This window comes from Lacerta agilis, chromosome 1, assembly GCF_009819535.1.
Source record: "Lacerta agilis isolate rLacAgi1 chromosome 1, rLacAgi1.pri, whole genome shotgun sequence".
In the NCBI taxonomy this organism is placed as follows: Eukaryota; Metazoa; Chordata; class Lepidosauria; order Squamata; family Lacertidae; genus Lacerta; species Lacerta agilis.
Window position 1 is genome coordinate 46,789,252 of NC_046312.1, and position 288,358 is coordinate 47,077,609.

Below are 288,358 nucleotides of genomic sequence, written 5' to 3' on the forward strand. Positions count from 1 at the left end.
GATCCCTGTATGTCACCTTGAGCTCCTTGGAATAAAGGTAGAATGCTATTTATTTTTTATTTAAATATTTCTATGCCATTTTTTGCAAAAACTTATCAAAGCAGTATGCATCAATTTAAAACAATATAACTATTAAGAAATATAGACATCATAAACTAGATTAAGAATAAACAAAACATGAGTGAGCTGGTGACACACACATGATTTCAATAAAATAAAATAAAAATGATATAGCAAGATAAACCTGCCCACCTGCCTGATACAAGACAGTGCATGCCTGTTTGTTAGTGAAGCTAATTCAGCTATGCATGTGTGTTAAAATTGTGATTTCTTACTAAATTTATGTATTCAGTATTTTTAGAGATCAACTTTCAAAATGTGCTCACAAATCAGTTGACTAGTTTAGAATTACAGTTATATAACAAGGATAGTTATATAACAAGGATCAGAAAGGTTAAAAATTCACAATTTTAGTTCTGAAAACAACAAGTATTTAGAGATAAAATAACAAAAAAAAATCATAGTTGAGGTGATAAAATATATAACCAAATAAATACACTTGCCTGTATAGGTTGCTTGTGTAGGGTGCTGGACTTGCTTTCACTCTTAACAAAAATCTAGTTTTCTTAATGCAGAAGATTGCTGAGGATTGGTTGGCTGATAAGATTAGAGTTGTAAAGTTGGCAAGTTGCATTGGCATTCCATGGTTTCTCCCCAGAAATGCCAAGCTCCTTTTAGTCTTTCATGACATCAACTGGACGATGACCTCTGTCCTCAAAAGGTCCTCCTTGACCTGGTCAGGAGCAAATAGTGTACAAGTAACAAAGGTTTGAAAAATAAACCAACCTCCCCTGTCCCAGCAGGTTCTGAGGTAATAATACCTTATTAGCATATTTCAGTCAAGTAAAGGAGTCATTACTGTCTTTGCTTTGCAGCCTTTTCTAGGCTAGGATAAGGAGGATAAGGAGATGTTGTAAGATGCAAGCAAAACACCAGGGCACTTCACTATTTCCTGATGTAAAATTTTAAATATTCTGGTGCTGTGTGCCACATTTGTTAATATGGCAAACCGAATTTGGTGACAGACATCAGACTTTGTGAAAAAATAAAAACAGTAAAAAAAAATTGTAAGCAGGAAGTTAAGAGTGGAAAAATGAACAGAAAAGTTCAGAGAGAGAGAGCTCTTGAACACACATTATGCTATTCAGAAAAGTCATTTGAAGTTCAAAATGAAGCTTTGAAAAACAGTCGGCACGGCAATGATATGATCTTGTTTTTATCCTGTCCTTAATTCCAGAATTGCAAACTCCTATAGAGTAGATGCCAGTAGAAATTTAGAATAATTAACAACTTCTAGAGATCTGATCAGGATCAGGCTAGAATTCCCCTTGCTGAGCTCAAGAAACGATATCTGTATTGAATTGTGCAGCAATCTTTGTTACTGACCAGAGTTTCCAATTGTCTTTTCTATTATGGACCATCAGCCCCTTACATTCAACCTCCTTCCAGGTCTGTCAATGTAATGGAATTTACGAGGATTTCAAAAATATCATTTTTTTGTTCTTTTTCTTTAGTGTAACTGGTTTATTTAGAGTAAAACTTGACCATTGTTCATGTTTTACTTTTTGTTTTCAGCATAGCATATTCCCATCTTTAACTGGCTGACAAAATAGTGCCTCTGTTGTGCAGATTGACTGCTTTTCACATCTCAGTTTTCTCCTACATAGGTCTCTAATATTGAGCCATTACTTCCAAAAAGCAAAATTGCCATTTTCCTTTTCTTCATCCACTATTTTCTTCAACCAGTATTCAAATGCAGTAATTGTTTGATCCAATTGGGAAGTGTAGTCAGTTATAGGGTATAGAATATGGCTACAGATGACTAGCAAGAATAGAGTTTAGAAAAATAATGACCAAGAATAGTGGATGTGAGACTTAATAGTATGTTATACACTATGCAAGTGCAAATATGCTGAACAATGCATAACTGGCATATTTTTGTGGATGGGAGAGAGATTTACAGGCCCCAGGGTGGAAGTGACCTCCTCTCCAGAATAGAAGACTATGTTTGTGAAGATTTACATTGGCTAATATCTTCCACATGCAATTAATGTAAATGAAAATTGGGCTTGTAATAAGTAAGATTTGGTGTGGTGATGTAAAACCAGAACTAATTAGGAACTTATAAATTTAAATCTTAAGAGAATGTACTGACATCACTAATGAATGGCTAATAAATGATTGGTGGAGTATCATGTGTAACAAGACTAACACACCACCACCATCATCATCTGAGGCAGATTTGACTAAATCCTTGATAATACATCTCTTAATATTATAATCAAGCACATGGAAATTCTTAGGAGTTTAAGAAACCCCCATCAACCATCTTCTGTTTTCACAGCTTTCACTGACAGCTAAGTTAAAGAGTTCATTACGTTTGTGATTTCACAATAGCACTGGACAGCTTTCGGATGATAATTTTTAGCTCTAGCCATTTCCCATAAGCTTTGAACTAGTGACAAATGAAAGACTCGACACCTATTAGCAAAACCCTTAGTCATCCAGTTCTCTAAAGGTGATGTATTATCTCTTTTATGTGACATGAAGGCTGACAGAAATTAATATCCTTCTACAACAGAGAATGATAAATGAAATTGTTGTAATAAGATACTAAGAAATAGGTCTAGAAAAAAAGCTGTTAGGTTAGCTCAATAATTCTGCTCACTGCGAAGATAGTGTGGTAAGTGCTCCATAGATGAGTCCTGTGTTTAGGTAGTAAGGATTTTGGTACCAGCTGACCTACATGCAGAGAGGGCACAGCTAGATTTGCAGAGCTTCATGAAGAGAATTAAGAACTACTTAAAAGCATTTTGAAGTATTCTCTTGACAAATATTACAAAGAAGAGGACAAGAAGGAGAAAAATCAAAGAAAAATTGAGATTATAGGAAAAAAGTCTATTACTTCATCCACTTAAACATACTTTAACTTTCCTAGTAGTTAGATTGAAACTGGCATATGCATTCTTTTGAGGAGCAGCAAATACCACTTCACTTCACTTTTTAACCTAAAAAGTTCCAGTTACAGGTAGGTAGCCGTGTTGGTCTGCCATAGTCAAAACAAAACACCAGCCATGTTGGTCTGCATGCACACGAAAGTTCATACCAAGAACAAACCTAGTTAGTCTAAGGTGCTACTGGAAGGAATTTTTTATTTTGTTTTGTTTTACCTAAAAAGTATCTGAGTAAAAGGTGCCAAAGGCTCCAATATTATGATATGTGTCAGATAAAATTTGTGCTACCTATAGTTTAGAACCCAAAACATGGTTTAAAGGAAGAGTGTCCACTTTCATCTCTTGTCTGCTCAGTACTCCAGTAGATGCAGCAGAGGTAGAGCAAAGATCAGTTGTATGCAATGTGCCATGAATGGAATTCTGCTCATGAAATGGGAATTCTCCTTTTTACCTCTACTCAACTTCTCAATCTGCTCTGAAGTGTTCCCCAACACTCCAGAGCTGCTTTTGAGGGCATGTGTGGGGCAGCAGGAAAGTGGAGAGGAAGTGCATTGTGCAAGTGGAAGTCACTTGCCTACCAGAACAGGAATGTTGGATACTGCACATAGCACAAACTATAGTTTGCAAAACTGTTTCAAACTATGGTTCCTGATTCTGCTTTGCTAGCAAATAGCAAACAAAGGTTGGTCAATTTAGACAGCATGTTAAACAATAGAATATACTTACTTAGGGAAACCCACCCTAAGGTAATGTATCCCGTTCCCAAGAAATTGCAAACGAAGCCATTAAAATTCAACACACAAACTATAATTCTTCAACACACAAATTATAATTCAGAAGCAGTCTGCCCTGACTAGCCTAAATAAACCTAAAAATATAACAATTCTTTCTGAATAAAATGCACCATATGAGCATAAACACATTAATACATTTGAAAGAACACTAAGTCAGCTTCAAAGTTGTAATTGTTCTCTCCAAGGCAGCCAGTACATCATCTAGGGGAAAAAAAGAAAACCTAGAACCAGTGAGATCCATCAGCTGGAATCAGGTGCAAAGATATACATACACTTAATCAAATCATTTTGAGCCCTGTAATTAGTTTTGAATACCAGAATGAACTGATCTGCTATACACAAGTTCATTTGTTAGACCCAGTGCTTTTTTTTCCCTGGGGGGACGCAGGGGTATGCATAGCCCTAAACATTTTGTGAATCTAATTTTGGCCTCATTGAGGGGCAGTATTTCAGTATGAGTAGGGAAATGAGAGTACCCCATAACATTTCTTTAGAAAAAAGCACTGGTTAGACCCAATCTTTTTTATTTCAGCAGAATATTTTGGAGCGTGAGTTCAGTATTTCACATAATCCCTGTTTCTCAACTGTTTCCTCAACTTGGCTCCAAGTACTCCTTTCACTCTGCATGCTAAGACAGCCTTATTTGCACCGATCTTGTCCTGGCCTTTAAACTATGAATCCACCTCATCTTTGTTCCTTTGCTTGGCTACACTTGCTGATACAACCTTCCTGGTTATTCTTGTTCACCAATGTTCCTGATTAGGCAGAGAACTGCCACTTTTCCAAGGCAAGACAGCTTTTATTTTATTTATTTATTTGTTAGTTAAATTTCTATACCGCCCTTCATCCAAGGACTGTAGGGCTGTTTACAGTATAAAATCACCTTTTCTACCAAAGATAAAGTGCAGGGTTTCAACCTAGTTTTCATCATGTGAACCCTTACATTCCACCTGGTCATCTGGGAATTGTGTTGGGCTGCTTTGGGCTTCCAAGCAGATAGTGCTACATATGTAGCTGGCACAATTTTGGCTATGATGACAGTTCTAGGGTCATTGCATTGTTAACTTGAAGCACGAAGCTGAAAATCAAAGGTTGAGTTCAGACTTGTATTCTAAAAATATTTAAGAATTAGCAATAGTTGTAATGTATACATGGTTCACCACTGAAAATGGCTAAATGTGTGAAGAGGAAATGTCCAGTTTGCCTGGTCACCATATTTGCAGTGCCTTCGTCTTCTCAAGATTTTCTTCTTATTGCTGACACAAAAAATGATCGCTCAGCAGGAAAGTATATTTTTCATTGGATCAGCTGGATTTTTTGGCATTGTTTTGTGCAGTCACGCATTCATGAAAGAGTTTTGCTCAACTGTAGAATGAATAGTGATTTTTTAAATAAATTAATATTATAGGGAGAAGCATAGCCCCACTAATATCACAAGGGAGGAAGTGGTGCCAATGAAGACTGGGAGCAGTTTTGTCTGGAAAATAATGAACAACTATTTGTAAACATGCGCTTCATTTCTAATTCAGCAGTTAAGATACAAAAGCAGTACAAATCCTGTGAAAGAAACACCACGTACAACTTGAGCTGTCTGAAACTGTAACATAGCCAAACTCTCAGTACACTATTGGGCAGCTTACTGATGCCACAATGATGAGTGTACCAGAAACACTTTTGCCACAGCTTTTCTCTGCACAAAGCTTCAAGTATTTTATAGTCATAATAAATATAGTTAATGCGGAAAAGAGGATGGGTAGATTATCTAAATTATAACCATAAACAAATGTAAGAATGAATTAGGTGCCCTATTCACCAGATAATATACACACCAGACAATGCTATATTCACACAGTTGGTTTATGTGATAGCTGTACTGTGTACAGGGTACTTTTTATGTGAGTCTTTCTGTTTTTTGTTATTAAAAAAATATTGTTAACAAGGCATAACAGCAGCAAATCTATTTCTATGAAGAACTCAGATTAAAATCTATTTCATTATTCCACATCTTAAAGGCAAATCTTTAAAACTGTCTGCCTGAATTACTTACATTTTTTTTACTTAGTAACCTGGAAATACATCTATTTTAGCCTAGTGACTTTTGGTATACTTTATACTGTACTTTAGTTGCAGCAAACTGTTTCCAAAATAAACAATTGTAAAAGTGAAGAGAAAGTTGACAGGAAGAGTAGTTGTGGCAATCAATGTTGCCATTTCTACACTTGAATCTCAGCTCATTATTTGAGGACTTAATTATCTACATGTGTTAGCATTGTGTCTTAGAGCAATGATGTCAATTTCTTAGGACCAAATGTTTTAATTAAATTAAATCTCAACGTTAGAGACACATACTCTATATAGGTGGCATTGACTAGAGCCTACTTGGATTTTATAACCTGGATCCAAACAATCCCATGCATAAGCACTAAGTGCAGGATAGTAATGGCCAAATTCCCTTTCCAGCTATGTCCTCTTCTGCTAAGTTTAGCCTGACTCCATAGTGTCCCACAACACCCAGGAGTGTCTTTTTTCAGGGATGTAAACAGGGACGGGGAGCACCCAAGTAAGCACTGGTATGTGTGTGGTAATCTGCACGCGGTCCTTTGGATCCCTGTCTATTTGTATACATCAGTGCAACATATTCACTGAAATTTTGTCCAGGGACCCCAGTCTAAGATTGCACAAACAAGAAGATAGCACTTCATATTTTTTTTAGAGAGGTCTCTGCAAAATCTCCCCATTGCCATCCTCTTTGCTCAAATGTGTTCTTTAACCATAAAATCCCCACCTCCCAAAAAGAAAGGAGAGTTCTATTATCTTATTAAACAACAAGGCTAACGCAGTCACCTTTTAAATAATGATCCAGGATTTTTTTTTATTCATTTAAGTTTCAGTATCATTACAGAAAATGTTATGGTACAGAGTTGTTTAACATTAGTTTTATTTCTTTTCTCATTTAATTTCCACACGAATGCTGGTAACACTAATATCTGTACAAGATCAGTCTTTGATTTTTTAAGATTTTAATTCTGTACATTTTTAAATGTATTGGTTAAAAAGGCTGTCAGCACTTAAGGAAGCAATTTTTGTTGTTTGTTTAAACAAAAGGTATCCAGTTACTGCCCAATAGTACTGAGCTGGGTGGCTGCTGGGATGACAGATATCCCTGAACGCGCAGCAAGGGGTGAAAACCTCGGGGCTTGGTCGGGTTCCCAATGCAGCCACTCTGCTTTTGGCACTGTGCACATCAACACGAGATACAAGATAAAGAACAAGCAGAAGCTTTCTGTGAAGCGGTTATGAAGCATACTAATAAGGGAAATCCAAGTGTTGTCTACGCTAGTATAAATAAGCAGACAGCCTTGTTTTAAGAGCATAAGTATTTGTATCTTAAAGATGAGAAAAAACACAAGTTCTGCAGGCACCTACTGCTGTCTACTAAAAGCTACCGCTATCAGAACTAGCATTGAACACACAAAGCAATTGCAAGAAAGGAAAAAGTTGCTTTGATATAATCAGAATAGATTTCTTTAAGATTTGTTTTTAAAGTTTTTTTAAAAGGTATTTATTTAAATTCATTTGAAATATAGTTCAAGGTGTTGACTATACTGATCAACTTTTATCCAAATCAGAAAAACTAGCTGTGCCGTTGCATATTACAGGATACAGTCAATGATATGTGGACATGCATCAAAACTTCTCTCTTGCTGGTGACATCATAGTCTTCCAATGACCATGACATCAACCACCTCGCCCTTATGAAGTTCCACATACTGCTCTGTCTTTGGAGGTAGCATCAACAGTCCATTGGCACTGCGCATACTCATCAGACGACTGCTCATCTGGTTCCCTACAGAGAAGCAAATAAGTCTCGTTAGCAGGGTAAATGCCACAGAATAGTGCAGCGCATGAAGCCAGTTCCCAAAAATTAATTTTAAAGCTACAATGGTCACAAATGGTGAAGATCTGTTGTTTGAAGTAAAATGTGGGCAATATCCAGGAAATAGATCTCTTTCCCCCTTAGAATTTTCACACAGAAATGCCTTTTTACCACATCTTTTTTATATTAAGCTTGCACATTTTAATTATCACATGCTCCACTTTCCTAGTTTATCTTCCAAATAACCGCATACTGAATTACAACCTGCACTAGGATGTGTCAAAAATGAACTACTATAGCCCTACCCCCAAATTTATTTCACATAGCATCAGCCTTAACATTTAACATATACCACTCAGAGATGATAGTGTTATTTTTTTGTTCTTTCATATCTAGCAGTTTTAGGCACATTACAAATATTCTAGTATTCCAGAATCTGAACACTGGTGTGGGCAAAGCAGTTCACATATGAGGTTCCTGTGCAATTTTTAGCAATGGTTTAAAATCTTCTAGAACTAAATAAGCCTCAAAGAATACACTTCAGAATCTAGATATATATTTTCCATTTCCAGTATCAAACTTAGATATTGAGTTTTATTAGAAAGGAAGCTTGAGTTTGAAGTGGGCAACTTGTCTAATATATGTCAGCTTTTTCTCCTGAGCTGTGCAAGGTTTTAAAAGCTTATAGCATCTCTCATTATCCCAGACATTGGGTAGAGGTAAAATGGAGGCTCTCTCATTGGAAGTGACATAACAGGTAATGTCTAGTAGTTATGTAATACCCCATACACTCCAAAGAAGAAAAAGTCTTGAGGTGCTGGCAATGAAGGGAATTAAAATATTGCTAGAAATGATACATTGCAGTCTGGACACTAGTAAAACTTGTTTTCCCAGCCAAAGAAAAAAAACCTGAAGGGAAAATATCTGTAATCCCCTACAATTTACAATGAGTACAGATGGATTACTTCCAAGCAAACCATACTCAAGACCAGGGCTTTTTTTTCAGTCAGAACTCCCCAGAACTCAGTTCCACCACCTCTCAGGTGATGTCCGGCACCTCTTTTTCTAGAAACATAGCATTGTTCAAGACTTAAGTGAGCACAGTATGCCAGTGAAAATGGGTGAAGCTTCTTGGTTCTCAAGATGGACACAGTGGCCATGAGACCAATGCAGCCTTCATCAACCAGATGTTTTGGATTACTATTCCCATCAGTCCCAGCCAACATCTTGAGGACACCAGGTTGGTGAAGGTGAGTCTAATGTCTATTGTTGCTGTCTTGAGCACATTCCTGAGGAAAGGTAGTGTGTGCATGTATGCGTGAGTGTGTAGCTATATATATGCATCTCTAAGTATATATATAGGGACGGGGGTGGCGCTGTGGTCTAAACCACAGAGCCTAGGGCTTGCCAATCAGAAGGTCGGTGGTTTGAATCCCCGCGATGGGGTGAGCTCCCATTGTTCGGTCCCAGATCCTGCCAACCTAGCAGTTCGAAAGCATGTCAAGTGCAAGTAGATAAATAGGTACCACTCCAGCGGGAAGGTAAACGCTGTTTCCATGTGCTGCTCTGGTTCGCCAGAAGCAGCTTAGTCATGCTGGCCACATGACCCGGAAGCTGTCTCCGGACAACTCCGGTTACGTATCCTTCGGGATACGTACACAGCAAACCTAGAAGTATTTTTTCAGGTTTCGCTGCGTGCGTATGTGCAGAAGCGCTCTAACACGCCGCGTGCATGTGCAGAAACAGTCTACCACCGCACACACATGCGCAGAAGCGATCCCTTCGGTTGCGGAAACCTCAGGATCTGACCAGAGCTCCAGAACAGATCCTGTCCACAACCAGAGGTACCACTGTATATATTTATCGGTATCTGTCTATATATCTATATCTGTATCTGTATATTTTAGGGGTAGTAATATGGGCTCCTAGCCTGAATTGCATAGTTTGTGGTCTTATTATCTGATAGGATATTTTTTTCTTCATATAGCCCAAACTCCTTCTTCTGGAATAGTAGTAATCTGGGTGGTAGTATCCATGTTCAAAGAACAGGAAGCAATAGTATTTGAAGATTTTGCTTCTGTAGTGTTAAACAACAAAACATTGGGATGGATCCAATGTTCTATTCTTATTGTTCTGTTAGCACAAGCATTTTGGCTTGCCAGACAGAACAATCCCCCTCTCCTACCCCTGCATGCTGTTCTGTGGGTTCTCCTATCCCTCCATATCAAACCTTGGGGAGTGCAGGAGGAGGAGAGGGTGGAAGTGATGCTGCACAAGTGAAAGTGCTTTCACAGGGCTTCTACTGAGATTCATTAGTTGAATCCTGCCCATTATGTGTGAAAACTAAAGTACAGTGGAACCTTGGTTTTTGAACGTAATCCATTCTGGGAGACTGTTTGACTTCCAAAACGTTCAAAAACCAAGGATCAATGGGCTGGCTGAAAAAAATTAAAAATGCACCTTGGAAGCCATGCAACTTCCAAGATGCTCTTTTGTTTTTTGTTTGTTACTACATTGTGTATTTTTGAGATTTTATATTGTAAACCATTCTGTAATCCTTGGATGAAGGGTAGTATAGAAATCATCATCATCATCATCTTAGCTTGTGGGAATGTAGGTTGGGACTACCTTTCACATGGTACATCACCATCACAAGTAGAGAAAGCACAAGTCATTCACAGTTCCTTTCGTTTCTCCATATTCTGCAACTCGTAAACCCAGTCAAGGAGCACAAGAAATAGAAAACGATAGTAAATAGCTAACCTGTACTTTGTGCCCAAGGCAGTGGTTCTTGGTGATGCCAAGTCAGTATGCACCGATGGTATTCTGGACGAGGGTCCAATTTCACATCACATGATAACTGTGGAAAAGCATGCACCGAAAGAAAATACTATGTCATGTACAAAGTTTTCAGGGTGGTTAATACAATGTTGGCTGTTTATTGAACAGTAATTTTGATTTGTTTGTGGGGAAGATATATGACACAATGGCAAGCAATTATTATCTCAGTTGCTGTGTTTGTAGAGCAAGAGCACCAAATCCACTTTAATGGTGCAGCCTGAATTTTCCCATATGTGATTGACACCATGTGCAAAAATGGCAGGAATCGGGAGGGGTGCACACCAGTGACTACACAGAGTGCCTCAGAAACTCGTTTTATATTTAAAAACTCACCCTGGCTTTTATGATAGTGGGACGAGGATCCAGGATTCCCTGCATCTTCCTCAGTGCTGGGACAACAAAAAGATTGCAGGTAACAACTGCTGACACAGGATTCCCTGGAGGAAAAAGAAAAAACCCACAACAGTTGATAGATCAGCAATGTAGAATTATTTAGGGAATGACTCCCCCCCCCCAATGTTACTCTGCTGTATAGCTATGCTAGGAACAGATGATATATTTTACCTGTAGCAGGGATAGTGAACCAGAGCCCGCCATATGTTGTTGGACAATTCCCATCACCGCTGACCATTGCCTATGCCCAGGGGTGACAGATGTTATAGTCCAAAAACATCTGGAAAGCTGCAGGTTCCCTTCACTAGAGCCATAGCATTGTTGCATATTAAAAGATGTAGCAGTATATAGTGCACAAATGCGAGATTACAAAGCTTATTCATTTAGAAACTAGAGGTCCAAACACATAAGCTTTTGCATTTTGTTTTGGATTTTGTTTGTGTTATCCATGAAGGACAATTATAATTATAATTCAACGAACCTTACCTGGGAGTGCAAATATTATTTTTCTTACACCATCAATGTCCAAAGTTGCAAAGGTTGTTGGCAACCTAGGGAAAAAAGGCAGCTGCTAAAACTTTTTATTTAACAAAATTTGTATACCACTTAATTGTAAACCGACCCTCTAAACAGTTTATAAAGAAACTATAAAAATAAAATTGTCAATAGAAATCAATGTTAAAAACAAGTTTATAAATAGCAAAATGAATAATATCAACAGTTAAAAGAACTAGATGTAACATGGGATGTTAAAAGAAGCACCCCTGTGTCTCCTTCACCTATCTCCCCTGTAATGTTTAGTGAAACAAAATATGTGTAGTAAAGTTGATATGACTATCCCTGTCCCCTCAAACAGCAGCCAGGGGCAGAGAAACTCTCAATGTGATCATGATGTGTAATGGGGAGAAACTGGAGATGCATCCTGGTTTGGTCTTTTATACAGTGATTGATTGGCAATACACCTGTAAGTGACGGGATTACAGTTGTGTGTCTGCAGTGCGGTTGAAAAACTTAAGGAAAGTTTCAGGAGGAAGGTAGATAAAGGTAAAGGACCCCTAGATGGTTAAGTCCAGTCAAAAGCAACTATGGGATGCGGCGCTCATCTCGCTTTTCAGGCCAAGGGAGTTTTCATCCTACAGACCTTTTCTCTTCCCCCTCTTTAGATCTCTCCTCTGCCACTACATAGTTGTAAAATGTTCCTGAAGCCCCAAACCTGTGTCTGCTGGCATTATAGGAAACTCCTTCTACCAGATCAGACTATTTTGCCTATCTGGTAGTATATCCAAGACCATATCTAACTGGGAAATATTACTTACCCTGGTTTCATAAAAACCCTGCCAAAGTGAATCTGAGCGTGAAGATCAATGTCCAGCACCTGTTTAAGATAGTCCTGTTTTAAAAATAAAAACAAAGTTTTCAAGGTATTTACAACACCTAATTATTCAAAGGTATTATTTAAGATATGTAGGATGACACCTTGTCCAGTCCTAGAAGTTTTATTTATTAAGTAAATTTGAATCCTGCCTTTCTATCAGACGGCACTCAAGTTAGCCAACAAAAAAATTACAAATACATCAGAACACATAAAATACAATAAAATGGCAATCATAGATATTTTATTACTGAACCCCAATTGTCATTCTAAGAAGCTGGATGTTGATGCTTGGTGGGTCTCAAAATTCATCAGCATGTCAAGAGTGAAGTTTACTATCAAAATTAACTAGATAAATCACTATACCAATTAAGAATGGACATTAATTGCCATCCACAGAGGAGGAACAACTAATATGTCAATCCTTTCCATGTGTGGGCTAGTTCTGACCAGAGTGATCCTTTGCCTGGTGTACTGAGATGCAAAGGGATCCTCAAATTACCTCTGAAGAAGTGTGCATGCACACGAAAGCTCATACCAGGAACAAACTCAGTTGGTCTCTAAGGTGCTACTAGAAAGAATTTTCGATTTTGTTTTGACTATGGCAGACCAACACGGCTACCCACCTGTAACTCAAATTACGTGGGTTACTTACACCACATTATTAAAACTGAGGCATTCGGGAGATCCCATATTTAAAGGTTTTTCCAAACAATTATTGAAAATGTGGCACATCTTTACAAGCTGATCTCACCACTTCTTCAATTCTATTTAGATCACCAAAACATTCTACCAGTGTCCAATAGTTTGGGGTAGGGAGTGATAATAGCTTAGCAATGGGTCACATAACCCTGTGGTTCTTTGGTTTTCAGTGACACAGAATATCTAAAAGCCTAGCAGTGGTGAACTATGGTTACCCTTTATTTTATACATTTATTTCTGAATTTTACACCTGCCCTTCAGTGACCAATTGATATTTCCAGAGTGGCTTACACAAGACAAGAAAAACAATAAACCCTTTAACCTTAGAAACCTTGTTCAGTACAGTAGAGTACAGGAAAAAATTAAGGGTTTTTCTTTCTTAATTTGGAAACCTTTCAAGTGGCCTCCCCACAACAATAGGAGATCCAGACCCTGCTCAGATTCCCTCTGTTATCCTTAGCACTTATCATTTCTGAATATGTTTTTCTTCCTATTGCTTCCTCTCTGGCTTAACTTCCCAGCCTCAACATAGTTTTTGCACATACCTTTTCACCCATGGACACACCTCCTGATGTGATGATTACATCAGCACGACTGATACCCTCATTCAAGGCATTAAGTAAATCATCTGGACTAAATGAGAATAAAAGCAAGCAGATTAATGACCATTGATTTGTACATTCCAAGTACTTTAAAGGGGGGGGGTACATACATCTCTGCAAAAACAACAACCAAAAAAGCAACCAAATGGAAATACATCTTTTTAAGCAGGCAGAACATATTCTCCAAGAGTAAAACTATCAAGAAACAGTAATAGTAGGCACAGTATTTTGTTCGTGTACTGGAAATGTTAACTGAATGCACAAGCAATCTTGGTTTGCAGTTAAACTAGTCCAGACTAATTCTGAATATAGCAATATTAATATAGTCAGTCACATAGTGCATTACAACAATTCAGGTGGATGGGCTACTACAGGATAACATTAGGCAGCAGCCAGCAAAGGAGGGAGGGAAAGAATCATAATAATTTACTTTATACCTTTCAGAGAGGTAATGAAAACCCCATATTTTCCAATTTTTAAAATTTTATTTTCTACCACTCATGATGAAGTAAAAACTATAAATTGTCTCAGCTCAGTTAATGCTGTTGGAAACTAACAGTGATTAACAAAATCTGTCCCAAATTCAAACTGTGCTGCTGCTTGTGAGCTCTCATTCCTACTCCAGTGCAGCCCCCAGCTGCAGCTGGATAGGGTTAGCTGTTCAGGAGGTCCTTGTCACCTATGATTAGAGCATAGTTGGGCATCTATGAAGTCCACCACACCAGAGGTGTGTGAGTGCGTGTGAACTGCAGACTTCCTAAATTGGTTCCTTCTTCAACCTTGTTACTGCCTGATCATCGGTTCTCCTAGCATGTGTGCAGTAATTAGAGGAGATAGGACAGCATTCTCCTGTCACCTAGCTCTCTGCTTCTGGGTGGCAATGTGGTTTGGGCCCAGAGACAGAATGCAAGCAAACTAGCAAACTGATGAAGTGAGGTGCCTGCAGCCCTGTTCAGGGAGCCCCCCCCCCCAAGGCATATGGCCAAGATGGCCCCATATCTTAGAGCTAGCACTGATAAATGGTATCTTGGAACTGTCTTGGTCTCTGTAAACTTATACGTTATGAACTCTGAACACATTTGTATCATCGTCTGTTATGTAATATTCCAGATAAAAGGAAACTATGAACATTAGTTATATGTTTTGAAAGAATTATCTAACCAACACCATCATAGATACACCAAAAAACAATGAAAATGTATAAAGAGTAACTTATGAATGAACAGTTAAGACTACATAATGAACATGTATATATGTAAACATGAATGATAGTCACTGTTGTGACAACTGCAACAGTTTCTCCAAACATCTCAACTGTTAGATAAGATCTAGAGTGCATATCATTTCATACTTCATCATTGAAAGAATTATCTGCCATCACTTTCCCACAATGGTTTCCTTCTTGTGTAGGAACAGACCAGCAAAGATTCACTTCCAAAGTTCAAACCCATAAGCATATGTTAAGAATATGGGAATGATCCACTCCCACTGTGAGCACAGCTTCCACATAGGCATGGGCGTAGTCAGGATTTATTGGGGGGCGGGCAGACATTATGTGTGGAGGGGCAGAACCGAGTTCTCTGCAATGTAATTGGTCAATTAGTTAAGTATTTTTATTTATTTACTTGATTTAGGGGGGCAGCTGCACCCCCTGGCTACACTCATGCACATAGGAGCCCTGTTTTCTTCCTTGGCAATGTATAAAACCATTATCTGGAAAGGGAGGTCTTTGTGCATCTCCAATATCTCTCCTTCTCACCTGGATACAAGTTACTTGTGCTCAAAGTATGACACAGGGATCTGGAGTGGTGGTAAGAAATGAGGAAGAAATTGAAGTTATAACTAAGGTCTTCCAGAAAAGAAGGGTCACCCAACAGAATGAGATGTCTCTTTGGAGAATATGTCCTGAGGAATAACAGTATGAGAATTTCTAAGCATCTTCTATAGATGCAATTGCCCTTCTCACAATAATGCAAATAATATAGTTGGATATATCAAATGAATAAAATCTACTAATGTCATGAGGGAAGTTAAAGATAGAATATAATGTCCATTGGGAGATCTAATATTAAGTAGAAAGGTCTTTAGAGAAGTCACGGTTAGAGAAAATTGCAGGAGATTTTTAATTTTTAATTAAACCTGTGTGCAGTAGTGTCAGGTGCAGCAGCAGATGGGGGATGCTGCTGCTCTCCTGGCTTCCAAACACAGCATGATACTGGTGCTTACTAGAAGGGGAGTGCAAGGTGCAGGAAGCTCTGCGTAGTGTGGGTGCATAATGGCAAAAGCAGCAGATTGGCTTCACCATGCTGCGCTGTACTACATTCCCCATGCCTTGCCACTCCAGTAAGCACCAGCAACACACTGTGCTAGGAAGCTGGGAGAGCAGTGGTTCTCTGCCTCCGCTGCCCCATTGGCCACTACTAGCATGAATGAATTGGTAACTTCAGGTACACTGAGTTGAGTTTAGAAAAATGTAATGAAATACATAATTCTTGTAATCTGCATCATACAAAAAATAAACATGCATATCACTACAGAAAGCTCAATGAGAACTCCCTGTTTATATGTAAAGTAGCAAGCCACACTTCATTGGAACAGGCAGGATCTGTCTTGAGAGAAGGCCAATACACAGAAGGACTGTGGGGAAGAAATCTGTATGTTCTGTACCTAGAGATGTATTTTTCTCCCACCCAAAGCATCCCTGCTGGGTCATCCCTGTATCAGTGATGGTGGACAAGCTGTGTTCTCACTGCAAAGTTGTCACAAATTGCAGTGATTCAGTTTTCCCCACTGGAATTAATGGCAGCCATGGATGAAAGAAAAAAGAGTGTATGCAGGGATATCAGTGACTTGGGGACTAAACCTGTATGTTGACACTGGCAACCCCAGGGGCAGATTCCTTCCTCTTGAGCTCTCTCCCAAATTACTGACCATTTTCTTGTCCAAATAACTCAGTGAGAACCATGATGAATCACATGACCCCACACCCTTATCTATATAGTCTCAATTCTAGGTTTCCTACTTGGTCATAATGGTGTGTGCTGGAACCCACGAACCAGACACCAAGCTGTAAGGGAGTATGTGGGAAGCTGGCCTCACTAGGGAAATTCCAGACCCCTTTCAATATATATTCAACGCTGTAGTTTTTTTTGTTTTTAGTCTAGCCCCTTTAATTGCAGAGATATAAGGAAAAGCATGCAGGAACTATTCTAGCTGCTCCTACCTTCCAGAGTTCTGGCCAATGAGTTCAAAGGTACTGAAAAGCACAAGGTATATTTTTAAGCTTTGAAAGATTTGAAACTTTTTTAAAAAAATATTTAATACAATTAGATACGTGTAAACATATATGGCAATGTGTACCTAGGTTCTGGCTATTCTGCATCAATTCTCTTGCTGTATCCTTAGCTCCCCTCGCCACAAAGTTTCTGACTACATACCTGCTAGTACCTGGTTTTATAGAGAGTCAAAATAATTGGAAACACCTCAAAATCTACACATTGCTAACTGGTGAAAACCTTTTGTAAAGAATAATGATCTGATAAAATATATGCTGTCATATCTGAAGAAACAAAGTTAATTTAAAAAAGGATTTGTTGCTTACAGTATATTATAACCCACTTAATATAGGGTTCAGATAATATTTGTGAGAGTTAATTTCTAATATGTACTTTTCTACTCTCCCAAATATTCTGGCAATTTCACGTTAAAATGTATCTGCCACATGTGTCTATATAATATAATTTATGCCAAATGCTAATGCAACTTTTGGCAGTCTTTGGTTTATAATACAGCTAATACAAAGCAAACAACAGTTATGTTTTACTCACATTAGCAGACAGGACAAATTAGCAAGCTCATATGCACCCAGCAGGTATTAATTTTGTCTCTTGCTTCATCTGTCATACCACAACCAAAAAGCTGGATTTGGATTAATGGAAAATGGACAAGAGCATCTGACAAGTCAGCATAGCATTTGCAATTGCCATGCTATGATCAGGATATACCTGTCTCACATGACTGTAAAAACAAACAAGACAGGAATGCAATGCACACCTTTAAAGTATTTTATAATTTTTAATCTGTGCTTATCAGGCTTGTTGTAAAAGATGGTTACAGACCAGAACACAACACAGCATAGCCAACTGCAGATTTAAGGTTTTAAACTTTGCTCCAATGTAATGTATTTTCCCAATGAGTTTTTAGCCTATGGTGCCTCATCCAGTGATTTTCTGTCCTTCATGAAGTTCTTGCTAGAAAATACACTCTTAATAATAATAATAATAATAATAATAATAATAATTTATTTGTACCCTGCCCATCTGGCTGAGTTTCCCCAGCCACTCTGGGCCACTCATACAGCTTAGTAAAAGCTGATAGGAGTATGTATTGTATCAACAGGTAAACAAAATATTCCTGTGGATCGTTATACTTATTCATAATCTTTATAATCAATCTTTCCATAAAAAATGCCAAAAAGAGCTAACTGTAAAATCCATAATTAAAACCCCCCACACTAATCCACAAACGAGTAAACAAAGTGACAATGAAGTTAGATAACAGCAACTAGTTAAAAACATAGGGATGCATCCAATTAAGTTATGCAAAGTAAAATTAATGAAATTAATGGGCCTAAGTTAGTCCTGTCCATTAATTTCAACACTTTACTCTGAGTATGACTAATGTTGGATACCAACCATAATTAAATTAGAAATACAGATTAAAAGACAACAACTTCAGCCTAACAGGCTAAGTCCCTCTTTAAATTAAAAGGTTTTTGCCTGTCAGTGGAGTGAAAACTACTACAAACATCCAAGGAAAATCCCGGGTAATCAAACATATCACTGAAATTTTCCTCAGTGCAATTAATGGTGCTTTTAAGATTGCAACCCTCAATTTAAACTTTATCTCCCTCCCTCATGGGCAAGGGTTGCTCATGCCTTCAACATTGGGAGATAAGACAACTGCTACTCTGGAGAAATTCCCTTGAAAATACAACATGTGAATAAATATTGTATCACACATTGTATCACACCTGCTAACTTGAGGAAGATGTTTTTCAGATTATTTGTCTTTAAAAAGTTTCCATAGAGGACCTGACAGATGGTTCCTACCAGTACAGTTCATATAAGAACGTATCTATGCTCAAATGTTTCCTATCTGAAGAACAGTAAAACTTAATGAGATATTCACACATTACTTCCCTTATAAGGAAACATGTACCCCACTTTGCCTTCTCAAGAAGGCAAATTAACCAGGACAGGCTGGGGGCTGGCTGAAGCAGTTTTCTAGGCTGAAATCTCTTTGTGTTTCCCTGACCTCCTGGAGAAATGGAGGAGCTGCCACATACTGACCCTTTGTTGTCCTTGGTGGCACAAGCAGTACCTCACTCTGGAAACAGCATTTGCCAAAGACCGAAGAGCACTTGCTGCCAGGTGAGGCACAGATGCTTTCCGAGAGCACAGAAAAAAGCAAGGGGGTGAGCTACAGTAGTTGTGGAAGCCTTCTAACTAGTTCTGTCTTCCTCTGTTAGCTAACAGTGGAAGGGCAGAGGCTCTCTTCTTCTAAATTCCAAAACAGGTGGAGGGGAAGGCAAAAACAGGTTCCTCTTTTGCTCAACCCTATGTCTAGGATCATTTTGTATTATTCACATGCAGGTATCTTGAGGAGAAAGTGCTATGATGACTCTCCTGGAATCAAATAATTTGGTGCAGATAAGCCTACTACATGTTTGCTGTCATTCTACAGAATTTGAACTCTCCCCTACACCGCCTTAAACTGTCAATTTCCACAGAGCAACATCAGTGATTATTCAACAGAATACAATTCTTGTGATAGATACTAAGAGCAGATTGATAATAATGATTTGCACATCAGGCTCTATATCTTTTTATTTAAGATACTGTTGACAATAATATATGCTCTATAAGGAATGTGTGTGTTTTATGGAACTATGCATGTTGCCAATTAAGCACAGAACCAAGCTTTCTCTGGATAATTAGAGACCATTGCTTTCATCATATTGATATAAGGAAGCAGAGTACTGAGCTCACTGTGCCACATCTGTGCCTAAAATGCTTCTGAATCTATTATGATCTCTGTTACCTTTGCCAATCCAAGAAGCATCACAAACATCTAATTGCTCCACTGTTCTACCCTTAATCTGTAGAAAAAAATACCATGCAGCAGGTGGCAGGTCGATTTTGTAACTAATTAGCAGCATAACAAAGCCAGAAGAGAGAGAGAGAGAGAGAGAGAGAGAGAGAGAGAGAGAGTATAAAACAAACTATACAATGACACCATCACAGAAATATTATATTATTTCAGAATGGAAAAAGTCTTATGAGTCCTTCTGGAAGTGACACTCTTGTTTTTCACAACTTTAAAACTAATGGGATGGAAATCACTTAATGAATTGATTGATTACTAACTGATTATATAAGTGATATTAAAATAATCCAAAAATTAATGCTCAATACTTGGTAGAACTCTGCTTGGAAAACTTAATCAGCAGTACAGAACATCTTGATTGCATACATTATTTTATTAGGGCCAATTGCATAAAAATGGTGAAATCTGTTTCTGAACTGGGTAACTTTCAACTATATAACAAATTATTTCCTTTCTGTAGAAAATTAAATATGAGGCAAAAAGGTTTTCACCTAGCTTTCTCCATGACATGCTGTTTTCTGTGTGGAGCAAATCCACAGGTAGGAAAGGAGTGCTACTTTCAGAAAGGTTCACAAGGTTCTTTTAGTCTGAAAGAATCTAGTACGGCTTTCTCTGGAAAGGTACAGTGTGGCTATAGTTATCCATACTCTAGTGACCTCTAGGTTGGATTACTGCAATGCACTTTATGTAGGATTGCCCTTGAAGACAAGCTGGAAGTTGCAACTACAGTTGTAATGGCCTGTGATCCAAATATCTGAGTGAATGCCTTCTCCCATAGCAATCTGCCTGCACGTTAAGATCAGTGCGAGGGGGTCTCCTGGTGATCCCAGCATTAAATGAGACATATAGTGGAGGGGGCATGGAAGTACCCTTTTAGGGGTGGCTCCATGTCTCTGAAACAATCTCTCCATGGAAGTGAGTCTTGCCCCGGGCAGGAACTTAAAACTGAAGCTGCTTCTGGGAATACCACCTATGAAAGTTCTGGTGAGGCAACTGCTTTGAGCTAATCCCACCTGAGTCCAGAATGCCAGCATGGGAGATAGTCAACATTTTTTGTCAGACTTTTAGAGACATGGGCTAAGTCATTTATATGCTGTTGCTAACTATGTTATTTATATAATTTAGGATAGTGATTTTAATGTTTTTGTTTATTATGTATTTTGCTTTTTTTTGCAAACTGCCCTGTGATCATTTTGGTGAAGGGTGATATAGAAATATCTCTCTTTCTCTCTCCATTTATAGTGATGTCATTTCAATCCTGACTCTCTACCAGCAATCCTGACTCTCCAGCAATCAGGTAGCCCAGGCACAAGTTTACAATCTTAATGGCACCAATTAAAATGAAACACCTCAAAAGTCCTCATCCAATAATCCAATGAGCATTTAAGGAGACTGTTTTAACTGAATTTCCAGTAGAGTTTTACTTGACCTTCATTTTACTTGACCTCTGTTTGCTAGACTATGTTTTATGGATCCCTTATGAATTTTTTTCTGTCACTTGTTCATTACAACTGGCAACCATCTCTGTTAGCCTTCTCATTATATCATCACTATGAAATATACAGTTAATATGAAGTCAAAATTAAGCAATATGGCATGACAGGACTGAGCACTGGAGACTGAATTATCACAGTCCTGTTCCAACTCAATTCTCTATAGATCATAATGTACTCCATGGATCATTTGTACAGTGTTATCTTCACTAATCTTTTTACCCAGCTGAATCTCTCAATTACTGCAAGTCACTTTTCCCATATTTGTTATATTAATATTTGAAAATGCAATGATTCTTACAATTTAATACATCAACCAATTTCACTTTGAAGATTTTGCCTCAAACCTGGAGCAAGAGATCCCCTTAATTAGCTATTTTACACTATGGTAATAGTACACATGAGGCCAACAGAGAACATGTTAGGAGTCTACAATATCAAACCAAGGACAGTGTCTAAATCAAGAAAAATTAACTTGCTTATCAGAACTCAGTTGCTAATATCAGTTTAGTTTAAGATGAAGGAACAGAAACAAAGACTCCAAGCAATTCTACACAAGGAGAAAAATTCAGAGCAAATAGGGCAGGTGTTCAAATATCCTCTCTCCCACATTTCTATCTTCATTTTTTTCTTCATATCTTTTGGAGATGTAATGAATATTAAGCATTTCACTGTCAGAGCTGGAGTTACCGTTACACACACCAAGGTGATTGCATCAGGTGTCATGATCCTGAGACGGCGTATCCCACTGCTATGCCTACTGGCTGCCACTGCCACTGGAGAAGCAGTGAGTTCTCGCTGCTGCGATTGCCTTTCTTCACCTCTCTGGCAATGGGGTGGTGGGGGAGGGGCAGGAGGCACCATGGGTAGTGCTTGAGCTCCTGCCCCCACCCCCAGCACCAGAAAAATGAGAAGTGGTGGCAGCAGCAGGACTCCAGCTTCGGCACAGGGGTGGAGCTGGAGGCAGCAATTTCCTGTTTTCTTCAGGTGGCGAAATGGGATGGGTTGCCCATGTTCTCCATCGTTTCATACTTACCAAAGGGCTAAAACAACATTTCATTTGTGTGATAATTTACATAACTTGTGTCATCAAATGTCTTAATCAGAGGAAAAGGGTAACTGAAGTCCCATTCATTGGCCTAGCTAGGACAACTGTCATTTGACTCCTCAGCTCCCAACATTGTCTCCATCCACAGCCAATGTACCAGGCTGCATCAGAAGAGGTCATTCCCCGGCCCCCAGTTTAGCAGGGAATAACTTTTAGAAAATACTTCCAATCATCATCTAAAAATGGGAAGGGGACATAATCATTAAGAACTGGTGCCTGTGTTTGTGTATTTGCCTATTCCTTTCCTTTTTCTTTTGTTATGTTTCTTACAGTGTAAGCTATTATTTTTAATGGCATATTACTTTGAGTGTTTTAGAATAAAGCCAATATATAAAGGTATTAAATAAACAGACTCTATATATCTATATCTATAGGCTATGTAGCAGTTGAATATTAAAGAAAATGATTTAACGAGTATTATGGGAGATGAAAGAATTCTACACTCAGTATGTTGGGCAACCATTTTCATTGGAGAGCTCTATTGCCTTAGGGGTAATCTGTTTGGGCTGCGTGCTAAACCCCCCCCCCCTTACAAGGAATGCTCTTATCACAGAAACATAGGAAGCTGCCTTATACTGAGTTATTTTTTATGCATACATTTTTTTTAAATTAAAGCTTTTTTGATACAAGATAAAAGGGGGAAGAAAGAATGAAAGAAGAAAAGAGAAAAGAAAGAAAGAGAAAAGAAAAGAAAAGAAAGGGGCTTCTGATTTTTCTTCTGTCAGTTACATAAAAAGAATTATTCAAAACTTTCACTCCACAACAACATCCAACTATTCCACTTTCCATGATCCAGTATTTTCCAACCATCAAACCCAAATATCACGTGTCCTTTCACGCACAATGTCCAAAACAGGTTCCCAATTAATATTGATAAATGTCAGCAATAGTTTTTCTCTAATTAACAGTATCACCTTGGCCTCCAACAATTTCAGCAACCATGCCTCCATATTAAATAATGCTAACTCCCACTCTGAGGGCATAGGAGTCTCTCCATTGTGAACATACATTGAAACAGTATTCTATATCCATTGGTCCGGAATGTGTTCTGTATCCAATTTCTACTTCCTGTTGTATTTATGTTTTTCCAACCTTATCTCTTCCATTTCCATGTTTGTTTCCTCCATTCTTTTCCCAAAAAGAATGCCAGGGATTTAATAGCTTTATCCCATGGGATCACTTCAAGTAAAACAATTTCTCTCTCAATTCCATTGATATCAGATTATTCAGATATATCCCCATCACTCCATTTATATAACTTCATTTTTGTTTTCCAAAATCTCAGCTTTATCATTTAGTTGCTTCATTCCTCCATATACTTGTATAGTAGGTTCTTCCATTTCATCAGATGTTCCTTCTACCTTTGCCATAGTTTCATCTCTCAGCCCTGCCATACTTTCATTTCTCAGTCCTTTGTCATCTAGATCCTCTATGTCATTTCTGATCCCATTTCAACCATCTCTCATTTAGTTTCATTCCTAATTTCATTCACTCCTCCTTTCAATCTTGTCAATTTTTTATCTATTTTTTCCTCTAAAGCTTCTTTTTTTTTTTTGTTAATAAACTTGGTTAGCTCTGTCATCATCTGCTTGAGAATATCCACAGTAAGCAATGACCCTGAAGTTCTCCTTCTTTATCCCACCTCGTTCCCCCTTCTGCCTCTCTCTTTTCTCTTCTTGTAAGTGGCATTCTGAATGTTGAAGCTTTTCCTGCTTCATTTTTTAAAATTATTAGGAGCTCTGTCTCTAAACAGCTTCTGCCAGTCAGCAATTTCACAGCTTGCAAAAGCTTAACTTTGTCTACACTGAGTGACAGCAGCTCTCCAGTGTTTCAGACTGGGGGTCTCTCCCAGGCCTACTTGGAGCTTCTGCGGATTAAACCTGAGATCTTCTGCATGTAAAGCAAACACTCTATCATTGAGCCACAGCACTGCTTTGAGTCATGGCTCTTCCCCTTAAAATAGACAGAGAAGCATTCAGGGCTGCTCCAGCTATTGGAATTAATAATAAAAGTTTAACACTACAGAGTTTCAATAAAAAAGAAAATTCTAAATGTGACCTCCTTGCCTTCATTGCTTTATCTAGGGGAGGGTGGGGGAGGCATAGCAGACAATTGCAAACCAGGGTCCATGTGAGGAAACCTGAGAGCTTGAGGGGAGGAAATACTGTGCAAGCCCAAAGCTTTTTACCAACTTCCCTACTCCTTTCCCCTCTCAAGCTCCAAGGTGGCCCTTCTTGATCCCTACAAGTCATTCCTCCACCCTCTCCAGCCAGTGTTCGTGGAACAGAAAGCAACTGGTGAGATTATGGTTCAGGAGAGGAGGTAATGTAGGAGAGTGAGAAAACCTATCAGATGACCCATGGGGTACACAGAGGTCTGGGAGATGCAAAACTGCATTGGGATTCCTTGTGGGAGTGAGGATATTAAAGCCTCTACTTCCTAGTGATCCTGATGCAGCCAAGATTGCTGCCCTTATACTGATACCAGGCAGTGATATTTTGCAGCAAGGGGTGAGGGGAAGGAAGCATTTGCAGCCAAAGGCTGCATGGGGCCTGTGGTTGCCTGCATATGGTGTTTGTGGTTAATAAGGAAAGAGATGTGTGTTTGTTGGGGGGGGGCAATTCTCAATCATATTTTAAGTGATTCAGATATACAGGCTCAGTTAGCTTGAGAAAGGCATATACTAATGGAGAAAGCTAGGGAGGCAGTTGACTGCCTGCTAGTTGAATCTCTAGCTTGTGGCTCTCTTGATGGAACTATTTATTTTCAGTGGCACTGACAATTAACATGCCTGATACGTTCCTTAACAATACAGAAATACTCTTATTGATAAAATCAAAATAAATCATAAAAGTTAAAAAAAAATCTGTTTTCACATTCTAAAATAAATACTGCTTAAGCACCATCAACTGTTCACTTCCAGCATTTTTTTCAGATACAACTGAAGTGCTTCATGCTAACCATCCTCCAAAATAATTTAATGCTTTGAATGTAATTACACTACACCATATAAAGAGGTCAAGTTTAGCAAAAAGACAAAATTAGTGTCCTGTACATTAGTCATGCTCTCAGAAGTCACTAAACACCCGGAAACAGTGGTGGCTTGTATTTGATGCAGATATCTTATTGAATATTGTATTTTGAATGTCCAAATGTCTAGAGACTGACATATATTCATGGTAAAAAAAGAATAATCTAAAGGAGATTACAAGACTTTTACGTATTTTACTGCTAAAACTATCCTTTCTTGATTTATAACCCACAACTAACAGATTAGCTTAATGCAATAGCTGCTTGTCTCAATGTCAAAAGTTTCCTTGCATGTGAGAATTTCAGGCTAGTGTGCAAACTATACATTTCATAACAACTACTAAGCATGATTGACATAGAAACTGGGCCACTGTCTTAATACAGAGATTTATTTTTAATAGATTTTATTTTCAATAACAAAACATTCAAAATGGAGTTAATGATTTTAATATACTAAGATGTGACTAAGGGATTCTAGAATTGTGGACTCGTGGCCCAACCCTAAGGATGCTTACTCAAGAAGTGTGCTTAAGATCACAGCCTTAGAAACAATTGCTTATCTTCTTTAAAAAAATAAGGGTGATTTATAAAGAATCTTGTCTATGATAAATATATTCAACTATATGTGTGCCAATTTATTCACCAAACATATAAGAGAGATTTATAGTGATAGGCTGGGATAATAATAATAATAATAATAATAATAATAATAATAATAATAATAATAATGTTTTATTGGTTATAAACTCTTAACATTCCAAGAGCCGCTTAAGGTCTGCCCACCTAAGGAAGTTTCAAAAGATGTCACCGTGTTCAATGCTATTTACTCCCAAGCTTGTTTAGGATTGTAGCCTTATAGACTTAAGGCTTATGGATATAATACTTAGCACTTATTCAGCATATCTAAAAATAAGAGATAATTTTGTAGTGCTTGTATTGGTGACACCTTTCGTTTGATACTAATTGTTTAAACTGTTTAATCTTAGGCAATGATAATCCTATTACAAATACAAATATAGATTTGTCAGAACATTCTGTTTATCTCACTGATGAGAACAGTCATCATGTATCCAAGAGAGACACATGTTTAATTCCTCTCTCCCTTTCTGAAAGTCAGCCAATAAAGTGATTTAAAACAATATTATGAATTGTCCCGGGATGTCATTCCCCAAACCAGAAGTTTTCTTGAAACACTTGGAATATAATAAATAAATAAATAAATAAATAAATAGTGGTTTGAAAGCTTAATTTCTAATTGTGTCATTATGGAGACTGAATAATTAGTATATATATAGTTAACTATCTTGTGAAAAAATACCTGATTAGTCATCACCTGCTATAACTAATAAACAGGGTTTCTTTGAATTTCAGTATTAAGAAATATGTTGGAATGCCATATTTTATATTCAGTGAAATGTCTAGACAGATTGTTCTTTCATTAGTCATTATTGACTAAAAGCAGACCAAACAATCAGGAAAAACTCAAGCTGTGGAAACTATTGCTTTTAAGAGCTCAGATGAGAACACACTTTCAAATGTAAACAAGCAATAAACAAAGGTATACAATAATGACAGATGATGTCCAGGAGACACAAATCTATAATAAGTATTCAGAAATCCATCTAGATTTTCAGATGCTCCCTGAGAAGTAATGTTGAAAATGGCATGTACTTTTTCAACTAAACATGCTGCAATGCAGGTCTGACTTTTCTATAACGAAAGCTTCTTCAAAACAAATGAAATAAAAATAAATTTTTAAAATGCAACAACAAAAATTAATGAAGGAAATACAGTCATGGGAAAAAGAAAGTGCCCCCTCTTTGAATTCTGTGGTTTTACATATGAAGACATAATGACAACCACCTGTTCCTTAGCAGGTCTTAAAATTAGGTAAATACAACCTCAGATGAACAACAACACATGACATATTACATCGTGTCATGATTTATTTAACAGAAATAAAGCCAAAATGGAAACGCTGTGTGTGAAAAATTAAGTACACCTTATGATTCAATAGCTTGTTGAACCACCTTTAGCAGCAATAACTTGAAGTAATTGTTTTATGTAGGACTTTATCCATCTCTCACATTGTTGTGGAGGAATTTTGGCCCACTCACCCTGAGATGTGATTCTTGGCCTTTTTTGCAATTTCTATGAGCATTGAACTCCTGAGAAGATTGGCAACATTCTTGAATGTTTTCCACTTATGAATTATTTTTCTCACTGTAGACTGATGGACTTAAAATTGGTTGGAGATGGCCTTAGAACCCTTCCCAATTTTAAGGGCAGCAGCACTTGTTTCTCTAAGAGCATTGTGTTGTCATTTCTCCTTGGCATTGTGTTAAAACACACCTGAATGCTCCAGACCAGCAAACTGCTAAAACGTCAGCTTTTCTGGAGGTGGCCATACTTGCTGATGATCAATTAAGCAAGGACATTTTATTAGCAACCCCTGCCTGCTACTTAGCCTTTTAATTCCCATGGAAGCAGTAAGGGTGTAAAGTCGTACCTTGGTTGACGAACGGAATCTGTTCCAGAAGTCCATTTGACTTCCAAAATGTTCACAAACCAAGGCGTGTCTTCTGATTGGCTCCAGAAACAATGTGGACAGCCGAAACGGACATTTGGGTTCAAAAGAACGTTCACAAACTGGAACACTCACTTCTGGGTTTGTGGCGTTCGGGAGCCAAAACATTCGAGCCGCAAGGCGTTTGTCAACAAAGGTATGACTGTACTTAGTTTTTCACACATGATTTATCCATCTTGGCTTTATTTTTCTTAAATAAAGCATGACACAGTGTAATATGTCATGTGCTATTGTTCATCTGAGGTTGCATTTACCTAATTTTAAGACCTGCTAAGGAACAAATGACTGCTATTATGTCCTGATTTGTAAAACCACAGAATTCAAAGAGGGTGCACTTTCTTTCCCCCATGACTGTATATAAATGACTGGTCTGATTGTAACTTGATGAAAATTTACTTCTGTTTACATTTTCTGTTTTCTACATAGAACAGGCTTAGCATAGTGGTTATAGTGTGGGAGACCAAGGTTCAAATTCTCTCTCAGCCATGAAGCTTACTGACCTTGGGCTAGTCACTGTTCTTGGACTAACCCATTTCACAGAATTTGAGCATAAATGGGGAGGAGAACTACATACCCCACTTTGAGATCCTAGGAGAGAAGGTGGTATATAAATGGAACAACAAACAAATACATTTTAAAAACATTTCACGTTTCATCTTGCTGTGACAGCAGCACTGCATCACCACACACAAATGCATCATATTCTTCATTGGTGTACCATCATATCGCCTTGCCATTTCTCCTGCCACTCAGCTCCCAGCTCTTGTCTAAACTCATCACCTTACACAGAAAACTTGACACAGATTTATGGGGTGTTTTTTGCCCCCCCCAGCCTGTACATCTGGTGGGGGACAGTTTTGCCAATCCCTAGTTATGCTTCTGGCTATGGCCATTCTCTAACATCCTTAGGACTCCAACTTTTTGGCCTTACTCTTTCTTTCTTTCCTTCATCTTTTCTTTTCCCCGTCTCATTAATTGTATTTATTTATTCACCACACATATATCTCAACTTTCATCCAAGGTGGCATTCATGGTTCTCCCCCTTCTCATTTTATCCTCACAACAACCCTGTGGGATCAGTCAGGTCACCCATCTAACTTCATTGAGGGTTTGAACCCTGCTGGTCTCCCCATGTCCTAGCTGGTATATCTATGACTCTGCTTCTCTTTCCCCATCACTCAGTACATTTCTATGTGAATCTATCACACAATGACATTCTCTCTACTTTACTGATGATGATCATCTGCGTATCCCTCTGCAAATTTTTGCATCTCTCTCACATGTACCAGTGAATCTGTCGTCCCAATCCACCCCATCCTTGGCTCTTAGATGTGCCTGTGCATGCATGCCCCAACCCACCTTACAGGTAACCCCCCCATCTCCTAAAGCTTCCATCCCTTACAGGCTTGAACCTAACTTAGCATCCCAGTTCAATGAAGTCGAGCACATTCCCATTCACCATCTGGGAGAGGTGGGTGGCAATGTAGACTTTTGTCTCCTATGGCAAAATCTGTAAATCCAGTACTGGACCAAACACACACAGTGTGGGATTGTTGGTGAAAAATAGTGTTTTTAAATCAATGGAAATAACTTTCTGCTCTTGCTTAAAAAGAAATTAGTTTGGAAAACCCATAGTGGTAAGAAAAAAGTCTGAACCCAAAAAAAGGCTAAAGCTCCAAGTTGTTGAATTTCCTAGTAGGAATGTATTTCTCATTGTCAGATATTTTTTTAAAAACCACTTTATGGAAAATAAGTCAAATAGTTATAAACATGCAGTACATACTTATCTCCCACAATCCCCAAGTTGATTGTTGGGTACCCATGTTCTTGAATTGTTGCTAGAAGAGTTGAACGATTACTGTCTCTAATCTTTCCTGGTAGCAGGTCATCTTCAGGATTCAATAGCTATAAAACCAGAATCAAAATACCTGAATATTCACCTTTGCAGCGAATAAAACATAAAACAGCTGTTTATAGATGTTTTGATGTTGGACTACTGCAACACTCTCTACGTGGGGCTACCTTTGAAGGTGACCAGGAAACTACAACTAATCCAGAACGTGGCAGCTAGACTGGTGACTGGGAGTGGCCACCAAGACCACATAACACTGGTCCTGAAAGACCTACATTGGCTTCCAGTATGTTTCCGAGCACAATTAAAAGTGTTGGTGTTGACATTTAAAGCCCTAAATGGCCTCGGTCCAGTATACCTGAAGGAGCATCTCCACCCCCATCGTTCAGCCCGGACACTGAGGTCTAGCGCCGAGGGCCTTCTGGCAGTTCCCTCACTGCGAGAAGCGAAGTTACAGGGAACCAGGCAGTGGGGCCTTCTTGGTAGTGGCACCCACCTTGTGGAATCCCCTCCCATCAGATGTCAAAGAAATAAATAACTATCTGACTTTTAGAAGATATCTGAAGGCAGCCCTGTTTAGGGAAGCTTTTAACACTGGATGAATCATTGTATTTTAATACTCTGCTGGGAAACCCAGCCAGATGGGCGGGGTATGTATGTATGTATGTATGTATGTATAAATAAATAAATTTGACTTTCTATTCACATCATAAAATGATAGTAGATTTAAACTGTAATATTCATTTTGTTGGGAAGTACGCTTTATGCATTCAGGGTAAGGATTATGTTGCCAGTATCTCAAATGGAGCTGTTTGAAACCAAGTAACTATTTAGAAATATAATTAAATTACTTTGCTCGCAACAATAAAATTCTCTATCGCAGAATGTGGCCATTACTACTGGAATTATTGAACATTGTGTATGAATCAGCATTTGTGGTTTATTTCTTCCAAACAACCCGTGAGTGGCAAGCCAATAACAAACTTTGTTTCTCTCTGCTCTAAGCAGGGTGGAGTGAAGCAGGAGTGATTGAACAGTATGCACTAGCATGCTGCTCATTCACAGGAAGACATAAACCATGTGAAGTATTCATTGAGTTGCTACCTTGTTAAGACCAAGATCTTGCTGGTAGTGAAGCTAAGGAGAGGGAAGAGAAATCTTGGTAGTGGGGATGTGGGAAGAAGGGGGAAGTCTGAATCTTTTCATCATAAGTATTCTGTATGATTGGTATAAACACTGCTTTGCATCAGGCCTTCTCCAAACCATGAACTGTATCACCCTTTCCCCATCCTCTTTGTCTTCTTCTACTTCAAATCTCCAGCACCCAACCTCTGCTTTTTGTTGGAATTTCCACCTTTGACCATAGGTGTGTAGCTGTAGTATTTCTTCTATTAAACACTGAATTACATCTCTTCCTGGTCAGCGTCACTTTCTCAACCAATGTCCCACCTCTTTATTTTGCAACCCAAGTAAGTTTATCTTTGGTTTTAAACATTTGGGTAATAGTGGTTAATTTTTTTTTACTTTTGCATTAAGTGCATACATATAAAGTAAATATAGCACATTTACAGAATCTTCCTGTGAAAGCAGGCACAAAAATAATAGTTTTTGGCAGAAAATCATCATTAACATTGGAAACAGTTCATAAAAAGGTGCTGGTAGCTTTAGTCAAAATACAACTGCCATGCTTGTAGAAGTTTGATTAGCAGATCTTTCCTTACTTCATTCCCTGTGGACATTACTGCAACCACTGGAAACTTGTTAACTTCAACTTCTGTTACTCCAACAGTTGCTAGGAGACCTATCTCTGATGGACCCATATGGGTTCCCTTGGCCAGCACACATTCACCTCTTTTAATGTCATGTCCTATAGGTCTAGAAATGCATCAGAAAAGGAAAAAAAATGGATTCAAGTTATCTGACCAAACACCAAGTAGGGCTGATAAAATTTATAAAATTTCAAAAGCTATTTATGCTACACACATATTAACCTGCTATTTTAGTTTTCAAAAGCAGTATGCAGTTGTGAAAATACGTAATTCACTGACCTGATATCTTGGCCTGGTCGAGCCTGCACCAGAATGCGCACCTCAAGTTCTTCGGTGCCCTGCATTAAAAGAAACAAGCTTTCTTCATATGTGTTAAACAAAGTTAAATAAGATACTATCTCTTATCAGCCTTCATTGGGTATGAATAAAACTCAAGGTAAGTTATAGAATGTTCTGTTCATATCAGATTTAAGCTCATATAATTCAAACATACAGGCAACGTCAGAGTTATGTGTGTCCAATTTATGCACGACTGCGACTGCACGCATCACAGCAACCCGTAAGTGGCCAGAAAAGGGTGTGGAACAGGAGTGGACTTAAAGGGGTCCTTTACCTTTACTTATTGAAACTAATATTGAAACTAATAACAGTTTACATGTCAGCTCAGTAATCATGAAACATAAAGGAAAAAGCTTAATTGGTACGCACCAAAGGGTAGTTTGCATTGACATCACAGGGTCATTAGGTGGAGCTCTTGCTCCACCTGGTGGACAATGGTAGGAGAAAACTCTTGGGAAGTAGGCAGCTCCCTTTTCAGTTTTGTGGATTATCCAAGCGTGAACAGCCATCGAAGTCACACACATCCATTAAAGGAAACAACCTAACTGCCTACTTCCCTAACTCTAATTTACTAGAATTTAAGAAGAGCTGCTGCCAACTAGGCTGTAAAAACATCAAAACATCATGTTGCAGTCCATACTAAGATGTGGCCCCGATGACCCAATGTGGTCAGTGTAAAACTATCCTTCAGGTACCCATTGTACATTTCCCCATTGACATCATTGTTTCATTGTGTTGGGATATACAAAAGCTTTCCCAATTATGGTAGGCCCTAACTGCAACAATATGCACCATTACTGTGGGAGGGCCTGCTGCTTCTGCTTAGGTGAAAACATCCATTTTATAGTGCCTTAGGCAGCCATCCCGCAATGGACTACTCCAATGCGCTCTACGTGGGGCTACCTTTGAAGGTGAACCGGAAACTACAACTAATCCAGAATGCGGCAGCTAGACTGGTGACGGGGGGTGGCCGCCGAGACCATATAACACCGGTCCTGAAAGACCTACACTGGCTCCCAGTACGTTTCCGAGCACAATTCAAAGTGTTGGTGTTGACCTTTAAAGTCCTAAATGGCCTTGGCCCAGTATACCTGAAGGAGCGTCTCCACCCCCATCGTTCAGCCCGGACACTGAGGTCCAACGCCGAGGGCCTTCTGGCGGTTCCCTCACTGCGAGAAGCAAAGCTACAGGGAACCAGGCAGTGGGGCCTTCTCGGTAGTGGTGCCCACCCTGTGGAACGCCCTCCCATCTCATGTCAAAGAGATAAACAACTACCTTACATTCAGAAGACATCTGAAGGCAGCCCTGTTCAGGGAAGTTTTTAATGTGTGATACTTTCATGTATTTTAGTCTCTGTTGGAAGCCGCCCAGAGTGGCTGGGGAAACCCAGCCAGATGGGTGGGGTAGAAATAATAAATTATTATTATTATTATTATTATTATTATTATTATTATTATTACCCTGCAAGGGTAAAGAAGAAGGGTAAAGAAGGCCACTGAGGCAGCTCCTTCCTCAGTAGAGTGAACTGCCATTGCTACCGGTATGCAGGTGCATATCCATCTGGACAATGCAGATGGCATTGTCTTCTTGCCCAGTAGAGGGGTGGAATGAAAGGAGCAAAATGTGTCTCCATTTGTCTGAAGTCCTTAGTTCTGAAACTCAAATGGGAGCTGCCTAGTTTTTCTTCTGTCTGCTAGAGCCCAGCCTGATGACCCTATGATGTCAGTGGGGAAATGGGATTTGTGGGAAAGGATATACCTCTACTTCTCCTGGTGATAAACTGACAGACAGGTTGAGAACCAATTAGCTTTTAAAAATAAAAATAATAAAAATACTCTTACTAATTGATTAATAAATCATTTAAAACACATCTACATGTGGCAAAATCTGTGAACCGCCCTGAGACCCCCAGGTATAGGGTGGTATATAAATACAGTAGTAGTAGTAGTAATAATAATAATAATAATAATAATAATAATAATAACGGGTGGATTTTTAAGGATTCTGGAGGGATCTCTTAAGCATGCAATCGCTAAAGCTTTAAATAGCACTTTTGAGACCTATGTAATATAGGATAAATGAAATGCCTCAGCCCCCGTCTTCTAGTAGTCCCTCATCCTACTCTCATCAGTCCTAGTCATTACCTGCCTCATTCCAATCAAGGCAAAATTAATGATAAAAATTCAATGCAAACAAAAGCAAGAACAGAGATGGCAAAATTGCACAAACTGTTATTTGTTTCAAATGTGTATTTCTATGTATAGCCACACTTATTTGATTATGGACTGCTGAGTGATTCTCTGGAGCCATGCTGCTGTACGTAGCAGGAACAAGGATTTTTAACGTTCTCACTCACATCATCTGATTCCCTGATGAGTTCTGTGTCTTCCACCTGCACCACAGCGTCAGCACCACAGGGTATTGGAGCACCAGTTGTAACTCTCATTACCTGACCAGGCATTACAGTTTGAGTTGGCTGAAAAATATCAGGGAATGTAATTTTAATTTTTTAAAGGAACAAGAGGTCCCAAGAGGCACTAAATTATGCAGAAATAACTTGGAATGAAAAAAGTCTTTCTTGGAATGAAAAAAGTGACATATTTTCTTACCAAATTTTGATTAGCTCTATTCACATAAAGACCACTAAAACAAATTGCATACCGTATTTTCCAGCATATAAGACAACTGGGCGTATAAGACGACCCCCAATTTTCCAGTTAAAATATAGAGTTTGAGATATACTCGATTCTACACTCGATTCTACATCGATTCTACAGATTCTACACTGACTTTTGAGAAGATTTTCCTGGATTAAAAAGTAGTCTTATACGCCAGAATATACAGTATATAAAAACAATTTTAAAAAGTTTAAAGCAACAACAGCACATACATAAAATCAATAGAGACCTGCTTTTGACACGGTATGGAATGGACCTCCTGATCGGATGGTATCTGTGGGATACCTTCTCCTCTATTACACAGTGAGTTTGTAGGGTTTATGGCACTCTTTTAGGTATCCTGGACCCAAGCGTTATAGAGCTTTGTATACCAATACTAGCCCCTTCAGCCTAGCATGGTAACTAATAGGCAGCTTGTGGCTGACATGCTCTACAAACTAGGCTGTCTATAGAATCATCACAAATTATTTATACTTCCTTTTTAAAAGCAGTGAAATGTGTACATCATATCATACTAGGGGAAAAACACTTTATTAATAAAGGAAAATTAAAATATAGTGCACTCACTTGTTCACCAGCTTGGGATTCCCCAATGATGAAACGATCCCCAGGTCCATCAGCAGCTGTAAATAATACAGCAACAAGATAATTACAATTGTTGCTTAAACAGACATTAATAGGATTATTACTATTGTTCTTTACTTCATAACTCTTCTTCCAACTCCAAATCCACTTGGCAATTATGATTTCTATAAATTTTGTCTTTTAAAAAATGAAGAGTTTATCAAGTTGTTCCTGTTTTTATTACTGATGCACACCAAGCAGGACTCCTTTTCCATTATAAGATTCTGGATAATCCAAGATTTATTGGTGTTGAACAACAGCACTAGCAGTTGAGAGGGATGACTGTGTATCCCACATTCTGTTGGCTAGGAAAAGGTCAGAAGAGGGGACAGCTATCAGATACCTCTCCCTTCTCCTTCATGCTCCTTCACCCTGGGTGCTAATTAAAAAAAGCCCCCAAAGAACAATATTGAGTAGAACACAGCTCAATGTTTCAAATAAAGTTACTTTTAAAGGTATGTACGAAAAACATGTAAATACTATTTGTGTTTGTTCTGTAACTAACCTGAATCAATTTCATAAAGGGAAGGACTAACGTGCCCCCTTGCCCTCTGGGCACCACTGAACATGTAAAGCAATCTATTGTAAAGCTGAACTCTCAAAAACATTATTTCATGGTCAAAACCACAAGTATTTACCTCTGACAGCATAGCCATCTTTTACTGAAGCTGGGAAGGGTGGTAGGTTGTCTTTTGCATAAACATCTTGGGCAAGGACTCTGCCCATTCCATCTAATATGAGAAAGGGGAAATCTTTGTTAGCAAACATGGACTGCAAAACAGTTCCAATGACAAACTAAGTTCATATGTGCACAATACTGCTAATAAAACAGGAGTGGAGAATGTGTGGTCCTCCAGATATTGTTGGACTCCAAGTGTCATCTGCCCCAGCCAGCATGGCCGATGATCAGGGATGGTGGGAGCTGTGGTCCAGTAACATCTGGAGGGCCACAGTTTCCTGGCATAAAAGAAGCTTTCAATTTATGCCAACAATAATTAGTGACTAGAGAAATTCAGTCTGGAACAGAGTAAAATATTAGATTCAGCCAGCCATCAATTTACATTACAATTAATATGGAGATAGTGAAAGCAAGGACAGATAAAAGAAGAGTAAATATGGCAACCTCTTATTTACTTATCCATCCTTTGTTCATGGAGTGCAAGAGGGTGAACAAACCTCCCCAACTGTTTTCTATCCTCAGAAAGCTATGAATTTGGGGTGGGGTGGGGGAGTTATTCAGAAAAGAAAATACTATATACCACATGCTATTCTTAGCTGTGAGCAGAACACCAGCATTCATGATGAGCATTTCCCCCTCATTCATGTATATCCTAACTGCTGCCACCTTCTTAATCACCTTGCCCAAAAATGGTTTATTGGTGCTTGGGAGGTAGTTAGCTGTACCACAATGTCCTTCAAGGCAGTGGGGTACACATCATCCTGTAATAAAGTGGTCACTACACCCCTCGATTCACCCAGTCAACCCTCCACAGCTGACACAAACCAGCCAGGATTGATGTGGGTCAAGACAGCATGTAGTAGGCTGCAGAGCTACAAGTGTCTTGTCCAGCATCAATAGCTGAAACTAACAGAAGAAAATTGCATACGATGGCATATCAGACACCTCAACAGAAGTATGTCATTCAAGTCCACATGAAGACAGGTGATTTCTTCCCTTCAAAATTCCCTGCAAATTTGACACAGTAGGTCTCTGAGACTGGATTAACCCTGTATCACTTGGAAAAGTTCTGTTGGATCGGTACTTGAGGATGCAATTAAGGTGGCAAAATAGGCCTTTTTGCTATAGTTTCAGGCCTTAGCAACAATTGTGGTTCATCTCTGCTACATAAGTCACTAATTTGCTTCTGACTGGGGCTGTCCACACACAGCAGTATCATATAGTTGCAATGAAATACAGTGGTACCTCTGGTTATGTACTTAATTTGTTCCGGAGGTCTGTTCTTAACCTGAAGCACCACTTTAGTTAATGGGACCTCCTGCTGCCGCCGCAGCCCAATTTCTGTTCTCATCCTGAAGCAAAGTTCTTAATCCGAGGTACTGTTTCTGGGTTAGCTGAGTCTGTAACCTGAAGCGTCTGTAACCCAAGGTACCACTGTATGTACATTTTTATTAGCCAATATTTCTGATATTTTCTTACTTTTGTCATCATGATATTAATCTCTACTTGAGATTCAAGAGACTAAACAGTGAAGCAGGCTTCCCATGACCAAACTGCAACAATTCTAAGCTGTAGGCAAACCATTCTCTCAAATTCAGTCCTCTCATATGCAATATAGGGATAGTAACACATCCACTCCAACTAAAGAATTGTTGTAAAGATTACCAAGACAGGGGTCTGCTTTGCATGTAATGCAGCTAAGCCATGATTTATTAGACCATGGTTTACTAGATTGTCTAAACCCTGTCCTGTAGCTTAAACATTATTTATTAACCATGAACAAATCACACACAAAAGTCATGATTTGTTTCGTTGGTTTATCAACCTTGGGTTATGTTACCAATGCATTAGTGTGATGTGAGAACTTGGCTCTTGTATATAAAATGTGCTGAACTCTAAAGAGCTATACACTATGCAAAAAGCAAGTAAATAAAAATACAACAATGCTCCCCTTCCTTACTTTCTGGATGTTTGAGGTTATATGAAATACCTCGATAATTTATTATTTCTGTTCCAAGCACTGGGGTCATCTCCAGCACTGTGATGAAGGCTTTGTCCATAGATGTTAATGGAAATGGAGACATACGGTGTCTTCTTGCCACCTTTGTAATGTCTACAGCACTATGACCTGCAGAAGATGAATATGTATGTTAGAGGAAAAAGAAACATGGTATTTTCTCAGGAAGATAACAGTGTGATATAAACATTTCGCAGCCCCATAACAGTTGCTTGCCAACAATAGTTGTACCTTGGATCCCGAACGCCTTGGTACTTGGACGTTTTGGCTCCCGAACGCCACAAACACGGAAGTGAGTGTTCCGGTTTGCGAATGTTCTTTGGAACCTGAACATCCAACATGGCTTCTGATTGGCTGCAGGAGCTTACTGCAGTCAATCAGAAGCTGCGCTTGGATTCCAAACATTTTGGAAGTAAAACAGACTTCTGAAACAGATTCCATTCGACTTCCAAGGTACGACTGTACAGCAAACAGTACTCTCACATTAGGGCCTAAGTGTGCAGAGTGTGGAGCCCAGCCTGAAGGCTGCATCTTTCCCAACAACTGCCAGGTTGTACATGGTTGCATGAAAAGCAAGTCCAACATGCAATCTCCTGTTCACGAGTAGGGGCTCCACAAGATTGGGAAACTGAATTGTGATTGTGTCCCAATCACTATGAGTCCCTAACCTGTGAGCAGGAGTTCATGTGTTGAGCTTCCTTTTTACAAAACTCTGTACCACATGGGCTGTTGGGCGTGGGGAAAGCAATGTCAAGGTAGGGCTAAAAGCGTGGCCCTGCTCCTCACTCTACACTTATGTCCTAAGCACGAGTAACATTTGAATAGGAATAAATTCCTGACTACATCCAGTTACAGGTAGGTAGCCATGATGGTCTGCCATAGTCAAAACAAAATATAAAATAAAAAAATAAGAAAATTCTTTCCCGTAGCACCTTAGAGACCAACTAAGTTTGTTCTTGGTATGAGCTTTCGTGTGCATGCACACTTCTTCAGATACACTGAAACAGAAGTCACCAGACCCTTATATATAGTGAGAGAGTGGGGAGGGGTATTACTCAGAAGGGTGGTGGGAATGGGTGATTGGCTGATGGGTGTGGAAAATCTGTTGACAACTGTTAATGACTGCAATTGAAACGTCATTTAAAAGTGCACATCAGTTTAGATCTGTTGATTTAAAAAGTACCACACTAAAAAACAACAACCCAGACACAACTGGGAATACAGCATGTAATCAGCAGAACTGGTAATGTTAAACAGTGTTAATGTGAGTATTCTATTGAAGAATCCATTAGACATTTTATTGACTACCAAAGAATGTTTATTGATTTATAAGGCAAATGAGTTAGAACACCTGCTTATCTCCTAAAAGTTCTCTTAATATTTTACAGAACTGAGACAGATATCTCCAAGAACTCTCCCATGCTCACATACGACGATGAAATGCCATATTCTGAAGTGCTAATATGCAGGTGACATTAAATAAGCATTTCCACCTCAAAGACAAATTACACTAAGTCACTTTATTATCTAGAAAATCAGAAGTCGTTGGAAGCAAAATGGTTGTTAATTTGGGAGTCATTTTGAATCAATACTATGTCATGTTTCTCTAAACATGCAATTAACACTATCTTGTCATTATTTCATTTTTATAATAGTGCTTGATAGGATTGGCTTTTTATTCAGCTCTTCCTATGACGTAAGTAATATTTCTGTGGCAAATCATGTCAATTGTTGGAGACTTAATTAAGGTTAGAGGAAAAAGGCTCTTAATTTTCTAAGGTTTTCTGCTACTCAAGCTGGTATCTTGCTTCAGGTTCAGGTTTATTGATTGTGTTAATAACGCAAGGGCAAAACAGCCTTTATGTGATATTAAGATTAGCATACTTAAGATTAATGGCAAACACACTTCATAATTTTCTATACTGGTTACCACATATGACATGTAACCCAAAGGTCTTCAATGGATGCTGATTTGTGGACATTACTTTCACCAAATGCAACAAAATAATCAATCACGATATTAAAATTATTTCTCATGAAATTCAAAACTACTATCACGGTTACAAAATATTTACTTGAAGAATAAAAGAAGAGCCCTGAAAGCTTATGAACATTTAGCTGCAGCAAGTGCCAAGGAAGGCAGGGGCTCTGTGATATATTCCCTACTGATACAATCCCAGTTCTCTCCACTCAGGGGCGTACCGAGCCGCTCCGTCACCTGGGGCGGCAAACCCGGGGACCCAGCGGCGGCGCGCGTGCGCAGCGGTGCTGCGTCTGACACACACACCGTGTGTCATCCGTCAGATGCAGTGCGTGTATAACTGTATAGTTGTTGTGAAGGGGAACATTGGTTACAAGGATGAGTTTCTTCAGTCTCGTGGGATTCCATGCTGCATATACTAACAGATTTAAGTTTACTTCCTAAAGTAACTCATTATATTCTTCAAAGCAATATATATGCTGAAGAGGAATGGGGAAACCCCAGAACAGGTTTATTTTTTTTTTATAAGAATTTATTGGCATTTTTCTATAACAACATATACCCACACCCACACCTACAATTAAACAAATGCAAAACAAATAAAACAAATACAAACAATGTCAAGTTTTCTTATTGCATCTTTCTAAAAAAAAAAAAAAAAAAATTTCTATTTCCATATCTTGACCATTGACTTCCCCTGCCTTTTCACCTTCGAATTTATATCCTTAATCTATTTTATAACCATTTCTCCTGAGAAAAGAAAAAAGAACTTAAATTCAATTGTATAGTTACATTCAATTATATCTTCAACATTTTACTAAGAATGCATCGTCATAGTAATACCTCGTCATAATTCTTCTTCATTTATTCTTATCGATTTCTTATCTTAATCTACATCTTAATCTTACTCCTCTTAATCCATAAACTTAATCCACTTAAATTCACTTTACTTATACTCCACCTCACAGATCTTCGCAAATCATTCGCATCAAATCTATCTCTTCTATCCTTAAGATTGCTGCTAATAACATAAAAACTTGAAATATCTCCTTTCATGTTCAAATAAAAAAAATATAACAAAATATTGTTGACAGTATTCACCCTCCGATTTCAATTTACCATATCAGGCTACTTTAAGTTTTACTTAATGCTTCACCCCACACCCCCTCTGTCCATTATTCTTCTCCTGGTGGCATCAGCACTGAACTTCCATGTAGCTTCCCTCTCCAAACGTCCACAGATCCAGGCACAGTCCAAACCTCTCCTTGCCACGAGTTCAGAGGTGTCCATCTCATCATCTCTCAGCTTCTTCGGTTCTTTGTAACATTCCTTTTCTTCTTGTAAATACCTTAATTCTCTGTCCCTGGCCCCCGAGCTCACACCTCGGGGACTGGATATAAGAAATCTTGACGTCGCCTTGGGGCTGCCACCCCCAAAAAGCGAATTTCTTCTCCGAAGTAGCTCACTCATTTCTCTCCACCTTTCCATCCACCCTCTCAGCTCCTTGGCAAGGCTTTCTTCCAAAGTGTCAAAAGTTTTAAAAGCCTCCTCTGTGGGCAATTGGTTCCATTTCAGACCCCCACACAAGACTTTGACTTTTCTACAAAGCAGTTCCACCTTCAAGGCAGTGAGTCTCTGTTCATCCGTTAGTCCAGAGTTCAATACCAGTTCAAGGACGAAACCCAGCATACTGGCAGAGGAGGAGGAAGTGGGTGTCATATTTCTGCTCCCCTCTTTGTTCGTCGCCATTTTCCTGAGCTGGAGCGCAAATACCGCAACTTTAAATGGAGATATTTTCCTCTAGTTAGCTTCCCGAAAAAAGAGTTTGCCAGTCTCATGTGTCAATTTTAAATACATTGTAGCCAGTTCTGTAGCAGTAATCACTCAAATTGGTTAGATTCTTAAGCTCGAAGGGAGGGAGGCAGGCTGCCTTTCTCCTTCCCCCCGGATCGTTCCAAAAGCACGATTTCTAATCAGATTCTTTACTCACGACCACCGGGTTCCTTTAGCTCCATTCTTCAAAGGTAGAACTTAGACGCTCACCGCGGGCTTTGTCGCCGCATTTGCATCCCGGTTGGGGCATGTCCCCGAAGCCCGGCTCCGTTGTCCCTTCACCCCCACTCCCCCTTTACAGGGGGAGCGAGGGAAGGGTTCGGAGCCTCCGCGGGCGCTGCCGGGGAGCCCAGGGTGCGGGACGCTCTTCCCGCACCCCAACCGGAGCCCCGCTTTGCGGTGGCGGGGCTCCTAACCCCCGGGATGGACAGGGCGCTTCGGACCCGAAGCAGCCCTCGACCACCCGGCGATTGCGTCGCCGCCGGAAGTCCCAGAACAGGTTTAGGGGTAGGAGGAAGGAGAGGGTGGAAAGTACTGTTGTCCAAGTGGAAGTCATTCTGTGTGCACATATGGCTACTTAGTACTACATTGAATACAACCCTTTGCCCACTTCTCCAAAGGAATTACTCTGCTCAATCAATGGGTGGAAAGCAATGCCTAATTGTTGTTTATATAGGGTTCCCTCCCTTCTTTCTCCTTTCTTGGGATTAACTGAAAAACTGCAATAAAATATTTTTCAAAGCACCCTCCCAAAACATTTTTAGATGTACACACATGTATGCACATGAGTGAGCATGCGCACACTGTTTTGCATTTATCTGCAAAGATCCCTTCATAGTAATATTTCTGGCTACACATTTGCCCCTGTTACTGTTAGTCAAGCAAGAAGCATACTTCCATCACTGTCTGTGCTTACCTGAGCCAGGCAGAGAAATGGAAAGAAGGGCTGCAGTCTTAAGACTGCTCTCATAGTCTTTCCTCACATTCTCAATTTCTAGATTGGTGAAAGATAATAGCTGGATCTCGACGTAATAATAAATTATGGTATATTATTAAATGAAGAAGTCTTGGGTCTGTCAACTTCCTCCTCCACTCTTCAACTAGGCTATTAGAAGATTGGAAATGTTAACTTTGATTTATAATTAACCACACAGTTTAGCATTATGTCTGAATAAATAGTGGCTGGTCTTAAAAACCGTTTGTGAAACAAGCCAACTTCCAATTATGGTTTCAATAAATCGTAGTTAAGATTAACCACAGTCCAGGTTCAGGTATAACAGTAACTTGTGCTTAACTGAAAACAGATGTGAAAGCTTCTCATCTCTTCATGGCCAGAGGAGGATGGGTACGGTAGTAGTTAAGGCTTATTCAAGTAACAATAAACCATCATTTACTATTATGTCCAAATGATGTTAATAGGACCCTGACATTTTGGGTAGTATTAAGCTAACTCTCTGCTCATTGAATAAGGCCCACTAGTGCAATGGGATGTCCCCTGTTTCCTCTCCCTGTAAATCTGCTCTAGAGGGTTGAAGAAACCAGCAGAACAGATTTAGCGAGCATCTGTGGGGAGGAGGGAAGGGTCTTATGGGCCAACGGTTTTGCTTATACTAGTCATAGGAAGACTTTAAAAGTGTTCAGGGCATGTGTCCATTCATGACCGCTGGAAGGGCCGGATTAAGACCTTTAGATGCCCTAAGCACTTAAAAGATTTTGGTGCTCCCACATATATATAATGCAAAATATAACTGATAATAAACCGTAAAATAAAGAAATATTTTTAAAAATGAAATAAAACCTACAGTAAGATGGAAAATAATGTTTATTTTTTCTATATTTGTATAATGTTTATTTTTGTTCAGCTATACTATATTTTCCATGGTAAATCTGGCAATGAAACATTTCTGTGGCATCCATTCCCTTCCCTCCAGCTCTGACCACTGCAAATGTTATTTAACCACATGCATAACCCATGCATATTCTGCAGCCACAGAAGGCGTTCCCCACATCAAATGGGGTGCGCATGTTGCGAGGTCGTGAGTAGACGCATTGGATCACGGTGGCAGCTCCTGGCAGTTGGTCTGGCTTCGCCTTCCCCAGGTTGGTATACCTGTGGACTCCACCTACTCTAGCAGCCACCCAATCCCGGCTGGGGAGGTGTTGCCAGGGGGATTGGCCAGGTAGAAGGAGGGATTATACAGTACACACAATAGAGCTTGAGTCATACCTGGGAAGTGGCGGTTGGATTCAGAGCTTCCCCACCCTCCACTCCCTCAATTGACGCTTACTTTGCAGGTTTAACCACCTCCCCCCCCCCCACAGCCACACAGGCACGCAGGCGCTGCTATGACAAGGTCCCTGTTAAAGGGCCGGAAAGGAATTTCCCTGCATTGGCAGGTTTCGCCTTTCCCGTAACAATTTGTCACAACTTTGGCGGTTGCAGGCCTTGGGCGGAATCCTTTAGTCATTTACAGGATTGGGGGGGCGTGGGGCGGTGACCCCCGCCCCCATTGCGGTGGCGATAACAGGGTTCCCGTTAAAGGGGTCTCAGGGGGAGGCATTGACCATACGCCTAGGGTCTTCACTGCTCTCCCCTTCCAGCGGCAGCAAACATAGGGGGGTGGGCTATCTGCTTGAACATATGTTCTCCAGACTGGCCCACTTCCCAATCATGCTGGATAACCCTGAAGTTACCCAGAACCCCGGCTGGGGGGCTGGGAAGGATAAACGCCCAATGCCTGAGCCAATGTCTTCCTACTTCTGAATATTAATAAAGTTGTGACCAATATAATCCCATAGAAAGTTGTTATGAGTCGTTATTTCCCTCAGGGGCTGCCCCGGGGTACGGGGGTCTTTGCCTGGCCGTGCAACATATTATCTACTCTCATTGTGATTGCAAAGAATCTTAGAATATGTGCAGCTTACGACTGGCATGAGTTTGGCCAAACTGCGGGAGGCAGTGGAAGATAGGGGTGCCTGGCGTGCTCTGGTCCATGGGGTCACGAAGAGTCAGACACGACTGAACGACTGAACAACAACAACAACAACAAAGGTGTGATGTATCTGGGGAGTGGGCTTTGGGCTGCACCTCTTCTGTGATGTATGTGTGAGGTTTCTGGGGGTGGGGTGGACTCCAAGGGGGAATTTTTTGAAATCGTCTTTATAAGTGCTTGCACTCATGGCTCTGGGTCCCTCCCCCACTCTCCTGTGTGTGGGGAGGTCAACCCTGTTGCAACAGAACAATAAAGATCAAGCTTACTAGCTGCTTTGCTTCTAAAAAAAAATTAAAAAAATGTGCAGCTTACACTATGAATTGCCATTTACTAATAAACATTCAAGGATGCAATACTTACTGGCTCTGAGGATATTCTCCTTACTGCTGCACCTGGATTGGACCTGTAGAGACAAGCACAGAACTGGTGAGGCAGAACAAACAGGCACAAAGTCACCATAGAAATTTAATGGGCAAGCTCCTGGGACCTGGAGATAGAGGCTTTACTCTCTTTTTTGCACTTTACCATTTATATCTGTTACATGATACATACTTAAGACAATTATTGGTTGACAGTCTTAATCATACATAGGCATTAAAAATAAACCAACCTATAATACAACAAATTTTGGTTAAATAAATAAGAATAATATTTCAAGATGTATATTTAACTTTAATGACAGATTTAAATTCAAGCTTCATTATAAATCGTGATAGAAAGGTGACTAGTTCCAATTCTTGCATTTTACTCCAAATCACACAAATACAGTATTTACGTGAGTCTAATGCATACCTGTTTTCAAAACCTGGAAACCAAAAATTTGCTATGTCAGCAGTGTTTTCCAAGCTTGCAATCAAATATAATGTGCCATCACATCTAATGCACACACTAATTTTCAGGACGTAATTTGGCCAAAAAAGGTATGCATTACATTTGAGTAAATGTGGTAGTACAAAAATATTAAAAATATTATTAAACATACTTGAAGCTTATTTTAATCAAATATCCAGGATATAAAAATAAGATAACATGAGAAGAAATTGTTGGGTTTTGGTAACTTTTTACAACTTAATTTCACAAGTGTATCAATTATTTTTCCTAGGAATATGAATAATACTCAGGTGTTTAAAACTACTTTGAAGAGATGCTACAGTCGTACCTTGGATCCTGAACACCTTGCAAGTTGAACGTTTTGGCTCCCAAACACCGCAACCCCGGAAGTGACTGTCCCGGTTTGCGAACTATTTTTGGAAGCCGAAGGCCCGACGGGGCTTCCGCGGCTTCTGATTGGCTGCAGGAGCTTCCTGCTGCCAATCATTAGCTGTGCTTTGGCTTCCAAAGATTTTGGAAGTGGAACGGATTTCTGGAATGAATTCCGTTCAACTTCCAAGGTACAACTGTATTATTCATCTGCTTTGATGGTATTGTTTTACATTAAAAATGCTAGCATAAACACTGCTCCTACTTAGTCTATAATATGATTTGCCGTTAGGGACTTTTTGGACAACTAGGCAGAATGTATTACAGTACTGTATATAGAATCTATATGAAATTTACTATACTGGCCTGGATATATTGCTAAATCATAGTTTAGCAAAATGTACAAACCGCTGCAAGCCTCAGGCTTGTGCACCCTTCCCTTCACCTTTGCACTTCTAAGCTAACCAGAACACCATTACCATAACACTGAGAACTCTGGTTAATTTTAACTATGGTTCAAACAAATCAGGATGAATTAATAGATTACAATACTGAGTTTGGAAATAGAGGGGAATAATGTGAAAGCAGATCTCCTCTTCTGGAGTGTCAGAGGAGAAGTGTGATGGAGAAGTATGCAAGCCCAAGGCTTCTCACAGCTCATGTTTGTAATGCTAAAACCATGGTTTGGTGTTATATCTAAACTGGCCCACACACTGTTGAATCTATACAAGTGCTCTAGAAATATTTGGAATAGATGCTCAGAAGACCAATGCTTTGGGAGTGAGCAGATAATGCATGAATATATTTTAGCAACCACTAAAAACATTTAGATCACCATTTGAAAGCATTCCTTTTGCGCAATTCTAATGAAATCGTTTATGATATACGGTACTAGTAATCTCAACAATATTTATAATCTCAACTATTACAGATGTAATTTCCTTAAATCTGTGAATGACAGGACAGGACAAATATTTTTATTCTTGTTAACTGTTCAATAATACATCAAGGAGGGAAAGAATGTAAGTTAGATTTAAGTACTGTGTGAACAATGACATACTTACTGGATTTCCCTTCCAGGGCCAACAATAAAATATTTACAAACATAAGAAACACTACCTGCCTCATTTCAATGGAGAGTGTCAAAGGATATGTGAATTTGTTGGTGCACATAGAGAAGCAACCACCCTAGAATTCACACATGTAAGAGATCTGTGCAGGCATTTGTGCACCTATTGATCTCTGAATCTGGGAGTAGAACTTTCTTATGTTCTTCTAAAGACACAATGGGTCTTCAAAAATATTTGGAACTTCTGAAGGAGGAAGAAAGGAAAAAGAACATCTTAAAATTCAGATTCCAGATTGTATTTGTAGATTTACCTGTAAATGAAGCACATTTGATATTTAGATTACTAAGAGGAAAAAGCAGGAGGACTGTATCATTGTTCCTGCAATTATTTTTGAGTAAATGTACATATGAATTAATTACCGGTAATAACGTAAATTTTATTAAATTATAAACCTCTTTCTTCTGTTCCACAGCAGCTTGCCCCAAACACATATATCTACACAATGAGTTGGAGGTCTACATCATTTATCACAACTCTATTTATTACAATGGAATACATTATGACAATAATGTTGCAACTTATAGTGGCTTATGGTTGTCCTTCCCTGAAAAAAAATGTCATGTTTTAAAGTAACAAAAACAAAAGAAACCCACCCGTCTCCACCAAACATTACAATTATATTTTAAATAAAATAATGGTGCCACATTTTGGCCCACAGTTGGTCTCCCGTCCCAGGTTATTGGAATCAAAGTAATATAAATTCTAATAACAGAGGAAATTGTTATATTGGATCTATCATAAAACAATTCTGGACCAAAGAGGTAAAATGGTACGTGTGTGTGTGTGTGTGTGTGTGTGTTGGGTTCAGATTCCAAATATGTGGTATGCAAAAAATGGTGCTGTTTCTAACTGGTGGAAAAACAAATGGGCAAGATGAAAATAAAATAATTAAAACACACAGACCTAAAAGGAGAGAAGGTACAAGAACAAAATACAAACACAAGACAATCTAGAAAATGATGTATGGGAATATAAAAATGATCCATAGGGCACAGATAAGAGGGCAGGTGGTAAAAACAATATTGAAGTAGTAAAAATGGAAGTCAAGAGAATCTGCAACGAAGTGTAAAAACAGAAGGAGCCCAAAACCATAGCGCAAAGCTAAGTTTGCGAATGGAAAATAGCTCCTTTGAGCAGTAATAGTTACTCTCGAGTCGTAGCCTCTATTCCTCCTGAGTTCATCTTTAAGCCCTTCCAATTTATAGTGGAGCTAGTGCATGGACAAAAACAAGAAATTTATAATGAGCAAAGCAGCTGAGAATTGTAGGTTGACTCATCTAATATTAAAAAGGCTCTCAGACTAACACTCTATCCATGTTGAAAAGGAGGTGGCAAAAATAGGTAGCTGATTTTAAAAGCAGTCTCTGAGAGGAATTTTCTTTTGCAAATACAAATTACTTAAATGACAAATCTGTGGGTTGTTTTGGAGGCTTCAGGATTTCAAATGGGCTCATTCAAAATGGTTTTAAATGACAAAAGAGACCACGTTGTGCCAATACACGTGTGCCTTAATTAAAAACGGCTACAGGACTTAGGGGAACAGGAAGAACATGTGCCTTGTACTGTTCCTCTGTACTTCTGTACATAGTATGAAATAGAACTTCTGTATCTCTACCTTTATCCTCCTGAAGGAGGGAAAGGTTGTGTATCTTACTGCAAGGTAAGTAGCAAAAGTTCTATTTTAGAAGGTTCAGGGAAGCACAGGAACAGAAAGAAAGAAAATAATGAATTTCATGCCCCACTTGCTTATCCAAACCATCCAAAACTACTGTGAGACTTGGTTCAAGTGTTATGCAAACTGTGAACTGGTATGGCTGCTTCTCGTATCATTCTGGTAATGTTTGAAAGGAAGTGATAATGTGGACAGATTTAACTGATACTGTTACTTCCCATGCTTGTGTAAACATCAGTGTGCAGACATATGTAGACTGAAATTCTTCATTTTGTGACACTGCAGAATATCTAGGCTGCAGTTCTATGCACATTTACCTAGAATTAAGCACTGTTGACTACAGAGGTCCTGGAACACGTAATTAAACAGCCAGTCTGAGCACTTAGAAAATGATGCTGTGATTACTAAGACCCAGCATGCGTTTCTCAAAAACAAGTCATGCCAACTGAATCTCATTTTTCTTCTTCTTTTCTTACAAGCTTGGTGGATCAGGGAAATGTTGTGGAGGTAGTGCATCTTTTGATATGAGATTCTTCTGGAGAATCGGGTAAAATGTGGGGTGGCCGAGGTTAACTGTTAGGTGGATTTGTAGCTGGTTGAGTGACTGAACCCAAAGAGTGCTCACTCATGGTTCCTCATCGTCTTGGAAAAAAGTGACAAGTACAGTGCTGCAGAGTTTTGTCCTGGACCCATTGTTGTCCAACATCTTTATAAATGACTTGGATGAAGGTATTGAGGGGATGCTCATCAAATTGGCAGATGACACCAAACTGGGGGGAGGGAATATCCAATGCCGCAGAAGACTGAATTTGGATTCAAGATGACCTCAACAGATTGGAGAACTGGGATCAAATTAACAACATGAATTTCAGTGGGGGAAATGTAAGGTTCTGCACTTAGACAGGAATAACCAGCTGCACTAATATATGGTGGGGGGTTGCCAGTAGTACCTGTGAAAAGGATCTAGGGGGTCTTAGTAGACCATTAGCTTAACATCAGTCTGCAGTGTGATTCTGCAGCAAAAAAAGCTAATGCTGTTCTAGGCTGCATCAACAGAAGTATCGTGTATCCAATTCTAGGCATCACAATTCAAGAAGGATATTGATAAACTAGAACGTGTGTAGAGGAGGGCAACCAAGGGTCTGAAAACCAAGCCATATGAGGAATGGTTGAGGGAGTTGAGTATGCTTAGCCTGGATATGTTTAGCTTGCTTTCACTGTTTTGAAGTTGAATTAGTGCACTCTTGTTATATTTGTGTTTTCTTCTACAAAAATGAGCATTAAGCCACAAGTGAAATAAAACACTTAAAGCAGACAGAGGATGGTTAAAACATACTTGCTAACATAGCTACCAACTATGACAGATCAAAATCATGAAACATTTGACAGCAATAAATGTTTTTAAAATCCATCTCATTTTTTATTGTAACATTAAAGTGCCTCCGGGATTAATGCTACAAAAGAAATTATATGAAAAATCCATGCTAAACATGAAAAATTAAAGAAAAACATAACCAACCACATCAAACCAAAACCACAGTTGAAGAAGAAAGCAGAGAGAAACCTTGAACATGTGACTATAATCTTTAGGAAAGATTCAATAAATTACTTACCTTTTATAGATCATAACAAGATTAGCACAGGGCAGGTACAATTAAAAGCCAAGAGTCAAGGTAAAATGAATTGCTATACAATGATGAAGAGTTTCGAAGCCAACATGATAAGCTAACTCTTATGAAGAACAGTTCAACTCACGTTTAATACAGTACACTGACATCAAAACAATTGTTTGCCACTGACAGAGAATAGTGATTTTGTTCAAGAGGAATAGTGGAAAGCTAACCCATAATCTGTACAATTTATGGGAAAGCTTATAATTCATCTTCATAGAGACATGCAGTATGTGGAACCACCAGCAGAAAAGCAAATTAGTAGACATATACACACAGTGTTGACTAAGATATAGGAAAGGGTAATGGATTATCTAAGCTATAATGAAGGAAGCAAGAGAAGCAAAGCACAGCAGCAACTATGAAGTGAGAATTTTCTTTTAAATTTATGCATATTTATTTAAGTCTGCACACAAAATATTATTCATATAATATACCACAGATGGTGGCTTTGCATAAATGCAGAACTCTTATTGCCCTTCATACAATATTAAAGTTGGTGGCAAGAGCTATATTTTCATATAGGTACAAAGTTCTTCTGCTGACGTTTTCATTGAGCACGGAACTAAACATTCTAAAATTATTCCTGAAATATAAGATCTTAATTACTGTTTTCTTTTGTTTAAATGCTTCACTTGAATACAACTGGTATCTATTATTTTAGCAACATTCAAGCTTCACCAAATGTTGATATTTGGGATTACGTCTCTGACAAAAACAATCTATGAGGCTTTGGATGTTACTGACACAGTGCCACCAGTAGAAGGTGTTCTTTATTCAGCTGGCAAGTTGTTGTTTTGTAAAATTTTGAAGGAATTTCTGCAAACATCTCTTGCCTATGAATGTTCACGTTCCAAAAATCACTTGACATTGTTTTTGTCATGTCCAAAGTAATTTGTAAGTTTGGAGACATACGAAAATACCTGAGGCATAAAATAATATATCAAACACGGAGCAAGTTACTTGTAATAAGAAAGATTAGTTTTGTGAAATGCAGTATATTACATTTTTATGTATCTTCAGAGATGGATAATAACTGACTGAGTGTACTATGTCAATTAAATATTAAAAGACACAATTAGTCCCCCATATGGTTTTTTTTTATAGAAACCTTTCATCTCTTAAAATAAACATTCACTTCAGTCCCATCTCTTTCATAAATGTCTTTTGTGTGTGTACCATTGACAGGATGCCTTAATCACTGAGGATTGAATCCAGTTGTGCCCTTGCATTCACAGAGAGGCTTTTGATCCAGTTGATCTACAGCAGTGTTCCCCAAACTTAGGCCTCCAGCTGTTTTTGAACTACAACTCCCATCATCCTTAGCTAGCTGGACCAGTGGTCAGGAATGATGGGAATTGTAGTCCAAAAGCCGCTGGAGACCCAAGTTTGGGAAACACTGATCTACAGTAATGGAAAAGGAAGTGAGGCAACTTTTGCGGCTTGCTCTTTTTCCTTGCAGCCCCCTGAATATCTGGTGCAGAGGCTTGGGGGAGCCTTCCTAACAGCATGGGAAAGACACAGGAGGCTGCAGGAGCAATTGGGAAAAATAACTTACCATATTGGCCCGAATATGAGCCATACTTTCCCCCCAAATTCCGACTGTGTAAAGTTAAAGTGTGGCTTATATTCACGACCTTACAGTATTGCTGCTGAAACAGCTGCCCACGAGGGCCGTCAGGGGTGCGGGACAACGGTCGCTGCCCCGCCAGTGTCTCCAAAGCCTCCCCCAAGCCACCGCAAGGAAGGGAGAACGGGGGGAGGCCACCAGCAAAGCAGTGTGGCTCCCTCCCCCCAGGAAGCAGCCCGGGAGCTTGGAACAACGGTGCACAGCCTGCCTGCTGCTCCCAAGCCTCCCCTATGCCAGCTGAGAGAAGAGGAGAGGCCACTGGCAAAGTGGTGTGGCTCCCCCTCCAGGAAGCAGCTGGGGAGTGCAGGGCAATGGCATGCAGCCCACCCGCCGCTCCCAAGCCTCCCCCGGCGCTGGCTTAGGGAGTTAGTGCCGGGAGGTGGTAGAGCCAGGAGGTGGGCCACACCCGCAAATAAGCCTTGAATTTTAAAAGTGCAGCTTATTTGCAGGTGCGTCTTATATTCGGGCCAATACGGTATCTCCTCTTCTATTACTGTATGCCTCCGCTAAATCAAAGACTCATCTGCAAATGGAAGGACTCCTATGGAAGAGCACCATTAGAGACATCCATGAAATCTTATGAAATCTTACAGAATTATATGACCCTCAGAATGTTTTTCCCCTTTTTTGCCGTTCATAGTTGATTAGCTAAATAAAACCTATAATTCAGAAGAATCTGCCCTCCTACTGACAACTTGTAGGCATACAGATAGGCATTGACCTGCATGTATTTTTAATGTTAACCATATTACTTGATGTAGCTATTCTGTCTTAAAAATTCCCTTGAAAATATTTCAAAAAGGTTTTTATTTTTTATTTTTTAAAAAATAAAAACCTCAACACATCACTGAGGTATAATGGCACGGATATGGGATAAATTGTACTTAAAAAACATTATTGATCTGATTTTTTTTTTTAAGATTAAAATAGTTTTATTTAATTTCAAACTTATAAAATACAATCATATCAAATCAACCAATAGAAACAAATAAACAGTGAAAATAACTGCCTATTTTTTCATGGCACTTCCAACAATCCATTGATTGTGTTTTAGAAATTTTTGCTATTTTCTTTGGGGTTAAGTGCCATCTATACACTAATTTCATCATATTCTCCTTAATTCCAATACAGGCTGTAAACCTCATATTAACTTTCAATCACTTATCCCATTGCACTCTATAAATTGGTCTTCCTAAATCTTGGGCTCATTTTGCTCTCACACATTTCACTTCCTCGTCTTTTAATTCCCATTCTAGTAGATATTTATAAATTTTCGCTAGCGATTTATTGGAACTATCGACTAAAAGCTCTTGCAATTTAGACTTGTTTTCCAAAAAACCTATCTCTTTATGCTTTTTAAATAAGCTCTGTATCTGGTGGTAATGTAGCCAGCTTGCACAATGTTGTTTAATTTGTTCATATGGTTTTAACACAAGTTGACCTTTTTCCTTCGTTATTAATTCCTGATATGTTAACCATTTTCCTTCCTCAGCCCGCCTATTTAATGCAGTCATCTCTAACAGTGATGCCCACCAAGGTGTCTTCGGTTCAAGTAGATTTTATAATCCTCCCATATTTTAAATAGTGATTTTTTAATTATATGATCTGTAAATTTTTTATGATTTCCTTTCTTTTCTTGTAATAAATATGCGTGCCAACCAGCCAAGTTCCTGAAGCCTTCCAACTTCAGCAACTCTTTATTTTCAAGCAAAATCCAATCTTTTAAAAGGCATTAATTGCTCCATTAAAGACTATTTGCTTGAAGCAGGACTACACCTTTCCTTCATTATATTTGTATGCTTACCAAGCTAGTAACACAGGATTGAGGCTAATTTCATTTTAGTGCTAAATCACATTGCTCCAAAGTAATCACCCACACATAATACGTTGATGGAAGAAGTGCTGTGACAGGAGTACTGATTGTTTTTCAGCAGGAATATCAACTCGGGATCCATCAAAATACCAATAAAACAAAGAAGTTCAATCTTCTGGGGGGGGTGTTGTGTTGATCTTAAAAGTACTTTATAGGCCAAACACATTGCATTAGAATGGGCTGAAACATTGTAGATTCCAGAATATTGATGTAATACTGTACACTTCTGGCAACTTAATATGTTGGTGAAGCAGCTAGAATGATCTATTTCTACACATTTTCAGGGACAGGCTTTTGCTTTCCTACTAATAAAGTAAGAGTGATTGTAAGCACCATGTAAAAAAGATTTCAGAAAGTGAAAATGGTCAAACAAATTAATGCAAATTAATGCAGTTTCTAAAACCATTAAAGTTAACAAACACCTGCTTGATAGGTCACCTGTCAAAGTGGCCTAGAGAAGATTCACCCCTTCTGGATTCAGCCCTCTGGCTTGATCCATTTCCCCACCTCTGGTTTAGAAACTAAAATTGAATTAAGGCATGCTACACAATTACCGTATTTTTCCGTGTAGAAGACTATATTTTTTCCTAAATTTTTGAAGTTTAAAATAAGGGGTTGTCTTATACACAGATAGTGCATAGTGCATTTTCTTAATTTTGAGTCCCAAAAAATAGGGGGAGTGTTATACACGGGGGCGTGTTATACACAGAAAAATACGGTATCTCCCTTTTTAGACTATAGTGGCTTCCCTTCCCTAAAAAGAAGAAAATTTATTAGAGGTGTATAGTACTGTGCATTACTCTATCTTCTTGAAAAGCAGAGGCAGACATACATTTTCTCCTTTTGTCACAACTCTAGGAGACTGACAGATATATATGTCCTACTTTCCTCCTATATCAATCATGTTCATGGAAGTGAGGCCTATTTTATTTCTCATGCAGCTAGGGAAAGAAAATAGTAAACCATATTTCTCCTTGCTTCCATGTGCAGCCATACATCATGAATTCTTGTTTTGGTCCCATATAAAAAGTGTGTGTCCCCTGATTTCATCTAGATATAGTTAAGTCTGAACTATCTATCAGGGAAGAAGAAGTTTTAATAGATATTGGTGATATGAAGAATGGATCCATGCTCAAAAACTTTATGTAATATTTATTTTAAAGAAGTAAGCCCTCTTACCATTTTGGTAAAAAAGAGAAAAATCACCAACAATGATTGCATATTAAGATTGATGCTCCCAAATCCAGTAAGAAATAATAGGTATCTAATATAGATCTATTTAACAATTTTAGATTGAAACAGTGTCAGAGAGATTGCATGAGTTTTTTCCAAATTATATTAACAGTTAACAGGCGTTATCTGGCAGTAGTCAGTGGTTGACTCATCTTGAATAAAAGCAGGCATAAAATTAATACCTCATTAATCTGAAGGATTGGAACAGGGAAAAGAAACAAGATCATACAAATATAAGTCTACAATACAGCACAATTAAGGGATGCCATAGACTGGAGAAATCAGGAAACTGATTTATGGGCTGAGGGTGGCTAGATCTACAAAAATCCTACTACATGAAATGAGCAAAGGTAAGGTAGTTATATGATGTAGGTGGAGAGGGTGTCTAATAACTTGGGTTGCAAAATGGAGGATAAATTGAATAATACATTAAGTACAGCATTGCGAGATTACACTGATAAAGTTCAGAATGCTTGTTTATTATTTTACAAGTTTGGCAGTTATTGTTGCTGAGTTTGGAGAAAGGTAGTAGAGCTCAGGTATTAAGAAGTTTGACTTAAAAGTGCACATGATGGGAGCTAAGAGAATACTTCCAGAATAAGTAGACATGATTAGCAATATAGTATAATTTCTCATTGCCCAGGAAGCTAAAATAAATATACGATTATAGTGTTTTTATGTTCTTCTGAAAATACCAAGCAAAATTTGAATTTAGAATGCATAGGGACATAGGCTTTTCACAGCACTGGAAAGAATAAATGAATCACCCTAGTCCAATTCCCCGATCTAAGACTGGATATTCTACCAGATCACCAACTAAGTCCTGACCAATATTTTATATACACCTTTCCCAAAAAGTATGTAAATATCTAAGTTAGGATGGAAATGAAAACAAAAAAGTAAGGTTGTCCATTTTAATTGTATGTACTTGGGGGATATTTTTCATTCTTAACTTGCATACTGTGCAGTAACTATGTCTAAAGTGTAGTGTCTAGGAATGAATTAACTGCTCAGTTTCTCAGTTTGAAATTCAATTCACATTTCAACATCAGTTTGCGATTTCCCCCCCATAAAATCCTCATGAAAAATATATCAGAATTTTAGTGTTGATTTATGCTCCAAGACACTTTTGTTTGTAGTTTTGACTAATGTACAGATTTTTGCAAGCAAAGTGTAATGTATTTTTGTGTGCTATTCTCACCAATATATAACTTTTATTTTATCTCATATTTATACAGTGCTTGATTGTAAAAAATCTCAAAGTGGTTTACAAAAAAGATAAAACAATAACATTGTCAGTAAGAAGAATTAACAACAATAATTTAAGGTTTCCAAAAAGTTAAAATAACAATAAAATAAAAACAGATTAAAACTCGCATCAACTTTCTAAATATCTGGGTAGGCTTGTCTACAGAAAAATGTTTTTAGCAGGGGCCAAAAAGGAGTAACAGTGAAGGCACGTGGCTGATATCAATAAGCAGTTTCAAAGTGTAGGTATTGCAACACATTTCCCTAGTATATGTGAGTTTCAAAGGATAACTGTGTTTCAGTTTGTGAATTATTTTGGAAAGTGTGAATTAGGTAGTTTCTTGTTGAAACTGAAACAAAATCAAATTTCTTTCCTACCCCTAGTGGTGTCCTGTAAAGCAAGAACCATTGCACCCTTGGATTTGTGTTACGTCTTAGCCAGGGAAGTCCTCATCAGAGGAGGGTGTCATGTCAAGGTCTGCAATATCTCAAGGACCACCTCTCGCCATATGAACCAGCCTGGATCCTGTGATCTTCATTTGAGGCCCTTCTTTGTGTTCCTTCTCCATGAGAGGTATAGAAGGTGGCAATACAAGAACGGGCCTTTTCTGCGGTGCCTCCCCGTATGTGGAATGCTCTCCCTAGGGACGCTCGCTTGGCACCTTCATTACGTATTTTTAGGTGCCATGCAAAACTGTTTCTCTATAACCAGGCTTTTGGCTGATTAATATTCAACAAGCTTTTAAATGTGTTTGCTTTTATTATGTATTTTGCATTCTCATTTTGTATTTATATGTTGTGAACCGCCATGTGACCTTTGGGTAAAGGGTGGTATACAAATTTAATAAATAATAGAACAATAATAATAAAATAATGTCCCAGACAGTAAAGTCCTCATCAGGATAGGCCCAGAAGGGCCCAGGCTTGTACCTCTATATGGAGGTGAGAAGAAGAAGAGTTTGGACTTGATATCCCACCTTTCACTACCCTAAGGAGTCTCAAAACAGCTAACAATCTCCTTTCCCTTCCTCCCCCACAACAAACACTCTGTGAGGTGAGTGAGGCTGAGAGACTTCAGAGAAGTGTGACTAGCCCAAGGTCACCCAGCAGCTGCATGTGGAGGAGCGGCGAAGCGAACCTGGTTCACCAGATTACACTCTTAATCACTATACCATGCTGGCTGGGATCCTGTGATAAAGCACAGGAGGGGCTGCTTATACTTAGGGTGAGTTCAGCCTCCGTCACTGAGGGGGAATGGGAAGGGAGTCCAAGGGAAAGGTGGTGCCTTAAACACCAGATGGAAACCCTAACCTCTCCTCTTGGCTGACCCTTTGTTGTGGAGCTTGACCTTGGACCAGTCCTGGATACAGATTTGGTCGCTTCTCCATTGGTATTGCTGCTGGCAAGTCTCCTATTTACTGAAAAGCCCAGAAAGAATGAGACATTTCTAAAATGTATTTATTGATGTGTGTTTTTCTCTTTTTAAATCTACCAAAGAATAAAGTAAGGGGAAAAAAACAGGATTAAGGGGTTTTCTTAGGGCAGTGGAGAGTGTGTCCCCCCATTGGGTAGTGGTGGTGGCACTCACCCTTCTTCTGTTAGGAAATGCTCTGTGGGGGGCTGGAACAAAAAATGGGGAGTCGAGGAGGATCAGTTGGGGTGTGAGAAACATTCCTATTTTTATCTGAGGAATGTTGGAGGGTATGTGCTTATGCCTTAAACAACTGCTCCCTCTGTTATTTTCACATAGGAAATGCGCACAAGCAGTTCATGATGTGTCATGATGGTCTGTTGTTCAAAGAAAAAAATGTTCCACTAGGCATGTCTAAATTCTTGGGCATGCCTAAGATAGACATTTGGATCTCAGTTACTGACATTAAATAAACAATAAAAATGTTTGGATAGACTGTAGAATAACCAACTACAGTACAGTGGTACCTCTGGTTACGAACGGGATCCGTTCTGGAGCCCTGTTCATAACCTGCAACATCCGTATCATGAAGTGCCGCGTCTGCGCATGTGTGCGACGCGATTTGGCACTTCTGCACGTGCGCGTGACGTCACTGCAGGCTTCTGCGCATGTGCGACGCGGCGAACCTGGAAGTAACCTGTTCTGTTACTTCCGGGTCGCCGCAGTGCGTATCCTGATCATACGCATCCTGCAGCGTACATAACACGAGGTATGACTGTACTATAAAATAGAAATATTGTTTATTAATCAGCTATCCCCTCTAGTGAAGGGGTCGTTTCTTAACTAAGCTATTAAAGCTGCAATACTTGCCATCAAACTGAGACATGGTTCCAAGTAAACATGCCAAAGATTACATTGCATAATGACCGAACAAATTAAACGGAAAGCACAGAAAAAAGGATGACAAACTGCAAGGAGTTGTGCATAGGCTTTTAGAAAAGTAGAGGTGCCCTGTAATACAAAACTTATTAAAACACTCCTTTGAAATAACATTACTTGCAATTTGTCCCAAATAATGAAGAACTCCAAGCTGGGATATCTACATATCCTTTCAACAAAACCCTTTCATAAGCTCACTTTACACTGTACAGATATACTATCCCCTACTTTAGGCATCAACCCCAACACCAAAGAATATTTAACAGATACTTAACATGCAGTGATGAAAACCTAAAGCATCAAGTAAGCTTTTCTTGATGTAGATTGGGGTGGGGTGTGGCAGTTTGTTATGAGAGGAGTACGAGTTTGAATAAACAAATAGAAAGTAAATGGAAAATGTTATTTTCTAGCCACTTCATCTGTGTATATGCACAAGCACACGTGTAGGAATTCTGCATTCTGGAAGAAAATAAACATTTTCCAAATGCTACTAAAAATCCTACTAAAGACTGATTGCAATGTGTCTTATCTTCAGGTTTAAAAACAATCAAACATAAAACATAAAACAAACATAAAACTGTCAAGATGCTCTGGATTTCAAATGTGTCAAATATCAGCTTTCAAGCTAGTGTGGAAGTCAGTCAACTATTTTCATATCAACCATGTCAGGTATTTCTAAAGTTATAGTGACCTGAAGACAGAATCAGGATTCAAGATGACCTTAACAGATTGGAGAACCGAGCCAAAACTAACAAAATGAATTTCAATAGGGACAAATGGTTCTAGACTGGGAGGAGACATGATAGCCATCTTCAGATATTCAAAGGGCTGTCACATGGTTGATGGAGCAAGCTTGGTTCTCCTGCTCTGGAGGGTAGGACCTGAACCAACAGCTTCAAGTTACAAGAAAGGAGATTCCGACTAAACATCAGAAAGAACTTTCTGGCAGTAAGAGCTGTTTCACAGTGGGATGGACTCCCATGGAAGGTGGTGGACTCTCCTTCCTTGGAGGTTTTAAGCAGAGGTTGGAGATTCCTGCATCACAGAAGGATGAACTAGATGGCCCTTGGTCATCTAACTCTATACTTCTTTAATTTTGGTTTTCTAATCAATATGGAAATATCTTGATTGATTTCAGATATACTTCATGACCCCTTTTTGAAAACGACTCATTTTACTTTCAACTTCTCCAACAATATAAACTGATATCGGGGGAGGGGGGGAATGCAAAAAGAAGAACTGATTTCACGGTATACATTTATGTTTTATTTTCAGTCTGAAGGCTGTTGGTAGTTGTGGCTGTGAACAACATTTTATTGCTTTTTTCAAGCCAGAAACTTTTAAAAGATGTATACAAAATACTGAATTAAAAAATCAACTTTATTCATGATGGGGTCCCCCCTCAGTGTCTTTACCTGCCAATAGTTGATATTATTTATTTGCATATTATGCCTTCTTTTCTTTTAGGGTAACATAACCCACTGTTTAAATAGTAACATCCTCTATCACAACAGTCATTTTGAAATAGTGCCAAATAAAAGAGCAAGCTGTAAAATATTAGTTGTTTTTCTCCATGATAATCATTGTCTTTAAACAAATGCAAACTTTTGATATAAAAGCTTATTTGTCTTGAATTTTCCTGACTTTTTAGCCTTTCAGATAGCATTATCATTTGTATAAAATAGAATAGGCTGACTTAAAAAAACCAAATCCACTTCTAGTCTTATTGCAGGAATTTTATAAACACTTTCCCCCTCCTTGTTCTGTGAGAGGCAACAAGGCACTACAGGGGATACCCAGCTCATCCACATTTATTTTTTCATTGTACAAAATCGTATTGGAAACTGAAGGATATTGTTACTGGAGTATATTGAAATGATATAGTATTGGCAGATATATATTTGACTGCTGCTGTGCCTTCCGCAAGCAAACTGAAAGGCTTCCTTCATTATTTTGTTTCAGCATTTTTCAAACATAGCACATGCAAGAAGCCAGAAAGAGATGGATAGTCACAGGAAAGGGAAAGCTGAAGGTGACAGTAAATGGCTGTGATACAAAGGCAGATATATATAAAAAAACAAAGTGTCCACTGAAAACTATCTATGGGGAGTTTCATAAATAAGCACAGTGTGGACCATTCAATTACATACCAATTATAGGCAACACTGTATAAAATACAGAGCTGAAGGCCAAGTAATTTTATACATGAGTGCAGCTAATGTGATCTAATATTTTAAGTGAGAAAATTTTAATGAAATGTCATTAAAAAAAGAATTGATATATCTATGACCAAAAGAGCTACACTTAATTATGATTGCATGTTTAAAAGTGTGTGTATTGAAAGTCTCCTTGACAAGAATTATACATAAGAGAATATTCATCAAAGGGTCAACCTTTCTCAGAGATTACTAAATTCTACCATAGCTAATAATAAAAGTCAATATAGAGTGTCATAATATAGCCATAGGTCCTGCATACTAGGAAACTGGAAAAGCAGAACTTTAATGGTCCAGGACTGTCTTGGTGGCATATTGAAAGTGTAACCCTATTTAATGCAAGTAATGTACTGTATAACATTTTGAGATTATGAAACATTTTAGTGGAGTTAACCACTAATATATATTTATATATACAGCAAATCAATTAAGCTGCAACACAGCTTGGTTGCAGCTATTCTGTAACAGTTTATTTTCCTTTGGGAAAGGCTTCAGAATTCTTCCAAGTTGTCTTGTCTCCCTTCTGTTGTCAGAACTAAATGTCTAAATCAGTTTTCTGCACACAAGAACTAATCTCTTCTAAAGTTGTGTGTGTGTTGTTCAGATGCACTGCAACAGAAATTTATCTTACATATCAAAATTACGAATCCATACAATAGAGCTTGCTGTTGCTTTTGTTTTGATATAGGGTGGTATTTAACAATATGTATATACCACTCAATTGTAAGAAAACCTTTAAGTAGTTTACAAAACTATAAAACAATAAAATTCTAAAAAATAGTTAAAACTGGTATTTAAAAGCATTCTCAATATGATTAAAATCAGTATTAGCCCAAAAGTGATAAAACACATGTAACTTCTACATGCCTGGATAGCCTTGCCTGAACAAAATGTGTATTTAACAGCACTGAAAAAAATACAGCAAAGGTGCCTACCTGATGTCAATAGACAGGGAGTTCCAAACTGTAGGTGCTGTGGCACCTGTAATAGTGGCAGTTTCACAGATCAAAGTGGTTAAGTGGTGATCCCACAAAGTGGTAAGGTGATCCCACAAGTCAACTGGTCTCAAGCTGCTAAGGGATTTATATACAAACAGTAAGCTTTTGAACTCGGCCAAGTAGGAAATAGGCTATCAGAGCAGATATCTGAGGTGAGATATTATATTCAGACAGAGTCTCACTCTCATCAGCAATCATGCTTCAGTATTCTGCATTAATGGCAGCTTCTGGATCAGTCACAAGGGAAACCCACACATAGTACACTGCAACAATCCAATCTTGAAGTCATCAATGCTAGTCTTACTCAGGACTCAACACTAACTCAATTCAGTGTAGACTTACTGAAGCTCAAGGGCATGACTAATTTAAGTTTATTAATTTCAATGAACAGGACTTAGTTGAATACAAACCTTAGTTTAGTAAAGCTGGAATTCAAAAGAGTGTGAAGTGGGGTATGTACGTACAGGGCAGTGTGTGTGTGTGTGTGTGTGTGTGTGCCAGAGGGGCCGTGTCTCTGGGCATGGATTTTTGAGGGGGCACGAAGCAGGCACACACACACACACACACACAGCATTGGAAGAACCAACGCTTGTGGAGAGGAGTACCAAGCAGGGCCATGATGGGGGCACCGGTGTGGGGGTGCCCACTTTGCAGTCACCAAGTGCCGCATCAGCTGGCAGCGCTTCCCCCGCGTGGGTGGGCAGGGCTGGGATGCCTCAACGGGCTCCTCCACCCTATATGCCCTGCCCCTCCAGTGCACGTGTGCCCACCCTGGGCACTGTGAGCTCACTCACGCCACTGGGAAACAAGATTTGCTTGTGCAACAAGACTCCCCCCTTCTTCATCAACCCTCCAGAGCAGATTTGGGGATCCAAAGGCAGCATAGGGGATCTCATAGTGCAAGAGGACTTCATTTCATGTATGCATCAACTTAGTTGGTGCCCTTGGTCTTTGAAGGAAATATTGGGGCCTGCACAGAAGCCAATGCAAGGGCTCCTGCTAGCACTGTAGGGCTTCCCCCCTCTCCTCCGCTGTGCACCTCTTGTGCCTCCCCCAAATCTGCTCTGGAGGATCAGGAGAACCCCCAGAAAAACATGCAGGGAAAGTAGAGGGGGGCATCATTTTGCCTGGCAAGCATAAATGCTTGTGCTGATAGAACAATCAGAACAGTGTCATGTTGAACGCTTCCCTATAGCTATTATCTTGGTAGAGGCTCTTATTTCACTCAATGCAAGGAACTGATAATTTATGGAAAGATCCCATAAAAATACAGTATCCTGTAACTATAATAGACACTCATTCTGTTAAACCCAAGTTGTTGTTGTTTCTTGGAAATAGTTCATTGTCGTTTCTTGCAATTTAAAGCTCTCATCCTTTTAATGACATGGGTGAAATTAACTTTCAACAAGCTTTAACAGCGTTGAAAGTTTGCGATGCATTTACATGATGGAACAATTCCAAGAACATGAATATCCATCAGGATCAACTATAAAGGAAGACATGTAAAAGTGACTTTTTAAAATGCAAGAAAAAGAAGATGGAAACAGAGGCATCTGCTAATGCAAGAATATGCATAGTTTCCCACGAACAGTGTTCACTAGAAAAACCAAAGACACAACATATGCACCAGCAGATGTCTGTAGAGAACATTCTATACTTTAATCAGTCACATAAACCCTGCAGATTAATAAATTTGTTTAAGGAATCAACAAAATGTATTATGTCTCTGTTCACTTCAAAGAAGACATAAAACTCATATAACCAGTCCTTTTGGAATATAGTCATCTCAGGAGTTTCAGTTTTCCATGAAAATACATACAGAGGTTCATTTTCCAAATGTCAGTAGTACAGTCCAACTGGTGGCATTGCAGTCAGGGAATGGCTTTTGAATCAGTGGATACCTCTGGTAATGGAACAAGGGGTGAGGCAATTTTTGCCATTTTTTTCTCCCTATGCAGCCTCCATCACTCCCCCCCCCAAAAAAAAATCTGCCCCAGAGAGCTGGGGGACCCTTCAGAACAGGGTAGAGGAGGGCTGCAAGGGGAAATAAGGAAAAACAAAACAAAAACCACCCCAAGCATCTTTCCCTCTTCTGTTAGCAGAAGTGTCTACTAGATCAGAAGCCCACTTTTGAGTGCAAGATTTGAAACATGACAGGATGAACTCAGGTCTTCTGTATTTCATGCCTAATGTGTGCAAGTGCTTCCCAGTGGCCAACCAAATGCCACTGGGTGCAACTATGCAGGTGATTAAGATTATGGTCTTCCTGTTTGTCTCCAGCAGCTGGTGTTCAGATAAGCACATCAACTAAAGCAACAGTTGCCACTGCTTATTATAGTGATTCTAGCTAAGTCAAGACTAAACCTGTATATGCCTCCCCATGTATAAACAAGAAAAAAATGTTTTCAACTTCTAATATTTACTTTGGGTCCTAGTAAGGGGCAGGAAAAAATGAAGCTCAGGGTGAAATGGCTCAGGGTTGTTATAGGGATTAAAAAGCTGACTTGATAATAACAGAGCTTGCCAAAATATTGAGTAGTCTCATTAGTCCATATCCCATTCAATCAACCCAAGTAATAAGGCTAACTGAGTTTATGTACCTGCTTGTTTGGAACTGGCAGGTAGGGAAACTTGACAATAAATATTTGGCCTATTTAAGAAACAAACAAAGCAAGCCTAGTTGGGGTGAGAGAGATAAAACCTTGTTCTATAAGTTCTCATATCATCTTATTTTGAAGATAAAGGTACTAATGGCTTCTGTGTTTTTAATATGGAGCAACTGCATGTATTTTGGGGGGAAGGAAAGCCACATGTATTTAAAGTTCAGGAAAGCAGTGGTAAAAAAACACCCTAATTCTAGCCCTTTCAATTGTACAATATAATGAAACAAACGTTGAATATCTGATGTATTGTCACTTTAGTATATTTTTAAATGCGTAGAGCAGTTCACATGGTTGGACAGGAGAATTTCAGCACTACAGTGACTGGTCCTCTCATGTCAGTGCTGGGATTAGGCTATAAATCTCTGTAGCAGAACAGGGCAGATAAATTGGTGCTTTCTTCATGCACAACACAGTTGCTGTTTGTCACAGGCATTCAGCTGCTATGTGCACAATGTCCCTGGAACCCTTGAACTGGTGCAACATCACACCTCTTAGTGAGCTAAGGGATTTTTTAAAAAGAGCTTAGCATCATTTTCCAGGCACTGAACGCAGTTGCAGGGCTGCAAACTACTGTACAATCTGCATCATTTCTCTTGATAAAACTGACCTATCTCCAACCACATGGACTAGAGATAACCATTGACTTCTATGGAAGAAAAGTAAATCCAGCCAGCTATATTGGCTACACTGGTAAATACTTAGCAAACATTTGTAATTATATCTAGCACGATCCATTCCTTCCCATATATAAAGAGTTCTTCTAACTTAAAAAGGATCCCCACTGGCATTCTAATGAGTCCTCATCCAACTTAATAGGCATGCTGCCACTCTGCTGACTGTACTGCAACAGACCTGCCTATTCCTTATAATGCAAGTTCCTTCAACACCTTACTTAGTTCTCCAGTAATCTGATCTTCTCCAGACCTCTGGTGTGCAGCCTACTTCCACAAAGAGCATAAATAAGTGAACATGAGTATATGTACAGAGCAGGTCAGTGGATAACTAAGGTAAGAGGAGGCCTCGTTTATTGGGAAGTAGCCACATGTGTTGCCTACCACAGGAGCACCACACCTGGCTAGAGGTGGGAAGGAAGGGCTGAAAACAATGCCTATGGGGAGTTCTTCTATGTCTACCTGTGGAAAGTCTCTGTAAGCACAGGAGGGAGGCTGGCTGTATACATTTTCTATATAAGTTATGTTCTGATGTTTGAAAAGCAAAGGATGCATAGTAATTTGTTAGTAGACATCTGCATAGGATGGATCAGGGGTTGCAATCTTTTGGGGCCATTGGGCACATTGGCAGTTTTGAGAATGTGCCGTAGGCACCAGTCACAAAATGGCTGCTGTAGGGTGTGTGGCATAAGACAAAATGGTTGCAACATCTAAAAGAGCAGAAATCACGAAATAATGCAGGCATGTCCCCCACCCCCAACCTCTCCAAAATGGAAAAAGGCACCTAAACCAGCCAAACCTGCTCACAGAGAAGCTCTTTGCACCTCTCATCTGCTCAGGACAGAATTGCTCAGGCAAGTGTCCAGTTTTGCCATCTATGGAAATGTGGGCATGTTTAAGGAGATGTGGTCAAGGGAGGAGAGGCTGAGCTAGTAGTGCAGATGGGAACTGAGCAGGAAAAGCAAACAATCTCTCATGCATTGGGAATCTTTGAGGGGATATTTACCGAGACTTTTCATGGGAACCACAGGAGGCATTGGTACACATAGAGGTGCTGCATTGGCAGCTTCTGGGATAGATATTATACCTAAAATATCTTACAGTGCTTTCTTAAAGGAACAGATACTACATCATAAATCCTGTTTCAAAGAGATTTATCAGGTGTATTTGATTTGTGTTTCTGAATATTTCCCATTATAGAGAAACTTTGTCCAATATTTGCAAGCATTCTATTTCAAAAAAAGAAGAATTAAGGAAAAGCATTGTTGGATGAAACAACAAGCAATTATACCACTATCCCCAAATACACAGGAATAGTTTGTGTGCAAATGATTTTAATGTGACTATATTCAGTATTAAATCTGTATATCCTCAAAGTAATTCATATATAAAAAGGTGATTATTAATCTGAAGGCACTTTTTAATTTCTGGATGGCCTTGTTATCATCAGAGTTCATGAACTTGTGGAAGGAACATTTTTAAAAAGCTGTAGAGCATGTTATGTTTATGTGTAGTAATTACACAGCATAATCATAGATTATCAAATGTGTCTCCTATTAAAGATATGGTGCTATGCAGTAAGTGTTGGCATTTACACCAGTGTGTTTTCAAACTGCTATGGTGGTATTAAACCATGCTGGACATGGTTGCAGGTTATCATGCAGAACCAATTGCACAAACTGATTTTTCCTCACTTGTGTATGGTGCAAGACCAAATAAAATAAAATAAAATAAAGGGTGATGAGTGACAATTTTGACTGTGACAGAACACGTGCAAAATATACCTCAGAAACACTATAGGTGGATGAGCACGAAGGGAGCCGAGCCTGGTTGTGCAGTGGGGAAAAGAAAACATTGTTAAAAAAGAAATGATGGCACAGTAGGTCTTAGAAGGTTTTCTGTCTAGGTGGTTCCAGCACTGAGACATTAGCAGGGGGTTCATTTCATTCCTAAAACCAGATTCTTTCATACATGTATATTTTTTTATAGATTAGGCCATTTAAGGTGGAAACTCTAAAATACAAGTACTTTAAAACTGAACTTACATCTTACTTTATTTCCTAATAAGAAGCACTCTCTGGGATGACTGATTATCTTGATTTCAGAAATCCATAATTCTCAACTTTTTAAAAAGCTATATGCATACAAAAGAACTTGAAGATTCTTAGTTTATATGGGGAAATACTCCAGGTTTACTATTATTGAAATTCTACAGCCTGATCATAAGCATATTTACACAAGAGTAAATTAAACTGATTTGGGGGATCTGTTTTTGGATTGTAGCCTTAATGTATTCATTATCCACCCCACAGGTTCCCTATCCCCAGCCTAAAGTTTCAGGGGATCAATTGATTGAGACAGTCTTAACTGGCAAGGGAAAATGTTCATCTGTGGGAATGCATGCGAAGGACATACAAAACTTCTTGCTGGAGTGGGAATTGGGAGTCATGGTGGCACTGATCCATTCTGGAGTGGCTAGGCTTGCCATACTTCAGGAAAATTCTTGACATGTCCTGATTTTCGGGTGTAAAAATGGCATTGGGGGGAATTTTGCTGAATTGGCAAAATGTCAGGGAAAACCCAAGTGTATGGCAACGCGGTGGAAAAAGCAGTGGAAAAGCTGAAAACCACTATTCTTGCGTTATGCTTCCCCAAAAAAGCTCAACAATTTTGTGGGTGTCAGGAATTTTACTTTTTGAAATATGGCAACCCTAGGAGTGACGGGTCCAGAAATGGCATTGTGAGACTAAGGTTCTACTCCATACTACAGGAGAAGTGTGATGAAAATCTCCCCTTCACTTTAGGGTATAATTTGTACCTCATGAAATTGCAAGGTGTGTATGTGCCTGTCAGTTTTGCCAGGGTGGGTAGATTCAAAACATTTACAGGGGTAAGAGGCTTTGCAGTATTTGAGGCAGCAGCAGCAGCAACAACAACAAAAACCCACAAGCATGCCCTGGGTGTGATGCTGTGTCATGACATAGGCAGTGCCATTCCTGTTCAGGCATTCTGTGCTTTTCACCACATCCCTGAAATCTCCAAAAACCATGAAACTGAATTTGCATCCATTACAATGGTTACTCAATTTCCAGGCTCAGATTAAAGCACTAGTACTAACTTGTAAAGGGACACGGGTGGTGCTGTGGGTTAAACCACAGAGCCTAGGGCTTGCTGATCAGAAGGGCTTGCTGATCATTAGTCATACTCAGAAGATGCACAAAGAACTTAAGCCTGTGAACCACCCTGAGATGTGGTGATTAAATCAATTAAAATATTTCAGGTGGGTGTCATTACATATATCCATTATACATAATATAGCATATGCACACTGATATACAGCCCTGTTTAGGGAGGCTTTCAATGTTTAACAGATTATTGCATTTTAATGTTCTGTTAGAAGCTGCCTGGGGAAACCCAGCCAGTTGGGCAGGGTATAAATAATAAATTGTTGTTGTTGTTGTTGTTGTTGTTGTTACATGGTGTTATGACATTAAATGGTTCTGGCTATCATTCTTATACTATGCCATGAGAAAGTATTTGACTTTGATTTTAGCATATGAAATTATTGGGGATACTGAACCCAGTAACCCCGAGAAATAAGAATAAACAGCACAAAAATGGTCATTTGTAAACCATGTGGTCCGTTTTCACATAGGCAGCTTATGCTGTGATATCAGAAGTTGTTTTAGGATAATATACTGCACAGGATAAGGAGGTAATCCAAAACAAATTTATTTTGATGAGTTCTCTTAGTTTGACTTGATGCAAGTGTTTTTAATGATAGAGCTATTCTGAGCTATTCTGGTTCCTTTATTCATATACACATTTCAGCAAACTATGTTAATATATATGCTTATATATAAGCCTGTGGTGAGAGGAATCCTATATTACTTGTGTGGTCAAATTATTCTGTTGTCTCATTATGCTTAAGCTAAACTTGCCTTTTAAGTGTTAGAAATTTATTCCTGCTGACATTAGCTACCATAAAAGTTTCCTTTGCCTCCTTTCATGCTAATATATTTTCATCATTTGAAAAAAACACACTAAAGTACTTTTCTCTATATACAACTAGAAAATGGAGTAACAGTTCAAAAGTTTACTGCATCACATGTCAGTAATTGTTAATCATATCTGAATGAAAGATAAGTTCCAAGATAAATCTGTCTCTCTTCTTATGAACTCCCTTAGGAAAGCCTCTGTTTCATAGCCTGAGTGCCTGCACGCTTGCAATATGGGTATAATAATACTGACCTCCCTTACAGGGCCAGTATTACTTGAGGGTTTCAAGGCATGGTTTGAAGGAATATGGAGCAGTGGCCTTGCTTGAACCAAGGAGGTTGGGATCTGGTCAGTGCCTGGATGGGAGACTGCCTGGGAACCCCATGTCCTCTGCCTTGAGTTCCAGACAGGATATAAATGTAAACAATAAGTAGGTAGACAGACAGGTAGAAAAATGGTGTCAGTTCAATCAGTGTAAAATGACCGCTAAATCAAACCAGAACCAAACTGGAGATAGGAATGGCAAAAAGCAAATAGTATTTGCCGCAATTCTTAATTGCTTCCACCGATGAAGAACTAAATGTTCTTAAACCTGAGACATAATTGAGGGAATAAACAGTACCCCTAAATCCAGTCACTGAGAAACAGAGGCAGATGAAGACCTACTCCAATGGTGTCTTTAATTTACACCCTGCACGTTGTTCCATTAAATTAATTGCTGCCAATTATTCCAATGAATTTTTTTTTAAAAAAAACATGCTCACTATCCTAGATTCTAAAGGGAGCATAGAGCTGGGGCAGGGCTTATACTGTTACTCTTTTCAACCATATGCATCTAATCCACTATATTCACACCTATTTTCCCTAGTTTTTTTTTTTACTTTTTATTAATTATTAATATTAGTTATTGATCATTAATGGCTGTCCTTTGGCAATGTTTAGGCAACATTTGGGCAATCTGATGGTAATGTCAAGAACCTGGAGCACAGACTGAAGTGGAAAGAGCACAGTGACTCAGAAAGAGATCTTTAAAAAAGGGAAAAAACCTCATATACAAAACAAATCTTGGGGCCTGTGCATAATCCTTAAAATGTTTAAAAGTATTATCATTCATTGATTTATAAAGAGCTTAATTTACACAAAACTATGGATATGTTTTTTTTCTGTGATGTAAGAAGATTCAGAATGAAAAAGGGTCCTTTTAATTTAATATTTTTGGAAATGTTTAGCATGTTTAAAAGGTTGACTTTTAAAAGTTTGAGACAGCCAAAATGTCCTTTTGGTTTATTAGTGAGGCCACTAATTAATGCAACAGATACAGCATTTGAAACAATGCAAAGGTTCCACCTTAAATAGGCACAGAATTATGAATTACCTTAGTTTTCAATTTATTTGGGAGAGGCAGTAGCCAAAGCTATTAAACAAAATGCTTAAAATACCATACATCTATCCCACTGTACTTCTGCAATAAATCCTTTTCCAAAACCAGGCTGGTATATATGAGAATGAACTTCAAGTCTCACCTACTTTCCCCCCTTTGCTTTTGTCTCAGATTATTTCAACAAATAGTTATATTGTTGTTTTGTCATTGCATCGTTGTTTGGTTGTATCACTGTGTGGTTTGATCAGTGAGTCCATCTTCTTTTCCATCCATCCTCATAAGCAAAACATATGCTGCAAGCGCCATATGAAATCTGTCAGATGAACCCCAACCACCACAAGATTATTCATGGCACCTGTGGAATCTTTGCTATTTTCTTTGTCCATAAAGTAACTATCCTCAGCAACATTAAATATTGTAGTGTGAAAGAGAACAATTTTATGTGTTTCAATCTCAAACCATTTCATCAAAATTTATGAGTAGTTTATGGTTTGCTTTTATACTACAACTTGAGAGAAAATTCAAACAATATCTCCCCAAACTCAGGATCACTATTCAATTTTCTGTCTATGTGTTAATTATTATTGCAAAAATGATGACATGGGAGAATGTGAGTTAAGAATTAGCCTTTCATTTTCTTCAGAGAATGAATGAATTCAAAATGGGAGGAAAATCCCAAAAAGGTTGCTTCTACCCTAGCTCTTTTTCTGGAATTGGCATCATTAGCACATGTAGTTTTAACAGAGAATCTAAATGATGCTGCATATTCTGTTGACCTTTTAAAAAACAAACAAACAAACAAACAAAGAAAACAATAGCAAAATATTGATATTCTGCATATTCTTTGACATTTGGGGAAAATAAAGCAGCACAATCTCCTTACATCTGACCCTTGGAATTTGACTTCTGTGTTCAGATGGTATATATTTGGTGATTTAAAAAACAACAACATCCAACTTTCTGTCAATGACATTACTATTCTGGATCTTGAATCAAACTTGGGATCTATTAAACAATGCATCCACAACCTTGAAGACAATGGATGAAAAAGGGTATGTAGACATTACTGTAAAGTGGTAGATGTGCAATTGGAGATCTGGTTATAGTTATCCCAGTTCAGATTCTTACTCTATTTTCAGAACTTGGTGCATTTTCCATGTTTTTATTGTAATGCTTTGTGTCGAACTAGAAGTGATATTTTTTCTTGTACTCCTGCCACTGCTATTCCTAGACTTGGGGCCAAACTGCACATTACATGTAGTTGCTTAATCCCTTTGCGTCCTACTAATTGTACATGCAAGACCACATGCTCCAAGCTGCTGTCCCTTCCATGAGGGGAAAAGCACCTAGAGGTTGCTTTTCACTAAACGAAACTTAGTGAAACTAAGTTTAGTTTAGTAAACCTCACTAACCAACTGCATGTAATATATAGCTTAGCTGCCAGGAATAACACTTTTTCCCCATGTTGTAAATCTGTAATGTTAGTGCAGTTCTAGAAGTTAAAAACAAAGAATTTCAAAGAAAGCGGTAAAAAAGCAAAGGTACAGATGATCTAAAAAGTATTCATTTAAATGAGGACTGGGGAAGCTTTGGATCTTCAGATGTTGTTGGAATACAACTTCCATCATCCCTGACCGCTGGTGGAGGGGAGTTAAACCATATTTGGAGTATCAAAGGTTCCCCACCCATGACTTAACCTGATGCCTAGGGTAGGAGTGGCCTTCCAGATGTTGTTGGTTTCCAACTTCTAGCAACCCCTGCCACCATTGTCAATAGTCAGAAATGATGGGAACTCTAGTCCAACAACCTGCAGGAGGATCACAAGTTAGCCACCCTAGCCTTGAAACTTGCTTTACAATTAGGAAATGACTTCAAGTGATGATTTAATTTTGGAAAGGATTTTTTGTTGTTGTTCAATGGGAAAGTCCAAAATTTACTTAATATTTAACGCATATTAGGGTTTTCTTAAATTAAACCCTGTGAAATTATGCTAAATTTTCATGGATATTTGAATGAAACCCCAGCTAGAAAAAGAAACAGAAGAAGGGAAAAGAGAGAAAGGGAAAAAAGATGGGGATGAGAGGACAAACCAATCAGATTTGGTGTTACCAGCCAACGGAAGTTTTAAAAAAACAAATCACCGAGTGAAATCGTACATTTACTCGGAGAGAGCATCCTTTGACATTTCCTTCTAGGTGATCTCTGAGCTCCTCCAGCTTTCGATGGAGCTACATGTAAACATCAGAAAATGAATTGAAAATTATACCTATTCTCTTTTCATGTTTGTTGTCCGTTCTTTTTATAAAAAAAGATAAGATCATAGCAAAACACATTTCTCACTGCCTTTGCAATACATCAAACATTTTATCAACACAAATATATGCTCCATATACTCTGACAAGAAAAGCAATTCATTTGGTTAAATCAGCAATTATTTTTTCAACATGTAAAAGTTAATTCAATTAGTAAATACAGGTTGTTTAGTGATCATTGCCTTTTGCAAACTCCCTAATTTTCTAGCATTGTTTGTAGCAAGGAGAGTGCTGAAATATTGCAGATTGTTTTCAGTGGGCGGTGTACCAAAAATAGGGTCTTCCATGCAATTTCTAAACGTTCATAGCCCATTCTGATGCCTAAATTGGCTACTGCTGAATGCTAACAGCAACAATTCTTATATTTGGTAGAGAAGTACAGAATTAAGAAATCTAACACAAGTATCAATAGGTTTTGAAAGATGACCTAAATTTCAAAAGACACGGGGTAAATCAGCTTGGATCCAAGGGTAAGTGAATGCATGGGAGTTCACAGAAGGAAAGTTTACCATCTCCTCATTCTGCTGCAGTAGTCTGAACCTCTGAAAAAACTCTTCAGACAGTCAATGTGGAGCATGGGGCTGCTGGACGGGATCATCTCAAAACCAGGCAGACACACCTTTTATGAATGCCTGGTTTGAGGCTGCCATCCCTCCCTCCCTTGGAAGGGCCTGGGGTGGTGCAGTTGGCTCTGGTGGGGAGGAAATAGCAAAAGCTGCTTCTAAGAGGTTCCTTCTTTTCACTGATCTTAGGATCCAATCCACTGAGTTCAAAACCCAAAGTACTGCATTTATTCAAGTATAAACTTACAAATCTTGCATACAAGTTTGCGGTAAGGATAAATCTTTTTTGGGGGGTGGAATACAATTTGAAAGCTGGATTCACAGTTAATTATGTACATATATATTCAATGGCTATTTTTATTTTCCATTAAATGTGGACTGAAACTTGTTCTGTCCACTGCAGCAAAAGTATCTAACAATGCAAAGTATATCCTTGACTGCACCACAACCATAAATTAAAAGGGGGGGGGGGAATCAGCCTCACAGAAAGACAGTGAGGAATGTTGTAGTTGCCTTTCACCACCATTGACATAAGCGTAATAGCAACTTTTTCCTTTTTTCCATTATGAAATAAATTGTATGGAATTGAATATGGGAAATAGGTGCATAATTACACTTTTCCCTTCCCCCTGTTTATGCTCAGTGCAACAACACTTTCACACGGAGCAGCTGTATAGAGTAGTATTAAGAGAAAAGAGAGGATGGCTTGTCCTGGAATAAAGGTGATACACACGCACACACACAAACAAACACAAAATATATTTTTGAAAAAAAATTGCGAAGGCAGGATTGGCAAGGAGAGTGCAGAAAAAAGAAAGAAAATTAGTGCTTCATGTGGTGCAAAAAATAACTGAAGTGAGAAGTGAAATAGTGCAAGGATTAAAAACGAGAGGCCACAATTACTGAAAATATTAATAAGGTAACCTATGCCATGCCATGTGTTTGAATCGATAAACTGGATTTTTAGATGTATTATTTAAATAACACAACAGCATCTCTCAGAAGACTCTATGGGCAAGGGCAGATTAAATAATAATCTTGGAACTCAATGTGATAAACTATAGATGGACACTGGTTTAGGAAACTGACTGATTTTGCTACAGTTTTGACTTAATTAGTTGCACTTAGTTCCCATTAAAACGAATGGGGAAAGTTAGCCTTGATTTAAGTCTTTTTGATTTCAGTGGAAATCAAAAGGCAACTAATTTAGCATGGATCCAGCTCACCAGACTAGCACTGGAGTAATTTTAACGACCTTGTTATTCAGAAATGTCTCACAAGATCTCTCTCCCTATATTTCTCATTTTCACTCTTAAGCATATACGCACACAACAAATTCAGCTAATTTGTTTACAAAATGAGTATTTTTGAAGTACAAAGTAAAAACTGAGAAGTCAATCAACAATCTTATATTTGAAATAGGAAAACTGCATGTTTTAATCTGACTTCATCCACAAATCACTTAAACGACAAAACTTGAATTTAAGCAACCTTATCCTATTTAAATAAATGAAACTAAGCCATTTTTAGTGCCACTAAGTAGGTTTAAAAGAGAACGTGTCATATATTTTTTTTATAAAAATGTAGCATGAACATAATTTTATTCTTGCCATCTATCAGAGAAGTGTTAATTATTCACAAATGGTAGGCTCCTTAAGGAAACTTCGGCTATCCCCCCTCCCCAATACGTAGTAACATCCAGAGCTAGGCACTTGGCAACTTGCCTTCAGCTAACTGCATTATGGTGGCTCTTGTGTAGCACAGAAACAAACAAAATGTGATCCAACAGTGATAAAAACACTGAAATAAAAACAATGAAATGGTGAGAAATATATTAGCCCCACCCTCTGCCTCCCCTCCCCGCTCCCTCCAAAATAAAAGTGTAGGCTATAGAAGAAAACTTGCAAAATAAAAGTTAGAAACATATTTACTTTGAGGGATCCAACTCTACTAGCAACTCCTTTGCTTTCATCCGGGCGTCTAATTTGCTACAATGGGGGAAGATGGATAAAAAAGACAGAAGAATAAAGAAAAAAGTGAACTTAAAAAAATTTCCACACAGTCAGTTAGCAGTGCATGCAAGACATCAATTTGACTTTCTGACACACTTCTAGGGAACAAGGACACAGACTCTTATTTCTGGATCACATTATGACTCGTTTGCTGAATTCTTCTCTTTAATTACGGATTCAGTACTGAAAGTGTGCATGCTATAGTTGTTCCTAATATTTTTTAAAATACATAAACCATAATATATTTGAAATCCTGGATTTGGTTCATGACGAATGAAGTACTGACACAAAGATAGGACAAATGTCTTTGTCTTTAAGCCAGGTCAGTGAACTTGTGCTATGTGTGATGGTTGAAGAGTGTCAAGCACACAAATTAGAGACATGAGTATTGCAAAGCTTTCAGCCCTGCTAAATATTAGTGATAACTGGCAGAATTATATACAGCTGCCCCATGTTAAAAGAAATTAGGATATTAGACACAGTCCTTAGTTCCCAATTAAATAATTTTGCTGCCCAGCCAGAAAATTTTAATGCCATACCAACAGCAACTTAACAATAGCCAAGACACGTCTTAGTTTTGCTTTCAATACGAGCCTCCTTGTTGTTTTCCTTGCTTATGTTACGGTAATTCTGTATTGTGCAGAGGAATGAAGAAACAGTTCTGTAGCTACTGCTTATCAAGCTTTCATATTGCTAGGAAGAAAATTTAAAATAAGCAGAAAAAAGTTATACACTAAAGAATCTTCATTTTTATCATTTATATTTTTTTTATAAAAATGGTAAATAAGATTACTAAATAATATCAAGTCCAAAGTTTTGTATGTGATTCAGATGAAACATTTAAATTTATGTAAAAGAATGGAAAAGGTTCCTACTAGAATGGACTGGAAAGCAAATAGGCAATACAGTGGTATCTCGGGTTAAAAACCTAATTCGTTCTGGAGTTCTGTTCTTAACCTGAAACTGTTCTTAACCTGAGGTACCACTGTGGCTAATGGGGCCTCCTGCCGCCACCGCACGATTTCTGTTCTCATCCTGAAGCAAAGTTCTTAACCCGAGGTACTATTTCTGGGTTAGCGGAGTCTGTAACCTGAAGTGTCTGTAACCTGAAGCATCTGTAACCCGAGGTACCACTGTACTAGGAACACATAACATCCCATCAGGGCCGTCTTAAAGAGATCGGCCGCCGTGGTGCAGCGATCCCTCCGGCGCTCCCAACATGCCGTCTCCCGTGCTTGCCGCCCCTCAGGAGGGGGGTGGGCGAGCGGGGGATGAGGGGTGTGGCGCTGGAGCGGCGCGGGGCTCTGCGCACCCTTCCAGTGCTTCTAGGATGGGAGGCGAGGGCGGGCGGCTCGCGCTCCTGCGGGCAGCTGGATGGCGCGGCGCAGCCAAGCAGCTCGCGCTCCCGCGCTCCGCCGGGCAGCCAAAGGGCGCGGCGTGGGCGGCTCGTGCTCCCGCACTCCACTGGGTAACCGGAGGGTGCGGCGCAGCCGGGCAGCTCGCGCTCCGCCAGGCAGTCGGAGGGTGCAGCGCGGCTGGCCAGCTCGCGCTTCGCCGGGCAGCCGGCGGGTGCTGCTGGCGGACGCTGCCAGCGGGGCTGGAGGGCGGAGGCGCTCTCCAGGCCATTGCGCCCTGGTGCACCGCGCCACCAGAGTAAATGGATGAGACGGCCCTGTATCCCATGCTGCCCTACTAGATGGAACAGGACTTTTGCCTCCCCTCCTCACCACCATAGGCCCCCACAGAAGATCCTCTGAACTTCCTTTCCTTGCCTCCTTGTCTCTTCCCTGCAGGCCCCACCCACTCTGCTCCAAGAAGTTCCTCAACATTCTGGAGCAGACTTATGGAATACATGGGGCTGCAATTCCGTTGCAAAAGTGAGCTGACACTATTTGATGTCATCCAATAATAGACAGTCTTAAAAGGTAACTCATTTTGACAATATGGAAGATTCCAATTGGTTCAAAGTAAATTGCACATTTTCAGACAAAGTAAAAGGATGGGCAGATCTCTTGTCATTTCGCTGGCTAACAAGTAGTTAGCTGCAGACTCTGGTCATCCAACAGGTCAATAGGTCATAAGACTAACTCTCTAACCTTGAGCTGGAGCAGGCCTTTCCAAACTTTTCATGTTGGTGACACACTTTTTAGACATGCATAATTTTGCGACAAAGTAAATCACTTTCACTAGCAAGCCAGTGGTTAAATTAACCCCTTTCCAGCCCTGGGAGGAGCATGGGGAGCGTTTTTGTAACAAACCTACACACTGCAGCCGACACACTAATGTGTCGCAACGCACAGTTTGGAAAGCTCTGAGCTAGAGGCTTAATATTAGAAAATACCTGAAGGCAGCCCTGTTTAGGGAAGTTTTTAAACTGTGATATTTTAAATGTATTTTAATGTTTGGTGGAAGCCGCCCAGAGTGGCTGGGGAGACCCAGCCAGATGGGCGGGGTACAAATAAATTATTATTATTATTATTTCTGTGCCTTAATTCCCCATTTATAAAAATGGCATATTGCACAAGTGTTTTGATTAGAAATTCATAGAATGCATACAAGTGTAAGCAGAAAAGATATAACAGAAAATGAGAAACCCACAAGTGAAAAGGCTTGTTGCAATATTGTCTTTTCAAAAAGGAATTCAGACACTGTGTTTGCTAAGTACCTAGGTCAGAGAAATAAAACAGGTGAAACTATATAACAGGAAAAGTGGAAGTCAGGTAACATAATAAAACAGATAACAAAATGCAGTGGGTTGAAATAATAAACAACTGGGAGTGAAAAGCAAAGAAAGAGAAAAAAGATCATACAACAAGCTAAGGGCGGGGTGTGTGGAATAAAATGAAGTAAAGGGGTTTTTATATCGGCTCCAAAATACAGACAATTGTACATTACAGAAGATACAGACGTCAACATCAATTCAAAATATTGAAAGAAAGGCTAAAGATTGCACTCCTAAAAGTACCTCCTAAAATCAGTTTCTTCTATATTAAATAATAGAAAATAACCTAGTTACAAAAAATAATCTTCCTCCAATAGGAGCTGAATTATTAACAAAAAGGAAATGTACAGCAAGTCAAGTATTTTTTTAACACAATAATCTAAAAATGCCATGTTTTTCTACTATTTTAACTTCTTTGAAATGATTTTAAACTTGTTACTGCGAGATAGCAGTTTTTGAAACTGTTATGATGTTTCACTGTATTACACAATCAAGAACAAATATAGGGCACAGGGCTTCCAGCACCGAGGCACAGGGACATTTCTGGCTGGGATCCAAGAGATGCCTCTTCTGTTTGTGCATGCGCATAATTCTGCCTCATCTGCAGCTCCCCCAACCTGCCTCTAGAGGCTCCAGAACAGTGTATTGTGGGCTGAGGAATGGTGGTGAATTGATAACACCAACCTGCTTTCCTAGAATCTAGCAACTGGGAAAGCAGTTTCCCAGGAGGATTTGAAGAAGAGAAACATCGAGCAGTGAAAGTTTATAACACTCCACCCCCTCTCCCTGATTGATCTCTGCTTTAAATCCTCTACTAATACAGGGAAAAATTGACTGAGAGAAAAGTAAGGAAAAGTCATGACTCGACAGGATTGAAGGAAACCTTCAGAACACACACTACTGTTTCATAAGCAGCTCTGAGGCAAATGGAAGGCAAGCATATCTGTGAGAATGTGTATTTTATTCTACAGATGTCTTAGGAGTCAGTTTGCACAGCCCAAGAAATACAAATAGGCAACTGATGATGAATATGCAGCAGAATATATTTCTGAGAGCAGCCTCAAGTGTCACAAGTATTTGAAAGTAAAGGTTTTCACAGTTTTTTTGCTAACTCGGGGCTGTAGCTGTAAGCCCAAACATTTGGTGAAGAAATTTAGGACTATAGAAAAATTAGGAAGCACCCTGCATACGGTGGTAGTTAAGAACAATGAATCAGAAACACTTGTTATATCTCAGGTGCTCAAAATTTTGAGCTAAACACTTTTTATCATCTCTGAAGAAATGAGCAACCAAAACTTTGTGGATATTTATCACACTTTTGCCAAAAGTAGTATGAATCTATTGAGACATATGAGGTCTGGAATGGAGCAGAAAATACTCTTCCTGAAGGAGTAGTTTTTTATTCAATACGGGTAACTCCTTCTGTAAAATGCTCCCCCGCACCCCCCAAAAAACCCTTTTGAAAAATGAAGGCTATGGCCTGTGAAGTTTTTTCTTTGTTATGTGAAGTCCAAAACAAACAAGAAGGTTCAGAGAAAGGGAGACTGTTGAAGGTATCCTAAATGACGACTCAGGATAGCTGTTTGTTATGGTTCTTTTAGTGCCAATGGTGTTGGAGCTGTTTGTGGCAGGCAATTTGTACATAGCATAGCTCCAAGATGGGGGTTAGAGTGTCTTCATCTGTATCTAAACTAGATGAAGTATGTAGATGAGTTTTGTGGTCAGAGAATGATCAACCTATACAAACATATAAATATTGAACTATATTAATATTGATACCATGGGGTAAGGAAAGCCATGAATCTAAACAAAACTGATAGTAGCCTACATGAATGCTAGCAATGGATAAGAAAGCCTCAAATATATGCCCAAGCTTTAAAAACTGTCAAGAAGTAATTTTAATGGAAGCAGCCACTTGGAAAATAATTCTAGAAGGCCTGTCTGAAGACAGCAAAAAATATTAGTATAGAATCTCTGGTTTATTAAGTTAGAAGCTGATCTTACTCAAAGAGAATAAACACTGTTATGCTATATCATAAATTATAAGTATATTTTAAACATTAAGCAATTTAATGTTTTGTTATACCAACCACACAGTTCTACTACCTCATACCCTCCAACATTTCTCCAATGAAAATAGGGACGTCCCATTCCATAATGATAATTTTACTATTTATACCCCACAAATCTTACTGTGTTTCCCCAGCCACTCCAATATATATATATAAAATATAACATTAAACATTTAAAAACTTCCCTATACAGGATTGCCTTCAGCCTGCTTGGCGGTTGGATAACTCCATACCCTCTAACATTTCTCCAATGAAAATAGGGACATCTAAGGAAAAGTGGGACATTCCAGGATTAAATCAGAAACCATGACGGCTTCTCTAAATCAGGGATGTCCCTGGAAAATAGGGACTCTTGAAGGGTCAATTACTTCCATTCCAAAACATAAAAATGGTGTTATAGTTCAGTTTTCATAAAAAAATAATTACACTGAAAGGAAAACTTTTCTGAAAGGAGACACAGGTATGCAGAAGTTAAAGGCAGACTTCTGAAAACTAAAGGGAGAATATTTATTCTCATAATTCTGATATACAGTGAGACTTCATTAAGTCTCAATGACTTAAGTGTGCCCATTCTAAGCCAGCAGCAGCCAATAACGTGGCTTACTGACACAGTGGGCTGTTGGAGCTTATTGAGAGGGAGAGGGGAGGAGTTTGGCCTGGTCCAGCATGTGACAGCAGGTAAGTGTCAGCGACCCACTGTACCTGGAGGGTGGTGCCTCCCTGGTCGCTACTGCTCCAAACATAACTTAAGTCTGCACCCAATCCATTAGCCCTTATCCAGATTAAGTAAATGACACTTAAATCCTATTGAAATCAATATCACATCAGGTGATTTCATATTATAGATTTTCCGCCATTTTTAATCATATGGCTAGGCAGTCATAATCAAGTATACATCTCTACTGCCAGCATTTCGTATCAAATTTGTGCACACTTTGTACACCTGTTCAAGTTCTCAGATATAAAACCGGAAGAAAATGTACAATAATTGAAAACATCTTTAGGGAATGTGAAACACAACCCACACTTTCTATCTATTAAATTCTATCTATTAAATTTAAAATAGAAAACAATTTATTTGTCAGAAAAAGAGTCATAGAATCATAGAGTTGGAAGAGACCACAAGGGCCATCCAGTCCAACCCCCTGCCAAGCAGGAAACACCATCAAAGCATTCCTGACAGATGGCTGTCAAGCCTCTGCTTAAAGACATCCAAAGAAGGAGACTCCACCACACTCCTTGGTAGCATGTATGTTAAAAGATTACTTAGTTGGTGTAAGGTTCTCAGGGTGGTTACTCATGAGTAAACAGGCATGAGTCCGAACTGTCTTTTAACAGTTTTATTGTGCAAACTATTTACAGTGCAGAGTGCTGAAAAACATGATCATGTCAGTCGCTAGCAGAATCCGGGAGTGGCCCCTTCCAGCTGCGACCCCAACATATTTCGGTATCCGAAATCTCCGCGTCCCCTCCTTGCGTTTCACCCCTCTGCGCACTTGGGCCGACGGAAATGGCGTGTCTCCCTCCTCGCCCGCTTGACGAGGGGGGTGCAGGGTCTCTCCAACATCTCCAGAGCCTCTGCTCTCAAGCCTCTGAGCAGCATGCCCCTCCCTACTAGAGACATCGCTACTTCCTCCGCTGGGAGAGGAGGTGCTGCTGGTCAGGTGGGGTCGGGGCTCTCTGTAACATCCTGAGAGACCCTCCACCACCCTGCACTGCACTGGGGACAGTTCCCTGACAGTTGGTTTTGTGCTTCTAGATCAAAGGTCTAAAATAACCTATAAAATACCCAATTTCTATTTATTATACCTTAATATAAAATGAAATATAACATTATTCATGTATATAAAACATTAGGCTTTCCATATTACAGCTATGGAAATCTCTTACCTGTAAAACAAAATTTGTTTAGAAATTCTTTAAAATATTCATATACATCTTTCCCAATACTCAAATCAGTTAATATATAACAAACACAAGAACAATAATTAAGCATACAACGCGAAGTCCAAAAAGCTCAATAAAACTTAGCAGCAATCAAATAAATCCAAAACTGCCTGTAAATGCCTCAACAGTCCAAAGCCTTCCAAAATAAGTAAGTATTCTGTTTTGTGCAAACTGTAGAGAGTAGATTGGGATAAATTTCTCTCTCATAATACTAGAACCTGGGGCCATGCAATGAAGCAGAATTTTGGAAGATTCAGGACAGACAAAAGAAAGAAATTCCCTCCACAAGACGTAGTGGTGGCGACCAACATGGATTATTTTAGAAAAATTTATGGAGGATAATACTATTAATAGCTACTAGTCATGACAGCTACGTTCTACCTCCATTATTGGATGCAGTATGCCTCCGGATTACCAGTACAGGTCTGAAGAGAATTTTCAAGGACCCCAATAATGTTTGCAGGATTCAGGCCATGAGTTTGGCTCAACGATGGTTTCTACCCCATATACTGAAAGCCATGTACAGGGCCTGATCTACTGTACCCAGAATGGAGGCTCAGAATAGGCAAGACGCTCTTTTAAGTACATTATTTCCGGTGTGTGGAAATCTTAAGAAAGCTACACATTAGCATCATACAATTCTGTGTGGAAGCTCACAGGCAGTTAGTGCAGCTGCCACCAACCTGGTCGGATGCTTTTGCCTCCCAAAATTTATCAAAAAGCGATCTGCAGCATTTTGTGCAAGCCATAACGCCAGAATTGTCTTCAAGGACAGCCCCACGTAAAGCACATTGCAGCAGTCAATCATAGAGGTTATGAAAGCATACATCTATGGATGTACGGTGGTATAGAAATTTAATAAATATAATAATAATAATAATAATAATAATAATAATAATAATAATAATAGGTAAGCATGGTCAGATCCTGGATCTCAAAAAAGGGACACATAGACCTAATAAAAGTCTATATTTATTTAGTTAGACTGTGAGATTACTGAGTAAGATGTGCCTGCAGAGTGTTGCAGAGTTAAAAACATTTGTACTGTATAGCAGTATGTGCAAAATATAACAGCATTTTTTTTTTATCTGATTGCTGGATGGCCCAAATGTTGAAGCAACACTTTTTCTCCATTTTAACATGGTCATTTGTAGTCATCTCACAGTGGTGACTCACAAGTCAGCCTGTTTAATGCATGCAATCCCTTTCAAATCTCAGTTACCTAATGATAGGGTAGGTAAATACCATGCTGCACACAGGCTTCCACATGTATTTATGACTTGAAGAGAATGTAGGGGTAGCCAATGTGGTGCTTCCTGATGCAAACACTCCCTGATTACCAAAATATGCTAGGAGGGGTGGCCTTAAAAAACACAACCTCCCCCCAGCTCTGAGCATGCTCTGATAGGTCTACTAAATCTACCCTGAGGCAGACCTACTAATGTTATGCTATGGCTGTATGCTAATTTTTGTGTTCTGATTGGTGGGACTGCCATCATGACAACAGGAGGAGGCTGGAACCTGTAAAACTGCTGGGGCTACTAAGAAAGTGCATTTTAAAAACTCGGTTCTTCTGCCTGGAGATGAATGGGAGAGACTTCCTGGCCAAAGCAATAGTATGGATCAGGCATGACTGAACAGTGGAGAGAGCTCACTGCCCAGAGAATGGGAGATTGACAAAAATGTCTCCAGGGATTTCCTCTAAGTTGAAATGAAATTTTGGGCAAAACTACTGTATATGTGGGATGCGGGTGACACTGTGGGTTAAACCACAAAGCCTAGGGCTTGCTGGTCAGAAGGTCGGCGGTTCGAATCCCCACAAAGGGGTAAACTCCCGTTGCTCAATCCCAGCTCCTGCCAACCTAGCAGTTCGAAAGCACGTCAAAGTGCAAGTAGATAAATAGGTACCGCTCCGGCGGGAAGGTAAACAGTGTTTCTTTGCGTTGCTCTGGTTCGCCAGAAGCGGCTTAGTCATGCTGGCCACATGACCTGGAAGCTGCATGCTGGCTCCCTCAGCCAGTAAAGCGAGATGAGCACCACAACCCCAGAGTCGTCCATGACTGGACCTAATGGTCAGGGGTCCCTTTACCTTTACTGTATATGTAAAAAACAAAACAAAAAGCTTTTTCTTTTTCTTTTTTTTACTGGGTTTTTGCTTCCATAAGCAAAGTTGTGATCCTAGGGTCAGATTATTCTTCAGGGGATGAGGTTGAAGATTTGGAGCTGGAATTGCTCTCAGGGCCAGTGGCCCTGGATGTACATACTAAACCAGAAGCACTTGTACAAGAGGAACCCATTGTGCCAGTACCTCCTGGGCCTGAGGAGGTTGTATTGCCCTCCTTGAGCAGCAGTTCAGAAGCTTCAGTAGAGTCGTCTCCTCTGCTCTGCTGGAGTCAAAAACTGCTACAACGAGTTAGGTCCCTTCATAATCAGAGACTGTCATGGAAAGCAGAACTAGCGACTGTGGCAAAGCTCCAGCTCTTATTTAAGGCTCAGTCTGATTATGGACGCCATTGAAGTTCTGCCTTGCATCCATACTTCTAAGATTGTCTCTCAAAATCTATGTTTATTGCATGCAAGATTAAAATAATGGGCTCAAGTTAAATTAAAGAGATTTAGAGTATGTGAAACATATTCAAAATGCAGTTGTTTTGAGGCATCACAGGTGCTGCAATATTTTCACATGAGAGTTTGAAGAGCAGTCAAACATTTGATTGCATTTAGATTTTTTTATTACTATTCATAAGGGAAGAGAAGGGAGCTACAGGTTACTCACCCTTCCTTTATCCTGTGTTCTCTTTATCCTGTTTATTATTCTTGTCTCTTTTTCATCATTTTTATGACAGAATGTGGTTTTTCTCTGTCAGTCTGCACTTTTTATGGTCGTGCCTATTGCCCCTTAAAACATGTCAATGTCTAAATGTTCAGCTGTCTTCTGCCAATTGATGTATTTCCCTTTTTAGCAAGAATTCTCTCTATCTTTGGGTCATTTTACAAGACTTCACTATTTATTACATTTACCAAATATCATAATTTTTCAATAGTTCATCATGAGAAAAGATAAAATGGTTTGACCAAAATAGTTTAGTTAGCAAGGAATCGGATTAGAAAGCACAGAGTCTCTGCACCATTTTTAGCAGATTGCTTCTCAGTAACCTGTCCAGTTTTTTGCACAGAGGTCACATTGCCTGGTGTAGGGGGAGGAGCAGTTGACAAGAGATGTGTGAATAACAAAGGATATATTTTTTACAAAGACTAAAATCTTTGACCTAGTTAGTGATTATCATTTTCAAACTCAGCTCCTCATTTTATATCTAAAATTAGGATAGCAGCAGGATGAGAAATTTAATCTTCAGCAAATTAAATTCCCCATCATGCTCTCTGAAATAAGAATTAGATATAGCCTTTGGCTAGATAAGTAAGCCATAGTACAAATATTTAACAGTAAAGAAAGAGACTTAGTCATAATGAACATTATTCCCCATTTTATTTTTTCTAGTCTTACTGAAGAATAGCTATACTCACTTAAAACTGGTGCAATGAAATGGAAAGCAAGACACTTTGTCAGAAATGCTTAACCCTTCAAAGCCTGCTATAATTTCCCCCCTGTTTTTGGCTACCATTGCCAGCAATTCTACGTTAGTTTTCTTGCTATTATATTTATCAGAATGTATTTCAAAGATGCTTGGTAAATGCAATTTCAACTAGTTCAACCTAACAAGTCAAAGTGATCTCAGGGCTAGTTTATACACGGAAGCTGTCTGCTTTCCGTTGCTCTATACAATTGTTCCCAATCAACCCTTGAGTGTGAAATTGAAGAGAGATACAACAGCATGTACAGAGCTGCAGACAGATACAGCCAGCAGTGGTAAGCAGTGATTTCTCTGAGAATACTTGTTGGACAAAAACCTGATATGATAGTGAAAATTATTGCCTTTAACTGCTGGCTATATGTATTTAGAGATCAGGTCACAGTGACATTTCTCCATGTGCTTCTGTACCAGGGACAATCAACAGAGATTGTACAAAAGGAAAGGGGGGGGGAGAGCAGCCTGTTTGCATGAGTGAACTTGCCTATACGCTACTAATGACCTAGCTACTACAATAAACAAAAAACAAAAAATTAACAAAGCAGTCATTTTTTTAAAAAGAGGATTACTTCTAGCTTTTTGTATCATGGGATGCCAAAAATATAAAATATCACATACATGTGTATATATATGTGGTGTGTGTGTGTGTGTGTGTGTGTGTGTGTGTGTGTGTAAAATTTGGTGTCCCCCTGCCTCTTGCCTTCCATTCTACATCATAGCTGTAACATCCTTGAGGCTCTGTACCCAGCACACTCCCTTAAATCCACCTCTGTATCTGTGTGAGTATATAGATATATATGTGTGTGTATGTGTGCTAAAACTTTGACATTTACTCAGAATGCAGCTTTACTAAGATTACGAGTCTCTCCAAGATGTAATTTTGAAAACAGCATAGTGCATCAAATTATAAACCAGACAGAATTTCGTAAAGAAATCATGATGCGTTTTTGATTAAATTTTACTGAACAGGTTTTCTCTGAAAAGAGGAACGAAATCGGTAAAAAAGTTCCAGACATTTGAAATCTAATAATTTTCCTCTGACATATGAAGTGGACACTTTTTAAATTTCACTTAACAAGATAGAACCTGAAATAATCCCAAACTATCCAGTGCAAATTCAGTATGAGCAGGAAGGAAGGAATGTTCTAGCATTCAAACAATGCTTAATGGAATTCTCAAGTGCATGATTTCTCTAACTTACACTCTACTGTTATTAAAATCAAGCAGTACATCATCACAACATTGGTTAACTTGGTAGTATTAACGTATGCCAGGAAGTAAGTTAGCCTATCTATAGCAATAGCAGGATAATTCAGAGTTTATTTAACAATAATTGTTATAACGTGCTAGAGCTTTTCAAAGGATAAAAAATAACAATCCCAAACTTTTCTGAATAATCCAAATGTTGGCATTGAAGGGTTTTTTTTTCCAATAGTCTAAAAAGAATTGAAACATGGAAGGTTTCAATCACTGGTAAAGAGAAGGCATTGCCCCAGACACATCGTGCTGATATAGTAAGATATAAAATGTTCTATAAAGTATTCACTGCTCTAACTCAGTGAATAACAGAACCCTTGAGTAATGGATCTTCTTGCACCAAAGGCTAAATGCAATCTGTGCATCTCCTCTCCCTTTCGCCAGCATAATAGGTTAAAAGTCAACACAGGGCATCTGATAGCAGATAGCAACTTGTAATTCTCCAAGCTGTCCGATCCAGCACTGCTATTTGGCTTGGGCGTGCACATGTGGTTACAGGTGGCTCTGGGAACTTTTGGAAGTTGCTAGTGAGCAATAAGGGACATATAGATTTAGAGATTGCTGGGGAAATGGAGAGAAAGGGAAAGTGGAACCATGTGGTATCAAAAATTGTGGGGCCTTAGCTCATTGGTATTACATGCTCTGCATGTAGAAAGTTCAAGGCTGAAATTCCAGCTTCTCCAGCTGAAAAACTTCAGTGTATCTCTGCATAGCAACAACTGACAAAAGGAATTTGAAACATTAAAATTCTGCTTAAACTCAGCTTCTAAAAATGGCACCTTTTCTATCAACATGTTTTTCTACACAGAGAAATTAAGGCACAGACCTCAAGAACTGAGCCTACAGTTTTTACTTATCTTGTTCATTCCAGTTTAATAAACTTCCAAGTTTTCTTTTAATAATAGTATTTCAAAGTATGTCTCAGTTTATTTTGAACCCCATTGATGAAAGAAACAAATTCAAGTACAATTTAAAGTTCCAACAAGCTTCTTTAGGAAAACTATTTTATATTGTCCACCAATTCCTCTAAACTGTTTTAACATAGACACACAATCAGTATTAAATGCCAAAACATTGAAAAACAGATAACTCAGTGGCTGGGTATGTTACTATGACTTGCTGATACAAAATAAATAAATTTGGCAAAAAAAGTTAACTGCCAGACACTTTCAATCATTTTAAGAATCTGGGAACCACAATCAATTAGATAAGATGGATCACTTTTTACCATTTCTTTTATTAAACATTGAAATATTGAACAAGTCAGAAAGAAAGCTTTTTGATATATGTACCAACTGAATACAGATGAGGAGTTCACTTGCTAAAATAAATTATATATTTACTGCTCTTGCTAGTTGCCGAACTTTGCTACAAATATATCACACGTTGAGTGTTATACCAAACATATTGGATCACCTGCATAAGTAAAACCAGTGTGAAATAATACCTAAAATACTGACTAGTAGTCTAAAAGGTTGGCATTAAAACTTTCTTTCTATGTAATTTAGAATTTCCAAAGAGAAGGCAGCAAGTATCCAAGTTAAATAAACATTGTTTGGCTTGAAAGTGTTTTAAATATGCTAAGATGATGCTGAGGCAGAGAAATGCCGCAGATCAAGTAGTCACAAATGTTTTTGCAGAAAGCATACTATTAGTCTAGATCTACTGATTCAGGGGCAGGGTTAACTGCACTTTCCTGGGGGAATAAAACACTGTAAGGGATTCATGACTAGTATTGCTATAGAGAACAGACAAGCACTTTTAGATATAAGAAACTTTTGCATAGAATTGCAGGCTTAACTGCAGTGGTTCAAAAGAACAGCAGCCATTTAGTCTAAGAACTTTCATACCCTCTTTCTTCTTTCACACTATTGCTTGGACAGCAACGCATGTACAAGTGAACTATCACACATTTATCAGTCTCAACAGAGTAAGTTTCCATGCGAGCAGCAGAAGGCATTTATCAACCAGACAAATCACACATCCCACCTCTGAGTATTGGACAGGCACAGCACTTACTTTTGGTGTTGGGCAGGAAGCAGTGGAGAGGCGAGAGGTGGCCTGTGCACGAGGAGATTCTGAAGGGGTAGTGCTAAGTGAGGCCGTGTCTCGTGGAAGCACCTGAACACCACGAGATATGATGGAATCTGGAATCTAAACATAAAAATAAATTTAGTTAATTTCACACTGCATTATAAAATGGCTCAATATCAAAATACTTACATTCAAAATAGACTATAGTGCTAACTTGAATAAAATATTGTGGGGGCCCAGGTAAGCCTCACCCTGCATAATCAATCACATGATGCAGTGCAAACACATCATTCAAATGGCAATGCCCATCAACTTTGGGGAGCCCCAGCCCCCTAAAAACTTTCACTGGTAGGGGGAGCAAAGCCCCCATTGCACCTAGGAGTTGGCTCCTATGGACTAGATTATCATTTTCTTCCCTCCTGGTAATCGGGGTGGGGGGAACTGGACAGTCTTGGGGCTAGGGCTCTCATCCTCTCTGACACAAACGCCTGCTCATAGGGATCTGGGCCCCCTTTGTTGGCACCTGTAATCTCTGAGTATATTTCCAAACGAATTAAAGAAAAATGGTAGCATGTTGCCCAAAGAATTGTGAGGGAGTGAGAAGTTACCCTGAGGAGAGCTAATGGGTGGAGAAGCATCATGTTGAACTTGAGAGTGGAGTTGCTGAGCTTGAACAATAAGCTTCCGGTTCTTCAACTCTTCAAAAATATTTATGAGCCATTTCTTTTCAGTCACATTTGGGATCCCTTCTTAATTAAATTTTTTATTTAATATTTACAACCTGTCTTCACCCCCTTTTCGAATAAAACAGACTTTTTAGAATCTAATATAATTGATAATTATACCTTTTCCAGCAGTAGTATTACTAATTAGTACTAATACCATTAGTACCAGTAGTACTAATTAGTACTAATACCATCAGTACCAGGAAAGAAGTAGAAGTCCTGAACCAGGATCTGGAGGTAGTAAAGGACTGAATGTTTGCAAAAAACTGAAGCTCAATCCATAAAGAAAGGAAGTGCTATGGGTGGATGGTTCCCCCATCCAGAAGCCGGCAGAATTACCAGTTCTTAATGGGGATGCACTCTCCTTGAAGGTGCAGATGTGCAGTTTGAAGGTACTTCTGGACTAATCATTGACACTTTTGAGGGCCTTGGTGGACCTATAACCAACTTTGGCTGATGCACCAGGCATTTGTAAGTAGGGATCTCCTGACTGTGGTTACTCGTACTCTGAGAACCTCCAAGCTAGACTATTGCAATGGACAAGCATTTAAGGGGGGATTTAAGGAGCCTGTGCAGTTTTTCAGTTTTGTGAAAATTTGAAGGAAAAGGAAAAGAAAAACACCCAACTTTCTCCATTCAGGAGTACACTAGAAATAGTTACAAGCACAGATGGAAAAGAAATGAAAGCACTGAGGAAGCAATGAGCATGGAAAGGGGAAGAACCGAAAGTGATGATCGATCCATCCACCAAAAAACATCAAAACAAATTGTCTGTGACTTTGCGTGGAGCAGTTTGGAGCTCAGTTTCACCAAATCCCTATATAGGGTTAACTGAAATTTACAGGGAGAAGGCATAGAGATTGATGTTGTTTGAGGGTAACATCACATATACTACACAAATTAAATGTACAGTGGTACCTCGCTAGACGAATGCCTCGCTAGACGAAAAACTCGCTAGATGAAAGGCATTCACTAACGAAAGGGTGACCCGCCAGACGAATTTTCCTATGGCCGTGACTCGCAAAACGCAAACGTTTTGAGATTTTTTTTCGTAAAACCACGCTTCCTCTGACCATGCTTCGCAAGATGAAATTTCCGCTATACGACAACACTCGCGGAATGAATTAATTTCGTCTTTGAGGCACCACTGTAAATGCGAACAGCTAGAAATACACTAAACTCTGATGCAGATAAGCCCATAGTCTTGCCCTTGTGGAAATCAGCAAGCAGTCCCTCTGCATGAAGCCTCAGAAGCACAGCATTCCCCCCACCACTTGAACAGTATAATGGTATCCTTCTCCCATGAAACAGCAATGGGAAGAAGCAGAGTCCCTGAAGGAGAAAGGAAAGACTAACAGGTGTGACCAATGGACTCCACACTGATCAGTCAGGGACTCAGAAGGGCAACAAGGGTTCCCACAGAGCCGTCTCATCCATTGGGGCTGGTGGCGCGGCGCACCAGGGCGCAATGGCCTGGAGGGCGCCTCCGCCCTCCAGCCCCGCTGGCAGCGCCTGCCGGCAGCGCCCTCTGACTCCCGGCAAGGGAGCTGGCCGGCCACGCCACGCCCTCTGGCTGCCCAGCACAGCACAGGAGCTCTGCGCGCCCTTCCAGCGCTTCCGGGACGGGAGGCGAGGGCAGCCGGCTCGCGCTCCCGCGCGCAGCCGGATGGCGCGGCGCAGCCGGCCAGCTCGCGCTCCGTGCGCAGCCGCCCGCCCGCCCGATGCAGCGCGAGCTGCCCAGCCGCGCCGCCCGGCTGCGCGCGGAGCGTGAATTGCCCGGCTGCGCGCGGGAGCGCGAGCCGGCCGCCCTCGCCTCCCATCCCGGAAGCGCTGGAAGGGCGCGCAGAGCCCCGCGCCGCTCCAGCGCCACGCCCCTCACCCCCCACTCGCCCACCCCCCTCCCAAGGGGCGGCAAGCGCGGGAGGGAGGCGGCGGAGAGGCGGCATGGCGGGGGCGCCGGAGGGATAGCCGCGCCAGGGCGGCAGATCCCCTTGAGACGGCTCTGGGTTCCCATATGTCAGGTTTTCTGCTCATCACACAGTTAACTGTTCACCAGCAGGCATTCTGATCCTGAGTGCCTCGCCCACAGCTTTACGGGCATTTTCCTTTGTCTGAAAAAAGAGGAGTTTTGGTTTCGCTTTCCCCTCGATGCTGTGTTCTGTGCTGTTGCTTTTGATGTATGAGTGAGAACGCTGCAGACATGCAGCTCGTGTCTTTAGGACGTTTGTGTGTGCTACTTAAAATAAAGTTCTATTAGTCAAGTAGCACTGGTGTGCAGCTGATTTATATTAAGACACCACTGAAGAAGCAGACCTAAAGAAGCCATCGTAACCCTGTGCTAACTCTGCTACTGAAGACAGGTTTTAAACGCGCAGCCTGAGAGAGGAGCGTGACTGGACGGCCATTAGATGTCGGGCTGGATCGTAAAGCTGATTGATTACAGCTCCGGGCAGCAGCACTACTTGGGTCAAAGGGTTTATGACCCAAATACTTCAAGACCATACTAAGCAATGAACATTGCTGATACAGTATATGGACTGGGGTATGGTTTCACTTAAGACTAATTGGGCTGCTTCTACTTTGCTTTTACTTCTTACACAAATATGAGGCTGGGAAGAGCCTTTCTTTATCTGTATGCTCTGATGAAATGTGGGGAAAGCCTGTGTTTTATTTTTCTGTGCAATTCAGGGGTTCAGAAATAGGGAAAGCTGCCTTCAATAGCAGTTTCTCTCTTTTGATTCTGGTGGGCAGAGGAGGCAGGGGCGCCGGGTATAGGGGGGTGCAAGGGGCTTCAGCCCCCTCAATATTTTTAAGCAAGGGGCTGATCCCCCCTATTGAGGGGGCTGCCATCCCCTACTGCCCCTGGGTGATTTTTGCCCTCTGCCCCCCCACAGCAATTTCCAGAAAGGTGTGGGTGAGAGATATAAACCAAGGAATTAGGGTCATCTAGTCCAACCCCCTGCAATGCAGAAATATTGACATGATTTTTGCCAATTTCTCCATCCTTCTGCAGACCTCAGTGTCACTTCCCATCTGAAGAAGTGTGCATGCACACGAAAGCTCATACTAAGAACAAACTTAGTTGGTCTCTAAGGTGCTACTGGAAGGATTTTTTTATTTTTTATTTTGTTTTGACTATGGCAGACCAACACAGCTACCTACCTGTAACTTCCCATGCACTTTATGGAAAATATTTTTGAGGGGCACAGTTGGCAGAATGAATAATTGAAAAAAGCCCCCACCTGCTGGAACACCCAGTTAGTGGAATTCTGCTGCAGGCAAGGCTGGAACCAAGCCAGTAGTATTCAGATCCTAAAAACACCTTTGTTTGTAAACAATTCCATTGTTCAAAATGCATTTCGCCAGGGATTTCTGATTCATATGTTAATATCTAAAGAAATGAAGTTAGTGAAAAATGAATTTAGTAAATGGATTCTTATTTCTTCTATTTTTGCACTCAGTATTCTGTTTCTCTGAGGAAATATTCCAATGATTTTGAGTTAGCTGACTAAATCATCTACAGGCTCCTTATGGATGCTTGTGAAAACCAGAGAGTAAGGGGACATTTTTATATTTTCCCTAGGCAACTCCATAGTATTGGGCAGCTCAGAGAGGTAAGCTCACATAGCTGGTTTTCTCAATTTCCCTTAAGAATACAAAAACCCCATTAGACTTTTATAAGTTTAATTATTCCATTTTTGCAACTTATATTTGTAGAAATGCTTAAATCATATATACATGTGGTCATTACTGATTATTTTTTTTTGAAATTCCAAATTTCAGTTTTACCATTATTTTGAGAATAAGGCTACTTTTATTAATGAGATTTTAGAAAGAAAGCCAAGTAAATGACCAGCCACAGCAGAATATGTCTGATAGCAGAGGAAGAAATTAGCACAATGAAATTAACAGTGAAGCACTCAAAAGGGAAGCACTGTTTAAGCCTTGGGGCATGAAAATAAGGCACCCGTTTAATACAATGGAGTGGAGATGAAGACACATTTGACATTTGCTCTATAGAAGCAATGACATACTTTAGGATAAAAGCCTTCAAAATGGTCAATTAGGTCATGAAAGAAACTGGTGTCTTCCCTATTTCTCTTATGAGATGCAACCCACTTTTTCAGGAGTTGGTAGAGTGATTCTGCCCAGGATGATAAGCTGCTCACTTCTCTCTCTTCTCAGCTCCACTTCACTGCTTCCTCTCTGTTCCATTAATGTATATATTCTAGGATAATGTACCACTGAGTTTTCAAGTCACAAGTTTATTGCCCAGTAAAAACAAGTGAGATGGCAAGCACAAGAACTGAGGCAGAAAACCATCTGCAAAAAGCAGATGGTGGCAGCACCAGCTGCATGACTTCAAAATATTTTTTAGAGCATGCATGGGGAACCTCTAGCCAACAGCTCATATTTGGCTTTATTTTGGCTGCTTCTCCTGAAGCCACACACACTGCTCTCATACACACACACTGAGGTCATGCAATATCAGATGTGAGGCAGGTAAAGCCACAGCTGCAAAGGAACAATGAAGAACTCCAGAGTGCTTGAAATATGGCACCAAATGGAGCTCCTGAAGGAAGATTACCCTTGCTTAAAGTCTTGCTTTTAAGCAATAAAGTTTGCAGCTATGGTTTAAATTCAAGCTGGGGCTGCAAAGCAAGAATCAGGAGCACACTCTGAAGTATAATCACTTAAGTCATATGATGTCATTAGTGTAAGGTTAGTATCAAATAAAATAAAAAAAAAACTTGCAGTATCATCATCATCATCATCACATCATCATCATCATAGGGGAGGGGGTAGTATCTCTGGTGGGGGACACATTGTGCTCCTTCTGGGGTAGTTTGTCCACCTTTGGTCTCCACCCTGCACTCAGCTCTCACCAGTGGCTCCTAGAAGCTGTCAGCATGCAACAGTGGCCACTCCCCGGGAAACAGCTTCAACTGGCCAGCTAAATCAGGTGAGGGTAGACAATAGGTCCCAAACCCTCAGTGAGTTAAGGACTTCCCTGCATATGAATACTAGCTCTGGCGGACTGAGTGGACAAGACCAATAATGGGTTCAACGGTCAAGAAGGCAGTTACTGCACATGCTGTTGTACAGGGAAGTGAGGGGCAGATGGGGTTCGCCAACCTGGGAAGGTAGCCCATCTAGGAGAAGGAAAACTCTGATCCTAAACCTCTGCTGCCTTGCAGCTATACTCATTCATGATAAAGGCTTCGGGAGTAAACCCTAAGGAAACACCCATACTTGTTGTGGGACATCTTTGCGAAAAGAAAAGGCTAAGGAGTAAATGCTACACAAATCTGGAGTCCCTAAGATGGTTGGATGGCATCTTGTATGCCTCCTTCTGGCAACTCCTGCAGTCTGCTTTCCTTGATGCTCAGTGAGGCTGGAAGTGGGGTCTTGTCATCTGGGCAGCCCAGGACCTCCATACACACTGCCCAGGCTTGTGTCCTGGATAGGTCACTTTGGTGCTGCTAATGCAGCAAAAACAATGTGGGAGGAAACAGTTATGAGTTACTGGTCTCTACAGTCACAGCAGGCGCTGTATTTTGCTATCTGCAGGTTACCCATTCCACCTGTATGCTTCCTTTTTCTAGGCGCAAGCACAATGGTGTGTGTGGGTGTGGCAGTGCAAGCATGAAGGAAAAAAAGGAAGGAGAAAGCAGAGGGTGGGAAAGTAGGCAGAGAAGAGAGGGAGTGGAGGTGAGTGGGGAAGAGAGACCAAGAGGGGGAGAGCAGGAGTGGTAAGACAAAGAGTGATGGAAAGGAGGAGTCAAAGATCAGGAGAGAAGGGGAAGGAAGAGTAGGTCAGTGGTGGACTTTAAGCTCTCAAATTTCAGTGTTGCCCTATGCAACGCTAAAATTCAGTGCCCCCACCTCTCACGCTCCATTCTACAGTATTGTTTTGGTGCCTCCTGCAGTGTGATGCCCAGTGAGACTGCACCATTCGTGCCACCCTAAAACTGTCTCTGGGTATGTGAAAATTAGATGGGGAGGAGGAGAAATGAGAGGAAGAAAAGAACAACTGAGCACATTGTTGCTTATTGTATCCCACAACTTGCTTAACGGCAAATACAAAAGTTAATTTAATTGCTACAAATGGCTACTTGCATAATATTTTTAGGAGAGTAAATCCCAGAAAAACTGGGATTACAGCAGCAATCTTTACTTAACTGAAAGGGAATTAATTAGCTGTGTCTCCACAGGAAAAAGAAGCAAAAGGGACCTGCACTTGATTTGTTTTGTTGGCTGAGTGAGCATGCAGGTAAAAGAAAAGGATAATCACATTTGTCGTTACCATGGTAATCATTCCAGCTAACTTTATCCTTGCAGAAAGTGCAGCAAAATGATTGCTGCAGATCCACTGCGAGGAAATATTTTCTTGGGAGAGGTGGAAGAAGGGAGACTCTGTTCTTGTACACAGAGGGCTCAGGGAGTTAAAACTGGGAGATGGAGAGTCTCCTTCCTTCTCCTGTTTCTCCACTCCCTCCATCAATATCTTGCCAATGAGCAGGAAGTGAAAGAGATCTGTGTCCTTCCCTCTGCCCCTCTGATAGTTTTTTTTTATTTTGTAGGTTTATATTCCACTTTTCAACCAGAGTCCTCAAAGTGGCTAACTATAGTTTTAAAATGCAACAGTTATGTTGTAAGTGGGAAGGTGAAGGTCAAAGGGAAGGAGATCCCCACTCTGCTGTTCCTTCTCCCATGTCTTCCACACCTCTATGCACATAGGGGCAACAGAGATGAGGACATTCATTTTTGCTGACACAGTTAGTAGGACACAAACAATGGTGTTTTAAGTTCAATTATAGATTCTTTACTGATTCTATTAACCTCAGCTTTCTAACACAGTCAGTCAGATACCGTTTTTCAGAGGCAGAAGGAGGTTATTGTCCAGATTCCAATTGTATGCTGAGGGAGCAATTATTTGCCATGACAAAATGATTTGATGGCTGACTAACTGGCTATATTAATATTCTCTTTAAACCACAACGTGCTACTCACTTAGGAGGGGGCACTGACATATATACAAAAGACAATTTAGATACTATCTGTTCAGTTTTCACTTTCTGAGTCAAGCAAAGCCAACAAGAAGAACTGGAATAAGATTAGGATGAATAAGTGGTAGAAAAGTGTTAGTGATGGATACCAGAAATATCTGGCTGTCATCCAAGGCCAAGCAATTTGAAGCCCAGATGCACCCACCAATGCTCTACAGAATTGAAGGAATCTTTGAGCGCTGCAGTAACAGAAATACCATAATACATGAAGTAAAAAATGTCTGAGACAGTTTTCATTGCTGATCAAACTGCCAGAACGTTTTTAAACCAAACCAAAAAGCTTCTATCTGGGAGCAACCACTATCTTACAACTAATGCTTCACATCTAAAATAAATGATCTTAAACTCTATATACTTGATAAGAGTGTATAGAATAACAATTTAGTTCATGTTTGCTCAGAACACAACACTATGATAGTGGGAATAAACAAACAGCTGTGTCTCCTCCTTATACAGAGTGGAGGAGGCAGGCAGAATGTCTGCAGATATTCATGCAAAACCCTCTGGTAGGTGTGTCTTACCGGTTTTCCTGCACTGCCTGATGCGTGATGGGAATAACAGATGAGACCAGGAATGGGATGTTCACCTTTTGCCATGATAACAGCAGAACTGGTGTAGGATGGATGCTTCTAATGTACAATACATAATAACTATGAATACAGTGACAGCAAAACATGAAACTAAACAAGCAGTGACATAGAGGAACAAGGATGAATACATGGAATACCTGAATACAAGTTGTTTAATGAGCACAACTAGTTTAGATCTCAGGTATTTTTCTGCTTTTAAAAGAGCAAATGGATAACATAACCACAGTACTTTGGAGGAGGGCACACCAAGGGTGTAGGATGTCGCCCAATATCCAATGCCTGGGTCGGCTGCCCAACTGGCAACAACTATGGAAGGAAGCAGATTGAAGAGCACCCGATTCCTCCATCACTTGCTTAGTCACCTCTTCCTTGGCATCCCATGCCATTCTGCAACATGAAATGTTGAAAGCAACACAGGCTCACAAGAGGCTCCTAAGCTCTTGTGGGGTGCCCAGGACTTTCAGTGAGCACATTTGCTTCCCCACTGCTGTGGTAGCAGGGCTGCAATGTGCAATGCCCTTTACTTGTGCCGCTTTTAAAAGAGCTGTGTGCGCTGCCTAACAGTGGCTGCATCAGGACTTTCCTTGCCCAAGACTGTGGGTGGACAAGAACCATCCAGATCACTGTGACTGGGGTGGCGAGGGCACAAATCCATGTAATATTATGAACTATTGTTTAAAATTCAGCTTCCACTCGTCACAAATGACTATCTGCATCATGCTCGCACAATCTAATATGAACATTTAAAGAAAACAGTTTTTATACATGGGGGGAAATATTGTATTGAGATCATTTCAAGACATGATCCCTGAACTACAAGAATGCTGATATTCAGAGCTCAATTCATAAAATGAGGGGTTTCAGGCAATGTATAAGGCATGATGCAGACACCTAGACCTCCATTCCAGGTTTCAACTCTACTTTGCTAGGACTTGAATCTCTCTTAAGCTTGAGTCAAGCTATCTATTATTGATATCCCAATTGAATAAGCATGTTTAATCTAGCAAAAACAAATTCTTCAGAGACAGATAGATATACCATTTGTGCCTATTTAGCTTCCATTGATTTTTAAAAAGTGAATCTTGATATCCAGAAGCTTGGCCTGAACTTCTTAGGGCCCATCTGAATCCAGAGACATGGAAGAGCACCAAGCTGGACTGCTGCAGCTGCACATAGAGAGCCCCATCACTCAATCCAGTCTCCAGGTTTCTTGGTAAACAGGTGCTCTTTGTGTGTGTGTGTGCAGTGATTCTACAAGGGCTTCATTTTCATATCAGAAAATGACATTTCTCAAGTTATTGCTAGGTTCTTTCAACTACCATGGCTCATGGTTTTGAATTAAAGACCAATGGCTGCTAAGAGCAACAAGTGCTCATGAAAGAGGACATTCCTGCTTCCTTCACTGAAGCCTCTTGAACCCACTGCTTCTGACAATGGAGGGAGCCCTGGCATAGCATTCAATGTTGCATGGATGGTGCAGTCAGAGAGGAAAACTAACAGAAATGGGTGACCCTTCTTGGTTTAAGCATAAATGCTTTCCTTTTGTGCTACGTTATTGTTAGATCTATGCCACTGTACATCATGTAATGGGAAAAAAAGGAAAATGCTATACAGAGAAAACTTAAAATTATGTGATTAAAATGGAAAGACCTCTTATGTCTGTAACACTAGATTGACACAAATTAAATGCATTCCTGAAAGGTAACTAGCTGTTCGGGGATAGTACCTGAGATAGAAACCAGTGTGCCGCTTTGCACAGAACCTTAACTCACCTTAGCTGCAATGGCTGCAGCAGTTATATGTGAGGAGGAACTATCCTCTGTTGAAGCAACTCCACTATCTTTTTTCTCTTCCTCCTCTTCCTCACACTGTACACCTTTGTCTTCTGTCTGCTTGTGTGGGCTGATGGTTGGAGGTGGAGAAAGAGGTGGTGGTGGTGAAGGTAGATCTTCAAGTTCATCATGCACCTCTTTTACTTTTACAATGGCATCCCGCAAAAGGTCAATGGCATGAGGTAGGGCTGGCAGTATAAACTGAAAGCATTCCTGTGCACAATGAGAAAAATGACAATGAACACTTACCTATAAATGATAATAGCTATTGAGCAGTTCTAATATTAAAGTTGACTAGTGATCTGATATGTGTGTTGTTTTTAGGGGCACACTATTGATTTGATATTATATTGATTTGATATTCAAATTCACTAAAGCTGCAGACATCTTAATTTTCTGTTTTACTTTATAATGTGTATGTCACAGTTAAACTCTCTAGGCTTTTCATTTCCTTTTGTCCTAACGGATTGTAGAAAATTATAATTTTGTGGTTGAAGAAATTCTAGAAATATAAATTTTATACAACACTATTTCAAAAAGTGGTAGAGTTGGGTTTTTTATGAAACAAATAGTGTTGAATTATTTCAACAATATTAAAATAAATAGCACTTAGTATTGAACCTAGCAATAACACTATCATCTTTCTTCTCTGATTCATTATACAGACCAATTCACTTTTCTAGAGGTGTCCTTTTGATTTTAACATTTTATGTACGGTACCTTCTCACAATTCAGTCTTTACATACCTAGCATTTTTTCTTGGTTTTGCCCACGTAACAACATTCATGTGGGGTAAGCACATATTTTCTTATTTAATACAAAGCAAACAGTGGCTGAGAAGGTATGATTTGCTCAAAGGCATGCCATCAATCCCATCAGGCAGGACTTGGACTCAGTCCAAATCCAACTTTCTTTACACTAGTAGACACAGTCCGATTTTTGTCAATACATATACCAAACTGGATGAAGGAATGTTCTTATATATCTTAAGATCACACTAGAAGACTTTCAGAATAAATAGAACTGGGTTCAGAAAGAAAAAAAAGGACTCAATGGGGCAGTGAAATCAGACTTCCCTGTCTCTTCTCCTTCAGCTGCTACTTCCTCCGAGGCTTCCTAATGGTTTCGGGACTCTCCTTAACGTGCTGCAGTACAGTATAAGGGAACTCTGGCAATCAGGCAGAGGCAACTTTCAGGAGTGGAGTTCCTGCTGGTGGAAGTTACTTCTGCCCGATTTCCCCTTCAGTTCCCCTGGTCAAAACCACTCCATTCAGCAGTGGTCCCTAATCCTCAGTACCCTTTTTGGGAGATGCTGGTGGGAGAATGGGCTGAGGAAGTCTGCTTTCATCAACCACATAACGTATGTTTCTCTTTGGATCCCACTGATAGTATTATTCTGACTTAACCACTGGCAAGGACAATCATTTGGATGACTGTTATTGCTTGGTGTTAGTTTTTATCCTCCTAAGACAGAACATATGATGTTGACTTATACCATGTCAGACCAATGGTTCAGCAAGCTCAACAGTACTACCTGGGATCCCTAAAGAAAAACAAGAACTGAAGATGGAAGAGACTGAACCTGGGACCTGTAGAACTGTGGCACTAAAATTGGCAACAAAACATCAGATAAAGCAACAGGAGTAAATAGCAGTTGATGGTAGCAGAAAAAACAATTCCAGACAACCTCCCAGGAGAAACCCAGAAAAAGGCCTCTGATGGCAATTGCATACTGAAGGCAGACCTTCCAATACTCTGATTCAAGTCATTTGTGTAATCTTCCTTTTGAAACTTAACACTCATTGGTAGACCACATAAGAATAAAACTATGTAGCCCAAATTTAAAGGAATGAATAGATGATGTGTGATTGTCACTATGAAAGTGTTTGGACTCTGGCTTGGTAATACTCAACTGATTGTACTTATAATGCTTATTTTCTATGTGTCTTAGTAGTTTCTATTCCAGGTTATTCTACTGTTGGAAAAGTTCAGAAAAGGGCAAACAAAATGATAAAGCTGATGGAGGAAAGGTTACAACATTTGGGGGTTTTTAATTTAGAGACAAGGCGAGTAAGTGGACACATGATAGAGGTGTATAAAATTATGCATGGTGTGGAGCAAGTGTATAGAGAAAGGCTTTTCTCCCTCTCTCATAAGACTAGAACTTGTGGAAATCCGATGAAGCTAAATGCTGGAAGAATCAGGACAGGCAAAAGAAAGGACACAATGCATAGTTAAACTATGGCATTCTCTCCCACAAGAGGCAGTGATAGCCACTAATTTGGATAATTTTAAAAGAGGATTAGACAAATTTATTGGGGCAAAGGCATGGAGGTTGGAGGCAGTATGTTTCTGAATACCAGTTACTGGTAGGACTGATCCAACCATGAGGTGGACTGAGGCAGCTGGCTTGGATAGTGAAATTCAACAGAGCAGTGCCCCTGCAGGTGCCCTGCCCGCTCTTGCTGCCTCTGGAGAAGAGATGGCAGCTTCTGGCAAAATGTCACTGGAAGCTGCCACATGACCCCCACTCTAAGCAAGGCTTCAACAGGCCATCCCTAGTTACTGTTGTAATCAGGTACTGATTGCATGCTTCCCACATGCAGCTGGTTGGCTACTATGAGAAAAAGAGGATGCCAAACTAGATGGGCCACTGGCCTAATCCAGCAGGCTCTTCTTATGTTCAGCAAGTGAGGAGGAGGAAATTAAAAAGGATCTAAATAAAGTTTGCTGTAGAGTGTCTACTTACTAAAATTGAAAGTTTACCAGTTTTCAATGGTGCATAAGGGTAATTTCTGATTAATACAGTACGGCTAGTTTGCTGTTCCTTTTTGTGTGCCAGCATACTATTTTTGCTTTATACAATTCTGTCCTTTCCTCTTATCCACATGCCTTGCCTTACTAAGTCACCGTACTCTGCCTGACTGTTCTTATATGTCCATCTATTTTTCATAGAACATAACAGACTGTGCGCCGACCAAAAAACCTCCTTCACCTCAGTCAGCCATTTTCAGACAGCAGGGACAACCCCCTATTAATCTCCCTAGCCCCAGCCTCTGCCAAGGGCCTTACCGCCAAAAAAACAGTTAAGAGGAAGGCCTAAACTCTCCTTCCCCAGCCAGAAACGTTCTTAGTAGTTTCAGCTCCAGGCAGGAAAAGGTTTTTAGGCCCAGGCCATACCATTCCTTATGGCGGGGGGGGGATGATGTAGGATGAGAAAGCTCAGCAACTATGCTTCGCTCCCTATCCTGTCTCCACACACAATCCTTTCTGCACTACTGTATCACTTTACAAATGAAACTCCAGTTATCAGAAGAGGAAAAAGCGCTGCACACAAATGTATAAGGACCCTACCAGTTCCCCATCACCCCTCCTTGCATCGTTATGGTCCCTTCTGACCCCAGGCTCAATGCCAGAGCGGACTGTACCATGTATCAGGTTTCCAGGGGGGGGGAGGAGATAGTAAATCTAGGGCAAGCGTTTAATTCTATTAAAGGGGCATTTAAGAGAGAGACCAGGGTTTGAATCTCGCTACTAAGCTCACCGAGTGACCCTGGGACAGCCTGAGCTACAACACAGGGTTGTTGTGGCTGGGACAAACCAGAAGTTGAAAAGGGGAACTTCTTCAATTTCACTAAATCAATACAATCATAAAAAACCCATAAAAAACCACAGCAACGCATGGCCGGGTCAGCTAGTTATGTATATATAACTTAGGAACTTCCGCTTAACTCTATTTTTCTGAGCCTTAGTTTTCCAAAGTTTTGTTCTATTTAGGTACAGACTTCTTTTTCTTCTTTGGCCGAGTAAGATTGTCTTACATGAACATGGTCTTAACAGTGATTCCGTAAGTGACTGTGGAGGCCATTTCTGGAGCCCCATGTCCTTCCACAGTGTGGACATTGGTTTCCAGGCGGGAGTTGATCACAGTGAAAATTTGCCAAATGTACCTTCCTCTTAGCTTCTTTCTCCTTTTCACCCTGAGTTCGGGCTATTTCAAAGTCCATGACACCTTTGGTAAATGCTATTCTCCAATTGGAGTGTTCGCAGACCAGTGTTTCCCAGTTATCAGTGCTTATACAACATTTTTAAAGATTTGCCTTGAGAGCGTTTATACATCTTTCATTGTCCCCCGGTATTTCGCTTTCCATTCTTAAGTTGGGAATAGAGTAGTTGCTTTGGAAGATGATAATCAGGCATCCGAACGTGACCAGTCCAACAAAGTTGATGTTAAAAAATCATTGCTTTGACACTGGTGAGCTTTGCTTCTTCCAGTACACTGACATTAGTTCACCTGTCTTCCCAAGTGATGTGTAAAATTTTCTGGAGACATTGTTGATGGAATCTTTTGAGGAGTTGGAGATGGCCATGTGAAGAGCTTGTAGGAACAAGATGGGGTGATCATATCATTTTGTACAGAAACACTTGAAGGATATCAGTTTCAGTCAAGCATAACTCTGTTTTCTTTTCTGTGGTTTCTGTGCAGTCTCAAAAATGGAAAAAATAGTGAGCTGACATGTCAGGTGGAAGATGCAGACTTCCCATATAGAAGTTTGACTTTAAAAGTTGTTTCTTTGAAGTTGTATCGCTTCATGCAACTCACTGACTTAAATGCTTTATGGAGATAGGCGTAGATCACATTGAAACATTTATAAAGCAGCAAACACTTTCAGAAATGCAGTCCCTGAGGCCTGCATTTTTGTAGTGTGAATGTGAACTCCTAAGAGACCCTATACCTGGACTAAATTGTAATATAGTTTTAATAACTAAAACAATCTATCTGGAAATAGACTAGGCAGAAACTTTAGCCCTCTCTCCAAAATGTTTATTAACTCTATGAAATCTTCAGCAATAGCTTGCCTGACACTCAAGGTGTAGCACACTCACCCATTATCACCCTGAAGATCAGAAAAAAAGCAAAAGCCCAACATAATATATTTAGTGATATGAAAATGGAGAAACTTCCTTTAGAATATTTACCTAACAAGAATGAAGAATGAAACTTAAGATATTATACATCTCAAAGTGTAAATGTTACTAACTGTGCAAGCTGCAAGTCAGATTTTTATTGTTTATATTTCAACAAAAAATTGATACAGGAGGGGGTTAACATATACATTTTCAAAGATGCAAACTGTAGAAACTTAAACTTGTAATGTTCCCCTAATCTTCTAAATCAAAAATCCTGTTGCCAGTCAACACTGCTTTAGGTAAAAAAAACTTTACTTTCTTACACTTTACTTTCTTACAGCTGGCACTTATAAAGCTGCACTATAGGTAACAAATCTGTTTACAGTCAGCAATCATATAACTTTAAAATAATTTTATTGACCTTCCATAAAATTATGAAAAGACAGAGATCTATCCCTTGGTAAGTTAGATAAAGGACAATACAAAACATAAAGCAAAATGTATTCAAACTCATCTGACCTGCATATACTGAATTTAACATTTATGTATTTATTTTTATATTTACTAGTCACATAATATTTGTACATAATTTAGAATCAAATTTGGGTAATTACAATCCAAGCCTTTGTACAAGACTGTGCTGGGCATGAAGGCCAAGAGTTCAGGAATGACATAATGCACAACTGCTATATAAAAATCCAGTTGATGTATGCATGTCACAAATCTCACCCTTAAAGTATATTAGTCTTTATATTCCTCTCCTTGGCAATCACATTTTTTGATGAGTGAACAAGAGAGTATTATTTTAGTAACATCCAAAGAGAAGTAGGCAACTATTTAATTTGCTGTAAAAAGGCCTGGAGAACATATGGCTATTAGCTCAACACCAGCTTCAAATGAACAAGGGAAAAATTCCCTCAAGGCATTGGAGTTTTTCTAGTGGGTATAAGGGAACCAAACCTCTAAGTCTTAACATCTAACTACATGCTACATTAGTCATTTACCTGAGCTGCTGGATGCAGTTTTTTGTTTTTTGTTTTTGTTTTAAAGACAAATTGCCAGTGTGTAGACTTGATCTAACCCTAAGCCTAATTGAATTCTTAGGGCTGAAAGAGCCAACATTTCACTTCAGGTCTAGCAGATTAAAATCCATTTTAATTAAAGGATACAAATTTCTTGAAGAAGCTACTGTTGGGATATTTTCCATCACATGATATATGAGTAGAGTTTCTCCACACTCATAAAAGGATCTCTACTGAAGATAGGCTTCTGAAGAAGAGATACGATCCTCTAAACCAGGCTTCCTCAAACTCAGCTCTCCAGATGTTTTTGGCCTACAACTCCCATGATCCCTAGCTAGCAGGACCAGTGGTGAGGGATGATGGGAATTGTACTCTCAAAACATCTGGAGGGCCGAGTTTGAGGAAGCCTGCTCTGAAGCCTCAGATGAAGAGACTGGGTATTGTGATATAACAGAGACACCTCTATTGGATATTAATAGAACCAGATGTGAAAGGAAAATGTGAATAAATGAAAACACTTTCTGTAGGTTACGTAATGTAGCATTATCAAAAGCAATAATCTGGGAAACAAGTAAAGTTGTCACTAGAGGTCATATTATATCACAACTGCCTTCCTATATCAAAAAAGAAATGCTTAAAATTACAAAAGATAGAGATTTTAGAAAGCAAAAAGAAATTTAAACACTTTAAAGAACCATATGAGAACTCCACTGACAGTAAAGCTACTTGTTTTAGGAGAGCCTTCTGTTAGTCGAACAGAGATCAAATTGATATTTGGCACACACCCACACACCCGAAAAACTACTCTAAAACAGTATAGGAGGTGATGTTGGAGTCTGCAAAGGGAATTGCTGAAGATTGCCTTGAACCAAGTTTTGCTGATAGAAGCCTCAACTAGAAGCCTTCCATCAATGGAAATACACCAATATATACAAACTTCTATCTGTAAAAGGGTAAGTTATATAAGTTGTGATATTGTTATGAGTTAGTGAGTGGAAGAAAAGTATCCACATTACTGTGACCAGATTTATCACTCTTAACAATTAAACATATAGTAACAATGCCACTTATCAGAATAATGGGGCCAATTATGTTATTTTCTGGTAAACAGATGAACTATTAATAATGGATCATGATCTTCTTCACTAAGAAAGCATCCCCACCCTCTAACTCTCCTCTTCATACCAATGGTATAACCTCAATGTCTGAAGTGCCTGCTTCCCTCCAGTAAGGTGACTGTTTTCTAGAAAGTGGCAATATTTCCTTCATTACTCCAGCACTAATTTCTCATTACTTGTAGGAACTGGCCTTTTGTTTTTTTGTTGCTCTCTCATCTTTTTAGATTCCTTCTGCAATGGTTCTAAATAAGCTTTGCCTCTGAAACTTGGCCTTCTTATGTACTAATCCATTTAGAGTAGAGGGAGGGATCTTTCAACATGGCCTTAGAGCTTTTGGCACTGAGGTCTTCTCGTGGAATCCATGCACATTTCCCTTTCATTCTGGACTCACAACTGATATGGATAAAAATGAAATGGGTTTCTGAGGAGTTTATAGTCATATTTTTCATTATGACTTATTTGCATTTGATAGGATTGTTATAGGATGTATGACATTTGTTGTATATATTGGCATTTTTGCAGGTTGTAAATTGCCTTGCGTACAGCAACGTCTTTGTCCATGGAGTTTTCTTGGCAGGGATACTGGAGTGGGTTGCCAGTTCCTCCTCCAGGTGGATCACGTTTGGTCCAAACTCTCCACTATGACCTGTCCATCTTGGGTGGCCCTGCACGGCATAGCTCATAGCTTCCCTGAGTAATTCAAGCCCCTTCGCCACGACAAGGCAGTGATCCATGAAGGGGCCAAACTGCGGGAGGCAGTGAAGGATAGGGTTGCCTGGCGTGCTCTGGTCCATGGGGTCACGAAGAGTCGGACACGACTGAACGACTGAACAACAACAACAACAGCAACGTAGGAAGGTGGTAAAAGTAATAATAATGGAATGAACTTCCCAATGGAAGAGGTACCCCATGTATTTTGGCTGGCAACATATATATATTCCATTACACCTCCCTCCCACAAAGCTGTCTATAAATTAGAAGTGCTGTCACTTCAAGACATAGAATGCAAAAAAATCTGATATGGCAACTTGAACTCTGAACAAATAATAATGAGGAGTCTGTGGTCAACCAAATGAGTGATATCATTTACTGAGGTAAATATTCTAGATAGTCATCCACAGTAATACTATAAACTCATCTAATTAATTATATACAAATTATAACTCAGAATGTAAGTTCAAGTAAAGAGTCAGAATATGATTTCCGAAGAGGAAATGTTTACAGAAATTCCAGGGAGAGAGAATGCTGTCCTCTATCTCCCCTCAGCGTGAGTGAAGATGGATAAACTAATCAAGAAGAAAACAATTTATGCTGTTGGAAGATCTCTGGAAGACACAACTAGCTTTCATTTTGCTGCACAAGATGACCCTTCCACTGAATTGCCAGGCTCCATTCAATTAAAGGATCGGTTTCATTATAAAACTAGGATAATCTAAAGGGGCTTCCAGTTACTGAACATATTTGCCAACAAATATGCACATTTGTATATTACATAGACATTACATACAAAATCAAAAAGAGAGGCATTAAACTGTACAACATCTTTACAATATTTCTACTTCCCTTCTGAGTGAAACTGTGGCCAAAACTTTTAACATATATTGGTTACAATTTGATAAATTTTTCTTATCCAGTTTACTTAATTGAATGTTTCTTGGTCTTCTATTGTATTTTCTCTACTGAAGCTCACATATCTTATTATAGTAGCGTATGAAAAATAAATACTTCATATCACCAATAGTTTAGAACAAAGGCAACAGATAAAAAGTAATTTTCTTAAATGTAGCCAACTTGATTTAGGGAGACTGCCACATATTTTTTTGACAGTGAAATAAATAAATATTATTTTCTAATTCCAAGTTTTATAGCAATTGATTTCTAATACAGCTACCTGTATATACAAACTTTTAAAAGCTAAACAATTATCTAATCACTATCCTAATATCTTGTAACTTCTAAGGTGTTTATAGACTCAATGGCATTGTGGCATAAAAGTGACAAACAATTGTTCGCACAGAAAATTTTCTTTTGTTTCCAGTATGGGTCATACTTACTTTGGCTGAGGTATAAGGGGATCACAGGTTTTTCATCTTGCTTTATTAAGAGTCCTTACTGCTGGATATTAGTGAAAGCTACCACATAAAAGAATCTCAGATCTCTCAAGTGCTACTGACAGGAAGATTCGAAGTTTTAAAGCACCCTAAACCAGTTCATGTTACCTTGCTTCAAAATTTATTGAGGGAGTTTGCTGCACCATGAATGTATGCTCCCTCCTCCTCTTACATTTTCAGCTGAAAAGAACACTTGCTGACATATAAACTGGGAAACTATGATTTAAACTGCGGTTTAAGTAGTTCTTTGAAACAAGGGTTGCAAACCAGTTTCAAACTGATTTGCATTGTTTTAATTCAAGGCATTTTAACTCAAAGATTTATATCAGTAAGAAGAAAACCTGTTTTTTATATAACTGATTTACCGGTAAATCAAGTTAAGCAAGTTAAGCGCAGGTGGCGCTGTGGGTTAAACCACAGAGCCTAGGGCTTGCCGATCAGAAGGTCGGGAGTTCGGGTGAGCTCCTGTTGCTCGGTTCCTGCTCCTGCCAACCTTGCAGTTCAAAAGCACACCAAACTGCAAGTAGATAAATAGGTACTCAGAGCCGTCTCATCCATTGGGGCTGGTGGCGCGGCGCGCCAGAGCGCAACGGCCCGGAGGGCGCCTCCGCCCTCCAGCCCCGCTGGCAGCGCCTGCCAGCAGCGCCCTCTGACTGCCCAGCAGAGCACAGGAGCGCGAGCTGCCCGCCCGCCCGATGGAGCGCGAGCTGGCCAGCCGCACCGCGCCCTCCGGCTGCGCGCAGAGCGCGAGCTGCCCGGCTGCGCCGCGCCATCCGGCTGCGTGCAGGAGCGCGAGCCGGCCACCCTCGCCTCCCGTCCCGGAAGCGCTGAAAGGGCGCGCAGAGCCCCGCGCCGCTCCAGCGCCACGCCCCTCATCCCCCGCTCGCCCACCCCCCTCCCAAGGGGCGGCAAGCGTGGGAGGGAGGCGGCGGAGAGGCGGCATGGCGGGGGCGCCGGAGGGATAGCCGCACCAGGGCGGCAGATCCCCTTAAGACGGCTCTGTAGGTACTGCTCCATTGCGAAGGTAAACGGTGTTTCTGTGCGCAGCTCTGGTTTGCCAGAAAGCGGTTTAGTCATGCTGGCCACATGACCCAGAAACTGTATGCCGGCTCCCTCGGCCAGTAAAGCAAGATGAGCACCGCAATCCCAGAGTTGCCAGCGACTGGACCTAACTGTCAGGGCTGGCTGGCTTCTCCTCTCCATACCACGACACCGGAGACTCCTGGTGTTTTATGGCTATTTATTTACAGAATTTACAAGCAGTCATTTTCACTTAACGATCATGCATCCGAGTCACTTAGTTCAGATACTTTCTGAGCTCTACGTTTCCCCGGCCAGCAACCCAGGAAATGTCGTTTGCCCCTCCTCTTGTTCGCCCTACTCGCGAGGGCTGGCTTGTACCCCCCCCCCATTCTGAGCTGGAACTCAACCCCTGCGTTTCTGGTGGGCTGCCTGTGTCTCTACTCCTCTCTGCCTGCTCCTCTGGACTGAGCCTTTCCTCCCCCTCCTCGGGTACGCCTCCTCCTCCTTCTTCCCTCATGTCTCCACCTCCCTCTGGGAAACTTGATACTTCTAACTCATCCCTGACACTAACAGTCAGGGGTCCCTTTACCTTTTAAGCAAACTTATTCAAATGTTTTTTAAATAATGGTGCAAATCTGATCACCAAAATCATGTTATTTTATCACTAAATATATTATCATTTGCAGGACTTCATTTTTACAAATAAATCTTGCATATTCTTTCTTGCACTACATACAATGTGCACTGTTCCCTTTTTAACCTACAAAATATTCCCAAAGATAATACAGAAATCTGCACATTGGAATTTTTTTGTCTTCTTTTCTTTCCAGAGTTGCTCTTTTCTATGTCACTCTGTCTTTGCACAATCTCACCCTCACAAGTAGAAAGTGAAACTAAAATGCCCACAACTGAAAGGTCAAAGCATTGCCTGATAGTTTACTGGGCAGACCAGAGGTGTTTCTCTTTATTGGGTGAAAAGGAAAAGTCTGTATTTTGTAGGGAAATATTCATAGCTAATAAATTATAAAATTGGTTCTTTATCTCAAAAGAAAAACCTCCTTTAACTCATTATGTTAAAGCAGTGGTACTGATTAAGTTTCCAGATTAAAAATAAAATAATGACAAACTTAAATAATACTAGTTACAGTTAGGTAGCCGTGTTGGTCTGCCATAGTCTAAATAAAATAAAAAATAAAAAAATTCCTTCCATTAGCATACACTTCTTGCATGCACACGAAAGCTCACACCAAGAACAAACTTAGTTGGTCTGTAAGGTGCTAATGGAAGGAAATTTTTTATTTTTTATTTTGTTTTAAATAATACTGTTTGTTAGTGCAGTTGTTGTTGTTATGATTATCATATCATTGATTTTTATCTACTCTAACACTGTTTGGCCATTTGGACAACATGGCAAACTATTTTGACAAACCAGCAAGTGTTACATCTAACCAGGTATGTGAGTAGATAAGAGAAAAGAGCTTATGTGAACCAACACCCAAGGCTGCCATTTCAGTTTCAAAAAGCAATCATGTATCACCGAACAATGGTGCCACATAATGTATAGATTTGCCCCAACACATTCTAAATCAACTCGGTAATGTAACTTCAGATATGTGCCATAATTCAGCAATATTCCATACATAAGTGGTATGATGCACATATACCCGCCCAGAAGGGCTCCCTCATTTATTTCAGAGGATTGGGGTGAATGATTACCAGTTGAGCTTCAGATACCAAACAACTTGAAGCCTTTGTTTTGATAACTGGGATGATGGCATTGTAGGTTTCACAAGATGGAACACTAACGTTCATTAAAAATAATATTCACCTTATTGTTTCATTGTTAATTTCATGGTTGTTATAATTCATGGGAGAAATAACTTAAAAGGCAAAATTATTCTCCTTCCTCAGATTCATCATGAATATTAATGATTCCCCCCCCCCCTAGAATACTGCTTACCTGGGACCCCTTCTTGCTACCTGGAAGATTAATTATAAGAGTTTTTCCTCTGATTCCGCATACAGGTCTGAAAAGAGAAGAGATTGTGATGAATATGAATGCATGGGAAACATGAACACTGGACCAAAATGTTTTATTATTCATAACTGTCTACCAATGGTCAAGACAGGGGAGGTCTTAAGATGTGCTCAGTAGAAACACACAATTCAATACAATGGACCAATTTGATTTAAATATATTTGATTAAAGTGTTCCATCAACACATTAAGCATGGTATGAGCGTGAAAGCTTTCCAAAAGTGGGAACGAAAGTAGCAACTCTAACTGTTGTAACAGTAGCAAAGCATAATTATTACATAGCTTCTCTTTCAAAAATAGTGCCCTGATTGATTGATTGATTGATTGACTGACTGATTGAACTAAGTAAACAATCTATGTTAGGGTTAGAGGGAATACTTTGTTGTTGTTGTGAATACTTTGTTGTTGTTGTTGTTTTCTATTGATTTATTGGTTTGTTGCTTGTATAGGATCTTTTGTTTTTTAATTTTTGATGCATTGTTGTGTTTTTATATATGTTGTAAGCCACCCAGAGTGGCTGGGGAAACCCAGAAAGATGGGTGGGATATAAATTATATTATTATTATTATTATTATTATTATTATTATTATTATTATAAAAAACATTTTTGTTTGCTCAGGTTTAATGAGCTTTATGCAGCTATTGTGTTGTATTTCATTGCTCTGCTCTGTGTCTTGTTTTAAATTGTGAGTTTCTAAAGTTTTTTTTCTTTTTGACTTTGCTTTTTTATTGTAAACAACCTGAGATACAAATAGCAAAAAGTAATAACCAAATCAATTTTCAGAAAAAATATTGCTAAGATTAAGGATCCAGAGTACCCTTCAGGATTCTAACACTAAAGAGTAATTTACTGACTTAAATGTGAATATCATAATTTTATATGGCTTTTCCCTCCCCTTTTATATTCTCTGGATTCATGAAGTAACCATTAAAATCCAACATAAAAATAAATTTTGTATTCTGTATTATCTAGCTGACTATACCTGCTACAGTAAGACCCATAATATGCTATGAAGGGTGTAAAATAAAACACATAATTTAATTAAGGTCTAAAATACCGGTACATTCTACAGATGAAGTGTTAATATAGGTCTTTGATTAATTCAGACATGTACAGAAACTCTGTTTACAGAGAAATGACAGCTTTAAATTGCTTTAAACACTAAGAATTTCATTAACTTTATTGCAAGCTTATGAAATTGCATAAAACACACAAAATCCAGAGCAATGGTATTTAATAGATTTCTAAATTTTTACTTATGAATGGTTACCTAACAATTCCAACACAACAATTCCTATCAGTAGGCTTGAATGGTAATTTTTACTGATAACTCTTGAGATGCATAGTCTGAAATGAAAGGCTTATATTTTGATAGCCTCCCATCATATTATCTGAAAAGCAAAATTTATGCATTATCTTCATGGTATCCCTAATTTTCTTTAAGTCTTGTCTCACATCTTGTTGATCAGATGACTATACTTTCTGTTAGATTTCCTGTCTTTTGCATTAAAAAAATTTCTCTGGATTTTATAGCCCTTGTGGTGAATATTGAGAAATTGTGGGGTGCAGATAAAGTAGAAGCACACATTCTTCATTAAAGAAGTATTTTTACCTGCTACTATATTTCTGTCCTAAAAATTTTCAAATGAAGTTCTTAGCACTATAACCCTGACTCACCTGAATGCATAACAGCCAGGGCTCCAGGCACTTAGCTCCAGCCACGTCATCATCAGTCTAATCATCAGTTCAAGGCAGGAATGAATCCATTTCCTGGTTCATTCATCCTGATCAGATGTTCAGTGCTATGAACAATAAGCTGATGAATGTGAGCCCTCTGGGGCTGAGCCAGGACAAGAACTGCACATACTGCTCTTGCTTGCAAATGCAGATTCTCGTGCAGCTAGGAATACATGTGCAGAAGACTGCTTCTGTGTATGTAAGGCATTACCGTATATACTCGAGTATAAGTCGACCCAAATATAAGCCGAGGCACCTAATTTCCCTACAAAAATGTGGGAAAGCTTATTGACTCAAGTATAAGCCGGTTCACCTTTGCCACTGTGGTAGAGGAGGAACGAGCAGCCCAAAGCAGCCCTTTGGGCTGCTCCTTCCTCTTCCTCCTTTGCTGCTGTGGAGCTCACCCCGTCGCAGGGTTTCGAACCGCCATTCTTCTGATCAGCAAGCCCTAGGGCTCTGTGGTTTAACTCACAGCACAATGTTCCCTTGTATTATACAGAGAAGGCTGGGATCCTGTCCTGTTTAAGCAGGAGCCAGGGAAAGTGAGCACCTGTGGGGTTTTAATACTTCCTTAACTGATAGGCTTTCTGCCTTCTGGGGTCTCAAGTTTGCATTTATGTGAGCAGTTCAGGAATGGAACAAGCTGCCTGGGGAGAGTAAAGAACCACCGTTCTTGTACACTTCTTAAGGAATGGTTGACTTGAGTATAAGCCGAGGGCAGCTTTTAAAGCACAAAAAGTGTGCTGAAAAACTAGGCTTATACTCAAGTATATATGGTATTTCAACTAGGCATATTTGCAAACAACACCAGTGCAGGAAACAAAGCAAAGAAACCTTAAAGGTACATTGGAAGCACCATTTGAGCCCCAATATGCTTTAAATCAAGATAATCAAGGGCTAGCAATAAAAAGGGTATTAATAATTTCAAATAATCACAAAAACTGTTAAAAAATAAACACATTGTGACTCATTCAAAAGAAAAATATGGCACAGCTTGTTGAATGGAAAAGCCAAGTCACAAGTAACTGTTTCACAGAAATATAAACTCAATTATTTCTCTTTAAGAAAACCCGCTCTGAATCCAGTACCAAACCACAAGTATTTTCAACAAACACACATAACAATCTATAGTAAAACTGTATGTTTATTTACAGATTGTAGACAACCAGACTCCTAAGATGCTCTTTCTGATACCCCTAATTTTATAAGAACAAACTCTCAGCATACTATAAGCAAATCAGTAAGGAATCAGTATATATTAATTTTATTGTCAATTTTTCTCTATCCATATAGAAAGTGATCACTATCCTTTTGAGCTTATTTTAGATTTCAACATTGCTGGAGGTCAGCCATCTTACTGACATAATTGGAATGAATTGGGGACAAGAAGAATGAAGTGGTCTGAGGCTCTCTGCCTCTTGGATTAAATTGATGAGATCTGATCAATTAATAATACTTCATCCTCATTGTCTTTTGTGGAAAGCCTCTTTTTTAATTATTTACCAACAGGCAGCAGACAGACCTTTTCTAATTACACCATATATCGCATATCAGAATTTTGGGCCGTCCACTGTGTGGTTTGATAAGAATTGCAAGAATGCTAAAAGGACTCTGGTTAAATTATCCAGACAACATTCTAAACTAAAAATGGAAGTAGCCACTGAACAGCTCATCAAATTTAGATCACTTTATAAATTCCTCATACATCAAAAAAAAGAAGAAAGTAAGAATATAATAGAACTCAGTGGAAAGTTTTAGACTCGGCTGTCAGAGAGTTTTGTGTGTAAGTTTTGGGCTATCGTTCCTTGTGGACTGGCTTAGTGAAGAAGGGTTACTAAAACTCAGATTTCAACTGATGATAAAACTAATTATTTCACAAAACTATATAACTCTTCAACAGCTTCTCATCCCCTTTGGTGGATTATTGAGTCTTCCCTAACTGGGATCCAACAACTTCATGTATGGTCAAATCTCTGAATGATCCAACTAAGTCATAAAGGCCACAAGGGAGAATCACATGCTTCTCAAACTGCTTAATATGCATTCGAACTGTGGCATCCTATCCTCACTAAATTGTTTATTGATACTGGCTTGACAGGCTTAATTCCTTTAGGGTTGGAACTGTCTGTGGTTTATCCTTTGTAAAAATCAGTTTGTTGCATGTTTCCTGTAAAACTTATTTCTGCTTAAGTTGCAGGCAACTGTATTCTGTCTAAAGAGCAAGCTGGGGTTAGAAATTCTTATTCTACTATTAACTGTTGCCCTACTCTGTTCCATCTTATTGGGGAAATGGTTTAAAATATCCATTGTTGACCTATCCTCAGCTTTTGAGTTGCTAGATAGAAGCAGTCTGTGGGCTAAATTGCTGCCCTGGGCTGCCGATGCTTCTTCAAAGTCTGGGCCATGATAATTTGTTAAAATTAAAGTAGGCAGGAATGTGCCATCTGACCGAATTCCAACTATAAACATACAGTAGTTAAAAAGAGGAATGTATTTTGGTGCTTTTTCTTTTCAGCCTTTATGTCAATGTTCTGGGTAAATTGTTTGGGAAACTTGATGCCATAAGAAATAGAAAGGTCAGCATCATTCTATTCACGGGGCCCAATTTCTATCCGAAGGAACAGCTTAGTATTAATTTTTTTTCCTAAAACTAAAGTGCTCACATTCAGTAAATGATCTCCCACATATAACTGGATAAATCATGTTGTTATTTAGGGGTTCACTTTGCAGCTAATTCCTCTTAGATGGCCCATAAGGATGCTACTCTAATTAAAGTAAGACATCTTGTTGGAACTATTTTGAATTCTTTTTATACAAAGGGAGGACAACAGGTTGCTCCAGCCCTTAAAATCTTTTTGACCAAGGTTGATCCTTCCACGTTTTCGTTGAACACTGTCCAGGAGTTGGAGAAAGTTCAAAATTCATTACTAAAGGAAGTACCGCTTTACCTGTTGGTACTCCTGTTGCTTATGTTGGTGCAGAAGTAGACTGGCCCTCTGTCCAGACTAAAATACAAGTCAAATTATTTGAGATTTTCTAGGCTGTATCCATGCATCAAATCAGCTCATCAGAAAGCTAACTATTTGGATCTAATTAGCAGAGCTGCACAACTGATTTATCCATATCCGGAACAGAGTTGATTTGTGCCAAATCCAAATCAGGCCAAGGCAGCTAGAAATCGCTACAGAGCAGTCCAGGTGGACTCAAATTGATCTGTAGTGATTTGTGCCAATCTGGAACTAAATAATAGTTCATCTAAGGCCAAGGAGAACTATAAAGAAAACACTAGGGGGGAGAGGGGGGGGAAGTCATTTGTGTTCCAGAAATATGATACTCACTACTATAGCACAAATGGATAACACATGGATGTTTTGGGCTGCCACTATTATCTCATGCACTAACATATCTGGAACTACAGTCTGTCCAGTGCCCCAGAAGATTCCTTCATCCCTGTATAGTCACATAAAGATGGAATAAGTGACATTCCTGATCTGAAATTTGTTGCATTCCAAACTGGAGAAACACTAATAACAAAGTATCAGAAATTTGAACCCCAGGTTTACTCCTAAAATGGAGTAACTTCTAGGTTGGTAATTATCAATTTTTTAAAAAGTGGGGGTGAGGGAGATTGACTACACGATCATTTTCTCAATAACAGAGATGAATGCTTGTCTAGATCCTGGAAAAGAGTCTGTATAGGTAAGGCAGATATGGGGAGTTGACAAGAAGGAAGTGAGACAGGAACGAGCAACCAGGAGAAGGCTGGCAAAGTGAAGGACTAACAACAGGGTGGGGCCCAATCAGGAACAGCATTTGTGCACATGGAAATGTTTGTTGGCTGATGCCAGCAAGGGTAAAATAAAGCCCAATCACAGTGGGAAAGGGGTAGAGTTATTTGGGTCCAAGAAAGCTTGTAGCATTCCAAAGACATACACTGAGTCAAAGAACAGGGTTCTAGTTCAGTTAAAAGAAAATATGTGGTGAGGACCATGACAATAACAGCAGTACATAGAGTCTCTAGCTCACCATTACGTGTTATGAACCAGGCCGCTGTAATTATGTCAGGTCACATAGGAAGTTTAATTAGAAGGTACAGGGGAAGGGGGAAGACTCTATTTGTGGTTGCTATTTTCAGCAGCACCCTTGTGTTCTTTGCAAAATGCCATTCCATCATAAGCTACACTTATCTCTTAGCCCCCCCCCCCCCACTTTGCATTGACATCTCCTGTACACATATGTGAGGAACCTTATGCTCCTTATTTCAACTCACAAAGCTGGTGTATCATGTTCTAAGGCTGTTAACTTCATTTAGTAGATGTGCTATTTGTGAAAATTTTATGAGTGCAGATTAGTTCAATCATAAATAGTGCCACTAAGGACAACCACTGAAACACCCCTAATTTTTAACAATGTAGATTTGGTAGATAACTACCACCATAACTCAGAATATTTAAAAAGTTTCAGATTCAGAAGAATCTAGACTTAGATATAGAATCTAAATGTATCGCTATTTGTATACAAAAAGCACCATGTGATAATTTAACAAAAGTGGTTAGGACAGAATAGTATTAATGGTCTAGAAACAGCACCTCGTAAGAACAAAGTGAGGGAAACACTGGCAGGTGAAGTACTGATTCATATAGAATAGATATTTTCCATCATGTAATGCTACATGATCACCAAGTGTATTTTAGCACACCATTTCACTACTGCTTCATCCAGCGGATGACATCCAGAAGCAATTTTTGCAATTGGAGCTGCCTCAACACTGTAATTGAACAGTCTTACTGAACAAGTACAGGTATGTTAAGCTGAAATCACATGAAGGAAAGTAGCTGACTAAATAGCCTCAAGTTACCAACAGAAACTGCATAGACCTTGAAGATGGATTCCAAACAGGCTTGTTCAATATTTTCTTACAGTTAGGGATTCAAGAAGGAAATGCCATTTGACATCTGTGAAGCAGATTTGTGTCATTTTCCTCATCTTGGTAAGTGTATCAAACACATTAGCAACAAAGCAAAGCAAAGTTAAAATAACTATCAGAAATACAGTAACAGCTTTGGTAACCATTCAGTAGCAAAGTCTCATGCCTGAACCAGACATGATAGTCATATATCAGTGTATTCCCTTCACATAATTAGCTTCCTGCAAGCTCTTCCCCCACCCCATTTTCCTCCTTAGTAGGGTTCCAATTTCAGAAGTATTATTGGTCGGGAGAAAAGGACTTGGAGAAAGGGAGTATGGAGTGGTAAGCAACAAGGCAAGGTTCTGTACTCCTCACCCATGCACCCCTTTACTTTTTAAAAAAGAGATACCCCTTCCCTTTCTGTATGGGGGGAACTTATTTAAAGTTAAGGTCATCAGCACCTTGCATACTCTCTTCGTCTCCCACTCACACAGCTACTCTGTATTCATGCATACACAAATCCATCCACACACATCAACATTCCCTACAACGATTTCCTTCTCCCCATCACACCCTTTTCCTGCTCTCCTCCCCCTTCTATCCCCCCTGCCTGTGGCAATTAGGTTTAGAGGGAGAAAACTCCCATGGGCACCAATAGGAGCTTTTTTCTGTTTAACTGCTGTGCAAAATAATTGTTGGTGGGGGTGGCAATGCACGGGTGAGGGTTAGCCTCTTTCCAGTTGCCATTCCCATGAAAATTGCCTGGCCATGTGACAATGGGAACTCTCTGCCTTCTAACATCACATGAGAGTGAGCAAGGCCAACAGGAAGAATATGCAAGGCAAATCCAAAGGCTCCACAAATTGGCTCCTCTATGTGATATGGGCAGATCTGTGTTTAAAGCCCACCCCTGTTTTAGAGTACTTCCAGAATAGTCTTTGTTCCCCAGTCATATTTCAAAGTCTTATGAGATTTACAGTTAATTAAGCTGCTTAACGGACACATTACACACAATCCCAATCACATTCATACACAATGACAATTTCACTGCCACTTTGGCGGCAAAGAGAAGAATAAAGATAATCCAATGCTTGAATGGCACAATGAACTGTCTAGTTTTGGAGATGAGACTACTTTTAATTTGTTTAACATTTTCCCCTTTTAACTGCAAAAAATAGAAATACAATAAAATAATGATAGGAAAGAAACCCAATGAACAACATTATTTGCTAGTCTTCTCTGCCATGGAAAGAGCAAAAACACTAACTTTTATAGAATACTCATAATGTGTTCTTGTTGAATTATTTATACTTAAGTATTTCATTTTACAATTCATCTTGAAAGCTAAATATGACCACCTAATCTCTGTTCCTCCACCCCATCATAATTATGTTCAACTCAAGAGAGGCACAGTATTAATTTTCTCTAATACAGACTTCCTCAACCTGGTGCTAGATGGTTTGAATGATGAACTCCCATCATTCCTGATGACTGGCTAGGCTGGCTGGAGCTGATGGAAACTGTAGCCAAAAACATCTGGGGGACACCAGGCTGGGGAAGACTATTCTAACAAATAATTAGTAAAGTGGATTTCCTTGAGATCTCACGAACCTGAACCAAGTCAGTTATACCTGTGTCATGTATAGATAGGCCACAATTCCATGACAACAACACATGTGTATACCATTTATGCAGCCTCTGGCATTAAAAAAATAAACCCTTCTTAGCGACTGCTCTTATTGTTGTTATAAAGTTGTTATAAAGCAGTTGTTATAAACAACTGGCAAAGTGAGAGAAAAGTTCTCATAAAAACACAGGGATATGTACCAAGCTTTGTTCTTTGCTAGTTTGGGGACTTATGAAATGACTATAAATAATTTATTTTATTATGACCAAATTATTTATTTTTATTTATTTTCTATATTTAAAGGAACAGTGTTTATGTATGTTCTCTGTTGAATACTGCTTACAAGCTAATCAATGATCATGCCATCTTAAAGTATGACTACATTAGAAGTTAATTTATTTCAGGGGAAACTTACAATACAGCACTTTTCTGGATTGTGTCCATGATAAGAAAATCACTGCTAGGTGAGCAGGGCTACTGAATGAAAGAACAAGCCAAGAAGTTGCTAGCAGCCATTAATTCACTAGACAGCCTTAAGCAAGTCAGCATTTCTCTGTATCAGCTGAAGTAATGTATATAAAGTGCAATGTTATTATACATGCAGATTCACAAGGTTTCAGAATAAGATCCTCAACCAGATTTTCCCCTACCAAACACCTCAATGTCATTTTTAATTTTTACCAATGCTAACCAATCAAAATGTCATTTTTTAAAAACTTAAATCAATATTAGCAATATTAGCAAAGCTCACTGAGCAGCACTTCCCAAGTGACCAACAAACGGTTGTTGGGAACTTGGGAAGTGCTGTGCAAGGGGCTTTGCAAGCACTCCCAATTTACAGTGTCTACCAAACCCCTTCTGGCCAAGTCATATATAAATGGGCCTGCTTTTGCTATCAGCTAAACATTAGGAAGAACTTTTAGACGATAAGAGCTGCAGGACGGACTCCCTCCGAAGATGGTGGACTCTGCTTTATGGGAGGTTTTGAAGCAGCAGTTGGATAGCAGTCATGCATGCTTCAGTTGAGGTTCTTGCATTGCAGGGGGCTGGACTACATTACCATCATGGTCCCTTCCAACTCTACAATTCTAGGATTCCGTGACAGAAGTCTATTGGTATCTGAGTAACACTGATCCCATCCAATACAACTGACGAGGTTGCTTTAAAACAATATCTTCCAGCAGGGCATCTTTCCATGGCTACTGCAAGATGATACTATGCCACAGCCTGTTAGGCCATGGAAGCTTAGCAAGTTCTTTATAAGTTTCAAAATAGTTTTGGCAGTGACGTGTAATTGTATTTGAAAGCATCTTCATTTTCAAGTTGTTATATTTCAGTTGCTCTTGTGGTCAGGAAGTGCAACAGTAGAACAGTAGAATCCTCCACACCATATCGAAAGACTGGAGCAGTCTCTCTTGGCTGATCAATCCTCATCGGGTTTGGTGAAGTCACCAGCTGTCTACACCTCTTCTTATTAGAACATCAGACAGAAAGTGGGCTACATTAGCAAAATTTTCATCCATGGCAATAAATTATCTCCATATTTGCAGTAGCTGCACATCAAGCCCACCAAGTTGTATTGGCCCCTTCAAATACATTTGAGTGGATTGTGTGGCAGGCTTTGTAGAATACACTTCAATGTAATAATCAGAAATGACACCAACTTGTGTGAACATAAATTTGTGAGTTATAGTAGCAAGGTGGTGAATAATTCCAGATACAATGTCCTGTTGTGATCCCTTTCAAGATTTCCATAATTCTCATGTAAATTGCTCAGACTACAAAGTTGGAATTGTCACTACTGAGCATTTAAGTTCTCTATAACTATTCCAGAATGTGGCAGCTAGACTGGTGACTGGGAATGGCCACTGGGACCATATAAACACTGGTCCTAAAGGATCTACACTGGCTCCCAATACGTTTCTAAGCACAATTCAAAGTGTTGGTGCTAACCTTTAAAGCCCCAAACTGCCTTGGCCCTGTATACCTGAAGGAGTGTCTCCACCCTCATCATTCAGCCCAGACATGGAGGTCCAACTTCAAGGAACTTCTTGCGGGTCCCTCACTGTGAGAAGTGAAGCTACAGGGAACCAGGCAGAGGACCTTCTCAGCAGTAGGGCCCTTCCTGTGGAGGGTTCCCATCAGATATCGAGATAAATATCTATACAACTTTTAGAAGACCCAGTCAGATGGGTGAGGTATAAATAATAAAATGCTGCCCAGCAGTTCAAGCTGCTATGTGGTCAGAAAACCTGGCCAATTACACATTATTGGTATTATCATTTTTAGTAAAATTTAGCAGCTTCTCTGACTTGTTAGATGTTGTGACACAGTGCATCTTTGTTGTTGCCATTTGAAAAACATACAAAGTTCACACTGATTCCTTTAAGCTTCAAACCATAGGCATCAGAACTCCAACAAAGTTTTATTTTAGGAGAAAGCAGGTAAAAATATGAAAATGAGAACTCACAGTAAGGTAGACCTGCAGCTCCTAGCTAGAATAAACCCTCTTCTAAATTACCCAGCTTACATCACCTCCTACAATAACCAGGAAATCACTTTTAAATAAAATGTAATGGTTTGTTCATGTTCCACAGGCCATGTGCCTCAGTTTGGCAAGTCAGTATTGTACATAATTGTTACCTTTATTAACAAGAAGCAGCTTTGATGACATGGTTCAGGAACACTGAAGTTAGTATCTATATGCTGTTTATTTTATTTCATGTGTTTTTTGTCTTGTAACTGTTTTAAGAGGTATGGCTGTGACTTCTATTCACTGTAATTTTGTAAGTACCTGTATCTATCTGAATTAGACATTCAGTGCAATTGTAGGAAAAATGTTGGCTGCTAAATATATAGTAGACTTGAAATAGCTGTGTGGGATGGTTAAAATAGTTCTGCTTTCCAAAGCCATGTTTTGGCAAATTTCCAGTGTGCTTATTGCTCTTGCCCTTATGGCACGTCACCCTTAAAATGTAAGAATACTACAGCTATTATATGTTTGGTAGCACAGCTGCTTACCTTCATCTTGGTGTACAGTATGTCTAAATCAGTTCATTACTTTCAGAAATGCGACAGTTAGCCTAAAAATAGCCTATCTCATGCCATTCACTGATATGTGACTTTGAAAATGAACTTTTATTTGTAGGTGGCATCCACCTACATCCTCTTTGTCACCCTACATATAATTGATCTGGCATGGATACCTGCTTTTTAACACACTGAAACCATTAACTCATTTCCTAAAGTACTTTCAAATACTGACTGGCCTATTAACATGCCAGAGGTCCCAAAAGGATAAATCAGGAGCCTCAAAAAAGTGTATCTACCTGAATCTGAAAATGATGAAGGGGCCAAATATTAATGCATTGCTCAATGCAACCATTCCACCACCTTAAATATTTCTAGAGAAATAATTCATGGTATTTTTGTTAATATTCTTACCTAGAGAGCATGCCCAGAGGTGTAACATTAAGTGATCCCATCAGCATTGCCAAGGCCATCCCTGGGGCCTCTCGTTCTATTACTTCTTTAGTAGCCTGTAATCAAAGATTAAACAGCAGACTGAGTGAAAACAACAAAAAGAAAGTAAAATAAATATAAAACTAAATAAAAACTGAAATCTCCATCCTTTTCCTGAAGACTATGTAGCATGAATTTCAGTAGTGAATGTTGCAGACTCAGGGCATATAACCAGTAAACACTCATCCACTAAGATTAGCTTCTGTGGAAGCTTGCATTACATTCCACTACAATTTCTAGGACTTTCTGCTGATCATGAACTAGTCAGGTTTGCACATCAAATTAAACCATAGTTTTAAAAACAAGCTATTGTTTAATGCCGTGAACTAATGCATGCTGTTGAAAAGTTCTCACTCTGTTCCTCTCCTGCTGTACTGTCACCAGGAAACAAGCCAAACTCCAAACCTTGAATAGCACCTTAGAGACCAACTGTGTTTGTTCTTGGTATGAGCTTTCGTGTGCATGCACACTTTTTCAGATACTCGTATCTGAAGAAGTGTGCATGCACACGAAAGCTCATACCAAGAACAAACACAGTTGGTCTCTAAGGTGCTACTCAAAAGAATTTTCTATTTTGTTTCGACTATGGCAGACCAACATGGCTACCCACCTGTAACTCCAAACCTTGACTCAAGTTTCTCAAGTGGGTGCCATAGCCATAATACAAGAACAAGGGAGGTGTTAATGGCGAGTTCTGGCACCTCTTTTTCTAGAAAAATAGCACTGTACAAGTGGTAGCAGCAGCGGGACGTGAGGGAGGAGAGGCACAATAACTTCTCAGCAGCATGCACCAGTATGCTTACATGAAACCCTAGCTTGTTTTAAACTAATGTGGCATAATGTATCTGTTTATGCAAAAGTAAGTCTATGTAACTATAAGGATGCTCAATTAACATGACATTTAGTTTGTGAATGGTTAACAACCATTGGCCATTAAGCCATGCAAATAATAGATTTGATTTGCTTATAGCCTCACCTGGCCCAGCAGATTTCTCACAGAAATCTAAGTAACCTTGACAGTGGATATGGTTAATGAAAGGTAATGCCTTATATAACCCTTCAAAATGGTTACTATCTTTTGCCAAGAATGCATGTCTTCCATCCATGACTTGCATCAATGGTTTTCAAACCTGCTATATCTCCACCTTAGAAGCTAAGATATCCTCAGCATGCTACAGTAACATTTGCCACCTACTTTGTATAAGAAATTCCTAAATTAAGGAACTACAACTTCTAATAGAGATGTCAGAAACAGTAAGAAAATATATGGGGCAGTTTTAAGAATTGAAATAATAGTAAATTTTCAATTGCAGTAAACTTCTATTTTAAAAGAAAAGAAAAGGTAGGTTTAAAATGAAACCTAAACTTAATAAAATGTATTCAAAGAAGGTTAAAATTATCCTTGACCAGTCAAACCCCAAACTCTTATCAGGAATAGATTGAAAAGTATGGACTGAAGGGACAAAGGAAGAAAAAGAGAAAAACACTTAAATACAACTAGATCAGATATGTGTCCTGGTTTTCTAAACAAATCTTCAGCTCAAATTCAAACCAGCAATTGGGCAGGAAGGAGAAAAGTGCATGATGAATAAAGCTACTTGGTTTCGGGAGCGAATACGTATAACTCCATCCCTTGTAGTGAGTCTATTTTCTTCAAGCCTAAACTTTAAAGCTAAACTTCTGGTGGCCTGTTAGCTTCTCCTCTCCCCGGTAAAGGCAAATACAATTAGCTATCTCTTGGACTAAGGGGGAGAAGGAGAAGTCCACTACTTATGTGCTGGAGTCAACTGTGTGGGAGGGACATTTTTTGGCTGCAGTCCAAACAGAAAGTAGGCAGCATGACTCATCCTGAGGTTCACTCTGACACCTCTCCCCTTGCTCCAGGTTTCTGGACTGTATTACCTCTGCCCTATGTTGCATACTTAAGCAGCCAGATCCTGGCTCTCTCCTGCATGAAATATATGAGGTCATTTCCAAACTGTGAGTGTTCCTATGTTTCAGTTCATTAGTCTTTGATATTGAAAATAGTGTCTTTCCCCTGAGACCATAAACTTAAGCTGTTTGACTTGTTTGGGTGTTTGGGAGGTAGGGAAACTGCAAGTTTTTTAGGGGGGTGGTGGAATTCTAACGAGATTCTAAGACCCAGTTCACATGTAATGCTCTGAAAGTTAGGCCTATCCTGTGGAAATTGGAACTTTATAGACCATATAATATGCTATATTTGGGCTGTGGCTCAGTGGGAGAGCATCTGCTTTACATGCAGAAGGTTCTAGGCTCAAATTATGACATCTCCAGATAGGGCTCAGAATTCTCCTAGCCTTTAGCCATGGATAGTCAATGTTAGTCAGCAATGACATGTCAATGACATCAATCATTAGGTGAGCATTTGCATAATGAGTTGACAATTTCTACTGATTCCTATGAAAAAAATTCTAATGTGCTCCTGACCACAGAATTCTGACCCCCCCCCAAAAAAAACACCTCCCCAAGAAACCTCAGAAAAAAGCTCTCTGATTTGTTCAGTTGCTCCCCCTCCCGCAGCTAACTACGGAAGTAAAAAAATCCGAATCTGTGCTGTGTATAGTGAGGTTTGGGTACTAATTCCTAGTGTTCAGAGGAGTGAATTTTCCCATAGTGAACTTTCACAAAGTAGGACCTGCGTGTACAGGGCGCTCCACTTATGCACATCCCACTCACACGTGACTACTTTATGCAGGTCATCGCTAAATAAATAAATAGGCCTTCCCTTGGCTGGGGCTGCTGCCTGGAAGTTGCTCAGGGGCGCTGTCTGAGCGAGGGAAGGTGCCCTTCAATCAACCAGCAGCACAGGGCAGGAGGCGCCTTTTCCCGGCACCTGCTGCTCTGCTGCACATCCGCACCCCAATCCTGCCACCATTTCTACTGGGCGCCCTCCTCAGCCAGCCACTGCCACGTGCACTGGCTCCCCTCAGGCAAGCAGACAGGCTCAGGTACTCACAGGCTGAGTGATTTTCAGCGCAAGTCTCCCTCCCTCCCTCTCTCTCTCTCTCTCTCTCTCTCTTTCCCTGTCTCCCTCCCTTCCCTGTACATCCTCCCTATTAAAGTGGAGTCCTCCCCACTTTTCACAATTTCAATTATGCGTGCGGGGCCCCGGAATGTAACTCCTGGGTAAGTGGGGGACGGGACATGCCTGCAGTGTAAACTTTGGTCTTAGGAGTTTCTCTTTCAGTTATACAGTTTTTAAACACAATATTAATTAATGCTGAAAGTAATGTTCTATTTACAATTTGTATAGCAACAAATTACAGAGTTAGTTTGTGGTAGGGGGAGTCTTGGGCACCTAAAGGATGAAAAGGTTTATGGATTTTGTGGCTCAGTAAAGTTTACGTCACAATAACTTCAAAGGTGCCACAGGACCCTCTCTTGTGGAAGTATGTCCTGGGTAGCAGACAGGAAAAAAAAATAGTAAAAATGACCATGATAATTAAAATTGGAACTATTTTATTTACTATTTTATTTATTTATTTTATTTGCAATCCTTTCAAACAATCCTGTCAAGTAAGTCAGTATTATTACTTCTAATGTTGTGGATAGGGACTAAAGCTGGGAGGGAGTAGTTGTCTAAGTTAGGTTCACTTAGTGATTTCATGATGGAGGTGAGGTATAAAAAAAAGATTTCCATAGTTCATCTCTTAACTACTACAACCATCATACTATATCAGCTTTATACCAATTTTATCAGTAAAATGGAGGTTGCAAAACAACCTGCAAAACACAGCTTTCCCTCTTTGAAATAAGGGATAGATGGGGGGGGGGGACAATTTGGTTGGTACAGACTGTTGCATAATGTAGACTTTACCCTACTGGAGCAAGCCATCATTTTTAACGTAACTACTCTGTATAACAAAACTACCTCCTTGTATCCAGCTATGTAAGCATAACTTATAATTTCTGAGGAACACAGAGATCACATTCTGAACATGATCAGATTTCATATTTGAGCAAGTTGAATAATTTACCAACATCAATCAACTAACATTAACCAACTATCAAATAGAAAAGCAGTATCCCCATCACTATAAAAGCAACTTATATTGTCTGAATAGAATGGTGGTAGAAGCAAGAGGATTAGTTTGAAGATTCAAATAAAGATTCAATGAGGTTAATCCGAGGAACAATTATTGCTAATTGAAATTCACAAGACTAGTCCTATGCAAGATTCAACCATCACAACAGAAATAATGTAAAAGTGGAGTTGCTTTAGCCATTCAGATATAATCTGCTATTGCTATAAGAAAAAAAATGTCCTTCAAGTACAATGTGCTAATGATTTTGGACTTTATTGTTAAATACAAGTATTAAAACCTCACTTTTCTTTTTAAAAATTATATACTCTATCAATACAACTCATTCATGAGATTTTCAAAAAGCGCATCAGATTACAGAAGTTCTAATAAGGTAATGAATCTCCATTGTAGCCCTCTAGAAATAGCAAAGGCTACCACTCTCTGGCAGACTAGGAAGTGAACTAAACACTAACTAACACTAGGGCCTAATACTAAGGACATTCTTACAGTTATGTATGCCATGAAAGTACATTTCTAATCTTATCAGGATGCAAATCCTTTTTGAGTATTCAATCTTAAAACAACAGAATATGTTTTCACAATGTATATTCCAAAGTGTGTACGTGCTGCAATAAATATTGATTTGCAAAATGCATACCAGCATTCGTTACTGTCTAAGAGGCTCTCTAGACAGTTTAATCACAAGGTAAAACTGTTTCTGGAAAGTACTGGTTTAGCCTGCAAATGGACAATGGAATGATCACAAATGATGGAAGGCCCCCTCACAAAAAGTATTCTTACACCAAGAAAAGCAGCCTGTCAGGGAGTGAGGTTTCCTTGACATTTAATTTTATATGAAGCTATGGTACCAAGCCTTAATGTGTCCCTGATAATATGTTTAACACTAACACATGGATGTACAGTGGACCCTTGGGTTACGTTACCTTCGGGTAACGTAATCTTTGGGTTGCGAACACGGCAAACCCGGATGTGGGTTTGCCGCTCGCGCGTGCACATAAGCCCTCTACGACACCGCGTGTGTGCGCAGAAGCAGTCATCCGGTTACAAAATCTTCGGGATATGGCCGGGCCTCTGGAATGGATTCCATTTGTAACCGGAGGTACCACTGTATGTGTATTACCATGGAGTTATGATATTTTGTGATCTTGTATTAAGACCTGTGGCATACTATGAAAGGAAGGGGGCACTGTATTACCAGGGGCAGTTAACATGAACCACAAGGGCCCAATTTCAATTCAAAATAATTTTGTTTATTATTACAAGTATCAAAATGACATCAAGGAGTAAATTGCATAATTTGAATAATCAAAATGCAATTATCTACAGAGAATTATAGAATTATAGAGTTGGAAGATACCACAAGGGTCATCTAGTCCAACCCCCAGCAATGCAAGAATCTTTTGCCCAATGTGGGGCTTGAACCCACAGCCCTGAGATCTACGAACTGAGCTATTCTTGGCAGTTTGGGGAAAACATACACTGAGTGGAATGATCTAGCAGGCTGAAGTGAAAAGCTAGATGCAATAAGAAAAATTTGAATGCACATGACACAGGTTTGAGCAATCCAAGGACAGAAAAGACAGCAAGATTTGGAAAGTGAAGAAACAGAGAAAAATGTGTCAATAGTTATGGTTCCAAGTAGTGTAAGTTTCACAGATAAGGAAGAGACTGGATCTAAGCCATAATCTACCATTTGTTTTGCAGATGGTTGTTGTTGTTGTTCAGTCGTTCAGTCGTGTCCGACTCTTCGTGACCCCATGGACCAGAGCACGCCAGGCACCCCTATCCTCCACTGCCTCCTGCAGTTTGGCCAAACTCATGCCAGTCGCTTCGAGAACACTGTCCAACCATCTCATCCTCTGTCGTCCCCTTCTCCTTGTGCCCTCCATCTTTCCCAACATATCCCCTTAATATTCCCCTTAATATCTTGATGTAAAACTCAATGGTGGCGGCGGGGGGCAAACTGGTTCTTTGAAACCCTCCTAAGATGATTCTGAAATACAGTGGTGCCTCGATAGACGAAAATAATTCGTTCTACGAGTATCTTCGTCTAGCGGTTTTTTCGTCTAGCGAAGCACCAATGCAATAGCGGTTTTCGCGCGACGGAATTTTTTTTTTTTTTTGTCTTGCGAGGCAGCCCCATTGACAATTTCGTCTTGTGGGGCTAGCGAATGCCTTTCGTCTAGCGGGGCATTCGTCTAGCAGGGCACCACTGTAAAGGATTTCTTCAAAAATCACACACTACTTGTAGTTTCTGACTAAGCCAAAGAAAGCAATGAATGTGGAGAAGAGGCAAAGGAACAGAGGAGAAAAGGAGTCAGCTACAGTTGAAGGAATCTGTTTTTGTGGACATCCCACAAACTGAGGCAGGAAGATAGTGGGAGTTATGTGAGAGAAACAGTGGTGGTAGATGCTATCATTAATAGATGCAAATAATTCCTGACTAGTTTACTGGTGGAGGTAATGCTGTTATCGACAGGGCTAAATAATGACCAAATGCTAGGGTTGTATGTTTTAGAAGAAGCTGTTACTGCTTCTTCTCCTTCCCCTCAGGGCAAGATGATCCTTCAGATGCCACTATGGTGGCAGTTGGGGGAAGGAGGGTCACTCTGGGAGCTGGATGGTGGCAACTCCCAAGCTTCTTCTTTTTCAACTCCCCTCAGGGAGTGTTTTTAAAGCTATCCAAGTTGGTGGCTATCAGTACATCTTGTGGGAGAGAATTCTGTAGTTTAACTATGCATTGTTTAAAGAAGTGCAGTGGTACCTCAGTTTATGAACTTAATTCATTCCGGAAGTCTGTTCTTAAACCAAAACCGTTCTTAAACTGAGGCATGGTTTCCCTGGATGCATCCCCTTCCACTGTTCAGATTCTGTTCTCAGACCGAGGTAAAGTTCTCAAACACTACTTCTGGTTTTGCGGAGTTCGTAAACTGAATCATTCGCAAACAGGACTGTTCTTAAACCGAGGTACCACTGTACAAACCTTGGTTGCCGAACATAATCCGTTCTGGAAGACCGTTCGACTTCCAAAACGTTCAACAACTGGAAACTGAAAGCAGAAGCCTCAATACAATAGGGAAACTCAAAACAGAAGCTGTGTAGCAGCACATTCAGCTTCTGAAAATTGTTTTAAAAAAAACGAAGCGATTACTTCCAGGTTTTTTTGCGTTCAGGAGCTAAAACGTTCTAAAATGGAGGTGTTCGGGGACCAAGATTTGACTGTACTTAAAATGTGGGAACATGAGTAAGAGACATGTTTAATATTCTATCTAAGAAATTTTATTACAAACATTAAGGAAGAATTGCTATTTTTAAGGAATCTTGTAGCAGAAGTTTAGTTAAAGACTAAGGGAGGGATTTACAACAAATAAGTCCTATCAGATCAAGCCCTGTGCAAGGGCTTCTACTTAAAAAAAAACAACCCAGGGCTTTCCTCCCTCTCCTCCCACACATTCCCCAGTGCCCCCAAAATTGGCTTGGGGAGGATAAAAATAACCCCCAGAACAGCACACAGTGGGAGAAGAGGGGTGTCATTCCATCAAGCAAGCTGCAATGCTTGTTCTAATGGGGCATTCATCATGGCATAATATTGAATTCCACTCTAAACTTGCATGCATGCGTGTATTTAGAATATCCCACTATATAGTCTCAAAAGGCAACTTTAAAAAAAAAGTACGATGCATCTATATTTGAAAAAAGATCTGCATATATAAGAAATAATATGGTGACAGGTTTATTCAGGCAACGTTTTTTGCCATCAATTGTAGTCTCCTCTGGTGTTATCAGGCTTCAGCCCAGATGTTCTATGAGGATTTTTTGTTATATGATTTTTCATAGGCTACAAATAGCTCTCAGTTGCAGTTTCCTCAAGCTAGATCACTGAAACTCTCTGCCCATGAGTTTTGGAAAAATTACTCTGGATTTTATCTATTTAATTATAATTGTTGATGAAAGCAAATTTTTTTGGCATGTAAGCTCCTTCATTAGAGTCCCCAGAATTATGATCAAGTGATTTGATCCAATCATGCTATCACAAGGAGGCACTACAGAAAATGGAAAGAATTCACACTTTGCTTCAGAGCCTACTAAGAAAATCCAAAATTTATGTATGAAAGACTCATGAGTAAGCTTTGAAGTCAAAGACAATTTTGTTTCAACAAGCTTTTTCACCTGAATGAAAAGATCTCTGCTTTATGTGTTCATTTTGTATTGTTTTAAACCCAGCTTTAGTTAAATTTTGTGCTGAATGGTTTTTTTTATTTAAAAAAACTACTTTAGCTTGCTTTTTTAATTGTATCTAGTGACACTGCCTTGAGTTGCATGTAAACGGCAATTTGTAAATTAAACAACATATTCATACATCTATTATATAATATGTGCTAATAGGGTTCTGAATCTCCCAATTATCAGCTACATGAACTGCAGTTATCTGGCCTCAGAATGCTCCAGTAGTTAACCAAGGTAAAGGTAAAGGGACCCCTGACCATTAGGTCCAGTCGTGGACGACTCTGGGGTTGCAGCGCTCATCTCGCGTTACTGGCTGAGGGAGCCAGCGTACAGCTTCCGGGTCATGTGGCTAGCATGACTAAGCCGCTTCTGGTGAACCAGAGCAGTGCACGGAAACGCCGTTTACCTCCCTGCCGGAGCGGTACATATTTATCTAGTTGCACTTTGACGTGCTTTCGAACTGCTAGGTGGGCAGGAGCTGGGACCGAGCAATGGGAGCTCATCCCGTCGCGAGGATTCGAACCGTCAACCTTCTGATCAGCAAGCCCTAGGCTCTGTGATTTAACCCACAGCGCCACCTGCATCCCAAACCAGGTAACCAAACTAGGTAACCAAACCAGGTCTAAACAAGGATTTAACAATACAATGTACACATAATTTGTAATGCACATACAAGGATATTATTCCTCACTCTTCAAGTAATGAAATGCTTTTCTAAGCTTTTCACAAACACTTCTACCTTAATTTATGTACTAAGATCCCTCTTCTTTGTCCTTGAGCAGAATGATACTTTGAAGAGGGTGCTAGTACAAGATGCAAAAGCGCTCCATAAACAATGATCCTGCAGCCCAGGGAGCCCTTCAATAGAATTCAAGTCAGGGGAAAAACGACCTTGACAAATAGCCTTAGCTAGCAGGGATTGCAATTATTAAATATGTATAGGCTATGGAAGACTAAAAATGGAAAGGACAGCAAGCTCAGATAAGCAATTTTATCCTATATATGACATTAAATATAGTGACTGTAGAGGAGGTACCGGTATCTGTATCTTTGTCCTGTAGTAGAATTATTCTTATGCCAGATCTCTAAAGCATGTCCTTTAGAATAAGTTAGGTATTATTGTCCCTTAACAAAACAGAATTATCCACTTTTACCCACAAAAACTGGTGCTTTATTTCACAAGAAAGGCTGACACAATAAAAAGTAGCAAAAATCCCAACTAAACACGTCTCAATTCTGGTAAATCAGAATGAGAAGTTCCATAGGTACATAAAGACTGCATGGACATCACATTAATCAAATAGTTGGACGACCAGTTGATGTTAAAAGGTCTTAATTTGAGGTAGGGGGCTAAAAATAAAAGGGAAAGAAACTCATCCCGGGCAACCCCTGAGATCAGGAAAACATAGTTTCAGTGTAGCGCATTGGGTTGAGGACATGAAAACAGTTACACAGGGAATGGCTCTGCAAAACGTAGAGGGGTACAGATAGGAACTGGTTAATGTTAGCTTATTGACTGTCTGCACTACAGAGAAAAGGAGAACTTACAAAGGCCTTGCATACATAAAGATGGGGTAAAATGAAGGCAGATAAGAGAACGGGGTGAGGAAACTGTTCTACTACTACTAACTGCCAGACCCTCCTAAGAAAAGCTTGCTCCTTCTTTGCATGTGTCAGATAATATGTTCATATCATGTTTTTTTTTAATCTCCCAAGTTTATACCTTATAAAGATGCATATTGTAGATTACTGATAGTATTCCAATCAATGGCCTGTGTCTGTTACTCTAAATTATACCCACCTGGTTTTCTATTAGTAATTTGTCAAATGCTATAGTTTTATCCATCATTTTGACTTTCACTGCAGAACACTGGGGACAGGGATGGGTAGAAGATAAAGCATTTGCCTCTGCTTCTAGCTCCAGTCTTAACAAGTTCATTTATTTATCTGCATATAAATTACCAGGGGGATATGTGAGTCACTATATTAATACTGTGCCAATACACAAAAACTTGAAATATGGTTCTATTTGATTAACTACTTTACATAATCTGTGCTCCGCTTTCTTCATAGACTTAGCAACCAATTGTATCTTACACAGTTAGTTTGTTAAACTACAAGAAACAGAAGTAGAGGAAAGTTTGAGATCAGAAGAACTGAATACACTGCAGGGGAATTGAGATACTGAATGAAGAGACTGAGCCATAATGAGTATAGAAAGTGAGCAAGCTGTGAAATTGCAACTACTACTTAACAGAAGAGTTACAAGTAAAGACTGGTAATGCTAAGGTTTGACGACAATAATGTCATTATGTGACCTCAATCAAATGGTGTATTTTAGGTATTTCTGCTTTAACTGCCATTGCTTACAATGTGGCTCATTGACAAATAGCTGAACAAAACTTTACACAGGCTTTTCTCCTCTGTCTGTTGCACAAATGTACCAAGTACAACCCCTGAACTATGGATGCCACTGAGGCAATGTCCTTTGCAACTGTATAGTACAATTTGATTAACATCACAGTAGTTTCACATTTCAGAGATTCTTAAAAATACTGGGGACCAATTCAGTTCCCCACAAGTATAGCATGGGTTGAGGTTCCTATAAAAGTAATAGATCCCTACCCCTCCATTCCCCACCCTAGTTGCTTGTATACACTAACACATAGAGGTTCATGAGCAGGCACCACTACCAGCCATCAAGAGAAAGTCTTGGTTTACCTGTCATGTACCTTCATACAACCCTCAACCAAATGACTCATGCTCCAATCCACACAGGATTAACATTTCCCTAGTGGCCATTCACTCTGTCTGCATGCATAGGCTCCATTTTGCCTGTGGGAATCATTTACATCCAAGGTGGTCAGGATTATACAAAATGAGTTAATTTTTTAAGTATAAAATTACTACAGAATGCACAATTATCTTTTGCACAAATGCAAACATTATCTGGAAATAACATAATGGCATCTAATGTTAATGAGATGTCAAAGAACCATATATCACCAAAAATAATCATGTAGAAAAAGGCGGAATCATAATATATCAATACAATGTGGACAATGGGAAGAAACAAGTTTATTGGTGAATTGTGGAAAGAGTTTTGAACTATAGAAAACTAAAAACTGTGGGAGGGGAAGTCTAATAGCGCAAAAGATAAGTCACTAAAGGCACAAAAATATACTGCTCTTATTATTTTCTGTTTCAAAAATAGAACATTCTAGAAAAAGAGACTAAAGCTATTTCAAACCTTAGACAAAACCCACAAATATCTGAGGAAAAAGGTGAAACAGATCAAGTGAAAGGGGGATAGTTCTAAATATGTGTTTGATTTATAGTTAGGTAGGTGCTACTGATCTTAAGTTCTAAAAGAATACATACATTTATTCCTGAAACCTAAAGGTGGATATACAATGATGAATAATGCTGGATTTGCCAGAAAACTATAAAAAGTAATTCCTAGAAAGTCTATAGATATTAACACTCATTTCAAATTTGAAATATGCTTTCTGTTTTGGCTCTTTTCCTTAAATGCACCGGGAGTGATTGTGAACCACTCTAGGCATTTTTGATTGAAAGGTGGTGCAGAAATGTTTTAACTACAGTACATAAAATACACAAACATGGATCTGGTAGAGAAAAGATGCTTATACAAGTCTCCTATGGGGGGATCTATTATGTTTACATGTGTATCACTTCCAACAGGGAAGTGTACAAGCTCTCTTTAACATTAGAGAATGCAAGTCATTCATACTTTGTTTCTGTGATTATCAGAATGCAGAAAGATTTTGAAAATCAATTATTCTCCGCAAGCAACTGTTGCATTTGATTCTTGTATTGCACAACATTAAAACTCATCCACAAAAAACCCCTTACACTAGTGGACAAATAACATTGGCTACAGCCCATTGCGTTGAACATTCTGTGCTGTGTAACACAAATTAATGAGGCCTGCAATCCATATAAATTTACAATTCTTTCCTATAAATAACTGAGTATTATTTAAGTTCTGTTTCAACATAAAGATTATGTTGGGTGAAGCAATGCATGCCACTGCCATTTCATGACTCCTGCTGCCTGACATTCTAAGAGCTATAGGTAGTCCTGCAAAACTTGTAACACACAAAGCCTAGCAGCATTTGGCTTGCCAAATGCTTGCAATCTATCCCCCCATAAGCAATTTCTGCAGTCAGGCAAGCAAGTTTTTCATGCCCTTAAGCAGCCACCATAAAAGACTGGGGCTGTGTCTGTTTTGGTAGGTCGAACATTTTGCATGGTCTAGTAAGTTTATTAAAGCCAGTTAGAGTTTAAACATGAATCCATAAACCTCTAGAATAGTTTATAGTTCAGATAGTTTAAAAACTCACATTGTGATTTATTCAGAGTGGGTTCTCCACTACTTCAGGTGTATTTCAATTCTTTACCGCCTCCTGGCGGCCGCACAAACATGCCACGGGGCGTGTTGACGTCATGCCCACAAGCCGAGGGACATCCGCAAGACACGTCAGAACGCCCTGTGGATTGTGTGAGTGACACCAGCACATGCAGGGTGTGCACGCACACTGTGGGGCATGCCTTCATCATGCGTGCATGCCGTGGGGTGTGTGTGCATGGTGCGATGATGTTGCACAGCCCTGGGCCGCCTCAATTGTGAGGGCAAGGCGGCGCCTGTGTTGTGTGAAGATCACACATTCAGGTTTTTTGCTCTATTATCTGCATGCATGTTATTTAAATTCCTTCTGTATATAGATCGTAGATGTGATAAATTCTGAAATGTGTAAAGTGACCCTGAGAACTTTATTATCCGTAAACCTCTTAGCTGTGATTTGCTACTACTCAAGTGCTAGGTTGGTTTTGTGGACAAAAGGAATGCTTTAGGTATTCTCCAGTTTCTCAGCTGGGGGTTCTCCAACTGGCATTATAATCCTACTCTCCATCACTGTTTACTATAGTATGCAGGGGAGGCTTAGGTGAGAGTTTGCAGATACTCTCTCATCTGAAGAGGCCTTCTTCTGACTACCTTTGGACAGTTAGATGACTGAGCAGGTGGGAGGACGGATATATATGGTCTATGTATATTGTGTGGTGATGAGTAATTACCTATTATTAATATGAGATGTCAATATAGTTGTTTTTTTAAAAAGAAGATTGCTCATACTGAACTTTTAAGTTCAGCTTTAAACAGTATTATTTCCACTTCACTACCCACACTTCAGTGGTATAAAGTAAGCTGCATTGATGATTCAAAGGCTTAAAACAAACTCTTTAATGTTTGCAGAATGATCACCTATATTCCATGAAAATACTACAAACGATATCAACAAAAACTACCACCACCTGGACGCAAAACAACTCTAGTAACCACAACTATCATGTTTGAGTGGAGGCAATATGGATACAAAATTGTCAAGAACAACAACTTCAAGCATGCTTTGCTTAAAACTTTGAAAACATCACATGTTGGATAAAATATGTACATGCTTTTGATACCATGAGCTTTGGAGGCAGCACATTGCTAGGAGAGCAGAAGTCATGACTTGGCAAAATGAGATGTACCTGGTTAGAGGGGAAAGAACAATCTTTATGAGGCCAAAAACTGAACTGACTACATGTGATGTTCTACCTTTATCTAACTTACAAAAAATATTATAAGACCTTAATGGTCCTATTACCACAATCTGTATGGCTAAGTAATTTCTTAAATCCTATTCAGTAGAGTAGGGCTCAGATGAAGATAATGCCCTGAATCACACACCATTAGATTTTTTGAATAAATAAATACTTGGTGAAAAGAAAATCACAGAAGTCCATATATCAGCAAGATTAAATCTTTGAAGCCTCATGAAGATCAGATATCAATAAGATTTTTGTACTGTCAATAGATATGCCAGCAAAGATACAAACATTTTCCACATACAAAATGGAAACTGTTTCAAAGTATTCAAAGTATAAATTAATTTTATAAGTTTAATGAGAAATAAAACTACAACTCTGGTGCCATGTGTTTCTAAAGAGCTCAGGATATTTTGTGATGACATGACAAAAAGACAAAGTACTTATTGTAAGGAAAATATAACAGAACAATAAGGGCTAAGGATATAGCTGAGAGTTTTAATTGGGGAGTTTATTTTTCAGGATTTCAAAGTTGTCTGTTTAAAAGTCTGAACCTAAAACAGCTGAAATGTCCAAACTATATCAAGATAGCATACACATCTTGGGTGTTCTTAAAAGGGGGAAAGAAAAGGAGCCTATAAGAAATTAAGATTGAAAATTCTGGTTGGACTCTGAGAAACCAAAATGTTGCAAATAATTCAGTACCCTTATTTAAATTGTGGTTGCAAGAAACTAATAAGAAAACCACCAGCCTTAAAAAATATTAAAAACTTTGGTTAATATAATAGAGAAAGTTCCTTGAAAGAGATGCTAAAACAAACAAAAATTATTTTGAATGAAATATTGTAGTTTGGCTTCAGACACAAGAGACAATGGACTAAAATAAATTAAAATGCTATAAACCGATAAGCACACAAGACAAAGTAGTTTTCAAATAAGAAGAAACTGAAGAATGGAATTTCAGTTTGAATATGAGGAATGTCAGTAAAGAAAAACTATTATCACTGGGAGTAAAGTTGCAAATAAAAATAATGCAAGTTTACATTAATTGCGAAAAATCACAGGCTTCATAAAATGAAAGAAATATTGCTATTATGTTGCTAGAATGTGTGTGCATCATTCACTATTTCAGTTGAAAAGTCCATCCTACTTTATCAGTAACTTCCCTGTTGAAATCCCCGCCTGATATTTCAGCAGTTACAATTTTCAGTTGAAAGAGTATCAAATAATTCATCTGCAATTAGGTTTGCCGGCTTTAAAAACAAAAACAAAAGCAGTGAATTGGATAGTATATGTTAGAAGTTTAAACCTAAGACTTTCAGTTATACTTTTAAACTTTTACATGATGCAGGGAAGCAAAAATTTATGTCTGTTAGAACTGGATAATGAGGATTTATCTACGAGCCACTCAGTCCCATACAACACAATTTGTTGTCATTTCAACGTGTGGAGAGCAGTGACTGGAAATTAGAGGAAGTCACGCAAAACTTACTATTTCCACTAGAATTCCTTACAATTTAAGCAACTATACAATATTCCAAGACAACTAGCCTTCCCAATGTTGCAAGCTCCACAAATTCTAACAAAATTAAGACTTTACTTCATTGAATGTGAAGCCATTAATACAAGTCTCAACTACATTCTCTGTTAGTTGGCCAGCTGCAGAAATGTGTGTGTTTTTTTTTAAAGTTGGTGATAATGGGAAAGAGAGTATCAGCAACAGACATGAGTTATGTTGGTTGTGTGGAACACAGGTAGAAGTTAAGAACACAGGTTCTTAGATTTTGAAACAGAATTGATAGTGCTGTGAATGAACATTTGAAGCTGGGATACATTTGGTACTGCACTAAGAATATTTTCAAAAGGAAAAAAGTTACCGTCTTTTAAAAAGCTGATATCTTTTTCCAGACTCCTCATAACTTTTTTTTATAGATAGAATGTGAAGGTCAAAGGTTTGCTCAGCAACACCTCCCCCCTTCAACTCTGCCATAAAATCAATACATTAAATGGAATCTCCTTTTCTACATTTTCTTTAGGATAGACTACAATAAGCTGGAGGAATCACACCAGCTAAGTCAACAGTGAGATGTTTTCAGCTTTGCCCTTTATACAACAAAATGACCTGCCACATATCTAGTACTGGTGAGATAGCCATTTGTTTTGTATGTTATATAGCCGGCTTTTTTGCTCTCTTGTAATAGGTAAACTAGTTATGTTTACCTATTGGTCTCCCTAACTCTTTAAAATCAACATTGCAAAATAAGTTAGGGCACACTTAACAGGGAGTCAAACTCAGAATCAAGTAACTGAAACATCACCCTTGCAATTCCTTCCCTCATTTATGATCATGGTCTAATTTGCTGAAACAAGAGATCCAACTTTAATCTGCCTGAGTTTGTTTCACTATCAATAAAATGATGGGGTAAATAATTAACTATGTTATGTAGCCATAGAGAAAGCATTTCAGAAAGTTTGGTATGAACCACTTCATAAACATAAATTGCTCTTGCTACTAATCTTTCACGCATATTGTAAAGTATCTTAGTTTTATGAGGTAAATAATGTAAGAAACGACTAAAAATGAGATCCAGACTCCCTCAATCTATCTAGAGGCTGAGATTTAGTATTCTGATGAAAATAGAAAGGAATACATTTACAAAATGTTGGTATGTGAGCTTGAATAAGGGCATGTTTGAGCCAATCAGAGCATTTTTCACTTCCTCACATTTTTACTTAGATTTTTGGAAGAGTAAGCAGTAGGCCTAAAGAAGCAAAAAGAGAAATGGCAAACAATCAGCAGATGAGCACGATTGCATAAACACAGCAACGCTGATGTGTAATCAGATTCTGAGGGCAGCACAAGTTATATGTAAGCTAGTGGTCAAGCGGACAAGGCAGGAGGGAAAAGACAAAACAGGCAACAAGTTGATAGAGCAGTATCAATCAATCAGCAGGTGCACAAAGCATCAGAACAGCAGTTCCATGAAGTCAGCAGATGCACACAGCAGCAAGGGAGCAATGCTAGCCAGTGAAAAGAGAGAAGTTCAGTTGGAGGTACTGCCTATAAGCAGTCATACACAAATGGCAGCAAGGATACATGGGCAGTACCTTGGGCAATCTTATGCCACACAATCAGTGGTGAAGAGGACCATTCCAGGAAATCAAGCAGTAAAATAGTATATTGCAATGCCAGGCAGCCAGCAAGTAGACAAAGCAGAAAGAAAGCAATGAGCGCCATATCATTTTTTTAAAAGCAGAGTTTGAAGAGAGCTGTGCCCATGAATAATCAGATAAAGCTGCTGGCAAGGAGGAAAGAGAAGCTCTTGAACAGATTGCCAGGGCAGTGAGATGACATTATTCTTTCGGAAGTAAGAATATTTTAAGTGAAAGAACCCCAGAATCCAGATGCTCATCTTCCAGTAACAGCATTAGATCAACATAGTGTATTGTGAAAATCCACAAGAGTACAGTACACAAATGGAAATGAGGCTGAGCCCTAGTGCCTGAGGGAGGCCTGGGGACCCTCCTATAAATGAAATTAAGAATGAGAATCCACAAGGAAATTAAAGAAATGGGAACGCGTCTAAAATTGTTTCTAATAAATGATTTCAAAATAAAACAAACCAAATACTAGCAAAGAGCTGGATTAGAAATGATTGGCTGGGATTGAAGATGTTGCTTACCCCTCTCTGGAGCCCACAAAATGGGAATGTTGGGAATTTCTGCAGCAGAAAAACAGAAGAGAAAAAGGGATTTCTGACTCCCAGGTTCAAGGAAAAGCAGGTCAATTTAGGGATGGTGACGTGCTTAGAGCACAACAAGAACTGGACAGAACCTTTGCCCATTCCCAGATGCAAACGTTTTCTGAGATTTGAGAAAGGTTTGAAAATCCCACAGCATTTTAATATCACAATCTCCCACCTCTATTCACAAAAGCAACAACATCACTTACCTGCAGTTAGTTTTCTTCGAAGAGTTTGTCGACATAAGAGCCTACATATAGCGTGAGGGCATCTCTCTTGGGAACAGGTACAGGCACACACACACAAAATAAAAAAAACCTTTCAAAATGAATTGATTTAAAGAAACAGGAACCGTGTAGATGGTAGCAAGTGGCAAAATGATCTCATTAAGTGGATCAACACTTTCTTATAAATTCAAATTTACCTTTTATTTCTTATAATATTTATCTGTGTTTGGGGCTCAGAGTGGGATTTAGGTGGACAATAGTTTCCTAAGAAAATTAATTACACCAGGGAGCTTTTGTTCCTTCATTAAGTGGCCGCTCACAAAGAGCCACACATACGGTTGAGCAAAGTCATGCTCAGAAATCATAAATGGACAAAAGGACCCCCTACATCTGATTATATGTACAGTGGTGCCCCGTAAGACGAAATTAATTCGTTCTGCGAGTGCTGTCGTATAGCGAAAATTTCGTCTTGCGAAGCACCAACGGGGGAAGAGCAGTTTGACGAAAAAAAGAAGAAAAAATCGGCAATTTTTTCGTCTTGCAAGGCAAGCCCATAGGAAAATTCGTCTTGTGAGGCAGCCTTCCACTAGCGAATGCCTTTCGTCTAGCGAGTTTTTCGTCTAGAAAGGCATTCGTCTAGCGGGGCACCACTGTATATTATTAGTGAATGTTCTCATAAAACCATCAGTAAAGTAATTCAGTAGTGTTCATTATGTGGAAAATTGAAGGATAAAAATTGTGTTATATCATATATTAATTTATAGCACACTAGTATGATCCATTCTTCCTACATTTTGTTCTGGAAAGGCAGTATGATTGATTATGAATCAATGAGACTGTTTCAGCTACCTGCCTGGCAAAACTACTCTTTAGGTGATAACTTTAGTTGGTGTATCTGCTGGGAGTTAAGGTCTCTTTCTTTCTCAAAATACAATGCATAAATCTGCAATATTACATAGTGTGCATGAAACATATGTTGGCAGAAATGTAATTTAAGTTTATTTTGTGTAATTAAGAGATACAAAAAAATAGATCAACATACTTTCATGAAAGTATTCATTAGACAGAACTGTGCAAACTGACACACTAATGTGCAATAGGAAATAAATAAATAAATAAATAAATAAATAAATAAATGATGGTAGTGCTATCACATTTAGTCCAGCATGGCAAGGAAACACAGCTGGAAAAATAACATGCACTGTACTTTATACAAAAAACCAAAATTGTGTGCCTATTGGGTACATATTCAGATAAAGTAGTAGACTACTTAGGAATTTATTATGTAAGAACATGAAAATTTTGTAAGATAAGAATCCTGTTTGCCATATCCTGTTTGCCATACAATAATATAGCAATGGTTCATAAGTGGAATAATTCATCAATTACTTTACATTTAATACTTCTTCATGGAAGTACTGCAGTAGCTAATTAAAATATATATTTCAATGCTGTTAGTGATGGAAACTCCAGGAGATAAGTCTGTCTTGAACCCAAGAACAAGATTTATGACTAAAAGCAAAATAAGAGCAAGTATGGATTTAAGTGTTGAAAGGTTATTTTTAGAAAGTGTATGCAGACATTAATAAATGTAGTGACAGGAAGAGGCTGAATGGATCCCATAACTCTGATTTAACAAAAGATGGCACATTTGCTGTACCTTATATTGTGACCTAAATAAAAGTAGCTTAAATAGGAAAACTAGCATAAACAGAAAGCCCATAGGAGAACAGAAATGTAAGTAACTAACAGACTATCATACCAAAAGCTAATTCTCTCATTGAGCATCAACTCAATCATAGTCACTGTTCTAGATGCTATACTAGAATGTATCAATTTGCCTAAAAATAAGACATATAAAAGTACTGTAGCAGCTTTTGTAGCATAAGGCACATAAATGTTATTAAAATCAAATTTCAAAATAAATGAATTTAGGATTCAGGTTCTAATCATTCACATTCCACTAATAAAATGAACCAAGCTTACGTCCAATTGCAGTATGTATAACTAAGCATATGTTTCTTTAAAATGTATCCTCCTCTGCCTCCTCCTCCTCATTGATTTGTAATCAGTTTCTAAGCAACTCTCTCAAGGCATTTTACACCTAAGAGTATTAAAAATAGTTAAAAACACAAAAACGGCAAATATGTTTAAAACGAGATTAAAATGCTAACATAGCAAACACTCATGGTAAAGACCAATTTTTAATGCTGGGAAGGCCTGCCAGAACAAAAATGCCGCTAATGGTTTAAAAAAACTGCAGATAGTGGGCCCTGTTGTATCTCAACAGTAATGCTATTTTATACAATGGAGAGGCTGCACTAAAAGCCCTGCTCCAAGTTACTGCAGAACAGGCTTCTGAGATCTTTGGAATTTGCAGAAAAATTGTTCCACCCACCACAGCAATCTGCTTGATCTACTAATGCACAACAAGTATCAGAAATATGTGATATACCCATCCTGAAGGAATGTTAGAATTTTCCAGTATTACTCTGTTGCTGCAGTGCAGGATTAACAAGGGAGAGATGGGTGAAAAAATATTCTGAATATGGACATGAATATCACAGTTGTGCTATAAGACTGCATTATGATATGATAGAACAAGCTGTATTTCCTCTGATCCGGCCAATTATAATGTGGTGCTATCACATTTCAACAATCAGTAAATACTATAAAATGTGGGGTGGGATTCAATTAATGAGTCCCATTGGAGTATGTGCACAACAGAAATTTAATAAATAAAATACAATACTGTGGGAAGCATTGTTTTTGTTTGTTACTATGCTGTGCTATGAATTTTGTGTTTCTATATTGTAAACTGCCCTGTGATCCTCAGATGAAGTGCGGCATAGAAATTTAATAAAATAAATCAATAAATTTCAGTTCAGTTCAGGGGAATTCTTGCCTAAACAGGTGTCTTCATGAGCCGGAGAACTGCCATCACTGATTGGGCCTCTTGTATTTCAGCAGGGAGGGCTTTCCACACTAGTGCCACCAGTGAAAAGCCTGGCTTCTGTGTTACCACAAGCTGATAATCATTGTTGTTTAGTTGTTTAGTCATGTCCGACTCTTCGTGACCCCATGGACCAGAGCACGCCAGGCACTCCTGTCTTCTACTGCCTCCCACAGTTTGGTCAGATTCATGTTCGTAGCTTTGAGAACACTGTCCAACCATCTCATCCTCTGTCGTCCCCTTCTCCTTGTGCCCTCCATCTTTCCCAACATCAGGGTCTTTTCCAGGGAGTCTTCTCTTCTCATGAGGTGGCCAAAGTATTGGAGCCTCAGCTTCAGGATCTGTCCTTCCAGTGAGCACTCAGGGCTGATTTCCTTAAGAATGGATAGGTTGGATCTTCTTGCAGTCCATGGGACTCTCAAGAGTCTCCTCCAGCACCATAATTCAAAAGCATCAATTCTTCGGCGATCAGTCTTCTTTATGGTCCAGCTCTCACTTCCATACATTACTACTGGGAAAACCATAGCTTTAACTATACAGACCTTTGTCGGCAAGGTGGTGTCTCTGCTTTTTAAGATGCTCTCTAGGTTTGTCATTGCTTTTCTCCCAAGAAGCAGGCGTCTTCTAATTTCTTGACTGCTGTCATCATCTGCAGTGATCATGGAACCCAAGAAAGTAAAATCTCTCACTGCCTCCATTTCTTCCCCTTCTATTGGCCAGGCGGTGATGGGACCAGTGGCCATGATCTTAGTTTTTTTTATGTTGAGCTTCAGACCATATTTTGTGCTCTCCTCTTTCACCCTCATTAAAAGGTTCTTTAATTCCTCCTCACTTTCTGCCATCAAGGTTGTATCACCAGCATATCTGAGGTTGTTGATATTTCTTCCAGCAATCTTAATTCCGGCTTGGGATTCATCCAGTCTAGCCTTTTGCATGATGAATTCTGCATATACGTTAAATAAGTAGGGAAACAATATACTCCTTTCCCAATTTTGAACCAATCAGTTATTCCATATGAGGATAATCATTAGGCTGTGGCAAAACTAACTGGGTTACATTAACCGATGATAGTACCCTACCAAGCAGTGATGAGGAAGATCGTTTTTCAGGTAACATGGTCCAGAGTCTTTTAGGACATTGCACGCAAGTAGCAGAACCTTAAAACTGGCTTGATGGCCACTAGTGTGATAAGGAGCACCACTTACCACACGAGCTGCAATATTCTGTGCCAGCTGCAGTAATCCAGACATGAGGTTATCAATGCATGTGTCACAGTGGCCAACTTAACACTGTCCAATAAAGGGCACAGTTGACACACCAGCTGAAGCTGATGATAGGTGCTCTTTGCCACAGAGGCCACCTGGGCCTCAATGGACAACGATGGCTCCAAGAGTTCCCCTAAACTGCATACCTGTGCTTTCAGAGGGAGTGCAATCCCATCTAGAACAGGCAGACTCAGCAGTGATCAAATCTGGGAAGGTCTTACCCAGAGTGTCTCTGTCTTAGCAGGATTCAGTACTCAGTAACCCTATATTCTTCTAGGTTGGAGTGAAGAACACAAAACACATTAGCCTGCTTGTGGAAATGATGGCCATCAGGAAAGCAATTGTGAATATGAGCAGCTGCAGATTCCAAGTAGTTTCACAAAGTTCTGGTAAGATACACGCAGGTCTCGCTTCCTGAACACAATTTGTTCCTTGGAAATTGTTCATTAGGCAAGAGTTTGCATAACGGGTTGTCAATTACTATTGATCCCTATGGGAAAATTTCTAATACATTTATGACCATGGAATTTTGACCCCAGAAAGCAGAACAACAGAAAAAATGTTTTCTGATTTGTCTGATCACTCCCCCACTCCTCTTCTGTTCCTTAGAAGGCAACGTGCCAACCACATAAAATCATGCATCAAAAGCAAAATTTTCAATATACCAATTAAAAACCAGATATCAATGCACAAATCCTTCCATCTGTAAAATCCAATATCTAGGGCAGTATTTTCAGGTACTGCTGAAAGCTAACTAATGATGGTACCAGACTAAGCTCAAGAAAAGGATGTTTTGCAACCAGGGTACTGCCACTGAGATGGTCCTTTCAGGGTCCTGGTATCCTGGTCCTGATGTTGGTATAACTAAAAGGACCTCCCCATTAGATCTAAGCTCGGGGCAGGACAGTCACACCTTCAGAGAGCTTGGTTCTATGACTTGTAGGGCAGTGTTTTTCAACCACTGTTCCGCAGCACACTAGTGTGCCGCGATATGTTGCCTGGTGTGCCGTGGGAAAAATTGAAAAATTACTTTATATATAGTCAATATAGGCAAAGAGTTAATTTTTTAAACATTTTCTAATGGTGGTGTGCCTCGTGATTTTTTTCATGAAACAAGTGTGCCTTTGGCCAAAAAAGGTTGAAAAACACTGTTGTAGGGTATTAAATGTTGGAGTCAGCCCTGTGAATTTAGCTCAGTAGCTGTGGTATTGCACAGTCAATTGCTGGCGGTATCAGAGGCCATTGAAAAAAATGTGGGGAATTAGTTGTGTTGCCCCCTTCCTGACACAAGTTATCAATCAGAGCAACCAAAGTCATGTTGGTGCCTAAAATGGTCTAGATAAAATCTATCCCAATTCTCTCAAGTACCTTGTCTGAAAATGGGTATTTGTGACCAGGTGATAGTTGTTATGCACATTTGTGTTCAGAGAGGGCTTACTGAGGAGGAGGTCCAATGGTTTAAAGCTATAATAATTTCCCTGGAATTGTCCTCAGAGGATATGGACAGAAGATATGTCAGTCCACCTGCACAATACAGCTGCCTGCCCCCAGGATATTGTTATGTGCTTCCACCATTTTTTAATAAAAAAGATAAGATCTGGAAGGTTTTGATGAATGTTGAAAGACTAATAATCCCGTCATGGTCTTGCAGGATTTATCATTGGACACTGAAAAAATGAAGGGAACTTTGCCCCATAACACTCAAATGGCAAGGTGCAGGAATAAGATGCTATTGGGCTTTACCCATTAGTTTAGTAGTAACCAAAGGAAACACATCACTCTCAGCCACCACCCTCAAAGAAGCCATAACAACTATTAACATAAGAACTATTAACAACTCTAGAACAGGAATGTCCACCTGAGGTTACTGATTTTTTGGAGAGCAAACAAGTGAGCCCATTTGTGAAGATGACCCAGGTCAGGAGCCCATGCGAGAGCTAAGGAAAGCCATCAACAATCAAAAAGAAGAATGGGACATGGAACAAGCAGCACTGCACATATTTCAGAAAGTTTAGTATATTCTCAAATGCCCAGAAAATTAACAGGAACAAAGGCAGAACTAATACAAGGCTACAATGCTGTTTCAAAGAGAAAAGGACTCCTTTTCTACAGAACCAATAGCAATTGGACTGGAATGATACGAAAATATAAACATCTGGAAGGTACCTTGGATTTTGGGCATGACGTTTAAAATAAAATGTATACTTTAATGTACCCTATCATTTAAAATAAGCTTGTTTTTTATGCTTATGGTTTACTCTATACCCACAGTGGTACTGGAGTGCCCTCTACTGTTGAAAGAGGACACACACCTTGATGTATGTTTTAAAGGTTTTAGGTTAAAATTATAAGGTGTTTTTTTTTCAAAGTTGTAATATAAGTAGATTTATTATAAAAATAACCAAACTGCCCAATAAGAGCAAAAATATGGAAGGTTTAGATTGGTGAAAGGCACTATTGATTATTTGCTAAAACGAGTACAAGTATTAATGTAGTTACTTTAAAAGTGAAGGAGTTGGGAGATCCAATAAAACAGGCCAGAATGACAACTTATTTGTTCAAATGGATCCACATACAGCCATTTTGCAATAAATCCATAAAATAGATGAAAAAATGCAGTGCTTATACAGTCATAGGTGAGCCAAAGGTTCTTCGTGAGCAGCTCCAATAAATTAATACATTCATGATTTAATTGGAAAATATTTAGAAATCACATCTGCTACAATTAGGATAAATAATACAAATTCACAAAAATGTCCACTCAGCTGCAGGACAAAACATCGTTGTCGATTATCACCTTTACTATTTGCTCTAATTATAGAACCCCTGAAATTATGCCAATTCTGGCAGGAAAGGGTATAACTATCAATGGAAGGGAATACATTTTGGGACGATATTGTTTTATGCACACCAGGCCTGGTTAATGCTGGAAAGTTATTGAGTATAGACAGCGGTGGAGGAAGCCGTTCAGGCGCCTAGGGTGGCGTGCCCAGGGGTGGGGCGAGCTGTCCATAGGGGCGGGGTGCACTGCGGGGCCTCCAGAGTCTGCCTGCCTCCTCCCACTCAGCCGCCCTACAGCTGGAGGAAGGCAGCGGGCTGACCGTTTGGGCAGTGTGGAGCCTGCACGCGCCCAGGCCACAGCGTCTCTCCCAGGAGAGATGCGTGGCTTGGGAGCACTGCAGGCCCTGCGGTGAGTGCCGCCCAGTATTTTGTCACTCCCTCAGGGGTGACACCTGGGGTGCACTGCACCCACCGCACCCCCCTTCCTCCACCCCTGAGTATAGAACTGGATACCTTAATGTCTCTGGACTTAAGGTAATTTTTCAAAAATTGGTGGTAATGTTCTTTCAAACTCCCCTGCAACTTTAAGAAACCTTCTCCAAAATAATACAAATCCCAATAGCTAGAAATAGCTTAAGATACTTAGGTTACCCATTCAGGTTATCCATAATTGAAACAAATTATAGCAAAGTATAGAAAACAATAAATATGGATATACAATGTTGGAGCAACATGATATTTTCTATTATGTATCAACTGGCTGCAACTAAAAACGATGCTTGTTCCAAAATTAACGTACTTTTTAAATTTCAAACATTACCAGTTTGGATTCCACCAGCCCAGATGTCCAAATGGCAAAAAACAAAACAAATTCCTACTTAAATCAGGCAGACCATGTATTTAAAATACCTTTGCTGTACCCTCAACCAACTGTTGAAGGATGAGGACTCCTAAATTTAAACAGCTATTACAACACATGTCAACTTAGCAACATGACAGACCTAATGTCTGGCAAGAAGGGAACTCCATGGAGCCCATTAGAGAACACTGGCTTAGTAATCCATTCACACTTACAACTTTCAAAATTTGGACAAAATGGGCAAAGTTTTTGATTCCAGGCCTCTCACCCATTATTCCATTACTGTTCTACACAGTTTTCCAAAAAATAAATAAATAAACAAAGAGCCTATAATAGAGACTTGTGGAATGAAAATCAATTCTATTATTTGAAAGATTTTTTACATAGATGGGATTACCATTAATGTTGCGGAGTTTCCCAGCACTTACCCCAGGTGAGGCCAGGGCACAGAAGGTGAACATAACCCACCACACCAGCCCAGCCCTTGCTGCTGATGCAGCCAGGCCTGTGTGTGAGAGGGGCACGGAGGGTTCATGGAACCTGTGTGCCAGCTCAACCCTAACCACTGAAGTCAAGCAGGGCTGCACTGCACCACCTGCCCGCCCACTCAGGGAAGAGTCCAGCTGGCTGACATGGCTCTTGGTGGTTGAGTCTCCCCAATGCTGGACAGTCGGCCATTCAGCGAGGGGGCTGGGGATGTGACAGTGAGGCCAGGCCGGGCTCTGGGGCCCACAGACCCCCGGCAGCAGGCAGGGTGGGATGGGGATCCCCGTGTGGGAGTGCCTGGCTCACACTCCCTAAAAATCATGTGCCCAGGGCTACAACCTGCCCCCCCCCAATGCTAGGCCCCTGCATTAATGAGCTGCAAATTCATTTGGGAAATGTTCAAATATCATGACTATTAGGCTACCAATTAAGGTCCTTTTAAACAAATTGTCAGGTTAAAAGTGAAGCCATAAGACAATCAGCAAAATATGAAAAAATAATAGTGGAAGAAGGGTTAATATCTTATTTGTATAAATCTATTATAGATGTTCAATTTTTCTTGCAGCAAAATTTGAAGCAAAATTTGAGAAGGTGGTGGGAACTAAATTGAGATTTAGAAATTGTAAAAGAGGCATGGAAAACACTGTGGACAAAAGTGCTGTACAAATCCCTATTGGCAACCACCTGAGAAGGAGTTCTTAAAATTGTGTATTGGCTGGTTTTTAAGACCTAGGTGCCTAGTTTATATAAAGCCAAACAGTTCTCCGCTGTGTTAGGGAGAATGTCCCACTACAGGGACATATTAATGGATGTGGTGAGAGTGTCCAAAAATAGCAAAGATCTGGAAAAAAATTATTTACAGAAATAACTTTGAAAACAAGGCATAGTCCCCATGACTCCAGGACTCTCTCTACTTAACGTGTATAGTCTTGATATGTTGTAAATTAAAAAGAAAGAGCTCATAACACATATATTAACCACTGCAATAACTATTGCTAGAACACAGAAATCATTGCAATTATTAACTATGGACCAATGGTATAATGCAATTTGGCAAACAGCATTACTGGAAAAACTGACCTAAAAAAAAAAAAGTAGTGAGAGGCCAAAAGAAACACGACAATTTTTACATAGTCTGGTGTGACTTTATTGATTACACAAATAATGAGGCATATGGTAGAACAGTACCCATAGCACAGTCTGGTGTGCATGAAGTACATATTTTATTTTATTTTCCCTTCTTCCTCCCTCCCCCTTCTTATAAATTCTAATTGTTATTGATATAAAATACCTTTTTACTTATGGTCACCAATCTAAGCAGTACACATTACTATACATCATTTCATATATGTAATAATTTTGGTATATACACCTTGACCCAACATTGTCAATATATTCAGAAATGTTGATCTGAGTGTTTATTGTAGTTTTATTTTTTAATTATGTTATGTAATTGCTGCATGTCATATGCTCTAATGTAAACAAAGATATATCTCAATGCAACCATGTTAAACAGTTCAAGGGTAAAGGAGACAATGGCGTGTTTGAATGATGTAGGGAAGGAACCACAGGAAAGAGAAGATGATTGTATGGCATAGAGGAGAAATAAGGTTGGGGTAGTACCAGTCAGAAGATGGGAAGTAATTGGACTGGAGAGGCACACAAAGAGGTGAAATGAGGACAACAGGGTAGCTGACTCATCAAGTGAAACAGGGAATAAAAATGAAACAGTTAATAAAGGTGTATGAGGGACCACTGCAGCTTCCCAATAAATGTACAGTCAGTAGCAAGGGCTTCTTAAACATACTTATTAGCATACATGTGTATTGCATATGCTAAAAAAAATTAAAATGCCATGTTAAATTTTAATGGGTAAATGACTTCTGTTGCAAGCACACATAGCGGTGAATTCCTGATACAGGTTACTCTGCATGGAGACTTAGCCATAACAGCAATACTCTCACGATGTGCTTGTTTTGAAAGAGGATTGTGAGTGTGCTGCTGTAATAATGTGATGTAAGTTCAAAGAAAATTCAGAATATTTTTCCAAAATAAAATATTGGCATAAGATTTATAATGGTGTGTACCCTCTACGGTTTTGTACTCATTGAAGAGTCTCCTCAATGAGTGGCCTATCAGCTTGGGGAAAGTGTAAAAATGACTGAGGGGACCAGGACAAGTTTTGCAAGGATAAAGACAAGCCATTTTTCTTACGGTTGGAAAACCGTTCAGCAAAATAATTTCTAGTTTCTCCCCAATCAAATTTCAGTGGAAGTAAAAGAGATTTTTAGCAGATTACCACAGACTAATAATAATGTTTCCTGATTCACTCTACTTTTCTTTGGCAAGACTTAATCCCTTTACTATTTACAAATCATATTATTACATAACACAGCAAGTGCATATCAAGTAAAATGGTATTTTACTGCTTCCTGCTATATATAATTAAATCTATTTCCATTACAAACAGACCTACATGAGAATCATTATAAATTGTTCTCAAGGCTATTAGCAATCAAATAAGTACCTCAGCAATGTAGCCCAGAGGAAAGAGATCAGAACACCTAACGCACTCTATATGTACCCAACAAACTCTCTCTTTTTTCTGCAACATTAAGAAATATATTCCAAAACTAGTGGTGCTCATTACAGTGGGAACTTGGAAATAAATAAAAATAATAAATAGTATGCAATATTCAAAGTGTTTAACATTTATTGTCTTGCAATAATCACTTCAGAGCTATATTGGTTTGCATGTTGCTTGTGTACATGAACTTTCCCCCCAATTTGATTAGAATGTTATTTTAAGCTATGCATTGGGGCTGAGCAACAATACAGTGATTTGCCTATAGTCACCCAGAAAACGTTATGCTAGGACCCAACATTTTACACTCAAACCTACTGTTTATAGCTCAGTGGTTTTGAAGTTATGTTCCAAGGAACAATGGGATTCTCCAGAAGCTTATCTGAGTTTCCTCAATGAAGTAGCTAATGACAGAAAATATCTCTAGAAAGCAGCTTGTTCATTTCTACCAATTTGTGCATGCAGTTCATGCAGAATAACAGTGAGCCCCAACAGGCCTGTGCAAAGGCCAGGTGAACTGAGTGTGCACCCTAAAACGTTTTTCAGAATTCTCCACAAGATACAACAGTTCTTTAGTATATGTGCCTGAGTTCCTTGAAAGACAAGTTAACATGGAATATTCCCTAAAGCTAGAAAGTTAGAAAACCATTCCTCTAGCCATGTACCATATTAGTTCTTCACAGCCATATCAGATAATATTGTACATTTCTACTGTTTCAATCAAATTCTAAGACCTGACAAGGGAATAGGGTAAATCCAATTACCACTTTCCTTCAGTAACTGATAGAAAATGGATTGGGGACCTGTAGACAAAGCTTATACAAATTACCACAAAAAAGGGAAAAAAATGGAAGAGCAAGGTAAAATAGAGTGGAGAGTGAGCAAAACAATAGCTATAAATCTAGTAAAATATTGAAAGATGTTTTGTTTTTTAAATACTTGTACCCTTATTTTCTGTCCTGGCAATGAGACACCTACTTTCTACTACAAAAAATAATATAGCTGAACAATAATGGTTAACAGCGTAAAAGACAAGGATGTCTTCAGGTCTGCTAAAGTCTTGTCTATGGCTGGATACACGTGAATTCCATGAAGCAGAATTTAGATTAGGGGTGTGAGCTGGCATGGGAAAGCATGGAGAAGTAGGAGTTTTTAGCATCTAACAAAATGTGTATGCATAACTTCAATCAGCAGCATATTACACAAGGCAGGTCTCGCTTATTAAAAGTATGTATAATCCAACCTTCATGTACAGATACCAAGGTATAACCCACAAAATATTGGAGGGTATGCTATAACCTCCTCCTGTAGGAGCCATCATAGTCTCTAAGAAATTCAGAATGGAGAAGGAGCACAAGGATAATTAAACAGAAAACATAAGGAGTGGTTAGTGCCAGGGAAAGTGGGGCTGGAGTGTGACTCAGGAGAGGAGGGCAGTGATTTGTGAGGCCAGGGAAGCTTTAGAGCTGGAGGGTGGAGCACAGGATGGGCCAAAAAAGAGAGGAAGGGGCAGATCAGACAAGTGAAGGGCTGGATGCTTCCCCACGCTCTCCTGCAGCCCTGTCTCCCAGAACCAGAAGTGAATAGAAGAGGGAAGAGCAGAGTAGTCTCCGATTGTGTGCATGCAGCCCATCAGGGGAAAGTTCATAAACTGGTGGAGGGGAAGTGATCCCCTGTTGCTGCAACTGCTTCATAAAGCACAGACTTGGGAATAGCTGCCTAGACTTTAGACTGGTGTAGGTGGGTATTCAGAGCCATAGAAACGACTGTTAAGTGTCAGCTTGACAATAAAGAGTTAACTATCTGTCATGCACATTTCTTTGGCTGGTGAGTGTCCTTGACAGCACATTTCAAACTAGCTTGAAATTCTGTTTTGCAATCCTGGTTTTGAGGACAAGTGCAAACCAACGTGTGGGTGAACTAGCAATCTATGGTTTACCACAATCTAAGAAGCAACAAACAAAGCAGAAAGTAAAGAGAAGAGAGAGAAGAAGGCAGGTTTCATTCCTGAGGCACCAAATCATGGTTGGGCATTATGGGCAAACTGACTTTAAAGTTGAACACAAGCAGGAAAAAAGGGAGACAAATTAAACACAGGCAGAATGCAATAAACACAAAGAAGAAGAGAGCAACAATGCAAATGTAAAAAAGCAAACAATGCACACATAATATAGACATATTTAAATATAAACATATTTAAAGCCCTAAACGGCCTTGGTCCTGTATACCTGAAGGAGCATCTCCACCCCCATCGTTCAGCCCGGACACTGAGATCCAGCGCCGAGGGCCTTCTGGCAGGTCCCTCACTGCGAGAAGCAAAGCTACAGGGAACCAGGCAGAGGGCCTTCTTGGTAGTGGCGCCCGCCCTGTGGAACACCCTCCCATCAGAGGTCAAAGAGATAAACAACTACCTCACATTTAGAAAATACCTGAAGGCAGCCCTGTTTAGGGAAGTTTTTAATCTGTGATATTCTAATGTATTTTAATATTTGTTAGAAGCCGCCAGAGTGGCTGGGGAGACCAGCTACATGGGCGGGGTACAAATAATAATAATATATTATTATTATTATTATTATTATTATTATTATTATTATTATTATTATTTTCAAAATTCAAAATAAGCAACGAAGAGATGAAAACAAATATGATTCTCTGGTAAAATATCTTTTGAGGAGGAGAAATGATGAGAAAAATTCAGAAGCTCTAAAGAAAGTTCTTTTGTTGTGTGACTTAGCCAGCAGTCAAAAAGAAACCGACAGAGCCCTGGTCCTGCCCTTGTGCCATGCAGGGGCAAAGGATTTAAGGGCCTCGGGCTATTCTGAGCACTGGAATTTCAAAAATGGCATCTGTGCAGGTAGAGATCTCATTTACTAACTGCCCAAAGACCACAAATAAGAACCAAATTAATTCATTGGAGGTTTTTAAGCAGAGGTTGGATGGTCATATGTCATGTATGATTTGGTTGACATTCCTGCATTACAGAGGACTAGAGAAGATGACCTCTGGGGTCCCTTCCAACTCTAAAATTCTATTAGTCTACATTATTCAGAGTCCTTTTGGAAATTCATTTCACAATTAAATTACAGGCTCCCACGGGTTTCAAAATTGCAACCAGCCTGGCATACAACCTAAATAGGTTCTAAAGTATTCAGAATACCATACTGTATCTGAGAAAACTGGCTTGTGGCAACTAACAAAACGCAATACACTAAAGTCCTGGTTATTTTTAAAAGAAGAGCATTGAATATTGATACACTGAGAAACGAACTATTTTATGTGCTTGTTTAATTTGTGTGGTTCTTCCCACACTGGAGTATCAAAGTGACTAACAACAGTAATAATTTTAAAAGTACAATAGATAAAAAGTCAATTTTAAAAACAACACACTCAAAGTTAATCCACAAAAATCAATCACAGTACCTTCACACCCTCTCATTAGTAAATCCCAGAATCAATGCTTTTCTGAACATAATACTTGCAGGGGTTCTTTGTCTTTTCTACATTCTCTCCCTCTCTTGTTTTTAAATTTTAATTTACTGGATTCTGCCTATGCAGCAAATATATTATTGAACACTGATACAAATATATTATGCTGCTAAATTTGACACAAAAATGTTAGCATAATAGAAAAATGAGTGATCTCCAAGCAATGCATCTAGAATGAGAGTAATATAAGATAGATAAATATTTAAAGAGCATTTGTGCCCTTACAGGTATAATTCCTAAATGACCCAACTTGTTCAGAAGTTAAAATAAATCTTACGAACAATTTTTCCATCTCTGCAGCACTTACTGCTAGTCACAACTTTTGGTCGTACTGAATACATTATTTTTCCTCAACTTTTTGTCTTTATTTTCCATCCTGATTTTTTTTAACAAAGCAAGAATATACAGCTAAATCTAGAAATGACACTCACAAGAAAGGCTGGTAGATCATGGGAACTTTAATTACAAGTAGTTAACCTCTGGTTTAAAAATCCATCAAAATTATATTTCTACAAGTGGGACCTAAACAAAGCTTTGCCCTGGGCAACAGTGGAAGAGATTTTCTCACTATCCTCCTGGCACAGACAAAAGGCATGGAAATTTCTCTCATTAACAGCCAGTCTTTGCCAGTATCATGAGGCAGATTGCCAACTCTCTCTCTTGCCAGGCTGTCTGAGTCTGGGTGCCAGCAAAGTGACACAGATGGCACTCTAAGCATAGCGGTAAACCTTTCCCTTTTTTGCGGGAAATTCCCTTATTATAGCATTGGGAAACAGCAGGGAGGGTTGACAGCTATGACTCTAAGTGGCATGTATGATGAAATTGACTTTGTTCTTACGCATTGCCTCCTCTCTTGTGTTTGCTCTCAACTGTTAAACTGTAGCTTGTGCTATGAGTGGACAACTCAGCAGCCCCACCCCCTCCTTGCCTTCACATTGACTTCCTGCTCCATCCACCCTTTACAGGTGAGTATATACTGTGTTTCTCCTAAAATAAGCCATAGCCATAAAATAAGCCATAGCAGGATTTCTATGCATTTGCGAAATATAAGCCGTTCCTCAAAAATAAGCCATACCCCGAAAATAAGCCATAGTGACGTGGCACCTCCCATTAAAACAGCCTGGAGAGGCGTGGCTATGCAGCGTACCGATGTGACGCAGTTAAAATAAGACATCCCCTGAAAATAAGCCATACTGTGTTTTGTTGAGGAAAAAAAATATAAGACGGTGTCTTATTTTAGGAGAAACACGGTATATGCATGGTTTTCCTTTATCTGTTTTTGATAGGTTAATCCCTACTTGGTGGTTGTTTTAATTAAATATTTTATTTTTTTCATACCTTCTGGGAAAAATCAATATATGTCACCCAATGAAACAGCAACCTCAATTCTGTTTGTGGGTGTTCCCAATTCACCTCAACCTGGTCAACACAGGGCCCCAGAGAATGATTAAAAAGCAATACTGAAACTAAAAACACCATAAACTATTCTGAGAGCTTGCCATCCAAATACTTCTGTTTTAGATTGTGATAGCTCCATTGCGTATATGCCATCCACTTCTCAAGGAATAAATCAATTGCTTCCAAATTCAAGTGATGCTTATCTTCAGGGCGGAAGCTTTTAACCTCAAGCCAACCTTTTTTTTAATAGTTGTTTTAACGAATGATGATAAAAGATTGATAAAAGTACAGCAATACACCATGAATAAAATACTAGTGTCTTTAGACTATTTGAAGTGTAACAAAGTAAATCATACTATTATGGAGATTAATCCTGTCTCTGCTCACTGCCCCCACAAGCACACACTACACGAGGCACTACTTCTGACAGCTGGTATGGAGTGAAATCAAAACAAAAGTTCTAGTCTTTCTGATGGAAGAGTCATTATTAATACACAGAGCATATATTCTCCAAGGTCCTGCTAACATATAAAGCCACCCTTATGGTATTCATGGATGCATGGTACAATCCTACATTACTGGGAGCAGAAATATTAAGGATGTGATCATACAAATTTATCCACCTGATTGGTATCTTCCCTCCCAAAAGGACTCCAGCAGCATAGGAAAGATTTGTCTTGCTGGTCTAGCCGCACAGTCTCTTTATTCATATTCACATATGGCCCTGCAGTGTGGGGCTGTAACTCACAGAAGCAGCTCTCATACTACTGACTGCATGCGAAAGGGACCTAACATTGCCAGGATCAAGAAAATCAACTGCTTGAATATCCCTAACATTAATGAACACAAGGAAAGATAGTTTCCTCACTATGGCCTTGTACCAAAGTAGATTAAAGGAAAAGAGTAGAAGCAGGGTCACAGTGGCCTCATAGTATAGTTAAAGATTCCTGTGGGAGTAATCTTAAGGAAGAAAAAACTGCAAAAATGGGTGGAATAGGAGTAGACTGTCATAAATCCTCCTTGGCAAATCAAAGCACACATTGTGGGGCTGGTGCACCTTCTTTGGTAACTATCCACAACTCCCTAGGGAGGCCTGCTTTATACTGTACTCTGAAAACAACTTCCCTAGAATAATCTCCGTGTCCCTGTTAGACATATGTCAGCAAGTGACACAACCGAGAAAACAGGAACACCGTAAAGTAGCCTGCACACAAATACAAGCCTCCTTATGGCACTGAAGTAAAATCAATTGTTTGCTTTTGAACTATTTAATACAGGTCTCTTTTTTGTTGTTTATTTTAGAAATGCAATGGAATTTTATATTATATCAAATTCCTTCTGAGGCATCACATATAGAAGAACATTATTGGTATTTTCAAAAGGCAGATGGCTTTAAAGATAAAACTCTCTCACCTCTGGTGTGACATCCCTTGGCGCAAACCCTGTTCCTCCAGTAGTTAAAATCAAGTTAAGCTCCTTTTCATCACACCAGTCTATCAATGTCTCCTGGGGGGAAAACACACACACACAAAGAAATATGTTATCAGATTTTCATGTTCATAAATAAATAAATGATAGAGCAAATTCAAACTGTGCACTTTATTTTATGAAGAACTGCATTGCCTTTAATATTGATAGTAAACTTCATTTAAAGCACTGATATTAATAGATGTGGAGGAAATTTAAAATAAATTTAAAATACCAATCGTTTCCAGTTCCAAAAATATATCAAGTGTAGGTTGATATCTAATAGAATACAATTGCTCATCCTGTTTTGTCACTCCTTTCTCCCAAGAAGCAGCCTAAACTTTTGGTTTACAAAATACCAAAGTTCCCAACCCTGAAAACACAAATAAAACTTTTTAGTATTAGCAATTGACCATCCTGATCATAGGAAATAAATATTAGTAACACAGTCCTTGAATTTCTAAACAGATATGTATTTTCAAGAGCCCATAAATTCTAGAATTGCATGACACATGAAAATGTAGAAACCCTGCACATGAAACTTCATATTTGTTCACACGCAACTCTTTTTGCCATTCCTTCTTACTTTACTCTCTTTTGCCATCTTCCAACTTCAAAACACAGGCAATAAGGTACTTAAAGCATGAGCCTCTATTGTGATTATATTGCTCTGTAAAGTGCTGTTTATTTTGATGGCTTTATATAAAGAATAATAGCAAATTTGCCACCCTAGAAATAGCACTTCAGTACAAAGGACTGAATCAATCCTTCAATGGAAAAAAATACATAGTTGAGAAACAAATTTATGTTGGAATTCATCCAAAAAAATGTACTACTCTGTTCAGTTTTTTTTCCTACCAGGAAGCAAAAGGTACAGTAATCTTAGCAGATGTGTCCTAAGGTTATCACTAGTAAGCCCGCAACTTACATGGGGGTTACATTCCTGCGATCACACCTAAAGCCAAAATCACATACAGTGGTACCTCGCAAGACGAATGCCTCGCACAACGAAAAACTCGCTAGACGAAAAGCATTCGCTAACGAAAGGGTGACTCGCAAGACGAATTTTTCTATGGCCGTGCTTCGCAAGACGAAAATTTCAATGCATTCCTATGGGAATTAAATTCCTATGCATTCCTATGCATTCCTATGGTCATGCTTCGCAAGACGAATTTTTCGCAATACGAAACGACTCGCAGAACTGTATTGTCAAAACACACTGGGTTCAATGGTGGATGGGACTGCCAAAGTCTTTTTTTTCCTAGAGCAAAATAAATATTCAGTAGAGTGATCTGAATATTGCCAGACATTGATTATTATAATCAGACTATCTCGGTTTAGGAGGGCCCACAGTCTACATGCGTAAGCAAACTTTTTCAGCAGGGAGCTGGTCCACAATCCCTCAGACCTTGTGGGGGGCCGGACTATATTTTGAAAAAAAAATATGAATGAATTCCTATGCTCCAGAAATAACCCAGAGATGCATTTTAAATAAAAGCACACATTCTACTCATGTAAAAACACACTGATTCCCGGACCATCCGCAGGCCGCATTTAGAAGGTGATTGGGCAGCATCTGGGCCCTGGGCCTTAGTTTGGGGACCCCTGGTCTACATACTAGCCAAACTTTATTGAGGGCCGGGGTGCATAAATGGGAGCAGCATATTGGGGGGAAGTGAGATCAGTGTGATCCTTCCTCAATCCACATCCTAGAGCTATACAGCATTCTTTCCCCATGAGTTTAATACACTGTTTAGAGGGGCATGACCCTGACAAAGGCTAACGATTCTGGCATAAATTGGGGAAACAAGAGGAATTCCCTCCTGTGGTATGTACAATCAAACCCACCTTCCTCTTGTATCAGGCCTTATTTCTATTAGCTTTCCATTATTGATACTGGTCTGGAGTTTTAAAATGGTTATTTCTCTCTGTGTTTTATCTTTGGTAGTCTGGATTAGGATATTTACATGCTGCTATTTTGTTAACATTTTACAACATATTTTTTTACATTACTTTTAATTAATGTTTGTTTACATTAAATTTATATAAGGTTGATTCTGTTGTCAGCCACTTTGTGGAGGGTTGTGTCTGGGAAAAAAATGTGATATAATATAATGATTTAATAAGAAACATCAGCATTAACCACTTCTACATTAGTAGATACACCAAAGTACTGATCTTGCTATACATAGACAATTTATTTCATAATTTTTTTAAAGGTACATTTATTAAAACAAACATCACAGAAATTGTAAAAACTTTAGATCCCTTACTAGGAATTTGATTTTCAACCAATTAAAATTAAATAAATTAAATGATGACTTATTGCCAGTTATTTTTCTCAGCAGGGTTGCAAGCATCTGATATACAGCCCTATGATTATTCCCAGATCATTTTAGGCTAAAACAGCAATTACAGATTACAATGTAAGAAAATAGGTCTAAGATTCAAGAATAGCTTACAGCTAGACGTTAACCAGAATTTCTTTACTCAGGAATTTGAATTGGCCATTTGTCAATGTTTCAAAGAAATGAAACTGAAGATTGCTCAGTTGCTACTGAGGCAACAAATAAAATGGTTACTTGTCATTAAATTAGTAACAGCTGTAGATAGTTTAAAATTCAAATCAACAGGGAGACTTCAATAATTGGGGCCTCAAGAGTTAACAGTACCATCACTTACATGAAACACAAAAGTTAACTGTCTACAAATGAAAGGTAGTGAAGTGAACATGTTCTGCTCTGCATACCAATAGCGTCATCTCAATCAAAGCAACACACGCTAACTCCATGAAAATACAACATATTATGATCAAATAATAATTATAACTGCTAAAGAAAATGAACAATCAACAACACCCATGTTAAATGACCCATGTCTAAGAAGACGAAAATGATTTTCTATATACCTTTTTAAAAATGTTCTTTATACACACACAAGCCCACACACCCTAAATTTTACTTGAAGCGAATTCTTCAAGGTGCTTTAGTAAAAAGCTAACATGTAACCATATAAAAATAATTTAATAATTTTGGTGTACGGTTTTTCAAGAAATGAATACAATTAAGAATTGTTATATTATTCCTTTTCCCCAGTTTGCATTGCTATCTATTTTTGTCTCATTTCTAGAGTCCTAAACTAAGTTATTATTTCTTTCTGGTATTCCAAAGTTTTGGAACATGCTTGACCCATAAACTACACATTTGCAGGTTTGATTTTATTACACATGTCAATAAGGAAGAACATAGTTCGTTCCCTCCCTTTGCTTTTCAGTGGATTTAGTTAATTCAATGATATATAATATTGTTATTCAGTAAGATTCATCTCACCCACAGAAATTAGTTGCTAAGTTGCTGGGTGAAGGGTCCTCCCCACCCCTCAGTTAAACCTCACTGTGAGCTTAATGGAAGCGGGCAGGTGCTTCATGCCTCCCTCCCCCCGCCTTCATTAAACAGTTTGCCTGGGCTGGGCTGGTGTTCCTCATGTTGCAGTTGGCATGGGTGCCTATTAGCAGCCAGAAAACTGCAGAGTGTGATGACATTTTACACTCTTACGTATACAGGAAGATTGTGCATATAAGAATTAAGAGTGTTAAAGGGAAACACATTCTGAAGGTTTTTGTCAAGCTGCACACATGAAGATACAGCAGTCTTGGTACTAAGTAACATGAAATTTGCATCATTGTAATTTTAATATGGGCAACCAAAATCAGTGTCCTCAGCTATTCCTGTTGTGTTTGAATCAGACACCAAGTGGCGCTTTCATCTATGAACGGACTATTCCTGCATAGAAACAAATTTCCTTGCGCAAAACATGAGTCATTTTTAGAACTGTGAAAACTCATGGAAATCCCTCAGGGCTACAGAGTGTGCATATACACACTCACACTCATAACACTGAAAGAAAGAGACACACAGAGCAACCTTTAAAAGAATACCAAGCTATTTATGTGCCTTCAAAAGGCTCCTTTTAGTAGTGATGAGCCCACATCATTTTCGTAACATCTGACTACCTCTTTTTATTCTACAGGATAAAAGTACTTCTAACAGCCCAATCCTCTGTGTCCTTCCTTTAAATCAAGTTCCACGGTATTGCATTTGGCTTTACTGCTGGTAAGTTATCATTCAACTCATTTAAAGCTATTTAAAATCGCCCCACTTAATAGTACTTCAAGTTTTGAAAGGTGAACCAATAACATTATGTTTGTGTGTAGTCAAAATATCTCAGTAGCATTTGAATCAATACAGCATTTGCTCAGCATTCAGAAGCCCACAGGTTCCATCCCCGGCATCTCCAGGTAGGTTTAGGAGAGAACCTTGTATGGAGACCTGCTGCCTGACCATGTAAACAGTTCTGAGATAGATGGACCAACGGTCTGACTTAATATAAGGCAGTTTCCTATGTTTCTATAGTTGCATTTATACAAAGAATATCTGAGCACCGTGATTCTGTAAAAATAATAATACACCTGGTACTAAAAGAATTCAAAGTGATCAATCAAGTTCATTGGAAAACATTTTATCCTCTTAGTTCAGTGCTTACGATTTCATTGTCAGCTAGAAAAGATTTAGAGCATGTTCACTTATGCACAGACTTAATTTGATTTCTCTACACATCCTGAAGAACTGAAAAGCACAGCAATGCTGCATAAGGGGCTTTGTAGACACTGCCAATCAGAAGTGACTGCAAAGCCCCTTTTTGCCAAGCCTCGCCTTTACCTGCCCTGTACCTGCCATAAATGGCACCAGTAATAGGATAGGTGGACATGACTTGCACAAATAGCCTTGTGGACCAAATGGAGAGGCTTGATGCATCAAATTTAGAACACAGACTGGAGGTTCCCAGCCCCTGAATAAAAGCAACCAACACTGTCCTTAGCAGAGCTGAGGTGCTCTGTTAAGACATATCTATGAAGCCCAAATGTGCTACCGAGATACATGGAGGTGTATCAGGGTTTTGGTTTGTTTTAACTGGATTGGGGGGCAGGGTGGCTAAGGAGACCCCAAATCCCAAAACACAGCCCAGTGAGGATTGAGCATCTTCAGTGGCCACAAAATGCAGAGTGTATATTGGGGTAAAGCGGGATGGAATGGATTATTTTGAAAGAATGGACCTGAGCAATCTAACAGATGAGTCATTACATCTGTGAAGACCTTTTCATGTGTAAAATAGCCTTTCCTGACAATAAACAGGGAAGAAGCTTCTCATGTTTGCATTGTTATTTAACTCTACTCCACATTTTTAATAGGATAAAACCAGCCCTTCAAAATCTCTGTACTGTTATTTGTAGCCCAAAAGCAGGGAACCTCAGGCCTCTCTTCTGGCGCTTGAGACTCTTCCCATCTTCTGGAGTGCTTTTGTCTGTTTAGAATGTGTCCTCGAAATGTGACAATGTTTCTTGCTTGCTTGAATGGAGAGATAAGTTTATAAACCTGCATCACTAGACTGTAGTCTACAGTATAAAGTTACAACCCACACCTGTTGCTTGCCCACTTTCGCCTGCTCATTCCTGGCATGCAGTCAGGTTCCCCACCCCTGTCCAAATGGAACATTAAATTAATTAAAACAGGTGGCTTTCAAAATGCTGGGTGAAGATAGTAAACTATCAAAAGAAAAAAAGCTTTTTAGAAACGTCAGTAAAATTAGTAAAAGCAAAAGCAGCTACAATTAGTAAGACCATATATCTTCAATCTCAGTTTTTGAGGTTGCTTCCCTGGGCTCCTGTGAGAGGAAGAGTGGGATATAACTTTAACAAACAAACAAATCTTTTCCTCCAAACAACAGTCTCTATGTGATGCAATATAATCCAATTAAAAAAACCTTTATGAGCTTCATACAGCTCATACACTCAAAAGCATACACTGGGTATGTGTACACCAAAGTAACTCCATCTTGAACCTGATTTATCTGAAAGGTTACTGAAGGTTGTTTTAAAAGTTTAATGAAAGAGTCCATCCCCCGTCCCTACCACCAAATATTGTAAGCTTTGCAAAAAGGAGTTCAGTTAACATCTGTACCAAAGATGCTTCTTTTACTGTGTAGGTGTTATCTTCAGAATTACCACTGAGATCACTAATTATCTTAATTCTCTCTGATTTATGTGAGTTCATTTGAATTTGTGTGGGTGATGACAACTTTAGGATTATATCTTAGACCTGCTCTTTACCTCAGTGGGTAAAAATACCCTTTCCAAGATCACCAGTTCCTTGATCTTCAAAAGCAACTCCACGGGAATGCTAACTTGTTAAACCACCATCACATTTTTCCAGTGCCACTTCCCAATATCCAATGCCCTACACCTCATAAAAGCTTAACATGGGGACATAAGAAGGCCCATCTAATCCAGCATTATGTTTTTACAGTGGCAAATCAGATACCTATGAAAGCCCATAATAGGCATGAGCATAATAGGCCTCCCCTTCCAACAGCTGCTTGTAAGAAAGATGTGAAGCTACAGGGAACCAGACAGGGGGCTTCGTGGTAGCGGTGCCCTCCCTGTGGCACACCCTCCCTTCAGATGTCAAGAAGATAAATAATTACATAAATTTTAGAAGACATCTGAAGACAGCCCTTTATCAGGAGGCGTTTAATGTTTGATGTTTTTATTATGTTTTTAGATATGCTATAAGCTGCCCAGTGTGACTGGGGAAACCCAGACAGATGGGCGGAGTAAAAATATTATTATTATTATTATTATAGGGCACAAAACTTGCCTTCGGTTAGGGAGTGACCAAGATCACGTTGACTCCTCCCTGACCAGAACCGGAACACCGAGAGATTTTCCTCCGTAGAAACTTGATCCTGGCTAAGAACCTTTAACTACTGGCTTCATATAAACCTAAACCCTTCTGGCCTTCCACCCTTAGTGTTACAAGACTCTCACAAAAGTATGTGGTCCAAATCAGTGCATCAAAAACTTCTCACCTGCGGTCTCCACCCACATCAGCTCCTAACGATGGGCCACACTAGGGCAAAGAGCCTAATTGGTCAGCATCTAAAGGACCTTGAGCAACAAAATAATCTGGTGATTATAAAGAAACACTGTCCTTGGTACGCCTTCTTTTCACCTTCCCAGTTTGATTCCTTGCCATCTTATTTGCACAAATTAACCATTCCAAAATTCAGACACGCCTTCACGCTAGCTAGACTGGATGTACTGCCCTCAGCAGTACTCGAGGGCAGATTTCAAAAGATCCCAATCGAAAAAAGACTCTGCCCCTGTGGAAACGGCAACTTGGAAGCAGTGGACCATGTCCTCCTGCCATGCTCCCTCTATAAAGATCTGAGGTCCGAATTTATTACTCCACTCTTACTCACTATCCCAGGCCGTCCATCTGCGAATACGTTGTTCTTTCTCTTATCTGATCAAAATGAGCTGACAACAACAAACGTTGCTAGATTTATTGAGGACACAATGAGATTAAGGGCCACTATTTGAACAACAATCATAACCATTTGATCGATCTTTTTACCCACTGTTGTTTTTAACCGTACATTGTGTATCTTTTGTTGCAATGGCTGCTGGCTATGCGAATAAAGATTATTATTATTATTATTATTATTATTATTAGGAGCGGGTGATGCTGTGGTCTGAACCTCTGAGCCTCTTGGGCTTGCTGATCGGAAGATTGGCAGTTTGAATCCCTGCAACGGGGTGAGCTCCAGTTGCTCTGTCCCAGCTCCTGCCAACCTAGCAGTTCGAAAGCACAACAGTGTAAGTAGATAAAATAGGTACCACTGCAGCGGGAAGGTAAATGGCGTTTCCGTGTGCTCTCACTTCCATCACGGTGTTCCGTTGTGCCAGAAGCAGTTTAGTCATACTGGCCACATGACTCAGAAAGCTGCCTGTGGACAAACGCTGGCTCCCTCGGCCTAAAAGCGAGATGAGCACCGCAACCCCATAGTTACCTTTGACTGGACTTAACCATCCAGGGGTCGTTTACCTTTACCTTTTTTACCTATTATTATTATTATTATTATTATTATTATTATTAAGCCTAATAGGTTAAGAAGTCAAATAATTCAAGTTAGGAATTAGCTTATTGTTATGTTTCTTCTCCAGTCTTCTATTTCGCATGTGCTGCTTCTTGAGTTTTACAATGCTATAAATTTGATTCTACACTTTATGAAGCTGTATTGTGTGCTAATAAAGTTTTGCACAATATTTGTACTTTGTGTCTCCATTGAAAATTAAACAATTTAATTGGACAGAGGTGCAAACTGGGGAATTACTTGCCTTTATCACCTAAACTTAATTAGGCCAATTTGCCAAGAACAAACTACTAGGGGGAACGTCTAAATTCTCCATGGGCATACTCAAGCCTTTCAATGTACCTAACAATGATCTCACAGGATCATGATCTCACAGCCATGATTAAATGTTAAATTTTCTGATTGGCATTTTCTGATCACACAAGTTAAAAAGTATTGCGATCCAATACATGTATATTCTGAACTAAGCACTGTGTCATGGTCCATCCAGATAAGGAAGACACATGTCAGATATAGTTAATTCTTTATTGGAAACAGGAACACTTTCATTGCTTCCACAGTGCTCTGGATACACATGCTAACACACTTCTAGCCTGTAGGGAGCTTTCCACAGATCTGGGCCAAAAGAGCAGTTGCAGCAATAGTGGGGCCCCTCCCTTCCTCCTTTGATGGACTGTGTGCTGACAACCTGAGACTTCTCCTGCATGGAAGTTGTCACTGCTCTTCCCTTTTCAAGCCCCTCCTGGTTCTAGGAGACAGTAAGGAGGGGGAAGGTGGGGAATCTACTGACCTGTCCCTCACATAAACCGTCCCTTCCTCCTCCTCCTCCACCTCCAACTGCCCCGACTCTCCCTTCTCCCCTGGCTCCTGCCTTGCAGGTGGTGTTACACCACCATAAATCATTGATTCCCTCTCCTGGGTCACTCCCCTGGTCCCCTGCCTCCATCACACACTCTTTGGAGCCCTGTCAGTCCCTGACATACCACTGAGTTCCAACAGAACTTACTCCCAGGTATGTGCATATATGATTTCAGCCTAAAAAATTAAACTCAGTTGGTGCTGCACCTTTATTGAACTCTGATGACTCACTGGCAGTATTTCTTCTTTGCACTTCTCAAGGATGGTCAATCACATCATTTCTAAAACCCTACTGGTAATCCAAAGATACAAACAGACAAAATACTGCCACAGAAAATCAAATCAGACTATGGTAGAGCTTTCCCTCATATTTGTGAATATCCCAAAAAGAACAAACACTAATTCAGTGCCCTGTCTGAAAGTGTGGGGAGGCTTTGGAGGACACTTTTTATTTCATAAACTGAAATTTGTACATGAAATTTTTGCAGCTATAAAATATTTCTCCTCTAATATACAAACATGGGGAAATCAGGGAAGAGAACAAATGAGAAATTCTATTTATCTCCCATTTGGATTAAGGAATAATTGCAAAACTCTATGGTGTCTGGTTAAACTTGGATCAGAACAAAGATACATATGTGAGAAAAAGGGCACAAGATTTGGATCTAAGAATAACCAGGAAAAAATAGAACTGAATTTGGGGCATTCCATTCTAATATTATTTCAACAGATCTATATGAGAACTATTTAAAAAACCCTCTATCAAAGGCATTTAACACCTTATAAATTGGATTTAATATGTACGTAAGTTAGGATCAGATAAATGTTGGAGATGTGGCTCAAATAAAGCAGATTACATACACATCTTTTCTCGTTATAACAATTCCGATATCCCAGAATATCTAACACGTTTCTGATGCTGTCTTTTAGACAGAAATCCACTTTGATCATGATGAACATGATCTTGTAAAATCCAACCTTATGCTGCTTTCAACCTGCTATACAGTCATACCACGGGTTGCAAACGTTGCACATTGTGCTTTTTCGGGTTGCGGACCGCGCCGAATCCAGAAGTACCGGAACAGGTTACTTCCTGGTTTTGGTGCTCGCGCATGCGCAAAAACACAAAATGACATCACGCACATGCGCATAAGCGCCAAATTGCGTCATGCATGTGTGCAGACGCAGCGAATGCTGCGGGTTGCAAAATATTTTGCATAAAGCATTATCTAACAAGATCTGGTGACAATCTACATAGTCCATATACAATTATAGATCACTGTTGAACAAATACAGACACAAAGTAAAACCAAAATAAATAAACCTTTTCATGGTTTTTTTTATTATCTCCAGGTGTTGTTTTCTTTTTCTTACACAGATGACCTTCAGCTCAATTTTCCTTTTCTGATTTATCCTCTTCTATCTTAATTGATATTGCTTAATCACCCACTGGGTGACTTCTCATTTTCTAACACTGAACTCTGGTAAAACTGGGCTCCGGCTCATTACACCTCATTCTTTTCCTTTTTCTCAGGCATTCTTTCCATTTTCTTTGCCAGAAAAAAATAATCATATCCCTTCCCAAAATTTGTTATCTCTTTGTGAGTTCAGTGAGACACTCCTGAGCAAATATGGTTGGGACTGCATTGTAAGTGTTAATGGTCTAGATCAGATTGCCTTCTCTCACCAGCCCCAAATAGGACAGCCAGATTGATCAGGGGTGGTGTGTGTGTTGTAGATCAGTGACTGGAAGGCATCTCCCATATCTGGTTAAACAACATGACTTCAGTCAGGAGCTTTGAGGCTCAGCAGTTTTCAAACCCAGCAATACTTTACAAACAGATTTGAAAGGCTACCACTAGATTAAACAAAATGAGGTGAGTCTAGATACAGACAGAAGCAGCTGCAGATTTAGATGGACAAAAGTGTATCTTGATTTAATCAAGAAAAAATATATTGAGAAAATGATGTTTTTGTTAGTTATAGAAAAGGCAGTAGCAGCAGCATTTATTTATACCTGCATGAAATTAACAAGAGCAAAGGCAAAAAGAAAACCTTTATAGCTACCATTGAACATAACTGAAGAAATTTATAAAGATCGTGCTGAGATGAAATCAACTACTCTCTGAGGTGTCAAGAGTACTTTGTTTTTAAATTCATACCATGGGTATTGTTGCTAATTTCAGAAATGTATGCACACACATCCACAAGAGATTTCAGAGAATGCCAAAAAAACAGCAGCAGGGTGGAGGATATAATTTGGGGTTTATAAAGAAAAAAGGCACAAGAGGAATGGAGGAATATGGGGAAAACAAAATAAACAGTGTTTCCCCAAGCACTAAGCCTACGGTGATGAAAGCAGATAGGCACTTAAGTCCATCGCTTCAAGTTTCAATTATGTCTGGATTGTAATGTTTTAGATGTAATCTGAAATGACTAGAAAAGAGCCCGCATGACTATTAGCCATCAACAGCCTTATCCTCCATGAATTCGTCTAATCCTCTTCTAAAACCATCCAGGTTGGTGGCCATCAGTACCTCTTGTGGGAATAAATCCCATATGTGGTGTGTTAAGAAGTGCTTTGTTTTGGCTGTTCTGAATCTTTCAGCTTCAACATTCAGTTTCCTTTTAAAAAATATTTTTATTATGCTTTTTCAACGTTACAGTTAAACAAAAACATCAGAAAATAAAATAAACAGAAATAAAAATTATGAACATATTACATTTCTTTGTCATTATTTTGTCCATATCTGCACTTATACTCCGCCGAGTATTGTGACTCCCCTCTGACTTTTTGTCTTCTCCTCATTCTTACGCTTTGCTTGTTCTCACGTTTCCATTAATTTATATATTTATATATCTTGCTTTAAGTTTAAGAGTATATTACACTATCACAATGCAAGTATTTTATCAAATCCTGTTGGTGTTACCATATTTTTGCAATGATTTTTTAAAATATCCAATAAATTTACTCCAATCTCCTATAACCTTTTGATCACTTTGGTCTCTTATTCTTCCTGTCATTTTGGCTAATTCTAAATATTCTATTACTGGTAATTTTACCCTCCAGTCTTCAATTGTTGGTAGGTCCGGTGTTTTCCATTTTTGGGCTAACAAAATTCTAGCTGCTGTGGTGGCGTATAAGAACAGCCTCTGATCTTTTTTTGCAACTTCATTTCCAACCATGCCTAATAAAAAGGCTTCCGGTAGTTTCTGAAACGTATATTGCAACATCTTTTTTAACTCATTATATATTAATTCCCAATATTGCTTTACTTTCTCACACCCGCACCACATATGGTAAAAATCCCCATCTTGGGTCTTACACTTCCAACACTTCTTGCTTCCTGTTCTATACATTTTTGCTAATTTTGTCGGTGTAATATACCAGTGGTACATCATTTTCATCAGGTTTTCCTTTAACACAACACATGCCTTAAATTAAATATAATGATTCCATAGTTTATGCCACGTATCAAATTGAATATTGTGACCCAAATCAACCACCCATTTTATCATTGCTTCTTTCACTAATTCGTCCTTTGTACACCACTCCAATAAAAATTCATACATTTTTGTCAATAATTTCCCATTTCCTTCTACTATCTCAATTTGGAATTTTGACTTGTTTTTTTCAAAACCACTTTTCCTTTTGTCATCATTAAATATATCATACACCTGATGATACTGTATCCATCCTGTCATTCTATCCATCACAACATCATAAGATTTCATCTTCCACCCTTTCTCCGAATCTACCAAAAAATCATTATAAGTAATACAATTCTCCTCCATGTTGAATTTTTTCACAGTCAGAGTCTCTGTTGGGGATAGCCACCTTGGTGTTTTTCTTTCTAGCAGGTTTTTATATCTTTCCCATACCTCGTATAATGGCTTTTTTATCACATGTGTTAGGAATTCTTTGTGCACTTTCACCTTATCCCACCAGAGATAAGCGTGCCACCCAAACCTATTATTAAACCCTTCTAGATCTAAGATATCTGTATCTTTTAATATAATCCATTCTTTTATCTAGATTAAACATGCCGCTTCATAATAAATTTTCAGATCCAGCAGCCCAAACCCGCCTCTTTCTCTTTTATCTACTAATAATTTATGTTTGATCCTCAACCGTTTTCCTTGCCAAATAAATGTAGATTTTTTTGCCATTCTTTAAATATTTTTGTACCCTTAATCACTGGCAACATTTGGAAAAGGAACAATAACCTTGGTAGTATGTTCATTTTTATCGCTGCAATCCTACCCCATAATGACAATTTCAATCTTCCCCAAACGTCTATATCCCTTTTGATTTCCTTCCAAATCGGTATGTAATTATCATTGAATAAATTTATATTTTTAGATGTTAGATTGATACCAAGATACTTTGTCTGCTTAACCATATCTTTTTTGTAACTCATCACTTTCGGTTTTACTCATATTCTTTATCAACACAGGGCACCCCTGTCTCGTACCTTTTGTTATATGAAATTTTTCTGATAATGTATTATTAATAATTAATTTTGCTGTTTGTTCTCCATATATTGCCCTAATTCCTCTCAAAAAAAATTCTCCTGCTTCCATATTTTCTAGTGTTTTCTCCATAAATTTCCAAGACACATTATCAAATGCCTTCTCCGCATCTATAAATACTAACGCGGCCTTTTGTTTATTTTCATTTCTAAATATTCAATTATATCCACGATAATCCTTACGTTGTTCTTCATTTGCTCTCTTGGTAGAAAGCCTGATTGATCCTTGTGTATCATTTTGTTTAATACATTTTTTAATCTATTTGCCAGAATATTTGTGAATAATTTGTAATCCAAATTGGGTGATAATTTTTTACATCTAATAAATCTGTATCCTGTTTTGGTATCAACGTTATGAAAGCTTCTTTCCATGAATTTGGGAGCTGTCCTCTCATTAAGGTATTGTTCATTACATCTAATAAAGCTGGGCTCAGCTGACCTGCCAGTTCTTTATAATATTTCGCCGTCAAACCATCCAGACCCGGAGCCTTGCCTATTTTCAAACTTTGAATTACAAACTGCAGTTCCGAGATTTCAATTGGTGCATTCATTTTCTCTTGATCTTCCTTCGAGATTTTCCTTATTCTATGGCTCTTTAAATATGCATCCATTTCTTCTTCATCCTCCTGTCCCTTTGGATATAAACCTTTATAGAAATTTAGAAATGCTTCTTCAATATCTTTGACTTTCCCTGTTATTTTGCCCTCTTTCATAATTTTATTTATAATGTTTTGTCTTTGCCTTTTTTTCAATTGCCAGGCTAGCAATTTCAATTGCCAGGCTAGCAGTTTCATTGGATGCCCACAAGTTCTATCATCATCATCATCATCATCATCATTTATTCATACCACACTCTTCCCTGATGGGACTCAAGGCGGCTTATAGATAAAAGCAAGAAGTGCTAAAAACACAAAAACTCAGTAATTAAAATACAGTACTAGTAAACATTGATAGAATTAAAACTATATACATATATAAAATCTGTTTAGAACATGTACTAATGTTGTGGGAGAGAGAGAAAAACTTTTCTCTACCCATTTTCTCCATACCATGCATAATTTTACATTACCGCATTTTTCGCTCCATAAGGCGCACCTGACCATAAGACACGCCTAGTTTTTAGAGGAGGAAAACAAGAAAAAAAATATTCTGAATCAAATGTTGTAGGAGAGGAGTTTTAAGTGGGGATGGAAGGAAAAACACTGAAGGGACAAGGAGCATGCGTGGGGTGTGTGGAGAAGGAGGTGGCTAACGATGCAGGAGAGCGGTTTAAGGGGAGGGAGGAAAGGAAGGCAAAAGTTCTCCCCGCCTCTGCCCAAGCCAGCCCTCTCCATCCTTCCCCCCTCTCTCTCCCTCCTGCATGTTTTCTGGCTGTCTGCGCATCCCTGGAATGCTTCCCTGGATGCAGCAGCACCGGAGCACAGAGAGGAGGAGGAGTAGGAGGAGGAGGAGGAGGAGGAGGCTGTTGGTTGCACTCCTAGCCCCCTGAAGCTGAGCCGGGTGGGCTGGAGCCTGCATGCAGTGCGGCTAAGAAGGAATTAGCAGGAAGGACATGATCCTTTCCCCTCTGCTTGCCACAATAACAGAGGATTTCCCTGCTCTTTGTTGCATTTGTCTGCCACCAGTCTCCTTGCTCAGCGGATCTGCTTGATGCGAGGTGCTGCTGCCGCGGCCGGCGTTAAGCAACGAAAGGGGAAAGGATCATGTCCGCCTGCTAATTCCTTCCTAGCCGCATCACCCCACAGCAAGCAGATGCACTGAGCAAGGGGAATGGGCCATTGCTGGCCCAATCTGAGCAAACACAGCAACCAAAAACACATGAGGGTGGGCGTAAGACCCTGAGGCAGAGGACAGGAAAGGAATTCACTGCAGCTGTGTGCTCCCTGCCAGAAAGGGACAAGAGCAAAAGGAAGGAAGCAGCAGCTGACTTTAACTGCCCAGTTAAAACCGTATGCGGCGGGGAGCGCAAAACAAAATAGGAGTCGCAACTGAATCCTTAGGAAGGCGCTACAATAATTAGGCAAGGGGGACAGGGCTGGTGAACAGACAGTAGCCTTGGGATGCAGTACAGCGATCGAGAGGCTCCACACACAAGGACACTCAAACGCCCCTTTTAACCACACACTCTCCCGTGCAGCAACACAACTCACACGCCTACACACACACACACCAAAATATGCCTGATACAGGAACCCCAGCAGCCTCCTCTCTGCAGCCTTCCCTCCTCCGTGACGCCCGATCCGATTTCTGCCCCTGCACTCGGGCGATTTGGCTCTAGGGATCACACATTTGCTCTTTAAGATGCACAGACATTTCCCCTTACTTTTTAGGAGGAAAAAATTGTGTCTTATGGAGCAAAAAAATATGGCACTTCTACTATATCACCTCTTTTTGGCCTTTACTCTAAACAAAAAAGCCCCAAATGCTGCAACCACAAGGAAGTTCCCTCTATTATTTTGGTTGCCGTTTTCTGAATCTTTCCCAACTCTACATCCTTTTTGAAGTGAGGCAGTCAGATAAGTGTTCAAGTTGATGGCCATCAGTACCTCATATGGGAATGAATTCCACAGTAATAAGCTGTGTGAATAAGCATTTTCTTTTCTCTGTCCTGAAAATTTCAACGTTCAGTATCATTGGATGGCCCTGAGTTCCAGTATTATGAGAGTGAGAAAAACCTCTCTGTTCACTTTTCTTCTACATCATGCATCATTTTCTACACTTCTAGAATGCCCCTTACTTGACTTTACTCTAAACTAAAAAGCCCCAAATTTTATAACCCTTCCTCATAAGGGAGTTGCTTTGTAAATGTTACTCTGTTAAAGCCCCTATGAATGCATCACCATAGGGACAGCCTCATTTTTAAAGTGCAGTCATTCAGCTGCCAAGCAGTTCATGTAGCTTTGCATTTTTAAATTGTTTAAAATAAAGGACAGCTTTGATACCAACAACAACAATAAAAAAGGCTAACTGTTTAAACTACAGTTGGGATAAAATTATTCCAATGCAACGCACAAGAGTTCAGCAGCTTAAATGGATGAAACATTTAATCAAATCATTGTCTCATTTCTGGCACCCCATCCTATAAGAAATACTGTTAGACTTAAAGCATGGTTTAATATGAATTTTCATTTTCTCAAAGGACTCCAAATTATTTACAGTCCTGCTCTACAAGAGTTCCAAGATTAAAGCTATTTGCTGCCCAAATAAGTACATAATACAAAATAGATACATAATCTTGAGCTCCAGCCTTATCAGGTATAACAGATTATAATGAGAATTAGCTACTCTAGCTGTACTGCAGGCCCAATCCAAAATGCTTAAGTGGCTCAGGCAGCAATATCTCAATGACTGCCTCTCCCCGTATGAACCGCCCAGGACCCTGTGATCATAATCTGAGGTCCTTCTTTTTGTGTTAGAAGTCTGGAGGGTGGCAACACAAGAGTGGGCCTTTTCTGCAGTGGCTCCCCATTTGTGGAATTCTCTTCCCAAAGAGGTTTGCCTGGCACCTTCATTAAATGTCTTTAGGTGCCAGGTGAAAACGTTTCTCTATAAGCAGACGTTTGGCTGATCAAACATTCTATGGGCTTTTTAATGTGTTTGTGTGTGTGGGGGGGTAATGGTTGTTTTTCATTATGTATTTTGAGTTCTAATTTTGTATTTTTTTGTGGTGAACTGCCCTGTGATCTTCGGTTATCACACAGTATACAAATTTAATAAATAAATAAAATCAATAAATCAACCAGATGCTCTGATATGCTTCAGTAGGATATTTTTATTGTTACAGAGATGGCTTTCCAGAGATCTGAACTGATAGTTTCATCATAAGTTTTTTTTTTGTTGTTTTTTTTGCACATTGGAGGCTGGGGGGGTTCTGTTTTGAAGCACTTATCAGGTTTTTCAATTGATCTAGTGGATGAAAACAAAGAATGCCACTCTTCCCTAATTTTGTTTCACTTGCCTAGATGAATTTTCCATCATCAAAAGCAAATGTTAAACTAAGCAATTAAAACAACCACCTTCCTTGGCTCTTTCCCTCCACATACTATAGCTGTCTTAAGTCACACAACCCTTTCATGCAACTCCAGTATAACCAGCTTCCTCCGGGGGGACAAAAACTCATGTGTTTGCATTTATCAAACATGTAGTTGTTCATCTATATATATAAAAATGTTCCCATTGTGTGCACGGGTGTTAACAACTTGATCCGTAACCGCTGGACCAATCAGCATCAAATTAGGACACAGCATTCCATGACCATCAGGGAATAACATAGGATAATTAAATTTTAAAAAACCACACCTGACATACCTAAAATAAAGAATAAATGCAAAAAATTTGGCGCGCCTATTAGATGTAACAGCACTGACATCACAACCAGCAACCAATAGAAAGGCGCCACCCAAATCCCGAGGCGACAACTTACAGCTGCCGCCTCAAACGGCTGTCTGCCATTTGCGCCCTAACTTTCAGCCGCCACCTCAAGGGGCCCAACAATGCATAACAAGCAGGCAGCTGTTCGCAGAGGCGGGGGTGGGGTGGGGTGGGCGATAGAGCTGCTACCACACGACCAAATCTCAAGAGACAGGAGAGAAGCCAGGCTTTAAGGCCAGGCGGCATTGCGAGGCCAGGTTGCTATGGTAACCTGGGGCAAAAATGGAGGCCACCAACCCCCAAAGAAGCCGTCTGCGTGTGCGTGCGCACCTTCCCTGGCCAAAGCTATCGACAGCCGCTTTCCAGAATGCGAGCAGTCAGAAATGGGGGGGGGGGGAGATGGAGAGGAGGCAGGCAGAAATTCAACAGGAAAAGCTGTGTGGAGGCAGTCAGAAACTGGGGGAAAGACAGAGAGGAGGCAGGCAGAAATTCAACAGGAAAAGCTGTGTGGAGGCAGTCAGAAACGGAGGCAGGGTCTACTTTTTATATCAAAATGAATGCACGGGGGAAAGGAGCAAAACCTTTCCCCCCGCCCACCTAACCTTATGTCTATTTGCTGCAAGTTAGTTTCCCTCAGCCCAACTCATTTACAGAATCAGAACTAGACTGGGAGAAAACAGCTTAAAGCAGTCAAGCAGGGCAAGTTAAGTACAATAGGGAAGTAAGTTTCACTCTTCTCTCTCATCCGCTTACTTACCCCTATCCTTGCTTTATAGGTCAATAGACAAGTAAAGGTAAAGGTAAAGGGACCCCTGACCATTAGGTCCAGTCGCGGACAACTCTGGGGTTGTGGCACTCATCTCACTTTACTGGCCGAGGGAGCCGGCGTACAGCTTCCGGGTCATGTGGCCAGCATGACAAAGCCGCTTCTGGCAAACCAGAGCAGTGAAAGGAAATGCCGTTTACTTTCTGCCGGAGCGGTACCTATTTATCTACTTGCACTTTGACGTGCTTTCAAACTACTAGGTTGGCAGGAGCAGGGACCGAACAACGGGAGCTCGCCCCGTCACAGGGATTCGTACCGCCAACCTTCTGATCGGCAAGCCCTAGGCTCTGTGGTTTAACTTACAGCGCCACCTGCATCAATAAACATGTAAACATCTGGTTTGACCGTCACTTTCTAAAAATGCTAATTAGAAATTAGAAAATTCCTTAGGAGCAGATTCCATTTTTCATAAAGCATGGATGAGGCACACATAAAGAAGGATGAGGCACACATGTGTCCTGATCCACAGGCCTGTGGAAGTGGTTTGATGAAGGGATACCAAAGAAGGATGCCCAAAATGCCAGAATGATCAGTTCTAATGCTTTATTAGAAGGTGTACACTTTCAACTCAACCTGCAGAGCCTTTCTGCCTTTATAGACTCGGGATAGACACCGAAACAGCCTACACCCAGGATAGCATTTGTGCATTACTTATACAAAAACCAGTATATGTCTGTTTGGCCAGAACCCCCCCTTGGTTCACCTGTTATGGATAGCTCCCATCTCTAGGGCAATAGCCAAGTTTCCCAAACCCACAGATAAGCATAGCATCAAAGCAAGCCAATTTGCATATCAAAGTAAGTAACACATATGAACTCATTCTTGCAGCAACTACCAATTAATCCCAATCTTATCTTGACTACCAAGATGGAGTTCACAGGCCTTCCAGAACATTATCCCCCTTTGGTTCTACACAACATGTTAGGATGCACTAAGAGGTTTTCTATATAACTGTTTTATAACATAGATATATCTTTCTTAGCTGCCTTTAAAATTGCGTAGATTTACTTGCATGTGTCTTTTAAAATTGAACTCATACAAGAAAAAATAACGGAAATTCCTTTCACTCCTCCTGCTAGTTGCTTCAGAGAACTAACACTGAGGGGATGGAGTGGAATAACTTCATAATTCTGTGTAGTAATAATAGGTTTCATCATAATCCCAAAACAATTCTTAAACTAGAGGTTAAAATATTGGAAACAAATATGAATATCACATCTTAACACAGGATTGTAATAGATTCTACTAATGCTGCTAGAATAGTCTTGCCTCTGCAGAAGAAAGTTCATATGAAACTTTCTTTGATAATGAAGATAAATTGACAATAATAAACCTAGGCTGCTGGTGAGCTAATAATCCTAGGGTGGTAGCCAAGCAGAGTAAATGCTTCTTTTATAAGAATCTGGCAAATTGCCCCACTGTCTGTCTGCATATTCTGTTTCTTTTGAGGAATGCTGCATATTACTATTTCCAAATTGCCTTAGGAAACAAGAGCATCTCTGAGCTGAAAGGTAGAGCAGAAATTATAGTCTGCCCTCTGTGTCTGGGCCAGCTATTTCAAGCCGAAAGCAACAGTTGTAGACAAATTTCTAGCAACTGTAGATCTGTGAGATTTGGGAATAAATGGAGTAATCCCTTCTCACATTTCATTAAGGACTATTTTGCTACATTTAAAACAATCCTTTTAAAAAATAAGATTTTTACACTACATTCTTCTCTTCTCACAGCTTTCTGTGAATAACTTAGAAGAATGAATCTTTAAATATTCTAAATAAGATTTTTATGTTGATCCATCAGCCAAATCATCAAATTTACAGAAAGTTGATCTGTTGCATCAAAAAACAAAAAAACAAAAAAGAGCCTTGTGGCACCTTAAAGACTAACAAGTTGTTATGATGTAAGTTTTTGTGGACCACAATCCGTATTAGCAGATGAATGAAGTGTCATCCTAACCCCACCCCACCCGCTTAAAAATATTGGGCTGGGAGGCATAAACTTAGGTCAGGATAAGAGCTTCATAATCTGATGGTGTAAACTATAGTCCTCAAAAACATATGCCATAAGAAACTTGTTAGTCTAAGATGCCCTACATCTTTTAGTTATACAGTACTTTAAAAAAATAGCCAGTTTACTTTGCAGATTCGGCTAGAAAGCAGAGCCTAACTATTGCCTAATTAAATGCTCGATAGCATTAATTAATACACAAGCTAAAATTAAAGTATGACAGGAAAGCTTTTGTGCTGTTTCCCAGGTTGATAGAAATGGTTTTGACTTTGCAGAATTGCAGCTAAAATAATTAATCAACATTCCGTGTAAAAAGGAGCTTGAACAAATGAATAGAAAAGACAAAAGCAATACTTCCATTATGTTATCCTAGGTGTTGTGGTAGCTGTTGAATGACCAGAAACTTGAATTTAATTATTAATTTAAAATCAGCAAATCAACACTGTACATTTCAGCATACATAAAAAATGAAAGCGCTGAACAAAAACGGTTATTAAAATGATACCTTGATTTCGTCTATTTCATCTGGCACTATCTTGTATGCAGACACAGTCCCGCCTAACCTGAAATTTGGAAAAGAAAATATTCTCAAAATCCAGTAACAGTATGGAATAAACAAATTGATGCTAACCACATAAGCCCATCTCCATGGTTCACTTCTAGGAACAAACTGTGCTTAGATACCCAAGAAACTTATGCTTATGCATTGCTGCAACAGATGTTAACAAAACAAAACTTCAGTAAACTACTTTTAATGGTTGCAAAGTCATCCCTAGATTCTGGTACAAATTGTCCAGTAGCACCTTAGAGACCAACTAAGTTTGTTCTGAGTATAAGCTTTCATATGCATGCACACCGCCTTCAGCTTCCTTCAGCTGTAGGGCGGGCTGAGTGGGAGGAGGCAAGCAGACTATGGAGGCCCCACAGCTCACCACTGCAAAGAGCTGCAACTGCCAGAGCATGTATGGCGGCAAGTACCGTATTTATGTAGATATTTAATTTCTATATTCCATGTATAAGACGACCCACGTTTCTAAACTTAAAAAATGGGGGGGGGGGCGCCTCATCTTATACACGGTATAAGTGTATAAGTATGGTATATAGAGGTCTATACAGTAGTAGAAAAAGCTTATTATGGTCCCAAACCAATAAAATTCTGTACAGAATGAAGCATACATTTCAATTAGAATACATTACAACAGCTAAAATATTCCAATAGTTAAAACAAGTACAAATAGTAATACGTTCTTTTCCTGCTAGGTGCCAGCAATTTCCCCCCTGATCTGCATTAATATTAGATATTACCAGAAGAAAAGAGCTGCAGAGATAAAAATGGAATTTACTAATATGTGCCCTTGAAAAAAAGGTAGTAAATTACTACAGCGGCACTAACAAATCACTATGAAACTCCCACTTTATTTCCATGCAAGTGGGAAGTTATTTTTCTAAAAAAAAATTCAAAAATCTGTCAATTCTTCAACCACCTCTTCAACAACCTTCAGAGTGGCATTTGTAACTTCTGGTAATATTATTGATCTGACTGCCCAGCTCAAACCTGGCAAAGCCTCTGGCCCATATTCTATACTACCTGATCTCTTAAAATCTCATCCAAAATGGTGGGCTCCTCTACCCTCAGTTCTTTTACAGTGGTACCTCGGGTTACATACGCTTCAGGTTACATATGCTTCAGGTTACATACTCCGCTAACACAGAAATAATGCTTCTGGATAAGAACACAAATCATGCTCTGGCGGCACCGTGGCAGCGGGAGGTCCCATTAGCTAAAGTGGTGCTTCAGGTTAAGAACAGTTTCAGGTTAAGAACAGACCTCCAGAACGAATTAAGTATGTAACCAGAGGTACCACTATACTTCTGTTAACAAAACTGGAAAGCCCCTGACATTAGGAGCAAAGCAATTATAGTTTCTATTTGAAAAGAAGGTGTTAGGACTAATCCATCTAATTACCATCACATCAGCCTTCTTTCAGTTATTGGGAAACATTACGTCAGATTTTTTAAATGTAAGCTTTTATCTTGGATAGAGACTAATACATCACTGGCGAAAAACAGATTGGGTTCAAATCTAGTCATTCAACCTTAGACCATTGCAGTGTATTAACTCCTCTGGCAGAGGAATACACCAGTTCCTGGTGGTAAGCTTTTCACTGCTTTTATTGATCTGAAGTCTGTCTTGATTTGTTCTTAAGGAAATTGCTATAAACTGCATACGGTAATTGCACAGTGTAATTGATAGCCCAGGTAAAATCTAGGAATCAGTTCCACAATCTGACCCTACACATATTGGATTTTATGTGCATGCACTATATTCTGTTTCAGTGTATCTGAAGAAGTGTGCATGCACACGAAAGTTCATACCAAGAACAAACTTAGTTGGTCTCTAAGGTGCTACTGGAAGGATTTTTTTTATTTTTTTATTTTGTTTTGACTATATTCAAAAGTTAAGCCCACATGAGAACATCTAGTGGCTTGGAAACACTGTCATTCCCTCTTCCCAACACACCAGTAGGAAAAATCAGAATACCGATCAGTGGTGGTTACATTTTGTTGCAACTCCCCATGTGAAATACCGTATTTTTCCATGTACAAGACTAGGTTTCCCCCCCTAAAAAATAATGTGAAAAATTAGGGGGCTCTTATACTCTGGGCCATCTTTTCCCCATTTTCTTAAATCTGAGTCCCCCAAAATAGGGGACGTAATATACATGGGGGAGTCTTATAGGCGGAAAAATATGATATATTCCCTCTCATGAAGTAGATTACGTATACACCAGTATACAATTACATACCTTCTGAACAACTTTCTGTTAATAATAGTTCTGGAATTTGGGAGGCCCCTATAGGCAGTAAGTCCTCATGTACTGGACACTCTATATCACTGATACAAGAACCAACTTCAATTTAAAAGATAACTCCAAAATTGGGTAACATATTTTTTCTCAATCTTGTGGCCTATATTACAAACAAGGACCCATCTTTGTTGGTTTATTCTCAAAACCCACAATAAAGTAAATCAGGACCAACAGGAGTCACAAAATAGTTACCAAGCTTCTTTATAGGCTAACACCTTTGTTTTGTGTGTCACTTTGAGTGTCACTCTCGCAAGTTAGCTACACATACTGGTTGTTGCATGAAACATGTGTTACATTAGTACTTTTCAAAGCAAACATGCAATATGTGGGCACCACACACATATGTACACACACGCTTCTAGAAATTGGGTCTAAGAAAATTGTCAGACACTCATATTAAATCTTTCAATGACCCAAATTCTGTTACAGGAACACCTTTTCAATGCTCCAACACCCATATGTATTGATCTTAGGTGAGAAAGATTTCCAATACTGTGCAACCCAGTTACAATGGAGTCAATCAATGCATAAAGATTACAGCTTCTGAAAGTAATCTGATAAAGCTTCAGGTTGGCTGTTTCTAAAAACCAGCTGTTTCTTATCACTAACCATGTCCTTTTTTCAAATTAGGGTTAGAGAGCAAGAGTTACCGTAAATTGACATTTAAGTCTTGTATTTTGGGTGTGCAGAGCAAAACTTGCACTCCTCATCTGTTTGGTATTTTTTTAGCCAAACTGTATGGCTACATACTAGCCTTCCCCATCCTGGGAATACAACTCCCATCATTACAGACCATTGGTCATGCTGACTGGGGCTGATGGAACTTGTAGTTCAAGACATATGTAAGGTACCAAGCTGGGGATGGCTGTACTACTCCATGATCAACTGTGGATTTAGTTCTAGCTTGCTACATCTTTGTCTTAAGATCAGCAACTTTCTCCTCTTGCTTGCTAACTTCAGGAGAAATGACAAAGAGCTGCTAGAACTTATCTGGGTGAGCTAGAAAGCTTTAGAAATTCTTAATAGTACTTTAATACTACTATAGAAAGCTATTATTGACTGGTTTAGCATAGGTTGCTGCACACATTTCTAAAAATAATGCTAGTAACATGCACTATACTTCTAATATTAAAAAATGCTTTGCCAAATTGTATTAAAAACTCTTTTTATACAGAGAAAGCATGACCAAATCAAAGAACACATTTGGGAAGAACGTGCCTTATTGTTTGTGGTCTGTCATCCCAAACTACAGAATATGGAAAATAAAATATTTTATCATACTGATTTCTTCCACATCAGGTCTTTTGTTGTTGAATATACAGAATGCCTTGGTATGTGTTGAATTGTGTTGTACAACAGTCATGAATAATTGAAGTATTGAAATAGTACGCTTCACTCCCTATTACCACCCATGTTTAGAAAAGCATTTAGTATGAAATCAGATTTCAAATAAAATTATAGTTGTTTTGGGACTGGTCCATATTGCTTTGTTCATGTAATTTCATTATATACAATTTTATGTTTAGAAAATTGCAATAAACCAAGCCACTTTTAAAACCTTAATAAATGAGTCAGCTGAATTCAGTGAAGCAATCTAAAAATAACTCCATCTAGCCTAGTTGTTGTTATTTGCAGAAGTGCTCAGATGCCACTTCAATTAACATGATCTTTTGCTCAGTAGATAATAATATTCAAATAATACAATATCTTTCACTGCCATCCAAAAACTAATTATTAAAATTGAGTGTTTCCCTCCTAAAGCACACACTACTCACATTTTATCAGATCTATCATGCATGTGCTCTACTTTCTCATAGGTTATATTCAATATTGGGGGGGGGGGGAATGCTGTTTATGTTCAGAGTTATAGGTATCTTATGTTGGCTAAAAGTCCACAAACCAGAAGTGAAAGCTGATGTCTTAACAGATGTACCCTGTGATCAGTAATGATGTACAACACCACAAGTGATACTTGCTTACAACTTACCCTCCATGCACCCACACTTTTCCTTTTGGGGTTTTTAAGGCCCAAATTGAGAAGGGGATTAAGAAGTGCTTGTGATAGAGCAAAAATGACCCACATTGTTCCAGTCCTACATTGCCTTATGAAGCACCTAGGTCTAACTGTATTGGTAGAAGTATACTCCTAACAGTTGACCCATGTTTGTTTATTGCTTACGTCAGTAGTTAGCAGGATAGGTTATAGTGGGAAGAAACTTTATTGTAGCTCCATCCTTATACGCGGGTGGTGCTGTGGTCTAAACCACTGAGCCTAGGACTTGCTGATCAGAAGGTTGGCAGTTCGAATCCCTGTGACAGGGTGAGCTCCCATTGTTCAGTCTCAGCTCCTGCCCACCTAGCAGTTCGAAAGCATGTCAAAGTGCAAGTAGATAAATAGGTACTGCTCCGGCGGGAAGGTAAACGGCATTTCCGTGTGCTGCTCTAGTTCGCCAGAAGCGGCTTAGTCATGCTGGCCACATGACCTGGAAGCTGTCTGCGGATAAACGCTGGCTTCCTCAGCCTATAGAGCGAGATGAGCACAGCAACCCCAGAGTCGTCTGCAACTGGACCTAACGGTCAGGGGTACCTTTACCTTTATCCTTATACAGACTCACCAGTAGGGATATATTAATTTAGTAATGTTCATTGCATCATGTATTCACCCTAAGACAAGTTGTCTCTGTTCTGCTGCAGTTTTGTTGCTGCCAAATACATTATTCTTCTCACTGTCCACACCATGGGCAGAATCTTAATTATTTTGAGGCATAATTATTGCATTAACTACAAGATTTCACAGCCTTCTCTGCATCCCCCCTTTCTCGCTGCCTTTGAAGTGCTTTGTGCTTCTTTAAAATATGTGTATGTTTTGTCATTGTCTTTTCATAGCAAATGAAGTAACTAATTACCCATCAATTAGCCATTTCCCCACAGAGATTCTTTGTGTACATGAAATTGGTGCTTCTATCATGTGTAGCTCTGTACAGCCATTCTCTCTACACAAATCTATTTGTGTTCATTTGAAAAGCTTTTTCCCCCTTTAGTTGCTCACTACTCTGTTACATCCTGTAGGGACGGCTGAGAAGGGGAAATGAGGTCACCCGGGAAGATTATTTTCTGTGGTAAAGGGTAGGGAAGAAGAAGAAGAGTTTGGATTTGATATCCCGCTTTATTACTACCTGAAGGAGTCTCTAAGCAGCTAACGTTCTCCTTTCCCTTCCTCCCCCACAACAAACACTCTGTGAGGTGAACTCTGTGAGGTGAGTGGGGCTGAGAGACTTCAATGAAGTGTGACTAGCCCAAGGTCACCCAGCAGCTGCATGTGGAGGAGCGGAGACGTGAACCTGGTTCGCCAGATTATGAGTCTACTGCTCTTAACCACTATACCACACTGTTTCTCAAGTGTGAACGATGGTAGTCTGTGGGATGGGGCAGGAGGAGAGAAAGCAGGGAAGCTGCTAGGGGGTGGTACAAGGGGAAGAGGGAAGCTTGACACTGAGAAGCGAGGTGTGGGACAAAGGTGGACCCCTGAGGCTCTAAAGGCAGGGGCAAACAGTTACGGGGGGGGGGGAGCCTCCATCTGAAGCTCCAGAAGAGAAAAAGAGGACTGAGCAAATTTTTCTCAGTTTTGAAAAAATGTACAATTGCATACAGGGCAAGTCTATAAATGTCTATTCATAAGTAAGCATCACTGAATTCAATCCATAAACTGGATTGCAGCATTAAATATTTAACAGTTTCATTAATACAACTTATTATAATTACGCAATAAAATTATTCCTTGTTTTTGCTGCAGTAGCTGATAAGACTTCCACCCAAGAGCTTCCAACTCCAAAAGTCCTATGACATGAGCAACAGCTGCAAAAAAATTTTTTTCATTCTCTGATATCAGTAAAGAAGCACGCTTAGCACGCAGAAATTTTATCCATTGATAAAGAAGTCTTGGATATTAACCGTCCATCATTCCAACGAAGGGGCACTACAATTAAAACTACTGGGCTTACTTCCAGGTAAGGGTCTAGGATTGCAGCCTTAGTCTGTATGTTTACTTAAAAAGAAAATCCAAAAGATATTAGAGAGGCTTTCTCCATAGTAAAAATACACAGCATTGTATTCTTTGAAATGCTGTTATTGCGATTTCTGAACAATCTTCAATTTCTTCATGGGAGTCTTGAAAGTCTGATGTTTCAACTTTTTCCCCTGTAGCCTTATGGTATGTAGAAATCCAATGGATAAAGCTTTCCTAGCAGGAATACGCAGTAATGGGAGCAATTCACCTGCTGATTTTTTTGCCCGCCGTGCACCCAGCTGTTAGCACCCAGCCAGAGAAAACTAGAAATCCTGTGTATGCTATATCATATTCACAGCCTTCTCATTCCCTTCACTTTTTAGTGTAAAAGAGTACTTTAAAGACACAGCTAATAGCATCATAGACTACTGTTCTGATGGTATTTGGAGTAAAAACCCAATCTTATATATGAGATTTACATGTATAATCTTACACGTTTACTCAGAATAAGTTTCACTGGGTTTAATGTAGCTTACATCCAAGTAAATGTTCATAGCTTACAGCAGTAATTTCTGCAACCATTTGTTTTTGTCATAATTATCCGTTATCCCTACATACCACAAAGGGTTTTTGTGTGTGGCAGTACAGTAAGATGGAATGTCAAGAACAAGAGCAACAGCAGAATATTCATTCACTACCATGTTGAGATTTCCAGCAGAAGGCACACTGCAAGACATCAGGGATTGATTTGGAACTTGAGTTGCTTGTTGCAAATAAAACAGGATACATGGTATAGTGCTGCAGTAATATGTGGAAGGGTTTTGCATCCTCTTCCAGCTCACCACCTCTTTTCTTCAAATTTCACTTTCCCCACACCACATCAAAACAGAAAAATATATATGGACTAAGGTTTCACAGCTCAGCTGTCAAACTTCCTATTTTATGTAAGTCCCTGTGAACACCTTTTATAGGGGAAGAGGTATTGCCCTACAAATGCACTGGAATGTAAAAAATGAAGCAATCCATGTCTTCTCAAACTCTGTATGTTCACTGGCCTCACGCTGCAAAGATATGCCGTTTCTTGTTGCCTCATTAAAATCTATAAAACAGAGTTTCATACAGTGGTGCCCCGCTAGACGAAAATAATTCGTTCTACGAGTGTCTTCGTAGAGCGAATTTTTCGTCTAGCGAAGCGTCAATGCAGCGCGGAGGTTTTGCGCCGGATTTTTTTTTTCTTTTTGTCTTGCGGGGCAGCCTTCTGCTAGCGAATGCCGTTCGTCTAGCGAGTTTTTCGTCTAGCGAGGCATTCGTCTAGCGGGGCACCACTGTATTCTCATTTTTCATTACTGGTATCATCATTAGTCACAATGGTGCTATGAAACAGAGCTACATGCACCACACCCCAAGTACCACTTCTGCATCAGAGGAGACCCTCATTTCCCACTATTTAATTCATCCTGTCAGCAACAAATAGGCATGGTTGACTCACAGGAAGATTCCTCTGACAATGCAGCAAGGCTTAGCTACTTCATAAGGCAAAACAGGAAGAGGACAAAATGAGACATATTTGGTGATCCCAAGCATTTACTTCATCCTTCCTATTTGGATTTGTGCTTAAAAGACCAAGAAAAACCGTAGATTCATGAAAGGTAAGTTATAAGCAAGTACAATTTGTGATGTTGCACAACATCATTACTGATCACGGGCTGTATCTGCATGCAAATCATTCTTGGCTTTCAATTTCACACATTTGTGGAGCTCGAGCAAATATGAGAAAACTGACAAGTTTTTTTATCATTGATTTCTGTGGTTTTTGGAAAGGAAACATATGAAAATATTAGGTTCCGTTAAATTTATTGTTTCAGTGTTTAGGGGGAGTGGGGGGTATGTGATGGCATAGGTGTTGGAGAGGTCAGGGAGTGTGTGGTTGCAGGAGGCAGGTGCCTACGGGCCTCCGAAGTTGGCAACCTTCCCTTATCTAACCATTGCACGACACTGTCATATGCATAACTAAAGGGATAGGCATAACATATGAAATCCACTAGGGGACTCTCCCCAGTAAACACTGAATTACCAGCACTTTTACTGTGTGTTCACTGTATTATTTTTTCATGTATAAGACAACTTTTTTCTTAAAATTTTTAATGATAAATTGGGTTAATATGGTAAGTATGGGTGTCATCTTGCACATGGAAAAATGTGGTAGTTGGATTGTTAATTCAAAACACAGAAGGTGTTTATAGAAAAAAACAGTGCCAGCATTTATTATACTCATCATATACTTTATACAGTGTATACATATTCACAGACTTAAATATTATGTATATATAATCTTGATTATACTAAGAGATGTGAATTAAAATAAATCAAATTAGAATTTCTTCCAATCCACAATTTAGAATGATGTTTGCTTTTCAACAACAGAAAATGTATAGGCTAAAGTGTATTTGTGGTGATCCAGACCACTACGTACTACCTTGATCAACCTTGATGTTTTCCCCAGAAATCACCAACACTTTTGGAGATCAGTTGTTTTAGTTCAGTTAACCCTGTGCATGCAACATTTTGTTTGATTGTATATATAAAATTCTGACAATAAACTTCACTGATTTAAAGACTTTAGTCCTTTCAGGAGGAGATGTGGAGATTCTGTGGCCCTCCACTTGTTGCTAGATAAACTGTATTCAGCCCCAGCATGGCCAGTGGCCAGGAATGTTCTTTCACTCCTAACTGAGCTGAGCAACAATATGGTCAAGCTGAAACAATATTCTTCCTGATCTTGACTCTGCATACTGGGGTGGCAGTGGGGGTACTCCTTTCTACTTCACCTAACTGGTGTGCTCTGACAACACTAAATATCCATATATGGGTCAATGTAGTATGTGCATGACTACAATAAGTCCAAATATAGTTCAGTATGCATTATGTCAATTCAGTAGTCAATTCAGTAGTAATCGATTAGCAAATAGCTAGTTTAAAATGCAGTCACACATGGATGTCCAAAGCAGTTTGGAGGCAGAGCACAGCAATCTCGTTCCCCATAAGGGATATTCTGGGGATAAAAACATCCAATACATGCTTATGCAATTTTAAGCAGGGGAATTGCCTGCATGCATTTTTTTCCCAATCAAGAGGCAGTATTTCAAGCAGTACACAATCCTTTGGGTGGGCAGGATTCATGTTGGGTAAGTCTATTTTGATCCTATTTGGAAAAAATATCCTATTTTACTATTAGGTAAAGGTAAAGGTACCCCTGACCATTAGGTCCAGTCGTGGACGACTCTGGGGTTGTGGCGCTCATCTTGCTTTATTGGACGAGGGAGCTGGAATACAGCTTCCGGGTCATATGGCCAGCATGACTAAGCCGCTTCTGGCAAACCAGAGCAGCGCACAGAAACGCCGTTTACCTTCCCGCCGGAGCAGTACCTATTTATCTACTTTCACTTTTTGCGGTGCTTTCGAACTGCTAGGTTGGCAGGAGCAGGGACCGAGCAATGGGAGCTCACTCTGTCATGGGGATTCGAACCACCGACCTTCTGATCAACAAGCCCTAGGCTCTGTGGTTTAACACACAGCGCCACCCGCGTCCCACCCGTGTTTTACTATTAGAAACCATAAGAAATTTTTTACTATTTTAGTAAAATAGTGTTTTACTAAAATACCACCCGTGTTTTACTATTAGAAACCATAAGAAAATTCCAAAATCCATATTAGGTCAATACTAGGCCAACCAAAATATCACAATATAGTGTGCAAGCTTCCAAGTTCTCCAGAACCTTGTCGGCTAGATGGTAAACTGCTTAGAGACTATTATAGTTAAGCAGTATATAAATGAATATATAAATAACAGAGCAATGCAGGGGGAGAAGAAAACATTTTAGCCGATGTTGAAGCCATGAATGCAGTCATAAACTTAAAACTATGATTTCCATCTTAAGACTGTGGCCATATAACGGTTTTCCTGGCTTCAACATCAACCAAAAAATAATAAAAATCATTCCACCAACCCACATTATTCGTAGTTCACTGTTATAGGTAAACAGATATCCAGAGTTTTGTCTCTGAACATACATCCAGGAGTTAAGCTCTTCTCACATGGCCCCTGTAATTGGAATTGACAAGGACTTTCATAATCTAAGTTCAGAGCATTAGGGAGGTGGATTTGTCCTCTAAGTAAAAGTCTCATTGGCCACCTAAACTACTAACATCAAAAATGAAGATTTCTTCTCTACTGGACAAAATGGCATGCTGTCTTAAGAAAGAAGCTTATTTATCTAGCCACAAGCTCCCACAAATAAGTGAGACTTTATCCCCAATCCTTGCCTTCTTAGAAACATATTAATTTATTTACTTCATGTGCCACCCTTTCTTCACAAGGAACCCAGGGTGGCAAACAATATAAAATTGCATAAAGCACTTACAGTACAAAAAAACCCAACCAAGAACAAAATAACACAATGGGGAATTCAATATAGGGCTATTGCAATTGTTCTGTCAATGCAAGTTTTTCAGCTTGCCAAATGGAAGGATCAACTCTCTCCCCGGTTTGCTGTGAGTTGCAATATTCTGTATTGGCTGCAGTTCCCCTTCTTCAAGGGTAGCACCATGTAGAATGTGTTACAGTAATCTCTACAGGATGTTATCAGAACATGGATTACTGAGCCCAGGCGTTTTTAATCCATGAACAGTTGGATGATCAGGAATTCAAATACGCTATTTCTCAGAAACCCCTTTAGTACAGCAAACTATGCACATGCTCTGTCATCTGTGATTTTGTTCAATCAGGAAATGTACAACATATAGCTAAATTAGGCTGATTTTATTGATTTTATTTCCATGCATAAGTGTATATATGTATGTGACTGTTACCTTTGCTTTTTCCTTCTTTCCCTTTCCAAAAAAAATATTTATATTTTTACATTTGGCTTCCTTGGTTTTAAAAGGCAATTCTTTGGAATTTCTCACTGGAATTTTCACCACATGTGTCTTAAGGATACCAGTATTTCACAAGGTTTTGTTAAGTTCTATATCCACTGGGCTTTGGGAACATAAATCTAGAGCTTCTCTCTTTACTTTTTCCTGGAGCTGGACTAAAGAGAAAGATCCTGGGCAAAAAGAGCTTAGAAATTCTACAAGGAGCTGGGCAGACTTTTTAAAGGGGGGGGGGTGTACAAAAAGGAAAACTATACCATCACTGTCATCCATCATATTCACATAGAAGGTTTATTAGCTGACAGTTTTAAAGAATTGAACAAAGTAAATTTCTTGGAAGAAAATGTCCATGCTCATCTTGGGTGCCCTCCAAGCAATGCACTACAATCACATGTGTCACAGCAAAGGAACCAAAGCTAGCTATAATGCCGTTCTGATCTATTTTCTTTGATAAAATATGCAAATTTAGGACTTCAGAACTGGACTTCCCCAGCTCAATTTTCACCTCTTAGTAACTTTTTAGCATTAGTCTCTCACACTCTTATTTTTTATTAAAATAATATATAAATATAAATATGGGGCAGATAGCCCCGCAACAAAGACTAAGCACGTTCAGTAATCATGAGATGTTGACTAACTGTTGTGGGAGGAGGGGAGGAGGAGAAGGGACTGGGATGGCTGTAATGGTGTATCCTGGAAAAAAGCACGAGGTTGGGCACTCTGAATTGCCAGGTACAGTGGTACCTCTGGTTATGAATGGGATCCGTTCCGGAACTCCGTTCGTAACCCGTGATGTGCGTAACCTGAAGCGGCGCATGTGTGCGGCGTGATTCTGCACATGCACGTGACGTCGTTTGATGCACCTGCGCATGCATGAACCGCCGAACCCAGAAGTAATACGTTCCGTTATTTCCGGGTTCGTAACCTGTGTTGTACGCATCCTGAAGCATTCGTAACAAGAAGTACGACTGTAGTGAGGATATACTGCAACATTTTGTTGTAGGTTCCATTTACAGGGCTCTAGTGCTCAAACCCATGAACACATACTCCATATTTCAATGTTTCCTACATGATTGTGAATTTGAGGCCTTCTGTTCACAGAAATCATTGAGTTAACTGTGGAACATTGGGAAAGCCACCCACAGTTTTAGCCCTCAAAATCATTTTCTGGGTCATCAAGTGCTTGGTGCATTCTACATTACTCCCCAAATGTGACACTGGACATAAGGTAAATCCTTATTTCAGATTGCTCACAGTTGGATTCCTGCCAGCCCTCAAGCCTTCCCTGTGGCTGATTACCCTTCTAGTCAGCTGCACTCTGCAGTGTGACTGGATGAAGGAAAGAATTGTTTAAAAGATTGAATGTTAGGGGAGGGGAGGGAGAGTACACAAGAAGACAGAATGTTCAGGATTTGTTTGTTAAAACAGTTAGTGGGTTTTGGACTATGAGAAAGCGTTGAGAAGATTCTTAGGTTTGGAATAAGACTAGGAGAATAGATCTCCTGTTTTGAAAATTTCTGTGAAAAAATAAAAGAGTAAAAATAAACAGGCTCAGAGATTGAGATTTTCCATTCTCTCAGAAGGAAAAATAGTTAATGCTGCTATGTCTTCCATAAAATTAATGTTTTAAGGATTTGAACAGTCACCCCAAATTCAGGTATTCATGGTGAATAATACGTGACAAACTTGGTGACAGTAGTGGAATATAAAAGGTAAAAAGAAACTATTCAGATCATTTGGTGTTATTAAATCTGAGTCCATTCAATCTGAGCTTAAGAATGTAAGAGCCCTGCTGGATCAGACCCAAGGCCTATCTAGTCCAGCATCCTGTTCTCAGAGTGGCCTACAGGAAACCTGGAAGCAGAAATGGAATGCAAGAACACTCCCCATACTTGTGATTCCCAGCAAGTGGCCTTCGGAGACACATTCAGAGGCATACTGCCTCTAATACTGGAGATAGTAAATAGCCATCAGGGCAAGTAGCCATTCATGTCCTTATCCTTCATGAAATCATCTAACCTCCCCTTTTTAAACAATCAAAGTTGGAGGCAATCACTATGTCTTGTGAGGGTGAATTCCATAGTTTGACTATGAGGAAGTATTTGCATTGAATCTTCCAGCATTTAGCTTCATGGGATGACCCTGGGATCTAGTATTATGAGAGGGAGAAAAACTACCTACATTCTCAGCACCATGCATATTATACACATCTATCATTCCCTGGCCCCCATCACCTTTTCTCTACACAAACAAGATACAAATATTGTAGTTTTTCCACAAAGGGGAGTTGTTCTGTTCCCTTGATCATTTTGGTTGCCCTTTTCTAAACCTTTTCCAGCTTTGCAATATCCTTTTTGCAGTGAGGCTGAACTTATCTGAGAATACGGCAATGGGCAGCTGGGTTTCTAATTCTTAGTTTCAATATATATTTAAAAAAGCATTTAAACTGCTTCCAAATCTGGACAGAATCTTAAAATTGTGCAAAAAAAAAATGCTTGCATATTTACAGCATGGTGGAGCAATTTTTGTCTGCTCCATATGATTGGTAATTTATCTATGGATGCCACACATTAAATCCAACAGACAGGAATGTCAGCTAGGTTTAAGGAAAATGTGCTCAGTGACTTTGAAAGTTCCCACTGGGGCATCAGATGCTTGACCGGCCAGCTCATTAAACATGATAAAGATCTGAAGCTTCATGAGGGGAGAAATATGCAGAACTTGAAAAAAAAATCCCCATAAAACATTCCAACTCTCATTGTTTAGACAAAGAAGAATGCTTTTTAAAAGCCATTTTGAGATACAGTTGGTGGGCTGATGACTCCCTAAAGTGCAGTTATTTATTACAATGGGGACTAGGTAATAAATTATGTTCCTTGCTTCAACCTAAAGACAGTACTTTTTATACAGGGATGGATATTTTCAAAGCAAGTACTCCTTTGGGAAGGGCACAAAAATATGTAGCAGTACAGCAATCAATGAATTATCACAGAATTATTTCTCCCTTCCTTCAGTAAACCCCACTCTACTTGGCAAGAAAAACATTTTTGTAAGAGTGATTTGCCTCCTCTAACCAGATCAATTATTCTGGTTTTTTTTTTCAATAAACACTACACATAACACCTTTTCATAACACTTTGCATTACTGACCCTATTCCACACTCCATTTCATTATTCCAATCAAGCATATCAGTTCAGTGACTTTACTTCATTACTTGAACAATGAAGACAACTATGCATATGTAAACTACAATGTGTGTATACATAAACTACAAAACAGAAACAACCTCTAATTCAACTAACTGTGTGGTGATTGCTGCAACTTGAATGGATAGTGTGTGAAACTCAGCCCCTGTGTACAGTCACTGGACACTGTGGAGCATGTGCATGAATCAGCAACATTGCCCCGTCATAAGAACATAGGAATAGCCTGCTGGATCAGGCCAATGGCCCATCTAATTCAGCATCCAGTTTTCACAATGGCCACCCAGATGCCTGTGGGAAACCAACAAGCAGGGCCTGAGCACAAGAGCACCCTTCCCTCCTGAGGCTTCCAGCAACTGACATTCAGAGACAATACTGCATCCGACAGTGGAGGAAGAACACAGCCATCATGGCAAGTAGCCATCGATAGACTTATTCTCCATTAATTTGTCCAATTCTCTTTTAAAACCATCCAGGTTGGTGGTCATCATTGCTTCCTATGGGAGCAAGTTCAATAGTTTTACTGCGCTATGTGAATAACTACTTTTTTATCTGTCCTCAATCTTCCAACATTCAGCTTCATTAGATGTCTATGCATTGCAGTTACGACAGAGGGATAAAATTATTTCTCTGTCCACTTTCTTCACGTTATGCATAACTTTATGAACTTTTATCATTTTGCCTCTTATTGGCCTTTTCTTTGAACTAAAAAGTCTCAAATGCTGCAACCTTTCCTCATAAAGGAGTAGCTTCATCTCTTTGAACATCTTGGTTGACCTTTTCAGAACCTTTTCCAACTCTACAATATCCTTTTTGGGGTGCAGTGACCAGAATTATTTATAGTATTCCAAATATGGTCACCCTGTAAGTTTTTGTAATTACGAAATAGAAGGCTATATTTATTTACCGTCTTGATTTTCCTAATTCCAATTTATGTTCTATCTATCTTATTCGAGCATATTTACCCAGCACAAAATTGGTGACAGGAAAAAGAAAGTGTTAAGACAACAAGCTCAATGATGGACCACAGTGAAGCTACTTTAAAAACTAGTATTTGGTCCCTATGGAAAACCTAGAGACAACTAGGTTACAAAAGGATAGGAAGCCCACAGAGCATCAAACTAAAGATAAAAAACATTCCTTCAAAAACCACTATTTTAAAGCAGAGTTACTATTAATAGGCTTTAATGCAAATCACCATAATGGCAGTAGGCTGTTTTTTACCTTGAATATCTTTTTCAGAGCACAAAAAGCAATGCTATCCCTTGCAGCGGCAATCAAAGCCTCACTTGGTTTTTCTCCAAGCCCTATCACCTGACTTGAAATGCTTATTCATGCATATTACTATCCTGGATAAATGTCAAGTTGTGTTTCATAGCTGTAATGCTTCTTATTTTAAGCAGCCAAAAGTGTATGCTTCCAAACTCACAATGATATTCTTCAAAGCTGATGAAATTTTGCTGGAGAAGTTTCTCTTTCCACTGCAAACCAGCTACAGTTATAGTACCTGCCAAAGGACATCATTTTTTCAATCCTAACTTCCCAATGTTTTGGTTTTCTGAATAACATAATTAATAAAAAGATTTCAAAACCTTATCTTGCAGTGTAGCATTTAGCAAGTAGTGAACTATCAGGCAAATCTTGCCCCCTATCACTACCATCTATAAACTACCACCACTAACCATCTCGCTACCAACTCCAATTCCCAGATTTTATTCCTTCTTTCTATCATTTACAGCAGGCTTCCTCAATCTCGGCTCTCCAGACAGCGGCGTCACGAGGGGGCGCAATGGGGGCGAGCCGCCCCATTTTCCAGGGGAGGGGGGGTGACACTTGGGCCGGTCCGGCCCCGCCCCGCTGGCAGGCCCCGAGCAAGCCACGGAGCGAGGCAGCCTCGCCCCACAGGCTGCTCACAAACCTGCTCCACGGCCTGCTCGCAAGCCGTGGAGTGAAGCCGCTCCGCCCCGGGGCCCGCCCGCCAGCGCCGCTTTGGAGCTGCGGTTCATGGGGCTGCCCCGCCCCTGCTGCTTTTCGCTCTGTGGCTTGCAAGGTTGCCGCGGAAGCAGCAGCGCCGACCCAGACGAGTGTGCCTGCGCGAAATGTCGCATGTGCACACTCCATCGCCGGGCTGCCACCACTGCTTCTGCGGTGACCTTGCGAGGCGCAGAGCGAAAAGGCGGCTCGTGGGGCCACCGATCGCGCACGGCAGCCCCACAAGCCGCCTTTTAGGTCTGCAGCTCGAAAGGTCGCCACAGAAGCGGCCTGACGATGGAGTGCTCACGCATGTGCAGTCCATCATCAAATCACGACGCGCCACCCCGGGTAGCGAGAAGGCTTCCTCCGCGCCTGCCTCCAGATGTTTTTGGCCTACAACTCCCATGATCCCTAGCTAGCAGGACCAGTGGTCAGGGATGATGGGAATTGTAGTCTCAAAACATCTGGAGGGCTGAAGTTGAGGAAGCCTGATTTACAGCATCTTCCAGGGCTACATGAAGAAGGAATCTGGAAAATGCACATTTTTCAGTGGGTTGTAGACTGTGGAGAAGTGACAAAGGGAATATAGAGTGGTTGTAAGGCAGGTATTCCACATCTTCGTGTTTTTGCTCTTTTAGCTGTGTGACAAGAAGAGAAAGCTAAGTAAGGCTACTTCCTATGCACTGATTATCCATTCTTAAGGAAATCAGCCCTGAGTGCTCCCTGGAAGAACAGATCCTGAAGCTGAGGCTCCAATACTTTGGCCACCTCATGAGAAGAGAAGACTCCCTGGAAAAGACCCTGATGTTGGAAAAGATGGAGGGCACAAGGAGAAGGGGACAGCAGAGGATGAGATGGTTGGACAATGTTCTCGAAGCTAGTAATGTGAGTTTGACCAAACTGCAGGAGGCAGTGGAAGACAGGAGTGCCTGGCGTGCTCTGGTCCATGGGGTCACGAAGAGTAGGACATGACTAAACAACAATAAAGCTCTGTGGTCCCATAATCAGCTCCAAAGGACTGGGGAATTATCCAAAGCAGCCCCCCCCCAAGTGGTGATAAATTTCACTGGTAGCATAAGTGTAGAAGTAGAGATGCCCCTCCGTTCCATATGTGATGGATGTTGGTTTTTCCTTAACAAGGAAACTTAACTTTATAGGTTTTTCACAGCAGAAATTCTCTGAAATTGAGTTAAGTAATAATAATAATGAAGTTCAAATTGTAAGGTAAGAGGGCTGGGGGAATTTGAGATTACCGAGTAAGGCATCATGAAAAATGAACTTCAAAATAAGTATCTGAAGAAAATTCAAAATTTGGTATCTGAAGAAGTGTGCATGCACACGAAAGCTCATACCAAGAACAAACTCAGTTGGTCTCTAAGGTGCTACTGGAAAGAATTTTCTATTTTGTTTCGACTATGGCAGACCAGCACGGCTACCCACCTGTAATTCAAAATAAGTGCTATTTGGACTTTTGCTACAACTAAAGGTGATTCTAAATACAGCTGAACTGATGTTAAAGCTGAAAGCTAGGAACTACTGGTGCCAAGGGAAATGTGAATTCTTCAAGTGTATTTTCCTTATAGAAATTCCTGGACTTTTATTTCTCAAGTTCCCGTGTTTTGAACAAATTTTTCAGTATGTATTTATGACCATTTTGTCTCATGTGCTTATTTTAATGATTTGTTTGGTACAGGGTTTTGCATTATATAAACACAAAAGGAAGAAAACAATTGACCATTTTGTTTTACAGTACAAAAGGCAATGTATGCAGAGACAAATCTGTTCACCTCCTAGAAGTAGTCTCCTGCTACAAACTCTTGGATTTATAAGTAAAAAAAATAAATAATAAATCTGGGTTTAATTTTCTCTCTCCCACAATTTCATTCCATAATTGTGTGTTTAAAATGACACTGAGGGAAACCCTGAACAAGTTTACAATAAAAATAAATATAGGGAGAGATAGCTCCTTTTGTAAGATTTAACACACACACACACACACTCCTGAAAAGACCAAAACTCCCCAAAAGGAAATAAAAAATAAAAAATCCTTCCAGTAGCACCTTAGAGACCAACTGTGTTTGTTCTTGGTATGAGCTTTCATGTGCATGCACGCTTCTTCAGATACACTGAAATATGACTATGGCAGACCAACACGGCTACCTCCCCAAAAGGAGTCAACCAGTAAAGGCCAATGAAACCAAAAAGTATTTTATCCAATAAATTAACACCTTCCTGAATTAACAAACCAAAATAAGGTCCATCCAAGTAGAAATAGCCACCAGTTTTTAAAAGAAAACTGCAACAGTTTACCTATTTCTATGTTAAAAGGTGGAAGTTAATAAATTGGCAGGAATTGGCTTAATTTCCAATTATACAACAGCACTCCACATTATTTATCAAATTTCTTATATATATTGTATACCACCCTTCATCTGTAGATGCAAATATTTCTTGTATGGGGGTCCTTTCCTCAAAGGCGGTAGATATAGCTGCTCTTCTAATGGAAAAAGCCAGGATACTCTGACAAAGGCAAATTTGTAAACCAAAGCAATGAATTCCTTTAATCATCTAGATTTAGATAGGAATGCTTGAACAATGCAGGATGACAGGAAACAAACAGGCTACAAAATTGTTCTTGTGGTTTAGGGTGCTTTCAGAAGGAATCCCATGCGTTAAAAAAAATCCCCAGCAACAATCACACACAGGCAAACTCAGATTGTGCAATTACAGTTGGAGATTCTTTACAAAGAAACCTTGCCTGCCCCACCAAAAAACCAGTCTTTTGTGGGGAAATCCACTGGAAAGTATATGATAATGCTTGCTTGAGACAACATCACAAAGAAATCAAAATAAATTGCTCAGTTAATAGCAAGTGCCATCTAACCTCCACACAAACAACTCAGGATGACCTTAGAGAGCAACTAAGTTTGTTCTTGGTATGAGCTTTCGTATGCATGTACACTTCTTCAGATATTTTATTTTGCTTTGACTATGGCAGACCAACACGGCTACCTACCTGTAACTGGAACTCAGGATGAATTCTCAACAAACAGGTTTTCTAGAAGCAACCTTAGTGTATGACTAATAAGGAATCTGAGAACTCAGAAAACATCAAAAAATTGCAATTTCTTCTTCTTACAAGTAACCAGGTGAGCAAAGAAGACAATTCAATGAGACAGTTCTTATGGAGCTTGAAAACACACTGTAAAAGAGTAAGCTGCACAACAATCAGGCTACATGAGGAGGCATAATGACCTAGTGGAGGCGAAATCAAAAAGATGTGCCTCTGTGGAATTTTTAAAAGTTAAGAGGTTGTGATTTTCTGTTCATCCAGTTATGCCTGAAGGTAAGAGGCTGGAGGTCAGATGTATTTCTGGAGAAATATGAGACATTACACACTAAGACTGTAGTAGGCGATTTCTTCCATTATATGCAGAAATCAAGAAAGGCCTTCCATATATTGAAGTATATGAAGACCATATACCGTATTTTCCGGCGTATAAGATGACTGGGTGTATAAGACAACCCCCAACTTTTCCAGTTAAAATATAGAGTTTGAGATATACTTGACTGCAGATTCTCTACTGGGTGTATAAGACGACCCCCGACTTTTGAGAAGATTTTCCTGGATTAAAAAGTAGTCTTATATGCCAGAATATACAGTAATTAAGGTGTTCCGTGATACAAGGAAAGTGAACATCGACTGAGGGCACCATTTCACTGCAAATCAACAAAGAATCAGCTGAAATAGTTGCATCTAAGGGTAAAGGAGTGGGTTTTGAGAAAGGTATTCAGGGATCCTCAATCACAAAGACCACTAAGGGGGGGGGGACTTGGTGAGGACTTTGTCCTCTTCTTGGTCCCTGAATGATTGTTCTGATAAGTTACAGGTTGGCAGCCATGTTGGTCTGCCATAGTCAAAACAAGATAAAAAATAAAAAAAAATCCTTCCAGTAGCACCATAGAGACCAACTAAGTTTGTTATTGGTATGAGCTTTCGTGAGCATGCACACTTCTTCAGTGGTCTGACAGAAGACAGCCTGATTCATTGCCCACCCTATGTGGTCTATCTGCTGGTGTTGCTTGTCAAGTTGAACATCAAGCTATCCCTTCAGATGTCTTTCCAAGATGGATTTCAGCCTTTTTTCTGCCCACTGAAGATGTTGAACACCTATTGGATAAGTTGTGGGAAGAGAGTGCCTCATTGTCAGCTCAGTGCTGTCTTCCCTGATTAACACATGCTTATTCCTCAGTTGAGGGAAGAGTTGTAGATTGGTGGCAGAGCACATACTTTACATGCAAAAGGTCCCAGGTTCAATTCCTGGTTATCTTTGGGTAGGATTGGGAAAGACTTCAACCTGAAACCCTACTGACTACAAGTCAGTGTAGTCAGTGCAGACTAGCATTGGAGTGGTGTGGCTAAAAAGGTGCCTCTGCTCTTAAGTGAATCTCTTAAAAGCAACCTGTAAGGACGTTCAGTGGTTGCTCATGAGAAATCAGCCAAACGCAGAACTTCTAAAACTAAGTTCTTTATTGTGCAAAATATTTACAGTGGAGCAAAAGTTCAAACATCCATCTCAACCCTCTGCAGAGTCCAGGAATGAACCCTTCTGGTTCTTTGTCCAGCAAAAGAGGCACGGGATTCTGAACCCCCGCCTCCCCCTTCCACGTCTTTCCTGTCTGCGACCTCGGAGCGTGGGAAACTGTCCCTGTTCCCCGCTCTCCCCTTGGTGCTCAGGCTCTGTGATCTGCTCACAGCCCCTGCGCCGGCTTCCTGCCTCCAACTCCCCCTACCCACTGGAGGAATGGTCGCTTCCTCCTGAGGAGGGGGATGACGAGCTGGTGAACAACGGAGGAGGTTCCCGGTACTGCAAACGATCCCGGGGTGCTACCTGCCTTGGGGAGGGGGGTTTCCTGACACAACCAGAGGGATTTTATTTTCCTATTTTAGTGCTAAGCACCAAAGCAATAAGACCAGAGACAAACCTCAGACCATTGTGAGACACGTTAGTTTTACCCTACCAATGGGTGCTATAGTTGAGATTCCTACATTGCAGGGGGTTGGACTAGATGACCCTCAGGGTCCCTTCCAACTCTATAATTCTATGATTCTATAATTAGGATTGCTCTTTAACAGTAAAAGACTGCATTTCTCACCATCTGATGTTATCTCTGATTTTGGCATAGTGGTCTTTCTAACTGACCCACAACTAGATGAGTGTGTTTTGCCCAAAATTGCTTTGGAGACAAATGGAGATGCCTGGTGGGTCTAATATGGCTGAAAGGGCAGAAGTTCCAGACTGCTGGAATAATCTAAGGTTGAAAACTTAACTAGAATTAAGATACATTGTGCAAAGTAGGACCTGTTTCCAAGCAAACATGCATGGGAATGTGCTGCATTCAGTTATTGGTTGAGCCCTAACATTTACCAAACTTTCAGAGTAGGAATAAGTCAAACATTTACTGGACCTTAAATAAGATTTGCTCAGTGATTTAGTTTCCTGTTTTATTGTATATGTGTGAAATGTTAATGGAACCGATTTTATTGTTGTATAATGCCTTGAGACGTGTTAATGGCAGTGCATAGTTTTTAAGCAAGCAAGCAAATGACTACAGTATAAGTATTCCTTTTCACCAGGGTCCCTAGCCACTTTTATCATTTTAGTTTGTCACTCACTGTCATATTTTTCAGTGTGTGTATATTCTTCTTGGATTATGGCTATAAGTGGGGAGATGAAAATTGTAGGACTCGTAGTATTGTAGGACTGCTGGAAAGACTAAGCAGAGTTTGTGCTCTGGGTGGATCAAGGCTGCCCAATGGTATCACAATATTTCTGAGGTAAGATCTCAGTCTCATTCTATAAATTCTGGGCTTAGGACTCCCCATTTACAGGCTTGGTTTCTGTTTTTCCATAGATGAAAAGATACTAAGATATTCATGACTGGGTACAGATGGTGTGCACTCTTTTGCATTTTCTCCATGTCAGTAGACACTTTGACCTGGCTTGCCTCCTATTAGAAATTAAAATTATTTTTCCTACTCTTTTTTCCCTCTTTCTCCCCATCTGTTCAGAGAGGGGGGAAAAGAGACACACAGAGGGCACTAAAATGTTCTGTGCTATTTTTATATGCTTTTCCACAATTCTGAAGTCACAGAAGCACAGCTGAAAAAAATATTTCTTAGTCAATTAATAGAAAAAAACTAGTGTAGATTTTTTTTAAATGAAAACAAAGCCAAAAAAAACCCCACTGGAAATATTATGAAATATGACTCTCAATAAGATAGGAATGAAACATTCAAAGTACCTAGCTGGCTTTTAGCTATGCAATGCCTTGTTAAAAGTATCAGTCCCTTGTTTATCAGCTACCCTTTCCCACCACTTTTCAAGCACATCCTCAAATACCGCAGGAGGGGGACATACAGAGAAATTAAGTACGGTTTGTGGTCTAGGTGGTTCCTGGATCTAGTTGAATCCACAAACCAAGTGATGGATGTTGCCAGGTATGCTTTTGCCTGGCTTAGCCTGGTGCACCAGCTGTGCTCGTTTCTGTAAGAGACATATCTGGCTGTGGCAACACATGCTTTAATCACATCACGATTTGATTAATGAAATATGCTTGACAAGAGGTTGCCTTTCAAGATGCTTTGAAAACTGAAATTGATGCAGAATGTGCCAGTTAGGTTCTTTATCTGTGCCTTAATAACGTCACATGTTCCTACTATAACAGCTTTCCTAACTTCCAATGTGTTTCCAGTCCTAAACTGAAACCCTGGTTATGACCTTTAGAATACTAATAAGGTTTCAGACTTGGATAGCTGAATAACTGTGTGGTGTTTTTTTTAAAAAAAAAAATATTAGCCTCATTAAAACCATCAATGCATATCATTTTGCATAGCCTGCCAATGGCTGAGGTGCATTTTGCCTAGTGTAATGGGGGCAACACTTGGCTCTCACCACAATTCCAGGCCGACCCATTTGAAACTCAAATTTCTGGCTGGAAAACTGTCTTGGGAAGAAATTGCTAACAACTTAATCTTAAATTTGGTGAGTCACTAAAAATATTTTTTTAATGAGAAGCTAATTAAAGCAAACATTGCTCTTTGTTAGAGGCAGGATAAGTAAATCCAGAGTTTTATAGTGAGTTATGAAAATGAAACACTTACTGAGCTTTATAAGAATGCTTAAACCTCACACTTTAGGCAAAGTTTGCTGGTTCAAGGCAATTATAGGAAAAACATATCTGACTTAATTATGCCAGTGCAGGCAGAACCTATAAATCAGGTGTTTGTGTGTTCTTTCTTCAGGTATCTCCACACTAGACATTTAGGGTTGTATTCAACAAAGTGCTAAGCAGATCATTCCATCAGTACAATAATCCCTCCTTACACAGCAGAATGGTCCACCACTCCTCCCACTGTTCACCTCCTAAATCTGTTTTGGGTTTCCCCCGCAACCTTTCAGACCAGATTGGGGGATAGCATGGGGGACGGAGGGGGGGGGAATACCCTTGCACTAGCACAAAAATGCAGTTGAATACTGCCCTTAGTGTTAATTGTCATGGTTTATATACTCACTTTTTGAGGGGCATCCAAACAATGCCATCCAATCATTGTATTGTCCTGCACATACCCTAAAATTCTTTCATCTTTTCTCAGCCCACAAAAGTCCAATTTCTTTCAAAAGACAAGTAGCATAATACTAATCTTCTGTCTTTTAAAAAAGGTGGACTTTTCACATAGGCAACGAAGTACCAGGAAAGTGAAGATATTGGCTACAATATCACAACTCAATATAAAACCTTTGAGGTGGTTATCTTTTTTTCTATTTTCAGCTTTTTTAAAACTGAAAATGTGCTATAGAAGAAAAAAACACAACCACTATTATCCAGTTACAGGTGGGTAGCCGTGTTGGTCTGCCATAGTCAAAACAAAATAGAAAATTCTTTCCAGTAGCACCTTAGAGACCAACTGAGTTTGTTCTTGGTATGAGCTTTCGTGTGCATGCACACTTCTTCAGATATCTGCATGCACATGAAAGCTCATACCAAGCTCATACAAAGAACAAACTCAGTTGGTCTCTAAGGTGCTACTGGAAAGAATTTTCTATTTTGTTTCAACCACTATTATCCAGATTGCTAAAATGGTGGTAAACAGATAAGTTTTTAAAAATAATAATAATAGTAATGCTGTATGCTCACCACCATTTTAGAAACTTGGTTAATAATGGCACTGGCCAGAAAGGGTTATTTAAAATAATTTTTAATATATGTAATTAACATTATAACACTACAACACTCTTTCATTTTAAAAACATAGCCAGAAAAGCATTTTAGTGCTAATTAATCAAGAGATCAAAAAAATAAATAGAGTGATAAAATGGCAACCACCACAAAAATTATAGTGAATGCCTGCTGGACTTCAATTGGCTGTTCAGGTGAGCTGGACCTTTTCCTTTCCTTTCCTACCAACAGCAGCTATGTCACACCCACTGCTAGGGATGGAACGTTACAGGATGAAAACATGGAAATAGTGGGATTTACACATATAAAACACACAATACTCCTAATGGCTTGGAAAGTCAGTTGCAATTCCACTTGTAGTGTACAACAGAAAATTAATGGCTGGGTGGCAGTCTTCTTTTAAAATGAGAGGAAAATAAGTTCATGTTATCAGATTTTATTTTCCTATTCACTATAGACTGAGCATGAAACTGAGTATTGTAAGACTTAGTTGAGAACACAATCATCCCTCTGGCATGACCTATTGAGGTGGTAATGTTTGGGTTTTCTGTGTGTTCATTTATTTTACAGATGATCCGTTATCAATTTGTGGCTCAATTAGAAATCCATTATTCATACATTGAGATAGATACTTACAAAGAAGGATCTTGGACGAGGTCTTTAAGGTTTATCCCACTACGATCCTCTGCAAGGTTCCTGAAGCAACTGTCACTCACTAAAAAAAGAGAAAGAGAAATACAAGAGATGAAAATATGTTACACATGTATAGTAGCTTCAAATAAATTAAATGATGTTGGTCTTATGGTAAAATTTTACTAAAAGACTGCAGTATTTTACTGTATTCTAAAGATTATGAATATGAAGCAATGCTGACTGAAAAAACACCATGTCAAAATCAGGATACTGAATACCAAGAATAGAAAATGCCTCATCTAGGAATTAAAATACTGCAAACTTCTTTGGTTCTGAACAGTTAGACAACCCTAACAAACTTTTAAAACAGGAGAAGACACTTTGAGGACCAAACTAGACACAACACAGACAGAGACATGAAAAGAAGTACATGCCCATCATGTTTAGATCTAAAGTGGTAGGGAGCAAGTCAGGAAAACATACTTTAACGGTAAAAGTTACTTGGGGTGGAAAGAACTATGACAGTAAAAAAAAAATCCTACAGTATTGCTGGGAGTGGCCTTCACATATTTGTGTAGAACCTGTGGCCCTTCAGATTTCCTAGACTATAGCTCCCATCAGCCCTGGCCATTGATGATGTTGACTGGAGCTGATGGGAGACCAACATCTGGAAGCCCAAAGGTTCTGCACCCCTGGTATAGACTCTATAGAGTTGAGCTTTTTAGTTTGCTGGTGACTTAGCTTTGCCTACTGTCAGGGAACCACCACCTGGCCCGCTGAGGGGAACGGAGGGTCCGTTAGCATACAGAGAGCCCCAGCGCCAATTGAGCAGCAGTACCTCTTCCAGCAGGGAAAGCCGCCACACTTCCAGTGGGGATGAGAGGGAAGGAAACAGCCTGGCGGGGAGAGGGCTTAGGGATGCCACTGAGAGCCCCAGCGTCTCTTCTAGCCAGGAGCGACAAACAGGGAGCCTGGCGGAGGGAGGGCTTGGGGATGTTGCTGAGACCCTGCGCTCACCTCGCCCGGCTGGCCAGGAGGGAGGCACGCCATTTCTGTCACCCCAGTTGCGCAGAGGGGTGAAATGCAAGGAGGGTAGGAGGAGACGGGGAGCCGAAGTTCTTATGCTGGGTGAGAAGTCGGAAGGGGCCACTCCCGGATTCTGCCAGCAACTGAGACAGACATATATTTTGTAGCTCTGCACTGTAAATAGTTTGCACAATAAAACTGCAAAAGACTGTTTGGGCTCCTACTCTGTTACTCGTGAGGCACCATCACACAAACCTTACACCTACTTTTTAGCCAATATTCTGTCTCGGTAGGTAGCTATGTCCTTACCAACCCCAGCAGCTGCCAGGACATTTAATTTCACCTGTTCTTACCCCAGGCCACATAGAATTTGCTGATGACATAAAACTGGGACAAAACTATCAATCCCACAGAGTATAAGATTAAAATTCAAAATGACCTAGATAATTGCTGAATTTCATTTTGTGTTTCTTACATCTCAATGTTTCAAAGCCAAGCATAAACATATTACTCATTACAAAGAAAAAAATGTATATGCAAAATTCAGGAAGTTGGGGGGAAGAGCTATAGTCTATGTCAGGCATGGGCAAACTCGGCCGTCCAGATGTTTTGGGACTACAACTCCCATCATCCTTAGCTAACAGGACCAGTGGTCAGGGATGGTGGGAATTGTAGTCCCAAAACATCTGGAGGGCCGAGTTTGCCCATGCCTGGTCTATGCGTTAAGGAAGCAAGGTACAGTACAGCCTCCAGCTGAGGTTTCTTTATGGGCTATTTTAATTGAAGGGAACATAACTGCTATAGTGAATTACTGAGGGTTAGTATGCATAAAAGGGGATGCAACAGAGCCTCTCTATTCAGCATCATCTAGGCCTCAGCTGAAGTACTATACCCAGATTCCATTATTACATGGAATCTTACTGTTGACATTTGGAGAAACCAACATTCTGGTTAAAATCTGAAGCTCTGGCACTTTCAAGTCCTGCTAAACTGTGGCAGTCATATTAAAGTCTACCCCCCAGGATTACTTGAACTATCAAATTTTCCTCACAAAATGAACAAGGAAGACCATGCCTCTGTATGAACCAAGCCTCTGAGCCATCAGGAGCTTATAAGAAGAGCCAAACTCACACAATATGTTGTCTGCATGATGGAGGGTTGTGCTCACTCCACCAAGGACAATGCTGGCATTTGAGAACAAATGGTGACTGTGAAGTTCCTTTGAGATTATCAAAGTTCTTTTTTGCTGCCTCAGCTGCCCCCTGGTCCTTAAAGCTAGGAGAAGCAGGTAGGACAGTTCTGCAGTGCTCTTTCCAACAGTTAAAGAAAGGGACTATACAGGATAGCAATTGTAGGGCGTACAGGCAGGCTTTCCCTTAACAATTTGCAAGTTTGGAATATGTTTCCAGCATTTTTAATTTAACTTGCTGGACCTGTAGGTCTCATGGTGTATGGAATGTTATTTTAACACTCAACACCTAAAGTAGATGTGAGCTTATAGTGTGTAAACATCAAGCAAAGCAAGCAATTCCCAATGCCCTTGAGAACAGCCCAGAAGAGAAATTCACTGTAATGTTCTTGTTCTATTGAAAACTAGATCATACTGTCACCCAAAGAGGCTCTAATATTATGAACGCATGTAATAGATAAAGGCAGAAAACTAAGCACAGTTTCACACACATATACAAGATATAAAGATAAACTGTATTAATGACTCATTGCAATTATTAACATACATAGCTGGGATGCATGAAAAATGATTTTCATTTAAAAATCAGAGAAATTTTCTTCTACAAATTATTTTAAAATATGCATCATAAAATTTGCATACACCCATAAAATATGTATTGCACCTTTTCATTTTTTCAGTTCACCATTTTACAGCATCTTGTTCTCCCAGAGATATGTCATATAACTTTTCTATACATATTTCAAATTATTGTACATTTACCAGTAGCATTCAATCTGTGTTTACTTTCTGTTGGTGGTTCATGGTGTTAATATCATTGGCAAATAATTTGCAAGTGTATCAGCACTAGCAGTTTCCTGAAGAAAGTAGTTTTGGGCACAGCAGGAAGCAATTTTTGTGTGGAAAAAAGTATTAAAATTAAAAATGCAGACATCCATATATTTCAGAGAACAAAGCTTATGCATTATTTCACCATTGTTCCAATATTTTCTATTCTATTAAAAAATGATGGTTTCTAGTATCCTTCTGTCACATTGCCACTCCTGCTACTCACTCCATGTGTTATATATAGCTGAGCTTCTGCAGAGTGGAGAATTTCTACTCATAGGCTCCCTACACAATTTAAAACCCTGAGATCAACATTCTGAGTTGTACATGAGCAAGCATTCCACTATAGATTCTCAGCTCCCAATATGTGGAAGGCAGCAGAAAGAATGACAAAGGGGGTGGGTGCCATTTCATAGACTATTTGGCTCTTCTATGGAATCTGTTGCCCCACCACAATGAAAACAGCATAGAAGTGACTGATTTCTTTCTTTGAGGGTAAAAAGAAGTGGATACTGAAAACTATGAAAAATATTGTTCCTGGAAATGTGCTTCTGCACTGGGTATAAAAGCAGCTTCCTAGAGAGAGTATGCCAACTGGAGCAAGGCTGGTGCTCAGTAGCCAATTCTGATATTTTAAATCACGATCAGTTTGCATTGAATTATATTAACTGTTTGAGTAGTTTGTTTGTTTGAAAAGTAGAACACAAATATCAAATCAAATCAAAATAAACTGCTTAATATTCAAATCTCCTACTGACTGCTTCCAGTGACTTCATATAGATACTATACAGACCTAAAGCACCCCACAGCACAACTGATTATCCATCAGGGTGATCAAGGCCAATTCTGTCTCAAAGTTAGGTCTGAATCTGCAAACAAATCAGTTTTCTCCAGGAGAGTCTGCAGCTTGACTGCCACCACCTTCTCAAGCCCCTTACCCAAAATAAGGGGTACTAGTGCTGGCCAGCTACTTAAGGTTGCAATGGAGGCAGCAAAACAAGCTGCCAGGTGTATGTGCTAGTTAATAGTTTCCATACTCTCACCTGGTGACCATTCCCCAACACTTTGTAAGCCATAAACACACACTCATTCATTCAAGATTTTTATTTCCTACCCTTCCTCAATACTACTTTTATTTTCTCCCCCCCCCCCAAGTAGCACGCCCCCATAAAAAACATACTGCACAGGAAGCTCCTTCGGGGTGGGAAGGTGCCAGAAGAAGCACTCAACAGAGGGAAATGCTGCTCAGGAATACTTTAGTCCTGCTGTACGTGCACAAAACCAGGACAAAAAAAATATGAATAAGAGGGCTAACTGGATCAGAGCCAAAGTGTTTTTAAGCACAGTCGGAGAAACAAGAAACTGCAGATTGAGATTCTGTTTTTCACAGGCTGTGTCATATTCTCTAACCATAATGAAATGAGACATTTATCTTTTGTAATCATTGACCCAGTGTATTACAACTGTTTCTAATGATGTATTTCTTAAGCCTTGCAACATTTTCTGTGGCCAAGGGCCACTGAACCTATTTGGTGTTCCTCAATCTTAATTTTATTCATAACTCAGCTACGCTGGAATGCAACTGTGCTTTCCTATACACAATAAGTCATGCTGGAGTTGGAGGCACGACTCAAAACTGAGTACATTCAAATGAATAATAATAATAATAATAATAATAGCCATTATTTGCACACTAGACTGAAAACAAAAAGAGAGTAAAGGCTGTTTTAACTTAGAAAGGTGATGCCCTAGATCTTAGGAACTATGAGCAGAGTTCCACTAATTGAACCGGGATTTTCCACTTCCTTCTTTTAGGTGCTGTCTTCTGCAACTCCCAAGAAACCATATCATTCAATTCAGCATAGATAGCTGAAGCTGCAGAAGAAAATCAGAAGTCAAACACACTCTTTCATTGCACAGCAGAAAGACCTTAAACTTGGCCCAGTAGAATAACAGCAGCCAAATCCAGCTTTTCCAGCACAAGTGTTACACACCACCTTCAACAGCCTTGCCACAACATTCCACATTAGCTACTATAGCTTCCAGGATTCCCAACATAGAATACACTGCAATAATCCAGTCTGGCGGTTACCAATGCCTGCAGTACTGTAGGCTAACGTATCCAAATCTAGGAACAGCCAAAGCTGCTACACTAGCAGTAGCTGGCAGGAATTACTATTGGCTACCAAAGCCACTTAGGTCTCCAGTGACAAAGATAGAGCCAGGAGTATCCCCAACCCCAAGTTATGTATCTGCTCAGAGAAAGTGCACTCACATGCAAAACAGGTGACTGACCCAGTAACTACTTTTTCCTGGACCCAGTAACTACTTACCCACACAGCTTCTACCTTATAAAGATTCAAACTCAGATTATTGGTCATCATCCAGCCCACCACTGTGCCCAAGCATCATACCAGTTCCTGCACTGTTATACCTTATGGAGAAATAAGTTATATTGTCATCAACAGCGTGATGAGCCCACACTCCAAATCCCCTAATAACCACTCCCAGCAGTTTCATATACTGTACCGGTAGATGTCAAAAAGCATTAGGAATAAATTAGTGCCCTGCAGAACCTCACAACAGTGTAACTCCCAGTGGGTCAAAGAACACTCACCCAATGATGTTCTCTGGAACAGACCCTGGGGATGGGAACAGAACCACTGTAAAACAATGCCCACCCCAGAGTCAGTCTAAAAGGATACCACAGCTGTTTGTATAAAAAGCCTCAAAGAGATTGAGAAGAAGAAGCAAGGTCACACTTCCCTCTGTCTCTTTCTCTCACAACAAAAGTCACACACCAGGGCAATCAAGACTAATTCTATCCCCAAACCAGTCCTGAACCTAGACTAGAATGGGTAGCTAATATCTTCCAATAATCTTTGCAGTAGTCCCACTACCCTCTACATATCCCTCCCCCAACATATATATTTGCAACTAGTTGGTTGCTCTCGCAAACCATGAAGTTCAGGTTACAGAGAAGTACTTTCTTTTGTCCATCCTGAATCTGTCCCAAAGTTCTAGAGTTATGAGAAGGGAAATTCTCTATCAACTTTCTACATACCATACACTTCTATCATGTCAGTTCTAACTTGACTTCTCTCTAAATTCAAAAGCCTCAAATGCTGCAGCCTTTTCGCATAGAGGAGTTTCTGCACCCCACTAATCACGTTGGTTGCCCTTTTCTGAACCTTTCCCTGCTCTACAATATCCTTTAGAAAGTGAGACAAATTGAATTATACATAGTATTCCAAACACAGCTGCACCATAGTTTTGTATAACAGCATTATGATATTGGCAGTTTTATTTTCAATTCATTTCCTAACACTGCAGCCACACACTAGATCAGCATCTTCACTGAGCTATCCAGTATGATCCCATAAGTATATATGTGAAATTTAAGACACCCCCTGCAACTTGTATCACATTTCTCTTGTTTACATTTCTACCAATGTGGACATATTGGACTCAATTCAAAGTTCTTTGTGTGAATGTCCTATTCCAAGCATGCATGCTGATGATTCCAAATGTACATGCCAAGTGCTTACCTATTAAAAGAAAATGGAAGCGACTTTTACAAAGGGCCCCCCACTAGATTCTAGCCAATGTCTGCACAAATCAGTCAACTGGTTCTTTCCAAGAAGAGAGAAGCCTGAAGTTAAATAATTTATCAGCATGCCTTGGATGTCTAACAAAATCCAGGAGTACAAAAATAGTCTCAAGACATATAGAAAGAAAAAAGATTAATTGCTTCAAAACCAATGGCAAAACCTGGATTATAGCAGTGTTGTTCTCTGCCACAAGTTTATATAGTATCATCTGCAGAGATGACTCAATACATTTTAGGTAGAAAATGCAAATGGCATCCCCACACCTACCCCATCAAGGTGGAAGAAGCAAAATTTAAGAAATTGCTGCCATCTAATGGAAAGGCAAAAACTGTTGCTCAGTATGAAATTATGTTTGTGTAACTACAAAGTCTGTCATTTTAGGGATTTTGTGACAATGTATCTTTATTTCAGGCCATGGTTGTGAAATTTCTCCTATCATGCCCCTTTAGAGTACATCTGGGCACTTTTGATGAGAATGGTGAAAAACATGTATTTATTCTACAGAAAAATGAAATCCAAAGTTCAACACAGTCCTACTTTAAAGTTTCTTTCTTATTTTGTAAGCTGCAGACCTGTACTATCGTATTCTGAAAGAAATATATTTTATTCTTGAGCATTCAGAACCACAGGCTATATGGGCAAATGTTAGGTTGTGCTTTTACCCTATTAAATACCTATATTTTTCTTTGAATCCCTGTTGAGTCATTGGAAAAACTATAATATCTATTAGACTTAAAGAAACCTGCAATTGATGTCTTATTTTAAACTCAGGATTGCTTGGGCAATTTGCCATCTGAATTTCCCTTCTGATTTTGGGGCTCCAAGTTACCTTATCTCACTTGCAGAACAGCACCAATGAATTAACAACCCACCATTAACCAGACTTTGTTCATGCTGCTATGCATGGCATGTGTAATTTGAAACATTTTAAAGTTCATAACTCTTACTGGTTACTGATGCGCATGTGCACAACTACATCAGGATACCTTCCTGGCCAATGCCTTAATCAATATGTATATACACTTGTGCACATCAGTAAGTGTAAAGAAAGAAACACCTGAAAATTGCTGCACATGCACTAATTCTAAAAAGAAGTGTTTGTAACAAATTAAACTAGAGTTGAGACAGAGAAAAGCATAAGGCAGAACAACTCCTGGAATAATAGTGAGATACAAACCATCCATTCATCCCCAGTTTTAATCAATTGAGTTCTTTTACTAAGTAGTGCTATTTCCTATTGGAGCCACTTCAAACTGAGTTTTAGTTTTGTCCAATTTGCTTATATTTTTTAATCAAGGCAACAGCTATCATTTAAGTTTAAATGTTAAGAGTCTTAATTGTTTAATTAAAAGCATAAGCCCTCCCTCCACACAACAAGATGTATTTAACAAAACATATCCATAATTATTTAGACATGTGTGAAAGATTTGTAGTTACATAATGTGTCATATTGTGCATAATTTGAAGTTACTGAATGAAGAATGAGGTAGACTGTTTGTTAGAACACTGAAGCAGAGCAGGTGTAGCTGAATAGCTAAGATTTGCTATTACCATGCTAGGCTTAGTCTTGTAATATGACGAAATAGCACACATAGCTTATTGAATATAAAAAGGAAGCAAAGTAAACCAGTAGATAGAAAAATGAACATGTAAGAAATGTGTTAAATTTTAGCTTAGGAAACATTATGTAATAAGTAACAATGTCTGACAAGTCAGTAGAAAATACTGAGGAGGTTTATCAAACTATGAGCAACATATTAAAACAAAGGTTTAAAATCTTTTGAAAAAATATAGTTATTCAGGTTTGTCTTTCAGTTGTCATTTACCTTCTGAAATTCTCTAGAGACAAAGCATTTTTTCCCTAGCTTCTTGGAAAATTTGACACCACCTTAACTAGTGTTGCTCTACGCTGCAACCGTAACAAAGGAGCTTGTAACAAAGACATATAATTAGTGTTTGCTTCTTTGATCGTAAGAGGTGCTGAAAATTGTAAGTCTTTATTAATAGCCACTTGCAAAATCAGACTCTAGATGCCATAATATCACTAAATTAGATTCTGTGAACTATCTAAAGATAAAATAACTCATTACTAAAAATATCCTTGTTTCTGAAGGAAATATAGTGATGTTTCTTCCACAAGAGGAAATGAAAGCATTTTAGCTCAAGGATTGTAAACTACTCAGACCATATAATTCAGAGATTCTGAATCATCTTAATGTGCGAGTTCACATCTTTCAAAATGTTTCCTCACAGGCATGGTCTTGCCAACTATACTGTGATTGGAAATTTAATCATAGCCAACTTGCATGTTTTTGCATACGTTAGCATTCTAGTGAATTTTACAAAAGCTTTGCAAATTCTGTTCCTGATATTAGTTCCTCTAGTCAATTTGTATCTCCAACTGTGTCCTTTGAATGAAAGGAAGCTCTTTGATCCAGTGGCAAGGAGAGAAGGTAATTTCCTTTTCTCCTACAACTTCCAACACCACTCCAAAGGCTTCTGCAAGCCTCTAGAGCAGATTTGGTAGGGTGCAGGGGGCTGCAGAGGGAAGGAGGAATCAGAAAAGCTTTCATTCCCTCCTCCTTTCTACTCATGGCAGCTTCCTCTGGAATGAAGAGCCTTCCATCAGAGGATGGATACAACCCTTAGGGAAAAAAAGTAATTCTACATATAGAACCATTATTACTAAATACGCCTTGCACCTGGACAAGAGATTGTTGCTCTCAAATTAAGACAAAACTAATAAGAAAAGAAAAACCAAATCAATCTGGGTAACACTTGCAAAGAAAAGAGGAGTGTCCTGCAGCCAATCGGAAGCTGAGCCAGACATAATTCAAAAACCAGAAAACTCACTTCCGGGTTTTGATCGTTCGGGAGCCAATTTGTTCAGGAGCCAAGGCATTTGAGATCCAAGGTACAACTGCAAAATACAGCTAAAATGCAAAAACTAAAAAACATATTAAAGGTAATTGTTAAAAATGATTAAACTCTAACAGAATTAAAACAATATTTAAAGAGCAACATAGCAATGAAAATCAACTGCTAGGGGCCAACAACAGGTAAGGTCTATTTCATTTTTGTCTGTAAGCTTCCCAGAAGATTGCTGGACTCGGTGGATCTTTGGTCTCAAGAGTAAAGTTCTTGTGCTCATCCTTTTATATTAGCCAGTATGTTGGAAGAAGGGGTGCAGTGATATACAGTCACATAAGGTTCTCTCAAAATCTGCATCTGCTCTTAAAAAAGAGAATTTGGGCACATCTCTTAGAGAATGGACACATTTGAATGAAATCCTCATATGTTTCAGAGAAATGCAGTAAACAGAATATTTGAGATTCAGCATAGATTTATACTAGGTCACTAAAACTGCCATCCCAGCTGTTTATGGTTCTCCAGCTTTTCTGCAAGGACACTCTGCTTAGAAACAGCAGTTAGAGCCCCATTTAAAAAAGCCAGGTGCAGCAATCTGGTATTTTAAAAACAGCCAGAGAAGCCAGCAATGGAGAATATTTTTCCTATATTCTTCCTAATTGTGAAAAACCCTTACTACTCTAGTCACACAGTGCACAGTGAGTCGTAGACAGACAAGTTGCTATTTTGAGCTTTTGCACTCTGAGATTGATCCACAATATAGCTGTTCTCTTGAAACTGCAGCAATTGTGTAAGCTGCTTATTTTTTATCAGAAAGAGAAAATTTGAAAGACTGGCTATATGATGACAAGATGCCTCCTGCTTACAAGATTATAATATAATTTTGTCTATAAACTGATGTTATTTTCTCATCTATCCCTTTATTTAAGATGAGTGAGTATAGTTTTGCATTACATAAGTAATACTGGAATTCCAAGAGTAAAAGAAAACGGTGCTAGTGTAACCAGATTTTTACTCCAGATATTTTAGGAATGTAGTAGTAAAACTTATAAAATTACTATTTGAGAGATAGAAGTTTCAATACCAATATAAAGAAGCTTCAGAGATCTGATTAAGCATGGCAGAATATCAAAGCATCATTTGAAGACATATGATGGGATCTGAAGAGCTAAGTGAGCATGCCTAAGGTACTTCCACATGAATACTAAGGGGAGGGGGGGTTACTTTTAGTCATAGCTGTCAACCCACCCTGCTGTTCCCCACTGCTATATACATAGCTGGCAACCCTTCCTGCTGTTTCCCAATGCTATAATAAGGGAATTTCCCGCAAAAAAAGGAAAAGGTTAGTAGTAGTAGTAGTACCATAGTAGTATACCGTCCTTCATCTGAAGATCTCAGGGCAGTTCATAGCATAAAAATATAAAATAAAAACACAACATACATATTAAAAACAAGAACAAAGCAAACCGATAATCCCCCACCCAAACACATTTAAAAGGGCATAGAATGGTTGAAGCCTGGTTGAAGAACATGTTTGCCTGCCACTAAGATGTATAATAAAAGTGCCATGTGAGCCTCCCTTAGGAGAGCATTCCACAAGCAGGGAACCACTGCAGAAAAGGCCCATTCTCATGTTGCCACTCCCCAGACCTCTTATGAAGGAGGCACATGAAGTAAGGCCTCAGATGATGATTTTGGGGTTTGGGTACATTCATATGGGGAGGGGCAGTCTTTGGGGTACTGTGGTCCTGAGCCACTTAAGGTTTTCTGATGCAAAACCAGCACTTTGAATTGGGCCTGGAAATTAATTGGCAGCCAGTGTAGTTGGGTGAGGATCGGTATGTTCAAACCTTCTTGCCCCGGTAAGCAACCTGGCCAGCAAAATCTGCACCAACTGAACCTGTATTCAGAGTTAGCCCCATGTGTTGCAGTAATCTAAACTAGAGGTTACCAGAGCATAGACAACAGAAGTTAGGCTATCCCTGTTCAGATAGGGGCACAGCTGGGCTACCAACTGAAGCTGATAGAAGGCACTCCATGCCACTGAGGCCACCTGAGCTTCAAGCAACAGCAATGGATTCAGAAGTACGTTGTATTCCTGCTCTTTTAGAGAAAGTGTAACCTCATCAAGAGCAGGCAAACTCCCATCCATCCAGTATAGGGAAACAGCCACTAACAGTGTCTCAGTCTTATCTGGATTAGGGTTCGGTATCTTGGCTCTCATCCAGTTCATTACTGAGGCAAAACATTGGTCAGCACATCCACTGCCATACCTGCAGATGTAAAGGAGAAGCAGAGCTATGTTTCATCAGTATATTGCTGACAATGTACTCCAAAACTCCAGATAACCCCAATCAGCGGTTTCATGTAGATGTTAAATAGCATATGTCATTAGTATTACATTGTCCCAAACCCTTTTGGAGAGGCAAGCCATTGCCATAATTGCCTTCCCAGCACACCTGTCCAGCTTAGCATCAATGGAAAGGTTGCTGGTTATTGTGGAACCCAGGCAGACAAAACTGTCTACCACCTCAAGCGTGTGGGCACCAATGTTGATGTGTGGAGTGTAGGATGCCCTGAAAAACGCAATTATAAATTCTCTTTTAAAATCTAGTATTTTATCAGGGTCATAATCTAAAAAGATCCCTAAAAGGACCTAGATGCTTCCAAACATGCACTTATTTCCCATTTTCCCATGGAGGCTGCTGTGGAGCATGCCATAACCTTCAGGGGTGGGAGGGGCCAAAGTTCAGTGGGAGAACACATTCAGTAGGTAGGGCTGAGGCAGAGCCGTAGCTGGGGGGGGGGGCTAGCCAGGGTTCTGTCCGGGGTGAAGAAGAAGAAGAAGAAGAAGAAGAAGAAGAAGAAGAGGAGGAGGAGGAGGAGGAGGAGGAGGAGGAGGGAGGGGCATTTCCCTTCCTCCCCCACAACAAACACTCTGTGAGGTAAGTGGGGCTGAGAGACTTCAAAGAAGTGTGACTAGCCCAAGGTCACCCAGCAGCTGCATGTGGAGGAGCGGAGACAGGAACCTGGTTACCCAGATTATGAGACTACCGCTCTTAACTACACCACTCTGGCTCTCTGATAAAGCTTCCAGAGGGGTGCTATTGAGGCTCCCAGCCTCCCAGCATGTCTGGGCTTCAGCTAGAGAGAAAGATGAAAAAGTGAACGGCAGCCGCAAGCTCCATTCTTCCCCTTTCCTCATAAAGCTGAAGAAGGCTCATTTACAACACGATGCAGAGAGAGGGAGAGTTCGAAAATCTAGAGAGGCTGCATGGCTCTCCCCAATGAAGCAAAAGATAGGAACCCCTGTGGGTTTGCTACTGTGTGAGAAAGAAATTCTGGAGGAACGGAGGGAGGGGCAGGAAGCTGAGGAAGAGAATCAGTTGGACTAGATGATCCTTGGGCTCCCTTCCAACTCTACAAAAGCAGTTTGAAAGCACGTCAAAGTGCAAGTAGATAAATAGGTACCACTCTGGTGGGAAGGTAAATGGCGTTTCCGTGCGCTGCTCTGGTTCGCCATGCTGGCCACATGACCCAGAAGCTGTCTGCGGACAAACGCCGGCTCCCTCGGCCGGTGAAGCAAGATGAGCGCCACAACCCCAGAGTCATCCACAACTGGACTTAATAGTCAGGGGTCCCTTTACCCTTCACCTTTATTATTCCTTCAGAACTTTGAATGCGTTTAAATAGCTAAGGTTGAGTCACTGTATAGACTATACATGATCTACACACAGAAAAATAAAGGGTGTGTGAGCATTTTTCCTGCCAGAGGCATTTCCCTGGCAAGCTCTGGTCAGCCTGGCTGCATTAGGATTGTAATGGAAGGGCGCTTTCTACTTTAGACTCACAAACAAAAATAAAATTGAAAGGAATCTTGTTGAAGCTTATTCAGGAGTAAACTTACACATCAAAACTCCTTGAAAGGGTTTGCTCAGAACCAAGAATAGGGGTGTGTGTCGCAAAAAGCCTCAAAGGGGGGTGGGCATTTGGCTGATCTTATGGAAATGTAGTCTTTTAATGAGCTCGTGACCAGTTAAATCCAATTCAAAACCTGACCTCAGATAGACAATTGCTGCACATGGAAGTTCTACTTTTGACAAACGATTAGCTTTTACTGGAAGGGATGCTCATTTTCCCTTTGGTCATGTAGTCATAATACTTCTTAGTATTCTTTTGTATTCAAATGATATACTGCCTACTTTTTATGCCCTTTATGAATAAATGTGTTGATGTTTGTGTTTGTATGTTTGTTTTGTATATATGTATGTATTTATGTGTATGTATGCAAACATGCATCTGGGGGGTGGAGTGCCAAACCGTGTCTTTGACCCTGGTGACAGAAAGCCTAATTTCAGCCCTGCTGAGGGAAAGTAAAACCTAAATCATTTGGGTCTTGACTATCTCAGGAAACCTCCTCTGTAATGTAAATATTCCCATGGAGGCCATGCTTCAGGTTCCATTGTATGGGGAGGTCTAGATTAGCCTTTTCAGGAGCAGATATGATGCAGTGAAATGCAACATTCATTCAGTCTTCTCTCTGGCGGCCTTCCAAAAACAGGATAAAGTATTTTTCTACTTCATTTGACCCTTTTGAGTTTTGTTCTTGCCCTGTATTCTTTTTTCTGTGTTATTTTTGTTTGTGTCTTATGGGTATTTAATTTACAATATTTAAAAATATCTTACTGGTCATTTTGTAAATTGCTTTTGATGTTTATCAAAGAGTAGTATAGAAATGTTTAAATCAAAGTAAACTAGCAAGCAGTACCAGCAACAAGTGCAGCAGCAACTTTCGCAGGGTCATACACAAGTGGGTTTAAGCCAAAAGACTTTTGGGAGCTAGGTCAGAGCCCTACTCATTAAACTACTGCAACTCTCTGGAAAACCATCAAGATTATTAGACCCAAGTAATTTTCTGCATTCTTTGTCATGCTGTACCCATCCCCAGCGTGACTGGGCTCTTGCAGATTTTGTTACCTGCTCTCCTCTCCACACCTACCCATACAAACATTTAGGAATCAACTTTAATCTGCCTCTCTAACCAACAGTTCCTTAGAAGAATGTCACATATCAGGACAGTTGCATCCATTTGCCTAGAAGCACTTTGATGGGAGTCTGAAAGTTGATGCAAAGGGACTTGCATTTCCAACACCTTGAGGTATTCTGCTAGGGGTCTGAAAAATGATACAAAGACAATCCTGGGAAGTGTATTTGCCATGTAGCTGTTGCAATAAAAAGGAGCATGTACAACTGACACATTTTTCTCAAAGACTGAGTAGGAAGTATAAGAACTTAAGAGTTACAGTCATCTTTGAACAAAGACCTCTACAGCACACCAAGGAGCAATATGGAGCCTTTATATCATCCTGCTCCATTCTCTGTGCTACTAGAATGGCCATTTAGTTAGGCAGAGAAACAATTGCTTGTAACTATATCCCTGCACAGCACATAGTGTATGACTTGGAACTCCTCAATAAATGAAGTTATTACATGTTTTTGGAAACTGGCACCAATGCCTTAATTTCTGTATCTTCCACCTCTGATCCTGGTTTGCATTCATAACATGGCTAGGGTGACCTGTGTGAAACCTGGAGAGTCACTGCCAGTCAGAGGGTACAATACTGAGCTAGATGGACCAACAGACTGACTTAAAATGAGGAACCTTCTTATGTTCCTGTGGAAGAGATTGTTGAGCAGGGTTTCATAATCTCACATATCCCTCTCATGAGAAACGAGCCAGGCTCTTCTGAGGAAGATGAACTTGAGGTTTCTGCCAAACCTAGACATAAAGAAAAGGGACAAAATCCTATCCCTTTCCCAGCTCCAAGGTTGGACTGAAGTCTGGGATTTGTGTCAGCTCTGTGCTTGCTGGGTGCAAGTGCAGAGCCCAACAAGCACTCACTTCCAAAGGTAGAGGCGTAAGGTTTATCTCTGCATCTGATAATCACCCCAAGCTTGGAGCACACTGCATTGATGGGAACTTGGGAGCACCTATCAGGCACAGAGACAGGGTATCCCCGCCTTCCACTTCTGAACTGGGGTCGGGATTATATTCTGCAGCCTTCCCCAGTTCCAAGTTTAGAGCTGGAGAGAAAATGACATATTTTCCAGTTTTTGAGCTACATTTCAGAGAGGCAAGGGACAAAATCATGCCCCTTGGGTGAGGAAAGGCCCTGGCAACAACCTTTGTTCTTGGCCAATGAACATTTTGTGTGAATTTTAAATTTCAGTCAACTACTTAGCAGAAAATTCTTGCAGGAGCAGTTGTATTCCATAATTAATTCATGAGGAAACAACATTTTTTACATTATTCTTTTGACAGAGTGAATTACAGTAAGAGTGGATGTGCATCTCAAGACTGCTCAAATGTGGACCAATATACACAAGCACTATAGAATAATGGAGCAAAATAGACCTTCAGGTTCACTGAAACCAGTCCCCCTTCAGAAAATTCTTTCTCGAAACCATCACTGACAGATGTTAACCCATCCTCTTCTAAATTATCTTATTTAATGTTGATATCTTAATAATTACTATGCCACATAGTTCTGATTTATCATAGTCCTAAAGGCCTCCTGTGCAGATGAAGAGAAATCATCAGATTATAGCATTGATTTCTGGTTTAGCTGTAATTTATTATTTCTTCATTTCAATAAGCAGCCAGTGAAAGATGAGTGATACTATACAGCAATAAGTGAAGACTTGCTCAGAGCAACTCTCCCATATACCAATTAACATTGTTCATGCAAAAGTTCCCCTGCCTTAGAGAAGGTACTTAATCTGAATTTGACAGAAAATTACTCACTTTGTTTCTGTCATGAAACTATTCAATCTTCTCACTAAAATCATGCATGTGATCATCCTCTTAACATCCAAGCATAAGTAGTACATTAAATAGCCAAAACAATTTGTACCCTTCCAATTGAGATCTTTTGTTAGGTCTTCAAAGGAACATTTAATAAGCCAAGATATGAACGAACTAACTGCTTGGGGTGAGGGTAGGAAGTACAGAAAACCAAGTGGGAGGAGGAATGAAACAGTATCCTGGAGAAGGGCATGGCTGGCTGGCAGGCTGGCAAAATGAAAAGGAGCCCTCCACACTGCAACATTTCTGTTAGTCTATATACTGCACAGACTATGGTAAAAACATGTGCTACACACTCTCCAGAAAACTGAACATCTGGCTGGGAAAGGGCCACGGCTCAGTGGCAGAGAATCTGCTTTGCAACTTTAATCCCTGACATCTCTGGATAGGGCTGGGAGAGGTTGCTGTCTGAAATTCTGGACAGCTGCTGCCAGTCAGTATGTATAGACAATACCGTGTTTCTCCTAAAATAAGACACCGTCTTATATTATTTTTTGCTCAAAAAAACACAGTATGGCTTATTTTCAGGGGATGTCTTATTTTAACTGTGTCGCATCGGTACGCTGCATAGCCACGCCTCCCCAAGCTGTTTTAATGGGAGGTACCACGTCACTATGGCTTATTTTCGGGGTATGGCTTATTTTTGGGGAACGGCTTATATTTCGCAAATTTTAGGAGAAACAGGGTACTAAAAATTGGATCAATGATCTGACGCCTATATTACTATCAGCAACTTGTATGGCAAATAGAAAAAGATCAAGAATGACACCTCAGGTTTGGAACACAGCTAACAAAACTGAACTGGACACAGCCATGCACCGGGCAGAAATTCTTCAAAACAAGGGAAGTGATGATTTTTTTAAAAAATAATTCATTTATCTAAGAAAAAAGAAAACTAACATATGCCTCTATTGACCCAATGAGGACACCCTGAACTCACCTAGCAATACAGTAGTACCTCTGGTTACGTACTTAATTTGTTCCGGAGGTCCGTTCTTAACCTGAAACTGCTCTTAACCTGAAGCACCACTTTAGCTAATGGGAGCTCCTGCTGCCGCTGTGCCGCCAGAGCACAATTTCTGTTCTTATCCTGAAGCAAAGTTCTTAACCTGAAGCGTTATTTCTGGGTTAGTGGAGTCTGTAACCTGAAGCGTATGTAACCCGAGGTACCACTGTACTGCAAATCAAGCTACACACTGAGCCAGGTAGAACAGTCATTTCTTTCACAAGGCCTGACCTTCTGCCCTACTAAATCTACACAGATGATACCATTCTGTACTATGCAGAAGCATTTTCCTGTCACCTACAACTCAAGTAATATTTCTATCATGAAATATTCCTTGAGTTGAACCAGCATCAACTACCTTTTCCCCATGACACCAATGGAAAGTGCACTGACAAACAACAAACATATTCTCAACAGCACAGGAAGAATTCTGCATGGACATCCCTAGTTGCTTGTTATTTAGATTAGATTCTTACACTGAGAACTACCACCACCATGCCCAAGCACAGTTAATCAGTGAGCTGGATAATTTACCTCACTATCTCAGCTGTACAGAACATGATGCCATCCACACTCTCAGAAGCAATACTGAAGTCATAATCAAAAGCATGAATATGATATATGACATGATCTGCAAGCAAAGCCCTTCTGCATTCTACATAAGACAGGCTAGTCTTTACGCAAAATAATAAGTGGACACAAATTTGACACTGGAAATGGCAATATCAAAACACTAATGAGATAACATTTCTGTCTCCCAGGATGCTGTAACTGACCTAACAGTTGCCATAATGGGAGACTCCAACATAATACTGTTGAATTACAATACACTAAGAGTTTCAATACTATCACTTGTTCATTGAATTGGCGCAACATGTTTTTTCCACTACATATGTTAATTAGTTTACCAATGATAGGATGCCTGTGTTGTCAAGCACAACTTTTTTGTGAATGTCTACTATTGAAATATATGATTATCACCATCAATACTTTTCTGCTTTAAATTTTCTTTCCTCACTATTCAGAATTCCCAGCATCTCAGGACAGCACTTCACACATCTAATGAAGTAGGCTGTACTCTGTTAAATCTTGTGCCATAATAAGCTGATTAGCCATTATTATGCTTGTGTATGAGCTACACATTACATACAGAACGGTGGCAATCTGGAATCAAACAGCAGTTAATGTATCATGAGTTCCAAACCCTTTGTTAGAAGCAGGAATGCAAAGCTTTTCCCAGGGGATTAATTACCTTGCCCTTTAATGGGCACATCTGGTCACATGGCAGCGAATAACCATGAAAAGAGGAGCTTATAAGTAAGTATTGAATGAGTGGTTCTCCATATTAACTGAATGGTGATTACCTTGCTTTGGAGCAAATTCTTATTTTTAAAGCATGTGTCAAAAAATACAAACGCACACAAATGGAGATCTCTAACAAATGCAAATGGGCAGTCTTCCTTAGCAGAGAGCCAGCCTGAGGGAGACAAGAGCTCTACATCGGCTTATCTCAGGTATAAACAGGGTTTGTTTTCACAAGGGAGGGGGGGAAAGGAAATTTCATCTACCCACCCATCCATGTTGGCCTGTATGTGAAAATGCTGGAAACAGTGGAAATAGCCTATCATCAGTGCATATGGTGTGGCTAGGAGAGAGAGAGAAATATTAGTAAGACATTGCTAAGGTCCATCAGTTTAAAGTTAAAAATGGAATGGAAGTTGTTGGAGGAGGAATAGATCTGTTGAGGTGTAACAGATGTGCACTGGGCAGTGGAAGGTGGATTGTGAGCACCCTAAGGAGAGCGACACTTTAAATATAATTATTATTTATTAAATTTATATGCTGCCCTATACCCACAGGTCTCAGGGCAGTTCACAAGATAACATCACAATATAAAAACACAAAATACATAATCAAAACAAAAACAACCCAATTACCACATCCATAAATCCATAAATCCCATCCAAAGTACCCAAATCAGAATGTAGTTTAAAGACAAAATAATGTAGTACTGTTCTACAGTTGAGTAACCATTCAAAAAAACAACAACCCTTAGTCTTGACCATTATTTCTTCTAAAGCAAATCTCCTTAATGATTATATGATAGGTAAGTGTCACACAAGGGCAGTTACAGTTTCTTCGATAAAGGTAGGTAGCCGTGTTGGTCTGCCATAGTCAAAACAAAATAAAATAAAAGTATTCCTTCCAGTAGCACCTTAGAGACCAACTAAGTTTGTTCTTGGTATGAGCTTTCGTCTGAAGAAGTGTGCATGCACACGAAAGCTCATACCAAGAACAAACTTAGTTGGTCTCTAAGGTGCTACTGGAAGGAATTTTTTATTTTAGTTTCTTCAATAGTAGTTCTACAAATAGCTACACTGTCTTCTGTAATAGTTCTATAACAGCTCCTATTAACTTTTCAATTCAAGGGTTAAACATTTATATCAAACAGCATATTACAAAGAACCTACTCATAACTAACTTTCTAAATCCTCTACACAACTCATGCCACATGGACATTTCATTTTTAATATATTTGTAGCCCTCTTCCAGTTGCAGCTACTGATTGTCTGTAAAAATGTTAACTCAATAGCCTCTTTAAATGTATGATAAATTATGTGTGGCAAATACATCTCTGTCTCAAAAGTACATTTTATATACTTTTTGGAAAGGGATGCTATGGACTAAGAAAATTAACAGCAGTTAATTTTGAAGAACAAGGCACTTTGATCTTTCTAAGAATAAACTTGAGGTGCTTAGAAAATCCTGTTCTATAGAACGTATCTCCATAAACACTGTAAAATTAGGCAGAACACTAATTTTACTTTGTGCTGTGTGAAGTACCCGGTAGTACCTTCTTTTATCTGTTCTGAATCTTCAGCTTCATTGAATGATTCTGGGTTCTAATAATTGGATAAAGGGAGGAAAAGGTCCTCTGTCTACTTTCTCTACACCATGCATAACCTCATATATTCTTTTGGATCCAACCAGTACTATTTTTCCAGAAAAAGAGGTGCCAGAACTCACCATGAAACCCTCCTTTGTTCTCTCATAACGTCAATGGTGCCCACCTGAAAGGTGCCAGAACTGAGTTCTGGTGAGTTCTGGCTGAAAAAAAGCCCAGGGTCCAGCCCATGCTGATTTTCTAAACTAAAAAGCCCCTAATATTGTAACATTTTCTCACACGTGAGTTGATCCAACCCAGGGTGGATAAAAATCAATGGGGTTTTTAAAATAAATAAAAAAATCAGATTTTTATTAAAATCAATTTTTTAAAATTAAAATCGGATTTTTAAAATAAAATGCTTTTGGAGGGAAAATCTTTCTAAATATAGTCTTCTATTTAAGTTACATTATAGTCCAAAGGCTATTCATCAGGAAATAAGGGTTTGTGTTAAGTTTTTCACGTATGCTAAAACTCACCCTTTTAAAAAAAAAAATGTTTAACCACATCAGTTAACAAACATGGATACATATGCTATAATGTTATTGTTTTAGTTAAATAAATTGTTATTAAGGAAATGATTATTTTTCCCCTTCCAATAAAGTACAGCAGAAAAGTTGTCCAAATATAAACAGTTAACTTATTAAACCTCACCATAATTTCATAATTATCTGTCTATGTATTTCTAGTAGTATAACCAAATCAGTATTTTTATATAACTGTAAAAACTACTCTGAAAATTTATTATTCCAAAAATGAAACCTTCATATGATTGTAAATATTAAGATTATACCACCAAGAATGAGTCTTTCTGTAAAAAAATGATTTAAATCAAGTCTTTCTGACTAGTGATTTAAATCAACCCTTACTGACTAGTGATTTAAATCGTGATTTAAATTGATTTGATTTAAATCAAATCCACCCTGCTCCAACCCCTTGATCATTTCAGTCTGAACCTTTTATGACACTACAATAGCCTTTTTCAGCTTAGGTGACCAACTGTACACAGTATTCCAAGTGTACCAAAGATTTGTATAATGCACCATAGATTTGTATAATGGCATTGTGACACTGACAGTTTTATTTTCAATCCCTTTTCTAATGATCCATAACATGGGATTCATACTTTTCACAGCTGCCACACACTGAGTCAACATCTTCATGGAGTTATCCTCTATGATCCCAAAGTCTCATTCCTAGTTAGTCACTGCCAGTTGAGACCCTATTAGTGCATATGTGAAGTTGGAATTCATACACCAAAGGTTCATTATTTGAAGTGATACAATCCTGATTTGATATTCTTTGGATTCTGAGCCAACTTGTCCTGATTTGAAATATGGCAACCCTACCCGTCTAGGAACAGAATCTAAATGCAGACCTCATGTCTAGAACATGCACCCTGATTTTTGTACTTCTGATGCCCAGGCCCCAGGCCCGTGTTCCCCTTACTCCCTACTGTATGCTGTAAGCTGCCCAGAGTGACTGGGGAAACCCATCCAGATGGGTGGGGTATAATAATAATAATAATAATAACAACAACAACAATAACTACAACAACAATAATAACAATAATAATAATAATAATAATAATAATAATAATAATAATAATTACTTTGTGTGATATTCAGCCTGATGATTAGTTCTGGAGAACTTAAAAGTTAGCTTACTTGTGTGACATTTGGTTGCTCCTAAAAAAGAGATGTTGCCAAACTATGGATTATGGAGTTTTTTCTTGTCAATCAACATGCATGTATTTATTTCCTGGTACTTATATGATATTCTTCTCCCCAAGAGGAGCACAGAGCAGTCAACAAAATGACACAATAATAAAAAAGTCATAACTTACATATAAAACATCAGTGTCTGCGAGAAGGTTGATTACATCCCAAAGACCCAGTTAAAAAATGCTTTCACCTTGTGCCTAAATGAGGACAATGTGTGTGGGGACGACGACGACGACGATGACTAACTGTCATTTGCCAACTTTGTTTTTTTATTGCTTTAGCAAGTTTCAAGAAGAGTAAAACTACAGTACAACATTCCAGTCCTCAGTTGTCAAGAGGCTTCTGCTTAGAGCAGGGTCGGAGAACCTGCGGCCATTTCAGACACTGTTTGACTACAAGTCCCACCATCCCCTACCTTGTGGGCTGGGGCTGATGTGTGGTCAAGATCAATAACATCTGGAGGACCACATGTTCCCAGTCTTTGGTTTAGGGAAATGGATGGATAGGAACAGGAACAAGGAATGAAACAGATTCTAAAGAGAGTGAAATTTTAATGGAAGCTTCTAGAAGCACATTTCTACATTTGCTATGCACACGTTTATGCCTACAATAAGCAATGGATTGCATCAACTGCCAATAAAGTTAAAAGATTAAAGGAGTAGGAGTACAGGAATAATCACCATGTTCCAAATAAGCTGGCAGTATCAAAGCCCAGTTAGTTTCCAGAAATTCAAACACAGAATGAGCAACAGAAAGATGACACAAGTTGCTGCAAATTGGAACTGGCCAGATTTCCAAAAAAAAAAAAAACCAGAGGGAAAGTAAGAGGTAGAGATAGACATCCAAAAGGGAAATGGCTTCAAAACTGTGCACATTCATGTCCCTTGAACCAAGTAGATATACAAATATGTGAACCCTAAAGACAATGTGATAAAGTAGAAATACCACCAGAGTTTGAGCCTGATCATCCTTTATTAAATAGAAATACCTACCAATAAAAACCAACCAATGTGCTTGACATTAAATGAAATTAAAGCTGCTGCTGCAGCACAAAATGTCTCTAAATGATGTCACTTGCAGTGCCTTACTCTAAGAAATCCATTCCTCAGAGCCAAGTTTGCAAGCCTACATCACCAGTCAGTGCAAGCACATGAGAAGTTAGGGATGCCAGCTTGAATAAACTATTGGGGGGACAGGTAAGCCCTGACCCGCATAATCAGTCACAAGGCACTTACACATACACCATTTGAATGGAAATGCCCATCAACTGGGGGGGCAGCCACCTCAAATATTTTATTGGGTGAGCAAAGGGACCTAGGCTCCTAGGAACTGGCACCTATGTGAGCAGTCATAAAGGAGTGAATTGTGACAGCAATAGGTGGGCAGGAGGGAGGGAGCAGCAGTGTTTGAGAATGGCAGTCAGCAATGTTTGGTGACTGGCCAAATGTAGCAGTGAGTGGCTGGCTAATTGCAGTTAAGGTGGCTAGCCATAAACACTTGAAATGGAGGGGGTTCACAAGCTATCAGCTGAGGAGTGTGTCTTAATTCACATAATGGAAGGGCTTGCACTGCTTACCTCCGCAACATCCTCCTTTTGTTGGAAAGCATCTGTAGCACCCGAACAACCTGTCTTTGACTCTCACGTGTACCTTTCCTTTTCAGGACAGGAGCCTTTCCAGGCAAACAGGAGGCTACCACTACATTGTACACTTCAACTATGCACCTAGCCTGCAAGTGTCTTCAGGCAATGGGGAAATTCAGCGAATGGATGAAGCCTTTTGAAATCCTAAACTAGAAATACCTGTAGTAAGGATTTACCTGTCTAACTTTTGTGTGCCATGTAGGTATGAGGAATTTCTGCCAGAAAGAGATGCCAACACTAAACTAATTTTGCTATTCTGCAACCAGACACATCTGTAATTATATTTTATACTGACATTACAAACCTTACATCAGAGGCTGAGCAGGCAAACCTGCAATATGTATGAATGTAACTTGTACTTTGACAGCAATGTGGCAGGCAGAAGTTCAACATATGAAATAATGGAAAAACTTCACCTCTAAGCCAAGAAAAACTGCATCTGATTTCCTCCCCTGTTGTGCAACTACTAAAAGCAATGGAATAAAAAGAGGTGAGAAATTTGCTCTGGAGGGTAAAGAAAAGAGGTTTTCATTTTATTCACTAAAAGGAAAAAACACTTACACCAGCACACATAGGTTATAAGTAAATCATCTACTGCAAATTGAAATAAGGCAGCAGACCTAAGCATGCTCACTTGAAAAATAACTATCAAAATCAACAGAACTTACTTTAGAAAGCATCTGTTTGGAATGAAAGCATGTAAGACAAATATTTCTCCTCATAAATGCACCCCCCACCCCATCATGCACCCCTCTCCACATTTTTTTTCTGGTGCTGCCACTGGTCTTCATTCAGATGAACAGAATATAAGGCAGGGACCACCAACATTTCAGGTTACTGGGTAACTCTGAAATGGGTGTGGGTCTCAGTCACAAAATGGCTATCAAGGGCTGCCTCCCACATCTAAATGATCAGGGGCGGGGGAAACAAGGCCGCTAAATGGTACAGGGGTTCTCCCTCCATCTCAAGGCACCTACATCAGCCACTAGTGCACTCACTCATAGAGAGAAGGTCTGTTCGCATTTCCTCAGTTTAGAAAATATGATGATCAGTGCTATTTTTCTAGAAAAAGATGTGCGGGAATTCACCATGAACACCTCCCTCGTTATCTTATAATAGCAATGGCGCCCACCAGAGAGGTGGGCAAGTCAGAGAAGAAAGGGGCTGCTCAGCTGGGGAGTGCAAAGCTGCTTCCTCCGTGGCGAGGCGAGATGCTGGGGTGAAACCGTCTCAGTGATTTCACCCCAATGCCTCGCAGCACTGTGGTAGGAAGCAGGGTTTTGAACATCGTGGTGTACTGCCAGACCACAATGTTTTCCTGGTAATACTCTGTACACTACTATTTTCAATGCCTGCTGATAACGTTTTTCGTTAGATAAGCCTACCCAGATATGTAGAATGTTGACATGTGTTTTAATCTGTTTTTAGTTTATCATTGATCTTAATTGTTTTTGAATGTTTCAAATAATTGTTTGTAACTGTTTTCACTGATAATTTATTGCTTTATTCTTTTTGAAGTTTTTTTTACAGTCAAGCAGTGTGTGTGTGTGTATTTACGGTATGTGTGTGTGTGTGTGTGTGTGTGTGTATTATATATATATATACACACACACACACACATATATATATATGTATATGTATATATATATATATATAATGAAATAACACACCCTCTTATACCCTACATATCCTCATCAGTTCAGGAACCACTTGAACAATAATGAACCAACACACTTACTGCCATTTAAGTTCTATGTAGCCCATGCCTTCCCAAATGCCCATCATTTTCAAACCAGAGTCCATAATCTAGGGAATTAAAGCCCATCTGTTTACAACAGCTGCACATGACCACTAGAACATGACTTGTCCCTTGTGGATCTCTTCATTTTACCAGGAGTATTGATTAAAACCCCACAGTGCCACCCTCCTGCTTCAACCTGACTACCAATGTGTTATTGTTTTGATCCTTTCAGCATTCTTCATTACACCACACTAGTGCCCACCTGGATAAGCAACATGGGCTGACTGCCAGTTGTTTTAATAAGCTTTGGCACCCTTTCAAGAATGACTTTAATGCACACTCAAGGCAAACAGTGCAGGCCTCAGGATACTGTACTAAAGCAGGTCAGCAAACGAATCCCTATCAAAGTACATACCCAATCACAACAATCCTTCTGTTTCTTTTGGAAGTGGGAAACTTCCTGCTACTCACCTCTAAACATTTTCCAATATTTTTTGTTTTTTAGTATCTTCTCCACCACATTACTATAACTATAATCTCCCATTTTCCAGCCTTCAGTTTCTGTTTTAAAAAATATTTCTTGATTTATGATTTTGCACATCAAATATTCAATACTAAGGGAAGGTTTTCGGCAGTGTAGTTTCCCTGACTGTTGGTCTAAAGGCTTTCTTCATGCCTTCAGACATTTTGCGAATGTTGCTGCTGTCAGCAGTGAGTTGAATGCTCTGACACAGCCTTAGCCAGGAGTAACCGGCACATCATCTGGCAATCCACTGGGCATCTCTCCTTGCTTTTCTCAGTGCAGCAAGTGTATTCTTGCAGGGCGCACACTTGAAGTTTGCAAGAGCCTCGTGCTCTGCAGCAATAACAAGCTCCATGTCCTCAATGCCATCCTGAAACCAGTCAGGGATCTGCTTCTATCTTTTGCCAAAGGAGGACATAGCTATATTGTAGGTTGCCTTTGATGTAGTTCCTCCTTTTTTCGACACTGTCTCTCAACAGAGATTGTTCGATGGAATCAGAGAAGCAATCCCATAGTTCAGGTACTGCTGTTCTGGCAGTGTTAATTCATGGCCACACAAATTGTGTTATTGGTCAGTCCTCTTTGGCTGCAGAAGGATCTTGCTCACCACCAGAGAGTGATCGGTGTTGCAGTTAGCATTGTGATAGCTCTGTGTGACACAAGCACAGTTCAGTATTGATGACCTGGTGATAATTAGGTCCAGCAGGTACCAGTGGCCTGACCTTGGATGTCTCCAGGACACTTGTTGTTGTTGTTGTTGTTAATTTTATTTATTACATTTAGACATACGGCATTAAACAGTTACATAAAATGAGAATGAAAATAAAAGTGTATGTTCAGATAAACATTTCTGACTATATTAACAAAGTTTTCATTAAATTATATATATATAATCTTAATTATTACAGTTATGAAATTATGTATACCAATGTGTATGCTTAGATTGTAACCATTAGTAAAAGGTATTTTCTATCAATAACAATTTTAATTTAAAGGTGTAAGGGAGAATAAGGAAAATTAACCTAGATAATTCATGCATGTGCTGTAAACTATGGGTACTGTTCTGCCATATGCCTCATTATTCATGTAATCAATAAAATCACACCAAACTACATAAAAATTGTTATGTTTCCATTGGCCTCTTCCTACTTTTACTTTTTGTGTCAGTTTTTCCAATAATGCTGTTTGTCAAATTGCATTATACCATTGCTCCATAGTCAAAAATTGTAATGATTTCCATGTCTTGACAATGGTTGTTCTTGTAGCAATTAACAGATGTGTTATGAGTTATTTATTTCCAATTTGAAACTTATCATGACTATACAAATTAAGCAGAGATAGTCCTGGAGTCATGGGAACTGTTTGCCTTGTACTTAAAGATATTTCAGTAAATACGTTTTTTCCAAAACCTTTCTATTTTTGGACACTCCCACCACATATGCTGATATGTCCTTATAGTGAGACTTCCTCTCCAACACATGGGAGTTTGGATTTTGACTTTTTTGGATTTGATATCCCGCTTTATCACTACCCGAAGGAGTCTCAAAGCGGCTAACATTCTCCTTTCCTTTCCTCCCCCACAACAAACAGTCTGTGAGGTGAGTGGGGCTGAGAGACTTCAAAGAAGAGTGACTAGCCCAAGGTCATCCAGCAGCTGCATGTGGAGGAGTGGAGACGCGAACCCGGTTCACCAGATTACAAGTCTACCACTCTTAACCACTACACTACACTGTCCAGTTTTATATTAGCTAGGCATCAAGGTGTTAAGTACCAGCCATGTACAATTTTAAGGGCTCTTTCTCTTGTTGTTGCCAATATGGATTTGTATGACACTTTTATCCACAGACTGTTCCATGTCTCCTCTTCAATTTCTAAATTCCAATTTCAGTTCCCACCACCTTCTCAAATTTTACTGAGGGCAAAACTGAACCTCAATAACAGATTTATACAAATATGATATTGATCCATTTGCCGTTATATTTCATTTGACTATTATTTTATTATATGTTGTTAATTGTTTCATGACTTTGTTTTTAACCTGGAAATTTGTTTAAAAGCACCTTAATTGGTAACCTATGGTATTTCAATTTCACAACTGAATTTGCATTTCCTCGAAGGTAAGTGGTCATCCATTTTTGTAAAACACTTTCAAATAATACAGTTTGTTTCCACGCATCTATATTATAGGCTCTATACAGTATTTATTTATTTATCTATCTATCTATCTATCTATCTTTAAAAAGTATAGTGGGTCCTTATCAGAGAGATGTTGTTTGCAGATGATGCAGCCTTGACAGCACACTCTAAGGAAACTCTACAGTTTCATCAACCATTCTGCCCAAACCTTACTATCATCCTGACAGATACCAACATCCTGGGACAGGATGTTTTCTGCATTCCACGCATCAGCAGCGCTGACCACATGCCTAAGGTGGTAGGCAATTTTGTCTATCTTGGCTCCACAATAACTAGCAACCTCTCAATGCTGAACTGGACAAGCATACTGGCAAAGCCAGCTATGGCAATGACTCACCTTTCCAGAAAAAGGTATGAGAGAATGTGATGCTAACGACCAATACCAAGAAGAAGGTCTAGCAGACTTGCTTGTTGACCATGCTGCTTTATGGTAGTGAGACATTAAACCTGCCTCAACGCCTTCCACATGCATTTTGGGCATCACATGGCAGGACAGAGTCTTGAACAAAGATGTGCCCTCCCAAGCCAACATCCCCTGCATATTCACAGTCCTGTCTCAGCAACATCTATGCTGGCTTGGTCATGTCAACAGAATGGAAGATGGCAGGATCCCCAAGGATGTGCTCTATTGAGAGCTGGCTTCAGGCACCAGGCCCACTGGCTAACAAACTCTGTATTACAAAGATGTCTGTAAACGCAACATGAAGGCTGGCAACATTAACCCTGCAGTTTGGAATCCCTTGCAAATGACCACAATACCTAGAGACAGTCAATCAGGTTTTGTATCCCCACAGTGACCAGAGGAGGAATGACCGCTGGGAAGAGCACAGAAAGAAGAAATGCCACAGTACACCTGCATCAGCACTACCCGATGCTTTCATCTGCCGTACCTGATGTCTTCATCTGCCCCAGCTGCAACAAAACACCTCTCCTGTACATGGAGCCACAGCTGGCGCTGAAACTCTGCAATGGTTTGACTTCACCCATGAAGGCAGACTCTTCCATTGCTATATTAGAAATGCAGATATATAAGCTATTCACAAGATGGCTCCTGAAACATAGGTTGTGGGCACCACAACAGAATGTTTAGTCGCTTTTTTCAGTTGCACATTTGATTTTTTTTTTAAACACATGAACTAATGCATAGTTCACATCTGTGACACACTGTTAATAACACATTTTTAATAGCAATTCGTAATTGAACACCACAAACACAAATGGTGCTCAACCCCTGCAATAGTGGCAAAAATTAGTATTTACAAATACTGGTGTGTGTGTGTGTGTTGTGTGTTTTATGCAAGGTATTGTGCTAGCTTTGAACTTACATGTTTGGGGTTGGGAGGGAAGGCAAAGTGGCACATGGAAGGCAGCAGCCAGCGATCTCACTTTGGGTTCAGACAGTGATCTCATTTTGGGATGGGGGTAAGAGGCAAAGCAACAATGTGAATTGCCAAAACAAAGGTAATTTAAAGGACTAAAATCTCAAAGAAATACTTGACTAAACTACTTCTGGCACAACGAACACCGTGGCAGAAGCCAGAGTGCACATAAACACTGTTTACCTTCTCGCCACAGCGGTACCTATTTATCTACTTTTGTGTGCTTTTGAACTGCTAGGTTTGAACTGCTAGGTTTGAACTGCTTTGTCACAGAGATTTGAACCGCTGACCTTCCAATCAGCAAGCCAAAGAGACTCAGTAGTTTAGACCACAGCGCCATCCACACCCCATGATATATATATATAGAGAGAGAGAGAGAGAGAGAGAATATGATTTAACAAACAGCCTAGTACCCTTGAGCTATTTTGCAATTCCCATTAGTCCCAGTCAGCATAGCTAACAATTTGGGATAATCAGAGTTGCAGTTCACCAGGTCTGGAAAGGCTTACTTAGCATGAGTCATGGTTCCCACTTGACTGACTGCTCATATGGAAACCCCATTTATGTGATTTTGCCACTTCCCCACTACTTTTGGGAGGGAAGAAAAATTACCCAATCTCAGGAATGAAGGGCATAGTTAAACTATACCTTCAGATTCCTGAAACTTTAGGACACATATTATAATAGCATTAAGATGCTCTAAATGTTATCTTCTACTCCAGTATACATGAAAAAGAACTACATATATTCTAGGGTTAAAACATTACAGGGAGTTGCTTAGCAAGTTAGACAGTATATGGCACCAAACATCTAGAAATAATGAAATGATGAAATTATACCTGTTTACTTGTACATTCCAATCTTACACCTTGTACTCTGTCCAATAGAAACCCTAGACAACTAGATTAGAACTAAATGTCAAGCATACTATTTACATTCCCGTGTCAAGATAAGATAGAGTGTTAAGAATAAGATGTAATTAAATGACGATTGGATGCATACTTGAATGTGTAATCAATATGTGTGCGTATGTGTTTAATGTGCAAATGCATCTGTTTATAAGTTTACAACTATAGTCACTGCTGTGAAGAGGACTGCCAATAGTACACTATATTGAATCTAGGGTGAAATAGAAGTTACCAGCTTCACATCTTCAAAAATATGAAAAGTACCAAACAGCACCCCAGCTGACTCAGTATACCAAGCAGGGCTTTTGCATCCTGAATCACAAAACTGTTTCTTTAAAAAAAAAAAAGAAATAAGAAAGATGTCAGAAGTTCCATTCAGAATACTCAGGCCCTTGGGTGCACCTAAAATGGCTTTCCAAATTGTGACTATGGAAGGCTGTAAACAAGACACACATAGGAATGCCCTGCTGGCTCAGTCCAAAAGTCCATAAAGTCCAACATCCTGTCTGCCACAATGGGAAACCAGGTGCCTCTGTGAAGACCACAAGCAGTGCATGAACTAAAAGCATGGGAAGCTATGATCTTCCTGATGTTGCTGAACTCCCAACTCCTATTGCAATTTCCCCCCTTTAATAAATACTGGGTGAGCAAGGTGGTCATACCTTAGACCAGTATTTCTCAGACAGTGAGCTGGGAGCCTGGGTTCTGAGTACCGTAATTTTCAGCTGGGCCTCAATGCTACCGTCTGCCAAGTGCTTCCTCACTTGCCTGCCCCACCCCCTCCTATTGACTTGATATTAATAAAAAATTATGTCAGCAATTGCCAACTGATGATGTCAAATACTTCCCCTATCTGCCATCGTTATTGACAGGCTGTGTGCCCCTGTTTTGTGAGTGATAGGCTTCTGCAATTTTCAGCCCTTTCAAGTGGGCTGTGGAGTAAAAAGTCTGGGAACCCCGGGCTTAGAAAACTTTGCCATTACATTATCTTTTCAAAGAACAAAAACCACATACAGTGGTACCTCAGGTTACAGATGCTTCAGGTTATAGATGCTTCAGGTTACAGACACTGCTAACCAAGAAATAGTACTTCAGAATGAGAACAGAAATCGTGCGGCAGAGGCGCAGCAGCAGCGGGAGGCCCCATTAGCTAAAGTGGTACCTCAGATTAAGAACAGTTTCAGGTTAAGAACGGACCTCCAGAACAAATTAAGTTCTTAACCTGAGGTACCACTGTACTATTGGAGTATGGATTTGACTTGAAAGAACACACTGGCAAAGTAAACATGCCATTTATTCTCCCTGTGCCCATGAAATAGGGTTGCTGCACTTGCACTGAGTATGGAAGTCCTAACTACTTACCTTCCACCAAGGGGTTGATAAAATTAACATCAGCATGTCCTAGATTACACCAGAACTATGCCTATGATTCCTGGATAGGGAAAAAATTAAGTAAGAGTGTTCTGGTGGAAAACACATAGTGTGGTTTTAATTGAAATCATTCCTGGCCGATGGACGCTTAAAGCAAGTGCATACAGTAGGTTTTTGTTTTTTTAAACAGCAACTGAAACGTTCTCTTATTTGAAACCAAGAGAAATTGGTGATTTTTGCAACATTATGATTGTTTTCCGATTACATGGTAGATGACCAGTCAGAACCTGAACCATATTCATATATATCAGGAAACAAGTTCCATGGTATCAATGGAACTTACTTCCAAAATCCTGCTTAAGACCAGGCTGTAAGTTTACTAACTCAATAATTTCAGGATGGACTGCATGTAGTACTCAGAGCTCCTTGGTGATGCGGAATATCTTAAGCCTTATTTCACTATTGTAGCAAATCCATAACTCAATGGTTCTAGCTATTAACTCTTATTTCCAGACTACACTTCTGCAGCCACTGCACTGAGATCAGCTATGCCAAAAAGTTCAAACTGATCAACACTCACAAAAAAGAGCATAGATGTTAGTAACATTATTTACTTTTTAACCATAGTTCAAAAGTGAACATAACAATAAATTATAACCATGTATTTCTAAATACCAAACTATCACAAGACATATATTAGCCTACATTCCAACCACATTCTATATTATAGCAGCACTGGTCAAGTAATACTACATGTTCCAGTAATTATTTGTATACCCATGAAACATTCATAAATAACCACTTGCTTGAAGGCTCTTACAATGAAATTCTATACATCTACTCAGAAGCAAGTCCCACCAAGTTTAATGGGGCTTGTTTCCAGGTAAAATGGGCACAGGACTGCAAACTTCAAGGAATTACGACAGGCCGGGGTGGGGGGGTGGGGGTGGATTTGTGCTAAATAAGTTGGAATATTTTTCTAGGTCCCTGAACACATTCTGAACAGGGCTTAACATAGCCAGGAGACCACCTGGTATGTTGCAGTGTCTAAAGTTAACCAAACACCCTCAACCATGATAATAGCGATATACTGCACTAATCTACAGAACATTCCTATTGGTTGCTCTACAGTTGATTAACTTACTTCCCCAAGAAATTGAGCAATTTAGCTCTAACCTGACAACTTTCAGAAAGCACCAAGACATTTTTTAAAATTTGAATTGAATTGTGGGAGTATCCAAAAAGGTAAGGACTTAACTTTTATATCAAATTATATTTTCAATTGTATTTTTAAATGTCTTGACAAACAATGCTATCAGAGATCACATATAAAACAGGTAGAGTTTCGTAGACAAAGCTCTTAAACATACAGGATACCTTTATACTATTCACTATAGAACTATTGTATCTGTCTCTCAATGAAAGGAAAGAATAATAACATACTTCAATATAATTGCTATGAAAAACCTATCAGTACATTTAGCATTTGCCTAACCAATCAATGCAACACTTATAGTACATTAAAATATTGATGGTTATAGACACTTTTATAAAACTTTATGAATATGAAACAACTGAAAGATAAAGAGCTCATACTAAACCAATAAACTAACTTCCCATGATTTCTAAAATGCTACATAAGAAACACAGTAGCGATGATTATACCAAATCCAGAGGAATTAAAATTGGATCTCATCATAAATTACTTGGATAATACCTACAGATTCCATTTGCAATTCTGATAAACACCCATCAAACTGTAATTATTAAATTACAGGAGGCAAAACTTAAAAGACACAGAAAATATTCAGGTTAAAATAATATGTCTTTTGAATCAGCTTCACATCTTTCTGTAGAATAGGAATTACACCAACCAGACAAATAAAGAAATTTCCCTATTACTTGAAACAGCACTTTTTGCAACACCTGCAAGAAACTCATTACACTAAGACAGATTACTTTTCAAGAAGCACATATCCTGTACAACCCTCGTTTGTTTTTATAATTATTCTTTAAAATGATAAATTCAAACAATTGGGTTTGCTTTATTCCCAAATGCAACATAAAGACGGTCAGAACTACCATTTAATAAAGTAAACCTGGCCCCACAAAACAAAATTCAAAACGTATTTGCATATACTTCCCCCTAGACATTTATGTGACTTCTGTAAGAACCCCTGCCTCTGAGAGTATAGATAAGGAAAATATGCAAATAGGAAGACAAAACAATTCCAGCAGTTTGAATTTCATACCTTGCCAAACCACATCTGCCATATTTAACTATCCAGTTGTCTACAATGCCGAAGCATCATTAAGATTTATGTTTTTTTCTTACAGCAGCGGCTTCTAGAACTTTATACTCTGCCACAATATTATTGCAGGAAAGGCTTGACAGAAGGAAAGGAAAATAATTTCAAGCCTAACAACTACATTCTATTGGCAGCTACTGAAGATGAAAATCAGAGGCTGGCAGTTTCAGTACCAAGAGAAGAGAACAGCGCATCATCAGACTGGGATTTCCCAGTCACATTCACACTCAGGAAGGTTCCAAGTTGCTATTCATAGGCAGGCCATAGGCTCCCGCAAAATCTGGGGCAGCCAAGTACGCAGTACATGAATACAGAACCTTTTTTTTAAAGAAGAGATGCATTTTTATTTAATACCACAAGGCAAAAAAATAAATAATAGTTTGCTGTTCTATTTCTCATTCAGCTGTTTTATCTTCTCACATTAACTCAACTTAAGATTCCTTCAGGGGACAGAGAGTGGCTCTCACCCAGTCTCAATTAAAAGGAATATGAAATTATGTGCAAGAAAAATCTCTAGGGTTTTCCAACTCCCACTGGCCTGCCTCCCCCTCCTACTGATCATCACAAACACTTCCAATTTAATCTCATAGATCATTCAAACCCTCTAGCTTTGTCTTCAACTATATGAGACAGACATCTAGGCAGCCATATCACCAGAGAGAGAGAGAGAGAGAGAGAGATGGGAACGGAGGAATCAAAGCTCCACACTACATACTCACTAGAGAGCTATGCTTTGGAAGAAAATTCCCAAGTGAACAGAAGGCTGGTATTGGAGGTCAGCCCCATTGGGCAACTGCCAAAAACCCAGCCCCTTAGGCACACTCACTGACACCAACCCTAAGTATTTATCTGCTTCTGAATGCCACAACCACACAAGATGTATTGGTCCCCTGCTTCTGTGTGCAGGCCACCTCCTTCCAATGGGGCCCAAAGCAGGCAGCAAGGGGAACACTTAACCAACCTCTCTCCAGGAGATGGTGAGAATTGGGCCCAACACTGCTGCTCAGAGAGAGCCTGGAAACAAGTGGCAGTTGCTTCTTCTTGGGTAGGCTGGTGAGCAAGTGGCAGTGGCAAGGAAGAGTCACTGCCCCACTCACTCACTCCTTTCCTCTAGTTGGCACAACTGGGAGGATTGGGCCTACTGGTTCAATTCCAATCAACACACGACCTGCCACCTCTGTTGCTTGGTCACCTGTGCACTTAAGTAACCAGGGCAACAAGCGGTCAATGCCACCCAACTCTTCCCCGCTCCCTCTGGCCAGTACAATGGAACCAATTCAATCCACCACACTATCAGAGAAAGAGAACAGAGGTAGAAGCAGCTGCTCCTTGCAGCCTCCTTTGCTTCTGTCCACCTGCTTAGGAGAGCCAACAGCAGCCACCCAGCTCACAGAGTCGCCCTCTGGGTGGCAAGGCTGGGCCCAATCCCTTCTGCCGTGCCATCCAGAGAAAGTGTGGAGGCGTCGGTAGTGGGTCCCTGGCTGCTTCCTTCGCTGCTCACTTGCCCGCTCGAGCGGACGAGAGGTGGAGGCGGTTGGTTACGAGGCGCCGGCTGCTCCTTCTCCCTTTGGGGAGCGCAGCGGGGAAGATCGGTCCCACTAGGGGAGGGGGGTAACCAAGGGCATGTTACTCGTGGGGGTGGCATCCAGCGTTTGGAAACAGCCCTGCACCCATTAGCAAACCCCTCCCCCCCCGCGCCTCCAAATACACACAGACACACACACAGCGAGAGAGAGAGAGATTGAGCCTCCTCCGGAATGAAAAGGACCCAGTGTGAAGAAACGAAAAAATTGCAAAGGAAAGCCACCTCGGCCCAAGCTCAAGGCGATACTCTCCCGCAGGGAAAGCGGAGAGGGGTGCCCAGCTCGGATTCCTCCGGGGCCTGTGGGAAGCAAAGGGGACCATGCCGCTCCTGGCCATGCATCCGCTTTCCCTGAGCACCTGGATCTCCCTCGGCGCCCGAGGCAAACCCAGCACCGCCGCTTCTCTCCCCCTTTTTATCCCCCCCCCTTCCGCCTGCCTGCCTTCCTCCCTCCACGCGGGTTATTTACGGGCCAGTCCCCAGCGGGAGCGGAGAACTAGAGGCTGCGGCACTGAACAGCCTCCCGCCCGCATGCGGCAGCAACAGCAGCGCCCAATCCCACCAGCAGCCTTACTCTCGCTCACTTGCTCGCCCGCCAAGCCAGCTTTTCCCGTCCTCCCTCTCTTCCACCTCAGCCGGCGACGCCGGGGACGCTGCCGAGGCCGAGCTCGGAAGGAAGCCGGGGGTGGTGGGGGCGAGGGAGAGAGAGAGCACACGCGAGCCGGCGAGGGGCGCTCAGGCTCCGGGTGCAGCCGCGTCGGAGCCACGGCCGGGAGAGGAGGAGGAGGAGGTGGTGGTGGCTGTTGAGGCAGCGGCAATGGAGCTGGCAGCGGCACGACGGAGGCGGCACGACGGAGGCGGCTGAGGGGACACCCAGCGTGGAGCGGCCTGACCGCGAGCCCCGACCCGTAGCCACCTCTGCCCCGCTTCGCGGTCGCGGTTCGTTACCTGTGAGGACCCCGACGCGGATTTGGTGGTCGTGGTTCGTTAAAATCATCCCCTCCGACGCCATGTTTCCCAGCGCAGCCACCGCACTGACAGGGAGGCGGGTGGGGGGGAAATTAGGGGGGGGAGAAGGAGCGCGAGAGCGGGGAAGGGGGAGGAGGAGGGGAGAAGGGAACGCGCGGGAGGCGGAGCCAGCGAGGAGAAGGGACGGGGCGGGGGCGGGGCCAGGTGCCCAAGGGGCGGGTCTGCGAAGCTGTAGTGCATGGAGTGGGGCGGGAAGGGGGAGGAGCCTCGCGGAAAGCGGACGAACCAGGCTCGGCGCGGGGAGGAGCCGAAAAGAACGCGGGCGAGTTCTTGGCCGGAGGAGGACTTCTCAAGTGCTGGGCTCAGGCAGCAGCAATCGAGTGCCGGGAGAGCGGCCCATGCCTTGGCTCGTTCGGTTCTGCTTCTTTTCCGCCTCCTCCGTCGGATCCGATTGGGCTGCGAGGCGCGTTGGGGGAGGTCTTGTGTACCGGTGCTGGGGGAATCCGAACAGGGTGCTTTCCCCCCTTTCTTTTCTTTCCCCGCCGCAGAAAATACCTGAATCTCGCTTGTCTTCAGAATCCCCATTGCTTCTTTTCCGTACTAATGAAACGGCAGGAATATTCAGGGACCTGGAGCAGTTGGAACATGCCGGCATTTTCCGGCATGTACCTGCACTGCACCCACACCAACATCAGTCACCATTTTTACATCCACACGTACTCGACTGCATCACGCTGCACTGGCACATACTGCACTGCATTCATACGTGCAGGCAACTGCACGCGCACTTGCTGCATTTGACGGGCAGATTCTCGCCCTCCAAACACATCGCTCTGAGACTCATTCACATTGCAACCACGTTTCCTGCTCTGTATTGTATGCACGCTCCATATGCCCAATGGGAGTTTATTGGTATGGCAGGGCGTAGAAAGGTTGTTAAATGGAAGAAGAGAAATACAGCGTTCAGGTATTTGGAACAGCTAAATTCAAACCACAAGAGCTTTGGTCGTTTAATTTTGCTCATTATTGATGTATAGCACATGCAAACACACTGCGATGCATTCTCCCACATTCCATTCACATTCACTCATTGCATTGCATAACCCTGCATCACTCTGCAGGTTCACACACCTGCATTGCTTTAAATGCATACTGTACAGCAGTAACACATGACAGTACTGTACCCACTTTCACTTTCAGTGCATGTACACAGGCTTTGCAGTTGCATTGTTAAGGGCCATGATGGGAGCTTGGCAATTAGTGTTAATAAAGTGACAAGAGTATCAAATTCACAAACCATACCACAGTTGCTCACCATAAACAAAAACATGCATACACCTATGTTTTTCATGCATACACTCTAAAGGACCTTGTGCTGTTTTGAAGTTTAGTGGCATTTCATACAGCAACTTTAAAAATATTAAATTAGACAGATTAATTAACTCTTTAATGAATCTGTGTAATAGTGATAAACAGTGAGGTTTCACTAGCAGATCTTCCAAATAGTGCAGAAGTCATTCATTATAAGAAACAAAAAGTACAACTTCTGAAAATCATTTTAATATAACTTGTTTTGACATTAAGCTCTTCGTCAGTAATTTGAATCCACAGCATATTTAAATAAGAAGGTATAAATAAAATACAAAAAATAGAAGGTAAAATATTCAAAATGAAAGTCCAAACCAGAATAAAAACAAATTCACACACATTCAATGTAAGTTTAATCCTGGCCCTCATAAATGCATCAAAATACAAATATTTTAGCATAGGTTTCAAACAGGAACTCTACAACTATGGAACAGTCAACAATGCACATCTCTTTGCATGAAACCATTGTGTAAAGTTGGCATTTGCAGCCTAATCCTAACATATTTACTTGGAAGTCACTCTCACAGGGTTCAAATGCAGCATACTCCCAAGTAAGTATACATGGGATCTCAGCCTTATTTATATATTCATGTGCATTTTCCGCTGTTCACGTGGTATCCAAAGCAGCTTACAAACAAAATAAAAGTATGAGCTAGTAGTACACATAAACTAATGGAATAGTCTGGATATTTTTTTGGCCAAACACAGAGAATATGATAGGAGTGTGATGAGACCATGGGGAAGAGCCAGTGGGAAGCCCCAATAATATTAGGATCAAAAATAGCAACCCCGGAATTGATTCAGAAAGTTATATAGGTAGTGTAACTTTTGGAATCCTGCTGAAATACACTGGCCCATTACGAGGCAGGATAGCACATACAACCACTGAGTTAAAAAAGACTGTGGAGGTCATCTAGTCCCTCTGATCAATGCAGCATTTGCCACCTCGAGTGCAACTATAGCATCCTTGATCATTCTAAGCCTTTTCTTAAATTCACTGCTGAATTACTGTTAAAAGGTTTAACCCAAAACCTCTTCCCTGCAGTGCCTACCCATTTGGAGTAACAAAGTCTGTTGAATCCCCTGCATGGCACATGTCTTTAGTTCAAGTTCCTCTGTACCAGTTGCTATCTCCAAGGTTTTGAGTAGATTATATACTGCCAGCTGCTTTAACCAATAAACTGATGGAAATGTTGATCAAAATCAGATGCAGCATTGACCACTTTGGAATGCCACTATAAGTTTTTACAATCTTATGTTAGTCTTACCAGCAAAATCCACTTATTTTTCTGAGGAATAGGATTCCTTTAGAGCAAACTGAATATATAACATTAACTGTGGGTGGGTTTTAAAGACATCTTGTGGGACATTTAACAGCAGACTCCTTGTGGTATTAATAATAATAATAATAATAATAATAATAATAATAATACCCCACCCATTTATTTATTTATTTAATAAAATGTATATACACCACTTGATCTTTTTTATTATTATTTAAACACCTCTCAAAGCTGTTTACAAAAACATGATAGTGTACTTGTGGGGTTTGGGAGTATGCTCCAAGGCTCCTACAGGGAACCAAAACAAGAAGGGGTTAAATGGAGGCAAAAGTAAGCAAGGGAAGAATGTGTGTTAATTTCAGTTAGAATAATGCAGATGGATTAGGGGAATAACCCAAAGGCTACTTATAAATGTTGAGTTCTGAGGAAGCACTTAAATACAAGAGGCATTCCAGGAGGTAGGGGTATTTCAGGGAGTAAGAGACCTTTGGGTGGCTGAGGATGATAGGGCTGAATAAATGACATTTATGGGAAGAATTTACCTCTTAATCACCTTTTCTCTAAACAAAAAAGTCCCCAATGCTGTAATCTTTCCCCGTAAGGGAGTCACTCCATCCCCTTGATCGTTTTGGTTGCCCTTTTCTGAACTTTTTCCATTTCTACAATATCCTTTTTGAGATAAGGTGACCAGAACTGTACACAGTATTCCAAATGCGGTTGCACCACATTTTTTTTTGCATAATGGCATTATAGAATCATAGAACTGTAGAGTTGGAAGGGATCCCGAGGGTCATCTAGTCCAATCTCCTGCAATGTAGGAATATTTCAGAAGTATTACTGGTATATATAAACAGTATTATTTTCAGTTCCTTTCAGAATGATTCCCTAGCATGGAATTTGCCTTTTTCACACACTGGGTCGACATCTTCATCAAGCTATCCACTACGACTCCAAGGTCTTTTTTCTGCTCAGCCAGTTCAGACCCTATGACCTTATATGTGAAAATAAATTCTTTTGCCCTGACATGCATCACTTTACACCTTTTGCATTGAATTTCATTTGCCATATTGCCATTCATTCTGTTTCAAGAGGTCCTTTGGGAGCTTGTGACGGACAGCAGAGTCAGACCAGAGTCTGGTGATGCAGTCTACCTGAAATTCCACCAGAATGCTGGAACCTCTCTCTGATTGGCTGCAGAGTCAGCTAGACACAAAGGTGGGAGGGACAGCACTATGGGGGGCGGAATAAAAGGAGCAGTTTATGAGGGAGATAGGGCTAAGATTCAGGTTGAGAGGGTTTCGTTTTGAGAGATAGGGCTGGATAAGAAGAGGGATGGGATTTGATTTGAGATGTTAGACAGGTTTCGGTTGGGAGACAAAACCGGCTCTCCCTATCTCACTCCCTGAGTTACACATACACACTAAGGCAGGGGTAGGCAACCTAAGGCCCGTGGGCCGGATGTGGCCCAATCACCTCAATCTGGCCCGTGGACAGTCCGGGAATCAGCATGTTTTTATGTGAATGTGCCCTTTTATTTAAAATGCATCTCTGGGTTATTTGTGGGGCCTGCCTGGTGTTTTTACATGAGTAGAATTTGTCCTTTAATTTAAAATGCATCTCTGGGTTATTTGTGGGGCATAGGAATTCATTCATTTCCCCCCCCCCCCAAAAAAAAATAGTCTGGCACACCACATGGTCTGAGGGACGGTGGACCAGCCCATGGCTGAAAAAGGTTGCTGACTCCTGCACTAGCGAGAGGATAGAGGAGCCTTGCAGCTTGGATAGGCAGACCAGGCTGAGGGTCTGGGAAAGGTATATAAACAGGAGTGTCTTGGGAGGCCTGAATCTGAGCCAGGAGAGGTAGATCCTGTGGGAATTCAGGCTACCTGGGTGTCAGTATAGCCAGTAGGGGACAGTTCTTCTAGGTACTGAAGACTCCCAACCAGTAACAAGGGGCGAGGTGATCTCCTGGGTCTGTTATACCATTTAGAAGACCACAGGTGTGGGATGGTTAAGAGAGTGGGTAACTGAGAAGACCCCCTTGCACATGAACCAAAGCATTATAATATTTTGCTTAAGCCTGAGACATCTTATAGTAAGTTAAAGTAAATAGGTTAACATCTGTCTGAAATAACACATTTCCTGACCCACTTTGTTTCATAAACTTCCTTTTGTTTAATAAAACTTGTTTGTTTGATCAACTCCTGCCTAAGGCTCTAAATCAGGGGTTGTCAACCTGGTCCCTACCGCCCACTAGTGGGAGTTTTAGGATTCTAGGTGGGCGTGGAAGGGGGTTCTACGGCACAAGTTGAATCCTCCTTCCATCGAGCACTGGTGGGCGGTAAGGAAATTTTACCATCAAGGAAGATGCATTAGTGGGTGGTAGGTATAAAAATGTTGACTACCCCTGCTCTAAATCATTAAGTGGTTGGGTCCACTGCAAGCTCTTCACAATCTCTTTTTGTTTTAACCACCCTGAACAATTTAGGACTCAGCTACATTAGTTAGAAAACAACATTTTGAATATGTTATAAACATGCAACACCAGATGGTGCTAGAGAGCAAAAGAAATTTCTATACAATTTTTACATAGCGTTTCCCCCCTTTTGTTATAACAATTTAATTTCTGGATTATTTATAGCAGGGTTTTTCCTGTGTGTGGATCCACCCTTACTATCACCAACAAACCTGGCCACCTCACTGCTCACTCCTAACAGGTTCAAAAGCACATATCTCAATAGCAATTTCTACCTGTTATCAGGAGTAGGTCAGCAGTAAATCACATGGTGTCAGTGAAATTAACTCTTTATTCAAGGAAACAAGTTCAACTCAGGAGGTCAGGCCTAGTGAGCACAGCAATTCATCCCAGTAGATCTTGCCTCTATGAGGCAGTTGTTGGAACTGAAGATCCCCCACCTTCCCATAGTTGTCTAAGTCTCCTCCTCCCTCATGTCCTTCCCAAGCAATCTGAGACTGCGTCGCCGTGCCTGTCTCTACTCCTTCCTCTTCATACCTCTTCTGGTTCTCGTTCTGGGAGACCCCCTAGCTTCTTCAGCAGCCTGACTCATCTCTGCCTCTTTGCCTCCCTCCTCCCCTGCTTCTGATTTTGGACTGCTTTCTGCCACACACTCTTCCTGCTCTGTAAACCCTGTTACCTCTTCTGCTTTCAAAACCTACTTCTCCCAGTCTGCTCCCTCTTCTCCCTCTGACCACTCATTGTCACCACCAGTCCCCGAGCTCAAAACCTTCTTCCCTTGGGGGTTCCCCAGCTGGTGCCTCCCACCACTCCTTGGCATCCAGCCAGCCAGTCCATGACATCTGTGCTTCATGTTGCTTAACCAATTCCTGATCCACAACTTGAGAACCTCTCCTCTAATTCCAGAGCTGCTAGGCTTACTCAGGAGTCTTTGGTGAGGGACCTTGTCAAAAGCTTTCTGAAAGTTGCAAGTACACATTATCTACAGTATATGCTTGTTGACACTCTCAAATAACTCTAATGGGTTTGTGAGACAGGACTTGCCCCTGCAGAAGCAATGTGGGTTCTGCTGGTTCTCAGCCACAAAGGTCAAGCTTTCTTTCAAAAATGTGGACTGTGGTCAAAAGCTTTTGTTTCAAAGCAGAATGCCATAAAACTTATTTTCCTGATTGATTTATTCCAGATAGCAGACTATTGGTTGCTCTATATAACATGAATACAGGATTTGGAATCATAATTATAGCCATGTTGGAGTGTAATTGATGTACACAGAAAAATTCTAATCAACCTAAACAAATGATGGGAACTAAAACTAGAGAATATTTGCATTAGATTAATGAGGTTTAGTATAATCCTGGAGATTAAAGTGTTGTATATGTGGCAGGGATGCTTTAAAAAGAAATTGTCTGAAAATTATCTGAGGCAAACACTTAAGAAGATTTAAAACAGCTGCCTGATATTAATTCCTTAACTCAGTATTTTACAGTGCCTGTGGCTTTCTTTTGCAGCAATTCCTTTTATTTTAAAATGTGCTATCTATTGCAGATAGTCTATTTGGCTAGCTCAAAAGGTCAATAATAGGATCCAAGATTTTACTTCTGTTTCACTGGTGCAAAGCCAATGAAGTCACAATACTAGCTGTCTCAGTAGACCATTAATAGAATTTTATCTCCATTATCCAAGTGAGGTAAAATGACTAATTGGCTCAATGGACCAGTAATGCAATGGATACATTTATTTCATTTATTGCTGTGAATTCAAGAAGCTCAAGTACCTGACATACAGTAAAAATAGTAATAGCATATATAGCCTTCCAAGTAACATTCAGCCTTGTGGTGGGTATTCAAGATGCTATTATCTGATACTCTCAAGGAAAACATTTATGAGTAAGAATAAACTCTACAAACTACTTCCTTTTCTGAAAATGATACCTCTGAAAAAAAAATGAACACACAATCAACAAGAACCATCATGGCAAATAACCACATAATTTATTTTGAATTTAGTATAGATATACCTCAACTAGTTCTGCAAAATTTGGAGTGTCTAACAGCAAAACAAAAATGGAATAGTAATACAAAAGAGACATTTCATTTCCCCAGTCAGGTAACTGTCATAGGGTAAAGATGGTAATAGCTTACATTGCCTTTCATGTCTAGGTAACAACTCTACTAAATATGTAGATAAATAACCCATTTTGTTAATGCTAATTAATGTTGCTACTTTCTGACACGCTCTTATACTTGCATTTTTTTCTCTTAAAAGGAAAAGAAATCCAGTTGTAATTGCTGAAACAAGTACAGCTGAATTGTAATTCACTCAGAAATAAAATAAACATTCAACCATAATATAAGGGGAGCTTATATGATCTGTACATTTGAAAATTTAAAAGATATAGTGAAAGTGAAGTTTTAAGCACCTTTTAAAAATAAATAAATAAATAAATAAATAAATAAATAAATAAATAAATAAAAACACAACACTTTAACCAACAGGTCAACATAATGTCTGAATGCCCATATGCTCCCCTGCCCTGCAACTCAATATGCATATTTGCAAATAAAGCAGGGTTGCAAAAAGCATTGCACATTTCTAGCACTTCCTTCTCATAAAGAAATTGACCATGTGAAAAAAATGAGGGTGACAGCGAGAAAGCAAGGGATGTAAAAGCTCTCAGGACAAGCATGCATTTGAAACATATGGGTATGGCAGAAGGAACCTTTGGGTAACAGGTGTATCTTTAGACCTTTCCAGACTGTTGCTATTTTCAGGTGGGATTCAATCAATTCTGTGTTGATGTCTACAAATGTGACATGAATGTTGGCAACATTAACCTCACTGTGTGGGAATCCCTTGAAGACTGTAGTCAGGTATCAACAATCAGGTATCCACTGCAATCAATGTATCCACAGCAGTGAACAGAGGAGAAATGACTGCTGGGAGAAGCAAACAAAAAAGAACCGCCATGGTACCACCTCCATCTGCACAATCAAACACCATCTGCCCCAGCTGCAATCAGGGGCAGAGGAAGAGGGTGTGGTGGGTGCACCCCAGTCCGCTCTGGGTGTCACCACTGAGGGGGGTGACAAAATGCTGGGTAACACTCACCGCAGGGCCTGCAGCCCACCCAAGCCACGCATCTCTCCTGGGAAAGACACGGTGGCTTGAGTGTGCGCAGGCTCCATGCTGCCCAGTCCGCCCGCCGCCTCCACCGCAGCTGTAGGGCAGCTGAGTGGGAGGAGGCAGAGAGACTCTGGAGGCCCTGCATTGTGCCCCCCCTGGGAAGCTTGCCCCCCCCATGTGTGGCTCGCCCCACCCCTGGGCGCCGTGCCCCAGGCGCCTGAGCGGCTTCCTACACCGCTGGCTGCAACAAAACATCTGTCTCTCATATATTGGTCTCTACAGCCACAGCAGGTGCTGTAACTCTCCAATGGTTTGACTTCACGCCCAAAGGCGCACTCTTCCAGATGCCATCGAGACAGATGCCAACAATTTTGCACAACAAACTTCCTTCCCCCAAGGATCTGACTTTTTGCAATAATGAAAGTGACAGGAAAATGCACTGAAAAGTGTGGGGTAACAGTTGCTTTGATGCAATGCCATCTAATCAGAATGAATCCTCAATAAACAGTTCATCTGGAAATGCCCCTACATCAGAGCTGTAGCTAGGTGATCTTGCACCCCTGGCAGAACCGTCTAGATTGCACCCCCTAGCCATGGACAAATTAGCTCTGCCTCTCCTTCAAACCCCACCCCCCAAATATAGACATACCCATATTTATCAACATATTTATAAGCCAATTTTGTGCGGCCCCCTCGCATGTGCTCCTGGTGGGGGCTCCCTCACCACCCCCAGCTATGGCCCTGCCCCACATTACTAGAGTTGCTGGACCTAGAAGCTGGGCAGATCTGCAGATACAGACGGTGACCATTTTGTGTGGGGGTTCCATTCCTGGCCCCTGCACACGTTAGCAGAGCACACATAAACTCATCCCACCGTGTTACTCCCCTGTTCTGCAGTCAGAAGGCATGCATCAATTGGATGTGCACAAAATGGTCGCCGCCTGTACTTCGTATGTCATCACTACTGAATTTCCTTCCCTTATTTGCCCATTGCTCTCAAACCTGACAGTGTGTATTGCACAATGAAAATTATGTGATTACAGTAAGCCTGCAGCTTAAGTGGGGGTTACATTCCAGGGATCGTGCCTAAAGCCAAAATCATGTATAGTCAAAACACAGTGGGTTCAGTGGCGGGTAGGATTGCCAGTCTTTTTTCCTGGATGCCAGTGCCCTTTCTGCCCCCTTTTCATTTATTTATTTATTTGCCAAGTGCATAAAGCTGAATGTGCACAAGTTAAATGCTTGCAAGTTGCGGTCTAACTGCTGCAATCCTGAGCATGCTTACTCTGGCGCAACTCTCAGTGAGGCACATCTGTATAAACACATAGGAACTGGACTGCCAGTGCCTGAACTTTCAGTTATCTGCAGAAATGAAACATAATTTAAATCATGATGAAGATGCCAGGAAATGCATGTAGCTAAAGTTATACAGTATTCTCTTAGAATCCTTCCCCTTGAGTTCAGGTACATCTGAGAGCTCTACAGAGCTAATCAATCTGCTGCTGGCACAATAATAAAAATCTATGAATAGGGAGAATGGTTTACCAGCAGTGCTTTGCCTGGATGAAGCTCAACCAACCAGTGAGGGAGCTGAGACACATTGACAGGTTGGGTCAGAAGTGGATGACATTGGGTAATGACATCTGGGATCAATTGCTGCTGAGCAAGATCAGCCCTTCCTCTCTCAGAGAACAATCTCCATCTCCTCTGTAGCTGGGAGATGGCCAGGCTGCCTGCTCATTTTGGGTTCATCTGAGAACTGCTGCAGCAGAAAAAGAAATGCTATTCTATATTTTATCTTTCCCTAGTTTGTTGGGGAGCGAGGATACTGGACAACAACAATACAATTTTATTATTTATACCCTGCCCATCTGGCTAGGTTTCCCCAGCCACTCTGGGCGGCTTACAGAATATATAAAACATAACAAAGCATCAAACATTAAAAACAGAGCACTGTAGCCATGTGAGAGGGGCCTCATAGCTGACTGGGGATTTGAAGCCAGGTCTCTCTGTCCGATCCTCTGTCTGCTTCACCACACCTTTTCTCCACTGGGGCCAACTGCACAAGGCACCAGAAATTCCCTTTGCCTGAGGGTTTGAGCCTGATCCCAGGTACCACCTCCAAGAACTTCAGGCTGTCACTGTAGCCTCGATCCAAACACAGTTTCCACAGCTTGACCTTGTGCTCCTTCCACACCAGGGCCCCAGCTTATCCAGATGCAAGCCTAAAGGAAACTGGCCCAGAGTGCTTCGGAGGAGAGGAATCACATCTGCACCAGTTTTCCTTGCAGAAGAAGATTCCCTTGGCCACTCATAGGCTGGGTCCAGCTTGTCTGAGGTGAAATCAAAGGGATGATAAGCAGCCCTGTGTGAAGGTTTCTTGCACTGGTGTGTGGACAAAGGCGGAGCTGTGGAGCAGGCTGGAGGGGGCGCTGTGGGGCAGGTCCTCTCTGGTGGTAGAGAGGCCTCTGACTGGACGGGATAAACTGGCGAATCCATCCGTAGTCTTTTATAAACAGGTTGTTCTTCCTCAAAAGCCAGTGCTGGGCGTTTCTGACAAATGTCTTCTGTGGATTTCACCACAACTTCCAGGAACAGTTTTTTCATGGTCCTAATCTGGGCCTCAGTTCATAATATTCTCTCACCTCCCTCCCCAGGCTTGCCTAACCCTTGACTCTTTTCCTGAAAATTCAGCTACCCTTCAGGGTACCAAGGGAGGGGAGCACAATGCTCACCCACATTCTTCACCAAGCCAGACAAATCTTTAAAAGCAAAGAAAAATAAAATATTTTCAAGCTGAAAACCCCCCACAAACAATTAAGGTGGGGAGGGATCTTTAGTTATCCAGCATTCCTTTGGGCAAAAGGTGGTTGGAAAGGGTGGGGAAATAAAAGAACTATTTGTTTGAAAAAGGGGCACCAACGTTTTGAAAATATGTTGCCTTGGGCAGTTCTCAAAAATATAGAAAAGCAGATTGCCATGGCTCCATTGTGGGATATGAGCTGCAAGGGAGGATAATTTAAAGAAAGAATGGGGACAACAAACTACAGTATTTGGGTTGGAACGGAAACAGAAGTGAAAGAAGAATCAAACAGGAATAAAATTATATAAAAAAGACCCTGCTGGGTCAGGTCCATTTAGTGTAGCATCCTATTTCCACATCAGCCAACCAGGTGCCTACAGAAAACCTGCAAGCAGGACCAGAATGCAACAACACTCTCCCCGTTTGTGATTCCCAGCAACTGGTATTCAGAGGCATATACTGCCTCTGACAGTGGAGTTAAGTAATTGGATGCTCACTTAGAAAATATTTGGTGCAAAGCAGAACATACCAAACAATGGACAAATTGTTTTATATGCACTATACATTTAAAGCAGTATCATACGACTTTAAGAAGTCATGGCTTCCTGTGAATAATATTTGGAAGTGTAGCTTTTTAAGGGGCCTGAGAGTTTGGGGAGATCCCTATTTCTCTCACAGAGCTACAATTCTCAGAGTGGTTTAGCAATCCCAGGGTACTCTGGGAACTGCAGCTCATATTTCAAATGCAATAATACAGGTCAGATTATTACCATTAAAACCCAGATTACCACAAATTGCACTGCAATACACATAGATGAGGCATATGAATCTTGCCCTGCATCATGTCCCAAGTGTCCTCTATGCTTCCTCCTCTCTCTTAATACTTTCATCCTCCTCCTTGGCAATTCTGCAATAAACAGACCACAGAATGTTATGCTTCTTATCTTCCTTGTGGGTCCCAAATTCCAGCATGTCTCTTATGGCCACAATCATCTGGTGAGCCCTTCCCCACATTGAGGTTGAGGTTCTTCCCATCAGTAGGCATCCCCTTATCATAGCCGTCAACTTTTCCCTTTTCTTGCGAAGAATCCTATTCGGAATAAGGGAATTTCCCTTTAAAAAAGTCGATAGCTATGCCCCATATGCCTGTTTGCTTTTACTCTTACCACATCACCAGCCCCTGGGGTATGCTTCCCCCTAAGTTTACAAACCTTCCTCTCTGATCTGTTTTTCCCCTCTTTGCTAATGCTTGCTCAGCAGTAAACTATCCTCTCTTAATTCACCACAGGCGACCCTCTTTCTCCCTGTTCCTGCTCTAGTCCATAGCTTAGCCTACTCCTGCCTCCGTTTGCTTTCCATGGTTTTTGCCTGTGTGCTACCAGGCTCTCTGCTTGTTCTTCCCCATTTCATGCTCGCTCACACATTTACACTCCCTTTGTGTCCTCCCATTCCAGTTTCCCCACTCTTAGATGGGGCTCCGATTGCAGCTTCATGTGCACACACTCTTTTACAGGCTTCCATTCATCCCCACTCTCTCTGCCGCTACCTCTTTCACTCCTGCTCCAATTCTTGTATGCTGATTTGTTATAGCTCCTGGTTTTCTTTCTCTTTCTTGGTGGCAGAGACTCAAACCCAATGTGTCTCTCACCCTGCCTTTATTCACGGTTGGGCAGAGTGGCCTGCTTTCTTTGCAATGTGTCACTTCCAGTCAGACAGATGGCACTTTGCCATGCTGGAGAGGATTCCTCCTGACCCCTTCTCACAGTGCCATTCAAGGAGATAAACAGGTGTTTGCAGAAAAGTTTAAAATCAAGGTGTAAAAGTTTCCCTTTGGTAACTGACTATATACAGACTTAGGATTATGCCTTTCACCACATTTTTTAAAAAAACATATGCACTGCTTGGATCCTTTTGAGTTATGGGATATCGTTGTCCCACTGCAGTTCCCCAGTACTCCCTGAAAAAAAATGCTTCTGGGGGTTGGGGGACCCCTTGGGATGGTGTGGGAGGGGGCTGAATTTGGAAGAGGCAATTGGCAAAAATCACCCTCCCTCCCCATGTGAATGGAGGAATAGCTTGAAATCCTAGGATAATACCTTCAGCATATCCTGATTGTTCAGATCAAATATTTTTCAAAGCCAAAACACCAGATAAAGTAGCATAACTCAATATCCAATCACATGTATTTTTGAATTAGGATCCTGCTCACGTTTGATGCTGCTGACAAAGTTATATAGAGCTCAAATGAAAGAAGCTAATAATAGAAACAGGTCTGGTTATATGTTTTATAATAAAACAGGAAAATTAGTATTTGCAAGTTATAGGTCCTGCTTCCAACAGGAAATTAATATACTATTTTTTTAACGTCACAGTTTTACAAGAGAACACCTGGCATTCTTTTGTCATGGGCTTTGATTAAAATGTGACTAATTATAACACAGGAAGTGCCATAATTAATAAGGATGCCTTATCTGAGCTAACTTGTGACCTTCATTTCCTTCCCCCCTCCCAGTATGATGACTAATTGGTCTGATAATTAAGACATTTAGAAAATAGAAGCAGTTTTCAGACAGAAATGCCAAGGTGTGTGTTAGAGAGTGTGTGTGTATGTTTTAACGTTCTTCCTCTTTCTGATTCGCTGCAGTGGGTTTATTTGTCCAGTTCCAACGGCCTTTTTATATAATATGGACACTCATTTATTCATAGTTATAGCATCACAGATGGATTAGCTCTATCTACTGGTAAAAGCAGCAACACCCTTTCAGACTGCTTGTCAAGATCTTCTCCAATGCTTCTTTGAAAAACAAATTATTTCCCAGTGCATACTTTTCTCAAATAATGATGCCGTGGGATTTGTTCTTCATGGGCAGGGCAGACGGAAACTTTCTCTCACTACTTAAGTTAAGCCGAAATGCCTCTCAGCAATATGATACATTCATATACATTCTCTCGATTTGAATGATTTATTTATAGCTGAATAATAATACCTAGGGAAGGTTTGCAGGGAGGGGATAAATTTTTGTAATCAAAACGATTTCCATGATTATTCTAAAGTTTTGAATGCTTTCTTCAGTGCCTGATAAATATCATGCTTAGGACCAAAGAAGGAATTCAGCGGCTAAGAATGGATATGGGATCCTCGGTTGACAGGAAATGTCTGCAAAGTGATGTGGGAGGGGACAGCGCAATCTGCTTGGGGGAAAGCAGCAGTCGGGGGAAGAGCTATACATTAGCTCAGTTGGTAGAGCCAGGGGCAGAGGAAGGGGGGGTGCAGTGGGTGCGGGACACCCCGGGTGTCACCACTGAGAGGGGTGACAAAGTGCCAGGTGGCACTCACCGTGGAACCTGCAGCGCGCCCGAGCCATGCGTCTCTCCCAGGCTCACAGGTTGCACACAGGCTCCACACTGCCCAGACGGTCTGCCTGCTGCCTCCCCCCCCCCCCAGCTGTAGGGTGGCTGAGTGGCAGGAGGCAGGCAGACTCCAGAAGCCACGCGGTGTGCCCCGCCCCTATGGCCAGCTCGCCCCACCCTCACCCCGTCCCTATGGCTGGCCCCGCCCTGGCCCCAGGTTCCCAAGTGGCTTCCTCCACCGCTGGGTAGAGCATGAGATTTTTCATCTCAGAGTCATGGGTTTAAGCCCCACGTTGGGCAAAAGATTTCTGCATTGCAGGGGGTTAGACTAGATGACTCTCACGGTCCCTTCCAGCTCTATTATTTCCTCCCCCTCTCCGTTTCTCCCCCACAACCTCTGTTTTCAGCTGTGGTTCTCAGAGGTGTTTGCCATGTAACTGAGAAATGCAGCAGGGATGGTGGAAGGACTGCTCCTACTATTTAAACCTCCTCCCCCGCCCCACCAGCTTTGCTGCTGCTGTTCAGCCATAGCTGGGAGTTACCAGATTTATGTCTGCTTCTATTGTCATGTCTCCATGAGGATTATTGATTAAAAAGTGGTAGCTGATCTGGCTATGTCAGTTCTAGCGATGGAACTTTCCATGCACTTCCACCTTGCCACCATCGCCTATGTTATAGATTTGACCTGCTAAGAATGCTGTTCTCTTCCAAACAAAAAGAGATCTACTATCTTAGCCTTGGTGTTACTCTTGGTAACAAATATTTAGAAACATTCACAAGTAGGTTCCCTTTTAAACTGGGCCCTGCTAGGCCTCCAGAACCTCAAACTACAGCAAACTTCGGGGGAAAGTAGAGCAACCACGAGGAACTAACGTTAATGACAAGAACGGAAAAATTCAATTCTGTGCCACTTTGGTGCAAGCAGCTTGGAACTTTTTGCTGATTCTCAGTGACAGTCATGTGAGACCTTGACATCTTGGATGATGATAAGGTTAGAAGGAAATACCATGCCATCAGCATAATGAGATTTTAAGGAATGTAAAAATGGCAACCGACATGACACCTAAACGAATGTAGAATCATTATTGAACTATCTTGGAAAGTGTCAGGGTGCCTATCCAGATGGGTGGGACATAGATAAAATAATAATAATAATAATAATAATAATAATAATAATAATAATAATAATAATAATAATAATAATATCCCAGGCAGAGAAATGCTGAAGATGAAAGGGTTCCAGTTACTCCTACTTTGTAAGATGTAATCTACATTTTACACAGGAAATTCCAATTTCCTGATGCAATTCATGATTAACATGAAAGGTGTTAAAAGAATCATTTCTAAAATCTCTCTGCTGTCTATTCAACTATGCTTCATTTGCTTTCACCCAGCTGAAGGCCACAGGATCCTTACCCAAAACCCTGGATGGGTAACTATGAAGTTTATTCCAAAATCTAATGTGCCAGGGTACTTGGAAATTCTATTTCACAACTAGATGGCCTTGAGCAAGTTAGAAGGCCAAATCTTCAATTATGATAGGTAATAGCAAACTCTAGTCTAGAGAGCTTTGTCAATGGAATTATCCTATTCTCATGCCACTTTTCAAAGGTACTATACTGAATTGCTTTAAGTTCCTTTATTTTCTTCCATTTTCACATTATTATACATATTCTATACAAATAAACTGAATGATTTGATTTTGTTAAAATCTTAAATCTGTGGTTTTTATAACTGGTTATGCTTTGCTCCTGGTCTCACTGATTGCTAATGAGCAAATTCATACCTTGATTAGAGCACCAGTTAACACTCTGCAATGGCCAGGTAAGCACTGGATAATCACTAACTATACTCTGTCAGGTAGAAAAGAACTCAGCTTTTCTGTGATAACTGTCCAATTACACTAGATTCATTCCCTTCCATCTCTGGCAGATATTTCACACACTGTCTCACAAGTAAAATGGCTATACCTCTTTCAATAGAAGTGGATGAAATCTGAAAGTACACTAGCCCCTATTCACTGGATAAATTCTGCCAAATTGCAGGTGAATAGATGCATTTTGTTCTGTGTGTCTCTAAAATGCAGTGTCCCCCCCAAAAAAGGAACAGTCTCCTTTTTATTTTAGGATAGAATTTGATTAAATCAGAGCAAGACTAGTATTCTATCCCAAGTCTCTATGTATTACAGGTCTCCATACATATTTAAATATTGATATATCCATTTTGTTGGTGTTAAATAATTGGAAATAATTGGAAATAAATGCAGGACAGATTGGGTTTATGAAATAACACGTGCAGAATTGTTATGGACCAGCTATAGACAGAACCATGTATCCCTTATTACAACTCCAGTCATCTCTGACTTATGACTGATAGAATATAATATAAAAGGAAGCAATCCCTGTACAGTTCTGCTTAAAGCGGACGAGCAAAATACAGAGAACAGGCACAGGAGAACTCAACAGATGAGAGAAGCAAAAATATCTGTATTATCTTGAGGGAACTAGAAATTACAGGATTTTCTTCCTTTTAAACAACAACAACAACAACAACAGCAACATATCACAGATAAGAAATAGTACTGATGGAAAAATTTAGGTACATCCAACAGTCAGAACATGTAAGGAACAAAAAAAATAAGAACCCCCAAATAGGCAACAAACCTCCCACTGCACCTCTCTTCTACTTCATACACATAGTTTGGGGAAAGAAACATGCATGCCATGCTTTGGGCTGCCCAGGAGAAAAAATGTTTACTATTGTCTGTTCAGGAGAAAGTAAGGCTTTATCTCAGAACTGGAGCTGGGAGAAAACGCTTCTGTTTATTTAATTTGATATACTCCATGAACACATGCCAGACTGCAAAGAAGTCCATTGCTTTAGCTTTTCCTCTGGCAAGTTTTAAGTCAATGTTTCCACCACAGAGTCTATGTAGCCATGAATCAAAAGTTAAGTTATCTGCCAGTTTCCAGCTATCTCCAAACTAGCCACCAACAGTAAAATAAAATATAAAAAGACTTGCATTTTACATCTTCATTTTCACCCTCCCGCACATTGAGAAGTGCTAGTTGCAGAGACAAATGTACATTATTGTTTGTGATGATTGCTATTTCTTGGAAAATCAGAGACCAATAAGAAAAAAACTTGCAAGACAATTCCAGTACATATGTTACTTGCACCTCACATCCACTCTACGGTTGCATCCTCTAGAGCCAGGTATGTGTGCTAAATGCATGGGCATGAGATACCAGTGAGAAATTCATTTTAAAGAAAGTTCCCTGGCCATTGCAGCAGTGGATTATTCCAGATATTTGACCATGCCTCATCTGAAATTACTTGCTCTGTGTCAGGGGTCAGCAACCTAAGCACCATGGGCCGGAAGTGGCCCGTGGAGGTTATTTGACTGGCCCCCGAGCCGCCCCTGAACTGAGCCGCCTGCTCGCCAGCTGCGCTAAATCGGCGCAGCACGGGGACTCGCTTCCGTAGCACCGAAAATCACATCTGCGAATATGCAGACGTCAAAAATCACAGGCACATGCACTCACACACACATGCAATCCAACCCACAGAGGGATCTCTGCAGGACCGATCCAGCCCAGGCAAGATAAACCTTGTTGACCCCTGCTCTATGTCTTGTTCCCAAACTCCCTTTAACAGAGAGAATGAGTTGGTTGTTTTATTATTCAATAAAGAGTATATCTTTAAAACTAATCCTTTTGTACTGCATTCAAATTCTAAAATTAAGCACTCAAAAATCTCTTTGTCCAGATTTCTTTATTGATGTTTCAGTAATGAAATGATGTGCTTGGTGAAGAATGAGTCAACTGATGCACAGGCCTTGCAATTTATTGACTAATTTCTATATAGATAAAGGTTGTTCATAAAAGTCTATTAAATGGTGCAACCCACTGCCAGACCAGTCCTTAAACTGAGCCACCTTGTATGGCAGGATTAGTATAACACTAGGGGAAGCAATGAAGATATATCCTCCATGGGTTTATCTCTCCATTTCTCCCATGGGTTCCAGATTTCATTAGCAATGACCGCTGGCCTAGCACAATTTTGAGTTTAAATTTGTCTGTTAGAAAAACTTTAATGTTTAGCCATGGTCTGTCCATATCGTCATGCACATAGGCTGTTATATTATGGAAAAGGGTTTTGTTCCTAAGAGCAGGGCCTTCCCACCTCCTCCTTCCCACTTCATCTCCCTGAACCTCCCCACCCTCAAAGCTGCTCTTGAAATCGGGGCACCACTGGATAAATCATGGCATGTAGCATGGGAGCCACTGCTGGAGTAGGGTATCGGGGAAACCTGGAGACACCTCCTTGGGTAAGTAGAATTGGTATCCATTCATACAAGCAGCTCTATGGATCCAGCCCACTGTTACCTAGAGAGCTAGTGTCGTTTGATACACTTTCCCCAGCTGAATTGATGCAGTAAAACCAACTCAAAGGGTGTACAAAAATAACGCACGGACACTATAGACAGTTGTCTACCAGCTACACAACAGCTATCAAACCTGGAGTGACATTGAATTTTGACTCATATTTATGGAGAAGTTGAGCTGTTCTGGATTTTGCAAATGTGTATTATTTTGTACTGTAATATACATGACCAGTTCTGTTGATTCTGAAGATTTCATTCATGGCAAAGCTTGATGCTAAATGCTGTTTTCCTTCCATTTTTAAAACAGTCAATGACACTGAAGCACTTTAGCTCAGTAGCTGCTTTTTAGTAAACCCAGTGTTGTCCAAAACAGATCACCATATTTCTGCTTTAAATGTATAGTGCTTATCATTGGTCCTTACATTGTGCCTTATCTAGTACTTTATTAAGTGTACATAAGTATCAAAGGACATGCACATGCATTAAAGGTGTTTTTAAAACATGTTCTATTTAATCTTTGCAGACTAACAGACTGAATCTAGTGCTAAGAGAACCGCTTGTCTAATCAGGTGTCAAGGTTATAGGGCCACAGCAAGGGCACAACTATCTCCTGTTGATCCTAGTATCCAGCACCAACGTCCAGTGCTTCCAAGCATGGAAACTGCCAATCTTTCTTTCTTCTCCAATCCCTTCTAGTACAAGTAGAATGAGGTGTTGAGGGCCAGTCCAACAAACCTATCCCCCATGGACTCTGGTGCAACATACAGGATAATGTTTGGTGTGTGAACTATTTCTATGCCTCCAGTTACCGATTAATTACACAATCAGCCGTGCTGGGAACTACCATTGCGATGCAGGTTAATGGATAACTCTTGTTCTGGCAGAACGGTTTGTTCCTCATCTCATTCTACAACGTGGTTAACACAGACATGAGCCACTGAAGGGATTTTGTGTCACTAAAACGCTGAGCTACAGAAACCTCCCCTCAATAGCTATAATGGACCATACTGCTCTGACTGCAGTACAAGGTGTGTGTTTGGAAAGAGACGCTCAAATTCTCAGGATGCTAGTCTAAATCATAAAAACAAAATCATATAGAGGGAGAATATGGGGCAAGGGCTGATGCATCATTACTCATTACCAAAAGTGGTGGGTGGGACTCATGAGGCAAGCAGGACTGTCCAAGAGCTGTTTAATCTGGGCCCAAGTGATAAAACCGAGAAGTGCTGACAGAGACAGTGGAGGGTGTGCAACTAAATAATTGCATGAGAAGACCAACTTCCTTTTATGGAACAGGACCCCCCCCCCCCATCATCCTAGAAATCTGTTCTAGGGTTCTCCTAAGCAGGGTTGGGGATGTCACAAGGTTCATGTGGGGAAAATAATTACACTCGTGCAATTATTTAGATGAATACCAACCAGGAATTTAAATCTATAAACTGTGGGGAATCTGAAGTCGATGTACAGTCTGTTCTGAACTTTCACCCACGTTTTCCACAAAAATTAAGGCCTGAGTTCAAAAGGGCAGGAACTCCTCTCTTTGCTTCTAGTTGTTTTTTTCCCCCTTGGATGAGTGTACAACTAGCCAGACACAGGTATTTCCCCATATTTTAATGGATAACTCCCACCTGGTGTGGGTGGGTGGGTGGGTGGGGGGAGACAGAAGTGATGAAGTGGCAGCCTGCAAATTGGATCAAGTCTGCCAAGCCATCCGCTGCGGGCCAAAAACTCCCAGCCCCAAATAGCAGTGGCAACAATAGTGCTTTAAAAGGAACTTCTCCTCCCTTTAATATGCTGCTGTTCTGGGAGGTTGAAGTGGAATGCTTCACTGTTTCTTAAGCCAGAAAAAGCATGGGGGGGGGGTAAGATGGGTCTAAACTTTAGGCTCTAAATTTACCCCAGAATAGGTAGCTTGTGTCAGTCTTGCAATTAAGTCTATGATTGGTATAGAGAATCACTGAATTATAGAATTCAGTGGAAGAGACCATGAGTCATCCAATCCAACCCCCTGCAATTCAGGCAGGGCCGTCTTAGGCAGATCGGCCGCCGTGGCGCGACGATCCTTCCGGCGCCCCCAGCTGCCACCTCTCCGCCTCTGGGGCCACCTCCTTCCCGCGCTGGCCGCTCCTCGGGAGGGGGGTGGGCGAGCGGGTGATGAGGGGCGTGGTGCTGGAGCGGCGCGGGGCTCTGCGCACCCTTCCACCGCTCCAGCTGGGGCTCCCCATGCGGGATTGGAGGCGAGGGTGGCTGGCTCCCAGCCCGCCTGGGAGCAGCATGGGCGGCCGCGGCTGCGCCGGCGGAGCCCGAGCGCCCGTCTGCCCGTGAGGGCGGGTGCGGGTTGGGGAGGGGGCGCACGGTATGCCAGCGGGCTCGCGGGGGTGCCCCTGGGGGGGCCGGCGCCCTGGTGCGCCGTGCCAGTAGCCCCTATGGATAAGATGGGCCTGAATTCAGGAACCGGGCACTCATGTGCAGATGTATGGAACCATTGGTCCTCCAGATGTTGCTGAACTACAACTCCCATCAGCCCCTGCAAGCATGGCCAACAGTCGTGGGTGATGGTTGTAGATTTCAGCAACATCTGGAGGTCCAAAAGTTATCCATATCCAGCTTTGTGCTTTACACCTCTGCTAAAAGTTCTACAAAGTTACCTTCTGAACTTACAGAGTTCAGAGGATTGACATGAGGCTACCTTGAATTGAGTATTACTAAATTCTTCATACTTCAAATATCTGAGGGGCAGTTATGCCAACAATGGAGCAGACTTGTTCTCTGATATATTAGAGGCCAAAGTTAGAACCAATGGGTGAAAACTGCAGGGAGCAGATTTGGGCTAATCTTTAGGAGAATCCTCCTTATACTATGAGTTAACAGTGGAGCAGGCTACCTCCGGAGGTGGTGGGCTCTCCTTCACTGCAGGTGTTTAAGCAGACCCTGAACAGATGTCTGTCAGGGATACTGCAGTAGCATTCTGCATCACAAGTCCCTCTGATATCTCTGATTCAATCATTCTTTGCCAGTTGTGGGAAACATTCTGCCCTCCAGATATTGCTGAACGACAACTTCTCATCACACCTGGCCAGTGGTCATGCTTGCTGATGGGGCTTGTAAATTCAGCAACATATGGAGGGCCAACAGTTTCCCATCCCTATTATATGCTATAAAATTATATGTAAAATAATATGAATGTGAACAAAGTAAAAACCTAACCAAACCACTTGTTTGGAACATAACTGATAATCTTAGGCCAAAAGGAAGCTGGGGGTTGTTTTCTTTTGTTTTTTTTAAAGAACTGGCTCTCAGCAACAACAGCAGATAAATCTATTGACTGCTGTGCTAATCAAATAAGCCAATCTAATTTAAAATCAAAGAAAATTAGAAACCAAAGAATAAACTCAAGAGATCAATTATGGAAGGACTTTTCAAGGTAATTGCAATTTATTAAACATTATTTCAAGGTGAAAGAGGTGTATGTATTTTATATATATATATATATATATATATGTGTGTGTGTGTGTGTGTGTGTGTGTGTGTGTGTGTGTGTATATATATATATATATATATATATATCTGTAAGTGGGAACAAGCATATTGAAAGGAGCTCAGCTATTCACATTTGAAAGAAAAATAACCATTGATGAATAGCAACGATATATAGGGGCAGTAGCGCATGAATAACAGGAAGATTGATGGACATATGAAGTGGAAGGAGATGTTTGTTCTCCCCTGGATGCATGCACTATTTCCATTAATCCTGCTGTGTGAATTATACGTGCACATCAGCAGAAGAATATTATATATACACATACCAATTAAAGGCTGATGGCTTGAGAAACAAAGCCACATCAATGGAGATTGCCGTCCCATACAGTACTCCAAGTGTTCAGCTGTAAATTATCTCATTAAAATGATTAATTACATACATTTAGGAACAAATTATAGTTATTTTCTAGACATTGTGTTCACACCTATTCACCAAACAGACTAATGGCTTTAAGCCTTGGAAACTGGTGCTGATGGGCCATATAAAAGCTGTCGTGCCTAATAAACATGTGTATACATTCTTTGAACAACAGAGATTATGCTTGAACAATTGTATTTAGATTATATAATCTAGACATATATTCCAAAAACAGCTCAGATATTTATATTCCTTTTTTCACTTCTGGAAGTCTGTCTGTGGATTTCAGCTATGGCAACTATGTGACCTCCAACATCCACTTTTGTTTGTTACTGGTATGAGCCTTTGTGTATCTGAAGAAGTGTGCATGCACATGAAAGCTCATACCAATAACAAACTTAGTTGGTCTCTAAGGTGCTACTGGAAGGATTTTTTTTTTATTTTGTTTCGACTTGAGTCTTGGTTGGTCTCAAGACTGGGGCACCCATGTCTCAGAAATCACATGGCACCCATTTATACTACCTGGGGGTCTATAAGTGGTCGATCTGGCAGGTACAAAGACTTATGGCTGATTCATGATATGTATATGTAAGACTCTTCTCCCATATCATTCTAGATGAGTTCAGACAATCACATGTAGTAGAAGGACATGCGAGGGGAATGTGGGGTCATGCTGGCTAGCCCTGCCCCTGTCGCCTCCTCTCTGGCTGTTGAATGAAGGGATTCCACATATCTGCCAATATCAGCAGGAGGAATCACCATTGGTCCAATATTCTTCTCATGTGGCAGTCCTACGTTAAAAGCACATCTTAAGGGGATTGCGTGAACCACCCTCCCTGATTCTTGTGCTTCTGGTCATACACTGGACATCTTTGAAGGTCTTTTTTGTTTTGTTTTGGGAGACTGCCAGGAGAGTACTTTCTCTATTTTAGTTGTATCCATTTTCACCCTTGCTGGAGTGATGAGGTGGCCAAGGAAACCAATGGTAGCAAGGTCGAATGCACATATCTCTCACTTAGCATACAGCTTGTACTCCCAGAGCCTCTGCGACACTGCTTTCACATTCAACTCATGTAATTGAGAATTGGCTGGATAAATCGGAATGTCATCTTTGTAAACTATCAGTAACTGGTCCAAGTAATTGCTAAAAATATCATTCATAAAATATTGAGAAACCACTGGGGCATTCCATTGTCCAAAAGGCATGACCATGTACACATAATGCCCATATCTTGTCTGCAAAGCCATTTTCTATTCATCTTTATCCAGACCAGGTTGTAAGCTCCCCTCAGATCCAGCTTAGTGAACACTGTAGATGTGCAAAGATACTTCAGGTGCTCTAGAATCAGAGGGAAAGTGGTGGCTGGGTATCGTGATTTGATTAAGAGCTCTGAAGTCCCAGCTCTCCACATAAGATAGAGACAGATGCACCTTAAAAACAACAACAAAAAACAACAAAAAACAACACCCACAAATAAGATCAGCAACTCTTGTTTCCATCATGAATTTTACACTCATATGTCCAAATTGTTTTCCACTATTATTTGTAAAGATGTATCAACAACTTTCTCTTCTTTTTCTCTGTCGTCTGTACAGGAAAATGTAATTATGTATTTGTCAGAATAGTTTACTTCAGAATCATACACATACACACATACGGTATATCCCCGTGGCATGTATCATCATGAAGCTTATTCCTTACCATGAAAAATTTCAAGTGTGAGTCAAAATTATGAGCAAACCCCCCAAATTCTTGACATTGATTTGTACCACAATATAATGGTAAAAATCAGGTTGAGAGTCATTGTGTGCAACTGAAACAACTGCACATTACTTCTCTTTTTATCCCTTCTTCCCCTTCCTCTGTTGATTCCCTTTTGTCAAATTTTTAGATGTAAGCTCCTACAGAAACATGGATCAGCCGCACCCTGTCCAATTGACTATGACACAGCCCCATGGTGAGCACAAGGTGAGGTAGGAAGTTACAGACTACCTGCCACATCTCCTCCCACCCTCAAAATATGGAAGCTATTTAAAATCTGCCCAAAAATGTTCTGTTACTTATCGCTCTTATTTTTTTCTTTCCCGTTTCAATCTGAAAACAGAACTGGTTTATGAATTAGTCATTAGTCTGGGACCTAGGCTCTTCTCAGTTTTTTTTTTTTTTAAACATAGAAACTAAAGAAATGGGTAGCCCAGAAGGACCTGCAATTTCTAAGATGTGGAGGCCCAATTGTGTCTGTTCCAGTGCCAAAAACGGGATGGAAAGGTACATGCGAGAGATTAATATGGCTGCATAAAGAAGTGGCCAATTTTAACTGAAAGTGAAATCAGGATCAAAAGTGAAGCACACAGGAAAGGGAATATATATATATAAGGAAGGAAGAGCATGCCTCTACAGAGATTAATAAATGGTTCAGGATAAAATTACAAAAAATGTACTAAGTGAATTAGATGAGCTAGAGATGTTGGAAGCAATATGGAAATGTGTCAGGAAGATGAAGCAGGGTTGGTGCTAACATATAACATACGTACAAGGAGGTATTGTTGCATTTCCAGTATAAGAGAAGTCCTGCTGGAACAGATCAAAGGCCCATCTAGTCCAGTGTACAGTTCCCTGAGTGATGAACCAGGTGCTAATGGGAAGCCCACAAGCAGGCCAGTACAGGAAGGGTGCTGTGTTTCCCCAGCAACTGGTATTCAGATGCATTTCTTTCTTTCTTAGAAAGGTATCTATGATCAGATAAATAGGGGGTAGGGAGGTGATGAAATCAGTATTTAAGTCATCAGGGCCTGATGAAACATACTTCAGGTGCTCAGGGAAGCAGCTGATGAAAATTCAGCACCACTGGCATTTATATTTGAGATGACACAGAGGGCAGAAACGATCCCAGAAGGCTGCAGAATAGTGACATTTTCTATCTTTGGGTAAAGGAAGATTGAGAAGATTATAGTTCAGTTCAAGATTTGCATACCAGGGGAGTTAGGAGATTATCTGCAATTGTGTTTTGGATGGAATTATAACAGTACCTCTGCCAAGTTCAGCTGAAGCAGCTTCTGTCCAAAATTGCAGCTGTAGGATGCAGCTGTACGTACTTCCTGTTTGTTGGCCAGAATTTTAGCTGTCAGAACAAGCCTTGTCCTAACTGATGCTCATTGTATGACACCAATGGTAGATGAGAGGAGTACAGTTCCCCTGGCATAGCTGTCAACCTTTTCCTTTTTTTGTGGGAAATTCCCTTATTATAGCATTGGCAAACAGCAAATGTTTATGGTATCATGCTTTGTAGGCACAGAGGCATTCATACACTACTTAATTAGTGCTGGATTCTTTTTCTTGTTTGTGGATACTGGTTACACCAATGAAGTTGCTGGTTAATGGAAGAATCTGCTCTCATTATTGATTAAAAAGGCAATACCTTCAGGGTTTGTGTGCAGCACCTCTCAGAAGTCCAGCAAGCCTGAGAACAAAACACTCAGACTGAATTGCAACTCCTCGGACTCCCCAATATTTAGGCTGCAATCCCAACACCACTTACCTAGGAGCAAACCTCACTGAATTCAATAGAACTACTTACTGAATAAACATGGTTAGGAATGCACTGTAAATTGCTGTGCAAATGGCATTTTTTAAAAAAAGGTTTATAGGGCAAAGTATGCACCACTGTAGCACACCTGTATATTTCTGTCATGTCCACATACATGCTTTCTTGCTTAAGAGTTGTATGCTGTGATATTTAGACACCTGCATACGGTGGGAGAAAATCCTCAGAACTGGGACTTTGACAGCACTAATGCATAAGAGTCTATAGCCAAGCTCCACATAAAAGGAATCTTGAAAGAGGCCAACAAAGCTTTGTTTGGAATGAGGGATACACACACACACACACACACACAAACAAACAAACAAACAAACACATTAAAAAAGAAAGGACAAGAGGCAAGGTCACAGAAGCACGAACACAGGCCAACAGGTCTCACAACAAATGTAACTGATACGCAGAAAATACAACCTGAAAAAAGAGACAATGCACATATTTTTGTAAACCAAGAAAATCTCTAATAAAAATAATTATTATTTCAAAAATGAAAGGTTTGCAGGCCTCAGCACACACCATTTCTAGTACACCTCCAAAAAAGCAGAAAAAGAAATGGGGAATATAAAATTGTACAAAATATTATGATTTTACCATATTACAGTGGTACCCCGCTAGACGAATGCCTCGCTAGACGAAAAACTCGCTAGACGAAGGCATTTGTCTAGCGGAAGGCTGCCCCGCTAGACGAAAAAGTCTATGGGCTGCCTCGCAAGTTGAAAAATTTTCGTCTTTTTTCCCGTTTTGCGGAGCGTGGCTGTCATTGCCGCTCCGCAAGACGAAAAACCCGCTAGACGAAAATTTTCGCAGAACAAACTATTTTCGTCTAGCGGGGCACCGCTGTATCTGTAGTAATAGTAATAATGACGCTAATAATTATGATGATACCTCTGCACTGGGCTCCTCCCCATCAAAAAAGAACAACTTAGGGACAATTTCTGCTATGCAGGCAGCGGGAACAAACAATGACTGCTATATTCTCTCTCTCTCTCTCTCTCTCTCTCTCCCCCCCCCCCCCATATTCAACTGAGGCCCATCCCAACCAGTTTCTTCTTTCCCCAGTACCTCACTTTTTAAAAATAATAATAATAAAGCAACAAACCAATCAACCCTCATGCTTCTTCCACTACCTATTTTCTCTCAATTATTTTTTACCCGTCCCCAGCTATCCCAGCCCCACCTTCATTTTAAAAAGAACAGATGTCTCTCATCTTCATTTTAAGAGATCATCCAGACTTCCTTTTGTGCTGTTGCTTTCCAGGCACAGGTCAGCCCTTTAAAGCGCTGTGTCCAGGCAGGTTTCTTTTGTCCCACTGCTTTCTCCAGGAAAACCCACATTCAACTACTGATTCGGAGCAATCCTGTTTATTATGATTCAGTGATGAAATGCAGGTTTTCCTTGGGAAATCACCAAGACAAAAATAAAAACCACACTCAGACATGGAACTTTAAAGCTCGGACCAGTGTCTAGAAACGCAACACAAAAGAAAGTCTGGATGAGCCCCAACTATACTCGTTATTTTCAGCTACTTGGGCAGTGTCACTTCTGTCCCCCTCTCCCAATTTTGGCCATAGTGTTTGGTTTTGTATTTTATCTACAGCTGTATCCTCTCAGGCAACCTTGCTCATTTGTCCCTCCATGCCTATGGTATTATAATTCCTTCACTGCTGCCTACATACCCACTTAGGCTATTATAATTCCCTCTTTGTCCTCTTGCCTAGGCTGTATTATTCACCCCTTACATTGACATTTTACAAAAAGGTTATGGTTTGTGGGAATATGCTTTTCATGTGCGCTTGCACCTGTGTTTATTTGTGTTTGATTGTGTTTGATTATGCTTAATTTTACTGTATCCTTCCACTTGGAAGGAAAAGTGATAACAGGATCCGGCAGGCTATTTACCGCTGGGATCCTTCCGCAGAGTTTATTGGTTCCAAACTTTTGAACTTGGTAGTGGTCAGTTAATCTGCTTCCCGCCCAAATTAGGGCAGCAACAGTGTTGTGATTGGTTTGTGTATCGATTATGACGTTGGTTGTTCACTCAATAAAAGCTGTCGCTCCCTGTTTGTGGTGTGGAGAACGCATGGAAAAGCCCAGAGAGAACGTTGCGTGGCAAGCCTAGGCAAAGTGAAAGCGAAACCATCCATCCACGCAGGGCAGCTAAAGCCGTTACCCTCCAGACTGCAGTCTTCGTAGTTTTATTTCCATTTTGCTTTTAAAACCTTTTATTTGGCCGTTCAGTTTTGGCCACCTTTAGCTTTATTTTCCTCTTCGGAGTTTCTTGGACCAGACAGACGCTTGCAACCATTTTCAACGAGGCAACCTTCATCGAACTCACAGAACTCAAAACCTTCAGATTGCAGCCAGCGGTTCTTCTTCATTCACGGCACGGTGTGAGCAGGCTCCGGAATTACCGGCCGTCCCATCCGCAGGCTGCCTTCCCTTGCAACTGGCATCCCGTGTGAGGTCAATCGCATCCTGCACACGGGAGGTGCCAGCAAAAGAATCCCCACAACTGGTGCCCCGTGTGAGGCTACACACGTGAGGCGCTGGTTATTCCCACAATGGTTGTTGGGTTTAAAAAAAAAAAAGTTTAAAGAAACAGAAAGACACCCTTGACGTACCTGTTTGAAATTTTACCAAACCCTCTTGGGGGCTACTATGTCTGAAGGTTTTATGTGTCAATGTGAAACCCCCTCCCTGATCCCCAGAAAGTTATGGCCATTTTTGTTACCCAGTGCAAGTTAATTGGTGGACCAAAGCTTTGGTTTTCTGAAGATTGCGTCGAATTTGGGTGTCTGAGGTGAGGGTGATCCAAAGTGAAGACAGGCCCAAATCAAAGCACTGAAGTAGGCTCCAGAGTGAAGTAGATATGACTACATCTATATAAGTTAACACACATATATTTTACCAAATCACATCTCTCGTTTTCTTAAATTTGCAGTTTTGAGCTGTGAGAGTGTCACAGTTTGCTCCAATGTGTACAAAACCAAGTTGAGAAACTATTCCGCCTTGAGACCTCTGGTTATAGGGCGGTATATAAATTCAATAAACAATAACAATAATATTCAAAAGCCCCCAAATTAAGAAATATCAAAATTTGAGGCTTTCTTTGAGCTTGAGTCTCCAGGCCAAAAGGCACTCCTGGCACACCCACCCTCCAATAGGCCCTGTTTTGTGTTTGTGTACTTGTACACAACACTTAACACTAATGTTTGCTCCTCTGGGTCTTCCAGCCTCCAGCCCATTTAATGATGTGTGTGTGTGTGCACGTGCGCGTGCGCATGCACAGGTACACACCAAAGCCTCTTCTCTGTTTTATAGGTGGCCTCTGCTTGCTAATGGAATTAAATGAGATTTTGATATGGAGGGATAAATCAAAACTTATTGTAGGAAGAGCTTTGTTATCGTATGGAGCTCTGGAGTTTTCCTTGTCCTGATCTTCATGCTTCGCTGAATTGTATTTAGCAATGACAGTATTTGATCAGACTGGTGATGGCCTCTGCACAGCATGCAGAGTATATTAGTCTGATTTCAGGCAGAGCTGCCCATGGCACAAACGAGATTCCTACTCCCTCTAGTGCAGCAAGTGTGCATACAGAAGACACTGTCTATTACACTATTTAAACAAGAACTGAGCAGCCATTCCGTGGCTACACTGTAATAAAGAGGAACATTTGAGAAAGAACAACTAAAGGACCTTGAGACAAAAACATTAAGCCTAGATGCTGAGCATTAGCATTCCACCAGAGGTGAAATTCTTATTCGGCAGCCTGGTGAAGGAAGAGCTGGATGTCTCTAAATTAAATAAATAACCTGGGGTGAAATCACAGCTCAAACAAGTGTGTGCTTTAGTATTAGTTTGCCAGCCTCAGTTCCTACCTATAAAGTGGGAATGATAATGAGCACACGTCAAGATAAACACGGTAAGGGTTGTAGTCATATTTAACAGAGTTAAGACAGAGACACTGCTAAACAAACTGGTTTTGCTGGAGGCTGTTTTATTCTTTACACAAGAAGCTAAGCTGCTGGTGCACAGTTGCCATACCTAGTTCTCACTGTGGTCATGGATCTATACCTGGGTGTACTATTGCAAACTGCAGGTAGGGGCTCACATGACTGAATGCTTTTCCATTCCAGAAAAAAAACCCCTGTGTATCTATAATTAAGTGCCGAAGGAAAGCCTAGGTTTGAATGCTTCTTATTTTCCTTAACATCTAATTTTCAATTAAATATATATATATATGAAAGAGTATTCAGACTTGTGCACCTCCACTTGTAGCCTGAAATGGTCTAGCCCAAACATAGTTTCAGCACCTCCATGAGAACTCTGATCTCATTAACAGCAAAGGTGTGGCTTAATTTCTTCATAGACTGTGCAAGCCTTAACTGGGTGTAAAACTAATAAATACCTTTTAAAGTTCTTGGGATACTATGACAGAGTAATGCAATACCCTAGTTGTGTTGGGGGTAGGAGAAGAGAAATATGCTGCTGTTGTTATGGCAGAACAGCTACCGTATCCTATATGTGCTCAGCCTGGCAGGGAATGGGAAAACACACAGCCAGAAAGCTTTGTTTGTTTGTTTGTTTTTAATGGCATAAAAACAACAGACAGGCTGCTACTGCCCACAAGTCTGGGACTGTGCTGGTGTTGATGCCCATACTGAGATGGCCACTAAATCCACAATGACAAGGGCAGAGTTCCCAGCATACCCCCTTCATCACAGCACACACCATGATGCCATAGCAACCTCATTCCATCAGCTTCAGTGGCACAATCCTCAACAATCCCAGTACAGCCAGTCCCCAGGCAGTCCCACAGGAAGGGATCCAAAATCCCAATCATTGTGTACAACCAGGGCAACGCACACAGGCAGAGAGGAAGAAGAGCCCATCAAATAGAGCAACCACACAGCTACCAGGGCATGAGGCCTGCAGAAAGTCCACACAAGAGCCAGCCAGCGGAGGAAGTACTTCTTTGCCAAGCAGCCAAAGGAAAGGGCCAGGACACTCAGCAAGGGGAGCCACAGGCACACTGACAAGCAGTGCTCACTGCATAAGGCATGGGATTGGGAAGCAGGGAGTGACAGCTGGAGCCTCACTAGGAGAAAGAGAGAAATGCCACCGCTCACCCTTTACATACTAGGCAAAAGAGAGGGCGGTCCCACAACTTGCTTCAATACTGCAGGTAGCACAGAGCAGTTCCTTGATGGCTCAGCCACAGCAGCAGACATAGCATGGGGCATTTGTAAGAAGGTAAGAAGTTCTCTGCTGGATCAGACCAAGGGCCCATGTAGTACGGTATCATGTTCTCACAGTGGCCAGCCAGATGCCCATGGGAAGACCACAAGCAGAAACTGAGCACAAAAATGCTCTCTCCACCTGTGATTCTCAGCAACTGGTATTCAGGAAGCATACTGCCTCTGACAGTGAAGACAGACCATAGCTATTATGGCTAGTAGCCACTGATAGCCTTATCTTCCTTGAATTTGTCTGATCCACTTTTAAAGCCATCCATGTCTGCGACTATCGTTATCTCCTTTGGGAGCGAATTCCATAGTTCAACTATGCACTGTGTGAAGAAATATTCTTATGTCTCCGGAAACCTTCCAGCATTTAGCTGCTTTGGAAGCCTGCAAGTTCTAGTGTTATGAGACAGGGAGAAAAGCCTTTCTCTCTCCACTCTTTTAACACTGTGCATACTTTTGTACACTGCCATCATGTCACCCCTTATTCTCCTTTTATCTAAACTAAAAAGCTAAACTAAAAAATTCATATAGGAATTGCTCTATTCCCTTGATAATTTTGGTTGCTCTTTTCAGATGCTTCTCCACCTCTGCAATATCCCTTTTGGTGTGAGGTATCCAGAAGTGCAGTGTTTTTCAACCTTCTTTGGGCAAAGGCACACTTGTTTCATGAAAAAAAATCACGAGGCACACCACCATTAGAAAATGTTAAAAAAATTAACTCTGTGCCTATATTGACTATATATAAAGTAATTCTCTTGAATAGGAATCAAATAAACAAATTTTTCCCACGGCACACCAGGCAACATCTCGCGGCACACTAGTGTGCCGCGGAAGAGTGGTTGAAAAACACTGCAGAAGTGTAAACAGTGTTCCAAGCAGTCATACAACAGATTTGTATAACAGCATTATGGTATTGACAGATTTATTATCAATCCCTTTCTTTATGATGATTTGTGTTCCCCCGTCCCCAGTGCCAACACGCAGTCATAGATGCCAGGTGGAATAGGTCACATTTTACATGCAGGGGATCCTAAATTTGAATGAGGGTACCACTTCACATTTCAAAAGGTGAATGAGAACCCCATTCTTAGGCATGTTTGATCCAATCTACAGGAATGCTGCATGGATCCAATCTACAGGAATGCGACGAACCTCCACTTCACACTCCCCCCTTGTTACTAAGTGAATTTCTAATCAGGTGTTCTGGATCAAATTTCAGTCCACCCCACCTGTCTCTCTGAGGTCCATCTGTTATTTCAATTTCCTTTTATTAATAATCTGGGAATCTCTTAGTAACGGGAGTTTTCCTGTCCAGTGGCTGTGGCCGGTTATATCCTCTGCTCTGGGCTTCAGGGGTTAAACTCTTCTTTGCCTACAGTTCGGGGTCTCTCTTTCATTAGATCCCTCACTATATCAGTTAGCTAAGCCCTCTTAGCAACTCTGTGGCAATACCAGGGTTTCCGCCCACAAGCCCCTCCTGAGGGAACTCTAAGACACAAACTATCACCCTGCAGGTCAGTTTTGTCCTTTCGCTGAGTTCACCTCCTCATGAGCATACATAGCTCACTGGACCAAATGAACGACGATATTTTCTTAGCTCAACAATAAGAAGTCTTTATTTCTTTCAGAACATAACGGTTTCAGTAATGGTTTATAAGCTTAGTTTCATAACAGAGTAAACTCTTTCTTTCAGCATCATATACACATCTTCAACATATCCTAACCTATCCTAACCTATCCACTACTATCCTGGCCCTACGCCCTCCTTCTTCCAGTCACCACTCCTCCCACTCTAACGACTGCTCCCTCCTTTTTAAAGAGTGGAACGTCCCACCTCCCATGGGATATCTGCCACTCAAACTGGGGTACCCATTAACTCATAAAACACCATGGGTTTCTGAAAATCCCTTAACTTAGATTAGTTACAGATGGATAACCTGACCCTGCCGTGGGTCAAATTGTCCTTTAGCCCCTTTCTATTATTTCCCCAAGAAGTTGTGTTACATGCCAGTGGAATTCACATCCTCTCCTCCTCCTCATTCTCTTCCTGACCCACCTGTGTTATACACACCAGTTGTGTACCCTAAAAGTCATGCCGCTCTCACTCCAACAGAGGAAGCAAGGACCATTGCCTCTGAGAGGCAAGCTCCCTTCAGAATCTCCTCTTCGAAGCAGCTGAAGCAAGATGATGATACCAGGATGTGGAAGAGGGATCTGTATCTACCATTCCTTCTCTGCAGCACCAAGAGAAACACATGTGGCAAGTCAAAGCCTGATCTGAAATGCATCTGGGATGGAGTGGATCCCGAAAGGGAGGCATGTGTGTGTTATTGCCAACTTGTCACCCCAGCATGGCTCCTGTGCCTTAGACAATGGCTTGGGATACAGCAGCGTAGCAGGTGCAATGTCCCTGGTGGCAATATGCATAACTCTCTGTCATGGAGCTTGGAAGGATATCAGGAGGGCAAGTAGGTTAACAATACCATGGAGGAAAAGCTAGAAACATCCTGGTCACAGGGTGGTCTTCTCTTATGGCCTCCCAACATATCTTGTGTTCACCGATTGCATCTGTCATAGCAACATATCTTGCACTCTGCCGCATTCTATGCCTCCTCCCCAGTCAGTGACTCTCAAATAGGATTGTGCCCTAAATCATCTAGTGGAATACTTTGAAATCACCAAGCAGGGAAAAGTGCTGTACAAGCACCAATCAATGGTTCTATGCTATATATAGTATCATTTTGCCTCTTACTGGCTTACAACAGCCTGTGTGAAGAGAAATACAGACAGTCAGAGAGAGTATGAAAGCTCATCAAGGCCACACACTCAAAAACAGAGTGAATTTCCCCTGCCTTGGCATATAAATTATTTATTTCATGAGTCATCTCTAAATGGTTCGCTTTTATATCAGATGATTGCCATAGCTTCTTTTAATCACTTGAACACTTTAAAAAAATTGATTAGCCCTTTGCATAATTAAGAAACCATTAAGTAGCAGCCATGCTTAGATTAAAAAATCCTTCTGATTAGTAACAGATTTGCACAACACAGACGTGCCATTTTGCAATCTGCACTCATAAACCATATTTTAGTTGGAATATTAATATGATTATATGGCTTTCCTCAGTAAATACAGAATGGGACAATAAGTAATTTTAAATTGAAATAATTGAGATTAGATTGTGGTGTAGTAATAGTGCAGGAATAGGGGAGAGACACAGTTGTTGGCATCTGCTCTGCAGAAATAGCCACTGATTAATGAAGTAATATGCAATAAAGGCATCTTCTGGGAGGGAGGAACAGAAAGAGAATCACCATTTATCTGGCAATACTCACTCTATCTGAGTGGCATCGTCCCTGTTGACATATAAGAATTGCATTTACCCAATGAACTCCAGTGAGCCTACAGGTCATCTGTTCCTCCAATACCCATAAAGCTAAGGGAACTATCAAGCCCCAAATAACTTATCCTGTGTTTTGCAATGTAAAAAGGGCAAATAAACCTTTTTTCGTTGCAGATAATTTCTTTCTAAAATGGGATATTATAGAAACGAACAATGGAGGCAGGGTCTTTCAAAGTGCGTCTTCCTAGGGATTCAATTCCAGTGGATCATAATGTTCCCAATATTCTCGGCATGGCATAAGCATGTTAAACTATCTCTGCACTGGTTTGTGTTTTGTGGAGGCCTTAAGCAGCTTAAACCTTTCCATCTCACGGCTTAGTCTCTACTTTATCAAAAGTTGCCACCACTTTAAACCTTAAATTGATGCAACTACCCCTTTCACAAATATAGGGTAATATTCACAACAAAGTTTTACTCAGGGTAGGCTCATTGAAATTAAGGGGCCTACATCATGTTCATCAATTCTACTCTGAGGTAAACTTAGTTGAATACCACCATATTAGCTGGGTGTAGGCACAGGACAAAACCAAACAGTACTGCTTATATAAAAGTAAAACAAAGATAAAGTTGATTACAGGTTTAATATAATATACTAGAAAATGCACACTATTAATGGTTGCTTTAACAAGATAGATAGGATACTGTACTTGCTCTAGTCCCCGTCCTCCCCCAATACTCTTAATCTATTACTGTTAAGTTGTGGGTGGACACAGCAGACGACACAGTGATTTCCAAGCAGCTCTTGTTTATTCTCAGACTGGAACAGAAGTGAGCTGAAGGGCTCAGCAGCCTGCTTGTATAGAACTCAGCTACAAAGCAACAGTAACAACTTTCTGTAGTTACCCAATCCCTGAACGTCACTTTTCAATCCCTCATTTGCATGTGTGGACCTGATTGAAAACTGCAGCAGAATGAACTATATACACACACCCCTAGTGGCCTAGGGTGAGAACTTCAATACATAACAATTACCTTTCGTAATTCCAGCCTGCAGGGTCGCCAAGAGGGCTTTACTTCTCTCTGGTCCTATACCACCTTCATCAAAGTCTTCACTCTGGTTCGCTTCCATTTGCTGTCACTCTGGCATTTGCTCTTCCAAAGGCTGCTGCTGGAGTCTCCCATTCCTGTCTTGCAGACCTTCGGAGCCCTTGCCTCAAGTTATTTCATTCAGATTTGCTTCTCCTTCTCCTCTCAGCTTCCTCCAAATCCCTCACTGAAATTCTTTTATCATCAAACAACTCTTTATAGTGATACCCCCACCCCCCACCCAGTGCCGAACCTGGCTTGATTTCCCCTCCAGCCAATTTGTTTCTGATGGAATCTGAAACCTCCATTGATCTAAAATACCGGGCCAATAGATTTGAATGGCATGTCCACCAAACTACCAGTCATAAACTGACTGCTGCTTTATGCAGTGCTACTGCTTTGTATATAAAAGTCAAAACCCAGTACTGTATGTGTATACCGTACAGCCAGTGCTTTCCATACTCTAAAATAATGTTTAGGGGTACTCTCATTTTCCTACTCATATTGAAATACTGCCCCTCAATGAGGCCAAACTTAGACTCACAAAATGTTTAGGGGTATGTGTACCCCTGTGCCCCCCCCCGAAAAAAGCACTGCATACAGCCATTTTCTTAGCAGCAGTGACAGTTTGTCACTCAGCCCACTGCTAGGCTAGCGGCCTTGTACAGTGGTGCCCCGCTAGATGAAAATAATTCGTTCTACGAATTTTTTCGTCTAGCGGTTTTTTCGTCTAGCGAAGCGGCAATGCAAGCCGCGCTTTCGCTAGACGAAAAAAAAGACGAAAAAATTTCGTCTTGCGAGGCAGCCCCATAGACTTTTTCGTCTAGGGGGCAGCCTTCCGCTAGACGAATGCCTTCGTCTAGCGAGTTTTTCGTCTAGCGAGGCATTCGTCTAGCAGGGCACCACTGTATATTTTGTATCTTCCCGCTGGCTCTAGCAAGAGGTAAGCGACACAGCTTTCCTTTTTCTTGTACTTTACATTCTGATCAGGATATAAATCATTAAAACACTCTTATAAGGGTGAAACTTTACCTCACAGCAATATGGTTTCTCCACAGTTTTCAAAGATAGGATTTTGCAAAGCTCTCACAACTTTCATCCATTATTTTTTTTCCTTGTTAATTTTTTAGTTACCAAACTGTATTGTAAAGTTTTCTGAGATTGAAGTTTAACAAAAAATATATATTATGTGTCACAGTCCTTTAGTCTATATTAACACCACTTTGAGTAATCCATTTCAATTTTAGAAAGGGTTCTTTCATGCTGCATGAATCATTGCAGAATCCAAGTGTTTTAAAGATGTACCTTCAGTCATGACAGCCTGAATTCTCAAGCAAACTTTTCAGCGGAGAGATAAAAACATACAGATACACCCTGTTCAATTGTAGTTGACCTGTGGCAACAGGCCTGACCCAGAATTTTTAAAGAACAAATCAATAGTCTTTTAAGAAGATGCAATTTATCAACCTTAGCAGTTGTCAGGGAACTCCTGAGAATTTCCAAAAATAAACTGAACATACAGTTAACTGTCAGGATTTCATTAAAGGGAGGGAAACCAAGCTGAAGAGAGAGAGAATATAGGTGAACTCCTGAAAGGAGAGGAATTAAAATCACTTCAAAAGCTCTTTTTGTGTTATAAACCATCACAGACAACTTGATGAATTTTTAAAAGAAACAAAATATTATTTTACTACAGAACAAAATGGAGGCGATGAGTTGGAGCAGAAGATGGGGTACTCCTTTGAGCAAGAATGGCAACAGAAGTAGAATTGCAAATTACTTTGTAGAGCTACCAGTATACTTCTTCTAAGAATACTGATGGCACCTAAACTCAAGCCTACAAGTAAATAAATAAACAAACCCCCTCAACAATCTGCCCTAAACCATATTGCAGGGAAGTAATCTCCATTTAAATAAATGGTGTTCCAGAAATCAATGTCATCTCTATATTTGAAGCAGCTGTTCATATATTTTCTTAATAGGCCAGTGGCATTAGGGCGGTTTATCACTGACACTTCTGCCCTCCCAAACATTCCTGGAAGATAATAACCCAAAATGGACTTTGGCAGGTCAATTTGCTTCTCCATGATTGGTTAGAGGACCCAAAATAAGAAGTGCAGTTCAAGTGAGATTAAAAGAAAAGAGAAAAAGCACCTTGGAGAACGAAATTAGTTACTTATAATGTGGTGTGTGTGTGTGTGTGTGTCCAGCTCTACAACCTGAGCTCTTAAAGCAACTTACAAACCTCAAGATAAAGCCGTAATAAGTACCACAAAAATATAGTAGAATAATAGCTATGAGAAGCCTGACTAAACACATCTTAGCCATTTTTCCAAGGCTCAAAAAGGAGAGCTTGGCAGCCTTCCCTTGGAACAGATTGCATAACAACAATGGAATCACCAATGTTATGTATTGAAGTTCTCACCCTAGGCCACTAGGGGTGTGTGTATATAGTTCATTCTGCTGCAGTTTTCACTCAGGTCCGCATATGCTAATGAGGCATTGAAAAAGGACATTCAGGGATTGGGTAGCTACAGAAAGTTGTTACTGTTGCTTTGTAGCTGAGTTCTATACAAGCAGGCTGCTGAGGCCTTCAGCTCACTTCTGTTCCAGCCTGAGAATAAACAAGAGCTGCTTGGAAATCACTGTGTCGTCTGCTGTGTCCACCCACAACTTAACAACCAAGAAGGCCCTCGCTTCAGAAAATGGCCCACTCTATGCAGGGACTCATCATATTACTCTGAGGCACATGGACATGATGCTAGTGGAAATATGGCAAAATAATTTATGTAATGGGAGGTGCCATATTTGCTTCATCCTTAGTATGAGATGAAAAAGATAAAGTACATTACAGTAATTAGATTTAGAAACTGCAATCGAAAGCATAAGTTAATAAAATTGATTTCTTCTTTTGTATTATTGCCCTGAGATACCAGCTGCGTTATTTGGTATCATCAGTAAACCTGGCCACCTCTGTCCTCACCCATAACAGTGGATCATTTATGGGGAAGTTAAGAAAACACACAAATCCAGCACTGGGAAGCCACTTGTACACCCCTCCATTGTGAGAACTTTCCATTCATCTTTATCTTCTGCTTTCTGTTCTTTAATTAGTAACTAATCTATAAGAGGATCTCTCTTCTTATCCCCTCTCTGCTAAGTCTGCTTAGGAGCGTTTGGTGAGCAACTTTTAGTAGTTCTGGTACACAATGTCTCCTGGATCACTCGCTATCAAGATTCTTGTCGACACTCTTAAAGAACTCTAAGAGGTTAGTGAGGCAGGACTTACTATGGTAGAAGCAATGATGATCTTCAGCAAGACTTGTCCTCCTATGTTCTAGATAGTGTTTTCCTTAAATGTTTCCTACCAATTCATATGAAACAGACATAAAACTAACTTGCAGGTCATCCACCCCACCCCCAACCCCCCTTTAAAACTGATGTTACTCGGGCCACCTTCCAGATAATAAGTCTGATCTTAAGGACAAGTTACATATCTTTGTTAAAGACCACTAATTTTACATTGGAGTTTTAAATAACTTTTTGTTGGATATTGTATGGACCTGGTGGTTATTTGTTAATCTTTCTTAATTTATTGATAAAACCTAGATCGTCATCTCTTGTCATCAATATTTGCCTGAATTCTAAAGACTTCCTTCCTAAAAATGTCAATTTGTGTGTACTTGTTCCATATATCCATCAGTGAAAGCAGAAACAAAGAACCCATTCAGCTTCTCTGCATGCCCCTTAACCTTCTGTAACACACCTTTAACTCCCCTAGGCTGCAATCCTATGCACATTTACCTAGGAGAAAGCTCATTTGAACTCAAAGGGACTTCTGAGTTGCCATGCATAGATTGTGCTGTTAGGAACATAGGAAACTGCCCTATAGCAAGTCAGACCCTTGGTTGATTTCACCCAGTATTGTCTGCAATGACGAGCAGTGACTCTCCATGGTTTCAGACCAAGGTGTCTCCAGCCCTGCCTGGAGATGCCAGAGATTGAATCTAGGGCTTTATAAATACAGCATAGCCCTTCACTTATCATCCAGTGGTACAACTGACTCCCTTATTGGTTTCTTGCTTCTGAGGAAGTAAAATAATATTTTTCTTTTAAAAAATAGTGTTTTAAAATAACTGTGCCTTAATATTTTTTTTTAAGCAAATGCCTCAAATTCATCCTCCTCCTGTTCTTCTTTTGTATCCCTTATTGTATTCCTTTTGACAAAATCTGTGTTTTCTTCCATTCTTCTCCTTTGGGCAAGGTTCCCATATTCTGAAGAAAACCTATTGCCTCTGATTGCTGTCTTGACTCTGCTCATCAACCACACGGATGTGGTGTAGTGGTTAGGAGTGGTGGTAGACTCGTAATCTGGTGAACCGGGTTCACGTCTCCGCTCCTCCACATGCAGCTGCTGGGTGACCTTGGGCTAGTCACACTTCTTTGAAGTCTCTCAGCCCCACTCACCTCACAGAGTGTTTGTTGAGGAAGGGAAAGGAGAATGTTAGCCGCTTTGATACTCATTTGGGTAGTGATAAAGCAGGATATCAAATCCAAACTCTTCTTCTTCTTCTTCTTCGACATGATAGTATCTTTCCTGATAGGCCAATCAATATACTATATGCAGGGTTGCATATTTTGATGAGGTTTCAGCATGCTTACTTTTTTATGGATTACTGACAGTGGTGCTATATAAAAGCAAGTGGCTTGAATTTACGCTATTTCTCTCCTCTAGGCAAACATGTGCCTCATGTATTCTAGACATGTAGGAAGGGACACTGAGCTATAATTTACAATGTGCAGCAACAGCTGTCATGTTCTGGTTGTGGATCAGGTGAGCAAACTTCTGTTTTTAAGCATTTGCTGAATGAGTGAGTCAGATCCCTGACACTGTAATAGCAGGAAACCCACTGCTGAACTTGCAGGTCCCTGTTTTGTGAGAATGCGCTCTGAATAAAATGGCCCTCAGACATGCTAATCTGACTTGCTCATCCTGTAACAGGATTCTTAGGCAAAATGTATCTGTCTCATCTAAAACAAAAAACCACATATCTGGGTAGCTCCTGGATTCTGGCCCACATGTATTTAGGATTCTTAATTCAAAGAGAAATAGTGGGTGATGTTAAGCCTTTCTGGGAAGATATCAATAGAAGCAGGAAATATTCAGCAGCTCCTTGTTTTTTCTTTTCCCAAGGTTTTTCAGGTCACTGAGAATGAAAAATCAACACTGCACATTGCTTGCTTCCATCAAAAAACCTATCATAGTAAGGAGAAATTTGAAAATATACCAAGCAGGTTTCTTTTCTGTGTATAAACATTTATGCATATGTAAATGGGAGTGTCATTAATTCTAATTGCCGAAAGGAGATTGACAGTAACTCAGATCCTCTGTCCCTATGGAGAGATAGAACCTGCTTGCTGGAGTGTAGTAGCATATCTTGTAGGCTGTGTACAGAATCACTGATGAAGTGCTGCAGCAGCTGAATTGCGGGAATACTAGTGAATGTTGTAGAAGGAGAAGAGAGCATTTGTTGTGCATGCTGAACAAGAATTAAAATAGGCTGCCTGTGTATGTGCGCGCGTGTACAGATATTAGCCAGGCGTAATCAGTCTGTTCAGTTTCCTTTAATATTTCACTGCAAATTGGACACAAAGGGAGGTCATTTTGGTTTGCTAATTGGCTGTTTTGCACATGATACAGCATTATTGCCTGGATTCCCCCAAACTGACGGTAGTTTCTGCCCCTCAAGGGAGCAGCTGCACAGATGAACCACCCACACAATAAAGGTGCTAAACTGGATAAGCAAGTAATCACAGGTATTCTGCAGGCTTGGGAAGGTTATGAGAGATGGGATGATGAAACAAATATGCTGGCACAAGTTAATTTATCGCTGCGAAAGCAAATCGAGATGATTACACTATAAAGTATGCTTCCCCATTCTCCTCTTCCCGAAAACAAGGACTGGAGGTAGTTTCCTAAGCAGATAAAGATCTTGCTTTTCACCACTGTCTTTTTATAATATAAAAGGGGGCGAGGTAGATATATACTTTTAGTATAGATATAGACTTCACGTTAAGAACTCATCTGCTGACAAGATATGATTTTCATCGCCATTTTAATGAATTTATAGGTTGAATGTGTTTAGTCAGTTGTGCAATGCAAGCCCTAGATACTGCAGGCTAGAGGGGGTTAGGATATGGTTATCTACCCCCCTCTATCTGAGCCAAGCCCATGCTAGCTCAGTGTAAATTCCACCCTACTGCTATGTCTGCTGGAAGGCAGCTCAGTGGATGGTGAATGTGCCTGCTACAGGAGACGTGCCTGATACAAAGCCTACCCAAAGGGGCATGTTGAGGGCAAGAAAGAGATGCGATGTGGAGAAACTCTGCTCAGTTCACAGTCCTGCTCCCACAACCTGGCAGGAGTTGCCACCAAAGGAATGGTTTAATTCACAAAGCTTCATAGAAGTCAATGGGATAGACCCAATTGCAGAACCTCGGGCCCAAGGCCATACCCACACCAGCCTGAAAGTGGTAAATGGATGCAGCATCCACCAACAAGAGCAAAGTACCACCAGGATGTAAGCCATTCATGCTGCAGCCTCGGCTCACATTCTGCCTCTTGCGACACAGCATGATGATGAATGAGCTGCTTATGCAGGGACTATGTGCTCAGGAGGAGGGCTTAGGGCAAAACAAGCCGATTGGGTGCCTGGGGTGGCACGTGTGCCCTGCACCATGGGGTGGGGCCAGCTGCCCATGGGGCAAGGCGAGCCAGGGCAGGATACCTTGCAGGGCCTCCAGGGACTCTGCCTGCCTCCTCCCACTCAGCCGCCCTAAAGTGGCGGGTGGACTGTTTGGGGCAGCGCGGAGCCTGCAGGCACCCAAGCCACCGCGTCACTCCCAGGAGAGACACGTGGCTTGGGAGTGCTGCAGGCCCCACGGTGAGTGCCGTCCGCCATTTTCTCACACCCCCCCCCAGTGGTGACACCCGGGGTGGGCGGCCCCCACTGCTCCCTTCCTCCGCCCCTGATCATGGTGACTTGTACATTGCACTGTGGGAAGCATCCTGCAATACACCAACCACTTTGAACACTCTTTGAGCAAAGTTTGCTCTCCAAACAATCCAAATGACAACACCTTGCCTCAAAGCTTCTGTCTCACACAGGAACCGAGAAGTAGGTCTCAGGACAATGAGAGACTCCACCAAACTCTCCCAAAGAGCAGCTGGTATGGAACCCAACCCCAATGTAAGATGAGGAAGTAGGGAGGCCTCTGCAGGGAATGTCCCAGGCAACTCCTATCCCTTGAAAGGAGCGTTGGCAGCAGCAGAAAACACCCCCTTCCCTCAAGTTGGAGCAGCAGCTCCAGTCCTCCATATAGCCTCACACTCACAGAACCATACCCAAGCCCTGCTTCCCATGTCTTTCTCCATATGCAAACACGCTGAGGCCACAGCAATTGTCTGCATGTCAATACAGGGCACCCATCACAAAAAGGCCATTTTGTGAGCATGGGAAGGTGGTATGAGCCACCATCTTGCCCTGGGATTGCTGGGATAGCACATGTGTACGGGGCATCAGTAGGCTGTTTGCGCTGACTAGTGAAGGCCATGTCACTACCCAAAGTGTTCAGGCCAAGTGTCACTACCCAAAGTGTTCAGGCCAAGTGTCTGAATGACCAGGGCTAGCAGCTGCTTATGACATTCCCTTGGGGTCCCTCTCCCTTCCTCCATGCCTCTTGTCCTGGCTTTTTGACCCTGACATATGTGGCAGAGCTGTTCTCACTATCCTTTTGACAGGATCCATTTTTCAGTCTGGTTGAAATGAATGCACTCTTAACCCCTTTATTTCTGCTTTTTCCAGAAAACTATTGGCAAAATATTTCCACAGATCTACCCCCTTCCTAACTACTGTACTGTGAATCTGTTGAGCATACTACTTGCTTCCAAAAAAGAACATGTGGATTACAAACTAATACTGTAACTTGTTATTGTGAATCTACAATTCCTAAATTTTATTTTGTTCCTATATATATTTTTAAGGACACACACACACACACACACACAATAGACCGTGACAGATGGGTGGACACACTGTTTCTTAGACTGGACAGACAGATTATGAAAGGAATAATCTGACATAGTTTAGAGAGCTAAAATGTATGAAGAAATAAGCACCAGGTTTTGGTTATATTTTCGCTATACAGTTGAGGGAATGTAGCCTTGGAAAAGCACATCTAAAAATTGGCGGCATACACTTTACCAATATGATTGTCATCATCTTGGGTGGAATTACATATTTTTTAGTAAGAATTGGATATTCATTGTATCTTTACAACAGTGGGTGCACATCTTATATTGAGAAGGAAACTTGTTATTAAGACTTCTAGTAAATGGCAGATTCTGTCAAAATGGATGCCCTGGCGGGACATTAGTATTCATGATATCACACCAACTCTTTCTAGCTTAAGTCTATTCTTTCTTTCTTTTTTGTTCATGATGTCATAGTTATATTAGCAGGAGAAACTGCTGTGGCAATGTTATGTCTATAGCTGGGTTATTTCTTTGTATATTTGATTTAGGCTACATTTTTAACATTATGTGGCTAACGTACCATTTATTGGACCCACTCACTTTTGACTTTTCCATAGACTTTGTTATAACCACAGGGCACTCTCCACATCTTTCAAACCTTTAATTATCCCTCAGCTTTGTGCGTCCTGGGCTGACATGGCCAAACAATGATATGTCAGTTATTTGCTTAATCTGTTTCCTGTTCCACTCCAAGGTCAAAGTTTCCAAACAAACAAATGGAAATTGCAGAGCGAAACCTGCCTTACACCAGAACAGAATTGTAGATGGGCACTGATAATCCTTTGAAAATCATAGTTAATTTATTCCCATAGTCTTCTATCCAATTAGTTGGGAGGGAGAAATGAAATTTCCTTGGAAAATGTATTCTTGTGTAGGGATCTCTAACTTATAGTTCACTGCAAATATTTGATATTCAGATGGCAAAAGTAATGCAGCATTGTTAGTTATGTAAGTTGAGTGGTAAAATGTATGTACCCTGTTTGGGATCAATTATATAACTTGCCAGCACCTTGGAAGCACAGCATATTGCACGTAAAGGATACAAATATCAACAATTTCAAATGCCTATTTTGCAATTATTTTGAACATGCAATCTTAAACTGGCTTTTTTGCAAGTGTGTATTAGGAAAGCCTTATTGTTTAGAACAACCCAAATGAATATTACTGGAAAATATTTTTCATTGCTCAGTCAGCTCTAGTAATTACATTCTGCTGACCTAGATTCTCCCTGCTGATGCAGTTGAGTACAGTATTCTTTTTGCTTCCTTAACAAAACTGTTGTGTAGTACTGCTGTGTGCTGTTTAACAGCTACTACACTGCATACCAGCAACAAGATATATCACAGTGATGGCTCAATAATGCACACCGAGCCCCTCCAATGGAAGTTGTTAGTGAAATGCTATATTTTAAATTATTTTTAATACACAATAAACATTATGGCATACTAAAGGGGCAACAAACCCGAGGAGGCGTTGATACCATAGATTGCTTACAAGGTCAGATCATTGTAGGGAATTTCGCAGGCTACTGCCAAGCTGCTCTTTGAGACTTGTCAATCCAAAATGTTAAAAATAATGACTTCCTGGTCCAAATTACAAGTTTGAAAATATCCTCATAAAGTTAGATTTTGCTTATTTACCTGGTGTTTTTGAGCCCAAGGGATTCTATGGCAGTTTCTTTTTATTCTCACCAAACCACAGCAATTGAAAAGGAAAGTAACAACAACAACAACAACAACAACAACAACAACAACAACTTATTATTATTTTTTTTTAACAGAATTTATTGACATTTTCACAAAATAACACAAACCCAACCCCCACACCTACAAATATCAAAACAAATACAAATACACATAATGTCAGGATTCTTCTTATCTGTATACCTTACTGAAAAAAAAAATTCTAGTTCCAAATCTTGACGTTTGACTTCCCCCGCCTGTACACCTTCGGTTTTAAAACAATACACTATTTCCTTAACAACTTTTCTCTATAAAAATTTAACTTTACTTAAAAAAAAAAGCAAAAACACCTTTGTCTTAATCTTTGCATTGTAACCTAAAACTTAACCAAATATTCTTACAGCTAAACTTATTTCTTCTATCATTTATCATGCTGCTTTTAACTTAATTTCAATATCTCCTTACTATAAAATAAACTTGTAATTAACAGACTTCACACTCCGATTTCGGATGCCATGGCAGACCATCTATATTATACATTAATTAGTTCAACCCACTCCCCTTCTGTCCATTATCTTCTCCTGTCTTTCACCAGAACCGAATCTCCTATTATATTCTTCTGAATGTCCACAGATCCCGGTTGCAACCACAACAAACCCTGCATCGAGCTCCAAGATGTTCATCCTCTCCATTCTGAGTTTCTCCGTGCCTTTGTGCCATACTTCTTCTTCTTGTAGAAATCTTAATTCTGTGTCCCTCGACCCCGGGCTGCCACCTCGGAGTCTGGATATTAAAAATCTTTCCGTTCCAGGGCTACTGCCACCCCCTGAAATCGGCCCCTGTTCCATTCGGATTTGCTCAGCCATCTCAAACCATCCTTCCAACACATCTTCCAGCTCTTTGCAAAAGTC

At 40.1% G+C, this 288,358-nt stretch overlaps 1 protein-coding gene across 23 annotated transcripts; it reads right to left on the reverse strand.

Annotated features, from left to right (window-relative positions):
- Positions 1-6,650: 6,650 nt before the first annotated feature.
- Positions 6,651-241,841, reverse strand: GPHN (gephyrin). 23 transcript variants are annotated; one of them, XM_033147613.1, is made up of 28 exons: positions 241,684-241,840; positions 205,027-205,105; positions 179,669-179,726; positions 158,527-158,619; positions 141,015-141,053; positions 123,347-123,441; positions 111,552-111,618; positions 99,347-99,619; positions 97,506-97,613; positions 89,175-89,309; positions 75,487-75,543; positions 72,837-72,908; positions 67,085-67,126; positions 45,107-45,149; positions 37,883-38,050; positions 35,882-35,974; positions 35,187-35,242; positions 34,298-34,417; positions 31,882-31,940; positions 31,555-31,708; positions 29,765-29,886; positions 16,819-16,851; positions 13,539-13,626; positions 12,236-12,309; positions 11,406-11,470; positions 10,860-10,963; positions 10,449-10,545; positions 6,651-7,655 (listed from the first exon to the last, which is right to left on the reverse strand). In XM_033147613.1, the coding sequence occupies exons 1-28, from the start codon at positions 241,745-241,747 to the stop codon at positions 7,522-7,524; spliced, it is 2,592 nt and encodes an 863-aa protein (XP_033003504.1). In that variant the 5' UTR covers positions 241,748-241,840; the 3' UTR covers positions 6,651-7,521. The 23 variants fall into 23 exon arrangements, with proteins under 23 accessions (XP_033003504.1, XP_033003496.1, XP_033003532.1 ...); XM_033147605.1 differs by having other exon boundaries at positions 37,874-38,050; XM_033147641.1 differs by having other exon boundaries at positions 37,913-38,050; positions 241,684-241,839.
- Positions 241,842-288,358: the final 46,517 nt, after the last annotated feature.

Bases quoted from the DNA above. Each gene is read 5' to 3' on its own strand.
- GPHN (XM_033147605.1), bottom strand. From the start codon at position 241,747: ATGGCGTCGGAGGGGATGATTTTAACGAACCACGACCACCAAATCCGC. The intron at 111,619-123,346 runs GTAAGAATATTA...TTCTCTTTTCAG, and splicing joins CCTCTGGGCATGCTCTCTAG to ACCTGTATGCGGAATCAGAG. The intron at 31,709-31,881 runs GTCAGTGAATTA...ATGCATTTCTAG, and splicing joins CGACCAGGCCAAGATATCAG to ACCTATAGGACATGACATTA.